This window comes from Phocoena sinus, chromosome 11 (assembly GCF_008692025.1).
Source record: "Phocoena sinus isolate mPhoSin1 chromosome 11, mPhoSin1.pri, whole genome shotgun sequence".
Classification (NCBI taxonomy): Eukaryota; Metazoa; Chordata; class Mammalia; order Artiodactyla; family Phocoenidae; genus Phocoena; species Phocoena sinus.
Genome location: NC_045773.1, coordinates 45,506,676 through 45,728,146, shown reverse-complemented (window position 1 = coordinate 45,728,146; position 221,471 = coordinate 45,506,676). Strand labels below are relative to the sequence as shown.

General features: G+C 46.8%; 8 protein-coding genes and 1 long non-coding RNA gene across 36 annotated transcripts; 5 read left to right on the top strand and 4 right to left on the bottom strand.

Moving 5' to 3' along the window:
• Positions 1-39,351: 39,351 nt before the first annotated feature.
• Positions 39,352-46,298, top strand: HIGD1A (HIG1 hypoxia inducible domain family member 1A). Its single transcript, XM_032650297.1, has 4 exons — positions 39,352-39,487; positions 43,714-43,828; positions 44,468-44,602; positions 45,287-46,298. The coding sequence occupies exons 2-4, from the start codon at positions 43,732-43,734 to the stop codon at positions 45,334-45,336; spliced, it is 282 nt and encodes a 93-aa protein (XP_032506188.1). The 5' UTR covers positions 39,352-39,487; positions 43,714-43,731; the 3' UTR covers positions 45,337-46,298.
• A 21,111-nt stretch (positions 46,299-67,409) lies between these two features.
• Positions 67,410-96,993, top strand: CCDC13 (coiled-coil domain containing 13). The gene is made up of 16 exons (XM_032649648.1): positions 67,410-67,468; positions 68,106-68,317; positions 70,444-70,592; positions 72,530-72,672; positions 74,250-74,339; positions 78,584-78,700; positions 79,936-80,040; positions 82,166-82,327; positions 82,942-83,118; positions 84,952-85,158; positions 86,675-86,814; positions 87,301-87,384; positions 89,601-89,723; positions 93,781-93,935; positions 96,163-96,277; positions 96,834-96,993. Exons 2-16 carry the CDS (start codon positions 68,112-68,114, stop codon positions 96,991-96,993), a joined length of 2,133 nt encoding a protein of 710 aa, XP_032505539.1. The 5' UTR covers positions 67,410-67,468; positions 68,106-68,111.
• A 5,251-nt stretch (positions 96,994-102,244) lies between these two features.
• HHATL (hedgehog acyltransferase like) lies at positions 102,245-111,296 on the top strand. The gene is made up of 12 exons (XM_032649587.1): positions 102,245-102,470; positions 104,112-104,230; positions 104,620-104,687; positions 105,236-105,349; positions 105,476-105,670; positions 106,038-106,247; positions 106,478-106,649; positions 107,146-107,290; positions 107,407-107,442; positions 110,158-110,359; positions 110,765-110,906; positions 111,093-111,296. Exons 2-12 carry the CDS (start codon positions 104,125-104,127, stop codon positions 111,215-111,217), a joined length of 1,515 nt encoding a protein of 504 aa, XP_032505478.1. The 5' UTR covers positions 102,245-102,470; positions 104,112-104,124; the 3' UTR covers positions 111,218-111,296.
• Positions 111,297-111,535: 239 nt separating this feature from the next.
• On the bottom strand, positions 111,536-118,867 carry KLHL40 (kelch like family member 40). Its single transcript, XM_032649027.1, has 6 exons — positions 117,674-118,867; positions 116,002-116,162; positions 115,632-115,739; positions 115,244-115,429; positions 112,966-113,112; positions 111,536-112,094 (listed from the first exon to the last, which is right to left on the bottom strand). Exons 1-6 carry the CDS (start codon positions 118,829-118,831, stop codon positions 111,983-111,985), a joined length of 1,872 nt encoding a protein of 623 aa, XP_032504918.1. The 5' UTR covers positions 118,832-118,867; the 3' UTR covers positions 111,536-111,982.
• Positions 118,868-123,346: 4,479 nt separating this feature from the next.
• ZBTB47 (zinc finger and BTB domain containing 47) lies at positions 123,347-137,103 on the bottom strand. Of its 2 annotated transcripts, none has more exons than XM_032648448.1 (6): positions 136,912-137,103; positions 131,041-132,606; positions 129,264-129,411; positions 127,814-127,929; positions 127,014-127,158; positions 123,347-126,764 (listed from the first exon to the last, which is right to left on the bottom strand). In XM_032648448.1, exons 2-6 carry the CDS (start codon positions 132,523-132,525, stop codon positions 126,427-126,429), a joined length of 2,232 nt encoding a protein of 743 aa, XP_032504339.1. In that variant the 5' UTR covers positions 132,526-132,606; positions 136,912-137,103; the 3' UTR covers positions 123,347-126,426. The 2 variants fall into 2 exon arrangements, with proteins under 2 accessions (XP_032504339.1, XP_032504338.1); XM_032648447.1 differs by lacking the exon at positions 136,912-137,103 and adding an exon at positions 136,084-136,526.
• LOC116761943 lies at positions 135,857-141,377 on the top strand. Of its 2 annotated transcripts, none has more exons than XR_004352165.1 (3): positions 135,857-136,043; positions 141,045-141,117; positions 141,211-141,377. It is a non-coding gene; the product is annotated as an uncharacterized LOC116761943 (long non-coding RNA). The 2 variants fall into 2 exon arrangements; XR_004352164.1 differs by lacking the exon at positions 135,857-136,043 and adding an exon at positions 136,390-136,622.
• A 135-nt stretch (positions 141,378-141,512) lies between these two features.
• On the bottom strand, positions 141,513-191,161 carry NKTR (natural killer cell triggering receptor). 18 transcript variants are annotated; one of them, XM_032648442.1, is made up of 20 exons: positions 190,911-191,063; positions 190,665-190,745; positions 176,079-176,153; positions 175,401-175,508; positions 174,864-174,908; positions 174,531-174,558; positions 173,022-173,109; positions 166,755-166,782; positions 163,817-163,846; positions 163,144-163,289; positions 161,719-161,941; positions 161,143-161,298; positions 154,886-154,973; positions 154,247-154,392; positions 149,963-152,854; positions 147,499-147,594; positions 146,699-146,755; positions 146,383-146,415; positions 146,105-146,209; positions 141,513-144,600 (listed from the first exon to the last, which is right to left on the bottom strand). In XM_032648442.1, exons 12-20 carry the CDS (start codon positions 161,169-161,171, stop codon positions 144,513-144,515), a joined length of 3,534 nt encoding a protein of 1,177 aa, XP_032504333.1. In that variant the 5' UTR covers positions 161,172-161,298; positions 161,719-161,941; positions 163,144-163,289; positions 163,817-163,846; positions 166,755-166,782; positions 173,022-173,109; positions 174,531-174,558; positions 174,864-174,908; positions 175,401-175,508; positions 176,079-176,153; positions 190,665-190,745; positions 190,911-191,063; the 3' UTR covers positions 141,513-144,512. The 18 variants fall into 18 exon arrangements, with proteins under 18 accessions (XP_032504333.1, XP_032504335.1, XP_032504328.1 ...); XM_032648444.1 differs by having other exon boundaries at positions 174,008-174,558; positions 190,911-191,032; XM_032648437.1 differs by lacking the exon at positions 166,755-166,782 and having other exon boundaries at positions 190,911-191,061.
• A 3,525-nt stretch (positions 191,162-194,686) lies between these two features.
• On the bottom strand, positions 194,687-201,283 carry SS18L2 (SS18 like 2). Its single transcript, XM_032648426.1, has 4 exons — positions 201,162-201,283; positions 197,434-197,975; positions 197,120-197,196; positions 194,687-195,226 (listed from the first exon to the last, which is right to left on the bottom strand). Exons 2-4 carry the CDS (start codon positions 197,500-197,502, stop codon positions 195,139-195,141), a joined length of 234 nt encoding a protein of 77 aa, XP_032504317.1. The 5' UTR covers positions 197,503-197,975; positions 201,162-201,283; the 3' UTR covers positions 194,687-195,138.
• A 143-nt stretch (positions 201,284-201,426) lies between these two features.
• Positions 201,427-221,140, top strand: SEC22C (SEC22 homolog C, vesicle trafficking protein). Of its 9 annotated transcripts, none has more exons than XM_032648418.1 (7): positions 201,427-201,691; positions 206,173-206,381; positions 208,217-208,380; positions 210,293-210,472; positions 212,673-212,791; positions 214,027-214,092; positions 216,287-221,140. In XM_032648418.1, the coding sequence occupies exons 2-7, from the start codon at positions 206,200-206,202 to the stop codon at positions 216,485-216,487; spliced, it is 912 nt and encodes a 303-aa protein (XP_032504309.1). In that variant the 5' UTR covers positions 201,427-201,691; positions 206,173-206,199; the 3' UTR covers positions 216,488-221,140. The 9 variants fall into 9 exon arrangements, with proteins under 9 accessions (XP_032504309.1, XP_032504312.1, XP_032504315.1 ...); XM_032648421.1 differs by having other exon boundaries at positions 201,456-201,532; XM_032648416.1 differs by lacking the exon at positions 201,427-201,691 and adding an exon at positions 201,764-201,883.
• Positions 221,141-221,471: the final 331 nt, after the last annotated feature.

Sequence of the window (221,471 nt, the reverse complement as noted above, 5' to 3'; positions counted from 1 at the left end):
GCAGAGCTGGAATTTGAACCTAGGCCCAGAGTCTAGGCTAGCTCATTAAAAGATAGGGGTGAAGGTTGGGGACTAGAGATGGAGAGTGACAGGGGACCAGGCTGCCATTGCTCAGGATGCTTGAATGGAAGGCTGGTTGTGGGACTGATGGTAAGTGAATAGAAAACAGGAGAAGGAATGGGGAGCCGCACAAGGACAGGAGGAAAGAGGTCCAGGGCCATGGGAATGGCATGCAGGGAGAGAACTCAGGAATGACCAACTCAGGGGGCAGAGATGGGTCTCTGCTCAGTTTGGGATGCTCTTGGGCTTAAACCTTCATGCAGCCCCAAGACAAAGTCAAGGCTTCCATCCTAAACCCTTGAATTCCACGAGGCTGTTTTCTCATCATAAAGTAAATAATACTACAGCAAAGGATTTCGTGGGATTAAATGTGGTGCAGTTATTATAATGGCTAACAGCATGGAGCCCTGACAGTGTGCTGGGTGCAGGGACAAGGAGCTTCACATATATTATTTAATCCTCATATTTACCTTATAGAAATTAAACATATCATTAGTCCCATTTTCTAGCTGAGAACACTGAGGCACACAGATTAGGGAACTGGCCCAAGAGCAAGTGAGTAGTAGACCAGGAACTAAAACCCAGAGTCCATTTCCTTTTTTCCACCATGCAGCATGGCTTAGTTCCCTGACCAGGAGTTAAAACCATGCCCTCAGCAGTGAAAGCACAGAGTCTTAACCACTGGACCGCCAGAGAATTCCCCCGAGTCCATGCTCTTAAACACTAAATTACATTGCCTCTCAAAGAAAATAACAAGTGAGTTGTGGTCCCTCCCCCCGCCGCTCCCCCACTTGCCTGCCAAGCTTTATATGTGTTAAGGTACTTACTGCTCTCACAATGACCTTTTGAGACAAGCACTATTGTTATTCCCATTTTACAAGTGAGGAACTGAGGCTCAGAGAGGGGGAGTAACATGCCCAAGGACACACAGCAAGTGTACTGCAGGATTAGAAATCAAGTCCCACCAGTCGGCTCTAGATCTGGAGCCTTGAACCACACACTGTGAGCTGCTGTGAGCCTTCGCAGACTCACAGGACCGACAGCTGCCCCCTGCACCGTCCCCCTTGGGAAGCATGGCATTTGGATTCCTTGTGATGATAAAACACAATGCAAACAATACAAACCAGTCCTGACATTAACATGAGGCTCTTTTATACCCTGGTCCTTGCAAGTCTTCCTGGCTTCCCTGTGAGGAGAGGAGCAGGTGTCCCCTCCCCGGTTTCAAAGGAAGCTCAGGGCCTCACCACAAACCAGGCAGAGCTGACCCTAGAGCCCTGATCACTGAGTCCTGGACCACTGCACACACTCTCCCTTTTTACTTTTTTTTTTTTTTTTTTGCGGTACGCGGGCCTCTCACTGCTGTGGCCTCTCCTGTTGCAGAGCAACAGGCTCCAGACACGCAGGCTCAGCGGCCATGGCTCACGGGCCCAGCCGCTCCGAGGCATGTGGGATCTTCCCGGACCGGGGCACGAACCCGTGTCCCGTGCATTGGCAGGCGGACTCTCAACCACTGCGCCACCAGGGAAGCCCCCTTTTTACTTTTTTAACATGTATTTTTCCTGATTACAAAAGTAATATATGCTCAATGTAAAATGTGAAAATACAAGAAAAAAATAGAAAAGAGGCTAAAAATCTCCCCATAAACTTACCTCCCTCCAAAATAACCCTTGGGAACATATTGGTGTATCTTGCCTTTTTCATGCCCAGAGCCCCCATCTCCTGCACTAACCTTCCCTAGGTTTGTGGAGTCACAGAGCCTGGCTGGAAGAAAGTGGCCTTGTCCGGTCCCTACCAGGCAGGGGGCCCCTTGCAGCCTCCTGATAGACATGCTGCCTCCTACTCCCTGGGATCCGTAAGGCCCACCCACTCCCCACTCCCCGGGACCCCACACTACTCTATGTTTTCTGGCTCTTACCAGGAAACAGAGATGCTTGTGACATTGATGAAATCATAAGAGCAACCCCTCCTCCCAAAGTTTGTTTCAATTAATAAAAACTAAGCAATTTTAGAGCCCGACTCTTCAAGGAGCTGCTGCTGAAGATTTTCACACCTTTCCTGAATTATTTTTGCCTTTTTTGGGGCCTCTCTCGTTGTTGCCCAAAATTTTGCTACTTGAGCTCCTCGCATTTGCATTTCAGCATTATGCTGGGGTCAAAATAAAATACCCGCTCCACCGCCACCACCCCCAGGGAGGGTGGTACACTCAGCCTGGTGCAGCATGGAAGAATAGACTATAGATTGGTCCAGTTCTTAATGGCTGAGTAACCCTGGGCAAATTACTTAACCTCTCTGAGCCTTAGTTTTCTCACCTATAAAATGCTTCCTGGTGGCATTTTTATAATAATTAAATAAGTGCCTAGCACATAACTATTGGTTCCCCTCCAGACCCTAAAATGACACTTGGCTCAAGCTGGGATGAATAAGAGGGGATCCTGGGACTGTTTGGGGCAGATGGAGGGACTGAGAACTTGGCAGGAGTTGGGGGTAAAAAGAGAGGATGGGGGGTGCATAAAGAGAGAATGTGGATGTGTGCTGAGAACCTCAGCCCGGGGAGGGGGAGCCTTAAAGGCCATCTCATCTGTCCCCATCACAGTACAGCCCAGAGAGGAAAGGGAATGCCTGAGGTCACCCAGCCATGTCGGTAGCAACTCTCAGGGATTTCCAGAATCCACGAAGCAGATTCTCAGAGCCGGAATCAAGGGGGCAACGGGCAAGCAGACCACCTTACTCCCCAGCTGCTGGGGCAACTGCTCCAGCAGCATCCCTAGAGACAGAGCTCCACACTCACCCCGCTTAGCACCTGCTTCTCCCCACACAGTCCACACTCTCCGGGCCACTAGATCCAGTCTCAACCTGTGGCCCCTGTGTAGGGCCCACCCCATTCCGAGAGTTTCAGAAACCTACCGGAGCCAGCCCCACTTGCCTAGGGATGCCCACCTCACACCCAGGAGGAGAGCAGTAGCGCCTGGGTCCTTCTTCCTCAGTGAAGTGCAGAGGGAGTGATCCTTCATAAGCTCTTCCCCTCCCTGGACAGCTTCCTGCACACATCCTGCCTTCCGGCTGGAAAAAAGTACCTCTTTGCGCCTGCCCCAGACCCACCTCGGCTGCACAGCCACAAGCTGTTTCCCTCACTGAAAATGAGTCAAGCTCAAATGACTGCCCCCATGAAAGAACATCTCCCCCAAAGAGATGTTCTAATTACTTTGGAAAACATATGTCCCCAACAATACTTCTCTGGAACGATTCCCCTGCAGCTGGGCCAAGAACATGAACTGTCTCAGTCCAGACTTCCAGGCTTTCGCTTACTCTGTCCCCTATCTAGGTGGCCTTCCCAGCCTCCAGCTTCATTGGTCCTGCATACCTCCCCAGCAGGAGGTATCTACGCACTCCCTCATTCACCCCCAACCCTCCTTCTCTGACCGTAACTCCCTCCAAGCAGTGCTGTGTCTGTTCCACCCCACAGTGTCAGGGATATTCTCATCTCCTAGGCTTTCTAGACCATATTCCCTCTTTCCCTTTCCCTACTCCCCCTGCCACTCCCATCATGGCATGAATCTCCGCATAGCTAGCTGTCTGTTCACTTGTCTGCTCCGCTACTGGGTCACGAGCTCCCAGGGCAAGGACCATATCTGACCCACCAGCCTGAGTCCAGGGCCAGGCAAGAGCAGATTGAATGAACGAATATGTGTGTGCGACACACTGCCTGCTATATGCTTGGCAGTATGAGGGTACCTCTCCGCCAGGATGGCACCTGTGGTCCAGGGTCAATGTCTCAGCCACCTTCACCTCCAGCCCCACTGCCAGCCTGACACACAGTAGTTGCTTGGTGAATGCTCGTTGCCCCTACCTGAATTGAGCAGTAATAGAATAATGTCAGGTGGTTACAGGCACTGGCAATTGGGTTACACAGAGCTGGGCTTGAATCTGGCTACGTACCTGCTGTGTGACCTAGAGATGGTGGCTTCACCTCTCTGAGCCGTGGTTTTCAGATCTTTTGGGGGTGTGGGGATGGTGCCTCCCTCAGACAGGCATGAGAACTGAAGGTCCCCAGAGAGGTGGACAAAGGCAGACATTTGCCTTTCTCTGGCATCGACAGGCCACAGGAGGCCAAGCCTGTGATGGGTTCTCACTCCCACAGAGGGAAGCAGGGGACCTTCCTAGTGGGTGGGTCTCCAAGTCTCTCCAGGCCAAATGCTAGTTACCAATAGGGAGAATAAGGCAAAGAGTCCTGCTTCCATCTTGGGGAACAACTAAGTTCTAGAACCTGGGCTCCTTCCTCACCCCCTTTTTAAAATTTTTTAATTTAAAAATAATTTTTAGACTTGCAAACATTGTGCACAGAATTCCCGTTAACATCTTACAGAACCACAATACAATGATCTGAACCACGACACAACACAATTAGCTAATCTGCAGACCTTATTCGAATGTCACCAATTGTCCCACTAATGTCCCTTCTCTGGTCCAGGATCTGAAGCAGAACCCCACCCTGCCTTTTGTTGTTGTGTCTCCTTGGTCTCTCCATTCTGAGACAGTCCCTTAGTCTTGCCTTATCTTTCATGACCTGACAGTTCTGAAGAGAACTGTAGAATGCCCCTAAATTTTGGTCTGATGCTTCTTCATGATTAGATTGAGGCTATGCATTTTGGGCAGGAACACCAGAGAAGTGGTGTGTCCGTCTCAGCGCACGATACCAGATGCACCTGATTTTAATATGGCTCATTACTGGCAATGTTAACTTTGATCACTTGGTAAGGTAGTGTCTGCCAGGTTTTTCCACCATGAAATTACTATTTATTCCTTTGTAATAAGCATCTTGTGGGGAGGTACTTTGAAACTATGCAAATATCCTGCTTCTTATCATACTTTTACCACTAATTTTAGCATCTACCAATGATGCTTTCTGACAACGATTATTACTGTGGTGTTTGCCAAATGGTCACTTTCTATTTCCATCATTCTTTCTCTCTCTCTCTCTCTCTATATATATATATTTTGCGGTATGCGGGCCTCTCACTGCTGTGGCCTCTCCCGTTGCAGAGCAACAGGCTCCGGACGTGCAGGCTCAGCGGCCATGGCTCACGGGCCCAGCCACTCCGAGGCATGTGGGATCTTCCCAGACCAGGGCACGACCCCGTGTCCCCTGCATCAGCAGGCGGACTCTCAACCACTGCGCCACCAGGTAAGCCCCTTTCTATATTTTTTAAATGGAATTTTACTGTAAGAAAGTTAGCCTTTCTTCCTATTTATTTATTTATATCAGTATAGACTCATGAGTATTAATTTTATTTCATTATTATCATTATTTCTTTTGCTGTTCAAATTGTCTCATCCTCTTTTGAAATATCTCAAACCATCTGCTTCCTGCTGACTTGATTTCCCAACCACAGCACATCAAACACTCCCTGGTGGGCAGGGCAGGTTATGAGGGCAGCTCAGAGTCTTTGCATGAGTGGTCATGTTTCCCTGGAACCCACTGAGGCATCTTTCCAGCAAGAGCTGGGCCTTTTCCTGGAACAGGCATGTTCCAGTCAGGGGAAGTCAGTCATGGCTCCAGTGCCAGGGAGTTCCAGGAAGGGCTGGCCAGGTAGGCCCAGGTCTTTGCATTCCTCTCTAGTCTGTCATCCTGCTCTCCACCCCAATCCTGACCCGGCCCGTAGCTGCACCGGCCAACCTCATGCCCTGAGCTTTTTGTTCTTGACTTCCCCTTCTCTGCTCTGCTGCAGTGACAGTTGCTGAGAAGCCCAGGTGGCAGGCAGTTGGGCAACACTTACTCAAATTCATACAGAGGAACTGCTCTCCACCCAAGAGAGAGCTACCAGCTGTCTTCCACTGGCTCCAAGGGCAGCCAAAACAGTGACTGCTGTGCGCTGCAGCAAGAGAAACTAGTCAGGGGGCAGCAGGACTTTCCCATGTGGGCTGCAGGGAGAGGGCTCTGAACTCATCTTCTCTGCTCTCTTTAACATGTGCAAAGATTATCTTCCCTGGGAAGGGAGTAGACGCAGCCTCTGAAGCCACTCAGCCAGGATACACAGGCCTCTCCCACAGGACACAATGCCCTTAAACTATAGGGTAGTGACCTTAAAATCTTTACTATTCTGGCGTACTCCTAACTCACAGGGCCCATTTACTAATTACAGTGAAAAGTGGCATTACGTTTTCAAAACACCTGCTTCTCTCTTCAGTCAAGGACTGACTGTGAATCTGTCAAGCTTTTGCCTGTAGTCTGTCCTCCATGAGCCAGCTCCAGGCCTGTCTCCCCACAGAAGCCTCCCCAAGTCTCTCCAGGCCTCCCTGATGCCCTGCTCTGAGCTTCCCGAGTCTGTAGGGGAATTATTATTCAGGGGCAAATCTGTCTCTCCATCATTCTGCAAATTCTCCAAGGTCAAGGGCCTTGTTCCTCTGCACACAGAGTATCCAGTGCTACCCACACAGAACAGGAGCTTGAGAGGCGGCCAGTTGATTTGCTGATGGAGCCCAGCCAGCACTTGACAAAGTGGCTTTGAGATGAAAGAGCCCCGGGTTGGCCCTGCCTCAGCCTCTGTCTCACTTGCTGTCTCTTTCTTTCTATTTCTCTGTATTCCTTGAGCAAAGTTCACCCGATTCTGGGCTGAGCCCACAAGAGGGTCAGTCTGGTCCATTTCCAGGGTCTTAAAGTTGGAATTCCTAAATCACAAACTTGCCCCACAGTTTAGAAGCTCTGTTAGCACCTGTGTCTAGTCACTTTGATTAGACGTTGTGTCAAAATCTCAGACCAGTTTCTTCCTATTATTCTCCATTGACAGCACAGCAGGAAGGAAATGTTCATCTCACCTCTTCCATTACCTCTTTCGGCGCCGCCCCTGCCAGCTGGCCCCCTCCAGCCACCCCAGACGTGTTGTCTCCCCTTTTGTACATCTGCCCAGGGTCTTGAGCTCAGGGCCTTGGGAGGGGGCTGCTTTCAGCTAAGGTGGGAGGCGGTATGTAATCTTTCCGCCACTTACCAGTCCCTTGCTGTGGTAAAAACATATCTGTTTGAAATCAACATATTTATTCACTTATCAAAATACCTTCAACCATATATTACATGAGCTAATGTAGTGGTTCTCCAGATACCTTCTCTGTGGGTTAGGCCAAGCTGAGGTTATCACACCCATTTTGTAGACAGGATTACCAAGGGTCAGAGAGGGAAAGTCACTTGCCCAGAAACCCACAGTTGATAGTAGCCCCTGGACTTTGTGATTCCCATGCCAGTGCTCTCTTGCCCATAACATATGTGAATATTCTGTTTAATTCTTTGCTCCTTCCTTCTCCCTTCCCTCCAACTCAGATCTAGTTAGCTATTCTAGGACAGAAATTATTTCTTACTCATCTGCTAATCCCTCACGGAAAAGCCCAGCCAGGGCTTGACATGCAGCAGACATGCAATACAAGTGTACTGGGTGAACGTATGCTTCAACATTGAAAACTCCGCAGAATTACTTACGTTTACCTAAGACTGCTCCCAGTGCTGCTTGGACACAAAGACTCTACTCCCTGGGGCTTCTCTGGAGAGCAGTTGTAGAGGGTTGGACCCGATGACGTCCATACTCCATCAGCTGGCACACTCTGTTGTTGGCTCTGGGACTTTGCCCATGAGGACATGACTGAAGCCAGGATGCCTGGCCAGCCCGAGGTCAGGGACGGCAAACAGCAGCAGCTTGCACGTACCTTCAGGCTCCAAGCAAAGACGACATCGTGTAGGGCTTGGAAACCGGTGCTCACAACAGAGCCTGGAAGTAGGTGGGAGGCATGGACGAGCTGAGCAGCCAGCTTTCTGGGGCCAATTTTGTTTCTGTGGAATTATTTTCTTTTAAACACTTTTAAGGTCTTGGAAGCTGAGGAAGCTGACTGTTAATCAACAGTTGAGAGCTGCAAGGCTTGCCGACCACTCCTTCACCTTTTCACCCCATCTGCCCATCCAGAAGGCCCTCCCCACATGTGTGTCCCAGGCCCAGGCAGCCTGACTCCTGCATTCCCACTCACGGCCCCCAGCCAGTTGGCTGATTGCACCTTCCTTCCAAATCCAGGTGTTTTTTCCTCACCACATATGTTTTATAGTTTTATTAAGTATTTTTATAATGGCAATTTTCAAACATACACTTCGAGAAAGTGCCAGAATAGTATAAAATAATTCCCATGTATCCATCATCCAGTTTCAACGATTATCAACTAGTGTTCAATCTTTTTACTTACACTCCCATCCACTTACCCCTTCCTGTGTTATCTTGAAGCAAATACCAGACATCATATCATGTAAGCTGTAAACATTTCAGTATGTGTCCTTAAAAGATAAGGGCTTTGACCACTGTCACACCTTAAAAAGTTAACACTAATTCCTTAATATCAAATATCCAGTCACTGGTCTCACAAATTTTTCCCATCACCGTTTGTTTCTTTGATTCAGGATCCAAATAAGGTCCACGCACCGTTAGTGGTTGATATATATTTTTTAAGTACTTTTAGATCTGTAGGTTCCCTCTCCACCTCTATCGTTTTGCTTTTCTTTGCAACTTGGTTGTTCATCCTGCACGTAAAGTTCCCAGCATCTGGACTGTGCTGGTTGCATCCTCATGGTGCTGTTTAACACGTTTCTCTGCTCTCTGTATTTCCTGTGAATTGGAAGTGGGAGGTTTGATCAGATTCAGGTTTGCAACTTCACAGGTGGTTCTGTTCTTCCCTCAGGAGGCACGCACTGTGTGGTCCTCTGCCCTTCTTGCGAGGTGAGCGGCACTAATGCTCAGTGCCCAGCCCCATTCACTCTTTAGCACTTGTATAATGGTGCTGGCGCACCTTCGACGACTTACAGTCTCCTCCTGCACTCCTGCGCACCCCTGACCTTGCTCAAGCATCTTCCTCCTGAATGGTTTCTTAGCTCCTGGCATTCCTTGGCCCTTGGCCACCAGACTCCTGTCAAGGACACACAGTATCACACAGAGCTGGGCATAATAAGCAGGGGACAGCACAAATTCCACCTGAAACATCCCAGGTAGGGGGATGTTCTTGGAGGACGGGAGGCCGAGCTATCATCACAATGTGAACCCTGACTCCTCCAACTAAAATAAGAAAATTCTCGGAGGGCGGACAGCAGAAGCAAGAAGAACCACAATCCTGCAGCCTGTGGAACAAAAACCACATTCACAGAAAGACAGATAAGATGAAAAGGCAGAGGGCTATATACCAGATGAAGGAACAAGATAAAACCCCAGAAAAACAACTAAATGAAATGGGGACAGGCAACCTTCCAGAAAAAGAACTCGGAATGATAGCGAAGATGATCCAGGACTTTGGAAAATGAATGGAGGCAAAGACTGAGAAGATGCAAGAAAGGTTTAACAAAGACCTAGAAGAATTAAAGAACAAACAAACAGAGATGAACAATACAATAACTGAAATGAAAACTACACTAGAAGGAATCAATAGCAGATTAACTGAGGCAGAAGAATGGATAAGTGACCTGGAAGACAGAATGGTGGAATTCACTGCTACAGAACAGAATAAAGAAAAAAGAATGAAAAGAAATGAAGACAGCCTAAGAGACCTCTGGGACAACATTAAACCCAACAACATTCGCATTATAGGGGTCCCAGAAGGAGAAGAGAGAGAGAAAGGACCAGAGAAAATATTTGAAGAGATTAGATTCGAAAACTTCCCTAACACGGGAAAGGAAGTAGCCACCCAAGTCCAGGAAGCGCAGAGAGTCCCATACGGGATAAACCCAAGGAGAAACACGCCAAGAAACATAATAATCAAATTGGCAAAAATTAAAGACAAAGAAAAATTATTGAAAGCTGCAAGGGAAAAACGACAAATAACATACAAGGGAACTCCCATAAGGTAAACAGCTGATTTCTCAGCAGAAACTCTACAAGCCAGAAGGGAGTGGTATGATATACTTAAAGTGATGAAAGGGAAGAACCTACAACCAAGATTACTCTACCCATCAAGGATTTCATTCAGATTTGATGGAGAAAACAAAAGCTTTACAGACAAGCAAAAGCTAAGAGAATTCAGCACCACCAAAACAGCTCTACAACAAATGCTAAAGGAACTTCTCTAAGTGGGAAACACAAGAGAAGAAAAGAACCTACAAAAACAAACCCAAAACAATTAAGAAAATGGTCATAGGAACATACATATCGATAATTACCTTAAACGTGAAAGGATTAAATGCTCCAACCAAAAGACACAGGCTTGCCGAATGGGTACAAAAACAAGACCCATATATATGCTGTCTACAAGAGACCCACTTCAGACCTAGGGACACATACAGACTGAAAGTGAGGGGACGGAAAAAGATATTCCATGCAAATGGAAATCAAATGAAAGCTGGAGTAGCAACACTCATATCAGATAAAATAGACTTTAAAATAAAGATTGTTACAAGAGACAAGGAAGGACACTACATAATGATCAAGGGATCAATCTAAGAAGAAGATATAACGATTATAAATATATATGCACCCAACATAGGAGCACCTCAATACATAAGACAACTGCTAACAGCTATAAAAGAGGAAATCGACAGTAACACAATAATAGTGGGGGACTTCAACACTTCACTTACACCAATGGACAGATCATCCAAACAGAAAATTAATAAGGAAACACAAGCTTTAAATGGCACAATAGACCAGATAGATTTAATTGATATTTATAGGATATTCCATCCAAAAACAGTAGATTACACTTTCTTCTCAAGTGCACACAGAACATTTTCCAGGATAGATCACATCTTGGGTCACAAATCAAGCCTCAGTAAATTTAAGAAAATTGAAATCACATCAAGCATGTTTTCTGACCACAACGCTATGAGATTAGAAATCAATTGCAGGGGAAAAAAACGTAAAAAGCACAAACACATGGAGGCTAAACAATACGTTACTAAATAACCAAGAAGATACTGAAGAAATCAAAGAGGAAATCAAAAAATACCTAGAGACAAGTAACAATGAAAACACGATGATCCAAAACCTATGGGATGGGGCTTCCCTGGTGGCACAGTGGTTGACAGTCCACCTGCCGATGCAGGGGACACGGGTTCATGCCCCGGTCTGGGAAGATCCCACATGCTGCGGAGCGGCTGGGCCTGTGAGCCATGGCCGCTGAGCCTGCGCGTCCGGAGCCTGTGCTCCGCGACGGGAGAGGCCACAACAGTGAGAGGCCCGCGTACCGAAAAAAAAAAAAAAAAAAACCTGTGGGATGCAGCAAAAGCAGTTCTAACAGGGAAGTTTATAGCTATACAAGCATACCTCAAGAAACAAGAAAAATCTCAAATAAACAATCTAACCTTACACCTAATGGAACTAGAGAAAGAAGAACAAACAAGACCCAAAGTTAGCAGAAAAAAAGAAATCATAAAGATTAGATCAGAAATAAATGAAATAGAAACAAAGAAAACAATAGCAAAGATGAATAAAACTAAAAGCTGATTCTTTGAGAAGATAAACAAAATTGATAAACCATTAGCCAGACTCATCAAGAAAAAGAGGGAGAGGACTCAAATCAATAAAATTAGGAATGAAAAACTAGAAGTTACAACAGACACCACAGAAATACAAAGCATCCTGAGAGACTACTACAAGCAACTCTATGCCAATAAAATGGACAACCCGGAAGAAATGGACAAATTCTTAGAAAGATATAACCTTCCAAGACTGAACCAGGAAGAAATAGAAAATATGAACAGACCGATCACAAGCAATGAAATTGAAAAAATCTTCCAATAAACAAAAAGTCCAGGACCAGATGGCTTCACAGGTGAATTCTATCAAACAATTAGAGAAAAGCTAACACCCATTCTTCTCAAACTCTCCCAAAAAATTGCAGAGGAAGGAACACTCCCAAACTCATTCTATGAGGCCAAAATCACCCTGATACCAAAACCAGACAAAGACTATGAAAAAAAGAAAATTACAGACCAATATCACTGATGAATATAGATGCAAAAATCCTTAACAAAATACTAGCAATCAGAATCCAACAACACATTAAAAGGATCATACACCATGATCAAGTGGGATTTATCCCAGGGATGCAAGCATTCTTCAATATATGCAAATCAAACAATGTGATACACCATATTAACAAACTGAAGAATAAAAACCATATGATCATCTCAACAGATGCAGAAAAAGCTTTTGAAAAAATTCAACACCCATTTATGAAAAAAACCCTCCAGAAAGTAGGCACAGAGGGAACTTACCTCAACATGATAAAGGCCATATATGACAAACCCACAGCCAATGTCGTTCTCAATGGTGAAAACTAAAACCTTTTCCTCTAAGATCAGGAACAAGACAAGGATGTCCACTCTTGCCACTATTATTCAACATAATTTTGGAAGTGCTAGCCATGGCAATCAGAGAAGAAAAAGAAATAAAAGGAATACAAATTGGCAACGAAGAAGTAAAACTGTCACTGTTTGCAGATGACATGATACTATATATAGAGAATCCTAAAGATGCCACCGGAAAACTACTAGAGCTAATCAATGAACTTGGTAAAGTTGCAGGATACAAAATTAATGTACAGAAATCTCTTGCATTCCTATACACTAATGATGAAAAATCTGAAATAGAAATTAAGGAAACACTCCCATTTACCACTGCAACAAAAAGAATAAAATATCTAGGAATAAACCTACCTAAGGAGACAAAAGACCTGTATGCAGAAAACTATAAGATACTGATGAAAGAAATTAAAGATGATACCAACAGATGGAGAGATATACCATGTTCTTGGATTGGAAGAATCAATATTGTGAAAATGACTATACTACCCAAAGCAATCTACAAATTCAATGCAATCCCTATCAAATTACCAATGGCATTTTTTATGGAACTAGGACAAAAAATCTTAAAATCTGTATGGAGACACAAAAGACCCCAAATAGCCAAAGCAGTCTTGAGGGAAAAAAACGGAGCTGGAGGAATCAGACTCCCTGACTTCAGACTATACTACAAATCTACAGTTATCAAGACAATATGGTACTGGCACAAAAACAGAAATATAGATCAATGGAACAACATAGAAAGCCCAGAAATAAACCCACGCACCTATGGTCAACTAATCTATGAGAAAGGAAGCAAGGATATACAATGGAGAAAAGACAGTCTCTTCAATAAGTGGTGCTGGGAAAGCTGGACAGCTACATGTAAAGGAGTGAAATTAGAACACTCCCTAACACCATATACAAAAATAAACTCAAGATGGATTAGAGACCTAAATGTAAGAACGGACACTGTAAAACTCTTAGAGGAAAACATAGGAAGAACACTCTTTGACATAAATCACAGCAAGATCTTTTTTGATCCACCTCCTAGAGAAATGGAAATAAAAACAAAAATAAACAAATGGGACCTAATGAAACTTCAAAGCTTTTGCACAGCAAAGGAAACCATAAACAAGACGAAAAGAGAACCCTCAGAATGGGAGAAAATATTTGCAAATGAAACAACAGACAAAGGATTAATCTCCAAAATATATAAACAGATCATGCAGCTCAGTATTAAAAAAAAAAAAACCCAATCCAAAAATGGGCAGAAGACCTAAATAGATATTTCTCCAAAGAAGACATACAGATGGCCAAGAAGCACATGAAAAGCTGCTCAACATCACTAATTATTAGAGAAATGCAAATCAAAACTACAATGAGGTATCACCTCACACCAGTTAGAATGAGCATCATCAGAAAATCTACAAACAACAAATGCTGGAGAGGGTGTGGAGAAAAGAGAACCTTCTTGCACTGTTGGTGGGAATGTACATTGATACAGCCACTATGGAGAACAGTATGGAGGTTCCTTAAAAAACTAAAAATAGAACTACCATATGACCCAGCAATCTCACTACTGGGAATATACCCAGAGAAAACCATATTCAAAAAAACACATTCACCCCAATGTTCATTGCAGCACTATTTACAATAGCCAGGTCATGGAAGCAACCTAAATGCCCATCGACAGACGAATGGATAAAGAAGATGTGGTACATATATACAATGGAATATTACTCAGCCATAAAAAGGAACGAAATTGGGTCATTTGTAGAGACATGGATGGATCTAGAGGCTGTCATACAGAGTGAAGTAAGTCAGAAAGATAAAAACAAATATCGTATATTAACGCATATATGTGGAACCTAGAAAAATGGTACCGATGAACCAGTCTGCAGGGCAGAAATTGAGACACAGATGTAGAGATCAAACGTATGGACATCAAGGGGGGAAGCGGTGGGGGGTGTGGGGTGTGTGTTGAATTGGGCGATTGGGAATGACATGTATACACTGATGTGTATAAAATGGATGACTATGAAGAAACTGCTGTATAAAAATAATTAAATTAGATTAAAAATTTTTTTAAAAAGAGATTTGAAAAGCAGAGGAAAAAATAAATAAAAAATAAAATAAGAAAATTCTCAACCAGTGAGGTCAAGTGTAACTCAGAGTCAGCTGAGATCACACTGTCCTTTGAAATGGAATGAAATGGGTTTGCCTCCAGCAGGGAACTGCCCCTGCTAAAATTCCTGGGAGCTTATGTTGTCATGGTCACTTTGAGCTCTGAGTCTTTGTAACCTTGAACTCCCCAGCCCACTCACAGGTCACCTCCCACAGCTATTCCCTGCCCCAGCAGATCCAGGAGTGGCCCTCACCCCCGTCACTCAACTTTGTCTCCTCAAAATCACTCACATGACTCATTTGTGAGCATGACAGATATTCCTTAGGTTTGGGGCAATGGCTGGGTTTCAAGTTGCCGTGCGCCTGGGCCACTCTTCATCCTCTGACTCCCCTCCCCACAGACACACTCCCCTCATTAGTTAAGATCAGCCTCTGTAGTGCCTCAGGTCTCACCCAACAGCACAGAAGACCTGGCAGAGGCTCTGAGATGCCACCCTACCCTGTCCCCATTCTCACCCAGTCCCTAGGGGTAGAAGGGAATAATGTGGCGATACATATTCCTCCCCTTTAGATCTTCATTTTTTGTGACGATAGATTTGTGGGCAATGTGGCAAAGCCTTGGACTCCCTCTCAGAATAATGTTTTTAAAAACACAAAATATGTTAAAAATGAATTGTAGCCCAGAACTGGAAACAATCCTAATTGCCCTTCAGTGGGCAAATGGTTCAACTAATTGCTAACGTGTCTACCATGGAATACTTCTCAAGGACAAAAAGGAACAAACTATTATCTACACAATTTGGATACATCTCAAGGGAATTATACATAATTAAAACAAGGCAATCTCAAAAGGTTACACACTTCTACAAACGTGAAAATATGTAAACCTCAGAAGGGTAGAGACTTCATTATATAACATTCTTGAAATGACAAAACTGTAGAGATGGGGAACAGAATAGTGGATGCCAGGGCTTGGGAAGGGAGAGGGAGGCAAGAGTCTGCCTATGAAAGAACAGCATGAGGGGTCTTTGTGGTGATGGAGTTGTCTGGGGGCACACATATCTACACATGTGATAAACTGCATATAAAACTGGTGAAATCTGAATAAGGTATGTGGGTGGATATAGCAATGTCAATTTGCTGGTTGTGACAATGTACTATAATTTTGCAACAGGTTATACTGGGAGAAACTAGGTGAAAGGTATACAGGATCTTTCTGTATTATTTTTTGTAAATGCAAGTCTACAATTATGCTAAGATAATTTTTTTAAATGTAAAAAATTATTCTGAAATGCAGTTCTTAAAGTATTTTAAAAACACATTTATGATATAGTAATATATGCATTTCATTATTGACACATTTAAAAAGATCTAGCAACAAATCTTACAACTACCATGACAGTGATGAATATAAATGATATTTTAAGATACCTGTGACAAGGTCCTGCTAATACTACCGTTTTGTTGCTTACATTCACAATCAAAGATGTTAATTTTGTCAGAGGTTAATGAAAGTAAAAATGTAAAATTTCTTCCTATCCAAATTCAGGTTTCCCTGAGTCATATCATGGGCCCCCAAGTTAAGAACTCCTGCCTTGTTTAAAATGGCAACTTGCCTCCTCCGTTTTACAAGCTATAATGAACACAGAGGGGAAAGAGTAGTAGAGGGAGCATCTCTGGAAGAGGCAGTGGTCACAGTGCATTGGTCACGGCAGGGTGGGGCATTTTTGAAATGTTAATTGATGTTTCCCCCTATTGACTTTCCCTCCACTCAAATAGCCAGAGCTTAGGAAAGATCTTTCAATTTTCCTTGTCCTTAGGGTACAGGAGTTTGAGGAAATTAAGGTTCTCTTTCTATCCTACATCAAACTAAAATATTATTCCCCAGGCTGGGGAGAAGATGAGAGGCCTGAGGGAAGCACGTCAATCTAGACACTAGACTGACCCTGTGCCCTGCCTCCCGGTCAGAGACCTGGGGTTTGTGCAATCCAGGGGGAGAGAGACGTGGCACACGGTGAGTCCAAGGTGAGTACGGCCACAGGCAGCCCCATCCCATTCCCTAGCTTGGCACAGAAGCAACAAAATGAACTGCCAGGCCTGAAGGTGCTGGTGGACCATACTGAGTGTGGATGTATAGGGCTGGTGACCTACAAGGAGGCAGGAAATCATGTCTAAGTGGAGGCCCATGTGGACAGCTTCCACCAAGAACCATGTGGCACAGTGCTTGCCTGGGCCTTGGCACTGACTGAATCTCTTAGACCTGATGCAGTTCTGGGCAAAGGGTGACCCTCACACTGACTGATATTTATTTTCCATTAGCCTGTGTATCGGAGTCTCAAAACAGAAAATAAGTTGTTCTAGAAAATATAATCCTATTTTCTTATATACTTGAGTTTGTGGCCAAGAGCTAGTGGCACAGCTTCCGCAGCAGGTGCCGTTGCTGGCGCTCCTATACTCCGCCCTCACCCATACTTCCTTAGTAGACACTGGCTGACTCCCTACTGGAAACACCCACGCTGCTCTGTCTGAGGGCTTGCTCTGTCTAACAAAGCCTGTTTCACCCCTGTCCACCAGTGCTGCACACCAGAAGTTTCAGGGAAGTAATGCCTCTTGCTGCCTCAAGAGCCCTCAACCAACGGCTGTGGTGAGTTGTTACAAATATAGCCCACATCCCTTGCCCTTTGGGTGAAGTAACTCTCAGGTGTATGGTCCATACTGTTTCTTGAATTCCTCCAATGGGATTACACTCCAGCTACCCACAGATGTAACTGGGTTGATAACACATCCTTTAGGTGACCTTCCCTCCCCTGCCTCACTTCCCCACTATCCTGTCTGTGTCTCCATCTCCCAAATAAACTACTATTTGAACCACATGACATTGCCAATGGCTGACCTTCTTAGCCTTATTAAAAAGAAAAAGGCAACTTTATATAGTTCAAACTAAAATTTAGCTCAAATCTCTGTCTCTGGGTCTGCTAAGACATTTATCTACACACTCCATCCAAGAATTGTCCCCTTGAGTTGCCACCCAGCCACCTCTGCGGTGGATCAGTGGGAGGAAACTGCTGAACCAAATCCAGATCTAGATCCTAAGATCTAGAGAGGACCAGTCTGCCTCCTCAGGTTCCACAGGACAGTGGGTCTCAGGAGAGGTGAGGCAAAACAACACAGAGGCTGCTTCAGGTTGGGGATATGCTCCACCCAGATATTACATATCACAGTGGGAAGTGTAGCCATAAAATGAGGAAACCATGAGATAATAAAATGCTGTAATTGGAAATATGATGAAGTGTTTGGAAGCAGAAGCCCTGGGTGTGGGCTGAAAATCTGCAAAAAGGAACATTTGTATGATCCCAGGAAGGCAACTGTGAAAAGTACCAGGGCCCTATTTGGCCTGATTCCAGGCCTCCCTCCTAGAGAACTCAGTCCCTTGGAGGTGGAGGGCTCTGGGCATATAAATGGTCTGGAGAACACTTTGGCTAAATCAGAACCCCGAACATAGGGACTTCCCTGGTGGCACAGTGGTTAAGAAACTAAGCCCGTGCACCACAACTACTGAGCCTGAGAGCCACAACTACTGAGCCTGAGAGCCACAACTACTGAAGTCTGCGCGCCTAGAGCCCGTGTTCCACAACAGGAGAAGCCACCGCAATGAGAAGCCCGCGCACCACAACGAAGAGTAGCCCCAACTAGAGAAAGCCCGTGTGTAGCAATGAAGACCCAACGCAGCCAAAAATTAATAAACAAACAAACAAACAAATAAATAAGAGCCCCGAACATAACAGCACGTTAACCACCCAGCAAAATTAATCTGCCTCCATGGCTCAGAGGGTGTGGGGACCACACCACTAGGCAGCAGGACAGGAGCAGAACTTGGACCAGAAGTCAGGCCTGTTTCCACCTGAGCAGATGTTTTTGCCTTAACCCACAGGAGGAAAGGCATTTTACCTAGCAGTCCACTACACAAGTTACACAACATAATAATTACCCCGACTACCCATAATGTGCTTTGATATTTTCAATTTTATTGTTCACATTTCTTAAATGCTGGACATGACACATTAACTGATTTCACAACTCACTTCTGGGTGGTGACCCACAGTTTGAAATACTGCCCTTGAATGTATCCAGAAATGAAAGGATGTGGACAGTAATGCTAGACTTCTCCTAAATACTGTGTATTTACCATCAGCCTCCATGCCCCATTCAAGGCTGCAGGGAATGCTGGGCTGGGCCACGAGAGCCTCTAAAATTCTATAAAGTGGACATAGAGAACAGACTTGTGGTTGCCAAGGGGGGGGGGGGTTGGATTGGGAGTTTGGGATTAGCAGATGCAAACTATTATAGATAAACAACGAGAACCTACTGTATAGCACAGAGAACTATATTCAATATCCTGTGATAAACCATAAAGGAAAAGAATAGGAAAAAGAATTGTACATATTTGTATATATACATACATATATCTGTATATATATGTATGTATATACAGCTAATCACTTTGCTGTACGGCAGAAATTAACACATTGTAAATCAACTATACTTCAGTAAATTACAAAAAATAAAAAATAAAATTCCGTAAAGTGAAGGTGGTTCCTATTTCCTAATCCAGTGATTCAAACCAGGCATTGCCACTACTTTCACATTCTTTGCCACATCCCATACCACCTGTACTATGTATTATTGTGTGAATATTCTAAATCAACTCATCACTTTTTAAAACTTAAATACTCACACTAGCCTTGTCTTATGGAGTACTACTGGTGAAATCAAAGGTTTGAAGTTATTCCCTGATGCAAAGTAAAACAAAAACACAGTGATGAAAATAAAACATGCCTTCTGTGTTCCACGTTACATCATAGAGCTAGTGGCCCTCCCTCCCCTGCTCTTTTCACAAGAAAATAATCCAGCCTCTGTATAGTTCAAGCTGTCCTTAACCCCTAGAAAGGCTTTGTCCTTCTGTCTGTCCACCTCTCCAATGATAATCAGCGCTATTATCATGGCTAATGACATTTAAACTCATTTAATCTTCACACCAGCCCTATGAATTTCTCGGGTCACTCCACTTTACAGATGAGGAAGCGGGTATGGAGAGATCAGGCAGACTTGCCCATAGCTAGGAAGTGATGGAGCCGGGTTTTGAACACAGGTCGTCTGACAGCAGAGCCTATATGCCTGACTACTACGCTGTACTGCCCCCCTCTGAAGGTGCCCATCCCTAATGTCAGCCCTAGTGTTGCCTCTTACAGGAGAGCTTCCTGGACTACCCGTCCCATAATATTGTTCTTCCTCTATTCCCAAAGCACTCACTTCTTGCCTGTTTAATTCATTTGAAGGTTAATCATAAACTACTTGGAGACACTGCCTCTACCAGGCTGAGAGCCTTGAAAGGATGGCTACATGTTATTCTTCTGTGTAGCTCTGCGTCCAACAGCCTGTCTGAGGCATTGGAGGCCTTCAGTGTCTCTTGGGCCCTGTGATCTCTCCTTGTTATTTAACAAATACCCAGCACTCTTTGCAAGTCTCCAGCTCACAGGCTGGTTTCCAGTAATCCCTGGGAACAGTCAAAGGGTAGAGAAGATGAGTCAGAGACAATAGAATCAAGGGGTCTTAACCCGGTCCACAGATTCCCAATGGACCCACGCCTAGTATGCAGGAGGTCTCTGAACTTAAATGGGAACAAGATTACATCCTTATTTTCACTGGCCTCTGATGGAAATTCAGCATTTCCTTCAAATGGAATTTGACCTGTGACTTTGTCACCAGTAAAGTCACTGATAGTTTCATTTCACGTCACTATTATAGCAGACAATCTCAAAATATTTATACTCATCATTTGCTGGAAATTCTGATCGTTTTCAGACTCACTGCTATATCTTGTATTTAAGATATCAGTAAAGAAACACATATATACCATGCCACAGTAGGAAAAAATAGCTTAGATCTGTATCTTAATAGGATTGGCATTTCTTGGCAATTTCAATAGGATCAGTAATCTTACGTGTTTTATTTTAGACTTTTAAAAACATTATTTTGAGATGGGCCCATAGGCTTCACCACACTGCCAGCGGAAGCACAGTACAAGAAAAAGGTTAAGAGCTGGGTTTGGAGCAAGACAGATCTGAGTTCAAACCTTAATTCTGCCATTTACAAACCAAGTTACCTGGGTCTCCGTTCCCTCATCTGTATAATGGCAATTACTACCTACCTTACTGAGCTAGCATCTAGCATCTGAATAAAGGTGATATCCAAACCCAGCCTAGACTGCCTCGTGAGGCAGACAAAGCCTGGGGATAGTGGAGCCCTCGGCTTCCCACCTCTCCTGTCAGAGAAGTCATTTGTCTCCCTCAGTGTGGCTGAGACCAGCTCCCTGTGGCAGGACAGAAAGGCTAACTTCAGACCCTTCTTAGATACTCTATCCCATTTCTGAGCCCAGAATCTGCACCCCACTCCCCAAACTGGCTGACATTATGAGTCTCACAGGAGGGGCCAGTCACCCTCCTTTAAGCACTGACATGCATTTCCACACTTTTCCACTGGGTGGAGCCGGCTCACACTCTTAATCTGTCAGCAGGACCAGGAGCAGAGCCAGAACATTTCAGAGTTGGGACCATCCCCCAACCCAGCCCCTGCTTCCTGACGCTCCCCCCTCCCCCGCCCCCAACCACCCTAATTGAGCCTGACGTGCAGAAGAGTGCCCCCTCTGTGCTCCTTTCCAGTAACCCACTACTCTTGGAATGGTGGTGACTATCCTGACTTTTAATACCATAGATTAGCTTTGCCTGTTTTTAAACTTTATTTAAACATACACATATTGCACATATTCTTTTGTGTTTGATTTCTTTTGCTCAACATTATGTTTGTTTGTGAGAGTACATGTCACTGTAGTTCATTTATTCTCATTGCCCTATAGGTTCCATTGGGTGAATATTCAATAATTTATTTGTCTGTTTATTGTTGAGTCAGCATCTGAATAGAGTCCAGTTTAGGGTTTGCTTTGTGGTTGCTCCCTGGAGGATGGTATCCATGCCTCCACCCATCCAAAATTGGTTTGGAGCTGGAGACTAGTGATACAATACACTCACAAGAGGATGTGAAAGATTAGTCACGTAGCAAAGCTTTCTGGGGAGAGCAAGGCCCACATTCAAACCAGCCTGCTTGGCTTAAGCAGAAGGGGCAAGTGGCTCTAGTTTTTACAGTGGTTGGGGAGAAGACTCCCTCTCCCACTGGCTGAAGTTTGAGTGGTCTTAATATCCTACTCATGTCAAGGAAGCAAGTACCCGGGCTTTCTTATTGGCATGTCCAGGAGCGGGGCAAAAAAAGGAAAAGGGAAGTGATGGGGCTTGCAGGCTATCATGATCAAACATCAAAAATAGAATCAGAGGGCTTCCCTGGTGGTGCAGTGGTTAAGAATCCGCCTGCCAATACAGGGGATACGGGTTCGAGCCCTGGTCTGGGAAGATCCCACATGCCGTGGAGCAACTAAGCCCGTGTGCCACAACTAACTGAGCCTGTGCTCTAGAGCCCGCGATCCACAACTACTGAAGTCCGTGAGCCACAACTACTGAAGCCCGCTCGCCTAGAGCCCGTGCTCTGCAACGAGAAGCCACCACAGTGAGAAGCCCGTGCACAGCAACAAAGAGTAGCCCCCGCTCGCCACAACTAGAGAAAGCCCGCGCACAGCAACCAAGACCCAACACAGCCATAAAAAAATAAATAAATAATAAAGTAAAATAAGGTACTAAAAAAAAATAGAATCAGATTCTTTATTACACCATTACTACAAGTAGTACTGCTATGAACATCCTTGTATAAGCCTTTTGGCAAATATTACTCATTTCTTATGGGTGTCTCTAGGAGTGCAATTGCTGGGGAATATGTTTGTCTTGGGTGAATACTGCCAAATAGTTTTTCAAAGTGACTGTACCAAATTCCATTCCATTCAGCATGCCAGTTTGTCTATCCACTCTGCAGCTGAGGGACATTTGGTTTGTTCCCAGTTTTCTGTGATTACAAATAAAGCTGCTTTAAACATTCATATGCAGGTTTTGGGGGTGAATATAGGTTTTCAATTCTCTTGGGTAAAAACTAGGAAAGAAACAGCTAGGTTGTATGGTAAGTATATGTTTACCGGTGTAAGGAACCAGGCAAATCGTTTTCCAAGGTGGCTGCACCATTTTGCATCTCCACCAGCAAAATATGTGAGTTCCAATTGCTCCACAATCCCCTAAGTACTTGGATTGGTCAGTCTTTACTTTTAGTCATCCTACGAAGTGTGAAGTAGTATTTCATTGTGGTATTTATTTGCATTTCCTTAAGAACTAATGACATTGAATATATACGGATGCCAACTTACCATCCATATGTCTTCTTTGGTGAAGTGTCTTTTCAAATCTTTTGTCCATTAAAAAAAAACAGGCTGTTTTCTTACTACTGAGTATAGAGGGCTCTCTGTTTATCTTGGATATAAGTTCTTTATCAGGTATATGGTTTGCAAATATTTTCTCCTAGTTTGTGACTTGTGTTTTCATTATTGTAACAGTGTCTTTTGAAGAGCAGTAGTTCTTAATTTTAGTGGAGTACAAACAATTTTTTTCTTTTATGGGTTGTGCTTTTCGTGTCTTAACTAAGAAATCTTTGCTTACCCTCAGGTCACAAAGATTTCCTCCTATGCTTTCTTCTAGAAATTTTATAATTTCAGGTTTTACATTTAGGCCTGTGATTAATGAACCTATATTACCAAAACTTCAGAAGGTATTATTTGAAAGGGGGTTCTGATAATGGACATATTGAAAGAGGTCAGAGTTTATATCCAGTAAAACACTGAAGATATATAAGGAGGGCCATAGTTTCTGTGCAGAGAGTCAAAAGTTAAGGATTTCGGCTAATCCAGGGTTTAGCTTTCAGAAGAAATGGCATGAAGTTCTAGGGATGATGGGGGCTGCTTTCCTCCCTGTATCCTCCCTTTGACAGATGTACCATCTACATATAGTACATATTTGGTAGCCTACAAATATGCCATTTCGGGCTATAAATAATTTCACAGTCTTGGCTTTGTTTCTCTGCTCCTCAGAGAACCATCTGTTTGGCCTTTCAAAAAGTTAAGAGTTGGGAGGGAGACTTGTTTAATGTAACATGACAAGCAAACCCTAAGTAGCATAACAAATACATAGAAAGTTCATCTTGCAATCAGGATAATTCATTTTTTTTTTTTCAGTTTTTGGCTGCGTTGGGTCTTCGTTGCTGCGCGTGGGCTTTCTCTAGTTGCGGCAAGTGGGGGCTACTCTTCGCTGCGGTGCACGGGCTTCTCATTGTGGTGGCTTCTCATTGCAGAGCACAGGCTCTAGGCACGCGGGCTTCAGTAGTTGCAGCACACGGGCTCAGTAGTTGCAGCATGCAGGCTCAGTAGTTGTGGCGCATGGGCTTAGTTGCTCTGGGGCATGTGGGATCTTCCCAGATCAGGAATCCAACCCATGTCCCCTGCATTGGCAGGCGGATTCTTAACCACTGCGCCAGCAGGGAAGTCCCAGGATAATTTGTAATGAATAACTTTTAACAATTGTCCACCAATGTCCACGATCTACCTGAACCAATAGAAGTATTATTCCTCTTATGGAGTGAAGAACCTGGGATACTTCTTTAATTTTAGAGGTTATTTTTTTCTATCTACCTTGAGCCACAGTTAAAGTTCATAAGCTATTTTATTCTTCCTTTACAGAGGCAAAAAACTTGGTTTGTGAAGCCCCAATGGCATTAGTTGCATGACGCCTTGTTCTAGAATTCCCACAGGTTTTACAATGGGCCTTGCAAGTTAAAAAAAAAACCAGTTCCAAGGATTAGCACTAGAAAAAGGACATAAAACCAAATGTTCCTATAGGTGAGTAGTTCTCTATATTACGAAGTAGCTAACCAGCAAACATGCTATGTCAGGGAGGATCCATGCCTTTAGGTGAGGAAAATTTTTATAGCATTTAGCACACTGTGTCCCAAAGGTGGAATAAGCAGCAATCAGAGAACTTTAGAGACAATGCTAAAGTCTGTTGTGCACCAGCTACCGGGTGGTCATGGGTCACCACTGAAAAAGACATTTGAAGGAGAAGCTATGATGGAAAGGGGCAGGGAAGAGGGACCCTCCTGATATGCAGCAGTAAACTATGGTGGCAAGCAAGGTGAGGACTTAAGAATCCTACAGTACTAGCCCGGCAGTCTTCTCTTTCACACACTGGACCTGAGGGTATCGTATTTATCTGGCATCTCCACACAGTCCCACACTTTGTGGTCTTCACTCAGTGCATCCTGAATGCCACAAAGTAACCCCCTTTTCTTTCTAGGCTAAAGCTTCCCAGGGCCTTGGTGGTCTCTATGAATTGTATCCAGATTTACCTTGTTTGCTATTAGTTTTGATGTAGTTGTGGCTGGTCACCCTTGCACCCTTGAGGATGGTCTACAGCCTCACAGAGCCATAGGCATGGCCAAGAGAACATCATAGGGCTCTTTCCATCTAGGTTCTTTATTGAAATTCTTTTTCACAGACCCTGTATCCTGCTGGAACATGTGTGCTATATGGATTCTAGAGTGGCCTGGGCTGCAAAGGAACCCACGACATAACTGAGTACTTGACAAAAAGAATGCAAAAGACAAGTAAGAAAGCTCTCAGGGTTGGAGTGACACTACTGGAAAACCAGCTAGGTAACAATGTTGATATGGCTTGAGTCTCGAGATCTGGTAGATTGAAGAACTGCAGCGTCAGAGTTCATCTTGATCTTGGAAGGGTTTCAGGCCATGTAAAGCCCCCTTGTTGCTGTTTTATTTAGTTTTGCTTAGTGCCATAATTTTGCTTCTAGCTCACCAGAGCTTTGGAAGTTGGAAGGGATGTGTGGTTTGTAATGTATACACGTTTGAAAAGTTGTCCCATAAAATGAGAACATTAGTCTGAGTTAAGATACAAGTCTATCTTTTCCCAGACAGGAATGCATTTTTCGAATTCTTCTGACTGTGGTAACATCTGCCTTCCACTAGGGGTCGCCTCACACTACCCAGATAATAAGCCTAACAACTCAGATCCAGTGGACAACTCCTAACGACTGGATCATCTTTTTTGGGTGCTTTCCCCCAATACCAGTGACAGATGAAAGGCAGTGTACATAAGAAAAAAACCAGTAAATTGGAAAACCCAAGTCAAACCTAGCATTTTTTATTCTATCATGCTCTTCATTTGATAGGCAGGGAGGAGAAGGACGGACTTGCGACCACAGGTTGCCCATCTTGGTGGAGGCTGTAAATAGGTAGCACAGGATAGGAACCTGCTAGTGTGTGGTCAGCCTTTTCTGTATCAGAGCCCCATGTAGAGGCTCTTCGGTGGTTCTTACATTGGAAAGTGACAAGGGGCCAGAGATCAGAACAGGGAGCTTATAAATGTATTCACACAATGGCCTGCTTCATCTCAAGCATTTCCCTTTATGTACTTCAACTGCTTTAAATCATAAACAAAGGTTTCCTGGGGAGAAATTCATACTTATAAATCCAATACACTAAACTTTAAACGTTAGGAATCTAAAGGTCTCTCAAATGTCTCAATATTAAGAATAATTTAGTAAGATTTCACCTTAGAAAAATGTATATTGCTCAAACATTTCAAACCAGTTACAAAGCTGTCATTCTACCAGACCAAACCCACCCTTACTGTGACAAATATATAAAGCATCAAATATGTAAAGCCACTTACTTCACACACAAAAAATATTAATGCTAATGGGTCTCTTCCCTTAAATATTTCAATGCTTTATTCTGAAGCGTCCCAGGTTAAAAGATGTTTACCCACCTAAGGAAGGAAGTTACTATACCAGTGTCTGCTAGCAGACTGTTGGGCTGGGAGGCTGAGAATCTTATTGAGAACCCATGGGCAACACTAAACTCTATATATGATTATGTTAATGACTCCAAAATGTCAAAGTGGTAATAACTGGGTGAAATAATATAATATAATATAATATAACATAATATAATATAAATATAATATACAATATCTTGGATTTTCTTTAAAATACCCTAGGAAAAAAAAGAAAACGTTGGGACTTCCCTGGTGGCGCAGTTGTTAAGAATCTGCCTGCCAACGCAGGGGACACAGGTTTGAGCCCTGGTCCGGGAAGATCCCACATGCCGCGGAGCAACTACGCCCGTGCGCCACAACTACTGAGCCTGCGCTCTAGAGCCTACGAGCCACAACTACTGAGCCCGCACACCACAATGAAGAGTAGCTCCCATGTGCTGCAACTAGAGAAAGCCCGGGCACAGCAACGAAGACCCAATGCAGCCTAAAATTAATTAATAAATAAATAAAAGAAAAAGTTAATACATAAATATATACCTAAATACATAAATAGGGGAGTGATCATCTAGTCCACTTCCCTGGGTTCAAGTTTTATGTTACACATTTTTCTCCCTAAAAGTCCACAGCTCTTAGCCATGTTGATTTTTTGACTCAGTTTCAAAATCTTAAGATACATAAATGTATATATGTTAAGATATGTAAATACCTTTACATAAATATCTCTAGAGACCCTTGAACTTGAAGACCTGATGGAACTGTGCATTCTTTCATATTCATAGGATTATGTAACTCTTGAGGATCTTTAAAATTAGATCCAATTGGATTTTGGATATTTTATATATATACATATATATGTGTGTTTTTTTGGCCGTGCCAGGTAGCATGCGGGATCTTAGTTCCCCAACCAGGGATCAAACCTGTGGCCCCTGTAGTGGGAGCGTGGAGTCCTAACCACTGGACTGCCAGGGAAGTCCTGGATTTTGGATATTTCACATGGTTTTCTTCTGATTCAAGGGCAGAACGTACAGGTTCATTAATAACATGATTGAGTAGCAAACTCAACAGTAATGCTCAACAGTGTTTCTACTTAAATTCTTGATTCTGTGATTGTACTTCCTTTTCTTTTATACTGAAACTCTTGATTCCTAAAATAATACACACAGTCACTAGTATATTCATTCTAATACAAGAAAATGGTTTAAAAATACCATATTAATATGATCAATAAAGCTACGGAATAAAGTCTAAGATTTTTTATGCAGTTTCTTTTTTAAACTGTCTCCGAAAGTGTCACTCCCATTAAGTATGTGTGGGTAAACCATGTTCTAGAGGTGTGCTGTCCAATACAGTAGCCACTGGCCACATGCGGCTATTGAGCACATGAATGTCCAGATTGAGAAGTGGTGCAAGTATAAAGCACACACTAGATTTCAAAGACTTAGCACAATGAAAGAATGTAAATATCTCATTAATAATTTAATATTGATTACATCTTGACAATATTTTCAATATTTGGGCCTTGACTGGCAAGCAGGACTGCCCCACAACTGGAGTATTAGCAGGCAGAAGCTAAAGAAACCACCCACTCATGTGGATGAAATTTGCCCTCCAGCACCCCCTACTGATAGACTTTACCCTGAGCCTGCTGACAGGAAGAAATGTTCTAATGTCACAGGCAAAGCAATGAAGGGTGGATTTGGAATAAGGAGGAATTAAGTGACAACTGGGACACCTCTAAAGGTAGGAGGGCTTGATCTTTTGCTATCAAGGGCTTTTTACAGGTACATAAAAGACTTCCCAGAAAAGAATTTCACCAATAGCCTTAATGAGGTTTTGCCACTTCTACTGCATGGAAATTTCCTTGTTTTCTCACAGATCTCTGACTCAGTCTGGCAATGATGAGAGTTTGTTTGTTTTGCCTTAAACATTTGAGGAAATTATGGTCCCAGGATCAGTCTTGGAACTTCTGGGCCATGTCTGGTATAACCAATTCCAAATTATACAAAAAAGGGACCAAAATGTTTTAAAGTAACTGACTAGAGAGATGCTGGAGTTTCCTTCCTGACCCAGACAGCAGCATCCATAGAACATTTATCTAACCTAAGGGGAAAGAGAGTACACCTGATTTTGAGGGGTCTGAGAGGAGAGGGCTACAACAGAGGTCGAACAGATAGACCAACAGGTTTCATTTATGATGCTTGCCGGAAGCTACAAAACCTTTCTGAAAAGTAAACCAGGCCAGGGACAGACCTTAGGTACAGCATCACCAGGAGTGGAAGGCAAGGGAGGAGGGATCTCATGAGCTGGGCACCTGCTGCTTCATCCTACATCATACCTCTGCTCTTCTGCTGTGTTGCTCTATATCCTGTTGACTATGCCAAATCGTCAGGGGTGGCCGAGTCACAGACAAAATTTCAAAGCAAGATGTTGTCACTTGTAGGGACTACATTGCAGAAGAAACGAAGGGAGAATAGGGTCATGGCAGATGGGCCTCTGCCCCAGACTCCTCCTGCCTCTCCTTATGTTCCCTGGGGCACCTTATGGTTGAGGGACACCACTTCAAGTTTCTGCCATGTCCTGTTCTGTATCCCTTTTGCCTCTCAGTTGACACAATGGGGAGATGACTCAAAGAGGAAAGCCACGTGGTGAAAGGACAAAGTGCAGAGGGGCTGGTAGTCAAGAGGTCTTTCTAGTTCCAACTCTGAAATTGGTGTTTTGTAGGAATAAGCCCTCTCTGGGCTTCAGGGCCTTTATCTGTAAAGTTAGAGCTGTTTCAACTCCAGGGCCCTATCAGAAAAGTCAAAGGATGAAAGAGCTGACAGAGCTAGGATCTGGGGAAAAGGTGAAGAGAATAAACAGCAGAGACAAAAGCCCTTGGCCTGATCTTCTGGTATTAGCATTGGGGAAGGTGACTCACTCTGGCCCACCCAGAATTGCCCATTACTCCTGGCTCACCACTCCCATTTTCTCCCCTGACCTCCTTGGGAAGAGAATTTCTGGTAAGTCATAGACAGAAAGCCTTAGTCATCAACTCAATAGGTGCTATTGCCTAGAGCACAGTCACATGGATGACTTACGTGCACGTAGTAAGCTAATCTAGTTCAAAAGCTGTAAGACTCCTGACACACCTATGTGGACACGAAGATAGCAATTTTGCTGTGCCTTGCCTCTACCAAAGCCCAGGTTTACAGCCTCCTAGGTACTCTGCACTGGTCAAATAACATGTCTTATACATCCAACCTCTGTGGCCCTCTCACCAACCCTCATCTCTTCTCTCGTTCTGTCCACCCAAAGCTTGCCCATTCTTCCACCCTGCTCAAGTCTGTTATTCCCCAGACCGGCTCTGTTCCTTCTGTAATTCTCCAATATCAGGTGGCTTGATGTTCCCCTCCCCCAGGAGTGCTCTGCCCAGCAGTGTTCCGACTAGCTGTCATAAATGGGACCATGAAGACTGTAACAAAGATATTACTCATTTGGTCAACTATTACACGCAACTATGGGCCGGCCCTTATATCATCCTCCTGTTTTACTTAGTGTACACCACCAAAATTGTAGGTATTTCATAATATAATTTTATTTTCTAATATAATTCTATTTTCAGAGGTTTCTGGAGAAAACAGTTTACATTCTGGCTTGAAAACCTTCCTTACTACACTGTATTCCTGACAAGACGACTCCAGAAATACCCTAATTAGCCCCTGAAATCATTGGTCTTTAATCCTAAATTAGACAGAAAACAATATATAACTGGTCTGTGGGATGAATTCACCTCTCCAAATCTCGTAGCCTCAGACCTTCCCAGAACATTCATATATAGGTGGGCTCTGGGAAAATAATAGGCCTCAGAAAATAATTTATTTTGGTTCCACCAGAAGTGACCCTTCTCAGGATGAACTTGATCTGATTTTCTTTCCCTGACGTCAAAATGTAATTTAAGTATCCTGTGACCTATCCCACTGAGATTAAAGCTTCTGACTAGAGCTCTTTCCCTTCCTTATTGACTTTACACATATTCTTTCAGGCTTATAGTTTCTTTTATGGGGACGATTGAAGGGTGTTTGGTAGCTAAAAAGCAATTCAATTCCCCCTTGCCACCCAAAATTGGCAAACAACCATCATCAAGTCCTTAGTGGGCCTTCTCCCCGTGGGTGAGGGTGTCCAAGCGGAAGCTGGGTGATCAGCTGCCAGAGGATTCCACACTGATTGACAGCTGGGAATCAGGAGTCCTGAGGGTTGTTCCAACCTCACAGCTCTGTAAGTCTCTTTCCCATGCAGAGAGAGAGACAGAGACAAAGTGGACAAGCCCAACTCCTAGAGCCCTTGTATTGGCACTTGTCCACAAAGTGGACAAGCCCAACTCCTAGAGCCCTTGTATTGGCACTTGGTCAGATCCTGTGTTAAAGATCCTGTGTTTCTCGTGTAGATATACTGTCTTCTTAACTAAGCTGTAGGTTCCCCAGAGGCAGAGTGCTCCGCCTTTCTTTTCCTGTTCTACTCTCTACAGTACACAGCCTAGGGTTCAATATTTAAAAGGTATTCAATAACCCCCAAATTCTCTCATCCTTTTAATGGCATGCTTTAAAGTCACTAATGAATACTAATGAATACTCCATATTCAGGGATATGGAGATACAGTTAAGATTTGGTCCCTGCACAAAAGAAACCCATAACATCAGCGTGTAGAAAGACTGACTTGTAATAAAGGCTATATCACAGTTATGGGTGTTGGCATATCTATATATCATAGTTATGGGTGACAGAAGTTCAAATGAGGAAATTGTACATTTTTGCTGGTGAGATAGATGAAGAAAGACTTGACAGATGAAATCCTTTGGACCTGGGACTCAAAGGATGAACAGTGTTTTACCAGGTGAAAGTGAATACCTAAAAACTTGGATAGAACACTCCACTCAATGATAGCAGGATACACATTCTTCTCAAGTGCACATGGAGCATTCGTCAGGATAGACCATATGTTAGGCCGTAAAACAAGTCTCAATAAATTTAAAAGAACTGAAATCGTACAAAGTATGTTCTCTGACCACAATGGAATTAAATTAAATCAACAACAGAAGGAAATTTAGGGGATTCACAACTATGTGGAAACTAAACAACATACTCCTAAGTAACCAATAAGTCAAAGAAGAAATCACAAGGGAAACTATAAAATACTTTGAGATGAAAGAAACCAAAAACAAAATACAAAAAACTTATAGGATACAGTGAAAGCAATGCTTAGAAGGAAATGTATAGCTGTAAATGCCTATGTTAAAAAAGAAAAAAGACCTCAAATAAAGGAATTAACCTTCCACCTTAAGACCCTAGAAAAAGTAGAGCAAACTAAACTCAAAGCAAGCATAAGGAAAGACAAAACAAATACTAGAGCAGAAATAAATGAAAGAGAGAACAAAAATACAACAGAGAAAAAAAAATTTTTTAAGTTGTTCTTTGAAAAGATCAACAAAATTGACAAAACTGAAAAAAATAGGAAGAAGGAATAAAAGGGAGAAGACTCAAATCACTAAAATCGGGAATAAAAGAGGGATTAAGAAAGGAATAAAGATTGTAAGGGAATACTATGAACAACTGTATGCCAACAAATTAGATAATTTAGAAGAAATGGACAAATTTATAGAAAAATACAAACTACCAAAACTGTCTTAGAAGGAAACAAAAAGTCTGAATAGACCTATAATAAAGGATTGAATTAGTAATCAAAAAACTTCCCACAAAGAAAAGCCCATGATCCGATGGCTTCACTGGCGACTTCTCCCAAACATTTAAAGAACTACCACCAATCCTTTCAAAATCTATCAAAAAACAGAAGAGGAAGGAACACTTCCCAACTCATTCTAGGAACCATTATTACTCTGATACCAAAATCCAACAGACATTACAAGAAAAGAAAACTGCAGACCAATATCCCTTGTGGATATAGTCACACACACACACACACACACACACACACACACACAGACACACAAACAATTCAACAAAATACCAGCAAACCAAATCTAACAACATACACTACACACCATGATAAAGTGGAATTTTTTCCACGAATGCAAGGTTGGCCCAACATATTAAAATCAACCAATGTAATATACCATATTACTAGAATAAAAGACAAAAACCACATGATCATCTCAGTAGATGCAGAAAAAATCATTTGACAGTCTTCAGCTCCCTATGATATGATAAAAGCATGCAATAAACTGGATAGACACTTTTCCAAAGAAACATCAAATGGCCAATGAGCACATAAAAACATACTCAACATTATTAGCATCAGGGAAATGAAAATCAAAACCACAATGAGATACCTCTTTACACCCACTGGGATAGCTATAATCAAAAAAGATGAACAATAATATGTGTGGATGAGGATGTGGAGAAATTGAAACCCTCATTAATTGCTGCTGGGAATGTAAAATGGTACTGCTCCTCTGGAAAACAATTTGCCAGTTCCTTAAAAAGTTAAACATGGGGGAATTCCCTGGCGGTCCAGTGGTTAGAACTCTGTGCTTTCACTGCCTAGGGCGTGGGTTCAATCCCTTGTCAGGGAACTAAGATCCCACAGCCAAGTGCCATGGCCAAAAAAAAAAAAGTTAAACATAAAAGTTACCATATGATCCACCTAGGTATAGGTATACACCCAAGAAAATTGAAATTATATATGTGTCCACAGAAAAAACATGTACATGACTGTTCCCAATAATTTTATTCATAATAGCCAAAAAGTAGAAACAATCCAAATGTCCATCAATTGATGAATGGAAAAACAAAATGTGGTGTGTGTGTGTGTACATATATATGTGTGTATACACACACACACACACACACACACACACACACATATTTCAAAACAAAAGTTGTGATTGATAAGGATTCTAACAGGGGAAATGGAAGGTAAGAGAAAGACCAGGCACAGGCAAGGAAAAGAAAGCACAGAGGCAATGGAACCTTCCAGAAACAGTATGAGCTAAACAGGACTGGATTCAAATCCTGCCTCTGCTTCCATGGAAACATAAGCAAGTTACTTAACCATGCTGAACCTCAGTTTCCTCATGTGTAAAATGGGGGTAATAATATTTATTGGATGGAGCTGTTTTAACGATCACTTGAGTACATTTAGTACGTAGCAGTGTGCCCAGAGAATGGGAGGCGCTGAGCGTGTGCTGGTGTTGTACAGCAGGCTGTTTGCGTAAGCTGCATGTGGTGCTGCTTGTTTCTGATGTAAGATACTTGCAGGTAAGAGGGAGGCCAGGGACACTCTCTCACTATAGCTCAGGGATCACAAGGATTCCAGATACCAGCTAAAGGAAAGAGCGAACTGCCCTTAAGCAACAACTCTCCCAATTTCAGGAGAAATCGTGATCTGCGCGGGGCACTTAATGCTTAGCCATCTCATGGCCTGTCACTTCCCTCTAATCAGACATACTGTACTAGGCGACAGGCCAAGGTTATGAGGTCACTTTTTCTACAGTTATTTTAATACTCATCATTCTAGAAACTCTTCTGACTCTCATAAAACAAAGTAGCAGAAGGACTTTGATGGCTAGCACTTGTCTGCTGATTCACTGAGTGAACTTGGGTCAGGCACATAATCTTTCTTTTCCAGGTTTTCCAGAAACAGGGTAGGCGGGTTCCTATCCCTGAGCAAAAGCATCAGCACAGGGACGGTAATTCAGGGCCACCAATTTGGGTGAAGTGCCTGTCTGCATAATCCATTTTTCTCTCACAGTTATAGAAGTAATTGTCCATCCATCTCTGGCAAAGGAGACCATTATCCTGTCCTTATTGAGATATGGATCTCATTTAGATGTCGGCTACGTTTATGAGCCCTCAATTCATTAAGCCATCAAGACAAACAGATGGTGCCTCACAATCAGTGTCACGGCAAAATGACGTGGAGGGCTTGGAGATGTCAACAGAAACCTATTTGCAGTGCCATTGAGTATGGCAGTGCCGTCCATAAGAGGCACCTCATTCTCAGAGAATTAGCAGGCTGTAAAAATAGCCCTAAATCATTGTTGGGAGAGACAGAGTGGGGGGAAGCAGAGAGGCCATCAGTATCCAAGGCAGTAGGGGAGAGGAGAGGAGGGTTCTGAAAGGGAGACTGTCAATGGTGGGTGATCACGAGAATTAAGCCACAGGAGCCCACAGTCCCTGCCCAGCTACTGCAGCCCCAGTAGCTGAAATGCAGCTAGAGTCCCTGAACTCAGGTACTCACCTCTGCAGAGAGACAGTCTTGAGTCAACAAGTATTTTCCATGTGCAGCACACCATCAGGTGCTGTGGGCGAAAATGTTTAACAGAGGTTCTGATGCCAGGGTGCTTGTAACCCAACGTTCATGCATAACCACGGTACTCTCCACCATACCAAGTACCAGGAGCCAGCTGAGGAGCCCAGGTGGAAAATCACGTTTATCCTTTCTGGTGGAAAGAGCTGTTCACCTGTGGTGAACAGAAAGCTTTTGCTTCCAGTGATCGATTCTTTCTTTGCACAATCTAGTCAAATTACCTGTACAAATACAGATTATAAAAATAAGTCGATCTTTTCAGTTATATAGCTTATATAAGATTACAAATTTTCTAATTTTTAAAATCAGTATATAAACTACATAAAACTAAAAGACCAAGACCATCAAGGATTTACCCAATTCTGCTTACTCATTCTCTACTAAAAGACACATTTAATAAATTACATAGGATATAAAATTATATAAATTTTTGGGTCATTGTATGATTTGCATTACCTTTTTCTTTTTTAAATTTTTATTGGAGTATAGTTGACTTACAATGTTGTGTCAGTTTCAGGTATACATAAAATTATATAAATTTTTAAGACGAGATGGTTGTGTTGTTAATTCCAAATCCAATTATCTCCAAAGCAAGGGAATGAGGCAGGAGGGCTTCGGCTCAGTTAGAGAAGTTCCGTGCCCACCCCCCCAACCAAATAACTAAGAGGAAGAACAAAAAGGAATTCTGAGGAGCTTCAGTGAATCCAAGATCCATTTTTTACTGACAACCGCACAGTTTTTTGTTGGAAGATATTATCAGTGAAAACAGTCTTGCATCAAGGGTAAAATGATGCAAATGTATTTCCTTATTTAATCTGTTTAAGTGCTTTCCTGTATAAATGATCCTCTCAACATCACTGGGCCCGTTTGGTCAGAGCACAGTACTATGAGAGGGAAGGCACAGTCTCACCTCTGCCACCGATCTTCAGAAGGCTGGCCCCTTGTCATTCAGTTATCTGCCCACATGTCACTGGCTACATGTACACAGAAGTAGGAGTAGCATCAAGGATTTACCCAGGTTTCATGTTCAGTTAGTGGGATGGAAAGCAGTTCTACCAACCAAGTCGGGGAATTTAAAGAGAAAGTACAGGATTATGAGGAAGGGGTGTCCAGAGCAGGGGGAAGGAGAAGAGAGAGAGATAATTATGTTCAGTTACAGACGTGCTGTGGAGTCTGGAATTTTATGGTAGCCCGGACCCTAGTCAATTCTCCCTGGAGACCGGACTGTATGCACTATTGCTACTTTAAAGCAGCAGGCCTTGTCAAGGTGGTAGAGGGGTGACACTACAGCATGTAGCAGCCTTCCCTATCCTTAAGACCCAGGATATGGCTTCAAAATAAAGAATAGAAGCTACATACTGAATAGTCTTGTTTTCTGGCAGAGAAATGCCGATAGTCCTTTTCTAATGCATTCAACTTCACTACCAAGTACCTCAAATTCACTCAGCTCTTCAAACACCCTGCTCCACAACCTTCAAGGGCCACCTGATAGAATATTGTCCAAGTTCTCTGATGAGCGTTTAAGGTCCTCCCCAGTGAGCTTAGGCCTACTTTCCATTATTCTCTGACTCTGCTTTAGTCACAGATTTTTGCCTTTTCCCCACTCACTGTCCTCCATGCCAGAGCTACAATCCCAGTCTACCTCTATTCCTCTGCCCACTGTTTCCTTTTTCTGGAATATCCTTTCAACTTAGTTACATGCTAGTCATCCTTCAAAGCCCACTCATTCAAGCCCCTGTCCCAAGAAGACTTCTTTGAAACTGCTCGCTCACTGTGATATCTGCCTGGATTTCCATTCAAAGCACTTATCACAGACTGTTTTTGATACTTTTCTGTACCTGTTCCTTTGACCTAATCAGATGATAAATTATTTCAGGGAAGGAACTGAGTCTAATTTCTGAGTCCTGTACAGGGCACAATATACGTGTCCAGTACTTGCTGACTGTGACTCTCAACTGTAGTTTGAAAATAGTCATAGATATTACCAATTTTCTCAAAAGTTTTAATATTTGTTCCAGACAAAATTCCACAAAGATCACACAGTATTTTTTTAAGGATGTCAAAAAACAGATAGCGTAGCTTTAAGCTGAGCCTTAGCCCAAATCTGAGTTTAGAAGCCCATTTCTCTTATAGTGCATATGATCATGTGCGGACAGCTACTTGGAGCATGAGACGTTACAGAGGCTCCCTAAAGAGGGGAAATTAGCAAAGCTGTCAGAGACTTCTTGTGCTGCCTTCCTATAAATTACAGGTGGATTAATTTAATACATGAGAACCCAAATAATTTTTTAAAGTCTTTTGCATCAATATTATACTTTGAAATAACACAAAGTAAGAAGAATGGAATAATATATGTTGTACATTTGTCACCAGTCTTATGAAAAATTATTATGAAAATTTTAATAGTTTAATCAGCTGTCACTGCTGTTTTCTTTTAACATGATACTGAATAAAGTAGCGAACAATCTTTAAAAAAAACTTCTGCATCATCTGATACACATAGGCATCATCACCATTTACCAAGATTTTTGCTTCTACATACGAAGAGATCATTTCTTAAACAAATAGGGCAGGGTCTGCATCTTTCTGCACAATGCATGGCATAGGAATTTTTAAACTAATAGCTAACACTCTATATTTATTTCCCCATTAACCACCACTACTTTTACTCCCCACTTTACAAAGGAAGAAAGTGAAGCCCAAGGTCATGGCTAGTATGTGGCTAAGTTGGGACCAGCACTGGTCTGCCTGACCCCAAATCTCATTCTCTGGAAATCAGCAAATTAGCTGACATTACTTTGATTCATATAAATCCTCTTCAGGAATGAACATGCTGTGGTCACTGCTGCAGTTAGCCTTTGTTTTTCCAGAATCAAAGGACTTGACTTCTACTTTACTTTTTTTAAAATTTAATTAATTAATTTTAATTAATTTTTGGCTGTGTTGGATCTTCGTTGCTGTGCGCGGGCTTTCTCTAGCTGTCGCGAGCAGGGGCTACTCTTCCTTATCGTGCATGGGCTTCTCATTGAGATGGCTTCTCTTTGTTTTGGAGCACAGGCTCTAGGTGCGCAGGCTTCAGTAGCTGTGGCACGCGGGCTCAGTAGTTGTGGCGCACGGGCTTAGTTGCTCTGCGGCATGTGGGATCTTCCCAGACCAGGGCTCAAACCCGTATCCCCTGCATTGGCAGGAGGATTCTTAACCACTGCGCCACCAGGGAAGCCCTTGCTTTACTTATGCATGACTTTCATATTCAAATCTGTCAAGCTCTTTTATCGCTTTAATTACCCTAAATGAGTTCCTGATCTTCCTACTTCCTTTTTTTTCCAAAAATTTTTTTGGCCGCACTGCCCGGCATGCAGGCATGCAGGATCTTAGCTCCCCAACCAGGGATCGACCCGTGCCCCCTGAAATGGAAGAGTGGAGTCCTAACCACTGAACCGCCAAGGAATTGCCCCCTACTTATCTTTTAAGCCCTCCAGCTACTGCATCAGTTGTCACTTCTTTTTTTAAAAAAATAAATTCATTTATTTTGTTTACTTTTGGCTGCGCTGGGTCTTCGTTGCGGTGCGTGGGCTTCTCATTGCGGTGGCTTCTCTTGTGGAGCACGGACTCTAGGAGCACGGGCTCAGTAGTTGTGGCTCGCGGGCTCTAGAGCACAGGCTCAGCAGTTATGGCGCATGGGCTTAGTTGCTCTGCGGCATGTGGGATCTTCCCGGACCAGGGATAGAACCCGTGTCCCCTGCACTGGCAAGCGGATTCTTAACCGCTGTGCCACGAGGGAAGCCCCTGTCACTTCTTCTTTTAACACTACTGAGGCCCTACTGAGCTCAAAGACAGTGTTCAAGGAGATGCCTGCATGAACCAGACAAAATACGTGCCCTCAAGCAGCTGAAAGTACTCCACATGACCAAAGTAAAGGGTTTTTAATTTATCGTACTCAGCATGAATGTTTCCTACCAGTGTTTTAACTCAATTATGAGACAAAAAATTTTCAAAATACTGAGCCTAAAACACTGAGCTTCTACCTGTGGGATAAAGCACTTGGCAGTCTGCCTCGTTTCGTGGTTACATCCAGAGATTCTAGTTTAGTTAGAGTCCCCACGGTAGCGCTTGATGCCCTGCACTAATTCGCCAGGTAGCTATCGATTGCTCTACGAACAAATCTGGGGCTGTGTCCCGGGAAGTTCACTGCCACAAGGGGCCTCTGACACTTCTTTCCTCAGGTAAACCACCCCGATCTAGGCGGAGTCACCGTGCTTGCAATGAGTGGCTTCCTCCCACTACAGTGTAAGCACCAAGCCGGAGGCCGACAGCGCAAGTTCGTGGCGGATAACCGCCAGGGCTTGGGAGCGGCTCCAGCGCCCCACCGCCGCCGGCGCCCAAGGAACATGCTCCCTCCTCACCCGCAGCACCCCAAGGACCTGCCGCGGTCGAACCCCCTGATCCGCGGCCCCGCCCGGCCGGCGCTCGAGACACCGCCTTCGCGGTGCTCGCTGCCGCCGCCGCGTCCCGAGAGGAAAAGGGCGAGAGTAATCTCAAACACCGCCGGGCCAAGGGCCAAGAGTCCTCCAGCGTCCTCAGCGGAACCCCAGTCGCCGACCTCTCACCTCTGACGCGATCCCTACGTGAGAGCCGGGGACGCGGAGTCACCGCCCGCGCACGTTGCCCCAGCCAATCCGGAGCTCGCTCCGGGCCGCCCCACCCACCGCGTACAGGCCCGCACTCACCCGCCGGCACCGACACCGGCGTACCAGCCACCGGCTTCTGATTGGCTGAGGCCGGCTGTGGGCGGAACAGGGAAAAGCCGGGCAGACTGCTGGTGCGCGAGGTGGGGCAGCAGCTGGTAGGAGCCGGTAGGGGCCTGCGACGTCGTGCAGTTGTAAGTGATGCAAGCCGGGGTTTTGGGAGCGGGGGACGCCGGGCCGTGGGATGGGAAGAAGTGAGGCCGCGCTGGGCCAGGCTGAGAGCACCTTGGGAGGGTTGGGGATCGCAGGACTGGGAGTGGGGGCGATGCCTGGGCTGAAGGGGGCGAAGTCTGGTTGGCGGGGCTCAGGCACCACCTCGCGGTGCAGGGGAGGCTGGTGAGGGCGTACGGAGCCTATGAGGGGATGCAGCAAAGGCTTGAGGAGCGAAGCCTCGCGGATGGAGCTGGGGAGGGACGGGGCTGGGGCCGACTTCGGGGAACTCGTAGAGCGGGGTGGGTGAGGACGGATTGAGAGGGCGGCGCTCAGGCCATGGAGTCCTGACAAGGTCACAAGAAGAGAGAGGGGAGGGAAGTTGAAGGGTTGAGAGGAGGGCGTAAAACCAAACGACCTTCCTGCCATCGGCTTCATCTTCTCCCCGGGCCGCTATTCCGTTCCACCTTTGGCGACCCTCTTCGGCCCTAGGAAGGTTAAGAAGGACCCGGGCATGTATCAAGCATCTCTGCCGTAATTTACATTTCTCCCGAAAAAGTAAACCTGCCAGATTAGAAATTACAAAACATAGCACGGGATTAGTATTGGGAGCAGCCGAAATGATTCGGCAGGTTTATTCGCCTCTTTTATTTTATCTGTGCGGGAAGCAGTTATTTCCTTCTTCGGGGTAATCCCTATGGAAGGAATCTCTGCTTTCGGAAGTACCCAGACCGGTTTGGATGAAAAGTTATGATGGATTGAAGCGGTACCAGGTCCCAGCATGATAATCGTATTTGAGTTCTGTATACCAGGGGTTCTCTTGCTTCCCTGTGCACCAGAATCTCTTGAAGGGGTCTTCTTAAGATACAGATTCCTTGGGCCCTGCCCCAGACCATCTGAATCAGAATCTTCCGGGGTGGCGCCTTGAAGCCATTTTAAACAGGCTGACAGGTAACGGATGCAAAATCAAAATTTGAAACCATGGTTGTTAGATAGTAGTTCCAGTGACCAAAATGACGGGCTGTGAAGATCCTTAAGTCTTTTACATCACGTGATGCTGGGCAGCTCCAGTTCCCTTATGCCTCTTCTAGGTTCCCATGCATTTGGAAAGGTCTTCAGTAGTATCTTACCAAGTTTACAGACTACTTCGTGTTTTCCAAACTGGCTTTGAGTATCTGGTTATAGGTGCCTCTTTTTGTACCTGTTCAACTTTCCGACAGAGATCTGGGTCAGCTGCTGCAGGTGGATGAGAAAATGATAATAAAGGAAAATTCAGAAGTGGCGCTAGGGAAAAAAAAATCTTCAAATCACACTTGAAATCGTTAGATGAATTAAGTCACTGGGAAAGAAGGTTCCATTTAATTTTAGGCATGACTGACATTTTTTACAATTCAAAGAAAGAGATGTGGGCTCCTGTTAAGGAGTGGATTTTAAATGTTTTTCAGATTAAATACATACCAGCATTATAAGACAGATGACTTGGCAATATATTGTCAATCAAAAGAACCCACAACTGTGTATCAGGAGAGCTGGGTTCTAATCCTACCCTGCCAGAGATGTATTCCTGTTGTTGAGCAGTTCATTTAACCCTTCATAACCTTTTTTTTTTTTTTTTTGCTTCTGTAAAGTAAGCCTATTGGCATGGATTAATAATCTGGGTTTTTACTCTCAAGTTATATGATCTGTACTTACCCTGATATTTTAAAAGTGAACCATTTTGTATTTAGGTGGCTATAAATCATGAATACTTGGGAAACTTCTAGGTGGTCATTAGGAAGAGAATTATCAAAATCTTTTACTCAGGGAGTGTTACAGATATATATTATGCTAGGTATATAATTTGAACCATAGAGTAACAAATAACTTTGTGATATATTGGACTTCTAATATTCCCCTTTATTTTATCCTGAAATGTGCACACAAGGTGTTCTGGATCAGAGACAGATTATCATTAGTCACTTGAGACATCATGACCACATGGTTCCCTCACACCCTGATTCTTTCCCCAGGGACTACTTTCTGAAAGCCAGATCTAATGTCCTGTTCGTACAAACTGCTGAAAGGTGATCTGCCTCCCTCCTGAAAGGAAGGAGAAGGGAACTTTTGCTCCATTGACCTGTTGGACAGTTAAAGTTATCCAGATGTGAGAGATTAAAGGAAAAACTACCAACTTTCTTGCTTTTAAAGACAATTCCCAAACGACTTCTTAGTTTAGGAATAATTAAGGCAGAGGAAGAAAACATGCTTTTATATATGTAAAAGAAGGTGCTAGTTTTTAAAAGTGGATTGTGGTATATAATGGTTTTATCTCTTGTGGTTGCAAGGCTCCAAGACCTACTCAGGTTATCATGTGTTCTTTCATAGATACAATATAAGAATTAAAAGAAAAATAAGCACTTATGTACATACAGCTTGACATTTTTATTACTGACTCTACAAATGTGTATAATTGTTAATTTTCACTAAATTTTCCTAATTACCTGAGAATAATTTTAATTGTTGAAAATATTACTTTACAATTTATTCAACAAACATTTTGTGGTCTGCTTTATGTAATAAGCATCATGCCAGGCTATGGTATAGACACAAGCAGGACAGGTGTAACCTCCTGACTTCAAGGATTCTAGTGAGAAAAACAGTTAAACTTGCATTTATAAGAAAGAGTTATTATAGAGAAAGCATCGGGTCCTATGGGACTGCGTAACCAAAGCACTTATCATAAACTGGGAGAGTCAGAGAAGACTTTCCAGAGCAGGTCAGTTAAGGCAAGAAACCGAAAAATGGGAGGTCTTAGCCCAGAAAGAGTACCTGAAGGAAATGAAAAGGGAAGAAACGTTTTAGGCAGAGGAAGTAGCTTGTGCAAAGGCTTGGAGGTTTAGAGAGCATCTATAAGAAGTTTAATGTGATTAGAATGTGGGGTTGGTGAGGGAGGTTGAAGGAGGATTTGTGATAAAAACAGAAAAGTTTTTGAAACTATTGCCTTTGGGAAGTTTAGATTGGTTATGAAGGAAACTAATAAACATACTGGCCTAAAATAAATACAGTATTTAATCTTACCATCTAGTACATTTATGTAGTATCTTGTTGCTGGTTTGTTTTGTTTTGTTTTGTTTACCGCACAGCGTAGAGGATCTTAGTTCCCTGGCGAGGGATTGAACTCATGCCCCCTGCAGTGGAAGTGTAGAGACTTAACCACTGGACCGCCAGGGAAGTCACCATTTATGTAGTATCTTGAAAGCCAATCTCAGATATTTCTGAAACTTCCCAAACTTTTTTTATCCAAGAGACATCACATTCTAAATTCTCATTGTCTCTGTTGTCAAAGTGATCACACTCTGGCATGTCTACTTTAAAGAATCTAATTTGTGAAACATTATTTCAGTGTTTACATTCTATCTCTTCAAATATATAGTGAGCATCCTGAACCTTGAGCTTGTTGAACCTTGTATATAATAAAGGCTCAGAGAAAGTAAGGGTTTATTCAATTAGCAGGTAATGGAGCACAAAAAAGAAGAGAAAGTCTAGTCCTAATTTCTTCCATCTAGCTGTGTGATACTGTACAACTCATTGGGATTAAGGTTTTCTTCTCTGTCAGATGACAGAATTGGACTCTTCCCAATGAGGATGGGGGCTTGGAGGGACAATCTCACTTTTCAAACTAAGCACTAAGCCTCCCCTCTAGAGTTGGATTTTCTTTGAGGACCTTGACTACTACTAAACCCCTTGAATAGCAGAGTGTTGAATGAGAGCTATTATTACTGAAGGGGGTATTATGCCCATGAAAAACCCAGAAGCTAAGGTAAGACTATATGGGTAATGGCAGTTAACTTTTGAGTTTATTGTAATTGACGTCAATCAGAGACTTGTGCAGTTATATACTATGTTTGACTCCCTTTTTTATCTATGGGTGAAGTTTATAGTCTGTTCAGCTCAGTCAGAAGGAAGTATGTACATAGTTACTGTGACTAAGGTGAAATTGAATTTGTTATTACTTTATTGTGATGAAATGCCTACTAGCGTCCTGTGTAAAAAAACTGACCAAAAAGGGAGAATGGAGCCTTGGTCCCTTTGTGATAGAAATGAATCTTTTTTTCTGCCCTCTAATTCATAATCAGGCCAGTATCTTGCCTTTTTTGGTATCACTTAAAGGAATAGTCTTATAAAAGAAGTATGCTTTTAACTGCAGAACCTCATGGAAATTCTATTTCAGGAAGATTCTTCAATCACCATGTCAAGTGACACAGATGTTTCTCTTTCTTCATATGATGAAGGTCAGGGATCTAAACTTATCCGAAAAGCTAGAGAGGCACCATTTGTCCCCATTGGTAAGTTTGACTTTGATGGTCTAATAAGCTATTGTAAGCTTTAACACAGTAGAAGTGTGGTAAGCTTGTTTGGTTCATCAAGAATTTCCTGAAAGCATTTATTTTTGAATATTTTTTCATATCTTGAAATATGCTTAGATTGGTATGATGTAGCTCTCATTATAAAAATTCTTCTCTGTGTATTCAGACTTCTTGTTTTAGTGACTTATTTCAGTGAATGTGTTGGGACCCCAAGACTACCATCAGTCTCAATGATTTGCTGGAAGGACTCACAAGACTAAGAGTTGTTATACTCACAGTTGTGGTTCATTACAGTCTCTACTATATTAACTGATTGCCTTTGGGGATGGAAGTAAGACAGAGAAGAGTTCCCCTGGCACTCTTAAAGGAATTTATTTACTGGCTTCACAAGCCCACATTTTAAAGATGATCTTAACTTTCTGGATCTGCTACTGTTTGCTTCCAATTGTGGATTTTTAGTTCTGAGGGGGGAAAATTAAAAATTCAGTTTGTATGTTAGCTGGTTAATGGTCTCCTAAAGCATCCTTATAAAAAAAAATAGAACATTGATTGATGATAAAATCATCTTGATTCCCTGCCCGCATGCATCTGACATACTTGTGACTGTTTGTTTTACAGGAATGGCAGGTTTTGCAGCAATCGTTGCATATGGATTATATAAATTGAAGAGCAGGGGCAATACTAAAATGTCTGTTCACCTGATCCACATGCGCGTGGCAGCCCAAGGCTTTGTTGTGGGAGCAATGACTCTTGGTAGGTTCCTACAGGACATTTCAAATTTGTGGCTCCCCATTAATGGATTTCTTTGTAAATAAAACAAGGTAGATACTTTTAGCTGACTTTGAAGCAGTTTGCAAATATCACTTATATTCATTTTCACATAAAAACTGAATTAATAAAAATAGTTCAAGTAGTGACATAGTTTTACTGTCTATGATATAATCTTACTAAGGTTTTAAAGAAAGAAAGAAAAGATAGTACTGCCCATCACTGAGTTTATAATTTCGTTGAAGAGTCTAGATATGTAAATAGGGTTGGTAATAAGATCCATCATCTGGGAGAGACATGATTGCTGTTTTATTGAGTTTTTGAAGGTGGAAAAGATATTACATGCTTTTATAGGCTTTATAATTAATTGACTTTATCTGGTATTATATAGCAAGAGTAGCTCCTTTTAAAGTTGCCAGATAAATATTGATATTTTAACAGTCTGAGCTAGTCACACTGGCCTTGAGATACTTGGGAAATTGTGTAAAAAGAATTTTAGAAATTTGAATTGTTCAACAAAGCAAGAATGTAAACAGCCTAGTGCCTGGTTCCCCTTGTAAATATTGTATGCTAGCAAGGGTGCTACTTTTAGCTATTTTATGAACTGTTTTTAATTTTTTAACACTGAAGAAAATATTTAAATGCTTAACTAGCATTCTTTTTCTTTAGGTATGGGCTATTCCATGTATCAAGAATACTGGGCAAAACCTAAACCTTAGAAGAGGAGATGCTGTCTTGGTCTTGGTGGTGCTTGCTTTAGTTAGACATCTCATATTGAGGTTATATGTTTATGTTGAAAATAAATTCTGTGGGTCAGACAGTAACATAGTAATTTGAATATTGGCTTCCTTTCTTGCAGGCTTGATTTGCCTGGTGACTAGTTTACTAGCTAAGTCATTCAGGGGAGTCAGATTAGCACAAAAACATGTCACTTTTAAATGCACTTGATAGTGGTACAGTGTCCACCTTCTTAAACTCTTCTGATAAAATTAGTTGTAAAGAGGACAACATGCCAAACCTGAAAATGCTCCCAGTTGCTGTAGAATATCATACGCTTTTGATGTAATGTAGGAATCCTATTTACCCCAGTTAATTTAACTCTTTCTGACTGCCTTGTGGATTGAGTACTGTTTTTAAGGTCTGGCTGGCTCTTGAAGAACCCTTTCAGAACAGTGCACGGAATACAACATTATAAACCTCCCAGCAACTATGTGTGTGTTTTTAAACCAAACCTAAAGAGCTGGTAACAGCTGCTTTGAAGTAGTATCTGTTTCAGAATCATAGTTGTAAACATGAGAATAACTTAAGTGTAGATCCCTGTTTAGCTGTTTTGTAACTGCAGAATTATAGTTTGCTGCTGTTATATTAGAATAATTTTTAAATGGCATTTTGAAATAGAAGTGTGTATTTTAAGTGCTAATGCAAAGGTAAATGAAAAATACTTTTAAAATGTGTGCAGTCTGTTTATTTCCTCTGAAAGAATCATAAATGTTAAACTAAATAAATCGCCTGTAATGGAAGTGATTTATGAGCAAGCTGGTTTGGTCAGACATTATACAAACTTTGGTATACTACAGAATGCTTTGTTGTACTTGTGAAATTCTCTTGTCTAACCTGAATTTACATTCCATGGTGATAACATGGTAAATGTAATGTTATTAAAGTAAGTGAACACATCAAATGTCTTGTATTTATTTCAATTTGGAAAAAACTATCATTCTTCAAAGTAGCACAAGTAGTTCCAAGAAAAGAGGGAGAACATTTTATGCCTTCTGTAGGAGCCATAGTTAAAGACTATTTAACAAACAGGAATAATAGTAACGTTTATTGAGCATTTACTGTGTGCCACACACTGCTCTAAGCACTTTTCATGTAAACTGTCATTTAAGTTTCCGAACAATCCTAAGAAGTAGGAGCTATGATCCTCATTTCGTGGAGGAGGAGACTGAGGTGTGAATAGTTTTAAGTAATTAACCCAAGGTCACATAAGCTAGAGAAGGTTGTAGGTTTGGGACTGGAACCTGGGCAGTCAAGTAGTAGATGCCAACAGAGACTTGAAATGTTGGCCTTTGTGAAGTTAATGCTGAGTGGCAGTGGTTATCATAAATTAGTACTGTTAGACAAGAGGGTACGGCATGGTCTTGGCTCACTGGTCCACTGACTATATAACCTGGACCAATCAAGGTTTTCTCAGTTTTCTGCTAGTTAGAAATGAGAGATTGGACTACGCAATTTCTATAGTCCTATCTAGTTTATAGGTCATTAGATGGGTCTATGGGAAATGTGCTTTAAAACTATAAGCTATTACTAGGGACTCTTCTCAGCCTCCAGTAGACATTATAGGAGTTGCTTGTAGGCAGTCCTAACAATTATTTCATGAAGGATAAGCCTTCTATAGAAGAACAAATTTGTGAACAAGTTTCAGAAACTTTCTAATGGATGAGTACATTATTGATTTTGTTAAATAAATACTAATTTGAGAGAAATTGATCTAGACAAATGCCAGAGGATAGAAGAACAGGAGCAAAATGTTGAGACTAGTGAGCATATTAAGTGATCAGGAGACAGTAAGGGTGCTTGCCTGAAGAAGACAGTGGTAAATTAGGGTGGATGAATAGGCTGGCATCAGATTATGGAAGTTATTAAAAGTGGCTCAAGTGGATATAACACTACTTTTTATTGAGTCAGACCTGCGTTCATGGTTTTGCCACTTAGGAGCCAAGCAGCCATGGTTTCCTCATCTGTAAAGTGGGGACAATGTCAGTGGCCTAGGGTTGCTGGGAAGATAAAATGCAATGGTACACATAAAAGGGCTTAGCATAGCACCTGATGCATTAGTAATCTCTGAATGGCTGCTGTTACCATTGTTACTGTTAGGCTTGGGAATGTGGCAGCACAGAAGGTGTGTGGGCTCTCCTCTCACAGCTTACAGTCTAGCACCGAAGGCTGGCATTAGATCAGTGATTTCGAAAAGCATGATTACTAGGTACAGGATGCAGCAGACTGGGGGGCCTAACCCAGGGCTGGAGTCAGATAAGGTATCCCCAAGGAAGTGGTGTTGTAACTTAAGATGATTTTTCATCTTAAGTTAGAACATCACCTTAAGACACTGATGAAAGAAATTAAAGATGATACAAACATGGAGAGATATACCATGTTCTTGGATTGGAATAATCAACATTGTGAAAATGACTATACCACCCAAAGCAATCTACAGATTCAATGCAATCCCTATCAAATTACCAATGGCAGTTTTTACAGAACTAGAACAAAAAATCTTAAAATTTGTATGGAGACACAAAAGATCCCGAATAGCCAAAGCAGTCTCAAGGGAAAAAAATGGAGCTGGAGGAATCAGACTCCCTGACTTCAGACTATACTACAAAGCTACAGTAATCAAGACAATATGGTACTGGCACAAAAACAGAAATACAGATCAGTGGAACAGGATAGAAAGCCCAGAGACAAACCCACGCACCTATGGTCAACTAATCTATGAAAAAGGAGGCAAGGATATACAATGGAGAAGACAGTCTCTTTAATAAGTGGTGATGGGAAAGCTGGACAGCTACATGTGAAAGGATGAAATTAGAACACTCCCTAACACCATACACAAAACTCAAAATGGATTAGAAACCTAAATGTAAGACCGGACACTATAAAACTCTTAGAGGAAAGCATAGGAAGAACACTCTTTGACATAAATCACAGCAAGATCTTTTTTGATCCACCTCCTAGAGTAATGGAAATAACAAAAATAAACAAATGGGACCTAATGAAACTTCAAAGCTTTTGCACAGCAAAGGAAACTATAACCAAAACGAAAAGAGAACCCTCAGAATGGGAGAAAATGTTTGCAAATGAATCAATGGACAAAGGATTAATCTCCAAAATATATAAACAGCTCATGCAGCTCAATATTAAAAAAAGAAACAACCCAATCCAAAACTGGGCAGAAGACCTAAATAGACATTTCTCCAAAGAAGACAAACAGATGGCGAAGAAGCACATGAAAAGCTGCTCAACATCACTAATTATTAGAGAAATGCAAATCAAAACTATAATGAGGTATCACCTCACACCAGTTAGAATGGGCATCAGAAAATCTACAAACAACAAATGCTGGAGAGGGTGTGGAGAAAAGAGAACCCTCTTGCACTGTTGGTGGGAATGTACATTGATACAGCCACTATGGAGAACAGTATGGAGGTTCCTTAAAAAACTAAAAATAGAATTACCATATGATCCAGCAATCCCACTACTGGGCATATACCCAGAGAAAACCATAATTCAAAAAAACACATGCATACCAATGTTCATTGCAGCACTATTTACAATAGCCAGGACATGGAAGCAACCTAAATGCCCATCGACAGACGAATGGATAAAGAAGATGTGGTACATATACACAATGGAATATTACCCATAAAAAGGAACGAAATTAGGTCATTTGTAGAGACATGGATGGATCTAGAGGCTGTCATACAGAGTGAATTAAGTCAGAAAGAGAAAAACAAATATCGTATATTAAGGCATATATGTGGAACCTAGAAAAATGGTACAGATGAACCGGTTTGCAGGGCAGAAAGTGAGACACAGATGTAGAGAACAAACGTATGGATACCAAGGGGGAAAAGCGGCTGGGGGTGATGGGATGAAATTGGGAGATCGGGACTGACATGTATACACTAATATGTATAAAATGGATAACTAATAAGAACCTGCTGTATAAAAAAATAAATAAAATTCAAAACTTCAAAAAAAAAAAGTAAGTAGGTTTTTGTATTTTTATATTCAGGATCCTGCTATTCCGGGCAAAAAGTTATCAGCCTATTTCTAGTTAACGAGCAATAGTGACATCTGGTGGTGACAGCTGGAATTTGACTCCACACATAAATCCCCAAAGTAGCCTCTGCTTCTGTACTACGGAGTCAGAACTTTGGAGTAGACCACTGGTCATGCAGACCACGCCTCTTGCCTCACCGATGAGGAAACACTGCTCAGAGTTTCAGGAACTTGAAATTTAGGCTCTACCCCCATTAAATTTACAGCCCATCAAAACAAAGGCCAGAACAAAGCTGAATGAACATAAAGTATTTTAAAGTTCTCCTGTGTCAAATAGTGGAACTGCCAATTATTTATATACTTAATCCTGTTTGAAAGCTCTTCAAATTGAACGGGAAATTGGAGAAAGGAAACCAAACATGCACCAACCATGACTTGATTGCCACTTTCTTAGTGAATGATTTACCTGCTATAAGTTCATGTAAGAGCCACTACTACTCATGTGTCCTGGCTTTATTCTTAGATAAAGAGAGCTTACTTTCCCCTTAGTCACTGAAATGGGGCAAAATAATTTGTTTTTAGGAAGACAAAAGTTAGGAAATTTTCTCCTAAATTCAGCAGTGATAAATAGTTCCAGAGTGGAGGCCAGCATCCAGTTGGTCCCTGCAGAGGAACCCAGGAACAGGTCCCCTCTGTAGTATCCCGAGCTTCTTATGACATTGGTGTTAGGTCTTTTTCCTGTCCCCAGTGTAACTCTGAAGTGTCACACAGAGTAACTAAAAGTTTACAACGTGAGGTAGAAATGCCATCATCGTACCTTTCAGCTAGAGCCCTATGACCTAAACTCAGCTTATCTGCAGCTATACTTACTGCCTTCCCTACTGGTGCTCCTTCTGAGATCACCCATTCCTGTCAGGGATCTCCATCTCACACTGTCACACCCTGGGCTCAAACTCAGAAGTGTCTTTCCTTCCTCCTGTTCATTTATCACTATAAAGCCAGTCACCAAGTTCTGCCATTTTTCATAAGCAGAGTCCTTCCTCACTCAGATTTGTTCTTTTCTCTTCCTTGTTGCCTAGGCCCTTCATCTCCCGTCCTGCCACCTAGCTCCAGCAGAGCCACTGATGTAAAAGCCCTGTGCTCACCACTGCCCCTGACACCTCTGCTTGGACTCTAGTCCTTTCCTGAATGTTTCCCCTTCCTGACAATTCAGTGCACTCCTTAAAGACCCAACCCAATTCTACTTTTGGTAAACTCTGAACCCTCCCAGGCCATGGTGAACTTTACCTTTTTACAAATCTTGCTATATTTGAGTTTAAAACACAATGCGTGTTCCACTATGGTAACACTTTGTATAGTGCTTTGCTGTATATAAAGTGCTTTAATACTCGTTAAAGTCCCTCACAAAAAATGAAGTATGTATTATCCTGACTTTTTCCATGTGGAAAGCTGTAATTTACTCAAGTCCACACAACTGAAAAGTGAGAGAGCTGGGACCCAAATCCAGAACTTGAGACCCCTGGTCTCATGGAAAGACTGCATGATGGAACAGAAGGCAGGTACATAAAATAATGCCTGTCCAAGAAATACTTGTTCTTCCCTTCCCTTCATTTCCATCTTCCACTGCACACACATGCACACTTACTCCCCACTGAGGTCCCAAACCCAATATTTTTTTCCAATATACCGTAGCTGCTTTATCCTCAGGTGTTTTCATATATAAAAATCCTCAGTCAGTATTTGTTTTGGTCTTTATATAAGAAGGAAGCTGAGTGGATGCAACTAGAGATTATCATACTAAGTAAAGTCAGAAAGAGAAAGACGAATACCATATATCACTTATACGTGGAATCTAAGATATGACACAAATGAACCTATGAAACAGAAACAGACTCACAGAGAGAACAGACTGGTGGTTGCCAAGGAGAAGGGGGTTGAGGGAGGGATAGAGTGGGAGGTTGGGGTCAGCAGATGTAAACCTTTGTATATAGAATGGATAAACAACAAGGTCATATTGTATAGCACAGAGAACTATATGCAATACCCTATGATAAACCATAATGGAAAAGAATATTTAAAAAAAGAATGTATATATGTATAAATGAATCACTTTGCTGTACAGCAGTAATTAACAGAACATTGTAAATCAACTATACTTCAACTAATGAAAAAAAAAGGAAGCTGCGGAGATTCCCACATAACCATGGTCTTACTGTGGAGGCAGTAAATTAAAAACGAGTAAGTACACAAGGCATTGGAGACCTAATCACCAGGGGAGAAACCAGTGATCACTGAGACAAGGTGACTTTCATCCAAGTGTTCTGAAAGACGATGACATGAAACTGAGAAATTTGGGGGGGAAATAGAAAATATATTACCAATCCATTATGCTTGGAGGAGAGCCACGGTAGATCTCAGCCATCAGAGAGGTCCCTTGGAACTAAGGACTAATGAATCTTGGCAGAACATTGAGTCTTCTAATAAAGTCAACATATGATGAATGAGATCACCATATATACAAACACATCTTAGACAAAATTGCTCCATGGATAAAATAGGACTTGACTATAGCCAAAATGGTGTTAAGTTAAAAGGCAGAGTGTGCGGGGAGCAGGGGACTCTGAGAGGCTGGCAGCCAAAAAAGAAACCCCAAATTCATGGGGAGATGAAAAGGCAGAACTGGCAGTGTGTATCCAGCACCTTTTAACGAGAAGGAACTTGAACCTGGAGACCATGGACAATTTTTATCGATGGGTGCTTCTGACGGTGAAGTAGAATGTTTAATAAGGCTTAACCCTGGGTCAAAAATATTTCAACGCAGTTTGCTTCTGTTTGCTCTGAATCGCTCACAATATCTTTCTGATGGCTCTTGGCTTCATGGGTGTCTGATTCTGGGAAAGGAGGAGCTCTGGATATGGGTGACAAATCCTCTAGTGTAAACTAGTGCCTCAGTGTTCTTGTTCACACGTTAATCACTTAATACCATGGCTGGCATAAGTCTGGTCCCAAGAGACATTCCCGGTTTAATGACCAAATTAGATTTTGGACCTGCAAAGCTGAGGTCCATTAAAAGGAGAGCCCTGAAATGGGGAGAGCCAAATGGAGCCTTGGCTTTAAGCTGTAGCAAAGCTTACTTCCATTTTGAGGCAAAACAGCTAAGTCTGTATAACGCATGACAGCTGAAGAGCATTTCAGTTTACAAAGCACTTTCGTGACCTATTTGTTATCACAGGAATAAACTTACTATTGCTATTTTAAGAAGAAAGTTGTGACTTGACTAATGTCAGAGAGTTAAAGCCTAGGTATTCTTACGTCTGACAGACTTTAGTCAATTCAATTTTGCTTCTCATAGTAAGAGGAGAATCACTAACTGCTTATGTTATATTGACTTATTTGTGGGAGAGAGAATATTATTTCAGTGAAGGGAAATCTATTTGGTGATCTTACCATCTTAAAAAAGAAAAAGATCCCAGTTTAAAGTTGGAGCTACATTGAACTGTGGGAAGGATGTAATATAGCGATTAGGAAAAAGAGCAGTTAGATCCAAACAAATATGCTCAGCTGATTAAAAAAATTTTTTCACTATAAAACATACATAGCAATTTACTATTTTAAGCATTTTTAAGCGTACAGTTCAGTGGCACTAAGTATATTTAAAATGCTATGCAGAGTCCGCCCTTGGGGTCCCGCGCTTGTCTGAGCCGTGTGGATGACAGGCTCTTGGTGCTCCAGCCAGGAGTCAGGGCTGTGCCTCTGAGGTGGGAGAGCGAATTTCAGGACATTAGTCCACCAGAGACCTCCCAGCTCCACGTAATATCAAACGGCGAAAATCTCCCACAGATCTCCATCTGAATGCCAAGACCCAGCTCCACTCAACGACCAGCAAGCTACAGTGCTGGACACCCCATGCCAAACAACTAGCAAGACGGGAAAACAACCCCACCCATTAACAGAGAGGCTGCCTAAAATCTTAATAAGGTCACAGACACCCCAAAACACACCAGCAGACGCGGTCCTGCCCACCAGAAAGACAAGATCCAGCCTCATCCAACCAAAACACAGGCACTAGTCCCCTCCACCAGGAAGCCTACACAACCCAATGAACCAACCTTAGCCACTGGGGGCAGACACCAAAAACAATGGGAACTACGAACCTGCTGCCTGCGAAAAGGAGACCCCAAACACAGTAAGAGAAGCAAAATGAGAGGACAAAGAAACACACAGCAGATCAAGCAGCAAGGTAAAAACCCACCAGACCTAACAAATGAAGAGGAAATAGGCAGTCTACCTGAAAAAGAATTCAGAATAATGATAGTAAAGATGATCCAAAATCTTGGAAACAGAATAGACAAAATACAAGAAACATTTAACAAGGACCTAGAAGAACTAAACAGCAAACAAACAATCATGAACAACACAATAAATGAAATTTAAAATTCTCTAGAAGGGATCAATAGCAGAAAAACTGAGGCAGAAGAACAGATAAGTGACCTAGAAGATAAAATAGTGCAAATAACTACTGCAGAGCAGAATAAAGAAAAAAGAATGAAAAGAATTGAGGACAGTCTCAGAGACCTCTGGGACAATATTAAACGCACCAACATTCGAATTATAGGGGTCCCAGAAGAAGAGAAAAAGAAAGGGACTGAGAAAATATATGAAGAGATTATAGTTGAAAACTTCCTTAATATGGGTAAGGAAATAGTTAATCAAGTCCAGGAAGCACAGAGTCCCGTACAGGATAAATCCAAGGAGAAACACACCAAGACACATATTAATCAAACTATCAAAAATTAAATGCAAAGAAAAAATATTAAAAGCAACAAGGGAGGGCTTCCCTGGTGGCGCAGTGGCTGAGAGTCCGCCTGCCAATGCAGGGGACACGGGTTTGTGCTCTGGTCCAGGAAGATCCCACATGCCGCAGAGCGGTGGGGCCCGTGAGCCATGGCCGCTGAGCCTGGGCGTCCGGAGCCTGTGCTCCACAAGGGGAGAGGCCACAACAGTGAGAGGCCCACGTACCACACACACAAAAAAAAGCAGCAAGGGAAAAACAACAAATAACATACAAGGGAATCCCCATAAGGTTAACAGCTGATCTTTCAGCAGAAACTCTGCAAGCCAGAAGGGAGAGGCAGTACATATTTAAAGTGATGAAGGAGAAAAACCTACAACCAAGATTACTCTACCCAGCAAGGATCTCATTCAGATTTGATGGAGAAATTAAAACCTTTACAGACAAGCAAAAGCTAAGAGAGTTCAGCACAACCAAACCAGCTTTACAACAAATGCTAAAAGAACTTATCTAGGCAGGAAACACAAAGAAGGGAAAGACAATAACAAACCCAAAACAATTAAGAAAATGGTAATAGGAACATACATATCGATAATTACCTTGAATGTAAATGGATTAAATTCTCCAACCAAAAGACGTAGACTGGCTGAATGGATACAAAAACAAGACCTGTATATATGCTGTCTACAAGAGACCCAGTTCAGACCTAGGGACACATACAGACTGAAAGTGAGGGGATGGAAAAAGATATTCCATGCAGATGGAAATCAAAAGGAAGCTGGAGTAGCAATTGTCATATCAGACAAAATAGACTTTAAAATAAAGACTAATACAACAGACAAAGAAGGACACTACATAATGATCAAGGGATCAATCCAAGAAGAAGATATAACAATTGTAAATATTTATGGACCCAACATAGGAGCACCTCAATACATAAGGCAAATGCTAACAGCCATAAAAGGGGAAATCAACAGTAACACAGTAATAATGGGGGACTTTAACACCCCACTTTCACCAATGGACAGATCATCCAAAATGAAAATAAATAAGGAAACACAAGCTTTAAATGATACATTAAACAAGATGGATTTAATTGATATTTATAGGACATTCCATCCAAAACAACAGAATACACTTTCTTCTCAAGTGCTCATGGAACATTCTCCAGGATATATCATATCTCGGGTCACAAGTCAAACCTTGGTAAATTTAAGAAAATTGAAATCGTATCAAGTATCTTTTCTGACCACAATGCTATGAGACTAGATATCAGTTACAGAAAAAAATCTGTAAAAAATACAAACACATGGAGGCTAAACAATATGCTACTTAATAACCAAGAGATCACTGAAGAAATCAAAGAGGAAATCAAAAAATACCTAGAAACAAATGACAATGGAGACACGATGACCCAAAACCTATGGGATGCAGCAAAAGTAGTTTTAAGAGGGAAATTTATAGCAATACAATTCTACCTTAAGAAACAGGAAACATCTCGAATAAACAACCTAACCTTGCACCTAAAGCAATTAGAGAAAGAAGAACAAAAAAAAACCCCAAAGTTACCAGAAGGAAAGAAATCATAAAGATCAGATCAGAAATAAATGAAAAAGAAATGAAGGAAACGATAGCAAAGATCAGTAAAACTAAAAGCTGGTTCTTTGAAAAGATAAACAAAGCAGGAACCACCTTACAGAAAAAAAACACATTACAAAGGGGATGAACAACCCAGCAAGAACAAACTCACACCAAGGGCCCACATCACAAGGGGGATGAGGAATCCATCAGGAACCACCTCACACCAAAAGCCCACATCACAAATGGGACGAGGAACCAAGCAGGAACCACCTTACAGCAAAAAAACACATTACAAAGGGGATGACGAACCCAGCAGTGACCACCTCACACCAAAGGGTCCACATCACAAAGGGGATGAGGAACCCAGCAGGAACCACATCACACCAAAAGCTCAAATCACAAAGGGGATGAACAACCCAGCAGGAACAAACTCACACCAAAGGGCCCACATCACAAAGGGGATGAGGAACCCAGCAGGAACCACCTCACACCAAAATCCCATATTACAAAGGGGATGAGGAACCCAGCAGGAACCACCTCACACCAAAATCCCATATTACAAAGGGGATGAGGAACCCAGCAGGAACCACCTCACACCAAAATCCCATATTACAAAGGGGATGAGGAACCCAGCAGGAACCACCTCACACCGCAGGGACCACATCACAAAGGGGATGAGCAACCCAGCAGGAACAAACTCACACCAACGGGTCCACATCACAAAGGTTATGAGGAACCCAGCAGGAACCACCTCAAACCAAAATCCCACATCACAAAGGTCATGAGGAAACCAGGACGAACCACCTCACACAAAAGGGCCCACATCACAAGGGGATGACGAATCCAGCAGGAACCACCTCAAACCAGAAGCCCACATCAAAAAAGGGATGATGGGCTTCCCTGGTGGCGCAGTGGTTGAGAGTCCACCTGCCGATGCAGGGGACGCAGGTTCGTGCCCAGTTCCGGGAAGATCCCACATGCTGCGGAGTGGCTGGGCCCGTAAGCAGTGGCCACTGATCCTGCGGGTTTGGAGCCTGAGCTCCGCAAAGGGAGAGGTCACAACAGTGGGAGGCCTGCGTACCGAAAAAAAAAAAAAAAAACGGATGAGGAACCAAGCAGGAACCATTTCACACCAAAAGCCCCCATCACAAAGGGGATGAGGAACCCAGCAAGAACCACCTCACGGCAAAAGCCCACATCACTAAGGGGATGAGGAACACAGCAAGAACAACCTCACAACGAAGGGCCAACATAACAAAGGGGGTGAAGAACCCAGCAGGAACCACCTCAAACCAAAGGACCAACAGAAAGAGCATGAGGAACCAAACAAGAACAACCTCACACCAAAGGGCCCACATCACAAAGGGGATGATTAACCAAGCAGGAACCACCTCACACATAAGGCCCCACATAGAGGAGTTGAGGAAAATGGCGGAAGCGTAAGACGCGGAGATCACCTTCCTCCCCACAGATACATCCGAAACACACCTACACGTGGAACTGCTCCTACAGAACACCTACTGAACGCTGGCAGAAGACCTCAGACCTCCCAATAGGCAAGAAATTCCCCACGCACCTGGGTAGGGCAAAAGTAGAAAGGGTAAACAGAGACAAAAGAATAGTCACAGGACCTGCACCAGTGGGAGGGAGCTGTGAAGGAGGAAAGGTTCCCACACACTAGGAAGCCCCTTCGTGGGCGGAGACTGCGGGTGGCGGAGGAGAGCACAGCAACAGGGGTGTGGAGGGCAAAGTGGGGAGATTCCCGCACAGAGAATCGGTGCCGACCGGCACTCACCGGCCCGAGAGGCTTGTCTGCTCACCCACCGCGGTGGGCGGGGGCTGGGAGCCGAGGCTCGGGCTTCGGTTGGCTGGCAGGGAGAGGACCGGTGGCGTGAACACAGCCTGAAGGGGTTAGTGCACCACGGCTACCCGGGAGGGAATCCGCGGAAACGTCTGGAGCTGGCGAAGAGACAAGAGACGTTTTCTTACCTCTTTGTTTCCTGGTGCGCGAGGAGAGGGGATTAAGAGCGCTGCTTAAAGAAGCTCCAGAGACGGGCACGAGCCGCGGCTAACAGCGCAGACCCCAGAGACGGGCATGAGACACTAAGGCTGCTGCTGCCGCCACCAAGAAGCCTGTGTGCGAGCACAGGTCACTGTCCACATCGCCCCTCCCGGGGAGCCTGTGCAGCCCCCCACTGCCAGGGTCCCGTGATCCAGGGACAACTTCCCCGGGGAGAACGCACGGCGCGCCTCAGGCTGGTGCAGCGTCACGTCGGCCTCTGCCGCCGCAGGCTCGCCCCGCACTCCATGCCCCTCCCTCCCCCCCGCCTGAGTGAGCCAGGGCCCCCGAATCAGCTGCTCCCTTAACCCCGTCCTGTCTGAGCGAAGAACAGATGCCCTCAGGCGACTTACACGCAGAGGCGGAGCCAAACCCAAAGCTGAACCCAAGGAGCTGTGCGAACAAAGAAGAGAAATGGAAATTTCTCCCAGCAGCCTCAGATTCAGCGGATTAAATCTCCACAATCAAGTTGATGTACCCTGCATCTGTGGAATACCTCAATAGACAATGAATCGTCCCAAATTGAGGAGGCGGACTTTGAGAGCAAGATATATTATTTTTTCCCCTTTTCCTCTTTTTGTGAGTGTGTATGTGTATGCTTCTGTGAGAGATTTTGTCTGTATAGCTTTGCTTCCACCATATGTCCTAGGGTTCTGTCCGTCCGTTTTTTAATTATTTTTGTTTTTAAAATTTTTTTCTTAATAACTATTTTTTATTTTAATAACTTTATTTTATCTTACTTTATTTTATTTTATTTTAGCCTCTATCTTTCTACTTTTTCTCCCTTTTATTCTGAGCCATGTTGATGAAAGGTTCTTGGTGCTCCAGCCAGGAGTCAGTGCTGTGCCTCTGAGGTGGGAAAGCCAACTTCAGGACACTGGTCCACAAGAGACCTCCCAGCTCTACGTAATATCAAACGGCAAAAATCTCCCAGAGGTCTCCATCTCAACACCAAGACCCAGCTTCACTCAATGACCAGTAAGCTACAGTGCTGGACACCCTATGCCAAACAACTAGCAAGACAGGAACACAACCCCACCCATTAGCACAGAGGCTGCCTAAAGTCGTAAAAAGGCCACAGACACCCCCAAAACACACCACAAGACGTGGACCTGCCCACTAGAAAGGCAAGATCCAGCCTCATCCACCAAAACACAGGCACTACTCCCCTCCACCAGGAAGCCTACACAACCCACTGAACCAACTGTAGCCACTGGAGACAGACACCAAAAACAACGGGAACTATGAACCTGCAGCCTCCAAAAAGGAGACCCCAAACACAGTAAGATAAGCAAAATGAGAAGACAGAAAAACACACAGCAGATGAAGGAGCAAGGTAAAAACCCACCAGACCTAACAAATGAAGAGGAAATAGGCAGTCTACCTAAAAAAGAATTCAGAATAATGATAGTAAAGATGATCCAAAATCTTGGAAATAGAATACAGAAAATGCAAGAAACATTTAACAAGGACCTACAAGAACTAAACAGGAAACAAGCAATGATGAAAAACACAATAAATGAAATTTAAAATACTCTAGAAGGGATTAATAGCAGAATAACTGAGGCAGAAGAACGGATAAGTGACCTGGAAGATAAAATAGTGGAAATAACTACTGCAGAGCAGAATAAAGATAAAGGAATGAAAAGAACTGAGGACAGTCTCAGAGACCTCTGGGCAACATTAAACACACCAACATTTGAATTAAAGTGGTCCCAGAAGAAGAAGACAAAAAGAAAGGGACTGAGAAAGTATTGGAAGAGATTATAGTTGAAAACTTCCCTTATATGGGAAAGGAAATAGTTAATCAAGTCCAGGAAGCACAGAAACTCCCATACAGGATTAATCCAAGAAGAAACACGCCAAGACACATATTAATCAAACTATCAAAAATTAAATTCAAAGAAAACATAGTAAAAGCAGCAAGGGAAAAACAACAAATAACACACAAGGGAATCCCCATAAGGTTAACAGCTGATCTTTCAGCAGAAACTCTGCAAGCCAGAGGGAGTGGCAGGACATATTTAAAGTGATGAAGGAGAAAAACCTACAACCAAGATTACCCAGCAAGGATCTCATTCAGATTTGTTGGAGAATTAAGAATCTTTACAGACAAGCAAAAGCTGAGATAATTCAGCACCACCAAACCAGCTTTACAACAAATGCTAAAGGATCTTCTCTAGGCAAGAAACACAAGAGAAGGAAAAGACCTACAATAACAAGCCCAAAACAATTAAGAAAATGGGAATAGGAATATACATATCGATAATTACCTTAAATGTAAATGGATTAAATGCTCCCACTAAAAGATACAGACTGGCTGAATGGATACAAAAACAAGACCCATATATGTGCTGTCTACAGGAGACCCACTTCAGACCTAGGGACACATACAGACTGAAAGTGAGGGGATGGAAAAAGATATTCCATGCAAATGGAAATCAAAAGAAAGCTGGACTAGCAATTCTCATATCAGACAAAATAGGCTTTAAAATAAAGATTATTACAAGAGACAAAGAAGGACACTACATAATGATCAAGGGATCGATCCAAGAAGAAGATATAACAATTGTAAATATTTATGCACCCAACATAGGAGCACCTCAATACATAAGGCAAATACTAACCGCCATAAAAGGGGAAATCGGCAGTAACACATTCATAGTAGGGGACTTTTACACCCCACTTTCACCAAAGGACAGATCATCCAAAATGAAAATAAATAAGGAAACACAAGCTTTAAATGATACATTAAACAAGATGGACTTAATTGGTATTTATAGGATATGCCATCCAAAAACAACAGAATAAAAATTTTTCTCAAGTGCTCATGGAACATTCTCCAGAATAGATCCTATCTTGGGTCACAAATCAAGCCTTTGTAAATTAAAGAAAATTGAAATTGTATCAAGTATCTTTTCTGAACACAAGGCTATGAGACTAGATATCAATTACAGGAAAAGATCTGTAAAAAATACAAACACATGGAGGCTAAACAATACACTACTTAATAATGAAGTGATCACTGAAGAAATCAAAGAGGAAATCAAAAAATACCTATAAAAAATGACAATGAAAACACGACGACCTAAAACATATGTGATGCAGCAAAAGCAGTTCTAAGAGGGAAGTTTATAGCAATACAATCCTACCTTAAGAAACAATAAACATCTCAAATAAACAACCTAAACTTATACCTAAAGCATGTAGAGAAAGAAGAACAAAAAACCCCAAAGTTAGCAGAAGGAAAGAAATCATAAAGATCAGATCAGAAATAAATGAAAAAGGAATGAAGGAAACGATAGCAAAGATCAATAAAACTAAAAGCTGATTCTTTGAAAAGATAAACAAAGTTGATGAACCATTAGCCAGACTCATCAAGAAAAAAAGGGAGAAGACTCAAATCAATAGAATTAGAAATGAAAAAGGGGAAGTAACAACTGACACTGCAGAAATACAAAAGTTCATCGACATTACTACAAGCAACTCTATGCCAATAAAATGGACAACCTGGAAGAAATGAACAAATTCTTAGAAATGCACAACCTGCCAAGACTGAATCAGGAAGAAATAGAAAATATGAACAGACCAATCACAAGCACTGAAATTGAAACTGTGATTAAAAATCTTCCAACAAACCAAAGCCCAGGACCAGATGGCTTCACAGGCGAATTCTATCAACATTTAGAGAAGAGATAACACCTATCCTTCTCAAACTCTTCCAAAATACAGCAGAGGGAGGAACACTTCCAAATTCATTCTACGAGGCCACCATCACCCTGATACCAAAACCAGACAAAGATGTCACAAAAAAAGAAAACTACAGACCAATATCACTGATGAACGTAGATGCAAAAATCCTCAACAAAATACTAGCAAACGGAATCCAACAGCACATTAAAAGGCTCATACACCATTATCAAGTGGGGTTTATCCCAGGAATGCAAAGATTCTTCAATATACGCAAGTCAATCAATGTGATACACCATATTAATAAATTGAAGGAGAAAGACCATATGATCATCTCAATAGATGCAGAGAAAGCTTTTGACAAAATTCAGCACCCATTTATGATAAAAACCCTCCAGTAAGTAGGCATAGAGGGAACTTACCTCAACATAATAAAGGCCATATATGACAAACCCACAGCCAACATCATCCTCAATGGTGAAAAACGGAAACCATTTCCACTAAGATCAGGAACAAGACAAGGTTGCCCACTCTCACCACTCTTATTCAACATAGTTTTGGAAGTTTTAGCCACAGAAATCAGAGAAGAAAAGGAAATAAAAGGAATCCAAATCGGAAAAGAAGAAGTAAAGCTGTCACTGTTTGCAGATGACATGATACTATACATAGAGAATCCTAAAGATGCTACCAGAAAACTACTAGAGCTAATCAGTGAATTTGGTAAAGTAGCAGGATACAAAATTAATGCACAGAAGTCTCTTGCATTCCTATACACTAATGATGAAAAATCTGAAAGTGAAATTAAGAAAACACTCCCATTTACCATTGCAACAAAAGGAATAAAATACCTAGGAATAAACCTACCTAAGGAGACCAAAGACCTGTATGCAGAGAATTATAAGACACTAATGAAAGAAATTAAAGAGGAGACAAATAGATGGAGAGATATACCATGTTCTTGGATGGGAAGAATAAACATTGTGAAAATGACTATACTAACCAAAGCAATCTACAGATTCAATGCAATCCCTATCAAACTACCATTGGGATTTTTCACAGAACTAGAACAAAAAATTTCACAATTTGTGTGCAAACACAAAAGACCCTGAATAGCCAAAGCAATCTTGAGAAAGAAAAACGGAGCTGGAGGAATCAGGCTCCTGGACTTTAGACTATACTACAAAGCTACAGTAATGAAGACAATATGGTACTGGCACAAAAATGGAAACATAGATCAATGGAACAGGATAGAAAGCCCAGAGATAAATGCACACCCATATCATCACCTTATCTTTGATAAAGGAGGCAAGAATATACAATGGAGAAAAGAGAGACTCTTCAATAAGTAGTGCTGGGAAAACTGGACAGCTACATGTAGAAGAATGAAATTAGAACACTCCATAAGACCATACACAATAATAAACTCAAAATGGATTAAAGACCTAAATGTAAGGCCAGACACTATAAAACTCTCAGAGGAAAACATAGGCAGAACTCTCTATGACATAAATCACAGCAAGATCCTTTTTGACCCACCTCCTAGAGAAATGGAAATAAAAACAAAAATAAACAAATGGGACCTAATGAAACTTAAAAGCTTTTGCACAGCAATGGAAACCATAAACAAGATGAAAAGACAACCGTCAGAATGGGAGAAAATATTTGCAAATGAAGCAACTGACAAAGGATTAATCTCCAAAATTTACCAGCAGCTCAATATCAAAAAAACAAACAACCCAATCCAAAAATGGGCAGAAAACCTAAATAGGCATTTCTCCGAAGAAGATATACAGATTGCCAACAAACACATGAAAGGTTGCTCAACATCATTAATCATTAGAGAAATGCAAATCAAACTACAGTGCGATATCATCTCACACTGGTCAGAATGGCCATCATCAAAAAATCTTCGAACAATAAATGCTGGAGAGGGTGTGGAGAAAAAGGAACCCTCATACACTGTTGGCAGGAATGTAAATTGATACAGTCACTATGGACAACAGTATGGAGGTTCCTTAAAAAACTAAAAATAGGGCTTCCGTGTTGGCGCAGTGGTTGAGAGTCAGCCTGCCGATGCAGGGGACACGGGCTCGTGCCCCGGTCCAGGAAGATCCCACATGCCGTGGAGCGGCTGGGCCTATAAGCCATGGCTGCTGAGCCTGCGGGTCTGGAGCCTGTGCTCCACAACAGGAGAGGCCACAACAGTGAGAGGCCCGCGTACCACAAAAAAAAAAACAAAAAAAACAAAACTAAAAATAGAACTACCATACAACCCAGCAATCCCACTACTGGGCATATACCCTGAGAAAACCATAATTCAAAAAGAGTCATGTACCACAACGTTCATTGCAGCTCTATTTACAATAGCCAGGATACTGAAGCAACCTAAGTGTCCACCGACAGATGAATGGATAAAGAAGATGTGGCACATATATACAATGGAATATTACTCAGCCGTAAAAAGAAAAGAAACTGAGTTTTTTGTAGTGAGGTGGATGGACCTAGAGTCTGTCATACAGAGTGAAGTAAGTCAGAAAGAGTAAAACAAATACCGTATGCTAACACATATATATGGAATCTAAAAAAAAAAATAGTTCTGAAGAACCTAGGGGCAGGACAGGAATAAAGACGCAGACATAGAGAATGGACTTGAGGACACGGGAAGGGGAAGGGTAAGCTGGGATGAAGTGAGAGAGTGGCATGGACATATATACACTACCAAATGTAAAATGGATAGCTAGTGGGAAGCTGTCGCATAGCACCGGGAGATCAGCTCGGTGCTTTGTGACCAGCTAGAAGGGTGGGATAGGGAGGGTTGGGAGGGAGGGAGACGTAAGAGGGAAGAGATATGGGGATATACGTATATGTATAACTGATTCACTTTGTTATAAAGCAGAAACTAAAAAAAAATGCTATGCAACCATTACCATCATCTGCCTCCAGAACCTTTTCATCATTCCAAACAGAAACTTCATAGTCTTTAATAATAACTACCCATTTCCCTCTTCTCCTGCTCCCTGGCAATCTCTATTCTAGGAACCTAATTTAAGTGGAATCATACAATAGTTGTCCTTTTGCGTCCGGCTTATTTCACTTAGCATAATGTTTTCAAGGTTCATCCATGTTGTAGCATGTATCGGTACTTCATTCCTTTTTATGGCTGAATAATATTCCATTTAATGGATAATACCACATTTTGTTTATCCATTCATCTACAGATGGACATTTGGATTGTTTCCACCTTTTGGCTATTGTAAATATTGCTACTATGGACATTGGTGTACAAGTATCTGTTTGCTTCCATATTTTGGGAATATACTCAGAAGTGAATTTCTGGATCGTACTCTATGATTAAATTTTTGAGGAACTGCCAAACTTTTCTACAGCAGCTGCACCATTTTACACTCTCACCAGCAATGCATAAGGCTTCCAATTTTTCTACATCTTGGACAACACTTTTTATTTTCCATTTTTTGAATAACAGCCATCCTAATGGGTATGGAGTGTTATCCCACTGTGGCTTTGATTTGCATTTCCTTAATGGCTAGTAATGTTGAGCCTCTTTACATGTGCTTATTAGCTATATGTATATCTTCTTTGGAGGAATCTCTTCAAGTCCTTTGCCCATTTTTGAATTGGGTTGTTTTTTGTTGCTGTTTGTGAATTTACACAACTGATTTTTGACAAACGTTCTAAAGCAATTCAGTTGCGGAAGGATACCTTTCAATAACTACTGCTGAAGCAACTGGACAGCCATAGGTCAAAAAAAAAAAAAGAATCTCAATCTAAACCTCACATCTTGCATAAAAATTATGCCAAAATAAATCATGAACATAAAACTCTAATGCTTTTAGAATATCACGGGGGTAATCTTTAGGATCGAGGGCTAGGCAAGGAGTTCTTACACTTGACACCGAAAGAAAGAAATTGGTAAATTGGACCTAGTCAAAATTTAAAATTTTTGTTCTGTGAAAACCCATGTGAAGAGAAAAGGCAAGCTACAGAATGGGAGAGAATATTTGCAAACTACAATCCAACAAACGATTAATATCTAGAATGTATAAAGAATTCTCAAAAGTCAACAGTTAGAAATTGGGCAAAAGACATAAACAGATACTGCACCAAAGAGGATATACAGATTGCAAATAAGCACCTGAAAAAAATGTTCAATATCATTATCCATCACGCACATTACAACCAAAATTAGAAGTCACTACACACCTATTAGAATGGCTAAAATAAAAAATAGTGACATCAAATGCTGGCAAAGATATGGAGAAAGTAGATAACTCATACACTGCTGGTAGAAATGTAAAATCGTACAGCCACTCTACAAAATAGGTTGACGGTTTCTTACAAAGCTAAGCATGTTATTATCATACAACTGGACTCTTGGGCATCTATCCCAGAAAAATGAAAAGTTAAGTTCCCACAAAAACCTGTACATGAATGTTTATATCAGCTTTATCTGTAATAACCCCAAACTAGAAACAGCCCTGATGTCCTTTGACCGGCAAATGGTTAAACAATTTGTGGTACATCCATACCATAGAAAACTGCTCAGCAATAAAAAGGAACAAACTGACACATACAACAACTTGGATGAAGCTCTGGAAAATTATTCTGAGTAAAAAAGTCAGTCCCCAAAGGTTACATATTATATGATTCCATTTATATAACATTTCTGACATGACAAAATTTTAGAAATGGAGAACAGATTGGTGGTCACAGGGATTAGGGCCTTTGGGGGTGGGGAGGGAGGGAAGCGGGTGTGGCTACAAAAGCCCAAGAAGAAGAATCCTTCTGGCGATTTAAGTGTTCAATATCTGAGGATGGTGGTGAATATGCAAGCCTAAGCATGATAAAACTGTATAGAACTAAGCACACACACAAATGAATACAAGTAAAATTATCAGCGTCAATATTCTGGTTGTGATATTGCATTAGAGTTCTGCAAAATGTGAACTGGTGCCCCACCTTCATGCACGTCTGTGGGTGGATGCCTTATGAGGAAAAAAAGAAAGAAAAACAACCGTGAGATATCTGAAGACTTTCTAATTATAAAGACCTGGATATAGCAGTGACTTAAATTGGTAAGTGTCTTTTTAAAAAACCCAAACATACAAGTGTTTTCCACTTTGAAAATAAACCATGTTCACTATATTTTAAATCCTCTAAAATGCAAAAATAAAAACACAGCACTGCAATTCCAGCACACGAATACAACCATTTTTAACTTTAATATTTCTATGCATTCCTCCGCAGTCTTGTTTCTGTTTCTAGAGGTTTTTAATTTTGTTTTTTGTTTGTTTTGGTCGCGCCATGCAGGGCATGCGGGATCTTAGTTCCCCGACTGGGGATCGAACTCGTGCCCTGCAGTGGAAGCGCGGAGCCTTAACCATTGGACCGCCAGGGAATTCCCTCCGTTCTTAGTTTTTAAAAACACAACTTCATTTACTTAGCAATTACTATTTCGTGTCCTGCCTTTTTCACTCACCGTCACAAAATAACCTTTCCTCTCACACTTCCACATTTTCCAAAGACATTCTGAATGGCTACGTTAAATTTCTTGGTAGGATCATTCACCTTAATTCCTCCCAGCAGGACTGCGGGATGCGTATCTCTGCGCAGAACGTTTGGCCCACAAAACTTTTAAAATATGTTCCAGAAGCGGACCACTGGGCCAACTTTCAAGTCTCATACACAAGACGCCCTCATCCGTCAGCCCACCTCGCCTATTTACTTACCGCCTCAACCCGGACCATCTGCGCCTCTGTCCCTTTCCGAACTCCCGGCGACCTCTTGGTTGCCGTAGACTCGAGAGGACGTCACGCAGCGGCGTGGCTGGTTTCCCTAGTGACGGTTGCCGGGGCAGCGCAAGAAGGCGTCTGATAGAGGTGCCCGAGCTGCTGCAGCCCAAGAAGGCAGCAGCGGAGTGACCACTGTAAGTGCGGCGGGTGGGGGGGAAAAGTACAGAAGGGCCCGGGCTGGAGCTGGGGGAGCCGGCAGCCACCGGGGCCCTGGCGGAGCCAGGGCTGCATACCTGTGTAAAGATTTATTGAGCTGTACACTCAGGACTTATGCACTTTACTATGTGTAAATTATAATTCAACCTAAAATTATACCTTAGTTAAAAACAGTAATGATGTCTGAGCCCCATTCCTAGGAATTAAGATTTTAAATGGTCCAGGGATGTGCCCCAGCATTGCTATATTTTAGGAACTCCTAGAAGATTCTAATGGTCAGCCAGAGTTGAGAGCCACTGTTTTTAGGGACAGGAAGGAGTCAACTGTTGAATCTGAGTGATGGGGGGGAGTATTCTGATGCCATTCGAGGTCTGGTGGCACATTCAGGCATGGGAGGGTGTGTAGAGAGCTGACGCTTAGCTCGGCTCAGCTTTGGCTTTCAGGGGACCTGAAGTGAGGGTGGGTCTTCCAAGCTTCCTCATGGACACATGCAAAGATAAGGAGCCAACTCCAGGCTTGGGGGTTGTAGACAGGGCTGACTATGTGCTGAGCACTCTTGGGAAAGGAGCAGTTTGTGGAGTTTGCTTAGGCTCAGGCTTCTTTTCCTACTGCAAGGGCAAGATGGCAGAGGACACCTTGAGGCTCCAGTTCAGGGCCATGCAGGAGATGCAGCACAGAAGGTTACAGAAGCAGATGGAGAAACGGAAGGAAAAAGAACTTAGCTTCCAAAGCAGAGTTGATGACCAAAAAGAGCCCGTGGAGATCTCTGATGGCCTCAGCGTCCTCCAAGCCGGGGAGCAGAACTCAAAAACCAGCTTTGAGCAGAGGTAAATGCAAGTTTGGACTCTCTCAGGAGCACTGCAGGGAGGTAGGGAAGGTGGGGGAGGATGATTGCAGACAGTTCGACAGGCAGGTTGACCAGATGTGTGTTTATCAGCTGAGACCCAGAAGTTTTGACACAGAGATTGTTATTGAAGACTCTTGCATCGGATAAAGGGACATAATTTGACATGAAGTGTATTCAAAAACCACTTAAAGTCAAATGGAAAATTTGAAACTCATCAAGGTGTAATTTATTCACTTGAATTTTCTTATGTAGTCTCTCTTTCGTGAAAAATGTGTTTTGGTTTTTGAGGAGCTGGTTAGCTGGCTCTGATGATTCACAGGTGATCGCTACTCCAAACCTCATCCGCGACTGTTCTCCTGTGTCAATTTCCCTTCCCTGACACATAAAGACACATAAACATACCCGTCCTAAAGAAGCAGTTTATGGATTCCTTGCTTTTATATGGTTGGTGAAACAGTTGAAAGGAGTCCAGAATCTTCTCATTTTGCTTTAAATTTGCCAATGTCACACAGATGCATTGATTTATATTGGTTGTTAGAAGCAGGAGTCTGGATTGAAACAAAATTGTTTTCTAGTCATTTTGCAAAAAAAAAAAAAAAAAAAAAAAATCACAGCAGTTGTTGAGCTATCTCTTTGCTTCTGGTTTCACCCAGAATCTATCTTCTCCATCTGCAAATTCTACTTTTCATGGTTTCTCGATTTTCACAATGTTCTACTGAAAAAAGCTAATTAGGACAAGATAAAGATTTCTCAATAATTGAAAAAATTCATATGGCTCCTAAATATTAGCTCTAAGTTAACCCCAGACCTATTCCCAAATGATCTTTCCCCAAGTCAGAGAAACTGGAATTTGTGGAGACTTGAGCTGTTGGTAGAATAACACCAACAATAATAATAGCTGTTAGTTAATAATTACTGTTATCTGTAATTTCCGTAACTTATTTACTTCCTGAGCAACTGCCTCTATGGAGCTGGCTCCATGCCTAATGGTAGAAGTGATCACAGACCCACGAGTCACACGTTCCTCATGTTTTAAAGTTCTAAAAAAATGACTTGCAAGACAATTGTAATATATAAAACTAGCCACCTATTCTGATTTCCTATTGGGTTTACCTGGGAGACCCAGAGACCTGGTCTCAACTAAAGGCTTAGACAATTCCTCTTTCGTCTTCTAATATACGTATGCAATTAAGGCTATACATTTCCTTCTAAGTATCACTTTAGCTGCTGTTCACAAGTTTTCATACATATTGCTTCTACAGTCAATCCGTTCTAAATGCTTCATAATACACATTGTGATTTCTTCTTAACCCATAAATAATTTAGGAGTGTGTGTATGTGTGTGGTTTTGTTTTTTTTTTTTCAGTTCCAAGCATATGATGGGTTTGGAGTTCTGTGTTTTATTTTATTTTTGTTCTCTGTTTAGTATTGATTTCTAATTTTAGTCAATTCCCATTAAGAAAATGGTCTGTATAATGTCCATTATTTGGAATTTGCTAAGGTTGCCTTTGAAGCCTAAATTATAATACATCTTTATGCATGTTCATGGATGCTGGAAAGGAGTATGAATTCTCTGGGTGGGGTTTTATATAGCTCTGTTGAATCTGTAGTAAACCATGTTATTGAAAACTTCTTTCTCTGGCTTCCCTGGTGGCGCAGTGGTTGGGAGTCCGCCTGCCGACGCAGGGGATGCGGCTTCGTGTCCCGGTCCGGGAGGATCCCACATGCTGCGGAGCGGCTGGGCCCGTGAGCCATGGCCGCTGAGCCTGCGCATCCGGAGCCTGTGCTCCGCAACGGGAGAGGCCACAACAGTGAGAGGCCCGCGTACCGCAAAACTAAATAAATAAATAAAAAATAAAATAAAAATTGGCACATTTAAAAAAAAAAAAAACTTTTCTCCTTTCACTTGTGTGTGTGTCCTTAATCGTTCAGTTTTGAGAACAGTGTGTTAAAAATCTGCTCACTGAGATTCCCTTAATTTCTCATTCCTATTTTGTACAGACCAGTTCTTATCTCCACCCAGTGCCCAACCAGGTACAACAAACCTGGGCTGTGGAGGCCTGACCCCTGCCCATCGGTTCCTGTGATTCTGCCTTTGCCTTACAGGATGCTTGAAGACGAGATCGAACGGCTTCGGGATCAACTCAGGGAAACAGTGGATGAGAACGGGCGATTGTATAAGTTGCTGAAGGAGAGGGACTTTGAAATCAAACACCTCAAAAAGAAAATAGAAGAGGACAGATTTGCCTTCACAGGTAGCTCCACCGCTGTTGCGACAGTTTCTGCTCTGAAGTCCAGGTGGGCTGGCCCAGCTGCCGTGGAGGCAGCGTGGGTGACCCCGCTGGACCTCATGACATGAGTTCTCCGTGATGCTCGCTACATGTTCGGTGGGCCAACGGCACCCATTCTGTCTGGATGCTCTGGCTCAAACACTGTATCATGGATGCGAAAAAGCCCCAGTGGAAGTAGACATTGACTCTACACCACTTGCTGTTGCTGCTCCAGAAGGGTGGACAGGACAGGGGAGTTCGCTCTTCTGAGAGGATTTCCTGGGATCCAGCAGCATGTACAGTGGGCCTTGGCCCTTCAGGTCGGAGTTGGACCTTGGTTCTGTTGCTGGAGACCTTGACCCTGTGGGTCTGTTAGGGACCTTGGCTTTGTGGGCCTGGAGATGACCTTAGCCTTGTGGGTGTGGGCTGGACATTGACCACTGACCCTGTGGTTATGAGCTAGACCTTGTTCTTACAGATCTGGTGGGGACCTTGGCCCTGATTGTCCTCTGCTCGATGTATGCCCGTTGAGCAATTCCCAGGTGGTTGACTGAGAAAGCACAAAGTCAGTGCCAGCAATCACAGAGGGCATGATGCCTCACCTGGCCTCTGCCAGAGCGTCTCTCTATGCCTTTGCTAGTAAATGACTTTAAGAGTAGGTGCACCCAGAGGACCAGTGCTGAATTGAAAAGCAAGGGGAATCTGGTATCTTAAAGGCCCTTGATAGCCTGTTGTGCTTCCCTCCATTCTTTGGCCTCTTCTGTCTAAAACAAAACCACACTGAACAGAAGATAACACCTAACCTGGCTCGGGGTTCAGATGCGAAGGGGCAGCTTTGGCAAGGGTGTCGAGAAGTTGATGGGCTCCAGGGAGAGCAGGAGATGCCTCCTCACCCCAGGAGACCTGGGAGACAGGGCCTGCTCCCTTTTCTCCAGCCTGCCCCACGTCCTGTCTTCTGCCGCTTCTGCTGGTGTGCTCATGGCCTCATCTGATTGCCGGCCCCGAGCCTCCCTCAAGACCTCTGAAATCCAATCCTCACTCAGAAGCCCCCATTTCTGATTTCCAACTTCACGTTTTGAAGAGAAAAGTCTGACAGTCTCAGTTCATGTTTTTAAACCAGGCTACAGTGACAGGCTGCTGACAGCTGAAGAACTGGTTTACCTTTGGGTGGACTTTTAGTGTTTGCTTTAGTTTAGTTTTTCTATTTCTTTGTACAATTTTTTTAGTGATTGCACAACACACATAACTTTTCATGGTCCACTTAGAATTAATATTTTACCACTTCAAGTGGAATGAAGAAACTTGACCACCATATAAGTCCCTTTACCCTCCCCCCTTATAATACAGCTTTTATATGTATTATGTCTGTATATGTTGAACATCCCGTCAGACTATGCTATGATATTTGCTTTCAACCATTATACGTTTTAAAAAACTGAAGGTTGCAAAATAGTCTATTATATTTACCCAGATATTTTAGCATTTCTGTGCTTGCCCATTCGCTGATGCCCCCATTATCATGGGGTTGCAGCTTCAAGAGTGGGGCTTGTCTGGAGACAGAGTTGGGAGAGAGCCCTGGCTTGCTCTCAGCCCCACTTCCTGCCCTTCGGACTAGAGAGGGCTTCTCTTAGACTTCTTTCTGATGTCTAGTTCCAGGATCTGTAATGTTTTGGGGTCCTGGGAGGAAAACATAACCAGAGAACTCACCACTGGACCATTTGTATTTCTAGGTTTGGTTTCCTCCCCCAGGTTCTTCCTCCTTTTCTCCTGATGTGTCCTAATCCTCTTCAACAGACACGAGGTGGCCGAGGGCAGCTACTCATTGTTGCCCAAATCGCTGCTGGCCCAGGCCAGCAGCAGCAAGCCTGTTCGATGTGTGGACCTGTGTTTTTAATTGACCTTACCGTTTTCCTTCATTTTAGGGACGGCTGGTGTGGCTGGGGATGTGACTGCCACCAAGATCGTTGAGCTGTCCAAAAAGAACCGGGTGCTGATGGCAGAGTCCGAGGGTGCGAAGACCAGAGCGAGGCAGCTGAGCAACCGCATCCAGGAGCTGGAGCGAGAGGTGAGGGGCCTCAGGCGCCCCTGCCCCGGGCTCCCTGTACCCCACGCCACTCCTCCAGAGACGGAGCACACTTAGATGCTGTAGGTCCTTCCCGAGGACTGGTGGGTCAGTGTTTGCAATGAGTCCCTCAGTCTCTGTCATATCCTGAGAGGGGAAAGTGTCGGGAAGCAAGGAGGACGCAGGCGGTGGAGAGATAGCCCGACATAGCAAGGAGGACACAAGCTTGGAGCCTGACCACCTGGGTGTAAATCTCAGCTCCACTACTGACTTGTGTTGTGACTTGGAGCCAGGTATAAGCTCTCCGTGCCTCAGTTTCCTCCACCTGTCACGTGGCAGTTCTAACGGCACTCACCCCAAGGTTTTCTGAGGATTAAATGACTTAACACTGTAAAATGCTTAGAACAGTGCCTAGCAGGTAGTTAGCACCAGAAAGGCATTGTTGAATAAATTAACAGGGATGCTTGCTAATCTGAAGCTAGAGCCAGGAGCGTTCCACCAGTTCGTCTCACTTTTGTCCACCTTCCTCTTTCTGCTGCCCCTACCTTCCCACAGCTGACGACAAACCCCTCCAGTCGAGAGAGGGCACAAGACCCAGCAGTTCATGGTCCCTCAGGAGCTAGGGTGAACCTACGCAGCTTCTCCTTATGTGGCTGGAGGAGCAGAGGCTGGCAGAGGTTAAGAGGCTTTCTCAAGTCACACAGCATGTGGTGGTGCCGGATTTCAAATCCAGTTCTGTTGCTCTCCAAAATCCTCCACAGTCATTACACTTGGCATTGAATTAGACCTTCTTTATTCTACAACGTATTTTTTGAGAATCATCGCAGGCTCTGGGCCAGGCCCTGGGGAGACTGTGGGGAGCAAAATAGGCTTGGTCCTTGCCCTCCTGGAGACAGACCAGCATCGAGGGCCCCTTAGAGGGGGGAGTATGCACAGTGGGTCCCTGGAGGATGAGAAGGGGCCAGACTCGGAGGGGTGGGGGAGAGGCCTTCATGCAGAGGACCCAGCAGGTACAAAGTCCCTGAATAGGAATAAAGGCCTGAAAGGGGACCAATGTGGCCGAGCTTGGAGCAGGATGAGGTCAGAGAGGTGGGAGGGCGGGTCATGCCCAGCCTTGTCAGACAGGGATGGTCTTTGTGTGAAGGACAATTGGGAAACCCTTAAAGGGTTGGTTGGCTGTCTGTATACAGCAGTGGTCTTGGCCACCAGGCCATGAGCCTGAGTGGCAGGTCTCTCAGTGTCTCTGACCTTGTCTCCTCAACTGCAATGTGAAGTCCGTACGTAGTTCCTTTTCTCTCCGCCTCCCAGGCTGTTGTCAGATGCAGACCATGGCTGCAGAATCATTATTTACTAAGCTGTTCGTGAATCCTAGGCTACGACTGGGGAGTGGGGCAGACAATCTCCCATCGCAGAGTGCCTTGTAAAGGAGAGTCCTTCCATTCATGGGCCTTAAAATGAGCTGAAGGGACGGACTGCTGAGATCCGTGACCACACATCCGACGGCAGCACCAGAGCCCTTCACTCAGGTGCCGCAACTGCTGAGCAGAATTAAATATTAAGTGCCAGGTTTGCTTTTTCAGCTGCAGATGGCCCTGGCCAGGCTGCCGGCCAAGGGAGCCACCGACGCAGGAGCCAAGCTGCCGAAGGCCCAGATGGGAGACAGAGCCTTGGTATGAATTCTCTTCTGTGCTGGGGAGTGTGTGAGGCAGCCATGGGCTTGGGCCTCCCCTCTTCCATGGGGGCGTAGGTGCCTCTGTCCGGCATCCACCCCATTGCTGAGCCAGTGCCACCATTGCAGCATCCTCAGAATAGCCATCAGGGGACAGTGACCAAGTCTACTGTCTGAGGCCAAGAATGCCCCTGTGAAGGCTGGTGAGGGGTTAACTCTGATTTAGTCCCCAGAGAGGGAGATCAGGAGGGGCCTGAGGACCCTGGAATCCTAGAATTTCAGGACCAGGAGGGAAGGAAGACCTGATCCAATTAGCCTCCTGCTCTCAGCCCAGCCGTAAAGGATGTCCGTTACAGCATCCTTACTGGAAAGACATCCAGCCTCTCTACCTTAACCCAGGGACGGGGAGCTCACTCCTCAATGGAACCCTGTTTTTTGCTGGGGCAATCCATATTGTAAGAAGTCTTCCCTTTGTGGAACTCCAGATCTACAGCGTAAAAGTGACTATTGGGAATGGGGCTGTTCCCAAGATTCCAGTTTTTCTAAGCAAATGAGCCTCCATGAAACTCAGGGCATGGGAATTGCAGCTCCGTGAAAGGAAGGCAGTCTGACCCAGTGGGCCACTGGGGAGGAGCATGGAGCCCAAGCCAGACGATAAATAGCTCAGAGTCTCAAGAACATGCCAGGAGGCCTCCCCTTGGTTTTCTTTTCTTTTTTTTTTTTTTTTTGGCCACACCTCACGGCTTATGGGATTTTAGTTCCCCGACCAGGGATTGAACCTGGGGCCTCAGCAGTGAGAGCACCAAGTCCTAACCACTGGACCAGCAAGGAATTCCCCCCATGGTTTTCTTAAGAAGCCAAATGAGTTGGTGAAACAGAATCCAAGCCTCAGGACTCCTAGTTCAGTGCCCCTTTTCCACCCAATCTTCGCTGTTGTCTGTGACTCAAGATCAAGCCGCCTCATGCCTGTCTTGAGGAGAATGCTGCTCTCGAGTGGTGGGCCCCTCAGGTTCCAGGTCAGGGGTGAACATGTCTCCTGAAGGCTAGTCTTGTGTAGATCTGTCTCATTGCTGGGGAGGCAATGGAGGGGCTCTGCCCTCAGCAGACGCCAGACTGAGTGTCATTCAGTGCCTTTCCCAGCTCTGAGGGACACTTCTAAGCTGCCCCTTGTTTATCCATACCTCTGACTGGGGCTGTCCTAAATGGGAAACTACTTGTTCAGTCACTTGTCGAGCCTGGCAGAATGTTCTGAGCCCTGGAACACAGAGAATCAAAGACAAGCCCACTGTCCACAGGGGGTTCAAGAGGGGAGATGAGTAGGCATATTAAAGGAAGGCGGGGGACAGGGCCTTCAGAGAAAGCCCCTAGGCCCTGAGTTCACAGAGGGAGCACACGCTCCACCTGAGGCAGCCAGGAGGTGGGATGGATGAGGGCTTCCTCAGGTGGCCTTGCTGGAGCAGGAAGATGGGGGTGGCCCTTCCAGCAGAAGCAGTACAAGCTCAGAGCAGGAAAGCGTCAATATTCCTATTCTGTTTTTTAGCTGGGCATCAGCTGGATAACGTTTGGCTGCAGCCCAGGGGCCCTGACGAGGAAAAGGGGAACATATCAAAACAAAACAAAGTCACCTGTGGATGGAGGCCTTGACGGTAGCTGGGGTAGGAATTCCAACTTCATTCTGTGGCTGCAGGGAGCCTAGGAGGTTTCTGATGGAAGAGTGCATGGTGGGTTGCAGTCTCCATTCCTCAGGACACATGTTTTCCCGGGCATCTTCTGATCAGAGAGAGGACAATAGCCATGTCCCCCTCGTTAGACTGTTCAGGGCGACCCAAGCCTGGGCCATACTCCGGAGCCTGCAGGCTCACCCCACATCCCAGTCCAGAGCTCCAAGCACATTCCAGAGTGGAGCTGAATGCCTTCACTCCGTGTGGGGCCTCATGAAGCTGTGGTGTGAGTGGCCTTGGCGCTATCTGCTCCCATGGACACCATTTCCGGTATCGCCTCAGAGGAAACAGCCCGGGGTGGGGGAAGGGCGTGCCAGGCCCAAGACACCCACAAAGCCTGTGAAATCTCACTCTGGGCAGAAACAGCTCTGAAATGTCGGGCAGGTAGGGTTGGCTCAGTTTCCTGGGAGGTAGAGGTCTGGGGCCTGGCAGAGCAGAGGGGGTGATGCCTTCACCAGACCACCAGGTGGCCCTCAGCCACCTTTGCCAGCTGCCCACCCAGGCCAGGCTATGCCCCCCAGCATTGCTCCCCGTCAGAATCTGCCCCAGAGGGCACCCTTTACATGCGTTATCCCATCAACACTCACATGTACCCCGGAGGCTGGCATAACGTGCCCCCATTTCACAGAAGAGGAAACGAGGCTTGGAGACAGTCGTTGCCGCCTGGGTCTCAGATCCGGATCCAGTCGGTGTGCTCTTTCCGTGCCCTCAGGCTCCCAAATGCTCTCACGGCTCCTGCACCGCCAACCACCAGAGCCAGCAGGGGGCTCATGGCACCGAAGATCTGACAGGCAGGGACTGTTGCTTCCCAACCCAGGGCAGATTCAAAGCAGCACCTTAGCAGGGGAGCAGACAGGCTCCCAACAGCAGTGGAGAGGGATGGCATACAGCCAGGCGGCGGAAGGACATGAAAAAATATAGATGAAAGAAAGATGGGGCTTCCCTGGTGGCGCAGTGGTTGAGAGTCCGCCTGCCTATGCCGTACCCCCGTCCGGCAGGATCCCACATGCCGCGGAGCAGCTGGGCCCGTGAGCCATGGCCGCTGAGCCTGCGCGTCTGGAGCCTGTGCTCCGCAACGGGAGAGGCCACAGCAGTGAGAGGCCCGCGTATCGAAAAAAAAAAAAAAAAGAAAGATGCATGTATGTTTTATGTAAATTCCCAATTTGCAAATTCTGGTCACACTGGTTACTCTGTTTAGCCTCCTGGGGGTGCTGTGAAGAAGCAGCCACTTCCTAGATGAGGAGACCGGATGAGTCCAGGTCTTCTGGGGCCTGTGTGCAGGTCTAGTTTCCTTGACCAGTGGTTTTCAGCGGGGCTGCCCAGAGCCTCTGGGGTCCATGGAACTCCCCAGAGCCAGTCTTCTGGGATCTACCTTTCACACTAGCGTTCACGGGAGGTTTTGTCTGTGGCTGCTAAGGAAAGTTCAGAAAGCCACTGCAGCACCCATCCTGTTTCCCAGAAGTCTAGTCCACCTGATCTGTTGGGACAGGAGCAGATGGTCTTAGTGTCATTGCCTGATGGGACACACAACCCACCAACCAATGTTTCTGTCACCACGATGCCCTGGCATCAGCAAAAGCTTATATTGGGAGAATCAGCCAGTGCAAAGGAAGGACCAGGCCTCTAATCCCACTTCTGTCACCCCAGCCAGCTGTGTGCCTGTGAGGCCATGTTATTTCCCTTCTCTGGACCTTATCTGCATCACCTATGGAAAGGGTTTGAATGGGCTGACCTTGGAGTCCCTTTAATGCCAAAGTTCTGAGGGTTTCAGGAACTTCTATTTAAGTCATAAATGGGGAACACATTTGAGAAAAGTTTCATCCAAATAGTTTAAATGAAATTTTGTTTTAAAAAAAGACTTTGCTAAGAGTTCCAGCAGGCAGAGTTTTCATGGTTCCTGCAGTTCTTCGAGCCACAGAAATGGAGCATTTGGGGGATTAAACTGGGTCCTTATTTCTATTCAGTGAGCTCATTGCCAGGAAAGGGAGCCCAAGGCCCAGTCTGACAATTCTAGGAGAGGAAGGCCCCAAGTTGGGATGGTCATGGCCCTCCTGCCAAGCTGGGGCCGCCTTCGCTAAAGGAGCCAGCGCCCCTCTTCATCCTGAGTGAGGATGGATTTGCTATGATGCCAGTCTCTGAGCACAGCAGAGCCCACAGCCTGGGAGTGTCTGGGAGTTGGGAAGCAGCTTCATCCAGATGCTCCCTGTCTGCGGCCACCACCCACGTCCACCTGTGTGCGCCACCCTCGGAGCACAGGGCTCAGCCCCCAAAGCTGGGCTGCCGGGATCCACATCCACGCTCCCCCTTACCTACCAGGTCCCCCAAGCCGAGGGGTCACCCCCCTCCAGCCTCTGCTCTGCATCGGTAACGGAACCTACCTCAAAGGGGTTGTGAGGATGAAATGAGTTCCTCCTTGTCAAGCACTTCGTGTGGTACCTGCACATACCTGGATAAACGGGGGCTGTGATTATTGTTACTATCTAGGCCTCAAATGACTGCTCTCCCTCCTGTCTTTCCCAACTAGCAGGACAGCCCAGAGGTGAAGGTCTTGCAGGACAGGCTGGCGGCCACAAACCTGAAGATGAGTGACCTCCGCAACCAGATCCGGGCTGTGAAGCAGGAGCTCCGGATGGCCCAGAAGGTATTTCCCGGCCAGGGTTCGGGTCCTCGTGGGTGGGCCTGGGACTGGGAAGGTCATGGCTGGGACAATGGCTTCCATTCAGGAGCTGGGCCCCGCGAGCGTCATACTGCTTGTTCTGGGTCAGGGCTCAGATCCAGTAACTTCCTTCCAGCCCTTGAAACAGACCCATCAGGTGAGGGTGGTTGCCGGCTGCCTGCGTGACCCTGCATTGAGGCCCTCGTGGTGCCCGCCGAACCCTGGATGGAGCAGGACAGTGCTGTCCACCCTGGAGAGGCCCTTCAACCTTCCCTGTGCTATGTGCACCCCAACAGATCCTGGGCAGCTCCTTAATAAGCCACCTTGGACTTGGAAGCCTATCGAGACCCGTCTCCTGCCCTCTGCTGTCTGTAATATTAGAAAATGTGAAGGTTGTTTGTGTGTTAAAGGCCCCTTTCAAAGGAAAATGCTCGGACTTCGGAGGCAGGCCCAGCTGGTTCATTATTTATTTTTATTTGCATAGTGAATTCTCTGGCATTTGTACCACCAGCAGCGGTTCCTGCTGGAACCACTCAGACCAGCCAAGATTTCCAAAACAGAGTTCTATTGTGGAAACAAGCACCAGAGACTTGGTACGCTAGATGGGTTTCCGTGACAGGCTGCAGAGGGGCACAGGGCACAAGCTGGGGTGTACTGTTTCCACCCGAAAGCCTCGAAGTTGGGCCTGAACACCTCTCTGCAACAGCCACAAAGCTGGGCCCTTCTGGAACCAAACATCCCCAAGTGACATTCGGTAGCCCCCACTTCCTTGCTGCACTCAGACATGGCCCCTTGTCAGTGGCTTTGCACGGAGGGCGAGGCCCTGTGGTCGTGTCCTCCCTGGAACCATCCAGAATGATCTCCGTTCTGGGTGACAGGTGAACAAATTTGGAGCAGGTCTTGGTCAACTTTGTGGTTCAGTCATCCCAGAATGTGTCAAGGGCAAGGAGCCCCACCTGGGCATTGTCAGCAGTTCCTTGTCTGCCCTAAGCATCACCAAGAAGTGCTGGGGATGATGGGTTCAATGCTTTCCCAGGGAGAGCTGCTCTTGGAGCGTGGTCAATTGGCCTTTGAGGCGGGGGAAGGGGGAAGGTTGTGCAGGTGGAGGCCGGGCCTTCGGGGAGCCCCACGCACCCAGCACTGTTTCTGCGCGTGCAGCAGCTTTAGGGCTGTGGCAGAGCCCTCTCTCCCGGCCATACTGAAGGCCTCACCTTTTTCAGGTTTTAACCAATGAGGTTGGGGAAGATGTGAACATCCAGCAGCTCCTGTCCTCGCCTGGGACGTGGAGGGGTCGAGCGCAACAAATTCTCGTCTTGCAGAGCAAGGTGAGCGAGTCATCAGACTTCTCCTGGCCCTGAACGTAAGGCTTGAAATGCCCCAGAAAGACCCACGCTGAGCCACATTAGAGACACAGCACCCGAAAATGGCCTTTAGGTTCTGCAGAGCGCACTTGCAGGGCCGTTGTTTCACGTTCTCCCCAGCCAGCCTGATTTTCATTTGTTGTTAAGTGAACAAGCATTTATATAACACTACATACCAGGCACTGGCGCTCAACAAACACCAGAGCCTCTGATTTATTTTACTCCAGGCAGATTTTTTTCCCCTGGTTCATGTAAATTTGCGTGACTGTTGTAGGCTTTTTCCGGTTTTGTCCAGATGCCTGTAGGCTTTTGAAGGTTTTAATTACCACCCCCCCCAAAAAAAAAACTTAGCCTGTCTCCCTCTTTACGCTTTAAATATTTTGGAGCATCTCTATAGAGGCTAGGAACAGGGGCTCCGCAGCCGGACTGCTTGGCTTCGAATCTCAGCCCACCACCCACCAGCTGTGTGGCCTTGGGCAAGTTGCTTCGCCTCTCTGTGCCTCAGTTTCCTCCTCTGTGTACTGTGGATAATGACAGTGCCTACCCCACAGCGTTGCTGGGAGGACTGAATGAGTACAGACGTGTAAATTGCTTACCACAGGGCCTGGCGTGGAGGAAACACCGTCTGAAGGTTAGCTGTACCAAGAAACCAAGAGTCACACAAATAAGTGTGTCGTTTCCACTATTTGCCAAGGGCATTGCCTTCATTCCCAGGTTCCCAGGTGGCTTTTTCCCTCAGGGTCTCCTGTGGGGATCCCTGAAGCCAACATGAAGGGGGAGAGGTCTCTGAAAAACTGTGGTTAACGACCAGTGTGTAGCCTTGTGGTTCAAGAGACCTGAGTCTGAGTCTGGCCTCAGCCACTGGTCTCTAAGTTTGGTGTCTTTGGGCAAATCTCTTCATCTCTCTGGGTCACAGTCTCCTCACCTGTAAAATGGAAATAATAATGCCTCCCTTGTAGGGTTGCTGTGGGTTAACTGAAATATCGTTTGGGAAGTGCCCAGCACAGTGCCTGGCCATAGCAAACACTCAACACATGAGTTATTGTGAGTGTTGTTAAGCTGTGTAAACAAACGGTTAAAAGTAATAGTACTGTGTTCTTTAACATTTAAATGCAATTACCACACAGTGCCACACGAGGGCACTGAAATGTGCTTTCAAAGCCATACTGAGGCCCTTGACCAGGGATCCTAGTGAATTTTGCCCCCGGCTCAGGTTTACCCAACTTTGTTCCGTCGTTTATGTTGCGTGGACGTGGAAATCAGGGTTAGAAGGACCCTAGGAGTTATCCACTGTAAACCCAGTGTGATAAAGCCGTGGTTCTGTCGGATGACATCCACCTCCCCTGTGCTGAGGGCTTCACCCAGGACATTTTGGGGTTTCCCGAAGTTGCCTAATCCTAGAAATCACCCGTAACACTTGTTTAAAATGCAGATCCCCGAGTTCTTCCCCTGGAGCTCTGACTTGTTGGTATGGAGTGGGCCCCAAGATCTGTCATCCCAAGAAGCGTCTTGGGGATTCCCAGGCTCAGACAACTTCAGGGTACTGAATTCTCATAACGACATTGTGCAGGCCTCTCCACAGATGAGGGACCTGAGATTCAGAGAAGTTAAGTAATCTGTGCACAGCCACACAGCCGGCGAGGCTTTGAGCTGGTCTCCCCGCTTCCAAACCCTGCCCGCCCTCTGCAGCATCTCCTCCAAGTGGCCAGGAGCCCGTAGCCTCCCGAGGAGCCCACCCGGGCTTGGGTGGCCTGTCAGCTCTTCCTGATACTAAGACCTGCTATCCTTTCCCTCCCAAGTTCCTGGGGCTACACATCTGCTTCTTGGCCTCAGAGATAGGGTGATTTTTCTCATTTACTTTGAAGTCTCTCTTTTCCAAGCTTAACCTCCCTAGTGTTTCCCCTTGTTTTGCTCAGAATGCCACCGCAGGTCCCTCCCATCCGTCCCCCACCCCGGTCCCTCTCCTAGGGACCTCCACGTCCATCTGGAACCATGTTGTCCTCTGTCTAGTGGGGTCTCCTGTCACATCACATGGCGGCCCCTCTGAGGGTCGAGTCTGACTGCAGACCTGTTGTGGAACCACCCTCAGGTTCGAGAGCTTGAGAAACAGCTGGGACAGACTCGGAGCCGGTCGGTAGAAACGGCCAGTGATGAGCTGTCTGTCTATCCCGATCCAAGGAAGCTGTCGGCACAGGAGAAAAATCTGCGGAGGATCCACAACCTGGAGAGGGAAAAACAGGAGAGCTGGGAGGTAACGTGTGCCTGGAAGGGGGTCAGGGGCGCCTGGGGCCAGGAGACCACGACCACCCCTGTGAGGACTTGGAGGCTCTGGGGTTCGGGGTCACCTCTGTGCATGTTCCTCACATCCTGTCCATCCACCTTGAGCTGCCTGACGGGTTCCTCACCCAGAGCCCATTTCATGGACGTCGGGTGGCCGCATTCTGGCTGTTTTGGAGATACTGGACCTGAAACCAGCTCTTGGTGGAATGAGGCACTTCAGTTTGAACCCTAGGCTTGGCGCTGTCCACTGAAGCTTGGCTTTTCTCTTTTTGCCTCTCAGGCAGGGATTGAGGGTCCTCGGGAGGACACACCCAGCGCTGGCCAGTGGGTTTCCTCTCGTGTCCGAGTCTGGCCCCTGTGTTCTCGGGCTGTCATCCATCTGGGTCACGTCCATCATGTGCTTGGGCTGCCTGACACCCCGGGAGGCCGAGGCTGGGAGTCAGGGCTCAGGCTCCACTGACTTGCCCTGTGACCTCAACAGGTCCCCTCCCAGCTCTGGCCTCACCAGCGAGTGAGAGCGAGCGCTCAGCCGTGGCCCGAGTCCCACTCAGCCCTGCAGCCCGTGACCATGCCCTCTGGTTACAGAAACTTGCAGCGGAGCGGGATGCCCTCCAGAGAGAGCTCGAGGAGCTGAAAAAGAAGTTTGAGGGCGTGAGGTCCCGGAACAAGGTGCTGTCGAGCGAAGTGAAGACCCTCAGGAGTCAGATGGGGACCCTCGTGGAGAAGGGCCGTCATGACGACGAGCTCATCGACGCCCTCATGGTACAGCCACCTCTGGGACCCCTGCCCCACCCAGAGGCCTGTGACCCAGCCCCAGCTCCCCTGGAGCCCTCCCTCACCCCAAAATGCCACCTGCATAACCCGGGAGCTCATTGCCTCCACTGGGCCCAGCCCCGAAGCCTGGCTGCAAGTACAGGAGCAACTCAGAAGCTGCCCGAGGGCCGGTACAGGTCGCGTTATGTGAGGTTGATGCCAGGCACAAGCCACTGCACCTGTGGACCCCAAAGGGGAAAGAAGAGGATGAGGGGGCAGCAGATGGGATTACACCCTGGGATATTTCTCATGGAGGAACGGAAGGGACAACTGAGGGGGGCGCTGGTGCATATCCTTGTCTGTGTGACAGCATACAGCACCCCCGCTTCTGGGCACGTGGGGTGTGGTTTATAATGGTTAGTCACCAAGATAACCCTTAGGGACACATAATCCCATTTCACGGATGGGGAAACCAAGGCTCTAATTGGCTAGATAAATCATCCAAGGCCACACAACTGAATTCAAACCAGATTTATCTGATCGTAAAACCTCCTTTGATTAACAAAGCCGCACTGCTTTCCTGACCCTAGCCTGGACTTTTCTCTCTGGGGCCTGAGCCACCCCAGGGTTTTGGTCTCTGAATTCCTAGCTGTGCCCACAGGCCCCTGGGGTGGTCATGACTGGCTTGACGGTGGTGCAAGGGGGAACTGATGCTGGCTTAGGCATGCCTTGGTCCATAATAATTCACCAGGCAGTGTGGTGGGCAGGGCACAAAAGACCTGAAATCTGGGCCCCCTCTGTTCATAACTCACTGTGTGATTCTAGGCTAATTGCATCCCCTCTCTGAGCCTCAGGTCTCAGTTTTTATTTTATTTTTATAAATTTATTTATTTCATTTGTTTATTTTTGGCTGTGTTGGCTCTTCATTGCTGTGCACGGGCTTCTCATTGCGGTGGCTTCTCTTGCTGCGGAGCACGGGCTCTAGGCGCACGGGCTTCAGTAGTTGTGGCACTCAGGCTCAGTAGTTGTGGCTCGCAGGCTCAGTAGTTGTGGCGCACGGGCTTAGTTGCTCCGCAGCATGTGGGATCTTCCCGGACCAGGGCTCAAATCCGTGTCCCCTGCATTGGCAGGTGGATTCTCAACCACTGCGCCACCAGGGAAGCCTCAGCTCCCAGTTTTTAAATAAGGTGTGGCCTGGATGTCCATTGAGGTCCCTGGGGCCACTATTCTTTGTCACTGAATGTGCATGGTGAGAGCTGCAAACAAGCCCTAGCCCTGCCATTCACCAGCAGTGTGTCTTGGGCTCTCTGGGCCTCCATTTTTCACCACAAAGAGGTGAAGACAACGCCCTCACCTGTTCCAGGTCGCCAATATGGTCCTTCCCAGCCCCCAGGCAGGAAGCCTCCACCCCAGAGGTCTCCTTGGGAGCATCTCCAAGGATGGGGCCTCCATCAGGTGCTGAAGGATCCGTGGTGAGGGGTCCAGGTACTGCCTTCAAAGGTGGTCTTCCAGCACAGTGGGATAGGGCTTCTTTTTACCCAATGGCTGAGGGGCCACCATCTGAGCTGTTTTCTGTCGTCCCGAGAGCCGCTTAGATGTCCTTCTTAGCCTCGATCTCAGGGAGAAAGAAGTTGAGGACAGGAAAACCTGGTTGAACCCCGCCCTGAGGACAGGCAAGGTGTTCCTCCTGCTTCTCAGGGAAACACTAGCGTCCCACTGTTAGGTTCCCGAGGGAGCACGGAAGGGATGGGAGCTGCGGGTGGAAGGAGGCGGTCTTCTCTCGTGTCTTCTTTACTCAGGGCCGTGGCTGACCCTCACCCACCCTACCACTTGGCCCCGCAGGACCAGCTGAAGCAGCTACAGGAGATTCTGGGCAGTCTGAGTCTGCAGGAGGAGAAGACGCGAGCGTCCAAGCACCACTTGGACCAGCAGCTCAACAATGAGGCTCAGCAGAGCAGCAGCCTCGTGGCCCAGCTGCGGGCCACGGTGGCTGAGCGGGAGGCCAAGGTGCGGCAGCTGGAGGTGGAGATCGGGCAGCTCAGTATGCAGGTGAGTAGGGCGCTGGCTCAGCCCAGCAAGTCCATCCAGTATCCAGAGAAACCTCAGCCACCTCCCCTTCTCCCCACCTGCCTTCACTTGGGCTGCGCCACGTCCTACCTGGTCCCACTTTGGCCCCCTGCTTCCATCTGGCTCCCCGGCCCATTGTGCACACAGCTTTCCTCTCGAAGGGACACACCAGATTGTCTCCCTGCTCCACATAAAACCTGTCTGTGGCTCCCCATCACTATCCGCCTCACCCAATCCTCAAGGGTTCGGGCTCCTGCCAGCTCACCCTCTCCCTCCCCAGCTGTGGCCTTCGTCCTCATGGTCCAAGATGGTGGCCACAGTGCCAGCCTTTACGTCCACATTCCAGGCAGTGGGATGGCAGAAGGGAAGCCACGCTCCTTCGTCCAGTTTGCAGGGCGCCATGTGACTAGCTCCTGCTCCCCCCACAACCCTGAATCTTCTCTTCACTCCCCACTTTCCACAACTCCGGCCATGTGAATGCCATTTAGCTCCTCCATGGCCTTACTTTCTCCCTACTCTGGGCCTGTGCACATGCCTGAAGCACACATCTTCCCTTTCCTCCCCCTCAGCCTTTCGATCTTATTAGTCAAGAGCTCCTCCAGGAAGTTCCAGGGCTCCCATTCTGGGTTACGTGCCCCTGCACTCCTAACTCCCTGTACATTCCCAAGCCAAACTTTGGTCATGCTGTGTGATCAATTTCCTGTTTTCTCCCCCAACCTCTCCTTGAGGGGGAAAAGACCATGGTGCCTGGCCCAAGACTGAGCACACAGTAGTTGCTCAGTCAATGCTTGTCTAAGGAGTGAGCTCCTGAAGGTATTTTCCCTTGGCAGAGGCCTGGAAGGAACAGCATCTTCACCTCACCGCTGTCCTGGCTCCAGGCACACAAAAGAAGACTGATTCTCACCTCAGAGGCCCCCGGACAGCTGGGGCCAAGCACTACCCCACCAGACAAGCTGGCACACACTGAGAGTTTTCTCAGGATGGGCAGGGCTTGGGGGACAGGCCAGGTTGTTTGGGGCTCACGCCAGCTGGCCCACTGTTGATGGCAGCCTGACCTCCTGCTGGGGGTCCTGCAGTGCTCCTCCTTCAGCCGGCCCCACCAGCCATCCGGAAGAGGGAGGGATGGGGGAAGGTCTGAGTGTCTCCAGCTGACAAAGGCCAGTGGCCTCAAATCACACCTGGCATTCATCCATGTGGGTGGGGCTACCTAGAGAGGTGGGCCTGTCCCCATACTTCCCCCTGGGACCTGAATGTGGAACAGCTTCCCGGCCCGATCACCCTCCTTTGGCCATGAAGCTCCCTTTCTGAAGAGAGGCATTATTAGCTGTCATTATAATGCAAGGAGCGCCCTCACCAAACAGGCCTCGCTTTGCACTCCTGAAATGAAGCCTCTTTCATATCTCCTGAAAGCCCCAAAATCAAGCCAAGGCCCCCTCCTGCCTTCTCCAGGCCTCTGAGCCAAAGCCCTGAGAATGGAACCCACATCTGTTCCCTGCAGTATCTTCGGAATAAAGGAGTAGGCGAGGGGTCCAGTGGGCCCGAGGTCAACCCGGCCTCCGCCAAGTTCCCCGAGGACCCGGGCCTGACCAATTCCCCGGCCTCAGCAGGCGATCACGCTGGCAGGCTTGTATCTTCTCGGTAAGAAAAAGTGGGAGGGGTTGGAAAGTGAATAGTAATTATTCAGAAGAAAGGATGGGAAGCCACAGGTGCAATTTTACGATGCCTGTGGTGTTGTCCTCCCAAAGTGGGGCGGGGTTGCGGGGGGCTTCCGTCAGCCCTGCATCTGCATGAAGGAGCCAGTTAGGTCCAGATAGTATTACTTCAAGAGCGTTTGGTTGTAGCTCCCTGTAAATTCCTCTCCCACCTGGCCTCGAATCTCACCCGCTTCTAGGATTCTCAAACACACCTGTGTTGGATTGTTCGAGGCTCTGATGATCCCTGCTCCTGTCTTGTTTTAAGCAAGGAAGGGTTCTGGAAAGGAGGGCAGCAAATCCACAGGGCTGCTGCAAGGGCCAATGCTGGCCCCCTCCTCTGGCTCCCCAGTGCCCTGCTGGCCCCTGCTCCCCTCCGAGCTGGGCCCAGCCTGCCTGCCCGTGGTGATGTGCCTGTTCCGCCTTCGCACAGCTCCGTGACCAGCCTGGGCCACACGCTGGTGGAATCTGCTCTCACACGGCCTTCCCTGCACAGTCCTCACGGGCCCTCACCCAGGTAGGAACCCAGGCCCCCCACCCCGGGCCCTCACAGGCCTTCCCATCCTTGACTGCTCAGTGAGTATTGCCATCCCATTACAAGGACGGGAAACTGAGGCCAGGCCAAGTCCAGGGACTCTTCCAAGGTTCCATAAGGACATGGAGGGTCAGGGAGGTCCAGTGCCTTATCCAATGTGATAGGGCAAGCAGCTTCAGAACTAGAGTCTTGGCCTAGTGTTCCTTCCTGCTACCACAGAGTTAACACGAGGAATCTTCCAGGGCCTGGAGCCCAGCACCTTCCCTTGCCTCCCCTCGCGCGTTGAGAGTCCATCTCTAGGGGAAGAATTTCACGTCATATGGGTTCCCACTTTAAGCCACTGATATCCCCTCAGCTCTCTGGCCCCCTCTTTGTTGATAGAATCAAGCCTTAGGGCTTAAATGGGCCCTTGTTCTTCCTGCCAGCTCACAGACAAAGGGTGGCTTTGTCCTGCCTCGGAGCCCTGTCCCGAGCCCCACCCACTGTCCACTGGAGCTACGCTCCGGCTGTCAGCTGCTTCTCCCACCCCTCGGGCAGGTCAGTTCAGGTTCCGTTCGAGCCTCTGAGGGGCCCTCATCTCATGTTTGACTTGCTGTGTGGCTCCGTCAAATCGGTCCTCCTTGGGCTGCTATTCCCCAAGAAGTGCTTGGGATACTTCTGGCCTGACATTTGGTAGCACAGGTACCCGTAGGCCAAGGCCACCCCTGCAGATGCCCCATCCAGCAGCCTGGGGTCACAAGGGCACTGGGAGAGAGGGGCCCAACTCTGAGCCTCAAGGGCCCATGCCACACTCTTCCAACACCACAAGGAAAACAGACAGGCTCTGTCACTCTGAGGTGGTTGTCACAGTAGTAGAGGCAAGAAGATGGACAAGATGCCCCCAAGGTCCCTTCCAGGCTTATGTGGCCATGACCTTTGCACTCCACAGGGATACAGGAGCCGATGTGCCCTGGGCTGCCCAGACTGCTGGTTCTCAAGCTTGTTTCTTCCACCACACACAAATATTTACTGAACCCAACCGTGTGCGGGCCCCTGCCCTCACGGAGCCTACAGTGCTCTCCCGTCAGCGACAGGACAGACGTTCACGGGGTGGGAGTGACCCCAGAGAGCGTGTCTGTCAGGGCTGGCGTGGCAGCTCTGATGGGGTGCCTGGGAGGCAGGCGGGGCAAGGGGATCAGCTCCTCCCCCAACGCGTGAGATCACAGGGGTGACTGGCGTAGGGTTCCCCACCGCGCTGTGCACGCCAGTCAGCTGAGGATCTGCCGGGTTAGATGCAGGCTCTGATTCCGCAGGTCAGATCCTGCAGGAAGTGGGATCCTGCAGTTCCAACAAGCTCCCAGGTGATGCCACAGTCACTGGCTCAAAGACCACACTGAGCGGCAGGGCCTTAGAGGGTATTTAGGAGCCAGAAAATGGAGGAGCCTGTGGTCCTCAGAGCCCATCTCAACCAACCCCTGTTTAGAGGGAGGACTGCGGCCCCGCCCTCCCCATGTCCTGTGATTCTGGAAGAGCGAGTCAGCATCACCAGGGTCTCCCTGGGAAGGGCGAGGGCAGAGCAGAAAGCAGCTTGGCGCTCGCACATGGGCTCTGGGGGCTTGGGGTGGGGGGCAGAGCTCACCTTGGGTCCCAACCCCAGCCAGCAGGTAAGGCCCAGTGGTGAGGAGGGAACTGGTGATGGGCTGGATCAGGGCTGGAGAAAACTGACCAAATTACAAAGCAAGTGTCCAGGGTCCAGGCAAGTGGACTGGGCTTGGGGCCATGCCAGGAGATACAGGAGGGCCAGGACAGGCTGACAGGGAGACAGAGGCTGGGCCTACCTGACACTGAGAAGGGTGGTCAGGTCCCAGGCCACACAGGTTCCCAGGGCGCCCCCAGGTCCCCAAGAGCCAACTTCCATAGCCGCCAGACTAATTCCAGGCCCCTACAGGGATTGGATGGACAAAGGTGCTGATGGAACTACAGCCCTGCTGGGGTCTGGCTCTGGAGCCAGTGAAGTGAGGTCTAGAGACTTCAGCAGGCCCAGGAATAGTAAACTGAGAAGAAGCCAACGGAAGAGGCCGGGAGGGGCCGGATTGGCTGCTTCTCTCTGGGACCCTCTGAGGACCCCTGAATGTCCTTCCAGCCCCTCCCACCACCATAGGGATAAGCATCTCTTCAGGTAACCCTTAAATGACCTCTGCCCGCACCTTGGTCCCCAGGTTCTCGGACTCCCCAGAACAAAAAGCCTGGCAGAAACAGGTGACAGAGTTCAAAGCCCTGTGGCAGGCCGCTGAGGTGGAACGTGACCGGCTCACCGAGTTTGTCACCGTTCTGCAGAAACGGTAACACCTGGCGCCAGGGATGCCCTCTCACGGGCCTAGGTGGGCTGAGGGTGGGCAGCCTGGCCCAAGGGCATCCCTCTTGGACAGAGGCCAGGCCGCGTCCATGACTGGGTCCACCTCACTGGTGAGTCTGGTTCCTACAGTGTTGGCCCCGGGCATTCCCAGCCACGTCTCACGTGACCCTCAAGTGCCCCTCTGTCTTGGGGACCCGTTGTCACACTTGTGGTTTGCCCTGTCCTACATGCCCCCCGTAGGACAGTTGCATGCAGGTGGCTGTGAGGTGGGCATCTCAAGGGAGGGACTCTCTGCAGTAGGTAAATCAGTCGGATCAACTCACCAGTAATGAAGATCTTGCATGAGCATGGCACTGCACTCGGTGTCACTGGCGGCTTTGGTGGGAAGAAGTCCCAGGCTAGACTGAGGTCTGGAATTACAAAGAGGAAGAGAGCCACTGATAGATGGGGAGCTGAGACTTCCCTGGTTGGGGGAGGAAAGTATGTGGCCCAAGGCAGTGGACCAGGGGGTTTGGTTTCCTCCAAGGGGTTGTTGACAGATTTCTATTCAGATAAATCAGTGTTCCTTGCTCAAGTGACCCTTTTGGCAAGAACTGTAGGTGCCCAGGCCAACACATGGCCCAACCGTGTGACCTCCGCACTGAAAAATATAAAGGACAACACTGAATGTCTGCCTGAACAGGCCGTGTCACATGTCAGTCAGGGCTCTTTGGTGACAGACAACAGAAACCAATTCTGGCTAAATTAAGGGAAAGGAGAGTGTGGGAAGGTGCTGGCCGACTCCAAAGTACTGCCCTCCTTTGCAGGGCAGAAGAGGAGCCCAAGAAGATCCAGGGACCTTGGTAGCAGGAACCCTTGAGTGGTCTCTCCTGGGCCACTGGAACGATGTAGGCCCAGTGGCTTTCAGTTCTTGTGCCAGTGGTTTCTAGGAGAGAAGGTCTAGCTGGCCTGGGGTGGCTCACACGTCCAGCCCTGGACACAGGCCAGGCACCCTGACTGGAAGGACCTCCAGGTGCTGACATAATGGAGGAGGGGTGGGAATTCCCTGGCTGTCCAGTGGTTAAGGCTCCGCACTTCCACTGCAGTGGGTGTGGGTTCGATCCCTGGTCAGGGAACTAAGATCCTGCATGCCGTGCAGTGTGGGCAAAAAAAAGAAATGGAGGAGGGGCAGCTTGCCAAAGGGAAAGATGGAGTACAGTCACCAAAGGAGCTGGGGTGCTGGGATGGCCACTCCCTAAGCAGTGAGGAGTGATCAGCTTTGTTTTCTTTTCAGTAGAAAAGAGAGGATATGAATTGCAGTCATTGCTCAAGCAAATGAGAAAAAGTAACATTAATTCTTTTTCTGTCATTGAAATATAATGGAGGGCTTCCCTCCGTTATATTATATGGTGCAGTGGTTAAGAATCTGCCTGCTAATGCAGGGGACACGGGTTCGAGCCCTGGTCTGGGAAGATCCCACATGCCGCAGAGCAACTAAGCCTGTGCACAACTACTGAGCCCGCATGCCACAACTACTGAACCCCGTGTGCCTAGAGCCCATGCTCCGCAACAAGAGAAGCCACCGAAATGAGAAGCCCGTGCACCGCAACGAAGAGTGGCCCCCGCTCGCTGCAGCTAGAGAAAGCCTGTGCACAGCAGTGAAGACCCAGTGCTGCTAAAAATAAAAAATAAATAAATAAACTTATTTTAAAAAGAATAAATAAATTAAAAATATACATATACAGTGGATAATACAAGCCTCTAACCTATCCAATGGAAGAAATATACCCAATTATGACTTTCTCTCTCAATTCCTTTGAGTTTCTTTTTTTTTTTAATTTAATTTATTTAATTATTTATTTTGGCTGTGCTGGGTCTTCGTTGCGGTGCGGGGGCTTCTCCAGTTGCGGTGCAGGCTTAGTTGCGGTATGTAGGATCTTAGTTCCCTGACCAGGTATCGAACCCCGGCCCCCTGCATCGGGAGCGCAGAGTCTTAACCACTGGATCACCAGGGAAGTCCCTCCTTTGAGTTACACCTGAGTTTTGGGGCGGTGGATTTGTGCATCAAGGTGACTTGGTTATCTACTGCTGCACCATCCCAAACCCGGTGGCCTCAAACACGATGGTTTATTCTTTCTTACCATTCTGCGGGTGGCCTAGGTAATTCTGTTTCACATCATGCCACCTGGATCACTCACATGCCCCGTTCAGCCAGCTCAGCAGGGGCACCTCCATTCTCCTGTACGTGGCCTCTCTCTCCGTGTGGTGCCTCATCTTCCAGGGCCTCTGGGATGAGGGTGGGGCAAGCAAGGCGCCTAGGGCACAAAATTAAAGAGACACTCACTCTCAGAGTCATGCGTGTGTGATTCTCTCTCAGCTGATACCCTAGAGCTTTGGGGGAACTGAATTTTATTTAATTTTCATTAGTTGTTTTTAGTTTTTTTCATTAGTTTTTGATGGACCTTTAGGTTATTTTAGTCTTTCGCTTTTGCAAATAAGTTTCAAGGAACACGCTTGAACAGGTTGTGTTAGTAGCTGTGTACTATGCTGGCATACAGTTTTGTGTTGGTAGTTGTATTCTTTTCAAAACTGTTACCATTCCGTTCCTTCTTGACTCTTCACCAAGGTGGGAAGAGCACTTCCTCCAACACTGCACATACATATCCAGGCTTCCGCTCTGATTTGCATGTGTGTATGTACGTATGTAATCCTTTGCTTGGGTGAGATCTCTTGGGACAGTCCTGGCCTTCTAGCTGAGCCTTCAGTATCACAGAAGTCTGAGATGCCATACCTAACCACAAGAAGGACCTTAGCCCCAGCCTCAGTGAAAGTAATCAGATCCTTTAGTAAAACAACCAAATGACAAGTTCTTCAAGGCCCGTGAATTCATGACAGGCATATAGAGAATAAGAATAATAATAACAAACAGAAAGCCATCACTAAATCCAGGAAAAGCAAGCAAATAAGAAAGAAAATGTAATCATGAGTCTGAATAATCTTCCTACTGTAACCCCTTGTGGTAGACAGGATTTTGTCCTCAGTGCCCTTCACCCCACTCTTGTGCCTGTGAGTACTTTATGTTATATGGTAAAAGAGACTCTGCCGATGTGATGATCGTTATGGACCCTGAAATAGGAAGATTATCCTGGATTACCAGGTGGGCCCAATCTAATCACTTGAGCCCTTAAAAGCAGAGAAATTTCTCCAGCCCGGGCCAGAGAGATGCTTCAGAAGAAGTTAGAGTCAAAGCATGAAAAGGGTATCTGGCTGGCTTTGAAGATGGAGGGGGCCAAGTAGCCTCTAAAAGATGAAAGTCACCCAGCTAACAACCAGCAGGAAACAGGGATTTCAATCCTTCAGTTGGAACTGAATCCTTCCAACAACTTGGACGAGCCTGGAAGCAGATGCTCCCCTGGAAACGCCACGTAAGAGCCCAGGTCAGCCAACACCTTGATTTTGGCTTGTGAAACCTGGAGCAGAGAAACCAACAGAACCTGCTGAACTTCTGACTTACAGAACCATGAAGCGATAAATCTGTGTTGTTTTAAGCTAAGTTTGTGGTGATTTGTTACAGCAGCAATACAAAACTAATACACCACCTAACACTAATTGAGCCCAAAAATGGTAATATAACTACATCGGGAGGTGGAGAGGCGATTCTGTTTGGCAAGGAGAGTACTAAAATAAAACTAAGTTCTCATGTTGCCTGACAGGAAGTCCAAAGATTATATTTAAGACTTAAAAAATTAGCAGGATAAGCATCTGAAGAAATATGGCAGTAGTGGAAGAAACAGCTCAAAGCGGTAGAAGTGGTTGCTTCTGGAGAGCAGAATTTGGGAGTGAGGAGGGGTGGGGAGAGGCTGTGTGTTGTTCTGTTTTGGTTTTTTTTCCTTTTAAGCCTTGGAGAGAACGATATGGTTTTAAATGCACATTCCTATATTACTGCAATAAAAATCAGGAAGGACGAGTCCCATGCCCACTGGTGTAAGGTGTGCCCACCTCTCTGAGAGCCTGAGCAGGTGGGGTGCCAGGGCTTATGGCAGCCCCTGCTCTCTCATCACCAGGGTGGAGGAGAGCAACTGCAAGCTTCTGGAGTCAGAGAGGAAGCTGCAGGAGGAGCGGCACCGCACCGCGGTGCTGGAGCAGCAGCTGGAGAAGATGCGCCTGGAGCCTGGGAGGACGTCAGCTTCTCAGAGAGCAGCCCCCAGGAGCAAAACAGGTAGGGCTGAGGTGGGGCCGGCCCGGGGTCACATTGGGGCCATGGTGCTCTGAGGCTCCTGGTTCTGACTCGGGGGCCAGGGGGGAGAGGACACACAGCAGCAGGGGCAGGCAAAGCTCCACCCTGACGGAGGGGCTGACCGGTGCTGCTGATTGGCTCCTCCCTCTTTCCTGAGCTCCTTACCTTTCAAGGGCAGGACCCTAAGGTTGCTTGTGTCACTTATGCTTTCATCCCATTGGCCAGATCCTAATCACATGACCACACCAGCTCCAGAGGACAGTTTAGTTGTCCTAAATCAAAAGGTTAGTTCTAGGGCTTCCCTGGTGGCGCAGTGGTTGAGAGTCTGCCTGCCAATGCAGGGTACATGGGTTCGTGCCCCGGTCCGGGAAGATCCCACATGCCGCGGAGCGGCAGGGCCCGTGAGCCATGGCCGCTGAGCCTGCGCGTCCGGAGCCTGTGCTCCACAACGGGAGAGGCCACAACAGTGAGAGGCCCGCGTACCTCAAAAAAAAGAAAAAAAAGTTTAGTTCTACTGCTCTAACACAGTGGTTCTTAAGGTACAGTCTCCAGACCAGAAGTGGCAGCACCTTGTGGGGCTGGGGAAGTGAGGGTGTGGGATGCCAGAACCAGAAGCCATTTCTGGGGAGGAAGAACCTTCAGTGTGAAGAGGATGAGCCTGCCTCTCTCCAGCATCCCCATCCCAACCCCTCCAGGCTCGGGAGTAGAGGTGTTGCCCCTCAACTTCCCTGCCTCTCAACACCCCAGTACTCCCCCGCCCCCAGCCGAGGACACTCAGATTTTTTCCCAGCGCAGAGATCAGAACGTTTCAGGAGGACATTCCAGAAGTAGGACACAGAGGGGGAGTGGTGCCATTCTCCCACCAGCAGGGCCAGGGCTCCAGGGGCCTTCCAGGAGCTGCTGAGAGTCCAAGTTCCTGGGGTCTGAGCCCTGCTGGGCTTGCAGAAACAGGTCCCTTAGGAATGTAGTGTCTCCAGACCATGGACGCACCTCCTGCCATGTGGCCGGGCTCCCAACTAGGGACGGCTAAGCCACAGCAGGGAAAACCACTTTGGTCCTGCCTGGACAGGGAAGGGCAACTGCCTGGGGAGAAAGTGACCATGTGGCTTCTGTCCATGCTTGCCTGTGACATGGGAAGAGCACCGCCCCTCTCGGGGGCATAGCACACCCCTCCACCTGTACAACAGGGAGCCTGATTGTGCAATGTGGTCCCCCGTGGCAATTCCATGCCAGTGGGGAAGAGAACAATAAACCAGTAAAAGATGGCAGGTCAGATGGAGGCGAGTGCTGTGGCTTACAGCTGAGTATAAGGGGACAGGAGGTACAGAGAGCAGCTGTCTTCTACGGGGCGGCCACCCTAACTGATGAGCTGATGTCTGAGCAGAGATGGTGGAAGGGGGTGAGGATGTGGCATAGATAACAGAGGGAAGAAGAAGCGCAAGGGCCCTGAGGTGGGCGCACGGCTGGAGGCTTGGAGGCAGTGAGACTGGATCACGGGGAGGGGAATATGTGGTGAGGTAGGGAAGTCACGAGGTGCTGAGGAGGTGGTCCCATCACACAGGCCTTGAGGGCCAAATGTGTGTTCACTGTGGCCTCACAGAGCTCTAGAGGCAAGAACTATTATCCTCACGTTACAGGTGAGGAAACCAGCTCAGAGAGGTTGATGATTTACCTGGGGCCACACAGCAGGAAGTAAAAGCCAGGTCTGCTGGTGCCAAGTGATTTCCCCTGCGCCATGCCACCGCTGAGGGCCTGTTCAGCACAGACGTCTTCTGATGCTGTGACAGTGCTCGAGATCCCCACCAGGTGGGCTTTGATTTCTTTTTCTGAGCACTCTTTGTCCCCTGGTCCCAGCCACCGTGGATCCCCTGTGCGTATGGATGGAGACTGGAGGTGAGGGACCCAGAGGTAAGAGGGCATCAGATGCGGTGACAGCCTAGACTCAGACTCGACCTGCAGGCCAGACCTCAGGCCCAGCTGCCTTCCAGAAACTTATAGAGTGCAAATATGGAGAGTAGTGAGAGGAACCTCCTTGGTACAAAGCGGGCAGTCGGAGCCTGGAGGAAGGCAGCCCTTGTCCTGCACCTTGAAGGAGGTCTAATGTTTCAACAAGTGGAGAAGCAGGAAGTGGACAGCTGGGGGTGGGAGAAGGAAGTGTTAACACAGGGCCATGGCCTCACCACAGAAAGTGGCTGCTGCTGCCCCACAGGTGTGCCCACCTCTAACACCAGGCACAACCCAAAGGAGAGTGAGAGGAAGGACCCATCTTCTGCCCAGATCTCCAGTGTGCCCGTGGAATCCCAGATGGAGGAGCTGACCACCAGGTGCTCCCTGCCCCGTCTTCCTGAAAGGGTGGTGTTGTCTGGGTGGAGGTGTTTTGATAGGCAGAGGGATCACATCCCTCCCGCTTTGACTTCTATTTGCCCAGAAGGCTGGTCCTGCTGGGTCCTGGGTTCTAGGCCTGCAATTCAGTAACTGGCCATCAGAGGGCAGAGAAACCCAGCCATAACCCTAAAGAGCCCATGGTCCCAAGAGAAGTTTTATCAAGTGTGGGTCACTGAACCCACTTTTCTCATTCAATTAAACCTTTTAAGGTCAAATGCAGTGGTGGGAAAGGGGGAACCTCTATAAATTAGTACTCATTCCTGAGGCAGCCGACATTTGGGGGAACGACTGGGTACCAGGCCCAGTAGCTGTGGCTGGGCCCAGACAGGAATCCCACATGGTATTCCCCCAAGGGTCCCTGAGAGGAGTTCAGAGAGTACCTGAGTCTGAAGAGCAGCCGAGCTGGCAGCCTTTCCCAGGACCCTCTACACGCATGCGCACACACTCACGTGTGCCAGCTCAGCTGCGCTGAGCCCCCTTCTCTGTGTGGTCTAGGCTGGCCATCCAGGTGGAGGAGAACGAAATGCTGAAGGCTGCCCTAAGCAGTGCCCTCCGGGGAAAGGAGGAGGACTTCCGAATGTACCATGAGACCCTGGGCCAGGTGAAAGGGGTCTTCCTGCAGGCCCTGCGGCAGCAGAAGGCAGACAAGCACTAGGATGGCGGCCCAGTGTCAGCCTGGCTGGACGGGGCAGCCTTAGGCCTTGAGAGGACGAGGCTCTATCTGAGGACTCCATCTGCTCCTGGAAGCCAACCTGGGGCAGCCAGCCGGGCCCCTTCTCCTAGAAGAGGCTCTCCAAGGGCAACAAGAGCCAACATCCCATGGCAGGAGGGCAAAGGAGAAGCCCTGGGCATGCTTAGCGATGGCAAGGGAGGAGGCCAGTAGCCTGTCGGCATCGGCAAGAGCTCTGGGATGAGAAGCTGGCTGTGGACGGACAGATGCAGTCCCTTGGGCAGGTGCTCACTGCCCTTGTCCTAGAGCCTAGCGGGGGACCCTGCATGCCCACAGGGCTCCACAGGTGCAGGAGAGCCCAGAGGGCTCCAGGCTGGGAGCATCCCCCAGGCCGCCCAGCCCCGCCCCACCTCCCTCACCAGAGCATCCTCACACCCCACTCCTACCTCCATTGCTCTATCTGTGGGCATCCCCACCCTCTACAGACTTGGGGGCACCATGCTCCTAGCCACCTTGTCGGCCCACCCCTTAGGGTTCTTCCTTAGGTGCAGACCCTCAGGCTTGTAATAATAATGATGATTTTCACGATCACCACAGCTCCCAGTGAGTGGGCACCTACTGTGGAAACCCGATTCCATCTAGACCTCTAGTAACCCAGGGGGTTGTCATCCTGTTTTACAGATGGAGAAACTGAGGCTCACAGAAAGACACGGAGCTAATATTTAACCCTGGCCTGCATGCCTGCAAAAGCCAGGGTCCTCCAGCAGATCCGAATACCCAGGGTGGGCGTGCCTACCCAGTGCTGGGCAGCTCTGTCCCCCTGCCAGCTGCTCCAAGAGGCACCTCTTTTTGCTTCCAAAAGGCTGCAGCTGGTGGGTGCTGGTGGCAGAGGGCAGAGGTGGGGCCGGCTTGGAGCTCTGGGCAGGGAGATTTTGAGGCAGTGGGTCCAGGCGAAGGCATAGTGTCCCTGCCTCACCACAGCACAGGGGTGAACTGGGAGGGCTGCTGCAGGAGAGCCCCCAGACCCCTCTGTGACTGCCGCAGTGTCACCCCTCTCAACTGCGGTTACTGCCATGGGGAAGGGTGGCTCCTTGGAGGGTAGCCACACACCCCGACCCCAGACACCCTGGCCACACCTGTGCACACAGGGGCCCACACAAAGACACAGATGCACACAAATGCCTAGACTCAGGGGCATGAATCACACGTAGACACACATGTGCCAGCAGACAATGCCGGCTCCACACTCACAGGCCCTGCCTAGCCATTCCCCTGCACATGGGATCAGAGAAAACTTCCTTCACGGGAAAACTGAGCACCCTTTCATCCTCATGGCCTTCACTACACTTGCTGGGGGTCTCTAGACCTGTCACCCCATGCAGGGTCGGGGCTCCGAGTAGCGGGGCCAGCATGGAGTCCCTCCTCAGCCCCATCCCCGAGGAAGGGCTCGAGCAGACAGGGTCCCAGAAGCCCCAGGTAGCTTCCCCCATGGAGGGGGTTCACGGTATGTATGCCGCATATGTGAGCCACTGCACAAGTGACACAAGTGACCGGTCTTCACGAGCAGGAATGTGCATCTACATACACACACACACACACACACACACACACACACACACACACGTGTGTGCTTAGAGCAGGTCTGCTCCATTCCCCCAGCAGAATCCCTCTTCAGGACCCACTGAGTTAAAAGGTGCCAAGTACTAGTGCAGCGGCTGGCACACAGTAGGCGCTCAATAAACGTCAGCCCACAGTATTACCTCTATTAGTTCCACACATACTTGTTGAGCAATTACTCTGCCCTAGGCAAGGGGGTGCCAGGTGAGGCAGACTCAGTCCCCGAGCTCCTGGAAGCCCCAGATCAGCTGGGGAGACAGATTCCCAGGCCACCATCTACCGAGCCAGCTGGCCATCAAGCAGTCATCGAGTGCCAACTGCATACCAGCCTCTCCAGGCCTGTGAGGGGCCCAGAGGTGAATCTGACTTGCTGCTGCGGCCTTCAGGGAGCTGCCTGTCCGGTCAGAGAGGCGTGGGAAATAGAGTGCCGCGACGGGGCGGGATGGGTTGGGGATATGCAGAGACAGAAAGCCGTATCTCAGAGCCTCCCACCTTTCCTGTTGGCTTCCGGGCTCAATGCCCAGGTCTGGGTGGGGTGAGGGCTGTCCTTCCAATCTCCTTGGGGTGTGGGTGGGTAAGGGGGTGGGGAGGGGAAGGCCCAGGAGAAGAAAGGGTTGTCAGAAGGACCAAGGGCTGGGGCCCTGAAGGTGGGCCAGGCACGGAGCGCGGCAACCTGGTCTGTCCAGGTTAGTGCCTGTGGCCCCTCCTGAGCAGCACCGCCTGTCCCTGCGGCCCTGAGGAGGACCTCCCAGCCCTCAGGCAGGTGGGCAGCAGGTGGGCTGGACCTGCCTTTCACAGATGGGAACGCTGAGGTCCCTACCCGGAGCCACAAGGTGGTGGGAACGGGAGACAGGTGCCTGGAGAGTGGAGGAACAGCAAGCAGTGAGGCCGGGGGTGGAGACGCCTCACGTGAGGACTCTCCCTGGCCGCACGCCAGGCTGTGGGCCTGGGCGCTCAGGTTCCGACACTGACAGCTGAGACCCGGCTGAGCCATGGGTGTGACTTGGCCACTGTCCCCTTGGGGGCCTTTGGGGCACCACAGCCGAATTGGACAAGGCTGCAGTCTGGCTCAGGCTGATTCAAGCCCCAAACACGCCCCCATGTCCCTGGGCCCTCCCCTGCTCTCAGGAGGCCGGGTCAGGGGGGCCTGCAGCAAGAGGACTCCTCTGGGCCCTCGCATCCAGTGGCCAGAACTAGCCTCCCCATCCCCTCCTCCAGCGAGCTCACGGCCACCCCACAAGGAAGTCTCTGCCCACGCACCCCCTCTCCTGCACACACACCATATCTCCTATAGTCCCTGAGCCTTACACACACACACACACACACACACACACGCCATAAACAACATACCACACACACACACTTTCCCCGACTTTTTACTTTGAGCGACAACAAGAAACAAATGAAAAGGACTTTGAGACTTGAGAGAACTGGCCCCCTGCCCATCTTTCCCAGTAGCCCTTGCTGGTCTTAGCCCAGTCACTTCCTGCCCCTCGTTTTGTGAGCACCAGGTGCCCTCCCCTCACCACCCCTCACTCGGGGGAAGCTGGCCTCAGGCTGTCCAGCCCCAGGTCAAAGGGGCCTCCCTAGCCCTCTACCCGCCTGCCACCCCCACAAGCCAAGCTCCCTACAGACCCCACCGCACGCGGTGGCCCGGTGGACCCCTCCTCCTGCTGTGTGCGAGCGCTGCCTGTCTTGGCCTCTGGAGCGAGGGGTCTCAGCCTCTCTAACAGCCTGTCTTTATGAGCAGTTCAGTGAGCCAGGCCCTGGCCACGGAGTGAGCCATCGAATCCCCCCAAGAGCCCAGGGAGGTCAGGGCCGGCAGTGTGCCCATTTACAGATGAGTATCTGAGGCTCAGAGAAGTGGGTTGCCAGCAAGGCGGAGCTCAGGCTCAAGTCAGCTGGCTGTACCTGTGCTCTTAACGGTGAAGCCAGAGCACCCCGTCTGCCTCCCAGAGCCATTCTCTTGGAGCCTCACGAGGGCACCAGCTGCATGGCCGGCTCAGGCTGGTCTCAGCCAGCACCAGGTGTGGGTGAGCTGGGTTCTTGCCCCTGCAGGGCAATCAACTCCAGAAGCTCCTGCAGCTGAGCCAGTGACTTAATCTAACCTCCTGTTCGTCAGTTTCCCCTTCTATCAACTGGGGAAAATGGTAACAACCACTTCCCTAGAGGTTGTGGTGACATTAAAAAGAGTTAATCCAGGTACAGCCTCAGAACTGTGATTAACTTATTTCTCCTCTAACAACCACTGACTCTACCTCAGGACTCTACTCGGGTGCCCCACCTCCTCCAGGAAGCCCTCCTTAACGCCCACAGTCTGGCTCAGGCACACCCCCTCCCCGACACTGGCCTCCTCTAGCACCCATGATCCATGACTGCAGCCCGCACGCAGCCCCTCCAGTGCAGTGATCACCGTTCATGCTTCTCAGAGTCAGGGACCCGCCGTGCTGGCCTCCGTGTCACTCTGTGGGGAGTGTGTGCTGAGAGGAAGCTCAGCGCCTCCGGGTATTGTGGGAAGGGAGGGTACTCTCCCTCCCAGGCCTTGCTCAGGCCCTGGAAGTGCCCCTGCTGAGGGTCGGGGTAGGAGAACACTTCTTCCTCCTCTAGTCTCCGCTGAGCCTATGCCTGGGCTCAGAGGGTCAGCACGGGCTCCAGGACCTGTCTTGTGACTCATTATAGTCACACAGCTCCTTCTACCCTCCAGACCCTGTCCCCCATGCACATGCATAAACGGGCCCTCACAGACTCTGAGATCCTCATCCCAAAGGACCCCAGAGTAGCTGGATCCCTGGGTGGCACTGGCCTTGGGGAGGTTGTGAGGGACCCTGGCACACTGCCCACCATGGAGCTCCGAGGTCCTGCATCCAACCATGCATCCGTCCAACCAGCTGGGCTCTGAGGCCACGGTGGGGTGGCCTTCAGGATACCCCTCTGCATCAGGTAGGCTGCGCCGAGGCCTCAGCTGCCCCTTCCCAGAGTGAGGGCCCTGTCCCCCCACTCCCCTCCCCCAGAGGAGTCCTGGTTGCTTAGGAACAGTGCTGTCTGCCTCCACCCTGCCGTGGAGAGGATGTCAGCCACTCCAAGGACCCACTCAAGTGACCCTGCTAGCTCCCCTCCACCTGGTCAGCTCCCTATGGGACAGGGCTGGAGTATAGGGCCCACATGTCTCTTGCCAGTTACAATTCCACTAGGCCAGTCAGTCCACCCCCAGGCACTGATGCCTGGCCAGCCAGGAGTCTCTGCCTGATGAAATGGACCAGGGCAGGGGGCGAGGTGGGTGTGCCGTGGGACAGCTGTTGGGAATTCACATGGAAAGGTGTGCGCTGGAATTCATGGAAGTGTGGGCACGGTATGAGTGTGTGTCTGCGTGGTGGGGGCGCAGCTCACAAGCCTAGAGAGGCCAGCGGGGGCCACCTGGAAGGCTTCCTGGAAGAGGAGAGCCCTGGCCAGCAGTGAGAAGGAGACACAGGCTGTACGGACCAGGGGAGGGAGGTCGAAGTGAGGTCCAGGTGTCCCTGTCTGAGCCTATGCCAATGGCCACCCCTTCTGCCCCTCCCCAATCCTCCCTGCAGCTCCCTGTGGCCAGCAGCTCTGCAGCACTCAGCTCTGCTCCACTTCGCGCAGCTCCGCTCCAGAAAGGCCACCTCCTCCCTGCCCTCCTCCTCCCCCACCCCTCCTGCTGTCACCACTCACCGTTCACAGCCTCGAGGGCGTGGGGACCCCAGAGCTGGACACACCGCACCGGGGCCCCAGAGCCCAGCTGGTCGGACGGTCGCACGGTCGGACGCAGGACCCCAGAGCCCCGAGGTGGGCAGTGTGCCAGGGTCCCTCACAGCTTCCTCAAGGTCAGTGCCAGCCAGGGATGTAGCCACTACGGGGTCCTTGAGACCTGTAGAGCCCACCCCAGGCCCCTCATCGCAAACCTCAGGCCCCAAAGTGGGCTTTACTCCAGGTATACCTCAGGCGGGCAGGTCAGTGGGCAGGGGGTACTCCTCTGTCCACAGGCTGGCCCAGGTCTGGGGTCTATCAGGAGAGGTCCCAGGCTGGGGGCCAGCCCTGGCCTTGCTCACAGAGGCCTCACAGGGGACACCCGGCACCAGCCACGGGGAGCTAAAATTGGAAAGTGGAGAGTGGGAGGCAGCTGACAAAGCTATTTCGCAGGCTCTTCACCGTGCTCCGGTTTCAAGCTTCTGCTCCCTTAACCCGATCCTCAGGGCCTCCCTACCCCCACCCGGCCCGTGGGGAGGTGCGTCAGCCCTCAGGCCAGCGGCGTAGAAGTCAGGTCCGGCAGGCCGCTGGTAGGGGCAGGGGCAGCGGACGGTCTTCTCCGATCAGAGACTGCAGGGGGGCTCACTGAGAACACTCAATCCTGTCCCTGGTCCCCTGTGTGACCTTGACAGGTCCCTGCCCCTCTCTGGTCCATGAGCCCTCCATCCGTGTAATGGGGAGAATGCCGACTGTGGCGGCCCAGGAGAGCTGGTTTCGGAATTGGTGAGGGAGATTTAGAGGATCTGGGGCGGGAGAGAGGGCCATGCCAGCCACCTCGCTCAGCCCAGCCTGAAAGGATGGCCACGGGTCAGGCCGGAGCAGGATAGAGAGGGCACAGGTGCTAGCTTAGGTCCCAGGGATGACCCAGGAGGACTCCTGGGGATGAGCTAAGCCCTGGCAGGAGGGAGTGGCCAGGCTCACCCTGAGCCCAATGCTGGTCAGCACCTTGGGCAGCGGCCAGCACACTCCCCGGTGTCTGCCTGGCCCAGCCTAGCCCCACACCCACTACCCCAGGGCACTTCTTCAAATAGCACAGCCTCCAGCCGGCATCCAGGGCCTGGATACACAGAGCACTGAGAGAGTGGGCAGGTGTGGCCACGAACACAGGCAGGAACCAGGGATGCGGCAGGCCGGGACTCAGGGGCTGGTTGGCGTAATGGGGGTCAATGAGAAGCTATAGGCTAGACCTCCCTCCTCCCGTGGGGAGGTCACAGGAAGTAAAGGCAGCTCAGGAGGGTATGGAATCAGAGAAAGGGGCCCGGAGGAGGGGTGGATTTGTCAGGAGTTGATAGAGACTTACTGAGGGGAGTGGGAACCCTAGGGGCCAGAAATATGACTGAGGTGATGCAGAGGGAGTTTCTCCACAAGAAAGTCATCTGAAACCTTGGAGGAGCAGTTTGAGCAGAGGGTGGGGACCGGTCCACCTGAAAGGTATGGAGGAGTGAATGAAGGTGTAGAAGGCCGGCGGAGAGTGAAGGCAATGCTTTCAAGAGCCTTCAGTGGGAAGGGGGAGGGGGCCGAGAGTAGCGGCTAGGATGGGGCACCAAATGGCAGGGGGCCTGGGAGGAGTGGGAGATGGCCGGGGAGAATGATGGCATGAGATGCCCAAGGGGCTGTCTCTCTTCAGAATGGGGACCGCTCCACCTCAGTGGGGACCATGAACTGGGCCAGGCAGGGCCGGGGGGCAGCAGTGCCCTCACCCAATCTGTCTCCCTCAGCCGCATCCAGGCTATGGGCGTCAAGACAGCCTTGCCCGCAGCAGAGCTGGGCCTGTACTCCCTGGTGCTGAGCGGGGCCCTAGGCTATGCCGGCCGGGGCCTCTTTGAGGCTTCACAAGGTAACAGCTGGGCCCCGGGACAGAGGGGTGGGACCGTTCTTCCGCTGGGGGTCTCAGGGCTCCACCCAGCAAGGCCAGAAACTTAGAGGCTCCAGACTCAAGGGCAGTCCCTAGGCCTTGGGGCTAGGGGGTTGAGTCAGATGCAGCCACAGGGAGACTCAAATGCAGAAGCACACTGACAGAGACCTGGGCAGAGCCAGAGAAAGAGAGAGAGTGTGTCTCAGACACTCAGGGATACAGAGACCTGGCCCCAGACACACAGTGAGACCCAGAGAGAAGCAGAGGCAGAGAGAGACCCAGACCCTCTCCTGTCCCCCGAGGGTGGCATCAGCCTTGCTGTAGAGGCAGGTGTGGGTGTGAAGCGCCCTGAGACCAGACTCTGTTCTCAGGTGGGGCCCACAGGAAAGCCTTCCGGGAGTCTGTGCGACCTGGCTGGGAGTACATTGGCCGGAAGATGGTAGGTCCCCCGCAGCGCAGGGTCCCTGACCGGGGTCTCTGATCCCTGGCCCGTCTCTCCTGTCCCAAACCCTTCCCCGCTCTCCCCTGTTCCCAATGGTCCCACATAACACAGGGCTGGCAATGGGGAAGGTCTCTGGCTTGAAGTTTCAGCATCTTCATTTTCTCCACTGGCCCCTCCTCCGTCCTCCTGGGGCCAAACCAAGCCTGCCTCAGACCCTGCTCATTTAGGAAACAAACCGAGACGGGCTTCCGCAGGGCCTCCAGCACCATCCTCCCCAGGAACAACGCAATAATGGTGGAATGTCAGGCAATGTGCTGGACAGAGGGGGAGCTCGGAGCAGCAGGGCAGCCCACGTGGTGCCCCTCATTCCTCTCTACCTACCTTCCTGGTACTTCCCTCAGAGGGGAACGCAGGGACCTCAGCCGTTGCTCTCCTCTAATGCACAAGAAGACTCTGGGGGCAGGGAAGGGGTTGAGACTCTGACCAGCCCAAGTGCCAGCCCACTCTGCCCCCGCCCCACCTTAACCTGCCTGGGCCTGCCCCAGGACGTGGCTGACTTCGAGTGGGTGATGTGGTTCACCTCCTTCCGCAACGCCATCTTCTTCGCTCTCTCCGGACACGTGCTGTTTGCGAAACTCTGCACTATGGTTGCCCCCCAGGTGAGCTGGACCTGAGCCCCCCCTGCCTCCCCCTCCCCCTCAGCCACGAGGGTTGCGGGGAGGCCATCCTGGGCTCCCACCTCCGTTCACATGGAGAGGTAGACGCAGCCTTCTCCCTGCCCGCAGCTCCGCTCCTGGGTGTATGCTGCGTACGGGGCCCTGGCGGTGGTGGGCACGATGGGCCCTTGGTACCTGCTACTCCTGCTTGGCCACTGCGTGGGCCTCTACGTTGTCTCACTCTTGCACCAGCCCTGGCTCTGTCTCGGCCTCGGCCTGGCCAGCCTTGCCTCTTTCAAGCTGGACCCCCTCATCTCCTGGCAGGTGTGTGCTGGGGCGGGGCAGGGGTGGAGGGTGCAGGGATAGGACCCCAAACCTCTCACCCCATCCGAAACGTTTGCCTCCTAAGTCTCCCCAAGCATTTCCTTCACTTTCCCACCCGTCTTCAAGCCTCTGACCATGGAGCATGCCCTGCCCACAAGGTGGTCGCCTCCACAGCAGCAGAGACACGTCCAGCTCCTTCCCTGCTCTGCCCCGGCACTTATGAAATTGGCCCTAGGTGGCCAGTGTTGACGGGCGCTGGCAGAGAGGGTGACGGCAGAACCAGGCTGGGCCCCTGCAGGAGGCTGGGTGGGCTTCCCAGAGACAAGGGGCACCCTGGTGAGCTGGCGGCCTGTTCTCTCCCATCCAGAGCGGGTTTGTAACAGGGACTTTTGATCTTCAAGAGGTGCTGTTTCACGGGGGCAGCGGCTTCACGGTGCTGCGTTGTACCAGCTTTGCGCTGGAGAGCTGTGCCCACCCTGACCGCCGCTACTCCCTAGCTGACCTGCTCAAGTACAATTTCTACCTGCCCTTCTTCTTCTTCGGGCCCATTATGACCTTTGATCGCTTCCACGCTCAGGTGAGGGGACACCCTGTGGGCTCCCAAGACAGAACTGCGCCCCCCCCGGGCGGAAGTGAACCCCCCTCAGACCCCAGAGGGGCCCGTGTCTCCACTCTCAGCGTTGCCAGGATGAAGCCGCGTCTCCCCTCACCCTCGCATCCCCAGACAGCTAGTTCGTGACTCACCGCTCAGACAGGGCTCCTCGCGCAGGGCTTACCTCCCCCACTCAGACCCTAGCCGTCCCTCAGGTGAGCCAGGTGGAGCCAGTGCGGCGAGAGGGCGAGCTGTGGCGCATCCGGGCCCAGGCGGGCCTCAGCGTGGTAGCCATCGTGGCCGTGGACATCTTCTTCCACTTCTTCTACATCCTCACCATCCCCAATGACCTCAAGTTCGCCAGCCGCCTCCCGGACAGCGCCCTCGGTGGGTGCGCGCCGGGCCCAGAACAGGGATGGGGACGGGGCCGCCACTTCAGAAGGACGGACCCTCTGCGCCCCAACGGCGGCGGAGTCACAGCTGGGGAAGCTGGCGCCCCGGGGGACAGCACCTGTCGCAGGGTGGGGGAGCGGGGATATAGCCTTTGAAACGCGTGGGACTTGGAGGTAGGTTTGCCCCGTGACGCCGGGCAGTGGTACCAGACAGAGGCCGCCCACCTCGCCGGGGCCTGGGGCTGATTTCCCCAGCCGGATAGGGTCTCCCAGGGGCCAGCCCCTCCCCCCAGGACGTGGGGGCGGGGCCTCCGTGGGGGCGGCCGGGCGCAAGGATACCCCCACCCCCACCCCGAGCTGGGGAGAGAGTTTCCGTAGGGGAGGGCAGGGCTCCGCGCCTCCCCTGGATTTGGGAAGACCCGGGGTGGCGTGGGGGACGGGGGGAAGGTCGGTGTAATGCCCCCCGGGCCGTGACGACCCCTTGTCCCCAGCTGGCCTAGCCTACTCAAACCTGGTGTACGACTGGGTGAAGGCGGCCGTCCTCTTCGGCGTCGTCAACACCGTGGCGCGCCTCGACCACTTGGACCCGCCCCAGCCTCCCAAGTGCATCACAGCGCTCTACGTCTTCTCCGAGACGTGAGTGCGAGGTCCGGGGACTCGCCTCCGGGATCCCCACCTCCCCTTCGCCTCTTGCCCCAAGCCCCGGAGCTCATCTCCTGGCTGATTCCCACCCGTATGCTCTCCTCCCACAGGCACTTTGACCGTGGCATCAACGACTGGCTTTGCAGGTGAGTTGGAGTGGGGTGGGATGTCACAGCCATCCCCCAGGTGGCTGAGCAGGGCCGTGGCCGGGTGGGTCCACGTCTTCAAAGATCACCTCTGGGCCAGAGGAAGCAGGGAGGGAGGAGGTCATGGCAGAGGTCGAAGCGAAAGACAGAGGTTTGGACTTGGGTGGGGCCCCTGGAGGTGAGAGAAATGGAGTGGAGACACACAGCAGGCAGCCTGGACAGCACTTGGCCGTGGATTGAGGGCATCAGGAAGGAGAGGGCGATGACTCCCAGGAAGTCGTGTGCCCGGAAGGACTCTGGTTGAAGGAGCCAGCAGAAGGGCCTGAAAGGAGCGGTCAGAGGAGCAGGAGAAAAGGCAGGACCGTGGGACACCCTGGAAGCCCAGGGAAAACCATGCTGGCATGGTAGGGGCAACTGGGTCAGATGCTGCTGGTGTCAAGGAAGCCACAGACTGAGTGTGAGCGTGGGTGGCATGGAGGTTCTCAGCCTTTCCCTGGAGAGGCAGGGGCGGGGAGGAGTCGGGGCTGGGGGCGTGGGGGACAGAGGAACCGCAGGGTAGTTCCCGTGTGGACAGCTCCTAGAAGAAGCCTGGTACTGAAGGGGGACACACAGAAGTGGCCGAAGGGAGAAGTGGGTGTTTTAAAGACAGGAAATAATGGGACATGCTTGGGTGCCGAGGGGAGTCATTCAATAGAAAGGAGGAAGTTGACAGCGCAGGATAGAGGGGTGATTGATGGAGGGAGCTCCCTGAGAAGGGCAGGAGGCGATGGAACCAGGCAGAGCTCTGGCTTCGGCCACGGAGAAGGAAGAAAGGCCGGTGTGGATGCAGAAGAATGGCAGGTGAGTGTGGAAAGGTGAGGGATTCCTCCTGAAAGCTTCGGTTTTCTCCGTGAAGTAGGAGGCAAGGTCATCAGCTGAGAGATGCAGGGTTGGGGGTGGAGGGAGGCACACAGATGCTGCCTCTCTCCTCCTGCCTAGATCACCACACCCATTCACACGTGCAGGAGAGATGAGGTGGAGTAGCCAGGGCAGAGCCTGAGAGAAGATGCTGACCAGAGAAACCGTGGCACTGACAGCTCAAGTGGGGTTGGGGGTAGTGGGTTTATAGATTCTAATGTGTGAAGGTGTGGGGTTTTTCCCATCAGGGCTTCGCTTCTTGGGTGCAGGTGAGGAGAATGTGGGTGATTGGGCTTTCCCAGATGGGTAAGAAGGAAGAAGTGAGGGAGAAGGGTTTTTAGGTTATTTGTGATGATGACCCATTGAATACAGTTAAGAAGGGTGGTAAAAATAGGAGGGGGTCACAAGATAAGGAAGGTGGGGGGGAGGTCAATGAGACTGAAGAAGTGGAGCTAGGGAGTCAGGTCAGGGGGGTGGGCAAGGTGAAGGATGGAAATTAGGAAGGAGTCAAACAAGTGGTGCAAAAGTTGGGGTGTGGCCATGGGAGTGGGTGACTGAGGTGGAGTGGAAAAGAAACCATTGGTGAAACGAGGAGGTCAAGGAACAGAGAGGCTGGTTATGCAATGGGTCTTCTACTGAATTTATCTAACAGATATTTATTGAGTATCTACTATGTGCCAGGCACTGTTCTAGGCACTGGGGATACAGCAGTGGACATGACAAAGGCTGTGAACTCATGGAACTTACAGCCTAGTGGAGAGAAACAGACCATAAACAGGTTAAAAAAAAAAAAAGATAATTTTAGAGAGTGGTAAGTGTTATGAAGAAAATAAAAGAGTGTAATGGGGTAGAAGCTTCTTTAGTTGGGGTTCGGGTAGGCCTCTGTGAGATGAACTGAGACTTGAGTGATAACGAAATTTGGAGAAGAGAATTCCAGGCAGAGGGAACAACAGGTACAGAGGTCTTGAGACAGGAGCCAGCTGTGTGTGTCTGAGTATCAGAAGGACCAGTAAGGGGACAGCATAGTGAATGAAGGGGAGAGTGGTGGGTGATAGGTCAGGGAGGGAGGCAGAAACCAGATGACGTGGGATCTTCTAGCCACAGGAAGGTGGTTGAGTTTATTCTGTAAAGAGGAGCTATCGCGGGAGGGTGTGATTGTGGAAGTGAGGTGAGCTGGGTTACACTGTTAGAAGATGCCTCTAACTGCTGTGTGGACAACGGACAGCAGGGGGCAGAGGCAGAAGCAGGGAGACGACCTAAGAGGCTCTTGCAATGATCTGTGTGACAGGAGATGATCCCCTGGACTAGGGTGGTGTTAGTGGAGGTGATAAGCAGTGCTCAGGACCCAGCGGAGCCCGTATAGCATTTGCTGGTCTGGATGTGAGTGGAGAGGGGAATTGAGAATCCAAGATGGCACCAAGGCTTCTGGCCAGCAACTGAATGGATGGTGGTATCATTAGCTGAGATGGGAATGGAGTAGGTTTGGGCAGGGATGGGGGAGTTGGTCCTTCGTGTGAGATGTCTGCTAACAGTTGGATATATGAGTCAGGAGAGAGACCAGAGAGACAGATTTGGGGCCTGTCAGCATAGAGACAGTATTCAGAGTCTGAATGAGATCGCTTGGAGAAATGAAGGTAGCTAGAGAAGACAGGAAGTTCAAGGCTGAGCCCTCCACATTTTGAAGTTGGGTAGAGGAGGAGCAGCCACCTCAGGCCCAGGGTGTTGAATGTGCCCAGGATGACAGTGTTGAGGAGGCTGCCCCCGTTGTGTATCCTTTGCCCACACTCCCAGCGGCCCCTTTTCCCGCCTTGCCTGCAGGTACGTGTATGACCACGTGGGTGGGGAGCACTCTGAGGTGATCCCAGAGCTGGCGGCCACTGTGGCCACGTTTGCCATCACCACTCTGTGGCTCGGACCTTGTGATACTGTCTACTTGTGGTCATGCCTTAACTGCTTTGGCCTCAACTTTGAGCTCTGGGTACAGAAGCTGGCAGAGTGGGGGCCCCTGGCACGAATTGAGGTGAGCAAGGAAGGTCTGGGGCTGGGTTGTCTGGGGCACTGGAGGGGGTGGCACTACTTCTCTCTGGAGTCTTCCAGCCACACCTGGCTGCCAGGCCAGAACTTTCTCACTACCACCCGCCTCCGGGTCGTCGGGGCAATGGCTCCCTCGGTGGGTACCTGGCCCTCCCTTCCCTTCTGCAGGGTCGGGGGGCACCCGGGCCTGGCTGTGTTGTTCAGGCCCTGCCCTCTCTCCAGAGTTCAGTTTCCCATCTTTTAACAATGAGGGAGAGCTGACCGGGGACTCTCAGGGACACAGGCATATCCCCAGGACCCAGGTGGCCACATAGGCAAGGCCTCTGACCCGCCGCGTCCTCTTTCCCCTGGGCCTCTTACCTCACTGCCTATGTTGTCCTGGACCCAGCAGGCCTCTCTGTCGGAGCAGATGTCCCGCAGGGTCCGAGCCATCTTTGGGGCCATGAACTTCTGGGCCATCGTCATGTACAACCTTGTAAGCCTGAACAGCTTTGAGTTCACAGAGCTGGTCGCCAAGCGCCTGCTACTCACAGGTGAGGGACGGGGGATACGGAATATGCCAGGTATCAACCTCAAGGACTGTGACCTCCTGAAATGTCCCCACCCCACCGCAATTCCCCAGGGACTCAGCAGGGAGGCACAGTCAAGCGGGGAGAGAGAAGAGTCACTGGGGGAGAGGGGAGCTGCTTCCAGGCGCGCATGACCTCTTCCCCACACAGGGTTCCCCCAGACCACGCTGGCCGTCCTGTTTGTCACCTACTGTGGTGTCCAGCTGGTGAAGGAGCGAGAGCGAACCCTGATGCTGGAGGAGGAGCAGAAGCAGGACAAAGAGAAGCCCGAGTAGGGGAGAGGGGGAGAGGGATGGGCTCTGCTCAGCTGTTCCTGGGAGGGGCCTGACTGATACAATAAAAGACTTTTTACCGCGCTTTGGCTCTCCCCTGCCCCTTCCTCCAGCAGTCTCCTGGCTCCCTGTCCAGGCTGGATGCGGAGCTGGAGGTTCAGGGAGGGGGCTCAAGCTCTTGGCGCAAACAGAACGTGTAGGAGACACACGTGGAGGGCAGAGACCACCGATCTTGGCAGCCCAGCAGCTGAACACGGAAGCCCCAGGTCTTCAAACCACCTGGTCGCTGACGCTTGGAGCACCTGATCCCAGACCTCGAGCTGCTTGCTCGGAAGGCACTTTATTCTTCTTACAGGAGACTTACCCAGGCTGCAAGGTGCACTCGATGGGGAACCACCCCCCCACCCCCTACCGCCATCTGACAGGCGAGGAGACTGAGTTCTGTGGGGAGTTTACGGGCACACACAGCCAGGCCGGGGCTGGGCTGGGATGCAGCCTGACCAGCCCCCGAGGTTCTGCCTCATGGACCAGGAACACGGGGGATATGGAGACACCGGAGAGGCCAAAAGTTTCTCGTCCCCACCCGAAAGGCTAGCTCCAGGTAGCGATTTCCCCTTCCTGGCTGAAGCGGCCCCTCGGGCACTGTGACGGGATGGGATACAGGTGGGCTTTGCCTCTCCCAGACTCCTCCCTGGAGCCCCCATCCCAGAAGGCCGGGCCTGTGTGGGCTGCAGCATGGGGGGCGCGCGGCCAGGTCCTCTGGGCGGGTCACAGCTTGGTCAGGCGCAGCACATTGAGCCGCACAGGTAGGAAGGTGGCTCCGGCGGCACAGGCGATCTCCCGCAGGACCCCCTCCCACTTCTTCTCATCCTCATTGTACCTGGGGTGGGAGGAGTGGAGACACGGACGAGGAGCTCGGTCAGCCAAGTCCTGGGTGGGACCCAGCAGGGAGGGGTGGCTGGGTGCAGTAGGCCACCCCTGGGGAGTGCCGCCCCCCAGCCTCAGGCCCATCTCCAGGAAGGCCAGCTCTTGGAGAGCACCCACGCTCTGGGAAAAGGGTCCCACCCCCAAAGAACACCTGCCCTACCTTCCAGGAAGAGCCCCCTCTCAGGAAGCCCACACTCCTTGAAGTCCACCTCCCTCCAGGAAGGTCTGCACCTCCCCAAACCCCTCCTCTTGAGAATTTCTGTACTCAACTCTCCAAGAAGTCCCCTGCCCCCCTCCCCGGGTCCTGCCCTCCCAGCAGCAGTGCCCTCTAGAGGCTGCCTGCAGCACTGAGCATCACTGAAGGTTCAGAAGCTGCCCCAGGCTGCCGAAACCTCACCCCTCCACCCGCAGCTAGGACCAGCCATAGAAGCAATGGCTCAGAGAAGCTGGGATCCAGCTACTTCTCAATCCCGACCCAGCTCTCCCCCTCAGGAGGGAGGGGAGAGGGAAGAGCTGGCTGCCTCTCAGGGCCTGCTCTCCTCCCTGGGGCCCGGTTCTGTGGGTCTGGGCCCTAACTTTGGCACCAGGTCCTGATTGACACTGTCGATGCCCCACAGGGGGGCGTGGTGACATGTGTGCAAACCCAGACTTTCCCAGCAAACTGGAGAGACCCTGGGCTGAGCGAGGCATGTCTGCTGCCCTGTCCCCACAGGATTTCCTGGAAGAGGGATCAGCTCTGCCCACAGATAAGCCTGCTGGGCGCTGCCTCGGTGGCCAGCTGGCCTTGCTCACAATTCCCCTCACCTCCCTAGGGCCAGGCTCACCTCCAGATGTCGTTGAGCTCTGTGGGAACCAGCTCCCCGGACTCAGTCTCCAGTGTGGCGAAGCCGCCGATGGCATAGAGCGTGCCCGCCAGGCTGACCAGGCTGAGCGAGCTGCGCTCTTGTGGGAAGGCCTCAAAGGGCGCCCACCTGGCAGGAAGGAGGGGGCGTGAGGAGGTGCCTCACCCTCCCCCGGGGGGCCGCAGCGAGCCCAGTGACTGTCACCCACCAGCACTCACAGCTTCAGCTGCACCCTGCAAAATCCGACTCCCAGGCACCCGTGCTCCCAGCCCAACCTGCTTCCTGACCTCTGAGGAATGCCCTCTGGTCTTCACTTCTTCCCCATTCTCTTGCCCCTCCCATCTCCCTCCACTGTCCCCTTGTCATTCCATCTAACCTGCCCCATGAAACCCACCAGGGCTCTCCCCAATGTCCCGCCTTTGCTCCTGAACCAACTCCAGCTTGCTACCTCAGTGACCACTGAGACCGTCCCTTGCACTCCTGCCCTGTCCCTTTTCTCCCCTTCACGGTCCAGTGACTCTCAAGGTGCCTTCACTCCCCTCCCCTGGCTCCCGAAGTTGGGTCTTCATCCCTCCAAAACTGCTCTCGGGTCCCCAGCCACCACAGGGCTCTGGAATCCAGGGTCCACAGTATGTACTTCTGCTGATGTGACTTTCTTCATTTCCCACCTCCCAGCCTCACCTCTTGGGATTCCTTGCTGAATAATGCATATGCCCCTGATGCCCCCAGAGCTTGGGCCTCGGCTTCTCCCACTAACATCCTCTCCCTGAGGGAGCTTGTCCCCTCCGAGTACTGTCCCCCCTCCCCAGATCTCACCCTCGAGCTCTCTCTTTGCCCTAGTGGGCTCCTCCTGGACACCCAGTCACCTCAAATCCACATGTTTTAACTCGACCCTCACTTTTCCTACCTAACTCCAACAGTTCTTCAATAAATGACCTCCTTGGGACTTCCCTGGTGGCACAGTGGTTAAGAATCCATCTGCCAATGCAGGGGACACGGGTTCGAGCCCTGTTCTGGGAAGATCCCACATGCTGCAGAGCAACTAAGCCCATGCGCCACAACTACTGAGCCCGCGTGCCACAACTACTGAAGACCGCATGCCTAGAGCCCGTGCTCCTCAACAAGAGAAGCCACCACAATGAGAAGCCCGCGCGCAGCAACAAAGACCCAACGCAGCCGAAAATAAATGAATAAATTAATAAAAAAAAAAATGACCTCTCACCCTCACCCAAAAGCGTCCACCTCTCCCTCTCACCCCCACCATCCAATCAATTGCTACATCCTATTTCTTCTGTCTGCTAAACTCTTGCTACTGAGTGTGGTCCATGGACTGGCAGCGTCAGCAGCATCATCAGGGAGTTTATTAGAAATATACTCTGGGGTCCCTCCCCATACCTGACAATCAGAATCTGCACTCAGAGCGTGATCCCCAGGGATTCATGGGCACATGAAAAGCGCTGGCCTAAGTCTTTCTCCAGTGCATCCTCTCTGCCCCATCCCTGCTGTACCCCCAGCTCCAGACCACTATCACTTCTTGCTATACAGCTGTACCCCTGCCTCCTAGGAAATCCGTAATCTCTTCTCTACACGAGCTGCCATGAGGCATCTTAGGAAAACACACAAGGGAGCTTAAAACCCATCAGAGGCATTTCATTACTCTCAGGATAAAGTCCCTCAGCCCGACTGCCCCCTCTCCAGCCCCAGTACCCACAATCCCCACCTCCCTTCACCCACCACACTCCATCCAACCTGACCAATGCCCTCTCCTCCAGTAAGCCTGCCTTTTTTCTCCTAAATGCCTTGGCACCAGCCTTCCTTTGCCTTTGGGCATCCTTCTCCCACCACCTCTTCAGCTGGTTGAGTCCAACTGGTCTGCCAGCTCAGTTTTCTTCCCGATATCCCGGGGGCAGGGCAGCTTCTGTCTCAGTCACTGCTGTAACCCTAGCACCAGGCCAGTGCCTGGTACGAGTCTCTGAATGAGGAACCTGGCATCTCCGGGGAGCTCTCTCCTGCAGACCAGGCTGGCCACAACCCTTGTGGGGGAAGCCCACCTCACTGCTGATCAGAGTAGAGGGGCTAGTTCTGTGCTGATGTCCAAGCTGCACAGTGGAGACTCAAGACAGAGGCTATGTTTCCTGCCAGGGCAGACACAGAGAGGTCTGACATAGGCCCAAAGCCACACAGCCGGGCTGGTACAGTGGGGCCCTTCGTCCCTGGCTGTCCAGTGGAACGGGGGCAGGGAGGGGGGAAGCAGCCATACTTGCCGTCCACGATGTTGTACACCTCAGCTGAACTGGTTAGCCCTGTGTCTGTGACCCCAGCAGCCACAAAAATGCGGCCGTCATGGATGGTGGCCCCGAAGAGTGAGCGGGCAGTCTTCATGGGGGCCAGCTCCCTCCACTCGAACTTCTTAGGGTCATAGACGCACATCTTGTTCAGGCACTTCCTGTAGCGGGGCGGGGGGTGGGGGGTGGGCGCGCAGTGAGTGAGAAGAAGGAGGCGGGAGCAGAGCCGCCTCTTCCCTTGGCCCAGTCCCTCCAGCTGCCTCGCAAGGCAGTCAGGACAGACCCCTGACAGCCTCGGGGAGACTCTGCTTCCGTTCTACCCGCCGACCCGGCTGCTGCACTCCTTCCTGGCCCGCGCCTCACCTGTCGCTACCTTTGCCGCCAATGACGTACACAAGGTCCATATGCGAGAGCACAGAGTGGCCGTACACGGCATAAGGCAGCGGGTCCGATTCGCCCCATTTGAACGACCTAGAGGGGAGGGGAGTAGGGCGCTCTCAGCCCCCGTCTCTGCATCCACCCACCACCCAACACATATTGGGACGCCCCCGATTCGTTACCGGAACTCCCAGACCTCTTAGCTCCTCGCTCCCACCCCACCTGCCAACCCCGCCCAGCCCCGACCCAAGCCCGCCTCCGCCCCTAGCCCTGGGCTCTCGCTCCCCCGCCACGCCCCGCCGCCGTCCTGGACCAGCCCCCAGGCTCCTCGGCCCCGCCCCCAAGCCGCGCTCACAGCCTGTCGTAGCACATGACCGAGTCCAGGCTGCGCTCGTCGTCCTTGAGCTCTCGGCCGCCGACCACGTAGATGGAGTTAAGAGCCTCTCCCAGGCCGAAGAGGCAGCGCGGCGAGGGCAGCGGCGGCATCCCCAGCCACTCTGAGTCCAGGTGGTCAAACTGCGGGCCGGGTGGCCAGTCAGCGACCGCCCCCCACGTCCCCCACCAACCCACCGCCCCAGTCCCAGCCCGGCCCCACCGCGGCCCCGTCTGGCCACCCCCAGGTCACAGAGGAGTCCGGGTCTCCAGGTAGGGCCAGCGCAGACTGGAGGCGGTGCCTGGAGACAGTGCCTCTCCTCCTATCAGGCTGAAAACAGCCGACCGTCCCACCCCCCGTAGGTGCCGGGAGATCACCGTTATAGCACCGTGATGGGGCATCCCATACAGAGCTGAGAAGGGGCATCTGAGAGGGAGGCCCAGCTGCCGTCCTGGCCTTCCCCAGCACAACTCCTGAACTGAGGCCTGCCTGCTCCCTGTTTTCCACTGCATCCCACTGCACAGGAAACATCCAAATACAGCCACTCACCCCTTAAAATCTACAGTGTAAGTCTGCGACCTTGTGCACCCCAACAGGTTTTTTTTTTTTTCTTTACTGGTGCACCCCTGCGGCTTGTGGGATCTTAGTTTCCCCACCAGGGGTTGAACCTGGGCCCCCGGCAGTGTGAGTGGAGTCCTAACCACTGGACCACCAGGAAATTTCCCCCAACAGTCTTTTAATAACCATACTAGGGGCTCATCTTTTGGGAGAGTTTTCTGAGGGCTGAGCACTGTGCTGTTGAACACTTTATAACCATCAATTAACCTTCAAACAACCTTATCAAGCAAGGAAGAATAATATCCCCATTTACGAACAGAGGCCCAGAGAGAATAAACAATGTGCCCATGATGTGCCTTGGCTGGTAGAGATGCCCCCCCTCCCACCCGCCCCAGCTTAACCCTGGCACCACACTGCCCCTCACTCCTCTCAAACCTGGTCAGGCCTCACTCAGCACACCACTCACTGCAGGCTCCTTCCCATCTCCGTCCCCGGCTCACTGGTTCCCAGCCTGAAGCACTGCACCCTCCCCTCCATGTCTCCAAATTCACCCAACTAGCAAGGCTCACACCTACATGGCCAGTCACCAGAAAACCATTCCTGCCCTCTGAGATCCCACTGTCACATTATAACTTGGACTGGGCACTCCACTCTCCTGGTCCTTCCTGGGCCTCAGTTTCCCCATCTGTGCAATGGGAAAGCAAGGGAGGATGGTCCCTTTGTTTGAGACACTCCGTTCCACATTCCAGTCCCAGCCTCATGCGTAGTTGCTGGCCAGGACCCCTACACTGACCTTGTTCTTCCTTCTCACTGTCCCTGACTCCACCCGCTGTGCAGAGCTAGGGCCTCCAACATATCAGACCATCCTGAGGCTGACATCTCCCTGAAACTGAGACACCAAAGTTGTGCATCTTCTTGTCAACTGCCTGTAACTACCTTCAGCCTTCAGGCAAGTGGCTGTCAGTCATCCTCCCGGGTCTACATCTCAGCCTAGACCCAATGACGTTCCCCAACAAGTAGACACAGGCCTCTCCTGGGCCCCAGGGCTGCCCAGAAATCAGAACTGGCCATGCCCCTCCCAAGGCTGGCCAGGCACCTGCAAGAAGTAAGCACTCATGGGGTCCTCTTTGTTGTCCTCATTGTAGAAAAGGCCCCCAGCCACGAAGACCTGGTTCTCCTTGGTCACCAGACTGACGTGGTTCTTGGGGATCTGGGTGGAGAGGGAGGCACAGTAGCACTCGTTGGCTGCCGGGTCATAGGCCACGGCGCCCTCCTCACTGATCATGAAGATGAGGTCCTGTAGGAACATGCCAAAGCGCAGGGTGTCATTGAGGATCCCGGGTAGGACGCGCTCGGCCTCCTCTTCATCCTCCTCCGCCTTGGCTTCAGCTGTGCCCTTGTCAGTGGCCTTGGCCCCCGCTGCCTCTTTCCCCTTCTCCTTCTTCTTGCGCAGCACGGTGATGCGGCCCTCGTGTGCATCCTTCACCATCTGCACCTTGCGCAGCAGCTCAGGCTGGGCACGCACGAGAGGGTGGCGCTCCACGCGGCTCTCTAGGAAGGCGCGCGGCAGCAGGCGGCAGCGCACGCTCTCGAAGACGGTGGGCAGCGAGCGCTGGCGCTCGGCCTGCCCCTCGGCGTCGCCGCTGCTCGCCCATCTCATCACCGCCTCGAACACGGCCTCCTCCTTCTCCACGTTGAGGCCATCGCTGGAGATGATGGCGATGAGCTCGTCAGCGGAGAGCCCGAGGAAGTCGGCGTCGCGGGCCACCAGCGAGAAGCGCGCGCAGATGAAGTCGCGGGCGGCCACGGCAAGGCGCGCGCAGTCAAGCAGGAGGCCTAGGCGGAAGACCGCCAGGCAGTTGGCGAGGCACAGGCGCTTCTGGAGGAAGGACACGCAGATGGTGAAGATGGATGGGATCTGGAAGCGGTGCGCCGTGGCGAACAGGTCCTGCACGCTTGCCTCGTCCAGCGCGATCTCTGACGTGTACAGGTAGTGTAGCACCTGGGCCACCACGTCAGGGGACACCTCCTCCAGGCGCAGCTCGCCCGCGCGCTCGGGCTCGGCCAGGAAGCGCGCCCGGAAGTAGGGGCTGCAGGCAGCCAGCACCAAGCGGTGGCATGGGAACTCGCGCTCACCCACCCGCACCACGCAGTCGAGGAACTTGCCGTGGTCCAGCATGTCCTTGAGCCCGTCCTGCAGGAGCGTCTGCTGGTAGAGCCGCTGCTCCTCCGCCTGCTCCAAGCCCGACGCCATGGTGTGTGGCCTTCTCTCCGCACTCCCTGCCTTCTTGCTGGGTCGCGCACAGTCTACGCAGCTGTCCGAGCCGGACTATATATAGAGGTGGACTGGGCCCTGTAAGGCGAGCTGCCTGGCCTCCTGCACATGACGCAGAGGGGACAGCTGGGCTAAGGCCCCCTCCCAGAGCAGTCTTGACTCAGCCCAGGGGCTCATGGGATAGGGGTGGGGTGTCTCTGTCCTCCCTGAAAGATGAGGGCCTCGCTGTCTCATTTCTAAACAGAGCACAGAGAGGCTTTGACGGCTTTCCTTGGTTGGGTGATACCCCTCAGGGGAGGGGATGACCCAAGCTCCGCCCCTCAGTCCAAGGAGAGGGAAGCCTCTGAGTCCCTCTTCCAGGGTCTCCCTTCCTCCATGCCTTCTCCGCCTTTCTACCCAGGTGCCTCTAGCCTCCTCCTTGGAGTGTATCTTGCTCCAGCCACCCCTGGACGCAGTGTGCTTGGGTTTCCTGCTCAACGAACTTGGGCATGGAGACCCTGTTGCCTCAACTTTAAAGTGGGAAGACTTTTCCCCTTTCTGCCCCAACTCTGAGAGCCTCCTTGGACTGTGCAAGAAAGCAAGAAGGTACTTAAATAAACAAGGTCACCACTTTCCTGGGGGTCCTGGGAAAGCCAGCTCCCTCTGTTGAGCCTCAGTTTCCCTTCCTGCACAGCGAAGAGATGGGCGAGTTCAATTTTAAGGGCCTCAGTTCTTCTGAGATTCGGAAGCACTGAGGTTCTGTGTCCCTGCGAGTACACTGGCACAGGGTTTAACCCTGTAAGTCGTCAGACATGCCAGAAGATTTAATTTCATAGGATTCAATCATTCTAGGTGTTTAAACCCCCAGGGATCAAAAAACAAACATAACACTCAGTTTAATATTCCAGGAAAGCTGTCTATGCTCGGTTCTTGGTCCATACTAAGCTTGGCCTGAGCCTGTGCAGCCTTGGGGCCCCTGCACCCTGTCTAGCATGTATGGAATCGGGGTAGAGGTCTGGGACAGCCGGTCCCGATGCCCACCCTGCTGTGGACCTCTGACCACCCTCCCCCTACCCCACACATGCACACACACACATCAGCCTCAGCCGCCAAGATTCACTTGTTCCCAAAGTGCCAGAGGGTGCAGCTGTGGGTTAAATTTAGCCCGAGACACTGGTGTGAACTGCTATGGGGCATTCTCCCACCATTCTTCTGAGTCACTTGTTTGTAACCTCAGGCTTGCGGGGGTCAGGGGGGATTGGCGAGGGGGCCTCAGCCTGGGCCAGGACTGAGTCATCTCCCCGTTCTGTGATCTCAGTGATGTCACTGCCTGTCCCTCTGATCAGTGCTTTCAACCTGCTTGCTCACCCCACCAGCGGCTCCCAGAGGGGCACAGCACCCAGGCAGTTCCTGGAGGTTGTCCTGTCTGTCTTTCAGAAAGGGCAAAGGCTCACCCAGGGGCCTCCAGCCCGGCCCTGGACTGCAGGGCACTTCCAGTAAGAAGCATCAGTGAGGAGACCAGGCTCCGAGAGGCTCAGCAGCTTGGCCAAGTCACACAGCTGGCAAGTGGCTGAGCCAGGATTCGAAGCAGATCTGCCTACCTCCAAAGACTGTGGGAATCCCTTTCTACCTTGCTGCTTCCTGCAAATAACAAAAAATGTCTGTTAGGGCTTCCCTGGTGGCGCGGTGGTTGGGAGTCCGCCTGCCGATGCAGGGGACGCGGGTTCGTGCTCCGGTCCGGGAGGATCCCGCATGCCGCGGAGCGGCTGAGCACGTGAGCCATGGCCGCTGAGCCTGCGCGTCCAGAGCCTGCGTGTCCGGAGCCTGTGCTCCACAACGGGAGAGGCCACAGCAGTGAGAGGCCCGCGTACCGCAAAAAAAAGTCTGTTAGTCAGAGTCTCATTTACCAAAGAGCAGGACAGAAGGAACTGACTGAACAATCAACTTATATTTATCAGATGACTCAATGACATATTTTTAGATTACGATGAATTCCATGGTGCTTATTTCCTACCAGGCATTCTACTAGAATGCTTACAAGAGGCGCATCCATTCATTGAGAACCTACTGTGCACTCTTAAATGTTGAGGATTCAGCAGTGAACACATCGGGCAAGAATTCCTGTCTTTATGGAGCTTACCGTCAGTTGAGGGAGGGGGCAACAAATAAATATATAAATATATACAGGGTGTCAGATGAGAACTGCTATGGTGACAAGTAGCTGGGAAGGGGGCATGGGAAGTGACAGGTGGAGGTGGTCACAATTTTAAGTCACAATTAACAGTCAGGATGGACTCACTGAGAGGACTACACCTGAGCAGGTTCAAGCCAACGCAGAGGAGCTTTCCAAGCAGGGGAACAGCTTGAGCAAAGGCCCGGAGGCAGGAGTGCACCCCTCATGTTCCAGGAACAGCAAGGAGGCCAGTGAACAATGAACGAGGAGGTGAGTAGGGGATAAGGGCAGAGAGGTTGTGGTGGGGTATCATGTCTGGCCAGTGTACAGACTTCAGTTTTTCCCCTCAGTGAAATGGGGAATCACTGTTTATTTTTAAATTATAATTATGGGAAATGCATGTATTTCCAGAGAGAGAATGATATACTGATCTCCCATGTACCCAGCATCCCATTTCAACAACTATCAAGTCATTAAGTCATGGCCAATTCTGTGTCATCTCTGCCCCACCCACTCTGTTCTCACCCAAGGACATGCCCAGGGATCGGATGTGGGAGGGAGGAAGCAGGACTCCAGGGCTTGTAGTTGAATCAAAGGAAACTGTCATCTCACTTCATCCTTTTAAACGTTACGACGCTGGGCTTCTCAACAGAAACGCGCCAGCATCTAAAATTCTGAGGGCAATGATTTCCAGCCTGAATTCTAGACCCAGGCCAACTCATTCCTGTGTCAGGGTGAAAGAAAGAGTCAAGCTCTTTGGAATTTAATCCCCTGAAGTGATCCTGAGGAGAAGGTAAATTTTAGGGTTAGGAAAAAGGAGCCCACCAAGACATAAACCTTCTAGAAGTTAAAGATCTCTGCAATGAACTGAAAGGGATACAGTCTCGGCAAAGTGGGACAGGGAACCACTGGCTGGGGGATGTTGTTAGGCATTCTCAAGTCTTCTCGTGGGAGCCGGTTGCAGTGTGTGCACCCCAGGGTTATCTGGCTGCACGGCTCCCTGGTTACAAGAGTGATGAAATCGATGGAACACCCGCCGTGTTTGCACATATTGGAAGGAAAACTGAATTTATAGCAAAGGGTTTGGGAACGCAGCAGTGATAAGCACATAGAAACCGAAGCAAATCACGCTTAAGAGAGACAAAAGTAAAATGTTGTGCGAGAAAGGAAATGGAATCATATTCTATTATATGGCTTGGTTGAGATCAGTGTTCACACAGTCATAATAATGTACGCACGAAATATTACTCTAACCCCAAATAATAATATAACCATGCTGGGAGGAAGGAGGAAGGGAAATTGTGTGCGTAGTGTTTGTGCGTGTCATGGGAGTGAAGAAGAAATACATCAATAGCTGATGCCTAAAACTGAAGAAAAGTAGCATTGGAGGTGTGCTTTTTGTGGGCATGAGAACACCAAAAATACCAGCTGAATTGGAGCTGCTCGCCTACCGCGAGTTGGAGAGGAGCAGGTGCAGGCGACTGCAGGTTTTTGTTAAAAAATGAAAGTTCTAGAAGTATCAATATTTGGCTTCTTCAACTATGCCCAGGTAAAACTTTAACAAAATAGATATTTTCCCAGGGATTCTATAGAAAGTAATGCTTGTGGCATCGGGCTGTTGCTCACAGCACGGTGGGGTCGAAGGGAGGAGGCCATGGGGAGAGGCAGCAGACAGACCACCGATGGACGTGTAGAAGAGGGGAAACAGAGAGAAGCTGAATCCCCACAAGACACTGCAGGAGCAGCCAGGCCCGCAGTCCTGACAGCAAGCTTCAGTTTTAGGGTGACTTGAGCGAGCCCCTAGTTCCCTTCAGAGAAGTGGGACTGTGTGGAAGGCAATGTCCCCATCCTGGGGATGTGTACCCCCTCTCTGGCTGGTTAGTGAACCCACCCACCAGCCTCCTCTCCTAGCCCTTCCCGGTTATCCCCCTCTCCAGGTATCTGGGACCAAGTGCCACATACATGGGGGCCTCAGTCACCGCGTGTCACCACAGCCTAGAGTCCTATCCCGCACAGAGCCAGCGCTCCAGTGAAATAATTCTTGGAGGTCCGCAGGGAGAGCTTCCTGCTCCCTCCTCGGAGTCCGCTACCTGCCTTCCATCTGCGATGTCCTCCCGGGTGCTGACATCTGGCTCCTTCAGACCTCAGCTCCCGACACTGGATGTTTCCCAGGAGCCCAGCCCACCCTCAAGGGAGGGAGAGGGGGTGTGCAGATGCTCGGGGCACGGGTGTCCACGTGGTCTTCGGCCAAGCTGTCAGGTTCCGTGCTACCCTTGCTCTGGTCCAAGTCTCTTCAGCCAGTAGTCAGGGTGGCAATGTGTAAAGAAGAGGCTGGGCCAAGGGACAGTTGTACTGCCTTTATTCCCCTTCACTCTTCTCCTCACCCTCCTGCTGTCGCCCGCACACTCTGGGGCTGTGGGGTGGCCACATAGGGCCAGACATCAAGGGTCCACATGCCTGGGCACAGCTGTTCTGCCACCGAGCCCCCCGAGGGGTGCTGTGTTGGCCGTGGTGGAACGCATCAGGATCGGAGACTCAGGTTCTGCCCCCGGCCTGGGTTCCTAGGGCTTGAGGCCCACCTCATCTCTCTGGCCACTCACCTCCAGCTGGCCCAAGACCGGGGAGTACAAGGGGAGCCGGGGAGAGGGCAGGCTCAGGTTCTGGGCTTGAGGTCTTGGCCAAATGGGCTGAGAAGTCCAACTGGACAGAGGGGCGCCCTGGCAGATCTCCAGTGGGAGGTGATGATCCCAAGCCCCCTCCCCACCACCAGCCCTGGGAAGCGGGTATGATGCCCAGTCCCCTCACTCCAATACCCAGGTGCTTGTTAATTTGTTTTAACAATTAAAAAGGAAATGTAAAAGCTGGTAAAACAAGAACCCCTATCCATACTGGCACTGCTGAGGTACCATTATTGCTTCAGACCCTTGTGGTCTGGCCAGAAAGGAGCTCCCACCAACACTGGCCCAAGGGGAAGAGAGCATTTAGCACCAGGGACACAGGGTTCCTGTCCCCGCTGGGGTAGGGGTCTCCCAGGAGAGGGGTTGGCCGTGCCCACCTACAGCTACAATGACCGTTTGACCAGTGCCCAGCCTGCTGTCTGGACCCCTCTTGTGTCCTGAGAGAAGTGTATAAGAACAGGAGACCCAAGTCCTGGGACAGGGTCTTGCTACCAGCTCCCCACACCCATCTCCAGCCTCTGCTTGTCAAAGTCTGGCCTCATGGACCAGAGGCCCAGCCTGACCAGGGCCCCCTAGGCTCACTAAGGCTGCAGGGAGGGTAGCAGGTGACAGGGCCACCAGCCCCTATGGGAGAGCCCAGCGTCAGCAACAGGGGGTGGAAAACTCATTGGAGTCCCAGCCTACAGCCCATTCGGGGAGGTCAGACTTTTCTTAGGAAAATGTGGGCCAGCTCTGAAGCTATCAGGCACTGGGACCAGAGGTTAGAAATAGCAAAGGGAAGGGGGAAGCAGGGAGGGGAGGACCCTGAGGACGTCATGGAAGCCCAGAGATCACAGGGTGCAGGAGAGGAAAAGAGCTACAGTAAAGCAGGAGCCTGAGAGACACGGCGCTGACCCCGTAAGAGGCTGGAATTCCCAGCCTTGGCGTGGGGGGGAGCCTCAGTACTGGGAGCCAGACAGGGAGCTTTCCCCTCTCGCGGAGGGGACCACTTTTTCTCCCCAGAGGACAGCAGGGGTGTCAGAGGGTGCGTACATAGACTCTGGCTGGCACTGTTCCTGCTACAGCCCGAAACTCAACCGGGCCAGGGCACTGCCCCCTCTAAGCCCAGAGAACCATCTGGGCTGTGTGGCTTGGATTCTAAATCCTCAAATCACTCGGGCTCCTTGGGCTTGCCCACATCTGTACATAATAAAGTGCTTCGTTTATTGATGATTAAAATGTCCCCAGCCCCCTGCCCCAGTGCCATGGGCCTTACAAGGAAGTCAGAGGGGTCCTGACTCCCTCAGCCCTTGGGCTGATGGGGCCAGTCCCCCCGCAACCCGCCCCCTGGGCTCAGGCCTCTTCCCACTCCAGCCATGCTGGGAAGGTGGTGATGCGGGGGCAGTCGAGGGGTTTAAGGTGCAAAGAGTATAACAGACAAAACTGTATAAACACAATAGGAAAGAGCTTAACTAGGAAACAGGTAGCTTATGGAACCTTCCTCCCCATTTCAAAGGCAGGAATGGAGACGTTAAATGACAACAAAAAAGGATGTCCTATTAGTGCTGGCCTCGTGAGGGCAAGCGTTGGGCACAGGCTGGGTGGGGCTCTCCCGGTACCCCCGACCCCGACCCCGACCCCCAGGGCCTGATCGTGCAGGCTCCTCGCTCCACCCATGAGCACAGAGGCGCAGGAGGGACGAGGCCGCTGCACACCAGCCAGGGGCAAGCTGTGGCCAGGCCCAGGGAGTGGCTGAGGCCTGTGCTGCCTTCCAGGAGCAGAGACAGACACAGACACAGACGTCTCTAGCGTGGGAGATTCGGGGGGGCAGCTGGTGGGGGATGGGCTGCTCCGTGAACAGCTGCCCTGCCCCCTGCCCCACTGATAGCACCTTGAAACCTCAGAACATCTGCCCGGGCCTGCTCCTTAGGGCCCTGGTCCCTGGGGTCCACCCATGTGCAGGGGCTCCTGGGGGCTGGTGCTGTGGGAGCCAGCCCGTCTGCCCACCCAGGACCTGGCCCACCACACCCTGAGGCCCGGCAGCTCCTGGGGACATCTTCCCCAGGACCCAGGGCCCACGGTGCAGCCGGGGGCAGGTCGGGGATGCCGTGGGGAAAGCAAATGCCTGGGGTCCAGCCCCCGCCCGTCCCCCTCCCCACGGTGCACAGCTGCGGTCGTTGCACCTCGCCACGCACGCCCACCCCACACAACCCCCCTGGCGTCCGGGCCCAAGTCCCTGCCTCAGCATCCCCAGCCCTCACAGTGGGCCCACAAGTCCTCCAAAGGGGGACGGCACCCCAACTTTTCCCCAAACCCTCCGGGATGAGGGGCGAGTGAGGGGGCCCAGGACGGGCGGGGATGAGCAGCTGAAGGTGACCTGGGCTGGGCCTGGCCACCCCCCTCTGGCTGAGCCCTCGGCGGAGCAACCAGTCACACCTACTCCCCAGGTCCCCCCCACCCGTACCTGCTGCCTCCAGCGCCCCCCTCACCTGGAGGGGGTTGCTGTCAAGAGTTTCCTCTCTTTTCGTTTTCCTTCACTTCCAAAAAACAAACAGACAAAAAGTAAAGGCTTCAAGGAGCCGCTGAAAGGGGGCACTTCGGAGTGAGGTGAACTCCGCCAGCTCTGGGGGCTGCCAGCCTGCACAGCCCCCAGGGTCAGAGGCCCCGGGCAGAGCGTGTCCAGCCAACTCTGGAGGTGTTGCTCCCCCCCGCCCCGCCCCACGAGGACGAGTGGAGGGTCCTGGGCCCGTGCAGCAGGCAGGCGGTTAGTTGTTGGTGCTCAGCCTCCCGCCGGGGCTGGCGGCGGTGGGGAAGAGCGGCGGCGGGGGAGGCAGGGTCTGGGGCAGCCCGGGCAGCAGGGGGAGGGCCTGGGGCGGGGCGGGGGGCAGGCCCGGGGCTGCGGGGGCGCTGTCGCTGGCCAGGGGGTGGCTGACGCGGAAGCACTTCTCCTTGTGCGCCTTGAGCATGTTGGAGAAGCGGAAGCGCTGGCCGCACACGTCACAGGGGTAGGGCTTCTCGCCGGTGTGCGTGCGCCGGTGCCGCTTCATGTTGGGCCGGCTGGTGAAGCTCTTGCCGCAGATCTCGCAGATGTACGGCTTCTCCCCTGCGGGGTGGGTGGTGATGGGCCGTGGGGAGTTGCTGGCGGGCCGCTACGCCCCCACCCCCCACCCCCGCCCTGGGCCAGCCTCCGGGCGTCCACGGAACCATCCCGGCCCGGCCCTGGCACTCTCGGATCCTTGCCAGCCTGTACCAGCCTCGCCCGACCTTGGGAGGCAAGGAGGCCGGCGCTGAGCCTCCTAGCGGAGAAGGGGGCCCGCCCGGTGCGGAGCCCCTCCCCGTGGGGCAGCCGTACCTGTGTGGGTCTTCATGTGCTCATCGAAGTACTGCTTCATGTTGAAGTCCTTGCCGCACCACTGGCACATGAATTGCTTGTGGCCGATGTGTATGCTCATGTGCGACCGCAGCTGGTACTTGTACTGGAAACGCTCGTTGCAGTTCTGAGGGCGGGGTGGAGGGTGAGGGGGTGAGACCCGGCGCAGAGCCGGGGAACAGCCTTCAGGGAGGGAAGTGCTGGCCCGAGACCACAGGGCTGTAGGAAGGACTCACATGGGGAGGGGCTCCTGGGCAAGGAGGTGTGGATGCAAAGGCCAGCCGAGGTGCTCCTGGGGTGGGGCAGTGCACGGGCACAGGTGGAGAGGCCATGGGCATGCAGGGCCCAGGCAGGAATGGGGGTCAGGAAGTGGGAAGAGGCCACAGAGTGGAGGGAGCCCTCATGCTTAAGGCCCTCCATCCTTCCTCCTGGTCCAAAGGCGCCCCCACCTCATCCCCACCTGCTGCTCCATCTCTGATCTCTCTGCCTAAGATGCTCCTTTCTCCACCTCTCCAGAAAGCCTGCCCCATGGTTCCAGCCCATGCAGACTTCCCACCCTGAACCTTCGGGGGTTGGGTTAGGGTGGGGTGGCAGGGGTGTGGGGGGAGGTGCAGGTGGGCAACCAGGTAAGGATGGAGTGGGAGGCAGACATCAAGGAGGGGCCCCTTTCTTTCTGCATCCTATCCTCCAGTACCCCAACCCCTGGTTTTTAAGCAGCTGCTGCCTCTGATCCCTGCCCCCGTCCAGGGTGGCTCCTGGGGCAGGAGGAGAAGGGAGCTCACCTCGCATCTGAACGGCTTCTCCCCGGAGTGCTGCAGTGAGTGAACCTTGAGAGACATGCTGCGTTTGAAGGACTTCCCACAGGTCTCGCAGGTGAAGGGCATGTCCTTGGTGTGGGCTACAGGGCAGGCACCATGGCCATGACATCTCGGGGGGACCCATCTGGCTCCTCCCAGGGGACCCCTGCCTGACCACCCCCGAGATCCGGCCCAGATCCTGCCTCCCAGGACACCACCTACCCTGGGGGCCTGCCCCACAGCCTCTGTCCCCCAGGCGAGGCCCCTTCCCTCCCGGCTAGGTCTCTCTGTTTGGTCAGACAGGCATGGAAGCCCTCTTGGTTCTTTAGCGTCTGGCCTCACTCCCAAAGCTTTGGGGAAAGATAGAAGGATTTCAAGTGGGACTGGCCTCGGCTCAAATCCTGGCTCAGCCACCGGCTCCCTGCATGGCCAATGTGTGCCTCAGCGAGCCTCAGCACCCTCTTCTATAAAAAGAGGGTAGAGTGGTCTTGGGCCTCCAGGGTGGCTGGGTTTTACAGAGGGTGGCACCTGTAAAGGCCTCAGCCTTGGGTCCCATGCCATCCAGAGGGAGTTAGTTACCTGCGCTCCTCCCAGAACAAACTCCAAGGAAGATCTGGGAGGAAGCAACTGGAGACACGGAGGGCCCCCCTCAGAGTTCAGAGCTGGGGAATCCAAGCCCAGGAAGGACCACCAATCCTGGGTTACCCAGCATGCTTCTGGCCGATACCTAGACCCCGGGGTCCCAGCTCCCAGTCAGTTCATGCTGGAGGCCTCTAGCACTGTCTGGTAGACAACGGGGGTAAGGCCTGGCCAGGGCACACTGCCCCTCCTTGGCTACCCCTCTCTAGAGCTCCAGGCCCCAAGCGGGCAAAGAAGCTAGGGCCACCTGGACACCAGACTCCCAGCCAAGCCCACCTAGAGCGGAGGGAGAGCCATGCCCAAGGCAATGAAGTGGCCCAAAACACACTTGGGGCCCTCCTTACCGTGTCCGGGTACGACCCCTGGGGGAGGGCTGCATTTAGAGAAGCCTGAAGCCCTATCAGAGGCACAGCTGTCCTCAAACTGAGACTGGGCCTGTGTCAGCCCCTATGGCACTTCATGTAATTTAGAAAAAGGTGCTCTGGTGGACACAGCCCCATGTCAGGATGCACAGCCTGGTTGGCAGTGTGCTAGCTGGATTCTGGTCCCCACCTGCCATCTTGTCCAGGAGTCCTTGTGCCATGTGCAACCTGCCCAACTATGCATGGCAGCCCTGGCCCCAGAGCCTGTCCAGGACACACCTGCCACTGCAAGCAGTCCCCGACCCCCTACCTCCCAGCTACGAGGGGCCTTCTCACCCCTTCATAATACCCTTGGATTGGGAAGCGTTTCCCAGAACACCCAGCAGCTGGCCCGCTTGGACCTCAGGCTCCATCCCTCACCAGCCTGGACTTACCGACCATGTGCTTGCGCACGTGAGCCATGGTGTAGAACTTCTTCTCACAGATCTCACAGGAGAACTTCTTTTCTGCGTAGCCGTGTACAATCTTATTGTGCTCGTGGAGGGACCAGAGCTTCTTAAAAGCTTTGCCACACGTCACACACTGTGGGGTGAGAAGACTTTAGGCTCTGGGTCAGGACCATGTGCCCTAGGACTAGTCACTGCCCCTCTCTGGGCCTCAGTTTCCCCACCTGAACTGTGCTGGAGAGAGAGGCCTTGATGTCCAAGGACCAGCCAGATGTGATGTTCTGAGAGTTGGGGGTGGTAACTCCCTAAATACTTACCCACCTACCCACCCACCCAGGGTGGGTCCCTCATCCTGAACTCACTAGGGTCAGGGGCCACCTCTTCCAGGAAGTCCCTCCTCTGTGCTCATTTCAACAAGGCATCTTTCTACAAAGAAGAGACACATAACTGGCTGAAGGACCACAGTGGGTGAGGAGGCTACTCAGTTCGTGGAGAAGTCCCTCAGATAACAGGTCCTGGCAGAGCTGGGCCATTATCTCTGCTGCCTCCCCCTGCTGGGACCCATGCCCTGACACCATGGAGATCCCCAAGGAGACAGATTCCAAAGGACCGGGGACTGTAGGAGGTACAAGGGCCTATCAGGCAATAGACGGTGGCGGGAACCTTGAGGGCCACACTCCCTTCCTCCTCTTCTCCTGGGCCCTTGTCCTATCCATCCCTGCAGCAGGCCAGGGCTCGGGCAGAAACTGGGTCAGGGTGCCCAGGACAGAAGAGGTACAAGCGTCTTTCCCCTTCAGGAGGGAAGCTCAGGTGTGTGCACACGGAGAGTCAAAGGGCAGCCCAGCAGGCCGGCCAGTGGGAGCGTGGGCACGAGGGTGGGGCAGGCATCCAGGTAACCCCAGATAACACTTTCTCCACAGGGCACTGCAATTAGCAATTAGTTCAGGCAATTAGCACCCGCCTACCTACTGCCCCCCAACCTCACTGCCAGTCAGAAAAGGCAAAAACCAGCCTGGCTGGCCCTGTGCTGCCTGCACCCTGAAAGGCCAGGCTGGCCCAGACTCAGCCTGGCTCAAGGCTTGGCAGCCAGCCCAACTCCCCTGTTTGGCCCCGGCAGCCCCTGTGCTTCCCAAACTGCTCATCCGGTCCCTTTTCCCAGGCCCAGGCCAGCTGGTACCTCCAAAGAGCTGAATGCAGGGCTTTCTTCCTGCTCCGCTGCCCCTTGCTCCTTTCGGCCTTTGCAGGAAGTGGGAAGTGGCGCCCCCTTCTGGGCAAACCCCTCCTCCCCTCATCTGTGCTTTCGTGCAGTGCACAGTCTGAGAAACTATACACAGTGGCCCTGTTGGCCTTGCGGCAGCCCAGAGATTTACTAAAACACTGACTCGTCCCTCCTCAGAGCTGGCTGTCCCCCAGCCTCACACGCTCAGACAACTCTCATCCTCCCGAGTCCGGGCTCCCCTCTGCCCCTCTGGCCAAGGGTACTGTTTGTTCTACCCCTATCTGCACGTCTCTGCACGTGCGCTGAAGCCCAGCTCTGTCCACCTCCTCCAGGAAGCTCTCCCTGACGTTATCCCTTGAGCTCTCACCACCCTGGGCTCACCCTTGGGCCTGGGCTGGTCCCACTGTCCAGGGGGCCAAGCCTGGTCTCTGCAGACTGTGTGGGCAATGCAGGTAGCAGGACACTGGGTGCCCGGGGCCCAGTTCCAGCCTGGCCCAGCCTGGATGGCTGCCCCTGTGGGCCCCGTGAGCCCACCCCGAGGCCCACCTGGATGTTGCGCTCGCAGTCTGTCTGCCGGTGTAGCAGCAGCTCACTCTCTAGCAGGAAGCGCTTGCCGCACTGGTCGCAGATCTGCATGCGGCTGTGGGTCACGTTCATGTGCTTCTCCAGGTACCAGCGGTTGTTGAAAACACGCGGGCACTTCTGACACGGATGGTGCTGCTTCTCCTCCAGCTTCACCTTGGCCCCCAGACCGTCAGCAGCCTGTGGCCCTCGGGCTGGGGCAGGAGACGCTCCTGCAGGTGGCTTTGGCCGCTTCCCACCCTGCCGCCCAGCCTCCTCGGGCTCAGGGAGGCCCCGGCGCCGGGCGGACCGCGTTGCCATGCGACTGTGGGGAGGGGCGTCTGCCCCGCTGCCGCGGCACCCCGGCCCCTGCCTGCGTCCCGCCTCCCCATCCTCCTCCCCCTCCTCCCCCTCCTCCTCCTCCGAGCTCTCCTGACCCTGCTCGCTGTGCCCCTCCCCCTCCTCCTCCTCCTCCTGCTCGCTGTGCTCCTCCCCCTCCTCCTCCTCCTCCTCCCCCTGACTGCCGCCCTCCTCCTCCTCCTCCTCCTCCTCCTCCTCGTCCTCCCCCCCTCCACTGCCACCGCCCTCCTCTTCCTCCTCCTCCTCTTCCTCCTCCTCCTCCTCGTCGGCCTCCTCATCCTCCGAATGTCTCTGCAGCCCGTCCTCCCCGCCCAGCACCATGGTGGCCGGGCCTGTGGCGGCGCCCGGCTTCCCCTCGGGCCCTGCGGACACGTGCAGCGTCTGGTTGTTGAGGTTCACCTCCACGATGATCTGGGACTGCTCCCGGTGACTGTAGGTGCCAGAACCCCCAAGCTCCTCCTCCAGCTCCTCCCCGCCCTCCAGCTTGCACAAGCTCGCCGGGGGCCGGCCGGCCTCCTCGACGCCACCCTCCTTCTCCTCCTTGAAGAAGGGCTGAGCCGGTCCGATGGTGGCAGGTACCGTGCCACCTGTGGCCCCAGCCCCGTCCTCAACGCGCACCGAGTAGGGGTCAGGGCCCTCACGGGCGTAGATCTTGGGCAGGCCCGGGGCGTCGGCCTCCTGCTTGATGTCACAGTAGTAGGGCGGTGCGGCCGGGGTGCAGCTGGCGGCCGGCTGGGCAAGGGCCACGGTGCCAGGGCCCGGGGGGCCGAGGGAGCGGGCGTCCAGCAGCTCCTGGCAGGACGCGGCGATGTCGGCCATCTGCAGCAGCGAGGCGGCGCTGAGCACCTCGTGGACGTTGGCTGCGTTGACCAGCAGCTTGGACGTGTAGATGAAGTTGAGGATCTGCTGCAGGCCGCCGGGCGCCAGCGCCTCCAGGGACAGCTCCACGCGCTGCAGCTGCTTGTTCTGGGTGAAGAGCGAGTGGAAGAACTGGCTGTAGGCGGCCAGCACGCCCTTGTGGGCCGGGAAGACGCTGCGCTGGGGCACCAGCACCAGGTCCACGTCGCACAGGTCAGGCTGGAAGAGGCGCTGCTCGTTCAGGCGGCCCATCAAGCAGGCGAAGTGCAGCGCCACGTCCTCCACCAGCGAGAACTCGGCCGCCGGTGAGTCCGTCGTCTTCTCAACCAGCAACTGGGGGGCAGAGGGCACAGGTCAGGTCAAGGCCATCTGGGAGGTGGCCACCCACCCATCACTCCTGGTTCCATGTTACAGGGAAGGTGCCGAAGCCCAAGCAAGGACGAGGGGGAACCAGGATTCAAGCCCGAGTCTGCTGTTCCTCAGAGCTCAAACTCGGGTCATGACCTTCTGAGGCTGCATGTCAGCCCCTGGGTCAGTGGTTAACTTTTCCTGGCCTCCACCTCTTCCACTGTGAAATGGGAGAAGTTGTCCTGGGAAGGGGAGGGGAAGAGGAAGAAAGGGGAAGGAAAAGGTTCAAGGGTGACCAACTGTCCAGGTGGGCCAGGAACCTAATGGTTTCCTGGGATGCGGGACTTTTGATGCTAAAGCCAGGGCTGACCCCAGCAAACCAGGACTGGGTTGTCTCCCCAGAAGCATCCCCAGAGGCATCCCTTCACCATCTTTGGGCCCCATGGATCCTCTCTTCCACACTCACTCACATACGAATAAAGCCAAGCCTGCCTAAGCCCAGACGGCTCAAGAACACGTCGGGCTCACTGGCTCACTGCTCTGCCTCTGGCCACTGCACCCCTGGGGCAGCACCCGAGGGAACCCCTCAGCTCACCCGCAGCAGCCCTCAAGGTCTAGGCCTAAGGCCTTGTAGAGGCAGAGACTTTTGTGAAGAAATCGAGGCCCATGGTCCCACTGCCCTGTTGGAGGAGGCTGGTGAGGTCCAGCCGTCCCCTCCTTCCTCGGCCAGAGCTTGGGCCAGGCTGCTGCCTGTGGCCTCAGGCCTGGCGGCAGCAGCTCCCCACCACAGAAAGGTTCTGTGGAGGCAAAGGACACAGCTGTGTTACCTGTCCACTGTGCTTGAGGCAGGAGGCCCCTAAGGCTTGTCCCAAACCCTTTTCTCTCTAGGCCCCAGACCCCAGGGTCAGGTGTGATCCAGGCCCAGAGGTTCCGAGATGGCCTCATCATGGAGGTCACACCACTGGGGGCTTCTGGAGCCTGAGGGAGGCCCTTGGATCTGATGGGTCAGATTCCTAGACCCTTGGGCCGCATCCAGTACCTGTGAATTGCCCAAAGTAATTATTCCTGGTTGCACCACAGTAGCTTCCCCAAAAGGTAGGCAGCACAGACAGGCAGGCTGCCCAGTCCCTTGCATGGGTCCAGCGCACAGCAGATGTTCAATTAACATCTGTCGACTACCTGCCTGGCTGGACCAGCCCTGCAGGTTCCAGGTTCTGGCCCTCCTCAGGCCCTGTCCAGCTAAGTCAGAGCCTCCTACATTTGAGGGTACCTTGCTGCACTGCAAAGACATCAGCTCCCTGATGCCGTGCACCTCTCTGGAAGCCTCGGGATGAAACCCCAGTCCTGTGCATCCACAGCCCACCCCTCCCCTTCATGCCAGTCCTTGCGATCAGTCCTCCCAGAGCCTCCAAGGGCAACCTGCTGACAGATATGCCCTGGGTTTCACCCTTCACATCCAGCAGCCCAGGACAGCACCCATGCTCCCCCCACCCCCTCTCTCACCACCACCTCTCTTGAGTTCTCCCCCAACACCTCCTTCCCCCCAGCCAAGCAGCCACCCATCTGCTCGTCTGTCTCGGGGCTGCTGGCCCGTCCAGGCCTGACCAATCTAATGGGGATAAGATGCCAACCCCCTCCCATCTCCATCCACTGACTCATTGTGATTCATCTTCTGGGACCAACCCCTATTACACAGATGGGGAAACTGAGGCTCAGAATGGGAGGGTCCCACAGCAAGCAAGAGCAGAGCCCCTAGACTCTTAGCTCTGCTAAGGCCACCCAATCTGTGCTGGACTAGACACTATTCCACGTGGAACTATTTCTTGGCCTTCAATGACTTAAAAAGCAGGATGAGGCATGTGGGGACCCTCCCACCCAGGGGACCAGCTGTGCTTCCCCAGACCCCATCACCACCTCCGGTGACCTGCACCCTCCTTCCTAGAGCTGCTGCCACCTGCGAGTCGGTGAGGGGTCAGGGTGCAATTGGCTGTAACGGGTTCCTCAGGGCCTCCAGGGGCCAGGCAGTGGTGGGGAAGTGGCTTGGATAAGGACTTGGCAATGTCGGACCTGTTGTGGGGTACCCACCCTAGGGCACGGGGTTCTGGTCCACTGCTTCCCCTTCACAGAATGCCCTCCAGTGCCTGCCTGCCATGGGGCAAGGGCAATGCCTGACACTTCCCTTGTGCAGATCTGGTCCCAGGATCCAGTGAGGACCCCTCTGGCCTCAGCAGGGGAAGGAGGGTTGACCTAGGGGGTAGTGCTGCCCCAAAGACTCCATTTCCAAGGCAATACTCCCAGCCAAGCCAGCACCATCCTTGGCCCTTGAGGGGCCCAAGAACCTTACAACCAGGCAGCCTGACTGGACTTCCTTGACCGGGCACATAGATGCTGCCTAAGTCCATAACTGGCAGCCCCTCAGCAGGGCGCAGCTACCCCCTAGCCTAGTACCTCCCACACAGGGCCACCAGCTGTGTCTGCCTCTCCGGCCAGATGTGCTAGCTCCCTGAAGCTGCAGACGCCCCTCCCCATCTGGTTGTGCCAGCTGCAGCCACACACCCCACCCCCAAGTCCAGGCCAGCCCAGCTAAGATACAAGACCAGGGGAGTGGTCAGGCACTTGCGTTGCCAGGGCGTTTCATGCCCTCAACCCTCCCCCCAGGCTGGGGGAAGGCCAGGTGCCAGGGACACCTGCCGAGGCTGCCTTACCACGGTCAGACCCTTCTACTCCTAAGGAGCACTCTGCCTCACTGTCACGAAACCACCAGATTCCTACCCTGCCCTGGCATCTCCCTGGAGGCCCTAGGATGAAACCTGGGCGTCCATCTGCACACCCTACTCCTATGTCAATCCTTCCATCGCTGGGCAGCAGTGGGTGGGCCCAGACTGAGCAAGGGGGCACAGGCTCATGACTTCCAGCCTCCTCCTTTTAGGGAGGAGGTGTCTATGCCAGCCTCCTCTCAACTCAGGCCATCCGTCCTTCCGGAGAAACAGGCCCAGAGAGGGCGGGAGACCGGCCCAAGGTCACACAGGAGTTTGGACCGGAGCTGCAGGCATCCCGCACATTCCGCTCGGCCCAGGAGCCCCGAATCCCCAGGCAGGGCGTCTCCAGCGCCCACGTGGCCCAAGGCCCAGGCGAGAATCCGACCTCCTCCCTCCCCCCATCACCCAGTCCGAGGGCGGTGCCGTCTGGGCTCAGAGAAGCGCCCCACTCCGCCAGTGCCTAGCAGGACCTCAGCCTCTCTTGCCCGGGCCCCAACCCCAGGAATTTAACCCCTTCCCCGCCGACGGCCGCGTCAGAGCGCCGCATTCCCAGCCCGCAAGGACCCAGAGAAGGGGTCGGGGAGACCCGGAGAGGGATAAGATCCCTCACATCCCTCCACCCCGAGCCGGCCGGCCGTGCGCTCCAGAGGGCAGAGCGCGCAGGTGGGCGGATAAGCGGGGGGACAGGCAGGGCCTTGCGTACCATGGTGTCGTGGCGCTGGGGGCTCACAGGGCCCCGCGGGATCGCGCTGCCCCCGGCGGCCAGGCCGGGGCCGCTCCATGAAGAGCCGCGCTGGGGGCCGCCCCCGCGCAGGGCCCCGCGACCATGGCCCCCGGGGGCGCGGCCGGGCGGGCTGAGGCGCAGGGCCGCGGCGAGTCCAGCCGCCGAGCAGCTGCGGCCCCAGAGCCTCGGGCGCGGCGGGCGGGGGGCGCGGGGCGCCGATTGGAGCCCGCGCGTCAGCTGGGGCCGCCGTCTGGACGCTTAAAGGGCCAGGCCGCCCTGCGCGCCGGCGGGGGCCGCGGACACGCGTGGTGCACGCCGTCCCGGTGCAGCCCGCCCCTCCTCGGGCCGCCGGGGCCCCTGGCCAGGACCCGCCGCTCCTATCCTAGCGGACGGACCCCGGCCTCACTCTCCCGCGCCGAGCCCCCTTTCCTCCGGGAAGTTCGTCCCGGAGTCTAACCTCGGTGTCCTCCAGCTGCGCCACAGAGGCGGGGTCGGAGTAGGAGGCGGCCCTGAAATCGGTAGGCTGGGCTCCCCCACCCGACCCCCCCGCCCCCCCCCCGGCCCCCACAATCAGCTGCAGGAAAGGCTTACCCCTGCTCCCCTGAGCGACCTCACACTGAGGGACCGAGCCCCCGTATCCTAGCCGCGTCACCATCCCCACCCTCCGGCCTGGGCTGCTCAGACTTTAGGATGAACCTAGGATCGACCACTAGCCTGGCCGCCCCCCGCCCCACCCCAGGACAGCTCAGGGTTTGTTTTGGTCTGTGCCTCCAGGACTTGGTTCTGGTCGACCCCTATGACCCCTACCTGGTGGCTGCCTCTGGCTGCCCAGGGCCGCCCAGGGCAGGAGATGCAAGAACCCGTACCGCGGCTGCATTGATGAAATCCTTTAATGTGACAGGCCCAGAGGCCTAGGTCCCACTGTGTCCCCCAGCCATGTGGCCTTATGGCTGCTGAGAGGCCGCCCTGCTCCGTCTTTGCTGGGGAGATGCAGCCAGGCCTGCGGAATGCTGCTCTGGCATGGACACCAGTGGGGGCTGGGGGCTGGCTGTGCTGGCAGGAGGCTGCAAAGGAACACTGGCAGGCTGAGCAGGCAGCAGGGTGGGGACCACAGGGTGCTGGGCCGGTCAGGCTCTAGGTGGTGTCTGGGCCGCCATTGTGGCGAGGCGGCCTCTCTGTACGGCCCATGTCATCATTCAGATGCCCTTCTGTGCCCCCAACTCCAAGCTGATGGCTGCCCCATCTTTGGTCACTCTCACATTGCCCCCATCCTGCAGTACCACAGAGTATCCCCCTACCCCTCCGCTCACATGTGCACTTGTGCTTACACACCCGCCCATGCCTGGCTGTAGCAGTGTCCCCTGAGTACGCCCCCTTACTCATGAGTAGGCAGGAACTCTGGGGCCTGTTCAGAGTGACTTGGTTCTGGGTGCCGGGGAAGGAAATGGAACAGAGGCCAAGATCCCCGGCAGGCGCCATCCTGTAGTTTGATGTCTGTCCTGTGAAACTGCAAGGGCCTCCCCTGAGGCCAGGATGGGTAGGCCCTTACGACAGGGCCATCCCAGCGTCAGGGAGAAAACATCTCACGGGCCAAGATGGGGGTGACCAGAGGGCGCCAAGAGAAAGAGGAGGAAAACACATAGCCACATGGAGGGTGAGGAGAGAGCCTGGTGGGAAAAGAGATGGGAAGAGAGGAAGGGGCACAGATGGGGACATGCCCCCAGAGAAGGCCACTGCAGACATCCCGCACTTCTGTGGCCGTGCTGGGTGCAGAGACAGCTGGCTCAGCTGCCAAAGACCTCAAGCTGAGGCCGGGCCAGAGCAGCCTGCATGCCTGACCAGCCCATCACCTCAGGGCTGCCTTCTACTTCTTCCTCCATCCCAACCCACTTCCTCTTCTGACTCAGTGGATCCTTGCACAGGCCTGGGAGGTTGTAAGAGAGGAACTGTGTACCCACTGGTGGGATAAGGACAGTGAAGGTACAGCAGGACAGATCACACAGCAAGACACCAGCGTCAGAAGCCAAGAAAAGGGAGGCTGGAGCAGTCTCCCCCGCAGGGTGGGAGGAGCCTGGCAGAGAGGGCTGCACAGGACACTCCTGGGCCCACTTCCCAGCCCAGGTTTGGCAGGGGGTGTGGCCAGTGTGACCAAGGACTGAAAGTTGAGTAACACTAGGGCAAAAGGAGAGGAAGGGTACTCCAGGCAGAGAGAATAGCACCTGCACAGGCCGGAAGGGAGGATATAGTTAAACATCTGCAGGGAACTAGAGGATTTGATGTAGCAGAATCCAGATTCTCGTCTGGTGGGTGTGGCCAGATGGCGATAGGCAGAATTGTTCTCTTGGCCTTTGAAAGAGTCATGCCACAGGATCTTCCCCCTCAGGGTTGGTCAAGGCAGGCTTTCTGGAGGGCGTAGGGTGGGACCAGTTATCGGGGAGGGGGATCCCAGGCCAGAATCGCATGCCACAGCGGCAAGCCAGGAGTCTGTGGAGACAAGGGCAGGGCTGGATGATCCTCAGACACTTGGGACTGGGTACAGGCAAGGTCAGCAGAGCCACACCCCTGCCTCCAGAGGCCAGCTCATGGGTTTCCTCACAACTTCCCTAAGCTTCTAGACCGAACTCCTCTCCCATGTCGGAGAGGAGGAAGAGATTCAAACCATGCCGGGGCGGGGGGGGGAGGGGGGGGGCGGGGGCGGGCGCAGCACGTGTGTGTGTGTGTGTGTGTGTGTGTGTGTGTGTGTGCGCGCGCGCGCAGAGCAGGGCTCAGCCTCCCTAGGCAGGACATGGAGCTGGGTAACTGTGATGGGGGAGGGGGCGCAGAGTGGGCAGGGCCAGAAAACAGAAAGGGACACCGCAGCATGGGGTTGGTGGGGTGGCAGGGAAGTTCCACCTTCCTACTAGGTGCTGACCCAGGGCTCTGCCGGGTCGGGGAGCACGGATCTCTGGGCGTGGGGATGGAGGGGGTGTGGACTGCTCCTGTCCTGAGCTCTGCACTAATTGGCTACAGCTGTAGGGGGGTGGGGGCCTAATTCAAACCAGCAGGTTGCCCAGTTCCCTCCCAGAGCGTAAACGTCATGGCCTAGGCATTCAGGGCCTCCTCTCCCACCCTGCTGGTTCAAGGGGCCCTGGGCCTCTCACTAGTGATTGAGCCTGGCCCTCCCTGTAAAACTTGTGGGACAAGCACTCCGCTCTTGGAGGCAAGCCCAGGGGCTAGTGCCCCTGAACAATGTGTGTTTAGTTCCAAGCATTTAATACTCACCACTCCTAAGACAGAGGAGTCCTCGGTACTGAGGAGTTGTATTATAAAGGTCAAGCAATTTACCTAGCTATCCACCTGGAAGTGTCAGAGTGGAACTTGAACCCGGGCAGTCTGACTCAGGCCCCCAACCCTTAAGGGCTGTGCCACAGAATAGGTGCTCATCGAGATCTTTTATGTCTTCAAAATAAAATCAGATTGGGCCACTGGGATCCTTCTCGGTCTTTCTCTGGGCATCTGGCCTGGTGGTAGAGGTTTTAGTTGCAGGAGACCCTGGGTGACCTGAGACTGGGAAGTTCCAGCCCAGAGCCCTATCCCATGGGCTCTCTGGGAGGCTGATTCATCTCCAGACCGGCCCAGGAAAGGACGAGCACCCCGGTTCCCATGTGTGGTTGCACCCTCTTTCGGGGTTTATGAGCCGAGAGACTGGCAGTCTAAGGACCATTAGCCTCATGTTACAGAGGAGTCAGGCCTCCAGATGCAGAACGCAGGTGTCTGTCCCGAGAGCTTGGGTCACATTTTCTACCCCGATGTCCTCAGGACTCTAGGCTGGCAGAAGAGACGCAACCCTCCCCAGGCTAGTCTGGGTCCTGCCGACCGTGAAACTCGGCTCATGAAACCCAGTCTCTGGAGCTGGAGTTCGATAGCTGTAGGTGGTGAACAGTGGGTCTGGGGTCTCCAAGAGGCAGAAGTGCTTGGCCCAAGCTTCGTGTAGCCCCACTGGAGGCCTTCTGATTCACGGGGAGCAGAGCAGGCAGGGGCGATGGAGCACTGCCTCTACCTTCTACTGAAATCTCTAAAGAAGACCGTCCATGAGAGCCTCTTGGTCCTTTGTGTGTGTTGCCCAGGTGGGATTTCCTCACCTCACGCTCATCAGGCGCTGGCTGGAGCTGCCGAGGGTCTGTCTGCAAGAGGTGCAGTCTTCTTCCAGGGTGCCAGCTCTTCTCCCTGACCTTTACAGCATCAAAGAACTTCTCCCTGCTGAGCAGGAGTCCTCTTGGCACTCTGCCCAGTTCATTCTATCACCAGTGCCTCATGGGATTCACCTCTCGCTCTGGGCAGTGACAGAGTGCAATTCCTTCTCCCAGAGACCAGCCGTCTGAGCCCAGGCTCTTCCCACGTGAGCCGTGGCTTCCAGCCCCTCACCTGGCCACACAGTTTGTGTCACTCACCCTGCACCGGCGGAGCCTCCTTTCGCTTCCCAACAGTGATGCCTAGCCAGTCAGTGTTCACGGTCACTCGTGAGAGGGGCATTTCCCTTGAGTTCTCTTGCCAGCTAATTCAGAATAGAAAAAACCAAAGTCTTTGACACATTTCCTCCCAATACTGCCCAGCTGATCAAGATGATCACTATCAGAATTTGATTAAAGATCCTTGTGTTCTCTAAAAAATAAGACCCTAAAGGAACCTCACTTGGGGATTTCCCTACAGCAAACAGACTCTACACTTTTAAATTTTAAGGCAACACATCCAGATTTGCCTGTTTTCAGGAACTGCCTGACTTGGGGGTTTACTGTTAACTTTGAAAACTGAACCTCTGCCAATCTTACTGTGTGAGGTTATGTTGTATTCACTAAGAAAGTACAAATCCCTTTGAGTTCTGAGGAGAATAAAGTTAATTGTACTTGTCCTGCAAATTCTCATGTGGATGCTAAAAATATCACCATGAATGTTTTCTCCAGGAGAGAGTGCTATGTGCCTGCCCGGTGAACCACTGTTACGGGGGGAAGGTGGAGGCTGCAGGTGGCGTAGCAGGTAAACATGCTGTCCCTAGGCAGCATCTCACAGATGGTGGGGGGGGGGGGGGGGACGTATTCCCTCCTCAGCAAAGGCATCTGTTATATGCAGGTCACCTCAGCTGGATGACAACAGAGCCTGGAAGAAACGTGGAGTTGGCAGGGGAAGCAAGACCAGGCACCATCACTGGTTCTCTGCGTAGGTGAACATTTCTGCCTGAAGTTCTCTCTAGCTCCACCTCGTGCCCTACCACGAATACTCGGCCAGAAGACGAAAACAAGCCACAGACGGATGAGATGAGGTCTCTTCACTGGCTGGGTCGGCAAGGAGACTCAATGTCTCCTTTTCCATTTCAGAAAGACTATTTGAAGTCTGGATGAATAAAGGAGGATGAAACATGCACAGACTCAAACTTAGACTAAGTATATATTTTAATGTCTACAAGGCCCCCCTTTCCAGTTTTAGGGAAATTTAAATGAAGTGTATACAAATCAGACATTACCAATATGTACAAAAGTATTTTCTACAGTTTCTGAACAACACCAGCTCTATCATGTTTCGTTTGCAGTAAACAGGACATTACAAAACCAGTCCAATAATGCCTCGTCTATTAAGAAGCACAATACACATAATTCAATTTCATTAAAAAGTAACTGAAAACACAGAACCACCCCCTTCATGAAGAAAAGCTATTTCTGTAGTCCATTCAGTAAACACACAAGTTGAATGCTGCAGCTGAGGGCTGTTCTTTTCCATGGAGAAAACAAACGAGGCTTCTAGGGCCCACCTTTTCAGGGTAAAATTCTACCCACAGCACAACAGGCGAAGTTATCGCCTGTGGGAGGCAGAATTCTAAAATGCCCCTTCCCCTATTTCATGCCCCAATCCCAGGAACCTGTGAATGCGATACCACTTCTGTGATTATGTTCTGTGGCACAGCTGACCTTAACATAGGGAGACTATCTCAGTGGGCTTCATCTAATCACACGAACCTCAAAACAGAGGAGGAAGGCAGAGAGACCTGAAGCATGAGAAGAAGGCCTCGATGGGCCATTGCTGGTTTGAAGATGGAGGGAAGCACACAAGAAGGAATGCGAGCAGCCTTAAGGAGCCGAGAAAGAGGACCCCGGCTGCCAGCCAGCAAGGAAGTGAATACTGCTAACAATCTGAATGAACTTGGAAGCAGATTCTTCCCCAGAGCCTCCATAAAGGAATGCTGCCCTGCTGACCCTTGATTTCAGCCTTGTGAGACCCTGAGCAGAGAATCCAGCCATACTGTGCTGGACTCATGAGCTACAGAACTGTAAGCTAAGAAATGAGTGCTGCTTTAAGCTGCAAAGTTTGGGGTCATTTGTTACACAGCAATAGAAAACTAATACACTGCCCAAAGGTAACTCTTCTTAACGTAATTAGATTTGGCGGTTTTTGTTTGGGTTCTAAATGCAGTTTCTTTCCACTGCATATTATTAAAGCAATATTCTCCTCCACAGGCAACTTCTGAAAACCCTTCATATGATCGCACATTGTTCTGTATTCACTATCAAGTATGTTTGTTTGACTTAGGTCCTATTTTCTAATGTATTCTCATCTATCAACTTGGCAAACAACTGGACACAACCCTGTTTATGAACCTTTTGTGGGTGATGGTTTTAATATATCCAAGGTCACCCCTCCATCCATCAGGGGTGGTCAGATCCCTCCAACTGAGGGCTCTTTCCCACTTCCCAAGTACACCAGGCAAGCCCTGGGGTAGGATGGCACAGAGTTCTGCATCAAACATCCAATATGAATTTCTTCTGCATAACTGGATTAAACTGGCACTAAGGTGATTAAGTACACTTGGGGAAAAAACTCAAACTAAAGGTTAAAAAAAATCTCACCAGGGCTTCCCTGGTGGCACAGTGGTTGAGAGTCCGCCTGCCGATGCAGGGGACACGGGTTCGTGCCCCGGTCTGGGAAGATCCCACATGCCGCGGAGCGGCTGGGCCCGTGAGCCATGGCCGCTGAGCCTGCCTGCGTGTCCGGAGCCTATGCTCCACAATTGGAGAGGCCACAACAGTGAGAGGCCCGCGTACCGCAAAAAAAAAAAAAATCTCACCAGTTTTTACAGGTCAAATCATTTTTGTAGGAACCACCCAAGACTGTGAAAGTGTGTAATCTATGCAGTACTGCACACCCCGATTCCCTGTCTGTTGTCGTAGGTTTACCATCTCACACCAGGCTTCACTGAGTCAGTGCAGGCCACTGAAACAGGGAAACATGCTGGCGGGTGCTGAGAACAGTTCAACTGCTCTTGCATCTGCCTCTTACTTGAAAGACTTAAAAGTAAAGCCCTGCAAAATGTGCCCAGGATGGTGGCAGGGAGATCTTGGTGTTACTTTTGAAGTCCACTCTCCAATCAACTCCTCCAGGGACACACGCATCAGTTCTGTGCAGCAGACCCCAGGGGCCACACAACCCCATGCCAATCCTGCCTGCTCCATGGCCTCCAGCCCACACCTGTGCTTGAGAGAGGCCCTCCAAATATTTAAAGTGAATAGAGCTTAGAAGGACCCATGTTTGGTGCCAATGAATTTTTAAAAATTCATTTCTCTCTCTGACGGAATTCTAATGTATAGTATGTAAGAATAATGCACCAAAAGGTACCAAGCACCAAAGCATGAACTGGAATAGAATTGTCTTTTTACAAACCGAACTTCTGATAGTATTTATTAGAAAGCACATAAAACATTAGGGCTTTAGAGACAGTGCAGGTATTTATAGTTAAGGCTGATTTACTCTTCTTAACCTCACCCGCCAGCCTGAAATAATACGTATACTGGGCTGTATGGTGACTACTTTTCTGATCCTCTGAGACAACAAAGAAGTAAGGAATGAATTAAGAACCCCAGAGCCACTGCCTTATACTCCTGGCTACCATTAGTATCAGTTCTGGGCAGTTTGTTTTTAAGAGCACACATGTATAAGATTCTGTGTAATTGGTATATAAGTTTTTGGTCACCTTTCACAGTTCTCCTTCACAGTTCTATGCTTGGCAGCATATATGCTAAAACCTTAAAAACGGGCAAAAAGAGTCTGTATTCTAAGAAATACATGAGATGGAGAGAAATAATCTATCTAAAATAATATTGCAAATTATATTTAAATTTCATGATTTCTTGATTCAAGAAAATGAAATTCATTTCCATAGTTGGCTACTGTAAAATGTGGCATACAAATATTTTTAGGAGACATATCTGTATTTTAAATTCTACGCACGTGTAAATGAACAAATAACAATTTTAAGTGTCTATTTTTCAACTTCATCTCTAATATTGAAACAGAACAACAGACTGCCATTAAGTTTCTTAAACTTTTAAGTTACCAGATATTTACAAATAAGATACAATTTATATCAAAAAAAGGGGACACTTTCAACTATATCTGCTGCTTTCACTGGGACTCCGGTGATGAGAGTAACTTCGATCACTTTCACTGTCAGAGCCATAAGATCTACAACTCCTGTATAACAAAACAAAAACAGAAATACCTTTTAATTGTCAACCCTCTGAATTCCTCTTGTAGCTTCTTCTTTGATATGAGTGGCCTGAAAGCAAGTGGCTTGAAGAGGCACAGCATAGTGGGTTGGCGAGCGGGGTATTGACTGTGGCAATACTGCAGACTTTTCAAAGATGTCAATGACAGATGGTGGTAATATCAGGTTAAGATAAAATAAAGAAACTTCTTGGGGAATTACTTGAAATCCACTCATATATGTGAGAATAATTTTCCATGTTACCCAAAATGAACATCAATATTTAATTAGACTGAGGAAGTAAGGGAAAAAAGGCCCACAAAGAGAGTTTCATTAAAAGACAAGGAAATCAAAATCAAATCAAAATGGGAGGCCAATAAGCGGTGAGGGTGAGGTGGGGCAGGGACAGGACCACTGGGAGAGTGAGTCAAGAAGACTTGGTTATGGTCACCATTCAGTTATTTCGAAAAATATTCACAGAGAGCCAGTCACTTTACTAGATGCAAAGGGCACACACAGAGTAGACTATGTAGAGTTTCCTGGGGCTCAAGGATAGTACAGAATAGGGGGCAAGATAAATAAAGCACATGCGGCGAGAGGGCAACATATCTCAGAGTGAGCAGTCAGGAAGGGCTTCCCTGGGGCAGTGAGTGGGTTGCAGTGGAGACCTGCAGAGTAGTTGAGAATTGGCTATTTCAAGAGGCAGGAGGGGAGATGGTGAAGTGGGCATGTGACTCTCTAGGCAGAAAAAGAAAAAGCTTCCAGAACGTCAGCGCAGGGAAGACAGAAAAGCCCAAGCTGGAGTTGGTAGGTGGAGAGGCCTCCATGCAATGCTGAGGAGCATGGATCTGCCCCTGAAGGCAGTGGGGCATCCTTGAAGAGTTTCAAACAAGGGAGTGTCCAGATCACACTGATATCCTACAAGCACGACTGACTGTAGTTGTAAGGTATGGGGGAAGGGTAAGACCAGAAGCCACCAGGAAAGGGACATTACAAAAAGCAACCCACAGTATGAGCCATATGTTACATAAAACATACCTATAAATACATACAATATATAAACATTTTTAACCGTATAAACTGCAATCCTAAGTATTATATATTATGTTACAGTTTTAAAAATATTACCTTTTTAAAATTTAAAACACTGACAAATTGGCTGTTAGTTCTAACAAGCAACCCTATTTAAAGAATGGGCCATGGTTTGAGTTGCCTTCTCTCATTCCTTCCAAAAGAAATGTTTGTCCAAGGATATGTGAATATTTAAAAATCCATTTTAGATTCAAACATTAACAACCACCAGTAAATACTACCCAGCAACTCTTCATACAAAGGCCACTTTCAGTAACTGCCTTTGGGTTGATGAAGTTCAGGCAGAGAAAGAAGTATTTCTGTCCTCAGAAGATGGTGCTTTCTCTTCTACAGCAGTCTCTCACCCCACACCCTAAGTGCCCACAGTAACTTACAGTGCTTGAAAGAACAGAGACCCACCTGGACCGCCTATTGTAGCTTCTGCCTCGGTGATAACTGTCACTCCTCTGGCTTCTACTTCGACTCCGACTCCTGCTATAGTAGCTATCGTAAGTGTAGGACCTGCTTTAAACAGCAATAACAAACACTAAATCTTCCCATTCAAATACTCATATATTCCCATTTCTTTTTAGCTTCTTAAGTGTCCTCTTAGAACATGGGCACGATATGACAGTATGAAGACACATCTGCAGAACAAGTACTGGAAACATTTAACAACTGCCCCAAATCACACTTACCGTATTAAACAGAAAAATGTTATAGTTTCTTTTCTGCATTGAAAAATATCACAAAATTAACACTGAGTTAGTTCAATTGAATCTCATGGATCTTATCAGACAATTATAGTCAATAAATCCCTGCCATTACAATTCGACATCAATTATCACTTTTGACACTAGAGCACAATGGGCCAACAGATTAAAAACTGTTCAAAAAGACAAACATATGTTTTTCAATAACATACAACACCTTTTAAAAGGGAATTAAGGGCTTTATAAAACAAGGCCCTTTTAATTCTGCCCCCACAGGTGGTTTCCCAACCCCTGTCCATACCTGGACCGACTGTGGGGATCGTATGAGCTGCTTCTGGATCTGCTCCTGCTGGACGTCCTAATAGGAATCACATGAGGGGCTATCAACTTGTGGATCAGGACAGGCTACATCAAAAATCTAGACATTTATTTGCCCATTAAGGAGAAAACACAATGAAATCCAGAAGCTATATTTATTTCATTTTCATATCAAAAGTATATTGGAATTTTTTTAAAAAGCATGTTGGATTTCACAAGAAACGTTAGAAGTTTTACACAATTCTTCTATGAGGTGCACATCAAGAAAGTCGCTGGGGAGGAACTGGGTGGGGAAGGGGAAGACACAGGTGTGACACTTGTAAGTAAAATGAAGCTGCAGCAGTGGTAAATATCTGAGAGGCAAAAAGGGGCTGGAAGAAGCTGGGAAAACCAGAAACTTGGGGTCACCCACCACACACACACTTCTTCCTTTGTCCTCTTTTAATAGTCCTCCTCTCCCAATATCTAACCCGAGTCAAGAGATGACTGCAGATGGAAACTTAGGTTAAAGAGGATGTACTGGGGGTTCAGGTGGTAGTCAGGGCCTCTTTTAAATATTTCTACTGCTTCTCTTTCCTCACTCTGATAAGATCCCATCTTGAGATCAGCCAGTAAGAATCCAATAGCTCTTTGAAAGAAAGAACTAGGTGAGTAAGTAGGCCTGTCTGATAGTCAGCAATGACAAAACCCTTTTCAACAGCTACCCCACTCTGCCTGTGCAGGGCAGGCCTTCAAAAGAAGACAGATGGAGACCCCACAGTAGGACAGGATTCACAAGCTCACCTATGGCTTTTGTAACTGCGATAGGAACTGCTCCGGCTTCTTGTGCGGCCTCTGCTGTACCACCCTCTGCTCCGACTTCTGGAGTAGCTTCTTGATCTACAAGTAAGAGTGGAGAATATAGAAATCATGTTAACTCATTATGCTGTTAAAACTAATTACTAGTAGGGCAGGAGGGGAAAAACCCAACAAGAGGAAAGGTCTCTGGAAAGGTCTCTCACGAACTCCTCCCAGTGGGTATCACAGAGACGGCTAATGAGGGTTTAAACTGAACAGAATGAAATAAAGAGAAAACAGAAAAGGCTGATACAGGTATGTTCATAGGAGCCCTACTTGTAATACCAGAAGAGGAAACAATCCAAATCTCCATTAACAGTAGAATGGGTTAAAAAAAAATTAACACAGATATATACTGAAATATTCTAAAGTAGGAAAATGAACTACAGCTGCCATGTATCAACAGAGGTAACTCTTGGGAACATAATGTTGAGTGAAAAAGGCAAACGTAGAATTATCTATACCTATAAAAAAGGATTTTGTTTGAAAACAAGCAAAAGCAACATTATATATAGATAGAAACATTTATAGTAAAACTACAAAGAAAAACAACAAAATTATAACAGAAGTTTAGAACAATGTTTAACTCCAGGAGAGAAGAGAGAAAATAGGGTAGCATCGGGTAGGACTACATTAGGTATGTCAAAGCTCTATTTTTAAAGCTAGATACCATTTAAAATTATTTTTTATACCTTAATCATTAAAAAAATTTATACCTATTTAATATTTAATAAAACAAACAAGAAACTTAATGCAATTTTGCCCCCACCCTGCTTCCCCTAGTTTATGCTTGTCATTCAGGAACTGAACAATACCCCTGTGTATGTGATACTCAGGTAGTATCTTCATAGGTTTTATTCAGTATGTACTTATGTTTTGGAAGACAGATGCAGTTTATTGGCAAAGACACATTCTGTTCTCATAAGATCCTAGTCATTTACTCAACAAACAATTATAGAGCGACTCTGTTAGGTGAATGAAAAATGAGTAGCAAACAGCCCCTGACTTCACTGAGTTCGCAGGCCAGAAGGGAAGTCAGGCCCACTTAAGTAACCGAAACAGGGAGGCAAAGTTTAGCTATCTCAGTCTACTACCTGTGAGCTGCCCAACTTAAGAGCAAATTTCTTAGCGTTTCCATGCCTCACTGTCTTCATGTATGAAATGAAATACCACCCACTCCAAAGGCAGGGGCAGGAAGGCAGATGAGAATGGCCAGCGTCACCAACAGCTCAGAGCTGTCTGAGTGTAAACGGTAAGTACACACCGAGCGGACACGAGGCTGGAGTAGCTCAACAGGCACCTTCATCTAGAATATGAACCCGGAGACAAAAGGCCAGGATTCACCAGCTCTCTGGGCCTTGCTGGGAGTCAGAGCAGGAGGAGGTAGAGATGCCAACAACTCAAGCATGGAATGGTCTGAGAGGGAATGAGGAGAGCTAGCAGAGGGCTTCTAGAAGGACTGAAGGGACTGAAAACATGCCCTGGCACTGGCCATGCGGAAGTACCTGAAAATCTCAGTCAGCTGAGTGAGATGGGGGAGGGAAGGCACAGAATACAAACTGCAGGCAACTGAAGAGTAAATGGGAGATGGTTATTGTAGATGGTAAATGTTGGCCCCTATTTTTAAAGAAATCTGGGTAAGGGAAGAAAATGACTGATAGAAAACTAGGACGAAAAAAAGTTAAAGATTCTTACTGCATTTTAAGTTCAAGTGATGAAAATCAAGCACAACGTAATAAAGGATATGAGTCAGAGGCAGTGAGGCAAAACCATGAAACATTTACAAGGAAAAGAAAAGAATACAAATTACTTGTTAACTTCATACCACCATCACCAATTTTTTTAGTTTAAAAAATGCTCATTCTCTGCATTAGCCAGTCTATGCTGATGACAATAGTTAGACGTAACCAGTCAATCTTAAGATGATCATTTTTACCATTTCCTGCCCCTTGAATAAAGATCAACTAGATGCAAGTCCTTGGCAGGTGACTTTGCCTCTCTGGCCCTCACCCTCCCCTTGTATAAAATGGAGGGTTAGATTACTGATCTCGAAATCCTACATATTCTGTAAATGCAAGATTCCCTTCTAAGGCATCACTAACAGTAGAGAGAGCAGCCTCACTCCTTTAAAAATGGAGAACTTGCCACCTATCACGGCAACTCACTGCAATTGCCATGGAGCTTTAATTGACAGCAACAGATTTTTTACCCTGAGCCCAAATTTCTTCCCCTGAAATCTCCGCTCCCTGTGTCCTCAGCCTGCTCTGTGAGTCACACAAAACAAGCTTTCTCCTTATTCCCTCCCAGATATTGGGAAACAGTGATCTTGTCCCTAACTCTGATGTTCTTCCAAGCAAAACAATAACAGACTCTCCTTGGGAGAAAAAAAGGAAAAGAGAATAATGCTCACCGATAAGATGATGTGGAACTTCTCGATCGACTCCTTGAGTGACTGTAGGAGACAGACCTTGTTCTGTGCCTTGATTTGGTCTCAGATTTACTTCGAGATCTACTTGGACTCCTGGACTGGCTATCACCATCCCGACTAGGTGTCTGCTCATCACTCGAACTCTCCTGATTTCTTGGCCTCCGGTTTAAGCGTGCTGTCTTTCTTACTTCATCAAAGAGAGACCCAGGCCGAACTTTATTTTTGCTTTTAATTTCTATCCTCAAGCCTTGTGGTTTCATTTCAGGCACAGCAGTCAGTGCCTTAACCTCCACAGCACTTGATGTAGTAGCAGACGGTGCTGCCAGGTTCCCCACACCTTGCAGGGGCTTCCATTTATTATCCATGAGGCTGGTCTGGCTTTTCTCAGCCACCTCTCTCTTCACAGTGCTTTCTAGAGCAGTGGCCAAGCTGGCAGAGCTGCCGTCCTGTTTTCCCACCTCACCCACCGTTTTGCTTTCTGACACGCTGCTGTCCTGTTTTCCCAACTCTGCCTCAGGATGCTCTGCTGGCATATCCTGCTTTAGAAAAATGCTTATATCCGGGGTGTCAAGCCTTGAATTTCCTAGAGGGGAAGCCCCCTCGGCCTTTGCTGGGGAACTCCTATCAGGAGTGCAAATCTCCATGTTGTCATCTGTTTGAAGCAGATCCTCCACTCCGCTTGGGATGCTCTCTTCAATATGCTGAATGTTCGGGGGAGAACTGACCACATTTTCCTCAGCGTTTAAAGCTGCGGGAGACACACTGAGTTTACTATCATCTTTAGTAGGCCGACCAGTATCTGATGAAACCGTTATTGGATTATGTTTACCTGAAAGACTGCCATCTTCACAGGGCTTCTCAGTTTGGGGAATATTTTCTTTTGCGGCTTCACTGTTTTCAGAAAGTTGTTTTTTCTCTTTTGCTTCCTGAGTAACTTGCTTTTCGTTAACCTCCTCCTCCTCCTCTTCACCAAATTCTAGTGGAGGCTGCCAGTGAAACGCTTGTTTTCGTTTTGGAGCCTTGTGTTTTTTATCTTTTTTCCCTTTCAATTTCTCTTTTGCTTTTTTGGTATGTTCCCTTTTAAGATGCTCCTTGGAGCTGTGTTTATGCTTGTGGGGTTTTCCTCTACTGTTTTCTGAATTGGAATAGAACCCCTCAGAATCAGAGGTTGATGACCGCTGCTTGCTTGATTTCCAGGCACTATTACCATCAGGCAGTAAAGTATTTGCTGAAGACTTAGTTGCTGGTTTGGCTTTGATGTGAATTTCACCCAACTCTGACTCAGAATCTGAAGTGGCTTCACCTTCCTCCTTATCAGAAGATGGCCGGGAATTATTTTTACTGTTTTTAGTTACATCTTGTTCAGAATTTGACTCAGAGTCCCATTTACTCCCAGCATAATTCTTCCTTTTGGGCTTACTGCCACTTCTAAAGTAATCAGAAGGACTTTCTTTCAAAGTTCTTTTTTTTGAATGAGGGCATTCCCGTTCAGGCTTAGATTTCTCTCCATCTCTGTTTTTCTCTTGTTTATTATTCATGTCCATTTGGACTTGCTTCTCTTTTTCCTGGGCTGACTGTGTAACCCGAACACTTGACTGTTCACTGTCTGAAGAATAATCTAAAGATGACCTGCTTTCACTGTACTTTCTATGACATGAAGACTTGTCTCTGCCTTTGACATATTTACTACGAAGTGTCTTTTCAGAGCTGCTGCTGTGCCTTTTATTTGAGGTGTTGTTTTTTTTCCCATTGGATCTAAATTTTCTCTTGGCTCGTCTTCCATCATCACTGCTAACAGAAGAGTATGAAAATGATCTACTACACCGTGAGTGGTCACTGTATTTATTTCGTGAATGAGATCTAGATGAGGGAGACCTAGACCTTGAATGTGAACTAGCTAAACTTCGAGATCTTGTGTATGACCTGGAATAAGATCTACTCCTGGAAGATCTGCTCCTTGACCTTGGTGAACTTTCTGAACTTCTATCACTGTATTTTGAATAAGCGCTCCGATCACTTTCTGAATTTTTTTCTCTTTTATGGTAGGATGATGAACTACCAGTCTCTTTAACATTTGCTAAACCATAAGTGCTTTGGATGGGCAGCAAATGGGTTGTTTTAGCTTTCATTTCCTGGATTCGTTCATAAGAAGGCTTCCAGGGCTTCTGTCCAGGCTTCCACCTTGAAGGAGGAGGGCTGTCACTCAGTGGTATTACAGGAATATTTTCCGCCACCACTGGCTGTACTAAAACATTTTCACTTTGTGTCACTGTTGCTCTTAAAGGTTCTGTTTTAACAGGTTTATTTTCACTTAACTGAGAGGCTGTTCCTCTTGGTGATTTTGATGCTGTTCTTTGGTGCCCTGACTTAGAACTAGATCTGGACTTTGATCTACTTCGAGAATGTGATGAGGATTTTGACGGAGTCCTTGATCTTGAGCTTCCTCTAGAATAAGACTGTGAGTGAGATTTTGATCTGTATGAGTCTCTGCTGGAATGGGTTGAAGAGCTCTGGTCATCCTTATCAGATTTAGACCAGTCCCTCTTGGACGAGTGATGAGATGACAACGAGGAAGAACGAGATCTCCTTTCTCTATCACATGAGGATTTCACTCTTCGGGTGGAAGATTTTAAGGATTCTATGTCAGATGGTACAATAATCCTTCTCTTCTTAGTCTGTTTGTGCCTTCTGCAATGTTTCTGCTTTTTAGCTTTCTTTTTATGCTTAACTTTTTTCTCTTTTCTGCGTTTTTTATGGTGACCATCAGAGTGTCTTGTTGTACTCAGATCTGAATAATATCCATTATAGGACCACGATCGGGATCTCTGGGACAAGCTTCTTTCATCCCATCGGCTTGAACAGGGGTCACTTAACCTATAGAAAAGGACATAATATGCATGCAATTATTTACAAGCATGTTTTCTATGCTTTAAAATTAAAACACATTTGTTGTCAATACAAATGCATCAGCAAAAGCTTAGTTAACAACCAAGTACTGACTCTGTCAACACTTTAAGCACACATAGGAAGGATAAACCAACAGCTGATAGGCCTGGTCCCGACCTTGTAATTTCTAAGAGATCATTACTATCAGATCACTACTATCAGACTTACAAAAGGATTTTTTTCAGAGCCAAGCCAAGAATTTTCAAATTCGATAGGAAAATAGTTTTGAAAAGCAAAGCAACTACAGCAATCACAAAAGCACTGCTGCCCTACTGAGTTCCTGGCTATCATCCACTCAATAACACTCTGCCTCCAGGAATAATTTCTGAGGGAGAATCAAATCAAGCTCCCAAACAATTCTGTTAATTCTCTGCAGATACAGGATAACTGCCTGAACTTTAGGCGAAGCCTCTTTTTCTTTTTTGGCTGCACGGCTTGTGGGATCTTAGTTCCCTGACCAGGGATCGAACCCGAGCACCAGCAGGGAAAACTCCCGAGTCCTAACCACTGGACCACCAGGGAATTCCTTAAAAACATGACTACTGTTTTTATCTCAGCCTCATACAGGTAATCAACAACTTTCCCCTATGGTTTTAGTTAAACTACTTAGTACAGAAATTAGGGGAAAAGTACATTAAATAGATGCAGACTTTACAATATCTCAGTGGCAATATCAGGGCTCAAAACTCAGAGTTCTCAGTGCCACTGTGTCTACACCACTTCCACACAGCAGACGCACACCTTTTCCTCCTCTTCTAACTTCGAACCATTCTGCTGGATGCCCAGAGAGAAAAACAGAATTCTACCATGAACAAGTACACAGGGTCCCATTGGTATATTTTGCACTAGCTATTCTGGGGCCAGCCCCATTTCTAAACTAGATACTGCACTGTGGAGTGTCACTGAAGACAGGACATGGATACACTTCTGAAGAAACAAAAGTCCCTGGGGTCAGAAGTTAACACACACACTGGGTACAGATTTCCCTATCTAGCCATTTATTCATTAGTGACTATGAAAGAATCTGCTAGGAAAGAATCTGCTATATAATTTTTTTTAAGTCCTGATTATTTCTAAAATTGAACAAGAAATCTTTAAGAAATTCAGGAGGGTTATAGTCTTGTGAGGGAAAACAGAATTTTGATTTAAAAGCACCCGAAGTCAAGCAGCCCTCCTCCCATTTCACCAAGCATTCCCAAATATATTCTCTTTGGTCATAGTCTAATTTTAAAGGTAAATATTTAGTGAAAAGTCCAGAAATATGTCTCTATCCCCTTAAGACTTAAAATATAGAGGACACAGGATTGTACTTATACTTACTTATCTCCTTTACTCCATTTTTCTCCACTAGGCGGTCTATATGCTCTTAATCTCTGCATTTCTTCTTTCCAGTGAGGAGGAGTTTCACTGCTATCATCATCATCTGATTCGGAACAGGATCTTGATCTTGGAGGTGTGTGATAGCGCTTTAAAAACAAAGTTAGGAATAACTACCTTCAAAATATCTCTTAATTGTAATCTGCTATAGGACAGAGGTAGGTATAAGACCCAATCTGACGCCATTCAAAGGCAATAACGACTGAAGTACCAAGAAGATGGTATGAAGTTGTGTCAAACTAAAAAAAAATGGGAAAGCTGGAGATTCACCTGTAATCACACACAACAATTTCCTCTTTGAAGTCCTAATGGTTATATTCATTAGCCTAGATTATTCAATATACTAACATTTCTCAGCATACTGATTATTTCACATTCATTTCATATTCAAACCCATTCAAACACAGCAGTAAACACTAATCTAACAGCAGTGCCTTCCCATAACTATACAGAATACAACTAGCTCCTTGGACAGATTTTGGGACTATACCTAAGATTAAAGCTAGGATTTTGCCTAGAGGTAAAAACATTTTACCGCTTAAGATAAGTAATTTGAAAAAAGTCCAGTTTTAACACACATACAATTGTGCCCCTTCCTTTAATCTTCCGTCCAGACTTTGATACAGATGGTTTCTGATCATTTACAGTGGGTGTAATATCAGGAATCTTCCTGGAAAAGAAGATTGAAAATTTATAAAAAGCAAATGCTAGGCAGTTTTCTCAGTGTTTAAATGCAGAATTTATGTTCCTATCATATAAAAACACTTCATTTAGATTCAACACTTTTGTAGAATGAGGCACTCCACATAACCTAATTTTCTAAGCAAATCCTTTAAATACAAAAACTAAAAAAAAAAAGTAACCAGGGGTTCCCTGGTGGTGCAGTGGTTGAGAGTCCGCCTGCCAATGCGGGTGACGCGGGTTTGTGCCCCAGTCCGGGAGGATCCCACATGCCGCGGAGCGGCTGGGCCCATGAGCCATGGCCGCTGGGCCTGTGCATCCGGAGCCTGTACTCTGCAACGGGAGAGGCCGTAGCAGTGAGAGGCCCGCGTACCGCAAAAAAAAAAAAGTAACCCAGCTGAGTAGAAATACACGATACTAGTATCAATCTTTTAAAGTACAGAACTACTTTCAAAACAATCCTTTTTTAGATGTCTCTTGTCAAAACAGTAATGTTCTTAGGGAATCCTGAGGTATTGTTGACTCTAATGCTCAAGTGTTTTTAACAGTTTTAAATTTTATCTTATATATATATATTTTAAAATATTTATTTATTTATCTCGGCTGTGCTGGGTCTCAGTTGTGGCACGCGGATCTTTACTTGCGGCATGGGGGATCTTTTAGTTGCGGCATGCGGGCTCTTTACTTGCCACATGCGGGCTCCCAGTTGCGGCATGCATGTGGGATCTAGCTCCCTGACCAGGAATTGAACCCGGGCCCCCTGCACTGGGAGCACAGAGTCCTACCCACTGGACCACATTTATTTTATATTTTTAATAGTTTGTTTGTCTACCCCACTTGACTATAAGCTGCCCCTCCATCAATGCTCTGAATCTGCTACTTTATCTTATGGGTGATACTAAGAGTACAGTTTTTATGGCAGCTACAGTCCTCCATGCCTGATAAGTCTTTTCATACTTGAGTTTGTTTTGTACCTGTTATGATTAACATAATGGCTAGCTTTTATTGAGGACTTACTATGTGTCAGACGTTATATTAATAAGCATTTTAAACATATTTATTGGGTAAAAACACATAACATAAAATTGGCCATTTTAACCATTTTTAAATGTACAATTCAGTGGCATTAATTATACTCAAAACGTTGTGCAACCATCACTACTATCTTTCCAAAACTTCTTCATCACTTCATCCTGAAACTCTACCGATTAAGCAATACCTCTCCATTTCCCTCATTCCCTTAGCCTCTGGTAACCTCTAATTTATGGCTGAATAACATTCCATTGTATATATATATACACCACATTTTGTTTATCCATTCATCTGTTGGTGGACACGTGAGTTGTCTCCACGTTTTTGCTACTGTGAATACTGCTGCAATGAACCCTGGAGTACAAGTATCTGTTTGAATCTATTTTCAATACTTTTGGATATGTGCCTAGGAGTAGACATGCTGAGTTACATGGTAAATCCATGTTTAACTTTTTGAGGAACCACCAAACTGTTTTCCACAGCAGCTGCATCATTTTAGACTCCTCCTAGCAATGTATGAGGATTCCAATTTTCTCCACATCCTCACCGACACTAGTTTTCTGGGGTTTTGTTTTAAATTACAGTCGTCCTAGTAGGTGAGACACGGTATCTCACTGTGGGTCTGATTTGCATTTTCCTAACGACTAATGATATTAAATATCCTTTCACATGTTTGTTCCCCATTTGTACATCTTCTTTGGAGAAGTGTCTATTCAAGTGCTTTGCCCATTTTTAAAATGAGTTGTCTTTTTGTTGCTGTTGCTCATGCTTTTGGTGTCAAATGTAAGAATCCACTGCTGAACCTAAGGTCATGAAGGTTTACCCCTATGTTTTCTTCTAAGAGTTTTATGGTTTTAGTTCTTATATTTAGGTCATTGACCCATTTTGAGTTAATGTTTGCATATGATGTGAGGTAGGGTCCAACCTCATTCTTCTGCATGTGGAAATCCAGGTGTCTCAGCACCATTTATTGAAGAGACTATTCTTTCTCCATGGAATGGACTTTGCACCCTTATCTAAAATATAATGGCCATGCAAAGTTTGAATCTCAGCATCAAAAATTAGAATTTTTATCATCTTGGGCCAGTTATTTAGCTCTTTGAGCTTCAGCTTTCACACTTGTAAAACAGAGATAACACTTCAACTTATTTATATGAATTAAAGGGAAAATGTATGAAAAACTGTTAGTTCAGTGCTTTGCATATAGTAAGGGCCTTCCCCCCAGAGCAGGGTTCTCAAACTCAAATGCTGACAGGCAGGTAATGTAAATCAGTGAAGTGGACACAATAGAATAGTTCACTTTCCACTTGATTATTCTTCCACTTGAAGAATAACAGTTCAAGCCCAGTGATATACTTCAACTTCTCTTGGTCAGGAGACAGCAGAGATTGGTATGAATAGGGACAGCACTCTGAGTAGCCACTAATTTTTGCCTTGCAGTGAAACAGAACCAATGTTTTGGAGGATTCTTCAATTTCTCAAGAGAAGAAAAAATCTGAATTTTTGTATGAGTCAACAATGTTTGAGCCAGTATATGAGCCAATGGTGACACTGTCATGAGAGGTGTCATGAACCTAAGGAATATAATAAATCCAATTCTGGACACCTGGGAGCCAATTTTTAAAAATAAAACAATAATATGAAGGACAAATAACATAGGTCTATACTCCAATGTTTTCATGATCCACCAGTTTTCTCTTCTGCTACAGAGGCTCTCAGACCATGAGTAGGTCCCATATTTCAGGGTCTGAACCTCAATCATGGGGGACCAGATATTGGATGTTCTCAGTGTCCACTATGCCCATCCTCTCGGAGACTCACACTGCTCACCTAATCCACACGCCACTGAGGTACTAACCAGAGGTCAATATAATAAATGACACTGGGGAAAAAAAAATCTGATGGCCATAGATGTATGGGTTTATTTCTGGACTCTCAATTCTATTCCATTGGTCTCTGTGTCTATCCTTATGCCGGTACCACACTATTTTTTTTTTGAATTTTATTTTATTTTTTTACATAGCAGGTTCTTATTAGATACCACACTATTTTGATGACTGCAGCTTTGCAGTAAATTCTGAAATCAGGACATATGAGTCCTCCAACTTTGTCTTTCTCCCTCAAGACTGTTTCGGTTATTTGGGACACCTTGCAATTCTATACAAACTTGGACATTGACTTTTCCATTTCTGCAAAGTCTACTGGAATTTGACTGAACCCATAGCTCATTCTGAGTAGTACTGACATCTTAATATTAAGCCTTCCAATCCATGAACATAGAATGTCTTTCCACTTATTTAGGTTTTAATTTCTTTCAGCAGTATTTTAGATATACACCTATAGTTTTCATTGTACAAGTCTTTCACCTCCTTGATTTAATTTATTCCTAAGTATTTTATTCTTTTAGATGTTATTTTATGGAATTACTTTCTCAATTTCCTTTTCAGATTGTTCATTGCTGGTTGTTAATAAGTGTTTTAGAGGCATTAGTTCATTTAATTCTCATAACAACACTATGAGGTAGGTACTATTATCATCTCCATTTTAAAGACAAAGAATTTTAAGATTAAGAGGTTAAAAATGTTGCCCAAGGTCACGGAAAGAAATTAAACTTGACTCTCATAACCATTTTATAGGGTTTTCCCAACCAGGAATCTGGCTCCAGATAAACATACAATATTACTATAAGAAAACCTTGACTAAAAAGTATATCATAGTCTTTTCAGTCATTTCATATTCATGACATCATTTGATTCTCACAATGAGAGATATAACAGGGACTCTTGGCAGGCAATTGTTAACCTCGTTTTCCTCATGAAGAACAAAGCACTGAACCAAATGACTTGCCTATTAAGTGTTCGGCACAAATTAATGTTCACCGGGGAACCTTTTAGCTGCTGATCCAATGCTGCCACCCTCTACCTCCTCCCCACAACATTCTGATTTAATTTGCTGTATGGCCCAGAAACTGGTATTTTTAAAAGCTTGCCAAATGACTCTGAAGTGCAGCTGAAGATGAGGACAAATGAATTAGAGCAAGTGTGGAACCCAGCTTTCGCTAAGTGAATTGTAAGTGATAATGAGCTTAACTGCTGGTAAATTCAGTAAGGTGGCAAGCTCACTAAGGTTGACAGCCCGTTTCTTATCCTTGCTTACCTTGCATTCTTAGCACACAATTCTAGCTCCCAAACAACTGATCGAATCTCAAACATTCTAATGAAATAGATCAACTTGCTATCTTTGTATGACACAACTACCTGCCAATTATGATTTAAAATAATTCTGCAGAATATAACTTCCAAAGATGTTATGTAACCAAAGAAGAGTGATGACCAAATAAACTTACTAGCAATATTCAACCATAAATACAAGACAGTGGTATAAACTACTTTAAAAATACCAGGTAACAGGAGTCGGCAAACTTTTTCTTAAGAAAAGAGTCCAAGAGTAAATATTTTAGGATTTTTAGGCCAAGAAGAAAATTAAGATAACTATGTAACAAAAAGAAAACAAGTCTTCACAAATGTTTTATCAATGAAATTAGAAAGTATCATTTTTGTGACACAGATCTACTAAGGAGAGTGGAATTCTTTTTCAGGGAGAATAACACTTCACTTCATTTAACTAGGGTTCAGTATCCCCTATCAAAGCAGATAATGTTAATACTGTTCTTCTGGTAATGAGGATCTGTAATGAGATTTTTACATACTCCATCTCTGAAAATATCTTTCCACACAGATGGATTTTATGTGTAGCACCTAAAATACTGGAGAGTTGTAACTGCATCACTGTGATGTGTAGTGCACTGAATAGCATATAAAGCGATGAGAGCACCACATACAAACTCTCTGCAACTCTTTGATTCTGCTGCTGTAACACAAAAACAGCCCAAGAAAAATAGTGAACAAACGGATGTGGCTGTGTTCCAGTAAAACTTTATTTACGGACACTGAAATTTGAATTTCATGTAATTTTCACATGTCACAAAATGTTATTCTTTTGATTTTTTTTCCACAAACATTTAAAAACATAAAAACCACATTTAGCTCATGGGCTGTACAAAACCAGGCAATAGGCTGAATTTAGCCCATGGATGACTATAGTTTGCCAACCCCTGCTAGATGACACTAAAACTGACCTTTCAAGTTTCCTACTTTCTGAAAACCAAATGGATTTGATCAATGAATGGTGTCTTATATTTTCAGAAAGAAGGATCCCACTAAAATTTGTTCACAATCTATATTATATTATATATAATATAATAATATAATTAACAGCAAAACTACTGATACCTTACAAAGCTCACTAAAAAGGTTTACACAACTGTCATAAAGAGAATATTCAATTTTTAAAAATGAAAACATCAGTATGTTAAGCTATTAGTTCAAAGATACATCCCATTTCATAATAGCTTTTTAAAATGAGAAAATACAGAATCTTAAAATATCTAATGAACTAAACAATAACCACAATCAAGAGACTTGATTGTGAACAGGGACATGTGCATAACTTCTCAGGCTTCAATATTAACTCTTCATAGGAAACGTGTCAATTACACCAACCACTTTATGGTACTTCTATTCATATATTTCCCTTAACAATTCTAAACTTGAGTCTAACACACAAAATACATTAATTACTATTTTTTGAGACCAAATCTAAAGCTACATGTTAGTTTTTCCAGTACAGAGGATTTATCACAGAGCAAGTTAACAACAGTAACATATGGGACTAAATTTTATCCCCAGTCATCACGCAATAATTTTGCACTATAAACTGGAGTATGTTTTATCACTCGATTTGATCCAAAGAGTTCAACTAACCCTGTTTTGACAACCAAAATCTCACCTCTAATGAAAGGCCAAGTAAATGAGACTGGTAATGAAATCTTTCCAGATCTCCACTAAGAACTTTTCCCCGATCAACTTGCCAAACCCCCTCTCTCTACTAGCAGAATATGAATTTTGAAAGGTAGGGTACATGTCATTTACGAATCCAATCTCTCCCCCAGTATATTTCAAAGTGCTCTGACTATGGGTCATGCTCAATAAATGAGTGTGGACCTGCAATGAGCTAACAGAATCACCAGTGTGAGAAACGAAAACATGTAGGTTAATCATCCTTACGGTTCAGGCTCCACTGTGACAAGAGGCATATCTCTTCTTAGTAAAAATCGGTTCTCGGGCACTGGAGGAATCTCTTCTGGGCGCACCACAGGCTTTTCCCTTTTAGCATTTGAATCGATACACCTTTTTTCATTGGTATCACTCCTCTCAGAGTGACTTAGAGAGAACAAACCGAATCACCAATTAAGATGTGTAATGTCTGCATTTTATAATAATATTAAATAATATAATAATTAGCAGCAAAAGTACTGATACCTTACAAAGCTCACTAAAAAGGTTTACACAACTGTCATAAAGAGAACATATAAAACATCAATGCAGTGAAAAAGCCACAGCACTAAAATTCTGGTAAGAATTGCCAAATGATCCTTTTTTCTTTTCTTACCTGCAAACGCGTAAATGTTTTATATGAAACATCTGTGCTACCCTTGATTTGCTAGATTTCAATTTGAAGTCCACAAAATGCTATCCTTTTCAACAACAGGTAACAAAGCTAAGTTTACAGAATCACACATACTTTCCCCATTCCAGGGTGTTTGTTTCTTAGGTAAGACTACCTTGGTGTTTCACACTTACCCTTTTGGGCTTATTATATGTTTATTCCTTGGCTCTTCTGAACTGCTTGCTTCCTTTCGTCTCTTTTTAGAATGTTTAACTTTTGGCCTCCTCTTATGTTTCCTTCTTCTGCTTCTCTCATGTTCAATTTCACTTTCTGAGGATGATTCTGAAGAGGAAGAGGAATTGGAAGAGGAATCCGAGACTTCTGAATGAGTTGGTTTCTTCCTTTTTTTCTCAAAAACTTTTAAGAAATATTAACAAAAATATTAGTACTGGATTTCAGTGCCTATGTTTCAGAGTAAAAAATGTGATTACCAAGTATTGTAAAACATGTTTTGTATAAAGAAAACTAAAAACAAAATTTATTTATTCTTTTTTTAATTTTAATATTTTTTAACATCTTTATTAGAGTATAATTGCTTTACAATGAATGGTGTGTCAGTTTCTGCTTTATAACAAAGTGAATCAGTTATACATATACATATGTCCCCATATCTCTTCCCTCTTGCATCTCCCTCCCTCCCACCCTCCCTATCCCACCCCTTGAGCTGATCTCCCTGTGCTATGCGGCTGCTTCCCACTAGCTATCTATTTTACGTAGAAACAAAATTTAAATAAACTTTTTTTCCAAGTTGATAATACAATTTGCTGGTGAGATTGTAAGGTAACAAAGCCCTCATGAAGTATATATTCTAGTTGGGTCAGAGAAGAAAATAAGCAACTACATAATATGACAAATGATAAATGCTAAAAGAAGGGGGAAGTAAAGGCAGGGTAAAGGGAACAGGGAAAGTCGAGGTAATTTAAGATAACATTTGAGCAGAGGCCTGAAGGAAGTGAGGGAGGGGGTCATGCAGGTATCTGAACGAAGAGTATTCCAGAGAGAAGGAACAGCCAGCACAAAGTCCCTGAGTGCTTGACATGTCTAAATAAAGGTCAACGTGCTGGCAAGACAATGAATGAGGGGAAAGAGAGATCAGAGAAACAGTAGAAAGCCCGAATCCCTTACAGACCATTGTAAAGACTTTAGCTTTGGCTGATGGAGAGGGAGCCCTTAGAGAAGATGGCTCTGGTTGCTGCTGAGGACTGTAGAGGGTCAAGAGTGTAAGCAAGGAGACCAGTCAGGAAGCTATCATTGCTGAGGAAAGATTACAGAGGAGCAAGGACAGAGGCAAAGTGAACAGTAATGAGGCTATTGCTATCTTGTAAAAGATACCTGGGTTTGGACCACGCTGACAGCAGGGGAAGTAAAAAGAAAAGGTCAGATTTGAAAAGATTCCCTGATGGGTTGGATACAGGGTATGATATAGAGGCATCAGGGCTATTGCTATACTACTCGTAGGAGTTTCTTCCACTACTGAAATCTAGGAGGTATCTTTAAGTTACAGTCTTCAACATGTGTTACCTGCATCCTAGCTCCCTCTACCCCCAAAACACTCTTACCGTCTTTTGTTGACTTCGTGGCAAGCACCCCACAGTCAATAACTCTCACATCTGCATAAGGTCTACTTGCAGCATCAGTTTTCAGATTTTCAATTTGTTCGATTACTTCAAAACCGGAAATAACTAGTCCAAAGACAACATGCACCCTGTTGCAATACAAATTCAAGAAAAAATTGTTTTGACGATAATTAAGCCATGAGCAGTAATCAAGACAACTGTTATCAATGACATATCCACAGACCTGAAAATAAGAGCGAAGTGTTTGATGTATGAAGCAACTAGAAGGGAATTAGAACTTCTGCTTCATAAAAGGAAAAAAGAAAAAAAATCTCAAACTGGGCCTTAGTTTTCTGCCTTAAAAACAATGGTTCTTAACTATTTTATAGTAAAGAGTCTGATAACAATCAGATTGCACTTGATACTCAGACACACCATCCTTACAGGGTCACTCAAGAGCGCATGCCTGAGAAGTTCACCCATGAGCCCACGCAAAGACCCCTTCAGTGACATGAGAGGTCTCAAGACTACTGCACCCTGTGATCCTTAGGAAGAGCTCGGCTATGAGATTAACCCAGAGACCAAGAGCGCCCCCTTGAGGGTTCACCCATGGTCTAATCTGTCTTGAACTGGCCACCCAAACACCTCTCCAAGATAAAAAGAACATAACTCTTACCCATCCAGGTGTGGAGCAGGTTTTGTGGTACTGTGTAACAAACATCAACATAAAGAAGATGGCAAAAACCAGGTGTTCAGGTGAACAGAGCAGAAGGGTTTAAATCACAGCATGTAGAGGACAAAGAGGTAAAGATAAAAAGATAGGGGGAAAAGTTAAACATGATACACACCTGAACTTAATAAGCTTAAAAACAGCAACAGTAGTCATTTTACTGATTTAAAAAAACCCTCAAGATTATAATGAATTACAAACTCATATCTCTCTCCAACATGAAGACTACATATGTATACATATATGTGATATAGGTTTGAAATACACAGCATAAATATACATTAAAATTAAAGTTATTCTCAAATCCAAAACAATGACAACAACAACAAACTCAAAATTTATCAAGATAATTTAACAAGAATAAAAAACACCTAGCCATTTGCTTATGGAAAGAAGTGTGACCAACACTTAACACTTGCCCCACATACTTAAATGAATTTTTCTATTGATTATTTTTCATACTGAGTCAGTCTGCATCTTTTAGGCAGGCAGATGGAGGTAGGCCTCAGGAGTCCTGTTTTCAGAACTTCCTGCCCCTCTTCCTTCACCTAAGGTGACCCTCTGCCACTCACAGCAACTCTGAAAATGCAGTAGGGAGCAAACCTTCAATCTGCTAACACTCTGACAGCAAACTAAGTAATCATGACATTATAGACACTTCAAATTTCCATGGCCCAGAAAACACCCAACCGGCTGCTTCTATAGTCACAAACTGGCAGTCACTCTTGGGAAGTCTTATGGAGTATATTTGGTTAAGATGTTTTGAACCCAAGCTAGTTTTCCCATAACACTTTCACAGATCTTCAGACTATGTGAATTACAGTGGGTAAAAATTCAAAAGCAGATAACTAGACTCAGAAGTATCTATCACAAACATCTTAGTTTATAAGAAAGAGAAATAATATTTGAGGGAAAGGTCACTGGATTATCAGGCCATGTTAAGGCAGTCAATTGTACTAGAAGCTCCCTTACCAATTTTTATACTCATTTTAAGGCAATTCTATGAAACGTTAAGTCAGTAAAACACAATTTTAACCTTCACAACAATGCTAAAAATCATTCTACCAGGAAATGTAACACTTATACTTACATTAAGAATATTCAGTTCTGTAAAAGCACTACAGAATTTAGTTTTAAAAAATTAAAATATCAACTCAAGAAGTGCCAGAATTTTAAAGGGAATCTTGAGTTTTAAAACCACTAGTCTCAAATTTTCCTTAGAAGATTGAGAAGTGGTAGTTTAAGCCTATGTAACAATAAAAATGAATAAAAACAGGCAGAAGAAAGAAAGAAGAAAATCTTGCAAACTGGTGAGTCACTGATGCTTAAATCATGAAACTAGCATCCCGAAATTACCTTGGACAAGAACTTTAAGATAGAATTGTGCTTCCCATAATTAAAAAACTTTACCAAGCACAGTAAACATAGTAAGAAGTTAGTACATACGCTAGACAGTGATTCCACCGCATGAAAGATGGAAAGAGGTAGAAATATTAAAGGTAAAAATGTTCTACAATATAAGGGATCAGTCTCAAACATGCAGTAGTGAAAGCAATGATTTATTGATTAGATATATTCCTCTTCCTTGGACCTTTCTCTCACAATTCTCAGATATTCTGGTAATGGGGAAAAGCCTACAGAGAGTCTTAAAACACAAACAAGCCAATTCAATTTGCATCCTGGCTAACAGGAGTGCTATGAAAACCACCTTAGAGCAAACCTTTGGAGCAAACAGTGAGATTAAAACATCTGAGCTAACTGCAGTGATGCAGCAACATAATACTTGAAACTCAATTTGAGGATAGAACCTTTATGGACAGGCTCAAGTTTTGTTTTTAATTCAAATGAAAACTGAAGACAAACTTGGTCCTTTAGTGCAGTAGTGAAGAAAACAAATGAAGACAAGAGCAATTCTTTCAAGGACAAATATCAACTGGCCGACTGTGCCTAAACTGGTGGGAATAATTAAGTCCATTACTTGCATCTGCAATTCAGGATGCAGAAGTACAAATGTATGCTTTAGTTGGGTTAGACTACATAATAAGAATACTGAAAGTATCTTAACAAAAGCCCCCTGGGGTTCTCAGCCCACACTCTAAGAGTAGAAATTCCAATGTAAAGCAAGCTTGCTGGCACTGGGCTGATGGGCAGGGGGAAATGATATGCTCGGTCCAAGCCATTCAATTCTACTAAAATGGGCAAAGAGATCTCATCCCACCAACTCTTAATTGCATTGATGTTTCAAAACTATACAGCTGTAAAGACCCAGGCAGTGGTAACATATGCTCAGTAAGTTAAGACCTTAAGGCCAGAGACTATCATAAATATGTGAGTTTATACATGCTTATGAAAACATACCTAAAGGAGAAACAACCACAAGAACATTTCAAATTAGAAAAGCTTTCAATATTTTCACATTTCCATTTTCTCCTGTCCCTCAAACACTGATTTTCTAGTTTCCCTCACCTATGAATCTGCTTCAAAAATATATGCACATTTAAACCTTGTAAATCTTAGAAACTGAAAAGTATCACTGTTACTCCAAAAAACAATCTACATATATATATTTACCATTATCAAAGCAGCTTTCGGCCTTATACAGAAATTAACAGTTCTGTACTGAAATGAGATCTAAACCATTATATACAATATAACCCACCCCCCAAGATGTGTGGGAACTAGGTGGTAACAAGCCACTGAAATTAAAATTATACTTCCCAGGATTAACCATGAACAATAAAACACACTTGTTTTACATGTACTGCTGCCACAGATCAAGCAGAAAGTTTTTTTTCTTAAAATGGTTCAATGCACATAACAACAGGATTAAAGAGATAAAGGCAAAGAAAGAAAAAGAGAGAGCCTTAGAGTAATGAGACATTACCTTTGGAGCGCACGGTGTAACACTCTTTCTGTAAATTTTACACAAAAATGGCAAGAAATAAATTGTAATACACTTTTAAGACAAGACTGAATCTATGTTTTAATATCAATATAACTTTGAAATTAAATACTTTCAAGTTTTATGCAAAGCAAGAAAGCTTTTTAAAAAGGAGGGCTCTAAATTTTCTTTCACATAGGATATGTATGTAGAGATGAATTATGTTTAAGAAAAGCATTGTAGTTTAAGTGGGAATCTGCTCAGGTCCCTAATATTGTAACACCAGAGTGTGAATAATAGCTAGAAACAAAACATTATATATCGCTTTACAAATCACAGAAACTGGCTAAGTCATCAACTAACATCCTTCTCAAAAAGAGAATAATGTATCCTGAATACATTCATAAGTAAAAAATCTGAATGCCCAGGAGCAGTTACTAGCAGTAGAAATCAAAAATTTCAATGGAAAGAACTGAGTTAAGAGACTTAAAATAAAATTTCAGGGAACTTTTTTTTACTAATTCACTTCAAACAATTAAAGTACCTTTCATGTTTCTACATTTGAAAGCTTTTTTGGTCACACATCAAAACAGATTACCATCAGCAGTTAATGACCAAATGTTTAGACTGTAGCTTCTGTTCACTGCCATTACATACACTCTTATAGTTGTTAAGGAACTGAAAATAATAAGGCAGCATACCTAGAATTTTAAGGATCTTCTCAAAGGATAAAAAGGCAAGAGAGATATAAGTATAAGAAAAAGTATGCTGTCAAATCTTGGCCACAGTACTTTCTTTTCCTGTCTAATCTGATTTTCTCCATTATGAAAATTTTTTGTTCAATGAATATACACTGTCTGACCAATTTTAATTCGATTAAACTTTAAACATATCTGTTACTATTCAGACCAAAACCTGTATTACATACAGTGGAAAAAATTCTTTATAGGGGTTTTGGATATATTAAATCTTAAAATATTTAAAAATAGCTTTAATTTCTTATAAAGGCATTGATACATGAATTACTGTCACAAAAATGTTTTAAATAATGTGGTGTTTCCAATGAATGTTGTAAAAAAAACCTGATTCTAGTTGTAAAGTAGTATGAGAGAAGGAAACAAAGACAACCTATTTCTGTCTTAAGCAGGCTTTAACATGCAATTTTCCCCTTCAACTCCTGAAACTATCACACCCGTAAGAGGCACCAATTTGTACAGAGTGACAAAGCTCATGTAAGGACAACGGAAACTAACCAAGCCACATTACAGTGCTCTATTGTTCCATAAGTCACCAAAATAAAACAGCTTTAAAAAATTCAGCACTAACATGAACATAACACACACCAAACACCATGAGATACAAAATTCCTTCCAGGTTGCTAACACAAATGTCACACAAACACTAAGTAATATTAAGACTGGATGTTAGGGATGACACTTAATATCCAGAGACGATGGATTATGGTTAAGTGTCGTGAGATCTGTTCATGAAAAAATCTTGAAATTAACATATGAAGGTATTACCCCCAAAAAAGTAGGGAAAAAAGCCAGAACTTCTCAGGTTATTAACACTTACTAGCATTTCTTCTCACACAAATTCATGAATATGTGAAGGGAAAAAGATTTCTACCCCAAATCTACTTTTGCTACCCCAAAAATATCAATATAGCTTTATAAAGCCCTTAAAACCAAACCACCCCTCAACTTCCCTTGCTCTGCTACTCTGAAACGATCAGCACTTCTCTCCCATTCAGGTAAGTAGCCATTCTTAAATGACATAGAATATATCCTAGAACTTATGTTTTCCTGCCACAGTCCTATTTATGACTGTTAAAATTCAACACACACTTTTTGTTTAAAGTTCAAAGTTTGACTTTTCGACATTATCTTATTTTCTTGTATTTTTATAATTATCATGACCACTGACAGTGGCCAACGACAGAGCCTGTTCTCCAAGGCTCTATGGGTCTTTTCATTCCCTGGTTGTGATATGAGGCCTGCACAGACTAAGCCAAGGGAGACGACAGCAACCGCCACTCAAACATGTTCTAACAGCAGCTGATGAAGAGACTGCAACCAATTTAGGCAAGATGAGCCAGAGTTTCTTTGCAGCACCTTTCAGACTGATGAAAATTAAGCAATTACAACTATTTCCTTTAGGAGAGACAATATTTGCATATAAATCATTCCACATATTCAGAAACTTAGGATCAACCTACAAAACACTTTCTTCCTTTTATGTCTGCATTTTCACACCAAAATGTTTACTTTATATTTGAAAGTGGGGTAGATACTTTACAAACAGAAAAGGAAAAACAAAACTAACTCAAGGTATATAGTTAAGTAAGACTAGATACAAGGCTTCCTGATAGCTAGGTTAGTGCTCTAACCCAGGAGAATAGTTATTTAATACAAAGCTATAAATCACCTAACTAATCTTTTTAATGATTACTTTAGGCAGTATCTTCTTTATTCTTTTGATGAATGAAAATAAAGACAATGAAAATCAGAGTCAGAATTAACAGACTGTCATGACTGACAGCCAAAGGAAAAGAAAAATGCTTTCCTATGTGTCATATTATTCTCCAGCAATGCTTGTGGTGTCTAAAACTTACTAAAATTAAAATAAATTCAGGGGAATTCCCCAGTGGTCCAGTGGTTAGGACTCCGCTCTCACTGCCGAGGACGCGGGTTCAATCCCTGGTCAGGGAGCTAACCAAGATCCTACAAGCCGTGCAGCGAGGTAAATAAAATAAAATAAAATAAAAATAAAATAAAGTAGAGTAGAATGAAGTAAAATAAAATAAAATAAAATAAATAAATTCAGAGCAGACCGGTCAATAAACCTACGTAGCTTACAGTGTGCAGCATTCTCTTTCTAGCTATCAATTTCTTTAGGATTATGAGTAAAACTCCTATAACCTGGGCTGCATATGTCTTTTCTTCCTTACTCACCATTATCTATAGAACAAAGGATCTCTAAATTCTTTTCTAGTCTAAAACTTTGTAATCCTATAGCTTCTGCTGTGGCTTCTTCCTACTCTTTGGCCTAAAAAATAAATAACAAGGACCCAGTTAACCTGGTTACTACTCTGGTCCCAGTTCTTTGAATTCCTTCAAAAATAGCTCAGCATGAACAAACCATTACTTCCTCAGTGATTCATGGGGATAGTGCCATATTTCACTTCTTTCACGTTTCTTGAGAAGTACTATTCCAAAAACAATTAGTTTTCTTCTATTTAGGCCCCTAAAAGCAAAATCACTATGACTAATATAGTAGTAGATAAAAGTAGTTACTGCAAAAATTACATATAGCTTTATAGAAGATAATCTGGTTTTTATCACACACATAATTTTTCCACCCAAAGAAAGCAATATATACAAAAATATGTTTAATAAGATGATGTACATGCCTTAGGAAGGGGAGGTTTTAAATGTTTTAAGTAATGAAGACAATAGTTATTGCACAAAGCATAACAGTTATTCTTGAGCACAATAGTTATTGCTCAAGAATTCCTGAGGAACATTTTGCTCAAGTACCCACACTAACTGCATCAAATTTACTCCTTAGAATTACAAGGTAACAGATGTATAGCATAAACTACAAATACAATTTTGCAAGGATATGTTAAAAGTCCTTATTAATAAGCCTCTAAAACTGGAACTACAAAGGCAGTTCTTGGCATTTTATGATCCATTCTCACACTACCCTTCCTTTTTCAGACTGCAGAACTGCTGCTCAAGGTGCCACAGGAAGAGCTGTGGGAGGAGGATGAAACACAGAAGCCACCCCTGGGAAGCCTTCAGACAGCTCAGTGACCATCAACCCTCAGAACCTCAACTTTTAGAGCGATTATCTGTGGTCATCTATACAATTTGAAGGTAGTACATTATACTTTTTTACTACTTCCAATTCCAAAAGAATTTGGGCTTGTAAGACATAGACTTTCAAAGATATTTCTTTCATGGGCTACCATCTCCATTTTACCTATCCCTTCTATAAAAGCAAAGAAACATTTTGTTTAGCAAAGTGAACATTAGTTTTATTTTATCCTGCAACCCCTGAGGAATTGGTACTTTTAGCTCACATAAAAAATAGCACACGCATAAAAACTTCTTAAAAAAAAAAAGAGAGAGAGAAGGATTTTTTGTGAGTGCAAAAATGTTTACTTCCAAGATTGCTTTTAACTGAAAACTCATTTCCAGAAGTAAATGTCAAACTAAAAGTAGAAAATTTTCTTTCAATCACAAGTTCACAGTGATTTTAGTGCCATCTACAATCAGTTAATTATGAAAACAAGGTTAAAAAATTTAATACTAATTTAAAGTTGTTTATGTTTTTTTTGTTTTTTTTTTTTTTTTTTTTTTTTTTGCGGTACGCGGGCCTCTCACTGTTGTGGCCTCTCCCGTTGCGGAGCACAGGCTCCGGATGCGCAGGCTCAGCGGCCATGGCTCACGGGCTCAGCCGCTCCGTGGCACGTGGGATCTTCCTGGACCAGGGCACGAACCTGTGTCCCCTGCATTGGCAGGCGGACTCTCAACCACTGCGCCACCAGGGAAGCCCGATGTTAAAGTTTTAATTTGGTATTCCTTGTCAAAAAATAGTCTAATGTAAAATTAAGCTACGTAGAAAACAGACACGGCTTTAATTTTATTTGATACTAAACATTTCTAGAAAAGGCTTAAGCAAGTAGTAAATAACATAAAAACAAGATACTCTAAATTTTTTGAAGAGAGAATCTCATATACTGGATTTTAACTAATGTATGTAGGTGCACGGGTTTTAACCCTAACATTTTCTAAATAAGCTAATTAGTATATAACAATGGGAAGAAGCTGCTGCAACCTGATAAATAAAAATTTAAATGTACTGATATAAAAAAGGAAATCTAAAAGAAACTTTAGAGCCCTCAGATGGTAGCTTTTTGACCAATGAATCATTAGTTTATCATGTTCACAGTTCAGATAAGCTTAAAAATGGAAATGGGAAACCTCAATCAAAGAGTAAACAGCTTCTACATCAAGTTTTTCAAAATATTTCCCCCTACTTTTTTTTTGGCCCTCAAGGAGGTTAAGAATTGAAAAATACTCTAGTAAAGTAGGGTAATAACTAATACTCTATGGGATCAGAACAAGATACAGGAATAACTGTTTTAGGCCTTCCTTTTTTCCTGCACAACTCCAAGCATTACCATCTTCTATCAGCTTTCCATTTTTAGGACATTCTTAGGAACAGAATGCCCCTTATCTGAACTTTATCAGATCATGTTGGAATCTATTTTTCACACAAACTTAAAGTGTGAGATTTATTTTATATGAATAATTTACTCCTTTAAAGACAGGGAAGCGCCATTCATACTCATCCATTCAGAAAGATGACAAAATTTTTTTTCTGGCAAACCATGGAAAAATATTTCTCCAATATACATAGCATAACTGCAGAGATTTACTTCCAATCAAAAGCATTAAACTCCATGCTAGCCAATTATCTTTCATATCTTATATCATGGGATTATAATAAAAATAGGTTTTGGAGTAGCTTTAGATAAGAATATAACTAAAAGTATGCCAAAAGTCTTTCAGATGAGAAATAAGTAAGGTTTTGGTTGTGTATACACGTACACGTAAAGGTGTTTGTTTTTTAAACATCAAATTCAGCATTCTGAAGTTTTCTAAGTGATAATATCATAAACTTTGGTGGAAATGATAGCAACATTGGGTTAATTCAATTACGCATAGAGATCTCACAAAGTTTAAGATTGTTAACAATGCTGGCTGAACACCAAATCGTTTATCTCTATACAATGTCAGAAAACAATGGCACCTCTCTCAAACTGGTTCAAAGAACAACAGTTAGAGAAAAAGCAACCATACTATGGTTTACTCAAACCAACTGCTTTCCATGCCAAGAGCACATCCAGTCCTAGTCATGGACAAGTTTTAAATGTTCATCAAGGGTTTATGCTCCAATCCAGATTTGGTAATCTGAGCCCCCAAATTTGTTAAAAGTCAAAGCCAATTTCTTTTCTTAAGATGACAACATATTTTGAAAATAATTTACATCTTTAAGTTACGCCTTTTAAGTACCATTCTTCAAATCCAGGATATATGCTTACCGCTGAGGTGGCTGTTAGAGCTTACCAATTACTATAACATAATAAAACCCAAGTTGACAGAATCTAGCATTAAACTTGGTTTAACGATACCATCTTTCTCATGAACAGCGCTTCTCTGTTTAGAAAAAGCTCATCTCTGAATTATGCCTACTCACATGAAAAACTGGGAACCATTGGTATGTTTCCCTCGATTTGCCATTGACAAAAGGAACGCTCTGTCATGTTTGAGAATAAAGTTTTCATCTGTTTGAAGAAAACACAAATTTGTCAGTCTACAATTATAAGTCACTTTTAAAGTGCAATGTTCAAAGTAATAAATAGAAAGCAAAGGATGAAATTCCTCTTCTGGTCAGTACAGATACTTGACTGAATACTTTGAAAAAAATTCTTTTAACTAATCAAATAAAAGCATAAAACAAAAACAAAAACTGCTACTTATTTACTACTTAGCCTTGAGAAAAAAGAACATATATTTAACACTTTTATACAAACAGCCTTAGAACAGTCACTTTTAGTAGTAACATACTTTGGCTAAATGATGTTTAAACTATTAACTTTCAGGGAAAACCAGCAAGAAAATTTTAGAAAAATCTTTACAGTAAAGCTCATTTCCTCCAAATTTCCAATTAACCTGCATAATGCACTATACATGGGAGTTTAAAAATCCTCTTATGTGCTTAATTTCTATATGGTAAATTTATTACTCAATTCAATTGATGCTAGACTATGAAACCAAAAACCAAAATATTACAGTAAGTTAAGTTGTAGGGACATGCCTAAATTAAATTATGTAGATTCTTTCTAATCAATAGGATCAAAAACTAAGGAAGCAAGTCCTGTGAGTACAAAAATTTAAATGGCAAAATACAATTTTTTGATATACAAATATCTGCCACAGGGAACAACCACGTTACAGTGGCCTACAGCATTAGTTTCAAATTGTTACATGCTAATAGAACCAGCTAAAGAGCTGTTTCCTACTAGCTCAAAGGGAAGACTCTGTCATAAAGATCACTTAGAGATGGATTTAATTCCAGCAGAAATATCCTGAAAACTAATTTAAATTTCCTGTTAACACTCATACAAACAAATCTTTCTTTAAAACAAACAGAAACATAGAAAACTTTAAAAAAAAGATTACCTTGGGAACAGGCTTCTGAAAAAGTAGTAATCCATTTTCCCCCGAAAGAAATATAAAAGACTATTATAACACTGAAGCTATCATGGCATTAAAACCTGGTAATATTGGATCCCATTATAAATTTCCACAACTGACTTTTCTAAGGCTTTTTGGGGCAAGTGCAATAGTTAGATTTATGCAAATACTACTGTAGGAAAAAAACACAATCATATAGCTCTAGTATACAAAAGAAAACATACAAACCTTTGAGAAAGGAAGAAATACCAAATTTTATTCAAAGAAATTGCTTGGTTTAGAGAAAATAAACATTAACTAGATTCTTTTCCCTGATGTGGAAATAATAACCCATTGGGAAAAGAAAAGAAGATACAGATGCATGTATGAAACAGTATACAGAATTTTCCAAGTCTTCAAGCAATATAAGAAATCCAGCCACAACCTGACCCAGACTGTCCATAAATTTATTAGGAAGGGTGCAAGGGAACAGAGTTGGAGTTTGTGTTACTGAGCTTCGTTCTCTTACCTTTTCATTTTGCAAAAGACCACATTCTCTATAAACAAAAGAATATGTTGACAGTTTTAGGCAGGAAGATAGGAGTTTTCATGTATATAGTTGCCTAACCTCCATGCTGAAAGTCATGTTTAACCATAAAGTTAGCCTTAATTAATCTTGTCAATTAAGTTATATATTACAATGTAATTTATCCCCAAGTTCATGCAAATAAAGTATTTTCATGCAGCATTAGTTTCATGCAAAAAGTGAACTATAAGTAAACCTCTTCTCATTAAAAGTACATGATCAAACTTGCTTTAATATCAGAACTGAAACAAAAGACCATAAAATATTAAGCCTTACCTTTAAAATATCCACCATAAATTGATTCTCCACCTTTTCCATTACCTGAAAATAATGAGCTACATTAAACAATAATGAAAACTAAAAATATACTAATACACATAAATTACTTTTTATGGTTTCAATTTGCTGAAGGAGTAATTACTGCAGATGATAAAAATTCTAAGACTCCTCAATTAACCTCAGTTTTAAACTATAAATCCAATCCCATTATAATAAAAACTATTTTAAAAATTCTCTCCATGACCCACTTATTTCAAACAGCAATCACACCAACAAAATTCTAAAAGAATAAAAACAATTGAACAGTACTTTGGCACCAAGTAACTGTATTAAAACTGCGTAAAAACAAACAAAAAGAAGTCTTAGTATTTTGCTTTTTATACATTCTTGGCTTATAACAGTCATTCATCCAACAACTATTCACTGACCACCTAATATTTACATCATACTGTGACACTATATTTACAATTAAAAGTAATAATGAGATGCTTTAGAAACTGATAGAGTTATTAAGAACATAAGTTTTAGCTCTACCTTCACTGAAGTCCCCACCCTGAATCATAAAGTTTTTAACCACACGATGGAATGTAGAACCTTTATAACATAACTTCTTCCCAGTTGTTTTCCCAAGGCCTTTCTCCCCTGGAAAAAAAAAAGAAATGAAGTTTAGCTACAAACATATCCTTCCATGGAAAGCACCATCCAATTAATCCTTTGTCAAATCCCTCCCTTGTGTTGGGCACTGTAAGAGATAAGTAACATCATAAATGTTTTTCCTCCCTATTTTTTCTACTTTTTAAAAATATAAGTCCAATTACATGTAACAAAGAACAATCTCATTATGTTCTGCTTCTCTATCTTCTAATCCTAAATTTCTTGTGAAATCTGGAATGCTAAATTTGTTCAAAGTACTAAAATCTGTAAAATTCTACCAAAATGAGTCAGTTTTGAATATACTATTATTTTATAAACTACAATGGATAAAACATTACATATGGTGGTACTTCCTTTTTCATTTCTGAGACCATTTCTTTCTCCTCTCTTCCCTTTAAGAAATGCTTCCCTAACATCATATCAGTGAAAATAATATTTTTTATTTGCTAAACTCATTTCACAGATCCATTACTTTTTAAGGAAAATATCTACTCTGTTAAGCAAGGTAAAACTGTAAGCCAGGACTTCTCATTGGAAATAATTTAATAATTCATTTACCTGAGCATAGGCAAAGGAAGTTTTTGCAAGTTTTTGGACATATATCTGAAAAGAGCTGAAACATAATGCGACCAACTGAAATAAAACACATGAAAAAAGGGTAAGCAAGTTGATTATATCATATTTTATATGGGAGAAATAAACAGAATTAACAAATCAAGGGGTCCATTTCTGTAATTCATTTTAATTTTGTAAGAGATTCAACAGGGAAGAATTTAACTAGGCAAAATACCAACTAACAAGAACCCCACTCTATTAGCATTAGGATTCACATGCAACCAAACTGATTTCAGCCCTAAAACTGTAGGATTTTAAGTGTCTTTTAAAGGGACCTTATATTATTAGATTCCTTACAGTACATCTCCTACCTGAACTATTAATCTTCTTTAAAAAGACTCTCGAAGGACTTCCCTGGTGGTCCAGCGGTAAAGAATCCGCCTTTCAATGCAGGGGATGCGGGTTCGATCCCTGGGAACTAAGATCCCACATGCCGTGGGGCAACTAAGCCCGCATGCTACAACTACTGAGCTCGCGCACCTCAACCAGAGAGCCCGCGTGCCGCAAACTACAGAGCCCATGAACTCTGGAGCCCGCACGCCACAACTAGAGAGAAAAAACCCGCACACCATAACTAGAGAGAAGCTCGAGAGCTGCAATGAAGACACTGTGCACCACAATGAAAGATCCCACGTGCCTCAACGAAGATCCCGAGTGCCACAACTAAGACCCGACGCAGCCAAGGAAAAAATAATACTCTTGATAATAGTTGTCTGATTTATGCTTGAACCCCTCCAGTGATGAGAACATCATATCATAAGATAGTCATTCTGGGCAGTACTGTTAGAAGAAAGTTCTGTCCTCTACATAAGCTTTTTACCTTTATGAAAAAACTGTTTACAGACAACTTCCTGAACTGCCACTCACAACTAAAACTCACATTCTATTCCTGAGAGAGTATAAAGAGAATAGGTATGGTTCCTAAAAACTAACCAACAAACAAACAACCCTACAATAAACAGGAAATGAGAAGGAGCAAGTCTGAAAATTCAATTTAACTATGCCAATAGAGAAGTGTTTCACAAACCTTTTGGTCTCAAGACTCCTTTATACTATTTTTTTCTTTGTTTTAAAACTTTTAATTTTTTTAGTTTATTTAATTTTATTTTTCTTATTTTTATTTTTTTGGCTGCATTGGGTCTTCGTTGCTGCGCATGGGCTTTCGCTAGTTGCAGAGGGAGGGGGCTACGCTTTGTTGCAGCGCATGGGCTTCTAACTGTGGTGGCTTCGCTTGTTGTGGAGCACAGGCTTTAAGGATTTAAGGGTTTCAGTTGTTGTAGCACGCAGGCTCAGTAGTTGTGGCACATGGGCTTAGTTGCTCCACGGCATGTGGGAATTTCCTGGACCAGGGATTGAACCTGTGTTCCCTGCATTGGCAGGCAGATTCTTAACCACTGCACCACCAGGGAAGTCCCTCCTTTAAACTCTTAAAAATGATTAAGCTTTTAAAATGTGGTTATATTTATTGCTATTTACTGTATTATAAATTAAAACTCAGAAACTTTCAAAAAACAAGAATACACAAGCACACATTCCATCAGCTGTCAGAGTGGTGACATCATCACATATTGTGTAATCTCTGGAAAACTCGACTTGTGAATGAGAGTGCAAGAGGCAAATTACATTATTCTAAAAATGGTTTTGACTTTGCATACCTCCTGAAAGTGTCTCAATAAAATAAGAAATGGAATTTTGATTTATAATCACTTTCTTGAGCTCCCTTTCCCTTTATTCTACAAAATCTTTTCCATTATGAACATCTGTATATACTCAAGGAGACTTGTGGAATAAATCAAAATTAACTGTGGACCAAGCATAAGTCATTTTCAGTACAGACACAGAATGATTTACTGTGTATCACTATGATTTTAATTTATTCCTGGCCATGACAGTCAGTTCCTTTGAGGACAAAACAAAGCTACTGCATAAGAGACAATCTTAAAGGATAAAAAGTGGGAGATGGAATCATATAAGGAGACTTTCCCAAGTTAACAGTGCCAAATGGAGCGCTGGAACCAAATTTTAAAGCAATTTCAAAACCTTCTAGCTGATCTTGATATCTAAAGGAATGAAGGGCTTCCCTGGTGGCGCAGCGCCTGCCAATGCAGGGGACACGGGTTCGTGCCCCGGTCCGGGAAGATGCCACATGCCGCGGAGCGGCTGGGCCCGAGAGCCATGGCCACTGAGCCTGAGCGTCCGGAGCCTGTGCTCCGCAACGGGAGAGGCCACAACAGTGAGAGGCCCGCGTACGGCAAAAATAAATAAATAAAAATAAAATAAAAACATTATCCACTAAAAAAAATAAAAATAAAGGAATGAAGAAAAAGGTAAGAAAAGAAAGCAAAAAGGACAGTAATGTATCTAAAATCATTTCAGAATTTTAAAAACTGCATGTAATATCAGTAATATTAAATACTACTCTTTGTATTTACATGGAAATATTTTACCAGTGTGATAAAAGTATTTCCATCACTCTTCATAAATCCCTAAGAAATGGCTGGCTAGGTGGGTGTCAAGTTCAAAATCATCTAGCTTTGCAAACTAGAACATACTTAGATCTTTGGAATCCCGTTAAGATAGTTAATTTTCAGAATAAAAGATGTAATCAAAACAACTAAAACTTCGCCTTTTCTGTTAGGACTATAGTAATAGTAACTTCAATATCAAGGTTTTTTTTTAAATTAATTAATTTATTATTTGGTTGCACTGGGTCTTAGTTGCAGCAGGCGGGCTCCTTAGTTGCAGCACGTGGGCTGCTTAGTTGTGGCATGTGAACTCTTAGTTGCATGTGGGATCTAGTTCCCTGACCAGGGATTGATCCCGGGCCCCCCGCATTGGGAGCACAGAGTCCTATCCACTGCGCCACCAGGGAAGTCCCTCAAGGGTTTTAAAAAAAAAATCTTTAATGCCTCCAAGTGAAAACTGATGAAAGTTTCAAATATTTTTAGTTTCTCCTTTACAGATGATTAGTAGTTGTGAACACTCTAGTGGTACAATACATATGAAAACAGTTAAATGTGATTGTATTTCCAGGTCTAATATTCAGACAGGGATATCTAACTACAATGATTTTTAAAAAAATGCTCACCTCTAATATCTTACCCTCTAACCTGATGAAGAAAAGAAATTTCTATTGACCTCTCATTCTCATGGGGCAGGGGTTAGAGCAGAGGTTTTGTCTTTTCCATCGCATTGTGTTTTTAAGAGCAAAAGAAAAAAACTGAACAAAACCAAATTGTTTTGGGCTCAATACCATGGTGCAAGGTTAAAAACACTGCTAAAGGCTCTAAAGTGAATGATGTACATATCAGAACTGTAAAATATCATACTGGACAGCTAGTTCATCCACCAACGTCAGAATTTCCTTTGCAACAACACTGACAGATGAATACCAACAAAGGCAGAAAAATAACAGAAAAGCACTGGGACTCAAACAGGGGTAGGAGGTGAGAATTAGAAAAGAAACAGCCATCTTATGTTAAAGGCAGAAAAGGAAAAAATTTTTGTATATTTCACTTGGCGTTTTGAGGCAAAGAAAGAAAAGGAAAAAGACGGTGCTAAGAAGTGAACTTTCTTCTCTCAAAGTCCCCATAAAAATCCATATGAATTTTCTTTCATGACCTTTCAACCAGGCCTGGTGTTATTACTGGGATTCTCTGGGCCCTACTTCTAATAAAATAAGGAGAAAAAGGGGTGGGGGAGAACACTCTTGCTTACAGAAATGGAAACAAGCCTTTTCCCTAAAATTGAACATGAGCTCAGTGCTCAAGCTCATGCTCACGCATGTGCACTAATTAAAGCAACTTAAAAAAAAGTGTGTCAGATACTGTGCTAGGTTCTTTACAAATACAGGCAGCTCTGCAATAATGACAGAACTGAAATAAACATTGCATTATCCAAAAAATCACATATAAAGACAACTGTTTCCATGGGACAACAGGGGTTGGGGACAAGGGAATTTCAGGTCATAGTAAAAATGATTTTTTTCCTTAAGAGTATCAATAATAAAGGCATGTTTTTAGTTATAAGAATATGTTATAAAACTTAAACATCATTGAGGAAATCCTACAATTGATCACACCTCACTCTGGCCTTTCTCAGCACTGTCATTAGCATAATCCTTCTTGTGGTCTTTCAAATTGCTATTAGGACAACAAGAATAACTCAGAAGAGCAGTGCTGTTTACGGTTCTTCTCTTCCACGTCACTAGTTCCCCACCTTGTTATCTAATTGTGTCACAACACAAACGGTATTGCTCCTTAATTAATCTATCCATTAGAATAAATTCATTTTACAAAAACACGATCTGTAAGACAGGTGGTTGTATTATTTAATTACTTTCCAAGAACCTTATTATGCAGGTACTATTGCACTGAAGTCCTATTAATTTATGAGTGTATAAAAAGGGGAGAAATCATTTAAATAGTGCAGACCACTGCATCCAGTCACTGTATTCATGGGCTTATGACCCAGGGTGTGCTTGAGATGGGAGATTCATTTCTCCTGTTCCCTCAGTACAAATCAGATCTCATATGCTCGTTCTATCTGAAAGTATAAGCTATCTTGAGTGTGAGTCTAAAGTTTAAAGGGTAGTTTTGAATACAAGCAAATTTCACTGTACTGCTATCTTTAGAACCACAATAACAAAACTCTATAGTATTTCCATTTACAAAGAGGTCAAGTGGCTTGCCCAAGGTCATAAGCAGTACTCAAACATTTGTCTTCCTCTTTACTTAAAACTTATTTCTCGGTTTCAGTTCCAAATACTTTACAATGTTTACTAAGAATACATTTAAAAAAAAATAAATTTATTTTTGGCTGCGTTGGGTCTTTGTTGCTGCGTGCGGGCTTTCTCTAGTTGCAGCCAGCGGTGGTTACTCTTTGTTGCAGTGCGCAGGCTTCTCATTGCAGTGGCTTCTCTTGTTGCAGAGCACAAGAGCACGGGCTCTAGGTGCGTGGACTTCAGTAGTTGTGGCTCGCAGGCTCAGTAGTTGTGTCTCACAGGCTTCAGTAGTTGAGGCACGCAGGCTGCAGTTGTGGCACACGGGCTTAGTTGCTCTGCGGCATGTGGGATCTTCTCGGACCAGGGCTTGAACCCATGTCCCCTGCATTGGCAGGTGGATTCTTAACCACTGCGCCACCAGGGAAGCCCTACTAAGAAATCATTTTTTATTCAGTTTCTTCAATTCATGTGAACCTTGAGCAGTAAAGTTAAAACACCCATTTCAATGATATCCCCATTTTATCTATTTTGATAACTTGCCAGGGTTTTATAATATTACTCTGAGGCCCACATAAAGCAAAATTCTGTAGTCAAGCATTCCTTTAAAGAAACACTTTGGTTATCACTTTGGAAAACCACCTTTAAACCTCTGACAAATACGAAATAAGTAATGTTCTATTTAAAAAGGGAAGGCGGGGGACTTCCCTGGTGGCACAGTGGTTAAAGAATCCACCTGCCAATGCAGGGAACACGGGTTCAATCCCTGGCCCGGGAAGATCCCACCTGCCGCGGAGCAACTAAGCCCGTGCGCCACAACTACTGAGCCTGCGCTCTAGAGCCCGTGAGTCACAACTACTGAAGCCCGTGCGCCTCAAGCCGGTGCTCCGCAACAAAAGAAGCCACCACAATGAGAAGCCCATGCACTGCAATGAAGAGTAGCCCCCGTTCGATGCAACTAGAGAAAGCCCGCCTGCAGCAACAGACCCAATGCAGCCAAAAGTAAATAAATAAATAAATTTTAAAAAATAAAAGGGGAAGGGGCTGTATTCCTCTAAAATGTCAATGTCATAGAGACCAAAAAAAAAAAAAAAAGGCTATGAAAAAGAAGGATAAAGAGACATGACAGCTGAATGTAATATCTGATGCCAGACTGGATTTTGTATTGGAGGGGAAAAATGTTATAATTGAGGCTAACTGACAAAAATGGAATACAGAGACAGCAGATTAAAGTATTGTATCAATGTAAATTTATGAAGTTGGTAACTGCATTGTAGTTATGTAGGAGAATATCCCTATTCTTTTCTTTCTTAAAAATTTTTTTAATGTTTCTTAAGACTCTTTTAATGAATATCCCTATTCTTAACAAATATACACAAGTATTTAGGAGTAAAGAGCCATTGATGTGGGTGAACTGCAAATGGTTCAGAAAAAATTGTGTGTGTAGGAGAGAGAAAGAGAGAGATTAATAAAGCAAATGGTATAAAATGTAAATAGGTGAATCTGGGTAAAGAATAGATGGGTATTCTTTTTCCTATTTTTATTTTTTAACTTCTTATAAACGTGAAATTATATCTAAACAAAAAGTTTAAAACATCTGCAGATAAAGCCCAATGCTTGAGTTCTATGAAAGCATGTGTCTATAAGAGCAGTTCTCAAACTTTTTGGTCTCAGAATCTTTCTATACTCTGAACAATTTCTGAGAACCTTAAAGACTTTTTAATATGGATTATGTTAAATAATTTACATTTTCAAATATGAACAAAAAATTTAATGAGTGTCATTGTTTTACATTTTTGCAAATCTCATTAATGTCTAGTGTAATAGAAGATAGTTAGATTTTCCTATCTGCTTCTGCATTCAATCTGTTGTGTCATCATATGCCATGCAGCCTTTGGAAAACCCTACTGGATACAAACGGAATGGGAGTGAAAAAAATGGGGGTTTGACTCCTCCTGGCCTCATGACACCACCTCGCAGTTTGAAAACAAAAGGTCTACACCATTATACTACTATAATGTAGTATATTACAGCTATAATTTATTTTAAAATATCTTACATAGACATCCTCATGTAAAGTAATCAGATGAGTTTTAAAACTATACCTTAGGCCTCTAAGAAAGAAACACCCTTCAGGGATGATAAATCAAAGGCCACACTCCAGAGGTGGCTTCTAATACTGCTTTTGCTATCTTTATTTCTAATCAAACAGAGGCCTTGTAATTAGCAAGATGAATGTTAGAAATGGGTTCTTATTGGTAAATTAGTGATGTTTGGAACATACAGACTGAATAAAAACATTTGGAGATAATCCATACCCTTCCATTAACAGGACATATAAATCTGGAGTCACCCTTTGGAGTGGAACCTAAGGCTGGGTCCACCAAAAAGGTCCTGGGTCTAGTCAAGATTTTGGAGGATTCTGGTGCAGAACACTAAAAGATTCGCATGACAATTTTCAAGACCAGAAATCTTTCACATAAAGAGTGCTTGGAGCACTGAAAAGGACAGAACTGGGACTTCATCAAACTTACAGAACTGGTTATATGACTTACTTGTGTGCATACTTGCTTGCCGACGTCTACAGGTGGCAAATGAGACTTGCTTTCACTGTTCCCTGGTAGCAAGGTTGTGACAAAGGCAATCTATAGCCATCACCTAACTTATCGGTGACTCCCCGATATACTCTAAAAAGAACTTAATAGCCATTCTTAACTGAACTGGCTTAAATCAGTTTGCAATAGATATCTAAAACCTGGTCCCCTGGGCTCCAGTACTCCATTTCTTGATACAAGATCTGAATAAGGCAAGTAAAAGGCAAGTTTCTGAGGCACCAAAGAAGGAAAAACAAGATTTCTATTTCATGTCTGCCCTGGAAGGTACTCAGTTTAACCAACCACTAACAACCACTGAGAGAAGTAACATTTAACCAAAGAAGGGTGGGCCTACCTGTCAGAAAAATAAAGTTGTCAATGAAAATTTCATATCTATACTTCCAAACTGGGTACCATATTTCACACAAAAAGCTACTACTTTCAGAAAATATGAATTTATTTGTAAAGACGATGAAAAAGGATTGGCTAATTTCTACCAGTTAGGACCTTTAAAAAATTTATAAGGAATTCTAGGTTCAGTCAAGATGGAGTAAATATACCCCACCCTATCTTTCTTATTGAATGCACCTAAACAACCTTAGACAGAAAGCATGGAACAATTACCTAAGGACTGAAAAATAATAGTAGTAGGCATTGGGGAAGGACATCAGAACACAAAAGCCCACCAAACTAATGAATTTTGTTTTTGTTTTTCCTCCCATATCTCTTGGCCTGGAATCAAAAGCAATCTGAAACCTGGAACTACTGGGTACAGAGAGAAAGAGCTCTAAGAAAAGCCCTCTATTTCTAGAAAGGGGGCCCCAACAGATCAGAGTGAATAGGGGATATCTCATTTTTTGGTGTATTTTTTCCACACTCTCTTGTCCCAGCTCCTAAGGAATTCTGCAGTGGCAGCAGCAGTGACAGCAGTGGTGACTGGGCAAGCATATAAAACCCCAAGGGAGGGGAACCCTTCTCTCTGACTAGAGGAACTGTGGTCCCAAGAGCTTAGGAAGAATTCCTGTTGCATTTTACTCTCTATCCTGTTGCCACTTACCCTCAGACAGACACAGTCATGGGAAGCACATGGCAGAACAGGGAAACTAAAACTCTTGCTTTCTAGCCAGATGACCAAAAAAGGGAGTCCCTAAAGGCCAGAATGTGTTGGGGAGATCTCAAAAAAGAGGGAGCTCAAAAAACAATCCCATTAAGGTGTACATGAATTCGTGGGCTTATCCATGAACTACGCATGGATCTGACACTAACCAGCAGAAGGTGGGTGGGAACTTCCAGGCTGAACGTAACTGGGTTGACTGTTTGCTATAACATCATCATCATCAACAACACAAGTCCATATTCTTCCCAGGATTTAAACTACATCCAGGGTCATATAACATAGCATACAAAATATCCAGGATACAATCCAGCATTTATCGACACTTAAAGAACCAAGAAAATCTCATATCTCATAAGGGAAAAGAAGACAATCAAAGACAGCCACTCCGTGATGATACAGATGTTTAAATTATTAGACAAAGACTTTAAAGCAGCCATTACAACCATACTCCACTAAGTAAGGACAAACACTCTTAAAATGACTGGAAAAATAGAAAGCCACAAGCAAAACCAAAAGGAAATTTTAAAATGAAAAAGTATAATAACCAAAATTAAATATTCACTGGGTGGGCTCAACAGGAGGACAGAGATGACAGAGGAAAAAGTGAACTCGAAGACCAGTTAACAGAAATTATCCAATCTGAAAAACAGAAAAAAGACGGAAAAAATAAATAAGCAGAGTCTCAGGGACCTGTGGGGTAGTATCAAACCTCTGATATTTGTGTCATCAAAGTCCCAGAAAGAGAGGAAATAGTGTTGGACAGAAAACATATTTGAAGAAATAACAGCTGAAAATTCCCTAAATTTGGCAAAAGACAGACACAGATTCAAGAAGATCAGCAAACCCCAAAGAAAATAAACACAAAGAAATTCACACTACAATAAAACTGCTGAAATCTAAAGACAAGACAAATGTTGAAAGTAGCCAGACAAGAACAATACATTTACATTTGGGGGAGCAACAGTTCAAATCACTATAGATTTCTTATCAGAAACCATATAGACCAGAGGGGAGTGGAACATTTTTCAAGTGTTCAAAGAAAATAACTATTAACCCAAAATTCTATATATAGTGAAAATATTTTTTAAGAATAAAAGCAAAATAAAATTTGCAGTTGAAGGAAAACAGAGAATTTGCTGCCAGAAGTTCTGCTCTAAAGAAATACTTAAAGCAAATTCTTCATGTGGAAGGGAAATGTTACCAGAGGAACTTCAGACTTCAAAAAGGAACAAACAGTAACAAAAAGGGTAATGATAAGAGTATCTTTTTTCTCCTCTTAAGTTCTTTAAAATATGTGTGACATTTGAAAGCAAGTTTTCAGTGTCTGTAGATGTAATACATAGGACAAGTACAACATAAGCTGAGAGGTAAAGGATGCTATATGTGCGATGGTTTTAACAGTTCTCTTGAAGTGGTAAAATATTATTTCTAAGTACACTGTAAAGAGCCAAGCATATATACTGTAATCTCTAGAGTAACCATTAAAAAAACTATACAGAGATATCTCTAAAAATTCAATAGAAAATTTAAAAAATACAAATTCAAATAATCTAAAAGGCAAAAAGAGAACAGAATAAAAACAGAGGAAGTAAAAATAATTATTAAAGTGACAAATCCAAACATAACAATTATATTAAGTGTAAATAGTCTAAATATACTGATTAAAAGACAGAGAATGTGAAAATGGATTAAAAACCAAGACCCATCGATTTGCTATCTCCAAGAAACCCACTTTAAATATAACGATATAAGTAGGTTAAAAGTAGAAAATGGGGGCTTCCCTGGTGGCGCAGTGGTTGGGAGTCTGCCTGCCGATGCAGGGGACACGGGTTCGTTCCCCGGTCCGGGAGGATCCCACATGCCGCGGAGCGGCTGGGCCCATGAGCCATGGCCGCTGAGCCTGCGCGTCCGGAGCCTGTGCTCCACAACGGGAGAGGCCACAAGAGTGAGAGGCCCGCGTAACGCAAAAAACAAAAACTAGAAAATGATGGCTTCCCTGGTAGTGCAGCGGTTAAGAATCTGCCTACCAATGCAGCGGACACGGGTTCGAGCTCTGGTCCAGGAAGACCCCACATGCCACGGAGCAACTAAGCCTGTGCGCCACAACTACTAAGCCCGCGTGCCACAACCACTGAAGCCCATGCGCCTAGAGTCCATGCTCCACAAGAGAAGCCACCACAATGAGAAGCCCGCGCACCGCAACGAAGAGTAGCCCCAACTCGCTGCAACCAGAGAAAGCCCATGCCCAGCAACAAAGACCCAACTCAGCCATAAATAAGTAAATAAATAAAAAGTAGAAAATGACATACCATGTAAACACTAATAAAAAGCTGCAGTAGTTGTATTCACATTGGACAAAGTAGACTGTGGAGCAAGGAAAATTACCAGGAATAAAAAGGGTCATTACATAATGATAAGTGAGTTAATTCATTAAGAAGACATAACAATCCTGGGACTTCCCTGGTGGCCCAGTGGGTAAGACTCTGTGCTCCCAATGCAGGGGACCGGGGTTCGATCCCTGATCAGGGAACTAGACCCGCAGGCATGCTGCAACTAAGAGTCTGCCTGCTGCAACGAGGATCTCATGTGCCACAGTAAGACCCGGCAGAGCCAAAATAAATAAATAAATATTAAATTAAAAAAAAAAAAGACATAATCCCAAATGTGTAAGCATCCACCTAACAAAAGAGCCTCAAAGTAAATGGAGCAAAACCTAACAGAACTGAAAGGAGAAATAAACTCACGATTATAACTAGAGATTTCAACACTCCTCTCTTGGTAATCAATAAAAGAAGAAGACAGGAAATCAGCCAGGATATAGACGAACTGAACAACACTATTAGCCAACGTTATCTAAATGACATTTACAGAACACTCTACACAAAACCAGCACAATATATATTCTTTTCAAGTGTACCTGGGAAATTCACCAAAATAGAACATATCAAACCTTAATAAATTTTAAAAAGCTGAGATCATACGAAGTATGTTCCCTGACCATAATGCAATTAAACTAGAAATCATTATTAGAAAGACAACTGCAAAATATCCAAGTATTTAGAAAGTAAAACACTTCTAAATAATTCATGAGTCAAAGACTAAGCTGCAAGGGAAATTAGAAAATATTTTGAACTGAAAGAGAATGAGCAATATATCAAAATTTGTGCGGTACACAAAATTTGTGGGATCCTTCACAGAGGTAAATTTATAGCATTAAATACTAATACTTGACAAGAAAGGTCACAAGTCAACAATCCAAGTTTCTGCTTTAAGAAACTAGAAAAAGAGCAAAATAAAGCCAAAGCAAGCATCAGAAAAAAAAGAGCAGAAATCAATGAAATTGAAAACAGAAAACAAAACAAAAAAATCAATGAAACGAAAATCTGGTTCTTTGAAATGACAGTAAAATTGATAAACATCTAGCCAAACTGGCCAAAGAAAAACAGACAACAGGCACAAACTATCAATATGAGGAATAAAGGCAATACCACTATAGATCCCACAGACACAAAATTAAGGAACGATGTTGTTTGACAACTTAGATTAAATGGACCAATTGCTTAAAAGCTACCAACTACCAAAACTCACTCAAGGAGAAATAACAACATGAAGAGTTCTATAACTATACTCAAATAATTTAAAGACATTTCCTCTTTTAATATATATTTGCATTCATTTGGTGGCTTTACAATTCAAAAGTCTAATTCACATGTTTGCTAAAAAATATACAAATTTCCACTGATAGTAACGCAAAAGAATACACACTGTGTGGTATTCAACTCAATTTTTATCAGTACTTCTTGATATCTCATTAATGTGGATAGTATGTCCACTCTTAAATGATCTCTGCTCATCAAAGTAAATCAAACATATTACTTTATATTAATATTTATATCAAGTGAATTATTAACTATAGAAGAGTATTACTTGAATAAGTACTCAATGACATACATACTAATGTTTAAATCCTGCAAAGCAGGACACCTCATTTCAAACAACTGAAGTGATCCTTAAAAGTTGTGTAAAAATCAAGTATCTATTACTTACATAATATACTGAAAAGTACTGAAAAGTACTAGAGAAGTATTATATATGAGACTGAACCAAATGAAATTGCCAATTATCAACTGGTTCAACCTAGAACAATGTAAGCATTCCTTGTTTTCTATATGATTCAGTGTTCTCAAGAGTTCTAGTCACTTCTACCAGAAAGGTTATTATAGCGTTGGGGACCGAAGTTCATTTTACATTTACCAAACGTATCCTGGAGATGTTTCATGATGAAAGTCATTTGCAAAACTAGGATATAAACATATATACGAGGAAAGGAGTACTGTACTTTACGTGGCTAGAGAACCTTTGTTTGACCTCCACTTTCCAGGAGTCTGCTATTATAAACTCTTAAAAAAAAAAAAAAGCTCTGTTATTCAAAACGTGGAATCAGGGCTACCCCGGTGGCACAGTGGTTGAGAGTCCGCCCGCCGATGCGGGGGACGCGGGTTCGTGCCCCGGTCCAGGGGGATCCCACATGCCGCGGAGCGGCTGGGCCCGTGAGCCATGGCCGCTGAGCCTGTGTGTCCCGAGCCTGTCCTCCGCAACGGGAGAGGCCACGACAGTGAGAGGCCCGCGTACCGCAAAAAAAACAAAAAAAAAAAGTGGATTCACTATATAGTAAGGATTAAGATCCACAAGGCTCAAGTATGAATAAGAGAGAATGCCAACAAAATTACTAAGATCACATCATTCCTCTGCTCAAAACCCTTCAATATCTTGTCTCACTGAGTCAAAGTTCTCACTATGGCCTTTACCCATTTCCTGCTACTCACCTGCCTCCTTTACTCCAGCCCCCGTGGGCTTTTCTTGCTGTTCCTCAAACTTGCAGGTACACTCTTCTCCTCAGGGCCTTTGTACTAACTACTCCCTCTACCAGGAATGCTCTTCTCAAAGATATCCACACAACTCACCTCCTCATCTCCTTTGGGTCTGCTTAAATGTCATCTTCTCAAAATCGCCTTTTCTGACCGACCTATTAAAACAGTATCCCTAGGGACTTCTCTGGTGGCGCTCCCAATGCAGGGGGCCGGGCTTCAATCCCTGGTCTGGGAACTAGATCCCCCATGCATGCCACAACTAAGGAGCCCACCTGCTGCAACTAAGATCTGATACAACCAAATAAATAAGAAAAGAAAATAAATAAAATAAAACAGTATCCCTACTACAAGACAAAAAAAATTTTTTTTTTTGGTTTATTGTCTGCCTTTCTCCAATAGAATATAAACTACAAGGAAGAGAGGCCTTTGTTTAATGCATTGCTATATCCTCAGAGTCTAGAACAGCAGCACCTAGAATCTGCTGAACAAGATTGGCACAAAGACTGTTTATATGCCTCCAATTAAAACTTCCCTCACAGATACTAAAAAAGAGGTAAGAAAACAGTTTGGAACCCCGCACGCTCTGTAACTTAGAACGAAACAACTACCCTCTAGAAGAAAATATTTTATTTTCAACAAAATATACTAACGAATGACTGGATTCCCTAAAAACAAAACATTAATGCTAAGCGCACACATGCTGCAAGTCTGTTGGTACTGAATGCTTTGGTTTATCACCCAAGACTTGTGCTAAGTCATTTTCCTACGAACCAAGAAATTCTGGCTAAAGACACTTAAGGAAAAATAAAAGCGGAGTTAACCTATTAATGCTGTACAAGGATTAGGAAATACAGGATATACGAGTCCAAAGCTCACAGTACAGAGTGAGAGACCAGAAATCGAAATTGGGAGGGTTTGCCCCCTAGAGACACTGAGAGAGACAAAGTCCACAAAGGACTGCACCCCTTTTCTTGGCGCTAGGCATGGCATGAACACTCATTCCGGGGGTGCAGGGGGGCATGGAGTTTGGGACTGTGAGGCCTGTTTAGGATTGGAGTGGTGTATCCGGGCCACTCTCCTCTGCAGATTTTCGCTCAGGAGAAAAGAGAGTGCCGACTGCGCCTACCAGCTCCCAAAAAGGCTTGGGGGAGGGGTGATGAAGGTAGACCCCTCCCCTTCCCCAAGGCAAGCCCAGGGCCCGCAGGGCTACCCAGTGTCCCGGCTCACCCGGCTCCCGGTTGATCTCGATGTCGAAGTGACACTGCGGCCGGTCCTGCGCCCCCATCGCGACCGAGGCGGCGGCAAGAGCTGGGAGAGACGGGAAGGAAAGCGGTCAGGGCGCGGGGCTAGGGCGGAGCCCGCGCCTCAGTCACCTCCCGCTGGCCTGGTGCGACAGCGCCCCAGGCCGAGACCAGCTCCCTCTCACCCCAGGCCTCCCGGCCCCCATGGAGCGCGCACACACATGCAGACTACCTCTTCACCTGGCTGGCCTCCAGCCTGAGCTGCTCCCCGTGAGCAGAGAAGAAACCGCTGCCACCACGGCCGAAGCCCAACGCCACTAACAGACCACCACCCCCGCCCCCTGGCCCGGCCTCCCAGTGCCACGCTAAACCCCGCGAGAGTCGAGACAAATACCGCGAGAGTACGGTCTCGAAGGAGGTGGGTAACCGAAGGGGGTGCGCTTACGTGGGCGTGCCTTGGAGCTCGAAGAGCCTCCAGCCCCGGCGCTCCTATTCCTGAGCTGGCCCTGTTTTGCCCCGCCCCTTTCCCCCTGTGTACGTTGGAATCAGTCGCCCAATCTGGGAGACCCGGACGCGCCTGTGCTCTCTACGTCCTGTGGTCCTTTCTCAAGGGCTGTGTCTACGTATTTGCAGATACCGCGAGGCTTTCCTGTTTCCGAATCTGCGAAACAGTTGGGGGGTTGAGGTTGTTGAGGTTTAGTAGAGCGACAGAGCTTTGGTTTTCTTCTTCTCAAGGAGTAGTTATGGCACTATCCCGTTAGACCATAGGCTGAACTGTGCGTTCGTCCGCGCTTTGGGGCCAGCGTCACTGGTATAGTTGTGTTCAAGGCCACTCTCCCTCTTTTGTGACGTGTCAGTTCAAGACCTTTGCCCTTATTTTAATCGCGTTCTTCGTCTTATAGAATGCAAGGGTTCTGGATACTAACATGTTAGATGATATATGTATGTTCTGAATACAACTCTCTTGTTAGGTTTATGTAAGTGCGAATATTTTCTCCCAATCTGCGTCTTGTCTTTTGTTTTGAAAGTGGCTTGTGCAAAGCAGTTTTTCGTTTTTGATTAAATCACTTGATCAATTTTTTCTTTTATGGCTTGTGCTTCTTTGTATAGGAAATCTCTGCCTACCCCAAGCTCGAGAAGGTTTTCTCCTATGTTTTCTTTTAGAAGTTTTGTAGCCCAACCTTACACCGTAGGTGTAAGTCTGTGATCTATTAGAATTTGTGGATGTGGGGTCAGGTAGAAGTTGAGGTTCATTTCTTTTCCCCGTAGGTCTATACAGTGGTTCCACCACTATTTGTTGTAAAAGACTTTTATCCATTGAATTACCTTGGCTTTGTGACCACATATGTGCGATTCTATTTCTGGACTCTATTTGTTACACTGATGTATCTTTAGGCTGGGGCCACACTGTTGGGTTGTAGTTGTTGTTTTCCATTATTTTCTTAAAATTGTAAAATATACATAAAATTATCTTTTAACTGTTTTTTAGCTTACAGTTCAGAGGCTGTTAACTACATTCACATTGTTGTGCAACCATCACCACCATCTATCCATAAGACAATTTTCATCTTGTAAAACTAAAACTTTGGGGACTTCCCTGGTGGCGTGGTGGTTAAGAGTCCGCCTGCCAATGCAGGGGACACAGGCTCGATCCCTGGTCCGGGAAGATCCCACATGCCGCGGAGCAACTAAGCCCGTGCACCACACCTACAGAGCCTACGCTCTAGAGCCTGCAAGCCACAACTACTGAGCCTGCATGCCGCAACTCCTGAAGCCCGTGTGCCACAATTACTGGAGCTTGAGCACCTAGAGTCCGTGCTCCACAAGAGCAGCCACCGCAATGAGAAGCTGGCACACCGCAAGGAAGAGTAGCCCCCACTCGTGGCAACTAGAGAAAGCCCGCGTGCAGCAACGAAGACCCAAAGCAGCCAAAAATAAATAAATAAATAAAAATTAAAAAAAAACTAAACTAAAACTTGGTACCAATAATAACTCCTCATTCTCCCCTCTACCCAGGATCTGGTAGCCACTCTCTACTTTGTTTGTTTTTGTTTTACTTTATTGTGGTAAGAACACAACATGAGATCCACCCTCCTTTTAAAAAATTTTTTGGCCATGTCATGCAGCATGTGGGATCTTAGTTCCCCAACCAGGGATCGAACCCACACCCTGTGCAGTGGACGTGCAGAGTCTTAACCACTAGACGGCCAGGTAAGTCCCGAGATCCACCCTCTTTAACAGATTTTTAAGTATTCAAGCTGTCTAATAAAGGGGGGCAGCTGCCATCCCACTCCAACTGATGGTTGCCACATGGATCTGTAACCCAGCATTGCTAGAAAGCCAGGCTTTTATAGGAAATCCTCTTGTTTTTTAAATATTAGCAACTAATTCAAAACTAAATACATTGCACAGCACCCACCATATCTGCTGATCAGATTAGGTCCACGAGCAGCCTACTTGGCATGGAGTATGAGCACAAACCACATGAACAGTAGAGGAGGGAGGAGACCAATGATGGGTTAGAACCCTACAGATGGCAGAACGGGTGGGGGAGCAGGCTCCCTTCCAGACTTGAGAAGGCCTAGAAAGGGCCAGAGCCTTCAGCTAACACACAAAGCTAACACACTTGGTTGTTTACCATGTGCCCAGCTCTCAACTGCATTATCTCCATCTCACAACGTCAGGAGGCGGATACTACTTTCATTATCCCCATTTTAGAGCTGAGGAAACAGAGCTTTCTGAGGTTGTGTTAGATCTGGGACTCAAAATGAGGTCTCTCTTCACTGTTTACATGTTATAGCCTCCCTGGGTTGCAACCCTTGACTCCAACAAAAGGTTTTAATTTGGGGTTCACAAGAATCTCTTTGCCTCATTTAACAGATAAGTCTCAAAGAGGGAAAGTTCTTTATAGAACAAAGCTAATAGAGGCAAAAAGAACAATAAAATAGAAAATCACCATTATGTAATCCCTGAGGAAGTAACAGATCAAAGCTGGGTAGATTATAATTTAAGTGAAAGGCTATCAGGACTTGATAATAAATCAGATTAGGTTATTTCCTGATGTGATGTGAAAGCAAGCAATTCCTATGATGTATTCTTGCCAAAAATATTAGAACCTGAGTCTGAATGAGCCTCTACCAGTTTATAGGAAAAGTGGGCGATTAGTGGGACAGATATAATGACACCACAGGGATACAACAGAAATGTGAAAAATTTTAGAGCAAATGACCTAGTTTTTCCAACAAATGGCAAAGAAAAGAAAAGGGAACTGTTAAGTATTTTTAGAGACTTAAGGGACATCAACAAAATGCAGGGTGTAAATCTTGTTTGGATCCTGATTCAGACACATCAACAAAAACACATTTTGTGGGAACAAAAGAAAATTGAACATCGTGGAATTCAGGGCATGCTACTCCAAAATACGGCACCTTGGCATATTGAATATTTCAAGCTGAAGGAATCAGAAATGGCAGATGCTGGAAGGACTCTCAGACCTTCTCCCATGAAACAGGTCATGAGACCCTTATATTAAAAGTGTCCTCCCTACATCCAGAGGGACACAGATTTTGAACAAAAAGGCCTTACCAAGTTCCCTCCAGTTTACTACACCTCGCTCATAACCTTATGTCCTATCACATTTTTCCATGACTTTCTACTTTTCATCAAACTTACTATAAAAATGCTCAGGTTTAACTGCTTCTTTGGGTCTTCATTTCCTTATGAAGGCTCCCATGTCATATAAAACTTATATTAAATAAATTTGTATGCTTTTATTAATCTGTCTTTTGTTATAGAGGCCTAGCCAAGAACCTTAAAAGGATAGAAAGAAAAAGATATTCTTCCTCCCCTATCACATCTTCTATTAGTAGATGATGTTAGATAATAATTAAGAATAACTATTAATTGTGTTAGCAATGATAATGGTGTTGTTACATATATTTTTAAGTCTTTACACTTTTTCTCAAAAACCAAATGGAAGACTTATTACATGAAAATTTCTATACCTCATCAGTTTTTTGTGGAAAGGCAAGCTTTATTTCAAAGCAACCTGAAAAGAGCAGTCAGGGGGTCCACAACCACAAACTGGTAGGAGGGCACACACAGTTACATGTCCATTGGCAGGGTCTCAGTCGGGAGTCTCGCCCAATACCTGCTCAGTTTCCTCTTCAGGTTGAAACTGAAAAGGTAGACTCGAAGATGCCCCTGATGTCCAAACACACTTATTTCAGGAAGGAGGACACCTGGAGTCAACTTAATTGAGCGAATCCACTTAATTATTAAAATAAATATTCTCTCTGAGAATACGGTTAATTTAGTAGCTTTCTTTGCATTTTCACATTTTTAAAAGAGCTACAGAGGTTCCATTCGCCTTCAAAGCAGGTGAGTTGGTAAGGATCCTGCCTCCATTTCCTAGGAAATAGATTACATTTGATTACTCCTCACAACAGCCAACTGGAAGATTATTCCATTGCTTTTGAAGCACTGGTTGGGTTGGCGTCTGCGATGGTGGCCAAATAAATGAGATTTCTGTGTAACACATGCTGGTACCTATGGGTAAAAAACAGGTAAAAATTAGATGTTTGCTTTTACTGAACATGAACAAAAAACTGGAAAAGAATTTATCCACCCTAGTGAATGGCTCATCCACTGACTGGATCACTCAGTGTTGTCAACCTTCTTATTTAACATATTGAAGGAAGATATATCCAGAATCTTACCTGTTCTCACTTCTCACTTCCATAGCTACCTCTCCAGGCCAAGCCACTATCACTTCTTGCTTGGACTACTGGAGCATCTCCTAACCTGTCTCCCTGCTCTACCTTTGCACCCCTACTCTAATTATCCGCATAGAAGCCTGAGTGATCACTGTACAGTTTAGGTCAAGACCATGTCATACCTCTGTTCAAAACTCTCCAAAGGCTCCCATCTCATTATGAGTAAAGCTGAGCCCTCATGGCCTATAAGGCCCTATATGATCAGGGCCTCTAGTTACCCTCTCTGATCTCATCTCCTACCACTTTCCCTTTACTTGCTGAGTTCTGGCCAGAGTGGCCTCCTTGCTATGACTTGGAGATAGCCAGCACTCTCTAGCCTGGGGGCTTTTCCACCTGATACTCTCTCTGATTCACGTATCTGCATAGCTGCTCCCCCACCTAAGGCATCTACTCAAATGTCACATCAAAAATACCTGGTATAAAGTAGCGCTCTTCCCCCCACTTACCCTGCTTTATTCTTATTCGGAGTGCTTATTAGTATGTGCCTAATTATATGACTCTACAGTCTAGAAGGTAAGTTCCATGAAAGCAGAGCTGGTATCTGTTTTGGTACTGATTCCCCAGTGGCTGAAACAGTGCCTGGCACTCAGTACTACTTATAAAATATCTTGAACAGGGAATTCCCTGGCAGTCCGGTGGTTAGGACTTGATGCTTCCGATGCAGGGGACACGGTTTTGATCCCTGGTCGGGGAACTGAGATCCCGCATGCCACACAGCGCCCCCCCCCCAAAAAAATTTTTTTTTGAACAAACTTAAAGAAGGGACAAGACACTTCCATGATCAATGCACACTTACTATAATAGCGATTCTCAATCAGGGGGTAGAGCTCTCCACCTAGGAAGACAAATCAGGCTAGGGGGTAGGAAGCGTGGACGGTGCAGTGTGAAACGGTCCATTAGGAGATTTTGATAACTTTCTTACCCCATACTTCGAGAATCACTGCACCAAATGGAGTGTTTTGCAACTATTTTCCATATAGAAAAATGAGAGTGTTTACTATAAACTGTACAAAAGCAAAGTACCAAATGCCAGTGTCCAATGTAAAGACTTACCCAAAGATGGATATCTCTACTATTCCATTGAGCTGTTCAGTGAGGGACTGTAGGTTACTTTTTTAGGGGGTGGGAAAAGCATGGCTTCGGTAACAATGAAATAAATTTTTTTGTTTCTGTAATAAATGGGGCATAATTCCCGGAACGACATTTAGAAAAGAGGCTGTTTTCTCTCATTTTGGCATATAGCTAGAGGGCACGTTAAATTACTGTGCCAAATTTACCTCTGTCTTAACCTGGAAATCTTTTATTGGTCTTTGCGTGTGTTACAAGAAAAGTATGAGCCAGGGTTCCACGACCAGAAAGCAGCCACTGCTCTCATCATCTCCGGACACTAGTTTTCCCAGTGCTTTCCTCCCCATCCCTGTTGTCATCGGCTGACATGGCTTCACGTGAAGCAGTCTTTGTAATGAGCACAATTCAAGTTTTGAAGAGGGAGCCACGTCTGACTCCAAGCTTCACAGTGCACTGTCCGTATGGTCTTGGGCAGGTAACCTCTCTGAGCCTCATGTGCGATCAATCACTCAAGACTCCTAGTTCAGGTCAGCTGCTGTATTCCTATACTGGCTTCCCCGCCAAACTCATTAGTCAGGGGAATAGGGAGGGGACTTACTGGACGCATTCATTCGCCCGTCCTTTGTTCTGATATTCCACAATACAGCGGATCAACTGATCATTCTCCTCCAGGAGCTGAAAGATCAAAGGGTCAGTGCAGCACGACATCAGGCCGGCGGGGACAACTGCCTCCTTCCCCGCCCCCGCCCCAATGCCGGGATTTCCAGCCCCAGCGCCTCTGCTGACTTCATTCCCATCTGACGGCAAGTCACCCTACGCACACCAGTCTCAGCTGCTCACTCCAGGAAGCTTCCAGCACCCGTAGCACTTCGGGATCTCTGCTAAGATCGCTCTGCCCGCATTAGCGCTCACCCGCTGGATCGTCTCCTGATTGACTTCCGCCTTGCCTCTCAGCCAGTCCGGCACGAAGGCCACCGACATCCCGGGAAGCCAGGTTGGAAGGCTGCCCCACGCTTGCAGACCCCCGCGCGTCTAGACCAGAGCTGACCAGCAGCCCTAGAGGCCCTACAGCCGCAGCAAGGACCCAAGATAAGTGGGCATACGCTCTCGACGTTGATTGGGTCCTCCCACCTAGCGGGCGGGGAACAGGCGGAACGTCATTTGTGATTGGGCGCGCAAGAGCGATTCTCAGCGTCCTCCTCCGACTCTGCCCCTGGGGCTTCGGTGCTGTTTGTGGATCTTTTGAGTTTGCGCAAGCTAGCCTCAGGGGCGGGGCCCGGCGTCAGCTCCTTGCCTTTTAGGCTTTGGGCCCTGCTTGTCTGTGGCAGCACCTTATCAAGGCTGGAACATGGATATCTGGCTCCAAATCCACACCTCTTTCAACACCACTCTGGTGCCTCCAGGCTTGCGTCTGGAGCCTGAACCCTGGGCATTGCCTTCTGCCAAGCCAAACCCTGCAGGGCCAAGGAAAACACCAGTGTCAGCTTTACCCTTTGCTGAGGGAGAAACTCGCCTATAGGCCTCTTTTTCCTTTGGGCCCTTCTCTCTTTTTTTTTTTTTAAATCAGATTTACAACCCTAAAAAGCACTATTATTTTCCCCAATTTACAGATGAGAAAACAGAGGTTAAGTTACTTGCCCAAGATCTCACAGCTACTAAGGGCAAAGTCAGTATCTGAACAGAAGCAGTCAGGCTTTAGAATTTTTGATTTCAACCACTGCCCTGCACAGCCTATGCACCATACTGCAGAGGTGGTTTGCTGCAAGATAAAGGGAGGAAGCTGGGCCAACCTCTTGGGCCACCCTGTTACTGCTGGCAACCACTAAAACTCTGAATTGGTTGGTTTTCTCTGTAGCAGAGAGTGAGAAGCAGCCACTTAATTTAGGAGGCAGATCTTGGAAGACTTTACTCCTCAAAAAGGGTATCAGGGCATTTCTGACTTCTAGAGCTTCATTTCCCTGAGTGGTGGCCCTGACCCAGAGCAGGCTCATCTGCTTTGCTGGGCTCTCCCTCCACAATTCCCTTATTCATCCCTCGGAGGAGGTTTCATCCCATTTAACAGAGGGCTAAGTGTGAGTGATAAATTAGCTGTGGATGTGTACAGTTTGAGGTGATGTCTAATGGAGATGTTGAAGTTTGTGGCTGGCTGTTTGGCTGGAACTCAGGGCCAAGGACTGGGCTGGTGATGTAAACTTTGAGAAGGATCATTTGTGGAAACTGGCATCATCCTTGAAGCTACTTTGTCACCCTTTCACATCCAATTCATTACCAAGTCCTGTTGATCTTGCTCCTATTTTTCTCTGCAACCTGCCCAGTTCTCTTCCTTTTTACCACCGTTCCTGCCTAAGCTCCAGCTTCATCCTCTCTTGCCAAGTCAACTGCACTGGCATCCCAGCTGGTCCTACCACAGTTTCCATGAGCCTTCTCCACTTTGATCTTAACATCAGCAGCCAAAGTGATTTTTACAAAATGCAAATCCAATCAGTTTTCCCCTGTCCCAAACTCTACCATGGCCTCTAAGAGCCTATATGGTCTTACCTCTTCTTCTCTCTCTAGTGGCTCTCACTCTACTCCTTTACTCTCTAAACTCTGAGTTTCAGCCAAAGCAGTCTTGAGGAAAAAAGCAGAGCTGGAGGAATCAGACTCCCTGACTTCAGACTATACTACAAAGCTACAGTAATCAAGACAATATGGTATTGGCACAAAAACAGAAATATAGATCAATGGAACAGGATAGAAAGCCCAGAGATAAACCCACACACCTATGGTCAACTAATCTATGACAAAGGAGGCAAGGATATACAATGGAGAAAAGACAGCCTCTTCAATAAGTGGTGCTGGGAAAACTGGACAGCTACATGTAGAAGAATGAAATTAGAACACTCCCTGACACCATACACAAAAGTAAACTCAAAATGGATTAGAGACCTAAATGTAAGACCGGACACAATAAAACTCTTAGAGGAAAACATAGGAAGAACACTCTTTGACATAAATCACAGAAAGATCTTTTTGATCCACCTCCTAGAGTAATAGAAATAAAAACAAAAATAAACAAATGGGACCTAATGAAACTGGAAAGCTTTTGCAAAGCAAAGGAAACTACAAACAAAACAAAAAGACAAAAAAAAAAAAACAAAAAACAAAAAGACAACCCTCAGAATGGGAGAAAATATTTGCAAACGAATCAACGGACAAAGGATTAATCTCCAAAATATATAAACAGCTCATGCAGCTCAATATTAAAAAAACAAACAACCCAATCCAAAAGTGGGCAGAAGACCTAAATAGACATTTCTCCAAAGAAGACACACAGATGGCCAAGAAGCACATGAAAAGCTGCTCAACATCACTAATTATTAAAGAAATGCAAATCAAAACTACAATGAGGTATCACCTCACACCAGTTAGAATGGGCATCATCAGAAAATCTACAAACAACAAATGCTGGAGAGGGTGTGGAGAAAAGAGAACCCTCTTGCACTGTTGGTGGGAATGTCAATTGATACAGCCACTATGGAGAACAGTATGGAGGTTCCTTAAAAAACTAAAAATAGAATTACCATATGACCCAACAATTCCACTACTGGGCATATACCCAGAGAAAACCATAATTCAAAAAGACCCATGCACCCCAATGTTCACTGCAGCACTATTTACAATAGCCAGGTCATGGAAGCAACCTAAATGCCCATCGACAGACGAATGGATAAAGAAGATATGGTACATATATACAATGGAATATTACTCAGTCATAAAAAGGAATGAAATTGGCTCATTTGTAGAGACGTGGATGGATCTAGAGACTGTCATACAGAGTGAAGTAAGTCAGAAAGAGAAAAACAAATATCGTATATTAATGCATATATGTGGAACCTAGAAAAATGGTACAGATGAACCGGTTTGCAGGGCAGAAATAGAGACACAGATGTAGAGAACAAACGTATGGACACCAAGGGGGGAAAGCAGTGGGGGAGGGGAGGGGTGGTGGTGTGATGAATTGGGCGATTGGGATTGACATGTATACACTGATATGTATAAAACTGATGACTAATAAGAACCTGCTGTATAAAAAAATAACTAAAATAAAATTTAAATGATATAAAAATAAACTCTAAGTTACTTCTCTTTCTTTCCTTTTTTTTTTTTTGGTGGGAAAATTTACAGAACACAAAGCTTACCATTTTAACCATTTGTAAATGTACAGTTCTGTGACATTTAGTACATTACATTGTTGTGCAACCATCACCACCATCCATTTCCAGAACTTTTTCATCTTTCCCAACTGAAATTATGTGCCTATTAAATAACTCCCATCCCCACACCCCCATCCAGTGTTGGTTTTCATCCTTCAAGGAGCCCTGCTGCAGTCCGCACAGAGCTCTTTATACAACTCTCTGTCTGAAACACTCTTCTTCCCTTTGCCTAGTTAGCTACTACTCATCTAATGTCACGTTCTCAGGGAAGCCTCCTTGAACCCCCAAGTCCAGACCAGAAGCTCCTGTAAATTCTTTCAAAACCCGTGCTCCTCTCGGAAGAGCACATAGCTCGGTCTGTATTTAAACACGTGCTGTGTATTGTGGGATGGGTGCTCTCACTCTGCTCTGCTAGCATAGTTTTTACTGTCAGGAGTTACTCACTGTGTCCACAGTGCCCGGCATAGTGTCTGGTTCGCAGCAGGTGCTCAAAAATTGTTGAATGAATAAATGGATGAACACTCCTTCCCAATCTCCCTTCAGCCGGTCATCCGTCTGTGAGTACGTCCACCCCCAGACTGGGGTGTGTTCCTGGGGGTCGGACTTTGGCATCTCAGCCAGGCTGGCAGGTGGCTGTGCTCTTTGGTTTGCCTATCTCGGGCCTCCCGCCAAGCAGACAACTGAACCCACGCCCCGGGCGTGTCGCGGCGTCACGCGGAACTTCCCTGCCTCCACACGTCAGTCCGTTCGCTAACCCGGCAGGAACTGAGCTTAAACTGCAAAACTTCTCTCACCTCCGGACGTGGGAATTACAGGTTTGGAACTCAAATCCCCGCGGGTGAGAGCCAACAGATGTGAGGAAAGTTGGGAGGCGCGCCCCACACACGCCCCATCTAAATTTGGGTCGCAGTCCTTTAAGAACCGCTTCATTCAAGACTCCGCCGGGACCAGGCAGTGTGGGCGCACCAGGATTGGTAGGTTCGGGTGTGGGTGTTGCTCAGCAGCAGCGAATGAAGGCGTGGGGTGGTGTTTCAAGACTCGCGCATGCGCGCCGCCGGTGACCTGGGCCAGGTTAGCCGGGTGGGCTAAGGTTGCGGAGAAGGCTGAGGGTGGCGCGGCGGCGCGGCGCGAGGGCGCCGACTCCCGGAGGCCGCTGTCGGGGCGAGGTGAGGGTTGGCGGGCGGAGGCGGGCGCTGCGGTCCGGTAGTCGAGAGCTGGCGGCGTCGGGTGTGGCGCAGGGCGGGCCTGGAGGTGGAGGGCCGTCCCTCCCCCCCGGGCCCGCCCAGCCATCAGGCCCGGCTTAGCTCTCCAGGGCTTCGTCTGGCGTCCCGAAGTCTTCTGCCCCCCCCCCTTTTCTGCCGCCGGCTGCTCTCCTGACTCCAGGACGATCCGAGGTGCGCGCCTGCCAGGAACCCTCAGCGGCCGACGCGGGTAGAGCGCTGCCCCCAGTGGGAGGAGACGGGGTGTGTCCAAATGATAAAGGGGATGATTGTTTCCTTAATTATCCACGAAACTCAGGTAGAGTGTTTTAATAGCAAACTTCCCTTCGCGTGCCAATATTATAAGACTTGGTTTACCAAATACTGGGTGCACTAGACCAGCTTTTCTGAATATCAGATGTTCAGAGGTACTGTATATTTGTGTCCGTTACAGTATTACATCTAGACTTCCAGAGCCAGAAGGATTAAGCACCCCGGTGCTTAATTAGGTTTGTAGACATCAAAGCCACAAAAGAATATTCCCAGTGGTTAAAAGTAACTGGTGAAATTTGTGACACGGTCAGAAAAGTAATAAAGCTCAGACGGTGGATAGGGTAAAGCTTCATTAAATTTTACAAAGAAGGGAATTAATTCTGATAGAGATAATTTTAGTAAAATAAAAATGTAAATAATTGAAAATGCATTAATATTGCTAAACAGAATTAAATTGACACAACAGTTTGCTCTGGAAAATACATTTTAGACAATGTTGTTATAGCTCTAAGAGTTTGTGTTTACAACACAGAGGACATCTTGGGGTCCCAAAGCTTTTTATTCTTAGAAGGAGCCTCAGAGATCCACCGCATCCAAAGATGACCAATGCTCAGAGAGGAAAACCAACTTATCCAAAGTAATACAATGAGTAAGGAGCAGTTGTAACTAGTGTAATCCTAGGCCTTGGCTGCTTTTATTAACAGGTCTCTGATTAGTTCTAAGTATCAGTGCTCCAGGGGAAGGAATTGTTTTCGGGAAATAGAGTAGCTGTAATCCCAAAGATTGGATTTAGAGAAGCAGAGTGTAGTGGAAAGATCATAGGCTTTCCAGTATTTTGAGTAAGGAAGTTTTGGATGGAATACTGGCTCTACCACTTAAGCCTTGGAGCTACAGTTTTCCCTTCTGTCCAGTGTAGATTATGCCTACCCCATAGATGTTATGAGCATTAAATAACATTATCAGTGTAAAAGTTCCTAGCACGGTGCCTGGCATATAATATTAGTTGCTATCAAATTCAGCCCCCTACTCTTCTTAGCTCATAACAAGTGACAGACTTGACCTCTACCCTCTCCCTACCCCATCCCCAAGCAATGCGGAACCAAGGCACTTTCTTGAACTACAAATGAGGTAACCAGTTCTCAAGTCCTGTGGCTGAAGGTGAATCAGTAAGGATGATATAACTCTATTTTGTCTTCTGTATTTTTTAAAAATTTATTTTATTTTTGGCTGTGTTGGGTTTTCATTGCTGCGTGCGCGGGCTTTCTCTAGTTGCGGCGAGAGGGGGGCTACTCTTTGTTGGCGGTGCATGGGCTTCTCATTGCGGTGGCTTATCTTGTTGTGGAGCACGGGCTCTAGGCACACAGGCTCGGTAGTTGTGGCTCACGGGCTCTAGAGCGCAGGCTCAGTAGTTGTGGCGCACGGGCTTAGTTGCTCCGCGACGTGTGGGATCTTCCTGGACCAGGGCTCGAACCCGTGTCTCCTGCATTGGCAGGTGGATTCTTAACTACTGCACCACTAGGGAAGCCCCTGTCTTCTGTATTTTGGATTTGAGGAGTGGGTAATGCCTTATGGTGAATGCTTGTGTTTGAATATTTGTGTGCCAAGTGAAACTTGTTTTGCCCGTTTAAATTACTATTTTGCAAGGCCTGGTCATTTAATGCTGTTTGTCTCTCCCCCTTTCTTTCTGTCTCTCTTTTGGAGGGAGGAGAAGTGTATGTGGCAGGGGTTTGAGAGAGTGTTAAGGATACAGGGACGAAAAGAAACCAGTTGGAACAAGGGGGCCCTCCAGCTAAGCACAGTCTTTTGCCGGTGGAATATGGATAATCTCTGACATGAGCAGTTTATAAATAGATGCTGAGAAAAGGATTTAGGAAATGGCAGAGACAGACTAAAATATAATTTTGATAAAACCTAATAGTAACTAGAGTGCTATATTTGATTACTATTTCAGTTTCTATTTTTTAAAACTTCATTTATGTAAACCTCTTTTTTCCTCTCCAAGTAGAGATTTATCGTGGAAAAATTTTTATTAGTTTTAAAACTTAACTTTTTTTTTATAAGTTTTATTAGTTTAAAAGTTTTTATATTGGGCTTCCCTGGTGGCGCAGTGGTTGAAAGTCCGCCTGCCGATGCGGGGGGCGCGGGTTCGTGCCCCGATCCGGGAGGATCCCACGTGCCGCGGAGCGGCTGGGCCCGTGAGCCATGGCCGCTGAGCCTGCGCGTCCGGAGCCTGTGCTCCGCAACGGGAGAGGCCATGGCGGTGAGAGGCCCGCGTACCGCAAAAAAAAAAAAAAAAAAAAAAAAAAGTAAGTATAGCTTTATTGAGATCATTTTTTTGGATGATTGTCAGTGGTATTTTATTTTTGATTTTGGTTTCTATGTGTTTATTGCTGGTACGTAGAAAAAGAATTGATTTTGTATATCGGTCTTATATTCTGCAACCTTGTTGAGCTCATTCATTTTAGGAGTTCTTTTCTAGTAGGCTCTTTGGCATTTACCATGTAGACAACTATGCCATCTGCAGATAGGAGTAGTTTTATTTCTTCCTTTTCTATCTCCTGCGACTTTTCACATTTTTACCCTTCAATGGGAAGTGTGGGGAGATGGGACAAATGGGCTGAGTATGGTCTGTTGCCTGGTAGACTAATTTTTCTTTTTGCCGTCTCTTATTTTTATACCACTGCAGTTTCTTCATGTATAAAATGGGAATAATTATCCATTCATCCATTACAGATGGAAAAGCTATAAAATATAGCTTTATTGAGATCATTTTTTGGATTTTAAATGGTATTTTATTTTTAATTTTGTATTGGAGACAGTCCTTGGTGTGGATTTGAATGTGGGGAGATCAGAGGAGTGTAGATATAGGCGAAGAGTGCACAGAGGCACAAAGGTGAAGAGAGTAGTGTACATCCTGGGGCTCCTGTTTCCTACAGCTCGCGGTAATTGAGATGCCAAATTACATCCCTAGTGTTCTTTGGGAGAAAAGTCCACCAGTGCCCATACCTGTTAATATCCTATCCAGGTAGAGGATCTGACAACAGGATCTGTGAAACAGGATGTGTAGATCCATAGAAAGATGCATCAAAGCTGTAATAGCCTCCTCACTAATCCCTGGTTGCAGGGCTGCCACATGCAGAGATGCAGTTTATGCCCTGTATGAGCACCTGCAGGGTTAATAGATGGGGGCTGACACCCAACTAGGCTCTGCCAGCAGAACTGGTCCAGGGTTGTTTCCACCCCAAGAAGCACCTTGTTCTAATTTGCCACAGGTGCCATGAGGCCTCAGAATCTGTCTCCTTTTGTTGCTTAATGGTGGTCACATATCATGGCTCAAAATTTAGTATCTTATTTGCTAAGTGACTTCCTTTAGCCATCTGTAAGAACTCTCATCATTTTGAAGACTGGCTCTGTGTCAGATGTGCAGAAATTCAGTAGGACATCCTATCCTCTCTGTTTTATTTTTGCCTTCTGCTTTCCTTGCTGCCAACTTTAGGTTAAATGCTCAGAAGCCCTCCGCTTCAGGTGAGGATATGGCAAGTAAACTGCTCAGCACCTACCTCGCTGGATGACCTGAAATGCCCAGGTCCCTGGATCCCACCCCTGCTGCATCAGTGTCAGGCTCTTCCTGGCCCTTTGGGACCATCTTGCTGCCTTTGTCCTGCTCCCCACTGTCACTGCTGTTGCTCCTGAGCCGTTCTGGTCTCTGTTCCCTCATCCCAGTTGGTTTAATTCTGCAAATGGAGAGATTCATTAGAGAGAAGGAAAAGGAGGATTACAAGTGAAGAAGAGACAGGGAGGCTAATGGAGGGAGGACAATTGGGAGTGACATAGCAGTAGAGGGCAGGGAAGTAAAAATAAAAGCCACATTTACATTTGTGGTGGGGGTGAGGGTGAAACAACCCAGAGTGAACATTTCAAGGGCAGTGGTGTCCCTGGCTCATCACTCGGCCCTCAGTAACAAGGTGACCTTCCTTCCTCAGGTGTCCTCATGACTTCTCTTGTGGACCATGTCCATGATCCTTTTTGCCTGTGTGGTTAGGGTGAGGGATGGACTGCCCCTCTCGGCCTCCACTGACTTTTACCACAGCCAAGATTTTCTGGAATGCAGGAGACGGCTCAAGACTTTAGCCTTGCGACTGGCCCAGTATCCAGGTCGAGGTTCTGCAGAAGGACTTGACTTCAGTATCCAGTAAGCAAGCATGTTCACTGTTCAAGAACATCTTAACCACGCGCAGAGGTGACATTATGCTGATGACACTGTGTGTTAAAAGCAGGTCTCACATCAGACAGCAGTCCAAGGTTGTGTGTATTTACAATAGAATCAAAGGGACTCAAGCACTGTTGCCCCAACTCCCACCTTTCTTTCTTTCTTTTTTTTTTTTTGTAATTAGTTTTTATTGGAGTATAGTTGCTTTACAATGTTCTGTTAGTTTCTGCCGTATGGCAAAGTGAATCAGCTGGCAGAGCGGCCGTGAGCATCGGCAGGCCCTGGTCACCCAGTCTTCATGCCTTTAGTTTGGTAGTTTTTTCTGCATTAGGTGCAGGGGTGGAAAAAAGGCGAGTCGAAAGGAGATACTAGATTCAAATGTCAGGGAAGGAAAAGGACGAGAGTGACGAAGCCAAGAAAATCAGAGAAAAGACTTGACTTAGAGTTCCTGCCTTCAGTTTTTGCTTTTTTAATTTTTTCACTTTTTAAACATTTTAAAGTAAAAAATGTTTATATGACAGGAGCAGGGGAGTAAAAATGAGCATAAGTAGGTCCCTCTTCTCAAGGAACTCCAGGTCTAATAAGGGGACGAGAGGAATATATAACTGAATATTACACAGTGGGGCAAATGCTCCAGTGGGAGTAGGAATCAAGTGGTTACAATAATCATGGTAATAAGAGCTAATATGATTGTTTTCCATGGGCCAGGTACTACTCTAAGTGCTGTATGGGCTTATGAGGTAGATAATGGTATTATACCTATTTTACAGAGGAGGAAACTAAGGTTAAACAGCTTCCCTAAGGTTAGACTGGTAGTAAATGGTAGAGCCAGGATTTGAATGGAGGCAACCAGGCACCAAGGTCTGCTCCTCATGTGTTATCTCATTTCTTATTCTAGGGGTTAGAGTAAAAAGGCGTTCTACGGAGGGATGGGGCAAGGCAGGTTTCGAAATCTCAAAATGGCTTGTTGTAGATTTCATACCATTGTTTTCCAGAATTTAGGCCTTCACTTACCAAGTTCTTTTTGTTCCCCTTGAATAGTAAATTTTTGATTGACCTGAGAAGGTGGCATCCTTTCAGGGGAATTCAGTCTCAGAATTAGGAAAACAAAAGGAAAAGTCCAGACCTAATCCCAGGCTTGGTGGTATTGTCAAGCGAGAAGGGTCGTGGCCTGAGGAGGGATCTGGATGGTAGGCATATGAAGCTGTCACCCTGTGGTATGGGCTCTGGGTGCTCAGGAGCTAAAGCTGAGCTGCATCTGCCGACATCTACAGCTCCTTTCTCTGGCTGCCTGAAACCACCTTCCTCGGTGGTCCCTTCCTCATTATGCTGTGATTATCTAACAGTCTATGTGAACTTTGTGCTGTACCTCAAATAGGAAACCTTTTCTCTGTTCAAACAAACAAGCAGACAAAAAACCTATCACTTCAAATGAAGTTCTGGGTACTTCAGTCATTTTTTGACAAGTAGAATGTAAAATGTTCTACTCATTGGTATTTTGACTCAAATATTCACCGTTATTTTCACAGAGGAAACTAAGGCTTTTGTTCCTTACAGGTGAGCGGTCCCATAGCTTAGTTAATAATAAATAAGTTAGAGTGATCACACATTGTCAGTGGCAAATGCCACTATACATTTTAGAGGAAGTATAAGAAAGGCACGGTCCCCGGCAGGTCTAGCTGAAGAGATGCAACAGACAGCTCCAGGACTATTCAAGGCCCAGCAGATCCAGAGTTGAGGCAACGTGGCGTCTGGGTGCGGGATGCAAGTACATGGGTCTGTTCCCTGGTAACGCAGATGACGCTCTTTTGTTCCAGCTTTTCTTCTTCGAGGGATGTAGCCTGCATGGCTATCTGCTCCCGCCAGTGTCCAGCAGCCATGGCCTTCTGCTTCCTGGAGACCCTGTGGTGGGAATTCACAGCTTCCTATGACACCACCTGCATTGGCCTAGCCTCCAGGCCATACGCCTTTCTCGAATTTGGTTCGTAACCCTCGTTCGTATTGATTGTTCTCTCTTGCGGCATTGTATGTGTAGAATTTCCAGTTTGGATTTGGCTTTGACCGTCAGGGAAAGCCACTGGAGGTGCTGTAACATGTCACTGGAGAGCAGCCTTATACCATGAGATTTCACAGCAGTGGAAGGGGCCTGCAAGCTTGGAGATTCAACACTGTAGCTTTTCATCTCTCCAGAGCCTGGGGCAGGGTGGAAGAATGGCGAAACCTGTATCTTATTCTGGAGCAGGCGTCAGCAAACTGTGGGCCAAGGGTCTGTTTTTTGTAAATAAAGTGGAACATAGCCGTGCTTATTCTATTACTAACGGGTTGTCTGTGGCTGCTTTTGCCCTTCCCTGGCAGAGGTGAGCTGTTGTGATGGACCATCTAGGGCCCATAAGCCTAAAACATTGACTCTCTGGCACTCTGAGAACACTGCCAACCCCTGCTCTAGAGCAGCGCTGCTCAAGGGTGGTACCCATTCTTCCAGCATGAGGGACATACAGAGAGTGAGAATAAGAGTTTAGAAATTCTTACAGTAATTTGGCACTCCTGCGATATTTTCAGTTGTATTTTATCAAAGTATCTGTCTGCAACCATTTGGAAATAAGAAAAAACTGGTCCTTCATGCAGAGGTTTGAGGAGCACAGCTCTGCAAGAGGATACTCCTTTTCTAGGCCCTGCCAGAGAGGCCGTGTGGAGGCTCAGGGCTTTGGAACGCAGCAGGGTAATTATAGCGTACGCTATCAGTGTCTGTCAGCCGTGATTCAAGTCATCTTGAGATCCTGGAGAGGAGGAGTAGAGGTGGGAGTTGGGGGACATTCTCTGGTCTCGGTGTAAATCGCCATGGTCCCTGTGATGCTCTTGAACGAGGGGCTAGCAGCATTTGGTACTCAGGGTCAGGCGCAGGGCTGGCACCTGGAAGTGTTGCCACTTATGCTTCTGGCAGCTACTGCTCACATCCCCTCATGTGGTCTCTGGCTGGCCCATCAGTGATGGGGCCGGCACCCCCTTTTGGTGCTGGGCAGCTCCCTGATACTCGGGCCCCAGCCTGGTAGCCCTGTGACATAGACCATGAGTTCTGCCTGAGTCTCCCTGTGAGGATTGGTCCAGCTGCCGCTCTCAGCCCCACTTCTTCTTCTGAAGGGCGTGCTGTCCCCAGTCGGACCACAGCTGCAGCATCCCTTGACTGTTATTTGATGGGCAGCTGGTAGACCTGTGTTCTTCTCTCCCCTCATCTCTGCATGCGCCTTCCTTCCAAAGCGGTGGGCTTGGTCTCACAGGAGACCCTTCCCTGCATCACGTTTATTCATTACTGAGTGCGAGTAGAATATAAGTAAAAGTATGTGGGTATTAGAATTATACATGATTTTGCTTTGCCAATATGTATGAAACTTCACTTCAAATACTTATTAAAACTTGGTAATGGTTAACACTAATGTAAATAAAAGAATTAAAACCAGTGCCTTTCAGATATATAATCCTAGTTTGCACAACATACTCACAATGATTTGTAAGTTTTTTTCACACGCCTTTTCTTGGGATAATCAGGTCAAAAATGACTGTCCCCATTTTTCTATCGTAGAAATATTCTATGAATGGCCCAGGATTGTACTAGGAGTCGTGGCTGAGCTAAGACTCAAGCCTCTGTCCCCTGACTCCCTTGCCACTGAGGTTCTGATGGACAGACTGTCAACGTTTTAATTATTCTGCTTTGAAGAGATTGATGAGACCAGTCCTTATACGTACTAATCATTTGACCTTCATGTGTAGTTGACACTCTTCAGAGTCTGGCTGACTTACTAGCTTGCTTAGAAGTGTAAACTTCATTGTGTACGTGTATTGTCTTATAACATCCATTGTTATGAAGACACTCAGCTTGGGTCGCTCTCTTTTCGCAGACAGCGTCATTCAGAAAGTGAAGTGGCATTTTAACTATGTAAGTTCCACCCAGATGGAGAGCAGCTTAGAAAAAATTCAGGAGGAACTCAAGTTCCAGCCTCCAGTGGTTCTCACTCTGGAGGACACAGATGTGGCTAACGGGGTGATGAATGGTCACCCACAGATGCACTTGGAGCCTGGTAAGTGGCCTGCTGCTCTCTGACGTTGATAAAGATGAGGTGAGATTGTGTATTTCAAATGCACAGTGACTGTTTTAGTAGGAAGTAGGAAGGTGTTTGGGTGGGGGGCAGTGTATAAAATACGTGGGGAGAAACATGGGCTGATCTTGTTCCAGGTGGCTGTTATAAAAAACTCAACTGTTGTGACCAGTGAGTCGATCTGAAGAGAGGCAACTCTTTTGACGAAATTCAGGAGAAGAGTGACTTGGCAGGTTGTTTTCTTAACCAGGGTGAAATCTGCACATTTAAATGGTGTAAAGGAGATTTTCACTCTCTTTTGCTGGAAGTCACTTATTGAACTGTACAGATTTGTACATTCTCTCTCTCTCTCTCTCTCTCCTTTTTTCCTTTGACAGTGAGTCCTTATCTCATCATTTAGTGAAACATTGGGAATCTCCACTGAGAAACCCCCGCTCCTTGATGGAGGGAGTGGAGGGCTGTGGGGATGAGAGTGGGCAGGGGCCAGAGCCAGGGCTTCTAGACCTCTCACTCTCTGCTTCTCTGTGGGACCCGGGAACATCCCTCTATCCCTTTGGATTTCCGAGTCCTTATCTGAGGAATGAGGTGTTAATGACCGTGCTCACAGCGCCCTGGCGTCCGTGACTTAGTCTGGCATTAACACCAGTAGCCGCTCAATGCCTAGCACATAGCAAAGCATGCTTTTTTGCATTCCTTGTTTACAGTTACACACAATTAAACCAATCTTTAATTAAAGTGGATATTTACATTCTAAGAATTCTGTAATGGTGTAAAAGCTGAATCCTTCCCTGGAAGACAGAACCATCTACATTATAACAGTCTAATTACTTTGTTTTAACAGTTTTATACTAAATTCATTGCTTGAATTTTGAAAGTGGTGTATTAAAAATGTTCACATTTTTGGCTTAACTTTGTGTTTCGATTTGATCTGTTTCAACCAGTAAATTCCTGGATTGGCTCTTACGCCATTCAATAAGTTGTTGTAATTTATATTGGGATTGAAAACTTTTGTGGAAGGAAGACTGGGTAATCAGACCCCAAGCTTCTCCTTTGCCATATCTGTAGACAGGGTAACGTTGTGATGTATGTTTTATCTTATAAACACTTAGACAAGAGGAGAAAATCCAGAAAGTGTCAACTTGCCTGTCTTTCTAGGATGTTTTACTCTGGTTTGACTCCCCCTATTGTTCCAAGGCTAGAACCTTTACAGGTAGCATGCTCTGTTCTAACAGAAACTTTGAATTGCTCAGTGGAAACTCTAACACACTAACAGTAGGCGTCAGTTGGGTTGTGGCTAGATATCTGTGTCTGTGTTTGCGTATGTGGGAAATGTAAGGACAAGAAAGGATGATTTAAAAGGAGCATAGCAAGGGAATGGGTGGGACACTATTTAATTGGGTGAACCAGAATCCGTTTCAGCAGTTATCTTTAAAGAGAGAATGATCATTTGTCCTAATTAGAGTTCCAGAAACAGCTTGTAGCTGAAACAATCAATGTTTCCCTCCTCTTCCCAATAATTTTGGAATTAAAAAAATTGCATTTGCTGTGAATTGCTCCAGAAGCACACATGACACTGAATGTTGTGCTTGTCAGAAAAAGAATGGAACATTTTACAAGCTGAGGGTTGAGCTGTGTAATAGAAATGCTTCAGGATTTGACAACCAATTTACAGCTAAAGCCATAAACTGCTTTAAATCAGGATTTCTCAACCTTAGCCCTATTGACATTTTGTACTGGAAGTTCTTTGTTGTGAGGGCTGTCTTGTGCATTGTAGGATGTCTAGAAACATTCATGGCCTCCACCCATGACAGATGCCAGTAGCAACCTTTCCCCAGTGGGGACAACCCAAAATGTCTCTAGACACTGATTGAGGGGCCATATCGTCTCTGGTTGGCAACCACTGTTTTAAATAGAAAGGAAATGAAGCACTTGAAAAAATCTGTGCTTGCTCAGAGAAGTGGCCTCTTTCTGGAAGAAATTCACCTTGGATTCCCAGATCCATTCTGTCCTTCATTTCTTGCCTTTTCCCCCTCTAACTACAGCTGCTTTTTAAATTAATATGTTTGCAGTTGTGTGTTTAACATAATAAACCTTTTCATTAGCGGAAGTCTAGTTAATGTCTTTATTTTTCCTTCATATGGAAATTATTTTCACTAGACGCTTCTCGTTTTTCATTGTGAAGCTCCTAATTTCCGAATGGAACCTGTGACGGCCCTGGGCATCCTCTCTCTTATTCTCAACATCATGTGCGCTGCTCTGAACCTCATTCGTGGAATTCACCTCGCAGAACATTCTTTACAGGTAACCTTTCATATACATTTTAAATCAAAAGACACATGATGGAAGAAACAGATGGGGATACATATTATTTATAAGGCTATTATGTACTACATTTTAAAATTTGAAGTAAAATTTTTACTTCTCGTTTCATTCTTTGTCGTAAGTTGAACAAATACGAAACTTGCTCTTTTGTTATCTGTTCTCCTAAGACGCCAAAGGGCCCTGCTGGGATACTGGTGAGAAATGGAAAACTTGCTTCAAGGACATCAGGCCACCCCATGGCCCTGGGGACTCCAGGAGTCACTGCGGGGGCTGGATTGTTCATCCAGGGCAAAAGTTTGATGCTCAGACTTTAACGTTCAGGCCCTTTTTTCCCCTGGGGAGAGTGGCCTCATAGTCTGATTTATACCATTCAGGTACCAGCTTCCTGGTGTCTTTGTCAAAAGAACTGTGTCACCGCGAAGTTGATTGGCCAGCCTGCTCATCTCAAAGGACGTTTCTACTTCAGTGCTTTTTAAATATTATTTTTAAATTTTGAAGTATTTCCAACACTTTAAGAAAAAGTATGGAACCACTATGAACATGAACAGATAGATGTTACTATTAAAAACAGAGCCGTAACGCTCGCACCGAGGCACGTGGTGGCTAAAGCCTGAAGCGCAGCTTAGACTGAATCTCAGGTGGCTTATGGGGACCGAAGTGTTTGGGGAACAGCAGCAGGCCTGGGCCGTGAGTGGTGGCTGGCTGTTTCCACACCCCGTCTTTGGCCAATGTGTGGTGTGGTTCCCACTCCTATTGTTTACGACGACTCATAAGCAGATGCTTACCGAGTGTCTGTATGCACTAGAACAGGTGTTCGTTGGTCAAGACATAGTCCCTGAGTTGGGGCACATAGCAGAGTGTGACAGCATCGCTAAGGAGGTGGCAGTACCGGGGGGTGGGAGGAGTTGGGGAAAGCTTAGCTCTTACAGATGAGTTGGATTTTGAGAGGTGGCAGGGCTGGGGGTGGGGGCATTCCAGGTTGAGGGCTCAGCACACATGCATGGGGACTGGAGGGCGCTTGGTGTGTCCAGGCCATTCAGAAGGATTTCATGTCACCCCCTGGTGCGATGCGTGAACGGGGGCTTATTTCTCACCCAGCCAGGGATTTTGTACTGTCAACCATACCACACCCAATGCGGAGTAAAGCACTTCACGTCATAATGTTTCGTGTCCTCTAAATATTCCTTTCCTTGTGTTCCTCATATTTATCTTAGGTTGCACACGAAGAAATTGGAAATATTCTGGCTTTTCTTATTCCTTTTGTAGCCTGCATTTTCCAGGTGGGTGAAACGTTGATGTTTTAGTGAGTGGGCTAAACCCATGGCCTTACTTTGTTCTGTTGGAACCATCAGCAAGTTTCTAGATCCTGCTTTTGTTCCACCAAGGCCTTGGTTCAAATGATGGATATAGTACCAGCCCTTAGTGGAAGGACCCTCCACCCATCCTGCCCAATCCTCTCATTTTACAGAGAAAAGACCTTTGGGCTCAGAAAGGGAAAGCCACTTGCCCTAGGCCTCAGGGCCTTTGACAGTGCAGGACAGAAACCAGGAATTTGAACTGGGCTCCCAAGAAGTGAGGGCTGAGACTGCAGTGGGGATTGGGTTGGGCCTGATCAGTATGAGGCAGGGTCCTGCCTCGTGCTTATTGTCGGGGCGTCCAAGTACAGAAATGTCCTTCTGCAGAAGTGACACCTATGTATATGTGTTTCTTTCTTTTTTTTTTTTTTTGTAAGCAGATATTCATTTTTAGTTTTTATTTATTTATTTATTTTTGGCTGTGTTGGGTCTTCGTTTCTGTGCGAGGGCTTTCTCCAGTTGCAGCAAGCGGGGGCCACTCTTTATCACGGTGCACGGGCCTCTCACTAATCGTGGCCTCTCTTGTTGCGGAGCACAGACTCCAGACTCGCAGGCTCAGTAGTTGTGGCTCACAGGCCTAGTTGCTCCGCGGCATGTGGGATCTCCCAGACCAGGGCTCGAACCCGTGTCCCCTGCATCGGCAGGCAGATTCTTAACCACTGCGCCACCAGGGAAGCCCCCGTATATGTGTTTCTCTTCAAACACAGAACTAGGTTAAAAAATTTGTTGTTTTTAATAGTAATACCATCTGAGTCAAATCTGTCCTTAGGAAATGAAACAAAAATTATAACACTAACTAGAGCCCTTTGATTATTAGTTATTTTCAAATAAGCTGTGTACTTAAGGAGTCGGGTAAAAAGGAGCTTTTGAATCCCCTATAGGCAGAGTTAATTCTAGTAAAAACCTAACTCTCTTTCCTCGTCCTCCACACGGACTAGGATTTTAGTACCTTTTCTGCATGTTTAAGCTTCTTCTTCTTCAAGTTCTGTTCTCAGGGCACTTCCTCTCTCTCCTGCATACATCCTAGATGGCCTGTTTTTAAGAATTACCTGATTGTGCAAAAAGAAATTTTCATCCCAAGATTGAAAATGCACTCATTTTTTTAGAAAACAAGTCTCTAAGACCTTGGGTGTTGCCAGGAGAAGTTTCCTGGAGCCTGCATTTCAGGGCTGCAGGTATCTTACAGTTCCACCTTCATCCCCTCAACTGCAGTCTTACTTGGATAGCTCTTTCGATGGGGAACTCTCTCCGTCCCCCCGCCCCGAGCTTTTGTCAGATTGTTCTGTGTTTTGAGAATGTGTCTTTTAAAAAAAAAACCAAAAAAAACCCCCAACAGTGAACCAAAAAATGATTTCCACCTTTTGCAGAACAAGAATGGCCTCTTTCTGTGTGATAGCCCTACAGGAAATTTCAGTCACTCTCCCTGCTATAAGACCTTTCCCTGAGTCGGATATGCTTTTTTTTTCTCTCTCTCTTTCTTTTTTTTTTTTTTAGGCTGTGCCACTCAGCCTGTGGGATCTTAGTTCCCCGACCAGGGATCAAACCCGTGCACCCTGTAGTGGAAGCATGGAGTCTTAACCACTGGACCACCAGGGAAGTCCTCAGAGATGCTTTTGAAGACATAACAAGGAGCCTGTCTAGGGAACAGTGGTCCCCTATGCAGTTGTAACTCAGGAAAAGCTAAAATAGTAAAAGCACAGCTTCTCTCAGCAGCCTTCTCACCTGTTATGACCCCCCTGAAGGAAAATTCATCTGGAGGCCTGTCGATCTTGTTAGGGTGTTCTGGCCTGGCTGTCTGCCCCTGACCTGCATCTCTTCTTTCTCTACAGCACAGCCTGGGCATTTCTGTCTGTCTTTCTTGAATTCTTTCAAGAGTGCTATGTTCTAGTTCCTCCTGTGATGTCTTTTTCACTTTTCTTACCTCTTCCAAATCCCCACTTTCATCCAGTGATTAACAGCAGCTGATCCAGTGAGTCCAAGCTCCATTGTAACGAATTCAGTTTAATAAGCTAATGTGTATGAAGTGACACTGCGTGGCAGGTACGATAAGTGAATCTTGCATCTGACCTTGGCCATTTCATTACCTCTGATGGGACTTCCTCTTCTGGTGTCATTTCAGTGTTACTTGTACCTGTTCTACAGTCCAGCCAGGACGATGAAGGTGGTGCTGATGCTGCTCTTTATTTGCCTGGGCAACATGTACCTGCATGGGCTGAGGAACCTCTGGCAAATCCTCTTCCACATAGGAGTGGCTTTCCTGTCTTCATACCAGATACTGACGAGGCAGCTTCAGGAGAAGCAGTCTGACTGTGGAGTGTGAGGATGACATCACGGGATGAACGGATCCTTTGATTTTCTTGTGAGGATCATCGGTGTTCCCCTGTTTGCTTCTCAACTTCACCTTAAGTTTCCACCCTTGAAGTTCCTTTCAACCAAAGCGGATTGATCCCGGGAGCTGAGATTTTTCATAGGTGCAGTTGAAAGCATAAGATTGCTTGACATCCAGTCCCAGTTTTGTGCCGAGGGTTACTGCAGAATCTCCAGTTCAGCACCATTACTTCGGACGGCAGAATCTGGGGGCTTATTCAGAAAGAGCATTATTGGAAGACCAAAATGGAATCATTTTGGTCTTTTAAATTGAGTAATGCAATAAACCACTAGATTCAATAACAGTAGTTTAAAGTAATTGGCAGTTGTCTTTGAGGAACCACTTAAAAATCTGTATCAGCTTTTCAGTCTAAATGTGACTTGGTTAGGTTTTTTTTTTGAGGGCCAGCAGAGGGTGAATTTAAAACTTTAAAAAGTGGTTTATAACTATAAGGTGGATAAATTTTGTTTACATTTTTTGATAACTTAGGTCTGATATGATACCTTTAGAATATTTAAATATATTTTAGATATAAGTTGAACATGGCTTCCCTTAGGGTAAGGACAAACTTAAGCTGAGAAAATGGTTAAGAAAGCTGAATTCATTAAATTTATATATAACCTTTTATGGTAGTGGGATTGTAGGGATACAGAAATGTTTTGTATTTATTTGCAGGGTCTGTCTGAATACTTTTAAAATTGAGTAACCAGTGCTACCGGATCATTAACTTATAAGCATGAGCAGAAATGAGAATATCAGGATTCCTTGCAGTTGGCCACAAACCAGAGTAGGCGAGTCACATATTCATACGGTGGCACTTTGCAGTCACAGGTGGGAGAGGCTGCTGTCATCAGCCTTTTAGGTGGCAGCCGAATACATGTCACTTTAATCATGTCATTTGATAGTTGACCCTGTGTACTTGTTCTCAGAAGATCTCCCAAATCAATTACTCCTCCGCACCTTTCCCAATCATCTTAATTAGATTAAGGGCCTCATTTTTTTATGAACAAGAGTTAAGTGTGTGTTAACTTCTTTAGAGCTTTATAGCTTATAAAGCTTTATAATTAACCCAGTGCTCTGAAAAGTTACTTTCCTTTCTCTCATTGTCAAAATATTGACTGATTATAGTTTTCCAAAATTTAGATCTGAATATGATCCCTGAGGTCTCTAGAAATTTCAGACTGGGTTGCCCAGTACCATTCAGGAGGCCGTTTTGGAAGTTTGCCCTTTTAGATTTTTCTTCACAGAAGTCCAGAATCTGAATAGCTCCACCACAATTGCATAGAATACTTTGGGTTGAATTATGTGATCTTGATAAATTAAAAAATCCTATTTTGGTAGTTTTTAATAATCAAAAACTGTTGCAAGAGTCATTGAGCAGATGGGGAAAGCAAGGATGTCATTTTAGGGAATTCAGTTGTACTTGGTCATTACTGGTAGTGAATTGTTACTGAGCTACCTTGGTGTCACTTAAAAGTCCATGTGACTACGAACTGTGTTGGGAAAATGTTGCCATGGTAATTTTATTTTCTTATAATAGAATTTCCTATTCTTAATCAAACAAAGTATCTGGATATGAAAGTTATGCTGGCAACATCCTCAGATGTAAACTTCAGAGTTGTCTCCCCACTGATTTTGCATCTGCATAGTTTTCTGGATAGCCAGCAGGTGAATTTTCAGGCTTTCCGGGACATAATTTTGAACAGATGGTGAAATAGGATGGGAAGCTAAGGAGGGGAGACAAATCTTTTTATATTAGAAGCACACACACAAAACTTTAAACATTGATTAGAACAGCTTACCCAATGCATTGTTTTCTTTTTGAGCCCGTGTGCTGTTGGTGTTGCCATGTAGCCCTGTACCCCAGATGGTCTGGGGTCTGAGCCTGTGATCCACATTCAGCAAGTAGTGAAGAACATTCCTTGCAGAGGAGACCCTCCTGGTGAATGCCTTCTGCCCTAGTGGAGAGGTTATTCACACCTGGTTGAATGTGGTCTGAATCCGTTAACATCTATATGGGGTTTGAGATTTACTTTTGCAAACAAAAGGGAAAAGATGCAGTCGACAAACACTGCAAAATAATGACCACATAAACATTCTTTAACTGAAATCCAGCTAAGAGCAGTCTCAGTTCACTGGTGGTAGAAGCTAATGATAGGAAAGGTGTTCTGGAGGTTTTATCCAGGGGAAACCCCAGGCTCAGGGGTTGACTTGGTTCAGGCCTGGAGTTTTGTAGCCCTGTGTCATCCTTGATGCTAGAAAGTTGACCCCCACGTTACCCTCACTCCGCCACACACCTTTGTTTTAGCTGTTCTAGCACCTTGATTCTCTCAGACGTTAACCGATCTCACAGGGCTGGATCCTGGGATAGATGAAATAATGTTGGAAAAACCTTAAAAGTGCCTTCGGGTGTCAGACGTGGCAAGATCTTGAGCATCAGTGTGTGAGGTGTCCCATATGCTGTATCTGGGCGGGGATGTGGCTCAATGCTCTCTGGCAGGGGCCAAGTCCAGGGGTTCCCATTCCGCAAGTGTGCTAGTGTGGGAACCACATAGACACTGCTTTTCTTTCCCCAGGCTAGCCTGACTGTGACGAGGACCATGCCTGGGTTTCCTGTCCTGCGGGGGGACAGTCAGGGGTATATTTGGGTGGGATTTCCTCTCGGTACTAGAGGCCTCACTGCCCTCAGCGGGAGGAAGATGACCATAGGCTCCTGGTTTTGCTTCTCCAACTGGCACCCCTTTTATCTGTGAATCAAGGCCCAATGTTTTAAAGCTCTTCAAGGGGTAGGAAAAAAGGGTATTGGAAGGAGAGCTGAAATTAGAACGTTTAGCATCATTGCTACCAACCCCCCCTTGAGCTCCCTGTTCTTCTCCTAGGTGCCCCTGTTCAGGTCTCCCCTGCCTCTTTCCACTTCTGCCACCCACATTCCAGTCCTGGGGACCGAGGCTGAAACTGGAATCTCTGGAGGGACGGGGAAGCCACCTTTCATCATAACGGATAGGGCGGGTCCAGGAGCTTCAGAGAGGGCACGGATGGCCCCAAAGCCCAGCCCTCTTCCCTGTGCACCCGCAGGCACACAGCAAGGCTGGCTGTTTGGGGCTCAGGAAGCAGGGCTAGATGAGAAGCGGAGCTGGGGGCTGGCTGGCTGCTGGAAGACAGCAGCTGCCCTTGGCACATGGGGGCTGCACGCCACACCTTCATCCAGGGCTGCCGTCTGTTGTTCCTTGAAGGAGTTGGCTGCTCATAACATGAAGGACAGGTGGCCCTCAGAAAACAGTGCAGTGCAGGTGAGGACAGGCGGGGAGGGAGGGTTTACGGTGACCAGGTGAGTGCACAGACCCCGGCCCCGACGTCACTCACATTCCAAGTGATTCTACACAGACTCCTGCCCAGGCACAGGGAAACCCTATCTGTGCACTGTGAGCGTTAATAATGGTGGAAGAAGAGAGAGTAGATGTGCCCTGGAGAGCTGAGGTGGGAAGGAGCGCCCTGTCAGCTGGCCCGAGGCCTGGAGGTCGGCGTGGCTCTCCCACTTGGTCTGGCCCTGCAGTGGTTGAGTCACAGCCCGCTGGCCGGGTATTCTCTGGACAACGGTGGTAACGTCGGCCGGCTCCCCTGGCGAGCTGTCAGGAGGGTAGAAGCCATAGCGGAGGGGATGCTGGGTGAATCCATTGTTCATGTGCAGGAGGAGAAAGGCTTTGAGTTGGTTCACCCAGCACGCGGCGGTTCTGCAGGCTTCAGGCAGTGCGGCTCGGCACAGCTGTGTCTTCTGGCCTTTACAAAAAAAGACCTCATGCTTTCATTCCAGACAGGTAGCAGCCTCTCTTCCTCCCCCTGGACCTGCCTCCTGCCTTCCAGGCACGCAGCCTTTGGTTCCAGCGGCATTGGGTCCTCCAGGATCCAGGGAGGTTGGTATTGTTGGTTGGACCAAACCTCATGGCCTGTTTCTGACCCAAACGAGGAGAGCTGATTCTCCCTTCTGGGAGCAGTGATGTCAAACTTCTGTTGCTGGGGAAACGTCATTGGCAGAGAACCTGTGGAAAAAGACTTGTCAGTAAAATCTGGGAATGGCCGGATATGGAAACATCTGCCCATGTGTACCGATGGCAGAGCTGTTGCCCACAAGCGCCTTTCATTTAGGGTAAAATTATCAAATCCAGTCTATTCCTCTTTCCTGTGCTTGGTACATATGACCTTCTTTAACCCTTATACTTACATGATTCTGGGTTGTTCCAGAAGTGTTATTTAATGAATCATTCATGTAATGTGGCCCCCAGGATTCCATTTTGTTTAGTGGACTTTTTTACTAAGAGCATTAAAGATTGAGGCTGATATAGCCAGAGAAAACCATTTCCTTCATGTATTCATTTTGAATGCTTGCTGCCCGTGTTATACAAGCTTCTTACTGTTTTCATGTAATAACAAAGATCTATTTTGAGTAAACGATGAGTGCGTTTTAACAAACTTTCACACAGTAGTAAAGCCTAAACTTGTGTTAATGTTGGTAACAAATGTCGTATAGCCGTTTATATACTATGTATACATAAATTAAACGAGGTGGCTTCAGAAGTGGGAAGAGAGTAAATCTAAGGTGCTTATCAACTTGTGTGTTTGTATTTGTGTGAAAAATCCTGAGTTATGGGTCCATTTTCCTAGATGAGGTGATGTGGGCCTGGCATAATGGGGGGGGTGTGTGTTGAGAGAAGTGAAATTCAGGTCCTCTTGTCCAGTGAGGTCTAGACAGGTGCAAGGGCTCAAATAGTCTTCAGCACTAATCCCCAGACTCTGGAATGCAATCATGGGTCCAGGAAAGACCTTGGAAAAACCAAAATAGCAGTTGCCGCACTGCCCTGGGGGCTGGAGGGGGCTGCCTTCCATGCAGGCTCTGCTTCTGCCCAGCCCTTTCCCTGCTCTGGGCTCTGAGCTCCAGTCT

What these genes read in the sequence shown, in the direction of transcription:
- ZBTB47 (XM_032648447.1), bottom strand. An exon ending in AGAAGCCGTTCAGATGCGAG is followed by an intron (nt 127,159 to 127,813) that starts GTGAGCTCCCTT and finishes CCCCGCCCTCAG; the next exon opens with AACTGCAACGAGCGTTTCCA. An exon ending in GCACATGAAGACCCACACAG is followed by an intron (nt 126,765 to 127,013) that starts GTACGGCTGCCC and finishes CCCACCCCGCAG; the next exon opens with GGGAGAAGCCGTACATCTGC.
- SEC22C (XM_032648418.1), top strand. Translation starts at nt 206,200, where the DNA reads ATGTCCATGATCCTTTTTGCCTGTGTGGTTAGGGTGAGGGATGGACTG. An exon ending in GGACTTGACTTCAGTATCCA is followed by an intron (nt 206,382 to 208,216) that starts GTAAGCAAGCAT and finishes CTTTTGTTCCAG; the next exon opens with CTTTTCTTCTTCGAGGGATG. An exon ending in ATACGCCTTTCTCGAATTTG is followed by an intron (nt 208,381 to 210,292) that starts GTTCGTAACCCT and finishes CTCTTTTCGCAG; the next exon opens with ACAGCGTCATTCAGAAAGTG.
- CCDC13 (XM_032649648.1), top strand. Translation starts at nt 68,112, where the DNA reads ATGGCAGAGGACACCTTGAGGCTCCAGTTCAGGGCCATGCAGGAGATG. An exon ending in AGCCCCCAGGAGCAAAACAG is followed by an intron (nt 93,936 to 96,162) that starts GTAGGGCTGAGG and finishes GCTGCCCCACAG; the next exon opens with GTGTGCCCACCTCTAACACC. An exon ending in ATGGAGGAGCTGACCACCAG is followed by an intron (nt 96,278 to 96,833) that starts GTGCTCCCTGCC and finishes TGTGTGGTCTAG; the next exon opens with GCTGGCCATCCAGGTGGAGG.
- KLHL40 (XM_032649027.1), bottom strand. Translation starts at nt 118,831, where the DNA reads ATGGCGTCGGGCTTGGAGCAGGCGGAGGAGCAGCGGCTCTACCAGCAG. An exon ending in GGCGGCAAAGGTAGCGACAG is followed by an intron (nt 115,430 to 115,631) that starts GTGAGGCGCGGG and finishes GCCCCGCTACAG; the next exon opens with GAAGTGCCTGAACAAGATGT. An exon ending in TACAACATCGTGGACGGCAA is followed by an intron (nt 113,113 to 115,243) that starts GTATGGCTGCTT and finishes CCTTCCTGCCAG; the next exon opens with GTGGGCGCCCTTTGAGGCCT.
- NKTR (XM_032648430.1), bottom strand. Translation starts at nt 190,722, where the DNA reads ATGGGGGCGCAGGACCGGCCGCAGTGTCACTTCGACATCGAGATCAAC. An exon ending in CTTCCTTTGCCTATGCTCAG is followed by an intron (nt 175,509 to 176,078) that starts GTAAATGAATTA and finishes TTTTTTTTCCAG; the next exon opens with GGGAGAAAGGCCTTGGGAAA. An exon ending in ACATTTTTCTGTTTAATACG is followed by an intron (nt 146,210 to 146,382) that starts GTAAGTGTGATT and finishes TGCTGTTTAAAG; the next exon opens with CAGGTCCTACACTTACGATA.
- HHATL (XM_032649587.1), top strand. Translation starts at nt 104,125, where the DNA reads ATGGGCGTCAAGACAGCCTTGCCCGCAGCAGAGCTGGGCCTGTACTCC. An exon ending in AGTACATTGGCCGGAAGATG is followed by an intron (nt 104,688 to 105,235) that starts GTAGGTCCCCCG and finishes GGCCTGCCCCAG; the next exon opens with GACGTGGCTGACTTCGAGTG. An exon ending in ATCAACGACTGGCTTTGCAG is followed by an intron (nt 107,443 to 110,157) that starts GTGAGTTGGAGT and finishes CCTTGCCTGCAG; the next exon opens with GTACGTGTATGACCACGTGG.
- HIGD1A (XM_032650297.1), top strand. Translation starts at nt 43,732, where the DNA reads ATGTCAAGTGACACAGATGTTTCTCTTTCTTCATATGATGAAGGTCAG. An exon ending in GGCACCATTTGTCCCCATTG is followed by an intron (nt 43,829 to 44,467) that starts GTAAGTTTGACT and finishes TTTGTTTTACAG; the next exon opens with GAATGGCAGGTTTTGCAGCA. An exon ending in TGTGGGAGCAATGACTCTTG is followed by an intron (nt 44,603 to 45,286) that starts GTAGGTTCCTAC and finishes CTTTTTCTTTAG; the next exon opens with GTATGGGCTATTCCATGTAT.
- SS18L2 (XM_032648426.1), bottom strand. Translation starts at nt 197,502, where the DNA reads ATGTCGGTGGCCTTCGTGCCGGACTGGCTGAGAGGCAAGGCGGAAGTC. An exon ending in ATCAGGAGACGATCCAGCGG is followed by an intron (nt 197,197 to 197,433) that starts GTGAGCGCTAAT and finishes TTGATCTTTCAG; the next exon opens with CTCCTGGAGGAGAATGATCA. An exon ending in CGGGCGAATGAATGCGTCCA is followed by an intron (nt 195,227 to 197,119) that starts GTAAGTCCCCTC and finishes TTTTACCCATAG; the next exon opens with GTACCAGCATGTGTTACACA.